The sequence below is a fragment of the Hemitrygon akajei genome, chromosome 16 (assembly GCF_048418815.1).
Source record: "Hemitrygon akajei chromosome 16, sHemAka1.3, whole genome shotgun sequence".
Taxonomy (NCBI): Eukaryota; Metazoa; Chordata; class Chondrichthyes; order Myliobatiformes; family Dasyatidae; genus Hemitrygon; species Hemitrygon akajei.
This window is the reverse complement of record NC_133139.1, coordinates 82,574,222-82,862,579: the sequence shown is the minus strand read 5'-3', so window position 1 is coordinate 82,862,579 and position 288,358 is coordinate 82,574,222. Positions and strand designations below refer to the sequence as shown.

The following is a 288,358-nucleotide window of genomic DNA, read 5'->3' as shown; positions in this document are numbered from 1 at the left end:
TTTCAGTCACAGTGACCACAGCTCCCTTACCTTCAGCATAACCATAGACAAGGATAGGAGTAGACAATGTGGGAAGGAATTCAGAGCACAGAAGATAGAACAGTAGAGAACAGTAGCAGGCCATTCGGCCCTCAATGTTGTGCTGAACTGGCTAAAAAGCAAATCAAAAACACCCAAACACTACTCCCTCCTACCTACACAATGTCCATACCCCTCCATCTTCCTCACATTCATGTGCCTGTATAAATGTCTCTTAAAAGCCTTTAATATATTTGCCTCCACCACCGTAACAGGCAGTGCATTCCAGGCATCCACCCATCTCTGAGTGAAAAAACTTACCCCTCATATCCCCTTTGAACCTACCTCCTCACACCTTCAAAGCATGCCCTCGAGTATTAGATATATCAACCCTGGGAAACAGGTACACTCTTATCTGTGCCTCTCATAATCTTAAAAACCTCTATCAGATCTCCCCTCAGCCTCAGGTGCTCCAGAGAAAACAGCCCAAGTGTATCCAGCCTCTCATGATAGCACCTTCCCTCTAAACCAGGCAGCATCCTGGTAAACCCCTTCTGCACCCTCTCCAAAGACTCCAACATCTTTTCTATAGTGGGTCAACCAGATGTGGCCTAATCAAAGTTGTATAAAGTTGCAAGATAATCTCTTGACCTTTGAACTCAATGCCTTGACTAATAAAAACAAGCTTTCATTAAGCCTTCTTGATCAGCTTATCGACCTGTGTAGCCAGTTTCAAGGGGGTATGAACTTGGATCCCAGGCGCTCTCTCTGCTCAGCAACACTGTTAAGGATCTTGCCCGTAACAGTGTACTGTCTCCTGGCATTTGTCCTACCAAGGTGCAACACCTCACATTTGTCTGGGTTAAACTCCATTGCTATTTCTCTGCCCATAGCTGCAACTGATCCATATCACACTGTATTCTTTGCCCGTCTCCTACGCTGTCCACAACTCCATCAATCATGGTCCTGCACAAAGCCATGCTGGCTCTCCCTAATCAGGCTGGGGGTCCAAATTCTCATATGTCCCATCCCAGGAATTTTCTCCAGCAATATTCCAACAATTGATGTGAGACTCACCAGTCTATAGCTCGCAGGATTCTTCACTGTACCCTTCTTAACTAGGGGTACAACATTAGGTAGGAAGTTGTGGTCACTGTTCCCTTACTGCTTGCCCACTGCAAGGCCAGTCACCTTGGATCATAACCCAACACCAGGTCCAGTACGGACACCCCCCCCTTGTCAGACTACCCCAATATTGATTTAAGAAACCTTCCTGGATACACAACAAATTCTGCCATTTAAAGCCCTTACACTAAGAAGGTCCCAGTTTATATTAGAGAAGTCAAAATCCCCCAAGACTACAACCCTATTACTTTTACCCATTTCCTTAATCTGATACCATATCTGCTCCTCAATGTCCCAGTGGCTATTGGGGGGGGGGGGGGGTTCTGCAGCACAATATTTAATTGAGGAAGGGCTAATTATGATTATATTATGCAAGAATCTGGGAGTTTAAATTGGGAACAGATGTTCTCAGGGAATTGTACAACGGAAATCTGGAGATTATTTAGCAACCTCCTGCACATGGTTCTGGATAAGTTTGTCCTACTAAGACAGGAAAAGATGGTAGGGTAAAGGAACCGTGGTTGACAAGTGAGGCAGGCTACAATCAACGCTAGAGGTTAGTCATTGGTGATGCAGTGTGAGCTTTAAAAAGAACTTTCAGGACTTTTTGGCAGGATGCAATCATAACAATCTATGAGGTACTTGGCGGGACCACTAAAGGGAAATTAGGTGTAAGGGAGTAGACACTGTAAGAATGGACAATGTTAGAGTGATCAGGCTTTGGTTCAACAGGCTTAGGCGAAAATAGGCTTGTGCAAGCAAAGGCCAAGGGTATTTTTTTTGTTAGTACATAGCTAGTGCGGTGAGAATGGGTCCAGAGTTATCTGTATCTTCTTTGTGTGAGACGTGGGAACTTTGAGAGAGTTTCAGTCTCCCTGATAACTACATCAGCATGAAACGTACTGAGCTGAAGCTCCTGAGATCATGTTAGAGAACTGGAACTGCGGATGAATGGACTTTGTCTCATGTGGGAAGATGAGGTGGTGATAGAGGAACTACAGTAAGTTAGTCACCCATACGTTGCAGGAGGCAGGTGCTTGGGTGACTGTCAGAACAGGGGAAGGGAAAAGGCAGCAGTGCAGTGCAGTACCCCCATGACTGCCCGCCTCAAGGGGTAGACACATTTGGATACTGTTGGATATGGGGATGACCAATCTGACCTCTGGCACTGAGTCTGTCTCTATTAAAAGGGGGGAGAAGAGGAGGGCAGTAGTGATAGGGGATTCCATAGTTAGAAGAGCAGACAGCAGATTCACTGAACATGAAAGAGACACCAGATGGCAGGGTCAGGGATGTCTCGGATTAGGTACAGCATTCTAGAGAGGGGAGGAGAACACCGGAAGTTGTGGTACATATTGGTACCAACAATATAGGTAGGAAAAGGGAGGCGGTCCTGAAGAGAGAATACAAGGAGTTTGGTAGAAAGCAGGACCTCCAGGGTAGTAACCTTTGGATTTCTGCCTGTGCCACGCGCCAGTGAGAGTAAGAATTGGATGATTTGGCAGATGAATGTGTGGCTGAAGAATCGGTGCAGGGAGCAGGGTTTCAGATTTCTTAATCATTGGGATCTCTTCTGAGGAAGGTATGGCCTGTATAAAAGGAACGGGTTATGCCTTGAAGGTGAGTTTGCTAGAACTGTTGGGAGGGATTTAATTTAATATAGCAGGGGGATGGGAACCAAAGTGATAGGACTGAGGATGGGGTAGATGGCATACAAGTAGACACAGTTTGTAATGAAACTGTGAGGAAGTACAGGCAGATGATATGGCAAATTAAAAGAACCTTTAGGGGGCAGTGTTCATAATATGATAGAATTCTCCCTGCAGTTTGAGAAGGAGAAGCTAAAACTGGATGTATCAGTATTACAGTGGAGTAAAGGGAATTACAGTGGCATGCGAGGGGAGTTGGCTGAAGTTGATTGGAAGGGGACACTAGCAGGAATGATGGCAGAATAGCAATGGCTGGAATTTCTGTGAGCAATTTAAAAGGCGCAGGAATGATACATCCCAAAGATGAAGAACTATTGCAAGGGGCTAGATTGATCGTGGACTACATAAAAAAGGTCAGCTCAACATTGTGGGCCATATTGTGCTGTACTGTTCTATGTTCTAGGATGCTATTTGGCCTATTTAGGATCCATGCCATCTCTCAGGAGAGAAATCCCTTTTCTCTCATTGCCTTCCTCTTTTCTGCCCGACACCCAACTCTCTCATACACGTATCCATCACCTTGTCTTTAATTTCCTTTTTGTCATTAACCTTACTAAGATTAATTTTATAGAAACCAATTCTGCGTGTCTTTGGGATGTGGAGGAAATTCTTTCAGCTCATGTCTGGTTAGTGTATGCTCAATGGCTCCTTTATCAGATACACCAGCAAACCTGCTTGTTAATGCAAGTATCTAATCAGCCAATCATGTGGCAGGACCTCAGTGCATAAAAGCACGCCGATGCAGTCATGAGGTTCAATTGTTGTTCAATTTGCTGGTGAACTGAATTGGAAAGAAATGTGATCTAAGTGATTTTGACTGTGTTGGTGCCAGATGGGGTGATTTGAGTACCTCAGAAACAGCTGATCATCTGAGATTTTTGTTATGTTTTGTAACTTCAAAACATTAAACTAATTCAAAGGAAGACACAGGAGTCTGGGAATGCAGGTCTAACTTTGTGTTTACTTTAAGTGAGGCGCACAAGTACCATGTGGTAGTCTGACGACGTATGCATTCACATATTTATACATATAACCCATGAGCAAAATCAAAGTGAAACTTTATTGTCAGAGTACATATATGTCACCACATACAACCCTGAGATCCTTTTCCTGCAGGCATACTTAGCAAATCTACAGAACAGTAACTGTAAACAGGATCAATAGACAACAAAACGTGTAAATGCAAATATAAATAAATAGCAATAGATAATGAACATGAAATAACAAGATAAAATGTCCTTAAATGAGTGGAGTTATCCTCTTTTGTACAAGAGCCTGATGGTTGAGGGGTAGTAACTGTTCTTGAACCTGGTGGTGCAAGTCCTGAGGCTCCTGTACCTTTTACCTGATGGCAGCAGTGAGAAAAGAGCGTGGCCTGGGTGGTGAGGATGTATTGATGATGGATACTGCTTTTCTATAGCAATATTTCATGTCGATGTGCTCAATGGTTGGGAGGGTTTTATCCGTGATGTACTGGGCCAAATCCACTGCCTTTTGTAGGATTTTCTGCTGAAAGGCATTGGTGTTTCCATACCAGGCCTAAAGCAGCCAGTGGGCTCACCTTCCACCACACATCTGTAGAAGGTTGCCAACGTTTTTGGTGACATGTCAAAATGATGAATTATTTAAATTTAAAAGAATGTTAAGTCAACCAATATATATGCAAGATTATGCAAACATTACTTAAATATTAAATGTGGGAAAGTTTTCACACAGAGTGGTCTCTAGGTTTTACCAAGGATCATGTAATGAACAAAAACTTCCAGAGATCCGCAGGATTGCGGGTGAAAGTGCCTTGTTGATGAGAGAGGTCAGAAGAGAATGGCCAGATTGGTTCAAGCTGACAGGAAGGCCACAGTAGCTCAAAAAACAATCACACGTTACAACGGTGGTGAGCAGGAAAGCATCTCTAAATACTCTAAAGTCGAACCTTAAAGTGGATGGGCTACAGCAGCAGAAGACCATGAACATACACTTTATTAGGCACAGGAAGTACGTAATAATGTGGCCACTGAGTGTATTTGCAATAATAAGAGGAACCCTATTTTCCATTTCATATGTCGTCTCCCCCACGTCTGCTGCCCACTAATGCACCTCAGCTGAACAAGTGGAAATGCAATGGGATTCGGGCCTGGTAGCGACCTGTAGGTCATTAGTGATCCAGGTGGATTTTGAACAATACCCTTGCTTCACATTTAGCTTTACCAAGCTGAGATTTTAATCTTAAATTACTTGAATTGCAGTTTCCCCAGATGCCTCGGTGAGATTTAAATGTCTGGATCAATCATCTGGAATCCTGGCTGCTTGTTCTGTAATTTAGTAACCACTTTACTATTTTACTATTCCACTAAACTGTGTGTAGGGGGAATTCAGACTGAATTAACTGGTTTATTTGATGATCTGACAATCCTTCATAACAATGAATTTATCTGTCAGACTGGAAAGTTGTTTATTTGTGTACTTGACGTTAGTTACGAGTAATCTGAATCAGAATCAGGTTTAATATCTCCGGCATATGTTGTGAAATTTGTTAACTTTTCAGCAGCTGTACAATGCTAAATAATGATAGAGAAAAGGAACCTGTGAATCCAGTAAGTATATGAAATAGTTAGATTGAACAAGTAGTGCAAAAAAACAATGAAATAAAAAAGTAGTGAGGTAGTGTTCATGGGTTCAATGTTCATTCAGAAATCAGATGACTAAGGGGAAGAAGCTGTTCCTGAATCGCTGAGTGTCTCCGCCAGTCTGCAACACTTGTTCACCAGGAACTCGACAATATGAGTGAGAGTTGGAAAAGCCATGCACAGTGGGCCAGGCCTTCTGCTTCACAATTAACACTGTAAACAGGAAGCTATTACAGAACTTTTCACAGGATGAGGATATCCCAAGATAACAAAAGGTGTCAATTTTGAAAAGTGGCCAAGATGTATTTGACTATTCCTGCACCTCTGCTTCTATCTCTATCATTCTTCTTGCTATAATTAGAGTTGACTTGTGCCAATTTCCATGAATTACATATTCATAATAACTAGGTAACCTGTCTTAGTGGTCAATATTAGCCAGACTATCACAGAGGGCTCTTCACATGTTCTGAGTCTAACCTCTCATACAATTTCACCCTTGGCTTTAGCATGGTGTCGGGCCGCTGCGCTGGTTTGGCCAGAAGCTCCTGAAGTGGAGCTTCAATCCACAAACGTTTTACCGAGCTGGGCATGTAAGCAGCTGTCCAGCAGGAGCTGGCATCTGGGGTGTGAAGGGCTCATGTTATTTGGCGTCTGAAACCCCAGGGTGATGGGCAGAAATTTCATTGCCCGACTTGTATAGAAGAAGGTATTCTGCACCAAGCCTCGATTCCTGTGTTATGCCCTTATCACTGTGCAGCTCAAAATTACAGTTCAAGATTGCCCATTTTATAGTTATTGATCCAATAGAAACGTTGTGCCCTTCTGAATCCCTTCACTTGCATATTTAAATCATATTACATAGTATTTCAGCTGTTAATAACCAATAACATATTTGCAGTAAAGGCCAGTAACATTCTCGAATTAGTAAAAGAACTGTCCAAAAATTCAAAGTGTCAACGAGCTTTCATTACTTTGGTATGCCTAGTGAGCTTGGGTTCCATGCTTGAACAGAAAAGGACGTACAAAGGAGAGTTTGGCTTCAGGGGTCGTGTTCGTCCTAGGTGACCTGTCAACTTCTCATCTTGACTCTTGCCTTACTGAACCCCCACAACATCGCCTCATCCTTCCCTTTTTCCCGTGGTCCACTGTCTCCTGTCAGATTCCTTCTTCTTCAGCCTGCTACCTCTTCCATCTATCACCTCACTTCATTCTCCCTCCCCCCCCCACCCACCCAACCTCCCCCTCACCTGCCTTGCCCATCACCTGCCAGCGTGTACTCTTTCCCCTCCCCATCTTCTTATTCTGACTGAGACAAAGGGTCTCGGCCTGAAACGCCAACTGTTTATTCCTCTCCATAGACACTGCCTGACCTGCTGAGTTCCTCCAGCATTTTGTGTGTGTTTTGCTCTGGATTTTCAGCATCTGCAGAATCTCTGGTGTTTAGATTCCATTAGTTGGTCAACAGCATGCCTGCCTGTAGTCTAGACGACCAACATCTGAAGAATCCCTACGGTGAAAACATATATATCTTACCAGAGGTTCTTGCCCCTAATCCTGAGGTCCCACCATTTGACCCTGAAAATCTGATCTCTCATTTTCTGAAAATCCCCTAACCCCACTAATCCCTCCCAATTCTGACCCCTGACCTTCTATCCCCAAAATAAAGAGCCCGGTTACAAAATATAAAATTTCATTATAAAATTGAAGCCCAACATCCCAAGACCGAGTACTTCCTGTACCAAGGCATTGCAATAAAAATACAGTTTCAATCACGATTTTTTATGATAATGAAACAGCAAGCATTGATCAAAAAAAGATGACCCATGCTCGATTGTGAAGCAAATCAACCTGGCTGTTTATCAGAATCCACACCTACCTCCTCAACATATACAAATCAACCTGGCTGTTTAACCTGCACCTGAATGCTTTATCAGAATCCACACCTACCTCCTCAACATATACACTCTGGCCAATTTATTAGGTACACCCGAACAACTGCTTATCAATGCAAATATCTCATCAGCCAATCACGTGGCAGCAGCTCAATGCATGCAGACACGGTCAAGAGGTTCAGACCAAACATCAGAGAGGGGAAGAAATATGATCTGAGTGACTTTGACAGTGGAATGATTGTTGGTGCCAGATGGGGTGGTTTGAGTCTCTCAGAAACTGCTGATTTCCTCAGATTTTCATGCACAATAATCTCTAGAGTTCACAGAGAACAGTGTGAAAAACAAACAAAAAAGCATCAGGTGAGTGACAGGCCTGTGGGTGAAAATGCCTTGCTGATGGAAGAGGTCAGAGGAGAATGGCCAGACTGGTTCAAGCTGACAGGAAGGCAACAGTAACTCAAATAACCACACATTACTACAGTGGTGTGCAGCAAGCACCCCGAAATGCACGAGTCAAACCTTGAAGCTGGTGGGCTACAGTAGCTGAAGGTCATAACCCACACTCTGACTACTTGCTTACGTACAAGAGGTACCAAATAAATTGGCGACTGAGTGCACCGTTAACTTCTGTCAAGCCTGGGCTTCAGGATCTACTAAAGTCACTATCTTCCCACCCCTGACCTCTGATCACCACGTGACCTTGACCTCACAACTCTGCCGGTGCCACACTCAAGCAGAGAATCATGCAGGCTTCACCTTTCTTTATTTATTTTCCAACTGTGTGTTGTCAGAGTGCTGGAGATTCAACTGAGCAGCCCAACCTCAACCTGCAGTGAAAACCTCTGCTGCCTTTGTCAACGGTGACCAGCTCGTCTGTTGTAACATACTCTTCAGGCCTGTGTGGGGCGCCAGAGAGCGTTGGGCTCCGGGGTTTATAGAGCACCTGGATTGGTAATTGTTGTTTAACGAGAGCTATTAATCATTTAGAAATCCTTGTGTTTTTTCTTAAGCGTCTCACAGTCTCCTGATTCTTTCTGTTTAGGCTTGGTAAGTTTATTTGATAGGGTCAGGGATTCCATGTTACTTGTATTACTTAAGCAGACACCGACTAGTGCTAATTGGGGGGTCCTAGTTTTGAAAATGTTGCAGTTCGCTGTGTCACTCAGCGGAGCTTCCAATGTTCTGTTGGAATAAACTCTGCTTGCTGTCTCTACATTGGAGTCTGTCTTTCCTCCGCACTTGGGTTCTGGCATTGCCAGCACACGTCCTGGCAGTATGTACTCTGGAAAGGTAGTGCTGGTGGGATCATCATACCCTGGTTCAGAATAATTTTATTAGCAGCATATGTATGTGTCACCAAATACTACCTTGCAATTCATTTTCTTGCAGACATTTAAGGAAAGTACAGAAATACAATTGAAGTTGTTACGTGAACAAAGTCACTGGAGAGAAGTAGCTGGTAGATGTCTCTTTATTCAAAACATGAGGCACAGCAGGCATCATATTGACACCCTTTCAGTAGAAGCAGCCTGCCTGACCCAATGCCACATGGCATTTTATCTGCTAAAGATCAAAGGACAATTCGGGACAATTCCATATTTACAATACATCCACAATGCTTCCTTTGAACCACACACAAACTTCCCACCTCCCACTTCACACCCACACCACAGACACCCAAAAGAATTTAAATCAGAATTATCCGGTCTTTCAATTATCTGTGATTCACGGCTCTTAGGAACCCATTTTTCAGAGCTGCATTTTAAATTTAACCTATTTTCAGATCATTTAACCTACAGTCTATTTTCAGATCTGAATATTGGTGGCTGAAGTTATTTGCTATATGTGCCAACCCCAAAAATGCCCTAACAAAGTAATGAAAAACTATACATGGCAAAGACTGACAACCAACACGCAGAGGAAGACAAATTACGCAAGTAATAAGAAAGTGGATCAATGAAACAGAATTCATGAGTTGCAGAGCATGTGAAAGTGAACCTAGAGGTCGTGGAGCCAGTTCAGTGATGAGGTGAATGAAGTTATCCACACTCGTACGGGAGCCTGATGTTTGTAGGGTAATCACCATTCCTGAACCTGGTGGTGTGGGACCTAAGGCTCCTGCCCGATGGTAGTAGTGAGAAGAGATCACGATGGATGCTGTTTTCCTGTGGCAGTGCTCCTTGCAAATGTGTGCAATGATGGGGAGGCCTTCGCCTCTGATGGTTAGGCTGCATCCACCACTTTTTGTGGAGGTTTCTATTCCTGGCGATTGGTTTTTCCATACCAAGCCGGGATGCAACCAGTCAGGATACTCTCCAATAGAACTTTGTCAAGGTTTAGATGACATGCCAAATCTACGCAAACTTCGAAGTAGAGGCAGTGGTTTTCCTTCACTTGCATGCTATTTCCAGGATGGATCCTCTGAAACGGTAACGGCAAGGACAGGCCCTCTCTACTTCCAAACCCCTAACGAGGACTGGCTCATGACCACTGGCTTCTTACTCCGGTAGTTAAACGTGGTTAGGCGGGTGAGAAGGCACAACAGTGTAAGAAACTCCTGAGACACCAAGATTGTGACTGAGTGGTGCCACGGAGGGTTAAAGAAGACTAAGAAAGAGAAGGGCAATTATTCCTGCACAAACGGTTAATAGTTACAGGAAAACCAGAAAATAATCCTGATTCCTAGGTGAGAAATCAGGAGTATTTCCTGTGTCTTATTACAAATAAAGAGAATTTCAGTGAAGATTTAAAGTTAACATGATACATAAACAGCTGCAGTACTCTCAGCAAGGAAGAACTTGGTCTAAAAATGGGCAAATTTACATTAACTGGGTTAGTTAACATACTGCTGGCTTAAAGCCAATTGTACTAGCAGTTTCATGAGTCAAGGACAAATTTATGTGTCATGTTAACTTCAAAGACATCCATGATATTGGGAACAATGTGGACAGCACATCTCAGGAGCTTGCTAGCACAAGGCAGAGAGGGAACACGCGACTGCTCGGCAGACAGGATTTTGATGCAGGAGTTCCCTGTACCAATATTCCCCTCAAATAAACATTCCGCTCTGAATGTCAGAAGGTCTCGTACTCCATTTAGTTTCAATCGGTGAGTAATCAGTGAACTTGGATGCCAGGCAGAAGGGGGTTGGTGATGCTTAATGGTGAATGCGTACTCAGGCAATTGTAAAATCAAATAAAAGTTACTAAATGCTTCAGCTCCATGAAATACATAAAATAAAGTTGTTTTCAACATGTTTCGACAAGGTTTTATTGTAGAAAGTGGCAATTGTATGCCACTCTGCAGAAATATTGAATTGACCAAATGAGAAGTTTTATACAGTGGAGAACAGTACGGCAGAGTACTGGCCATCCAGCCCACAACCCATTAACCTACTCCCAGATCAATCTAACCCTTCCGTCCCACATAGTCCTCCATTTTTCTTTCATGAATGTGTCTATCTGATAGCCTTTTAAATGTCCCAAATGTATTTTTCTCTATCACCATCCCTGACAAGTCTTGGCACACTCCTACCACTCCCCGTGTTAAAAATCCTTCCTCTGAAATGCCCCCTGTACTTTCCTCCCAAAACCTTAAAGTCTGCCCCCTTGCATGAGCCATTTCTGCTCTGGGAAAATGTCTTGGGCTGTCCAGTCTATCTATGCCTCTTATCATCTTGAACACATCTATCAAGTCACCTCTCATCTTCCTCTCCAAAAGCTCAACCTATCCTCATAAGAGATGCTGTCCAGTCGAAGCAGAATCCTGGAAAATATCCTCTGCACCCTCTCTAAAGTTTCCATGTTCTTCCTATAATGAGCCAGCCAGAAGTGACACTTTCTGAATGAGCCTATCATGGGGAACCTTGTCAAATGCCTTACTGAACTCCACATACACCACATCCACCGCCCTACCTTCATCAAAATGTTTGTCACTTCCTCAAGTAATTCAATCAGACTCATGAAACACGACCTGCCACTCCCAAAGCCATGTTGTCTATCCTGAATCAGACCATGCTTCTCCAAATGCTCGTAAATCCTGTCTCTAAGAATCCTCTCCAATAGTTTGCCCACCACTGACATAAGACTCACTGATCTATAATTCTCAGCGTTACCCCTATCACCTTCCTTGAACAAAGGAATCATATTTTCCACCCTCCAGTCCTCTGGCAATCTTCCTGTGCCAGTGAATATGCAACGATCTCCAGCTGTGTCCTAGGTCAGGGATTCAAAGTGCATTTATTATCTATGTGTGCAGTGTACAACCCTGAGATTCGTCTCCCCACAGACAACCACGAAACAAAGTAAACCATGGAACCCCTTCAAAGAAAAATATTAACCCCACCCCAGCCCAGAACAAAAGCAAATTGCTCAAACAGCAACAAGAAAGAAGGAGTGAAAACGCAGAAAATAAAAGCACAAAATTGAAAGGGTCCATATTCAGTGCAGCTCAGTGTTCATTATCTGCAGGCCACCCCTGTTCAGAATCACCTAAAACAGCCGCAGAAAAAGGAACGACCAGGAGCTACGGTCCAATTCACAATCAACAGACCCAGAACCGGTACCATCTTCCGACACCATTGAGGGAGAGAGAGAGAGAGAGAGACCATTCAAACGTAGGGGCCTTCCCTTGGGGGGAGTGAGTGAGTGAGAGGGAGGGAGAGAGACCGTCATATACAGATGCCCTCCTCCACCAGTGGCAAGCTGGTGGATAGTGCTGAACACTCACTGGCCTTCAATACTCGCCTCGAAGTTATCAATCTTCATCGACGCTTTAATTGGCAAAATCGGTGAGAAATGGAGTCAACCATGTCCTCTAAGTTTCTTGGCCTTGGGGCCGCTCGCTCCTGGAACCTTCTTGGAGACAGCAGAGCACCAGATCTCTCAGTAAGACTGAAAACACACCATCAAACTGAAGATCACAGGCTCCACCAGTACCTGAACCACAGTTAAAAGAAAAAGACGACATAAGTGAAAGGAACGGTTATGTAGGCCATCTGGAGAATGCCACCCGTGGTAACAATGGTCACTGGTGCCAACTTCTTCTGGGAGAGAAGGTGGTGGGGTGGGGGTGGTTGCAAAATTGATGGGCAACTGAGAGAGAATAAGAAGACAAGCATGAAGAGGTGAGTCTAGAATGCTCCTAGAGTTATCACAGACAATGGGCCAAATGGCCTTCACCTCTGTAGTAAGGAAACATAGACGGATAGAATTATTAATGATGGGGAAATGCAGGTTTAAAAATAGTCAAGGGTTAAACGTGTGCTACACAAACCAGCCAGCAGATGGTGCTGCTATAACATAATTTCTTCTCAATGATGCCATAATACAACCCCACACACATACAAAGTTCTAATGCCCTTCTCCGCTGTTTTGTGGGGTACAAACTCTCCACCCTCAATAATCCTTGCTGACCGCGTGGCTGTAGTTCACGTCTGAGGACCATTAACATCAGGTTGCTTGGCCACCACAGGGAGGGGTACAATGAAGGAGTGGTCATTTGGAGAAGTTTGTGGCTAGTAAATTGCCTGACTTTAAGAACTTAACAAGGATTCAGATTTAAAGTGGCAAGATCTCCGTGAAATCACTCTTTAAAAGTGGGCACCAATCATTTCTGTTGTCTGTTGAAGGTATTAGCAGGCTTAAAGATGAACAAATTTCAGATCAAGATGAAGTTTCTCATTAAGGAGTTGGAGTTGGAACTAGGTTAACGCCGGATCATTCCGGAGGCTGAGGGGGTGAGAGACAGGACATATAGGGAGATAGTTACACGCAAGGTGCAGGACCCAGGAAACTGTGTGACAGTCAGGAAGGGGAAAGGGGTTAAGGAGCCAGTGCAGAGTACCCCAACCCCCCCCCCAACACTGGGGGTATCACTGTGGATACAGTTGGTGGGGGTGAGGGGGGGGGTGACCTAACAGAGGAAAGTCACAGTGGTCGGGTCTCTGACACTGTCTGTCTCTGTGACTCAGAAAGGGGAGGGGGGAGAAGAGGCACACTGTGGTGATATGGGACTTGTTGGTTAGTGAAACAGGAGGCCCTGTGGGTATGAATGAGATTCCCAGATGGTATGTTGCCTCCTGGGTGCCAGAGTCTGCTATATCTCGGATCGAGCCCTTTGCATTGTTAAGTGGGAGGGTGAGCAGCTGGAGGTCGTAGTCTGTGTAGGGACCGATGACACGGTGACAAGATTCTGCATAGGGAGTTCAGGGAGTTAGGTCCAATGTTAAAGCGAGGACCTCCAGAGTTGTGATCTCAGGGTTACTACCTGTATCACGTGCTAGTGAGGCCAGAGCTATGAAGATTATACAGTTTAATATGTGGCTAAGGAGCTGGTGTAGGAAGGAGGGCTTCAGATTTTGGGATCATTGTGCTCTCTTCCAGGGTATGTGGAACATGTACAGAAGAGATGGTTTGCACCTGAACTGGAAGGGGACTAATATCCTAGCGGGAAGGTTTGCTTGTGCTGCACAGGCCGGGGTTGGGGGGGGGGGGGGCGGGATTAAACTAGAGTTGCAGGGGGTTGAGAACCAGAACGGCAGAACAGATAGTGGAGAGGCTGAGGAGGCCGATGTTATTACAACCTCAGACAAAGTCAAAAAATCAAAAGGTTGATGGTGCAGCTAATGTCCTGAGCTGCGAATATTTCAATGCAGGGACTATCATAGGAAAGGCAGGTGAGTTTAGGGCATGGATCAACACCTGGAATTATGATATTAGTGAGACTTGGTTGCAGGAGGGGCAGGACCGGCAGCTCAGTATTCCGGGGATCTGTTGCTACAGATGTGCCAGAGCAGGAGGGATTAAAGGAGGAGGGGTGGCATTACTAACCAGGGAAAATGTCACGGCAGTGCTCTGTCAGGATAGACGGGAGAACTCGATTAGTGAGGCGCTGTGGGTGGAACTGAGAGATAAGAAAGATATGACCACATTAATTACAGACCACCCAATAGTCCACAGGATTTAGAGGACCAAAGTTGTAGAGAGATCGTAGACTGTTGCAAGAAACATAAGGTTGTCATAGTAGGTGATCTTACCTTTCCACATATTGATTGGGACTCCCATACTGTAAAAGGAGTAGATGGGATAGAGTTTGTCAAATGTGGTCAGGAAAGTTTCCTTAATCAGGACGTAGAAGTCCCAACGAGAGAGTGTGTGATACTTGATCTGCTGTTGGGGAATGAGACAGGGCAAGTGACAGAAGTTTGTGTAGGGAAACACTTTGCACCTGATGATCACAATAACATTAATTTCAAAGTCAATATGCAAAAAGATAGATCTGGTCTGCGGTTTGGGATCCTAAATTGGAGAAAGGCAAGTTTTGACGGCATCAGAAAAGATCCGGCAATTGAGGATTGGGACAGGCTGTTTTCCGGTAAAGGTGTACATGGTAAGTGGGAGGCCTTCAAAAGTGAAATTTTGAGAGTGCAAAGTTTGAATGTGCCTGTCAGAATAAGAGGTAAAGATAACAGGTACCGGGAAATTTGGTTTTCAAGAGATATTATGATAGCTTAACTGCATTCCTTGCATCTGTATTTACTCAGAGAACGGACACAGGACCATAGAAGTGAGGCAACTCATGGACCCTATACACATTACAGCAGAAGAGGTGTCTGTTGTCTTGAGGCAAATTAGGGTGGATAAATCCCCAGGACTTGGCTAGGTGTTCCTTCAGACCCTACAGCAAGTGCAGAAATTTCACGGGCCCTAGCAGAGACATTTAAATCATTCTTAGCAAAAAGTGAGGTATCAGAAGATTAGAGGATAGCCAATGTTGTTCCACTGTTTAAAAAAGGCTCTAAAAATAAATCAGGAGATTGTAGGCTGGTGAGCTTGACATCAGTAGTGGGAAAGCTATTGGAAGATATTTTAAGGGACTGGATACATAATTTTTTGGATAGATATGGACTAATAAAGGATAGTCAGCATGGCTTCATGTGTGGTAGGTCACGTCTAACCAATCTTTTAGTTTTGCAAGGAAGTTACCAGGAAAGTGGATGAACACAAGGCAGTGGATGGTGTCTACATAGACTTTAGCAAGGCATTTGACAAGGTCCCGCACGGTCAATAAGGTTCAGTTGCTCGGGATTCAAGATAAGGTAATAAACTGGATTAGACATTGGCTTTGTGGGAGAAGCCAGAGAGTGATGGTAGATGGTTGCCTCTCTGACTGGAGGCCTGTGACTAGGAGAGTGGCATAGGGATCGGTGCTGGGTCCATTAGTGATTGTCATCCATATCAATGATCTGGATGATAATGTGGTTTACTGGATCAGAAAGTATGTGGACAGTGAGGAAGACTAGCAAAGCTTGCAGAAGGACCTGGACCAGCTGAAAAATGGACTGAAAAATGGCAAATGGAATTTAATGCAGACAAGACCGAGGTGTTACTCTTCGGGTAGGTCTTACACAGTGAACAGTAGGGCATTGCAGAGTGCAGACGAACAAAGAGATCTGGGGACACAGGTCCTTAATTCATTGAAAGAGGTGTAGATAGGTTTATAAAGACAGCCTTTGCCACATTGGTCTTTGTAATTCAAAGTATTGAGTACAAGAGATTGGACGATATGTTGAAGTTGTATAAGACATTGGTGAGGCCTAATTTGGAGTATTGCATGCAGTTTTGGTCACCAACCCACAGAAAAGATAGGAAAATAAGATTGAAAGAGCCCAAAGAAAATTTACAAGGATGTTGCCAGGTCTGGAGGACCTGAGTTATATGAAAAGATTGAATAGGTTATGCCTTTATTCCTTGGAACGTAGAAAATTGAGAAGAGATTTGACAGAGGTATACAAAATTATGAGGGGTATAGAAAGGATAATTGCAAGCAGGCTTTTCCCACCTATATTGGAAGGGACTACAACTAGAGGTCATGTGTTAAGGGTGAAAGGTGAAAAGCTTAAGGGCAACATGAGTGGAAACTTCTTCACTAAGAGGGTTTAGTAAAGTGTGGAATGAGATGCCAGCACAACTGGTGAATGCGAGCTTGATTCCAACATTTAAGAGAAGTTTGGATAGGCACGTGAATAGTAGGGGTATGGAAGGCTGTGGTCCCAGTACAGGTTGATGGGAGGAGGCAGTTTAAATGGCTTGTCACAGATTGGATGGGCCAAAGGGCCTGTTTCTGAGCTGTACTTCTCTATGACTCTAAGTATATCCCAAAGGGGGGCAAGGGAGAGATTATTTATCTGACGGAAATGTTGAAATCTTCTCTGGCATGGAAGAGAAACCAGACAACTGAAGGTCAAAGAATTTGGTACGTTTGTCCAAGAAGGGTAGTGGAGATAGCCAGGTAATTACAGTCCAATAAGTCTAGTATTAGTGGTAGGGAGGTTTTATTACTGTTATTGTTATTATTACTATTTTTTAAAAAGTTCTAAAATGCAGGATTAATCTGCATTTAGAGTTGCAGGGATAGTCATCTTGCTGCTGTAAAGGGAATGTCATGTCTGAGTAATTTAAACTTTTTGTTTGAGAAGGTGACAGTGTGTCAGTAATGGCAATGTGGTTGATGTAATCTTCATCCACTTAAATAAATCTTTAACAAAGGTCCATGTAGAGGACTTGTACGTAAAGAAAGAGCCCAAATGGAATACAAAGTGATTTGGCAAAATGGGTCAAAAAATTGATTAGGTAATAGGAAACAGCTCCAACTTCCTGGGCTTGAACAGAGCAGAAGCCTTATCCTGGGCCTAACACACTGACGCAGTCATGAGGAAAGCACGCTAGCGGCTCCACTTTGTTAGGAGCTTGCGGAGATTTGGGACGTCTCCAAAGACTCTTGTATATGTCTACAGGTGTACAGTGGAGAGCATTCAAACTGGCCGCATTGCAGCCTGGTATAGGGGCTTCAATGCTCTGGGTCACTGGAGACTCCAGAGGCTTGTGGACCTGACCAGTTCCATCATGAGCACAACACCCCATGCCATCAAGGGCATCTTCAAGGGGCGGTGTCTTACAAAGGCAGCGTCCATCATTAAAGACCCTCACCTTCTGGAACATGGCCTCTATGCATTACTACCACCAGGGAAGATGTACAGCTTCTTCCCCTCCACCATCAGATTTCTGAATGGTCCATGTTCTTACGAACACCACCTACGAAACTTCCACAGTTCCACAGTCTTTGAACGACCCAGATTATCAGAGATTTACTGTAATAGGGCTTGGATCTGGATGATGAATGAACGGTAAGATAGCAGGCTGAGGACTCTCTCGGTCAGGGTCGACCATGGATATTGTATCCTAGCTGTTCGGATATGCAAAGCCAGAGCGGTCCAATATGGAGAGCAGGGTCACCTCTCCACACGTCTGACGAGTCCAAAGGAATGGCAGAGACCGATACAGTTTGGCACCAGCAGTTGCCAGTCAGTGTTGAACTCACTGCTTTAGGGACTCCACTCCAGATTTTACCCTCGGGCTTTCTCCCCAACACTTCCCCGTGAGTGGCAAGGCAGCGGAGGTTTGAGATTAGAGCTTCCTGTGGTGGATGAGCACCATCTGCCTGAAGTGACTGGTTTTAAGACACCAGTAACCAGCCTTTGCCCCTTCTCCTGTCAATAGAAATGGTGCTGCCGGGCTTGGGAGCTGAACCACACGTGAAGGCCAGGAGCTGGACTTGGTTGTCAGAGGACAGCAGACAGTGAGTGTAGAGGAATAGAGGGATCATGGTGTACATCTCCAAAGATTCCTGGAGGTGGCAGTACTGGCTAATAAAGCACAGTGGACTCTGGCATTCATTGGCTGGGCGAAGTTCACAAGAACAGGAAGTAATAACACAAGCAAATCTGAGGATGCTGGAAATTTAGAGCAACACGTACAAGGTGCTTGAGGAACTAAGCAGGTCTCAGGTTGAGATCCTCCAAAGGGGCTTAGCCCGAAACGTCTCCTCTTTATCCCTCTCCATAGATGCTGCCTCACCTGCTGAGTTATATGACCCTGAGGTTCATTCTCCTGTGGGCACACTCAACAAATCCTTAGAATAACAGGATCAATGAAAGATCAACCAGGGTGCAGAAGACAACAAACTGTGCAAATGCAAATATAAACAAACAGCAATAAATAAAAAGAATGTGCGATGAAGAGTCTTCAAAAGTGAGTCCATTGATTGCAGGGAAATTTCAATGATGGGCCATGAAGCAAAGTGAAGTTATCACCTTTCGTTCAAGAACCTTATGTATGTGTTACTAGAGCAGGAAGGCCGTGGTACAACTACTCGATAGAAAACATCAGTTTGGTAACAAGCAGAAATGTGTACGCAGTTCTGGTAGAGAGAGTGTTATCGTCCTGCAGGTGGGCTGCAGGATATTCTCCGGGATGTTTCCAGAGATGGGGCTTTTCACCCATGGGGAGACTGATTAGGCTGGTGACTTCTTCCCCTAGTGGGGGCACAGCTCTTCACATCGATATCAACAGTTCAGCTTGGGAGTTTGCTGAGACACTAAACCAGCTGAGATTCTGAGCAGAGAGGAGAATGTAAAAAAAGCTTTTAGGTTAGCTTCAAGCGGAAAGAGTGGGCAAGAATACAGCAGATCAAATATAATACCTAAAAATGGGGAATTACTGTATCCACATTTCTGGATATACAAGAGATTGTGCAGTGTTGATGTTGGAAAGGATTGAGGTGAGGGGGCACTTCTGGGACACCAAGGAAATGGCAGCGTAGGGAAAGGTCTCTCGACAAAGAAAGGATGTAAACTGCCCAAAGCTGAAATTAGACAAATATTTAGTATCGTATAACTGTATCAACAAAAGGGGCAAGGAAGATGTCTAAGAATAAAAAGTCCACTCAGAGTGCTGATAAACACGAGTCGCAGCAACACAAGGGGCTAGCTTCTCCACGGCTAGCCAGGATGGAGATAATCAGGAATGGTCGGTGAACCTGACTTTGATTCTCAGAGAGATTTGTGATTTCTGACAAGATAACAACGAACAGCTGGAAGATATTAAATGAGAAATAGTAAAAACTAATTTGAAGATCGGACTTAAAGGTGGTAACTGAAAATAAACTAGACGGAATAACTTGAATGATAACAATATGGTCGAGACATAAAAAGGAGAGAATTCTCCATGATTGTTCACACTGCGGAGGGCCCTCTAACACAGGGTGAAGATAGAGGTTACCTCTCTGAGCTGAGGCAGGTCAGTGCTCATGCCTCACTGTTGGAAGTCGGGGAAAATTTTCAGATGTTCTACGTTCAAAAATGCCTAGGGTTTGGTTTTATGCTCTGGTTCACTGTTGAGAAAGGATTGCTTACTATTTGTTTAGAAAAGGAGAGTGTTTTCTTTTCTACTAGAGAAAAATGCAAATTGAACCTGTAAAAACAATTTCCTATAATGTTAATGGGGTTTTGGATCCAATTAAGAGACTAAGATTATGTCTAAATTGAAAAAAGAGAGGGCACAAATAGCTTTCCTTCAGGAAATGCACATCAGCCAATCTGAACATGCAAAATTAAGAAGAATGGGCTTGAAGCATGTATTTTATTCATTGTGTATTATCTGAGCCTCTTCAATATCAAGTACTCTTAACTATGAACATATTTCAGAGATTAAAGACAAGGATGGATGATTTGTAAAAATTACAGGAAGAATAGAAGGTACTGAAATAATATTTCTGAATGTTTATGCACCACCAGGTAGTGAATGGTCATTCTATAGACACATTTTTGACCCAATGGCCAGCTCTCAAGGGTTAGTAATCCGCCCAGTCTCTATGTCTCTAATTCTGGAAAGGAAAATGAGGAAAACACCCTGGAGATTAAATTCACATATACTCAATAACTCGGAAGTAATGGAGAGATTAAGGGGAGAAATCAAAGAATACCTAGACCTTAATGACACGGGAGAAACATCACCAATGATCTTATGGGACACATTGAAAGCCCTACTGAGAGGAAAAATTATTTCCATTATTATTCACATGAAAAAATTCAAAGCAAAAAAATTAGCAGACCTTCAAGGAAAATTAAAACAACTTCAAGTTGTAGATAGTAACAAAATTAATTCTAATTTAAAACAGGAAATTAAGAATTTGCAAAGTGAAATACCTTTACACATTGGAAACTCAAAGAAATTTTCTTCAGCAGACAAAAAACATTATGAAGTAGGAGGTAAATCAGCTGGATTATTAGCATATAAATTACATAAACAACAAGCAGACAATACAATTCATAAAATAACGAATCCAAAAACAAAGCTTGTTGAGAGTACAATAGGGAAAATTCAAGAGAGTTTTGAAACATATTATCGAGAGCTGTACTCTCAATTCCGGACCTCCAATGAGTTCAATATAGACACTTCCCAGAATTCTTTAGAACTACCCAAGCTCACAGATTTACAAAACAAATGCCTATTAGAACCAGTAACTGTCAAAGAATTGAACATGGCCATCTCTAGATTAAAGGCGGGAAAGTCTCCAGACTCAGATGGGTTTACCTCGGAGTGGTACAAATCGCTGAAGTCACAGTTATTACTTACACCTTTAATTGGATCTCACAGAGAGGAGAAATTCCACCATCCTGGAGAGAGGCGATTATCTCAGTTATTCCCAAGGAGGGTAAAGATAAACTAGAATGTGGCAATTACCGACCAGTCATTGTCCTTAATTTGGATTACAAATTATTTACATCTATATTAGCTCATAGACCGGAAAAGCTTCTACCTGACCTCATTCACTTAGACCAGACTGGATTCATCCAACAAAGACAAACTCAGGACAATATAAGGAGAACTTTACACATACTAGAACAGGTTACTAAGAACAGGACAGAGACAATGGTAGTGGGATTAGACACTGAGAAAGCTTTTGATCCTTTGATTCAGTTAGATGGGTATTCCTAAACAAAGCGTTAGGAAGATTCGGCTTTCAAGATAAGTTTATTAAAGTAATCCAGACTTTATATGCCAGCCCTACAGCTTGAATTAAGATAAACGGGGACCCCTCTGACTCTTTTATTTTAAGAGAGAGGAACTAGACAGAGAAGCCCAATTTCCCCCTTCCTCTTTGCACTATACATTGAACTTTTTGCCCAACTAATAAGACAGAGTGAAATTGTAAAAGGTATCAAGGTGGCAAGGATTGAACAGGAGGTGGCGCTATTCATAGATGATGTCTTCGTTTATTTGAGTGAACCAGAAAAATCATTCAAAGGATTGTTTACACTGTTGGATGAGTTCAGGAAAATTAATGTAAAGAAAATGCAGGTTATGTCGCTAAATTATACAGCATCCAAGAAACTACAGGATACATATGATCTTAAGTAGGAAGCTAAATCATTAAAATATTTAGGAATAACCCTGCCAAAAGATCTTTCAACATTGTCACAAGTACCATAAATTCCGGTGTATAAACCGACCCAAGTATAAGCCAACCCTCTAATTTTAGGGCCAAAATTTAGAGCCAAATTCTCAGCTTATGCACCAGAATTTACGGTAAATTATGGGTCATTAATTTCAGAGATAAAAGCAGATATACATAGATGGAATCTTATCCCCTTTTTAAGTCTAAATTCAAGAATAAATACCATAAAAATTAATGTTCTCCTAAGGTTACTTTACTTTTTCTGGACTTTACCTGTGGAGGTGGACGATAATCAATTCAGGGAATGGGACAAATGGATTTCCAGCTTTATCTGGCAAGGAAAGAAACCTAGAATCCAATTTAACACCTTACAGTTAGGAAAGGAAGGAGGAGGGATGGCACTTCCTTGCTTAAAAAACTATTTTTATGCTTCACAGATAACCCCTCTGTTATATTGGTGTAATGGGGAATACAAGGCTAGATGGAAGGAAATAGAATTTGGATTGATTGACAGTTTTCCTCTACAGGCCTCAGTTGCGGACAAAGGATTGATGGCCCAATTGGAAAAGGTTAAAAACAGCTGGATAAATCTCACATGTATGGCAAAGTATGGCAGAAGGTGGCTAATTCATGTGGAATCTACAATATGTTAAAAATGTTCAGATGGTGTGCTTATGATACCGAATTCCTTCCCAGCAGAGGAGATAAAAGATTTTGGATAAAGAAAGGTCTTACAACCTACCTCTCATTCACACATAAAAGTGCATTACAAAGTTTTCAATACCTGCAGGACAAACACAGCCTAGAACACAATGACTTTTTTAGGTACCTTCAAGTACAACACTAGTTTAACCAGAATTGTAGATATACCGACTTATCAACAGCAGAATTAGAATTTTTCAAGATTCTGAAATTGGCTTACAGCTCAATACCAAGTAAATTAATTTCTCAATTATATAATGCCCTCTCTCATGCCAAAAATGAAAACACATTGTATATTACAGAGAAGTGGGAGAAAGAAGCGGGGTTGGTACTTTCAGAGGAGGTTTGGGGGGAAATATGCAGCTTTCAGTGGTCTTCAACTAACTCTTTGGTTTGGAGAGAACATTGCTGGAAAAATATTATAAGATACTTCAAGACCCCATACCAGGAAAAATATAAAGACACAAATGTGGCGTGTTGGAGAAGGTGTGGCTCCAAGGAGGTAAATCATTTCCATATTTTTTGGGACTGCCCTAAATTAAGTTTATCTTGGAAAGGTATTCATAGAACATTAGTTAAGGTATTTAAGACTTAGATACCTCTGAACTTGGAGACTCTCTATTTGGGGCATGTATTGTTTTTGGAACAGAAGAAAGATATAAAACTGTTGCAGGCCCTTTTAGCAGCAAGTAAGAAATCAATCACCAGAAAGTGGCTAAATCCAACATCACCTACTTTAGAAGATAGTCATGAAATTATTTTGGAAATATTTAAAATAGAAAAGTTGACTTACTCTCTGAGAATTCAAAAAGAAAAATTTTATCAAATTTGGATAAATGGATGGAATTTATAACCCCAACTCGAGCAGACTTTAGATGACTCTCCTAATGGTTCATACTGCTTTCGTCATCAACATATTAATAGTGTTAACGTAAGCTCCTTTGGTTCGAATGTTCACTGTTCTATTTCTGGAAAACATGGAATCAATACAAGTAAAGAAAAGGATTTGGGAAAATGATAAAATGAAGTATATAAGTGCACAGGGATTGGATAAGTATGTCAGTGGGTAGGAGCAAACATGAATGTGTTAGGATACGAACACCTATGATGGAAGTTACATAGGGTTACACACAATATTTTGAACTAGAAAGAAATGGACCAGAAGAGATAAATGGAAATTATTATTCAACCACTATTACTGCTATTTTTAACAACTATTATTATTATTTACTTTAATAGTGTGGAATTACAATTGCACATAAATATCTAATTAAGTGCCTAATTATATATATTTTTTATTCCCACTATGTTGCATATTGTATCTTCTCAGTGTGTACTTGTGAATGTATAAATATATTTTTTTTTAAAGGAAAGGATTGAGGTGTACTTGCACACAAGGACACCACTGAGACGCCAAATTTTATGTTATGTTTTATTAATGAGGACTTGACTGCAGGGGTAAGAAAGCCTTATTGCAATTGTGAAGAGTTCTTTTCTCCTTGCCTAAGGCAGAATATACGTAACACAAATGGTTCCACTATTGGCCGGTCCGCCAAACAAAGAGAGATTGTGTATGCTTGGCTGAGTTCCCTGGAGTTAAAACAAAGTAAACTGAATCTTAGGGTTGTATATGGTGACATACAGGTACTTTAATAATCGAAGTTACTTTGAACTTTAGATTTATTCAGTGAATTGTATCATTAGTCATTGATCTTAGCTATAAAATCTAGGAAAACAAGATAAGCTCGTCATTAAATACAGAATATTCACTAAGGTCCAATAAAGGAGGATGTTCTCTCATCACATCCTGTTGACCCAAGTCACCGCTGAGGAGATTTTCCAGTTGCTTCATAAGGTAACATGTTCAGTGCTGAGTGCTCCAGACACTTTGGAGCTAAGACAGCGCACACCAGGCACAGTGGATCTGATAATGTGTCAGATCAGAGCAGTATCAGTAAACAGATTGTGCCAGAACTATGACTTACCTACTCACTGACCATTATGCCGCTGGCGTTAAGGGCAGCAATGAAGGTCCTCCATCACTGTCTGTACAGAAGGATTCTTCATCTCTGTTTCCATAACAACTGTTTTTTGACCAGTCAGGGCTGTTAGCCCTGAGCTGAACCCCTGAACCCGGAAGGCCGGTAGACCACTCCTAGTCTGGCCTCTACCCTTTGACCTGTTTGACATGGGTGGCCCTACCAAGAGCCAAAGCACAAGGCCCTGCCTCCTGCCAACATAGCTCTCTGGGTCATTGAGACTCGCAAGCCTCCAAACCCAACGACAAGGTTGTGGTCCTCTTGGAGGAGAGCTATAACTGCCTAACTTAAAAACAGTAGAAACCCAGGAAATGATTTCCTCTACACAATGGATTACATAATAATCACATTGATTTGTTTCAACAAATGGCTGTCACATGACATGGTTTTAACATCTTTTCATGACCCCGAGCAAGTCCATTTGCCCTGGTGGCTCCTGGGGTTAGAGCATTTGCCCTCCCTACCATCACCTGTACCCTGTGCCTTATTATCTTTAACACCCTATGATTTTTCTTTCGCTTAGCTACACCAACTTTCAGCGAAGCCTGAGTTCACAGGTCACTTACTTGTGGAGGGTAACATGCCAGATGTGAAAAGTGAGCTGGGTCTGTTGGGAGTTTCTGCAGAGCTTGAGATCATTTGAGTTATTAGGCGCTTGGCATGGGCCAATTAAAATAAACTAGGTTTGAGTGGAGCAGTCATTATGGGAGTGGTTATTGTTGGAGTGTGAAGCTGGGACTTTGCCTCAAGTGGCTTCCGCGAGAAGAAATGGAGGCTATGAAGTTTCTGGTAAGTTCGTTTATTTATTTATTTATTTCTCTCTTTCTTTTTATTGCACAGTTAGAGCATCAGGAATGACTGCCGGGATAGTTGAGCACTCCTCTTGTGGGATGTGGGAAGACAAGGAGACCTCCAGTATCCCTGACCAACAGACCGGAAAGAAATGAATCCAGCTGCAGCCTCTCATAAACAGATTAGGAAACTGGAACTGGAGTCGAATGACCTCCAGATCATTCTGGAGACAGAGAGCTTGACTGACAAGAGGGAGGTATATTACTGACATATATTTACTGTAGCTGGGTTGCCTAAGACTTTTGCACAGTACTGTAATAATCTTATGTATTGCACGGTACTGCTGCCACACAAAAAAAAGAACTTCATGGCATGTGTGAGTGAGTGATGATAAACCTGATTCTGCTATGGGTCTCTTTTGTAGACTGGGAGTAGAAGAGAAGCGGCAAGAGGGGAATCATGGTTGCGAAAAGGGGAAGGAAGAGCGTAGGGAGTGGGAGGCAGCAGACAGACATTCTGTAATGATTAATAAACCAATTGTTTGGAATCAACTGACCTTGCCTTGTGTCTCATGACTGGGTATATCTGCACCCACACCAATCCTCACCCCTGGCACTCATTCTCTGCCACCTGTCCCAGACCCCTCCTATTCCCAACATCCTTCGCTGCTGCCAGATTTACAAACTCACTCACTCACTGCTCCATCTTGACAAATACCATACTGTGGAAAAGCCTTGGCACCCTTGCTATACCTATGTGCCTAAGACTTTTATCGGTACTGTATTTGTCAACATGGAGTGGAGAGTGAGTTTGTAAATCTGGTGGGAAGAGGAAATGCTTGCTGTCCTGAGGAATATTAGGATGGATAAGTCACCAAGGTCTGACAGGGTGGCCTCTCAGACCTTGGGGGATGCTGGTGCAGAAATTGGGGGAACCCTGGCAGAGATATTTAAAACATCCTTAACCATGGACGAGGTGCCAAAGGTCAGGAGGATTGCTAACATTGCTCCGTTGTTCAAGAAAGACACTAAGAATAAAAGAAATTATAGGCCAGTGAGCCTATTGTCAGTACTGCTTAAATTATTGAAAAGTGTTCATAGGGACAGGATGGGAAAGGACAGTATTTGGATAGACAGGGCTGGAGGAGGGATAAACAACATGGGTTTACGTGTGCAAGGTTGTACTGAGACAATCTTACAGAGTTTCTTGAGGAGCTTACCAGGAACTTTGATAAAGGAAAGGCACTGAACATTCTCTACATGGACTTTAGCAAGGCCTTTGACAAGGTCCCACATGGGAGTCTGGTCCAGAAGGTTCAGTCACTTGGCATTCGGGATAAAGTAGTAAACTGGATTATACATTAGGAGAGGCCAGAGAGTGATTGTAGATGGTTGCCTCTCTGACTGGAGGCCTGTGCCTAGTGCTGTGCCCCTGGGATCAATGCTTCTGTTTGTTATCTGTATTAATACTGGGGTGGCCCGTAGCATAGTGGTTAGCACAAAGCTTTACATGTACAGGTGACCCAGGTTCAATTCCCGCCACTGTCTGTAAGGAGTTTGTATGTTCTCCCCATGCGTTTCGTTCGGGTGCTCCGGTTTCCTCCCACAGTCCAAAGACGTACTGTTTGGTAGGTTAATTGGTCATTGTAAATTGTCTTGTGATAAGGTGAGGATTGAATTGGGCGATTGCTGGGTGGTGTGGCTTGAAGGGCCAAGAGGGTCTATTCTGCACTGTGTCTCAATAAATAAGTTACTTAATGATGTGGATGATAATGTGATAAACTAAATCAGCAAATTTGCAGATGTCACCAAGATGGGGGTGTAGTGGATAGCGAGGAAAACTATTAAAGCTTGCAGCGGGATCTGAACCAGCTGGAAAGATGGGCTGAAAAACAGCAGATGGAATTTAATGCAGACAAGCATGAAGAGTTGTACTTTGGGAGGACCAACCAGGGTAGGACTTATACAGTGAATGGTAGAACAAAGGGATCTGGGAATATAGATCCATAACAGCTTCAAAGTGGCTTCACAAGCTGACAGGAGGATGGCAGTAACCACACGTTACAACAGTGGTGTGCAGAAGAGCATCTTGAAGGCACAACACGTCAAACCTTGAAGTGGGTGGGCTACAGCAGCAGAAAACTACAGATATACACTCAGCAGCTACTTTATGAGGTTCAGGAGGTGTTTCTGCTTTGTAGTTAAGTGGCTCACTGAGTGTAGGTTGAGGAGATTGGAGACTGTGGATTGCAAGTGGTAAAAATCTGGCAGGTGGAATGTAAGCATGGACACATGAAATTGTCCATTTTGGCTGGAACAATTAAAAAACTCTAAACAACAGAGATTGCAGAACTCTGAGGTATAGAGACACCTGAATATCTAGAGCATGATCCACAAAAGGCTAGTTTGTAGGTAAAGCAAATAGCTAATAGACTGTTACAATCTACAATATTACAATTGCAGTAATTGCTAATTACAATTATACAATAGCAAGGAAAGCTAATGCAATGCTCCTGTTTATTAGTGAGGAGAATTTAATGCATAAGTGGGAGGTAGCTCTTTAGTTACAATGGTGAGATCACATCTAGAGTCCTTTGTAAAGTACTGGTCTCCTTACTTGAGGACGTAACTATCCAAAGTACAAAGTACATTTGTTATCAGAGTATGTAAGCTACATACAACCTTGAGATCCACCTCTTTACAGGCAGCCACAAAACAAAAATTTAAAGTACATTTATTAACAAAGTATGTATAAATTATACAATGTTGGGATTTGTCTGCTTACCAGCAGCCACAAAGCAACACACACACTCTCACACACACACACTCACATATATATATATATATATATATATATACACACATGTGCACATATATACACACATTATATACGCTTGTGTATACACTTACTGTAATTCACTGTTTCTTTCTCTCTACTATCATGTATTTACTGCTGCAGCAAAGTTAACAAATTTCACCACATTTGCCAGTGATATTAAACCTGATTCTCATTCTGAGGTTTCTTCTTCAAGATTCAAGATTTAAGGTTGCTCATTGTCTTTCTTCGGTAGGCAAGTGTAAAGGAGTGTGAAATATTAGTTATGCTAGATCTGATGCAGCATAAAAGAACACAATAAGTACAAAGAATGCAATAAAAAACACATCATATAAATACATAAGATTGGCTTAAATACAGACTGATTGTATGTACATTAGGTGACACTAGTTAAGTCAAGTCACTTTTTATTGTCATTTCGACCATAACTGCTGGTGCAGTACACTGTAAAAACAAGACAACTTTTTTCAGGACTGTGGTGCTACATGAAACAATACAATAACTACACTGAACTACGTAAAAAACAACACAGAGAAAACTACACTAGATGACCGACCTACCCATAAAGTGCACAAAACAGTGAAGGCATTACAATAACTAATAAACAAAACAATAGGCACAGTAGGTTGGCGTCAGTCCAGACTCTGGGTATTGAGGAGTCTGATGGCTTGGGGGAAGAAACTGTTACACAGTCTGGTCATGAGAGCCCGAATGCTTCAGAGCCTTTTCCCAGACAGCAGGAGGGAGAAGAGTTTGTATTAGGGGTGCGTGGGGTCCTTCATAATGCTGTTCACTTTGCAGATGCAGCGTATAGTGTAAATGTCTGTAATGGCGGGAAGAGAGACCCCGATGATCTTCTCAGTTGACCTCACTATCCGCTGCAGGGTCTTGCGATCTGAGACAGAGCAATTTCCGAACCAGGCAGTGATGCAGCTGCTCAGGATGCTCTCAATACAACCCCTGTAGAATGTGATGAGGATGGGGGGTGGGAGATGGACTTACCTCAGCCTTCGCAGAAAATAGAGACGCTGCTGGGCTTTCTTTGCTATTACGCTGGTGTTGAGGGACCAGGTGAGATTCTCCGCCAGGTGAACACCAAGAAATTTGGTGCTCTTAACGATCTCTAGATGTTCAACAGAGAGTGGTCGCTCTGTACCCTCCTGAAATCAACAACCATCTCTTTTGTTTTGTTCACATTCAGAGGACAGGTTGTTGGCTCTCCACCAGTCTAGCCACAGTCTTGAACTAGGGCCATTATTTCCCAATAACACAGAAGTGAGACAGAATATTTTTTTCCAAACGAATCCAGGTGTGTTTGAAATGCCCTCCGGAGAAATTGGCAGAAGCAGACACTTTCGATATTTTTAAGGCGGAGCTGGACAGGTTCTTGATAAGCAAGTGAGTGAAAGGTCACTGTGGCTAGACTGGAATACAGAGTTAAGATCACAATCAGATCAGTCATAGCCTTACTCAATGTCAGAGTATCAAAAGATGATGATTGCCTGGAACCTAACTCTAATTTGTATCTGAATTTCTTGGAATTTTTCATCATCAGTCTGAATGTCACCTAGTAGTTACTAATGGGAGGATGAAATGTCCACCAAGGCATGATAGGAAGACAAGGAACATGTTAGAGGATCGGTTCTAGGACCAACATACAGTGCCTCTAAAAAGTATTCACCACTCTCCCCCCTTGGAAGTTTTGTTGTTTTACAATGTTGAATCACAGTGAATTTAATTTGGCTTTTTTGACGCTGATCAACAGAAAAAGACTCTTTTGTGTCAAAGTGAAAATAAATCTCTAAAAAGTGATCAAATTAATTATGTTTAAAATGCAAAATAATTGATTGCATAAGTATTCACCCCCTTCAAGTCAGGATTTAGTAGATGCACCTTTGGCAGTGATTACAGCCTAGAGTCTGTGTGGATAGGTCTTTGGCTTTGCACATCTGGACACTGCAACTTTTCAGAACTGCTCAAGCTCTGTCAGATTGCATGAGGATTGTGAGTAAACAGCCCTTTTCAAGTCCAGCCACAAATTCTCCTTGGATTGAGGACTGGACTCTGACTTGGCCACTCCAGGATATTCTTTGGTGTTTTTAAGCTTTGGCTTTATGCTTGGGGCCATTGTCTTGCTGGAAAACTAATCTTCTCCCAAATCGCAGTTCTCTTGCAGGATTTCCCTGTGTTTTGCTGCACTCGTTTTACCCTGTTACCCTCTATCCTCTATAGATTTACTGAGGCTCCAATGCAAAAGGATCACGAGAGGTTGTAGAATGTTGCAGACTCAACCCGCTCCATCACAAACACAACTCCCCTCACCATCGAGGGCATTATCAAGAAGCGGTGCCTCAAAAAGGCTGCTTCCATCAATAAGGACACCCACCATCTGGGACATGCCCTCTTCTCGTTACTACCTTCAGAAGCCTGAAGACCAACCCTCAGTGATCTAGGAACAGCTCCTTCCCCTCCACCAACAGATTCACGATGGTCCACGAACCCACGAGCACTACTTTGTTATACATTATTTTGTAATTTAATGTAACTTTATGTCTTTGCACTGTCCAGCTGTCACACTACAACCGATTTCATGTCAGTGGTTATAAGCCTGATTCTGTTACTGAGAAATAAAATAACTGCAAGGAGAAAACAAGAACTTGAGAGCAAAATGACAACAGAAACAATCGTTTCAGATTGAAGGCCTTGAAAGTGAATGAAGTTGAAGTTGTTTAAGGTGAGAATGCTTATGGCGAACAATTATGCTTGTGGAGAGAAACTGGTTGAACCTTTGCTCCAGGAAGAGGTAGACAGCCCTGAACTTCGGACAGAAGTGAACTGCTCCAGGTTAGGCCAAGGAATAACTAGCTGAATAATCTCCAGCTTGCTCAGATGCTTTTCATTCACACAGGCCCAGTGAGGAAGATCCATCAGACTGGCTAGAGTTAAGCCCTGTTATAAGGCAACAGTAGAGGGAGCTACAGCTTTGCGGTGTCCTGGATGGAATTGTTAATCTGTCCTGTGTTGTTTTTGTGGCAGAACATGTTGAAACTTGATGGTCTACCAACACATGGAGATGTCCGTGGGAGAATGCTGCTGACTGCACATTCTCGGCTGCAGGAGTACGTGCTGAGGGACACACTGAAACTTGGTGCAGCCACCATAAGGGCCCGGTGGGGAAGGACCACAGTCTAGGGTTCTTCTCCTGTGGGAGTTGAGGGGTGGGGGTGGGGTGTATACCCCTCAACAACAGTATGTAAATATGGTGTAACGGAGTGCCGTGTTGGTGGCAAAAAGTGTGGAAATGTAAATACCATAATGGAAACATTTGTGAAGGATTGAGAGTCATTGAATGGTTTATTGTATATAATTTTATTTTTGAATAAGGTATATTCCGTTCTAAAAAAAATTAGGTTAATGGACGTGCAAATTAAATTCTGAACACTGGTCCGGGAGCACGAATTTGAGTCTCGATGTTGAAATGAGAGAATCTAATTTCACACAATCATCTCACTTTAAGGACTCTTTACCTCATTATCTCATGTTCTCCTTATTTACCCCTATTTATTTATATTTGCATGTGCACAGTTTGTTGTCTTCAGCGCTCTGGATGATCTTTCATTGACCCCGTTATAATTACTGTGCTATAGATTTACTGAGTACTGTATACCCACAGGAAAATGAATCTCCGTTGCATATGGTGACTATGTACTTTGATGATAAAAGTTATCTGAACTTTGAAATCTGGAAGTTAATTTTTTAATATAAGAGGCTCGTCATAGTAACAGTAACTATGAAACTATTGATTTGTTGTAAAGACCCTTCTTGGTCACGAATGTTCTCCAGATAAGACAGTTAGATATGGCATGTACTCTTGGGCAGGGAAAGCAGTATGACTCAACACACAGTGTAATAATGTAGTCAATTAGAGATGGACAATAAATACCACATATCCACATCTTGTAAATGAATAACAATAAAGTAGAGAGAACGCTTTACTCTTTCTTTAACCATGGTGTGCCTGTCTTGGGAGTGTTCAATGGGAAAGACTGAAGCCAGAGGATGGTGATGTTTAGCCAGAGGGTAGTGAACCTGTGGAATTCATTGGCACAGATGACTGAAGAGGCCAACTCACTGGGTATATTTAAAGCAGAAGTTGATAGGTTCTTGATTAGTAAGGATGTTAAAGATTACATGGAGAAGGCAGGAGAATGGGGTTGAGAGGAATAATAAATTAGCCATGATGGAATGGCAGAGCAGGCCCAATGGGGTGAATGGCCTAATTCTGCTCCAAGGTCCTATGGTCTGTAGGGAGTTTTTATCTGACCCTGCGCTGTATCTGTTTAGTGGGTTAATGAAGAGGGATTGTTACTCTGCATTTGACACCTAAAGTGTTTGTCTTCAGTATGTCTTCTGGGAAAGTGTAGAGGGGACTGTACAATTAACCCACACTGTATCATTCCTGGCAGTGTCTGAATGGAAATGGAGTTTAATCCAGTAGTCAACTCTGCCCAGGCTGCATTTCTCAGGCTGTAAAGAGAAAGCAATTGTGCATTTGGATCCTTGATCTCCTCACTTTCAAACCCTAGTCATTTTGGTTTGGCAACAACACCTCCTCCATGATCTCCATCAGCACAGGTGGACCACAAGTCTGTGTGCTCAGCCCCCTGCTCTACTCGCTTTATACTTATGACTGTGAGGCTAAGCCTGTCTCCAATGCCACAATGGCAATCTCTCATTCAATGTCAGCAAGATGAAAGAGCTGATTATTGACTTCAGGAGAAGAAAACCAGAGGTCCGTGAGCCAGTCCACATCAGAGGATCAGAGTTGGAGAGGGTCAGCAACTTGAAATTCCTTGGTGTTATCATCCCAGAGGACATGTCCTGGGCTCAGCAGTTAAGTGCAATTACAAAGAAAGCACAGCAGCACCTTTCCTTCCTTAGAAATTTGCAAAGATTTGGCATGACATCTAAGCTTTGACAAACTTCTATAGATGTGTGGTGGACAGTATATTGACTGGACGCATCACAAACTGGTGTGGAAGCACCAACACCCCGGAATGGAAAACCCTACAAAAAGTAGTGGATATGGTCCAGTCCATCACCCAGTAAAGTCCCCCCACCACTGAGCACATCCACATGGAGCATTGTTGCAGGAAAGCAGCGTCCATCATCAGGGACCCTACCTCCCAGGGCATGCTCTCTTCTCACTGTTGCCATCAGGAAGTAGGCATAGGAGCCTCAGGACTCACACCACCTGGTTCAGGAACAGTTACTACTCCTCAACCACCAGACTCTTGAACCAAAAGAGACAACTTCACTTGTCCCATCACAGAACTGTTCCATAACCTACAGACTCACTATCAAGAACTCTTCATCTCTTCTTAATATTTATGTATGTATTTATTTATTTATACTTTCTTTTTGTATTTTCACATTTTGCACACCAGTTGTCCACCCTGTTCGTGCAGTCTTTCATTGACTCTATTATGGCAAATTGGCTGTATTGAGTATGCCTATAAAAAAATGAATGTCAGGATTGTATATGGTGACATATTTGTACTTTAGTAATAAATTTACTTCGAATTTTGAACTTTGAAAGTTTTCCACTTATCATGAGAGTGTTTAATGGCACAATTAAGCAAAAGCTATACCCAGTATCTAACTCTCTTGACCCTACCTGTGTGCAATTTATGAGACAGTTGTGTAGGGAGCTTTACTCTATATCCAGGTTCTGGTCATGTGGACTTTGGATCCTTTGATGGGGTGTATCAGAGTGAGCTTTACTCTGTATATGAACCTGTGCCCCATGAAGAATGCTAGATGTGGATCTTGAAAGAGCAGAGAACGCCAGTGCAGAATGTGGTGAGCCTTTCAGCCATTCCAGTCTGGGCAGAATTATTTCACTGTTCTGGATTCTAAGCCATACACCGCGGCCTGGTGCATTGCTATCTCCAAGAGCAGCCTGGAAGATATGCGCCTTCGGGGAACCTCCCCGTAGAATACCTGGTTCCTCGGCAATGTCACCAACTGAAGCGTCGTTGGAGACTGAAACATCAGGTCAACAGGCTGTATGTGCTGATGACAGAAGAAGGCCCCAGTACTCAAGCGATTTCTGCTCTCCACTCTCTTTTGATGGATGGTGAGACAACATGGAAACCGTTTTACGCCCAGAACGCCTGGATTTGGACCCCCAAGACCCTGAAGCAGCTCTTGCCTTTGAACACTGGCTTGTGTGCTTCCAGTCGTACTTGGAGGAGGTTCGTGCCACCGACTCGGCTGTTCGGCTCAGACTTCTCCTCTCGAGGGTCGCCCCAAAAGTTTATTCGTTCATCAGGGACCTCTCCACCTACGAGGGGGCGCTTGCAGCCCTCAAAAGACAGTACCTGCGGCCGGTAAACGCAGTTTATGCCCGGCACCGCTTGGCAACACGAAAACAGCGGCCTACGGAGTCGACTGCTGAATTTCTCCGAGCTCTACAGGCACTCGTGCGGACTTGTGACTGCCAAACGCTCACAGCGGAACAGCATACGGAACTCTTGGTCCGAGACGCTTTTGTGACTGGGGTCCGGTCAGTGTATTTGCGCCAGCGGCTGCTGGAAAAAGCTGATCTTACCTTACGCTCCGTGATAGAGACGGCCGATACGTTAGAGGCTGCGCAGCTGTACGCCGAAGCGGTCCAGCCGCGCGATTCCCCGGTTCCGAGCGAATTCGCCAACGCTGCTGCCAGTCGCGGTATCACGAACTCCTCGAATTCGCCGAGTATAAAACACTGTTACTTTTGTGGGCTTCAGAAACATGCCAGAAACAGCTGTCCGGCTCGCGACGCGACTTGTTCCAGCTGCGGGAAGAAGGGCCATTTCGCCAAGGTCTGTAAATCTAAACCGCGCCCGGGGTCGAGCAGCGCTGCGTCTGAGACCTGGGGGCCGCCATTTTGCATGCCCGGATGTGGACAACCATCTTTGCCGGCGTCACCATGCCCCGCCCCTACCTACCCATGTGCGACCTGGGAGCCGCCATCTTGCATGCCCGGATGTGAGCGGCCATCTTTGCTGGCATCACCAGGCCCCGCCCTCGACTCGCCATCTTGCATGCCCGGATGTGAGCGGCCATCTTTGCCGGCGTCACCAGGCCCCGCCCCCGACTCGCCCCGTTCAACGCTGGCTTCCGTGACCCTCGATCAAAGCGCTCCGCACCAGCTCGCAAGGTCGATGATGGACATCCTGGTGGAGGGGCACAGGACTAGCTGCCTGTTTGACACGGGCAGCACTGAGAGTTTTATTGACCCGGCCACAGTGAAACGCTGTGGACTCGTGACACGGCCGGTACGTCAGAAGATCACCTTGGCTTCTGGGTTGCATTCCACAGACATCCGGGTGGGTTGTGTAGCGACATTGGTGGTGCAGGGCACTGAATATCGGAACTTTGCGTTCCTGGTCATGCCTCGACTGTGCGCACCCATGCTGTTGGGGCTGGACTTCCAGAGCCATCTCAAAAGTGTGACTATGGCGTATGACGGGCCCCTCCCACCACTCACTGTCAGGAATCCTCAGTTTGGTGGGACTTCGCCATATACTCCGTTACCACACGCACATACACACCGAACCACACATCCCGCCCAGCACCATGCCGATAGCTGTGCTGCTGACACTACTTGCAGCCTCTCCACCCTCAAGATCCCTCCCCCATCGCTGTTCACCAACCTGACCCCCGACTGTAAACCGGTGGCAACTAAAAGTAGGAGGTACAGTGCGGGGGACAGGGCCTTTATTCATTCAGAGGTGCAGCGGCTGCTCAGGGAGGGGATCATTGAGCCGAGCACAAGCCCATGGCGGTCCCAGGTGGTCGTTGTTCGGACTGGGCAGAAAAATAGGATGGTTGTGGACTATAGCCAGACCATCAATAGATTCACGCAGCTTGACGCGTACCCCCTACCCCGCATCGCGGATATGGTCAACCAGATAGCTCAGTACAAGGTGTACTCGACAATTGATCTGAAATCCGCTTATCACCAGCTCCCCATCCGCCCGGAGGACCACCCCTACACCGCCTTCGAGGCGGGTGGCAGGCTCTATCACTTTCTGCGTGTCCCATTTGGTGTCACAAATGGGGTCTCAGTCTTCCAGAGGGAGATGGACCGGATGGTGGACCAGTACAAACTGAAGGCCACATTTCTCTATCTAGATAACATCACCATCTGTGGTCGCGACTGGTCGGATCATGACGCCAACCTCCAACGATTTTTCCAAGTGGCCGATGCTTTGAACCTCACTTATAACAAGGACAAGTGTGTGTTCAGAACCACACGACTCGCTATCCTTGGGTATGTCGTGGAGAACGGGGTCATTGGCCCTGACCCTGACCGTATGCGCCCCCTGTTAGAACTCCCTCTTCCCACCACTCTCAAGGCCCTCCGGCGGTGCCTGGGTTTTTTTTCCTATTACGCCCAATGGGTCCCCCATTACGCAGACAAGGCCCGCCCCCTGGTCCAGTCTACCACTTTTCCCCTCTCTGCCGAGGCCCGCGCGGCCTTCAGCTGCATTAAAGGGGACATTGCCAAAGCAACGATGCATGCGGTAGACGAGACCATTCCCTTCCAAGTAGAGAGTGACGCCTCTGACGTCGCGCTGGCTGCTACCCTCAATCAGGAAGGCAGACCAGTGGCGTTTTTTTCTCGTACCCTTCAAGGCTCTGAACTTCGGCACTCCGCGGTGGAGAAAGAAGCCCAGGCCATAGTGGAAGCTATTAGGCACTGGAGGCACTATCTCGCCGGCAAAGGTTCACCTTGCTGACCGACCAGCGCTCGGTTGCGTTCATGTTTAGCAACCAACAGCGGGGCAAAATCAAAAATGATAAAATTTTGCGATGGAGAATAGAACTCTCCACCTACAATTATGATATCCTGTACCGGCCTGGCAGGCTCAATGAACCCTCTGATGCCCTATCCCGGGGAACGTGTGCTAGTGCCCAGCTCGACCGGCTGTATGCCCTTCATGCCCAACTTTGCCACCCGGGGGTCACCCGATTTTACCATTTCATTAAAGCCCGGAACCTGCCGTACTCCCTGGAGGACATCAGGACGATGACCAGGGACTGCCAGATCTGCGCTGAGTGCAAACCGCACTTCTACCGTCCTGACACTGCGCAGCTTGTCAAGGCCACCCGCCCTTTTGAGCGACTGAGTGTTGACTTTAAGGGCCCCCTTCCCTCCACCGACTGCAATGTCTATTTTCTCAGTATTATTGACGAGTACTCGCGATTCCCCTTTGCCGTTCCCTGCCCCGACACCACTGCCACGTCCGTCATAAAAGCCCTGCGCCAGCTTTTCACTCTGTTCGGATATCCCTGCTATGTCCACAGTGATAGAGGGTCCTCCTTTATGAGTGACGAGTTGCGCCGGTTCCTGCTAGCTAGGGGCATTGCTACTAGTCGAACCACGAGTTATAATCCCCGGGGGAATGGCCAGGTGGAGAGGGAGAATGCCACAGTGTGGAAGGCCACACTTTTAGCCCTTAAGTCAAAAGGGTTGCCGGTCTCCCGATGGCAGGAGGTCCTCCCTGAGGCACTCCACTCTATCCGCTCCCTGTTGTGTACGTCCACTAATGCCACCCCTCACGAACGCCTATTCTCTTTTCCCAGGAAGTCTGTCAGTGGGACCACCCTACCAGTTTGACTGACGTCCCCGGGGCCAGTGCTGCTACGTAAACATGCGAGGAGTAATAAGTACTCACCGCTGGTCGAGAGGGTTCACCTCCTGCATGCTAATCCCCAGTATGCCTACGTGGTCTTGCCTGATGGGCGGGAGGACACGGTCTCTGTCCGCGACCTGGCGCCCGCCGGAGCAGAAGACCACTACCCCGAGCATTCCACGGTAACTATGCACCCTGTACCCGAGGTGACACCGCACGCACCGTGCCACACCCTGACTCCTCACGACGCTCATGTACCGGGCATCTCGTACGCGTCTATTCCAGGGACCTCGCTCACACGCGAGGGATCCCTGACACCTCCTGTTGGGACAGAACCAACCCACTCTCCGCCTCCGGTGCAAACACCACCTCCGGCACCTGTGCCATCACCAACTCCGGCTCCTGTGCAATTGCAGCCGGAGCTATGTAGATCGCAGCGAACGATTCGACCGCCTGATAGACTTAACCTGTAACTATACTTGGGAATTTTTTTTAAACAAAGGGGGGGTGAAATTGATGCACCATCAATAACTCACGCTGAGACTTAGGAAGTGAGATATTGGCTTTTATTGACTGAAGAACAACACTACATCCTGGGAAAATGAGGGAGAGCAGCAGACCACAGTCGCCTTTATACAGGGGTCTGTGGGAGGAGCCACAGGAGCAGTCAGCAGGGTCTGTGGGAGGAGCCACAGGAGCAGTCAGACAGGTATATCTAGTTCACCACACTGCTCTCCACTCTCTTTTGATGGATGGTGAGAGCCCATCAGTCCCTGAATGGTGGGGCTTTGAGAACCAACACAGATGACTGTAACATCAGAACAGAGAGTTGCAGGAGAGTGACCTCTCTTTCCCTCGATGGGGGGGGGGGGGGGGAAGAGAGAGAGAGAGAGAGAGAGAGAGAGAGAGAGAATATGAATCTGAGATACTGAATTGCTGGGTTATGGACCGTAGTTTTTGATAGACTCTAGACCAAGGTCTCTTTGAGGGCTTTTGCTATTGCTTGCTGGTGGGGGGTGGGGGGTCAGTGCTCTTGCTGGTGCAAGTGTGTGGGGGGGGGGGGAGGATTGTTGCTTCTGCTGCTGTTTGTGCATTGGATCCACACCAAGGTGAAATTGTACCAGAACTGTGTTCTGTCACACCCTTGTATGGTCAGAATGCTGGCACATGACAATGGACAACCTTGCCAAGCTGTCGTCATTCCACACCATGAGCCTCCAGAAGTTCCTCTGTATTTTTTTGCCAAGAAAGATCTCCATCCACGCCTTACTGATTCAGTGTCACCAAGAGGGCACGGCCACAATCATCATGAGTAAATGTTGGGAGGTATGCTGGGCACGTGATGAGAAGAGAGGCCAACTCCTTCATCAAGACAGCACTTCATGCATTCCTAGAGGGCAGAGGAAATGCAGAAGACCGAAGACAACTTGGCGCAGTACCATACAGGCAGAGATGAGGACCCTGAACCACACCTGGGGCACGATACAGAAGATGGTGAAGGACAAACAGAGATAGAGGACCTTCATTTCTGCCCTAAATGCCAGCAATGTTACAGGCTGTAACTAAATAGTACATGGGAGGAGAAGGGGAGCGTTGGGGTTCTGAAGTTACTATCATTCATTCTTTGGGGTTTTTGCTTCATGGATGTGTCTGTGAAGAGTAAGAATTTCAGGTTGTACACTGTATATATTCTCTGATATTAAATTGAAGAGAGGTATCATTCCTGTCACAGAGAGAGGGGAGGTCAAAAGCTTGCTGTTTTGATTTTACAGTCTGCAGTGTCGCTTACTTCAACAGCAGGGTACACTGCTGTCTCGATGTCACTTCAGTCGAAGGCACCGGCAAAGAATCGAATTCCAACGCAGGGCCGCTTAGCGACCTCCAAGAGCGGGAACCCACTGCCATGAAGAACTGCAGTTTGTGTGCAGCTGTAGATCATGGACTCCAAGAGGACCCCAGCCACCTTGAAATGGAAAGAAGAGACATCAAAGAGAAGAAAGAAAATGTAAACTGTTTCACAGATGAACTCAAAGAAGTCTCCCTCTGGCGCCATCTTTAGCTCTTCTATGTCTAAGATCTCTGGTTCTTCTCTGGAAATGGCACAAACTGATTAGCAGGGATTTTCAGAAAGCAAATAACTGACGTGAATGTTAGTAGCCCTGTGACTGCATCATGAGTTCGAAGGTTTCCAGTTTGATGTGGATAAGTTGTTACTTGTCTGTTTAGGTTGCCGTCACAGCTGCTATTCCAGTTATTGTTTACTTAGCGTAAGTATGACCGCAACAGCATTAAGTTAAAAAGCTTTGAATTAAATATTGTAGACTCCATGAATAAAAACAGAGTCTGCACCATTTTGCCGGAGACAAGATCCAGCTGGTGATTTTGGCAGTGTGCTGTTCAAGTAATGCAAATGGAACACGCAACAAGTCATGTAAAACCATCCTTTCAAAATGTTTCCAATTCTTTTAACCCTTTCAGGATCTTGCTTCTCCCCAGAGAAAAGTCCTCTCGTGACTTTGGGTCCAGACAATTGTGGTACAGGAAGAGGGCGGAATAGTGCCGCCCTAGTGGTCAGTGCTAAGACCAGCATGGCAGACACTCAGACATCAGGAATAAAAGGGTTCACTTTTTATTACCATATTTGTCTCCTTTTTGAAAAGAGTTATAGGTAGCATCCGTTTCATGAGCATAAATGTGTGGCTAACACTGTCCTGTGATCCACTGGAGAACCAAGGTGGTCAGAAGTGATAATGAACACTAGGTTAAGGCCTTTAGGGAGCTGGGCAGTAGCAGTGGGCAGAAGTTTTCCAGTTCCCATGCATGACCTGAAGACTTCATAAAAAGTTCCAGCTCTTTTGATCTGTTGGGATGCTGGCTCAAATCCACCCATGGATACAGGAAGGTGAAGTCACCAGTGATTCTCGGCCTCGTGTGTTCATGTCAGGAATGAGAACACAGATGGATAGGGTGTTGGGAGCCAGATCGAGAGGTGATCTGATTTTTTTTCAGAATCCAGAACACACTGCCAGAGGGATTAGTAGAGGGAGCCACTCTCATAACGTTCAACAAGTTTTGAGATGAAGGTGAATGATCAAGGAACAGGCAGCTAGGGGCCAAGTGCTAGAAGACGGCACTATTCTAAACAATTATTCAGTGGCCAGCACAGATATCCTGCACTGTAGGGTCTGTTACTCTATCGTGAACTATGTGACTATTTTCAGCACTTTATTTTATTGGGTTGCCTTGTGACTGTTGCAGACCAGCAAAAGCCAAAGACAAAGCAGAAACTTGGACAGTTCGTGAAAGCCAGTACAGATCCTTAATCTTACAGATCATTAAAGCGAAGGCTACCAGCAGCAGCTACAAGGCAACAACAGAGACAGGCCGAGACAAACAGGTAGCCACCCAAGAGGATCTAACAATCCAGGAGAGTATAAAGAGTGTGACGGCAGCAGTGATAAGAATTCACATCAAACACACATACTTTCACTCCCACTTTCGCAGAAACTCCCAGGGTGTATCCCTCCACGCAGTGGGAACAGTTCCACCGATGTTATCTACAGCCTGCATCATGCTGCCGTGCTCAAGGAGACAGGAGGACCGCATTCTCATATGATCATGTTGCACAGTCAATTACCCGTCTATAATGAGGCAATTAAATCCTGCAGGTATGGACTTTGCCAGTTTGCAAAGTGTCTGGTGCATCAAAAGAAAGAGGCATAAAGCCGGTACTTCACCAGCACCTGCGGGCCATGATTTCTGTTTAAACAAACAAAACTTGAAAAGCCACAAAGTGCTTCTGTCCATTGATTATCAGTAGCTGCAAACTTAGCTGAATTGAGAGAGGTTTCTTCATATTCCTCATTAGCAGAGATAGTACCCCCATCTACAGTCGAACCAGAGGAACTTATGTTTTACTTTAAAGTGATTGGATAATCATCAGTTTTAGACATAGTACAGCTCAGGAATAGATCCTTGGCCCATTATGCCCACAACAGGACACCCAAATTCCCTTCTGTCCCAGCCTACAGGAACTCAGAGCGAGAGAGCATGCAGAAGGCCAGTTCCTTTGAAACTAGGGCCTTGACAAGACTAGAAAGTTGCTCCTAGTGAGGTTTCGCCAGAACTCAGATCCCAGCCACATTTAGAGCCCCACACTATGCAGACTGCTATCCAAAATACTGAAAAAAATATTGTTATGCTTTCAATTGGACTTGGCTAAGGTTTTACTGTAAGCTTTGCAGAACTTCTCGTGCAGTTTTTGTCATCCCAAGTTGTTTGAGTCTGAGGGGTAAGCGCACACTTACCTCCACTTGAACCGTCTGCACTAAACATGAAATAGTGAAATGTTGCATTTCTGATCAGCTGCTGTCAGCAGAAATCAAACTCCTTCCTGATCAGATTAATGCTATTTAGTGTGTCTGTGGCCAGAACAGTGAGCAACCACATCCAGAGGTAATGAACTTGATCTATCACGGCACGGTGTACAGGCTTTCTAGGCTTCTGGGCTTGCATGCCTCTTTATTAGCCACCTTCTGTGAGGATGTAACTTTTGAAGAGGACATTTGGGTGGTTTTCCTTCATTGGCCTTGGCAAAGAGTAAGAGCTGGGATGTCATGAATGGCTCTATAAAGGTGGGCTACACCTGGAGTGTTGTGTGCAGTTCTAGTTGCCTCATAGAGAAAGGAGGTTATTGTGCCAACTAATAAAGGCCAGTTTACCATATGCCATTTTGAAGAGATTTTTGCAAAGGTTACCAGGCAGGTAGGAAAGGTCACCAGGCAGGTAGGAAAGGTCAAGGCCTGGAGAAGGAAGGAATCTGATAGGAAAGGAGAGTGGACCATGGGAGAAAGAGAAGGAGGAGCAGACCCAAGGTGAGAAGGGGTAAAATGTCAGAGTGTGGAATAAAAGAAGAGGAAAGGGGGAGGGAATTTTTTTATATCAGAAGGAGAAATTGATATTCATGCCATCAGGCTGGAGTCTACCCAGATGGAGTATAAGGTGTTTCTCCTCCACCTTGAGGGTGGCCACATCGTGACAAAGACGAGGCCATGGACCAAAAGGGCGGCCTGGTAGCATAATACTGGCGACCCGACTTCAATTCCTGCTGCTGACTGTAAGGAGTTTGGATATTGAACATGTGGGTTTCCTCCCACAATCCAAAGACATAGTAGTTAGTAGGTTAATTGGACTTTGTAAATTGTCCCGTGGTTAGGTTAGGGGGCGGGTTTGCTGGCCAGTGTGGCACGAAGGGCCAGAAGAATCAATTCCACACTGTATCTCAATGAATAAAAATAAATTTAGCACTGTTTGTCACATGATCACTTGTCACTTGTTGCATGATCACTTTGTCACATAAACATCGAAACATTGAGTAAGATGCATCATTTGGGTCCGTGGCCCACGCAGCCCAAGGAAGTGCTGGGGACAGTTACAGCACCAACATGGAACACCCAAAAACTACCAACCCCTACGTTTTTGGAATGTGGGAGGAAACCGGAGCAGCTGGAGGAAACCCACACGGTCATGGAGCGAGTGCACAAGCTCCTTGCGGGCAGTGGCAGGAATGGAAGCGTACTGCCGGCGTTACAACAGCAGTGCACAAACCGCTGCGCTACCGCATCACCCTAAACATGGAAATTCTGAGGAGGACACATGGGTCGCCTGTGCTGCCATCTTCAATGATTTTTGGACTTGTATACCAAGGTTCTTCTGTTCCTCAGAGCTTCTGAGAATCTTACCATTTATGGTGTATATTCTAGCCTCCTCGGTGCTTCCAAATTGCATCATCTAACATTTAAATCTCACCTTTATCAGAGTACTCATCTGCTATTTCTCAGTCTGGTTCACTGATTCACATGACACATTGGTGTCACTCTGCAAGCTAAGACCACTCTTCACACTGTCAGCAACTTCATCACACCTACCATTTTTTTCTGATCAAGCTTCCGAAATCCAAATACAAATCATTCATGTATGTTACAAACAGCCAGGGTCCAGCACTGCTGCCTGTGGGGAAATCACTGGCCACAATCACAAAGACAGCCTTTTAGTATCACCCTCTAGCTCCTGTCAGCAAATTGATTAGAACGTAGAAGAGTACAGCACAGGAAAAGGCCCTTCAGCCCACAATGTTGTGCTGAACCAGCTGAAAAGCAAATCAAGAACACCAAAACACTAGTCCCTCCTACGTACACCATGTCCGTGTCCCTCCATCTTCCTCAAATCCATGTGCCTATCCAAACATCTCTTAAAAGCCTCTCATGTATTTACATCTACCACCATACCGGGCAGCATATTCCAGGCATCCACCACTCTCTGAGTAAAAAACTTACTCCTCACATACCCCTTGAACCTACCCCCTTTCACTTTTAATGCATGCTGTCTGGTATTAAGACATATCAACCCTGGGAAACAGATACTCCCTGTCTACTCTAACTATGCCTCTCATAATCTTATAAACCTCTTTCAGATCTCCCCTCAGCTTCTGCTGCTCCAGAGAAAACAACACAAGTTTGTCCGGCCTCTCATGATAGCACATACCCTCTGAACCAGGGCAGCATCCTGATAAACCTCTTCTGCACCCTCTCCAAAGACTCCAACATCTTTCCTATAGTGGGATGACCAGAACTGTATGCAATCCTGTATTCCAAATGTGTGTTCCAACCAGTTTCATAAAGTTGCAAATAACCTCTTGATTTTTGAATTCAATGCCTCGACTAATAAAAGTTGGCATTCTATAAGCCTTCTTAACCACCCCAGCGAACTACGTAGCCGCTTTCAAGGGGCTATGAACCTGGATCCCAGGCTCTCTCTGCTCAGCAACACTGTTAGGGATCTTGCCCGTAACAGTGTACCGTCTTCTTGTATTTGCTCTATCAAAGTTCAACACCTCTCATTTATCTGGACTAAACTCTATCTGCCATTTCTTTGCCCATATCTGCAACTGATCTATATCGTGCTGTATTCTTGGCCAGCCTTCCACAATATCCACAATTCTACCAATCTTGGTATCATCCTCAAATTTACTAACCTACTCTGGAGAGGAGAGTGGACAATAGGAGAAAAGGAAGGTGGAGGGGACCCAGGGGGATGTAATAGGCAGGTGAGAAGAAGTAATAGGTCAGAGTGCAGAATGGGGGGCAGGGGAGAGTTTTTATTCACTGGAAGGAGAAATCGATATTCATACCATCAGGTTGGAGGCCAAACAGACAGAATATAAGGTGTTGCTCCTCCACCCTAAGGGTGGCCTCATCTTGGCACAAAAGGAGGCCATGCATCATGACATTGGAAGAGGAATGGGAATCAGAATTAAAATGTTTGTGCAGAAAGACCCACTTGTGGTGGATGGTGCTGAGGTGCTCGACAAAGCGGTCCCCCAAAATGTAGAGGAGACCATTTCGTCTCACAAAATGTAGAGGAGACTGCGTCAGGAGCACCAGACACAGTAGACGATCCCAGAAGACCGCAGTGCTTTAACCTAAAGATAAAAAACAAACTGTTGGAAGAGTTCAGCAGCTCAGGCAGTGGCTATAGAGGCAAAGGGTCAGGACCCTTTATCAGGACAGAGAGGGTGGAGGGTAGACAGCGAGTGTAGAGGTGAGAGGGAGAGGGTGAAGTGTAGGCTGGCAGGCGATAGGAAAAAACGGGTAAGGAGGGAGATAATGTGTGGATGGAGCGTGGTGTGACACAGGGACGGTGGAGTTGGGAGAGTATGGATCATAGAGACGAGGAAGAATAGAGGGAACAAGAGCAGGGTGTGAGGGTCGGTGGTAAAGCCAGAGGCTGGAAGGGGATGTGGACAAATGTTTATAGATGCACAGTAGAGAGTATCCAAACTGGTTACATCATAGCCTGGTATGGAAACACCCAGTGACTTGACCTCCACAGCCCTCTGCGAAAAGTAGTTCCACTCATATACTACCCTCTGTCTGAAGAAATTCCTCCTCATCTCATCCACTCCTGCAGATTTAGCTACCTTTAAGCCTGCTAAGAAATAAAGAACTGACTCCCCTTCTCTATTTCACCTTCCCCTTCACCAAGTTCTCCATTTTCAAAGTCCATTTCCTTTGTGAATGCTGATGAAAATCGTTTATTTACAATCTCACTTATACCTTTTGTCTCCGTATACAGATTGGCCCTCTTGTCTCTAATAGACCTTAATTGTACTCTTTTGTTTTGTCCTTAATACACTGATTTAACACCTTTGACCTCTCCACCATCAGACTACCGAATGGTGCATGAACCCTTGAACACACCTCAGTAGTTTGCTCTCTTTTTGTGTGTGTGTGTATATATATATATATTCCAGTTATTTGGGACACTGGAACCAGACACAACTTTGGCCCAATTAAGCAGCTGCCCCAATTAGCCATAATTTCATGGAAATAGTTAAAAGGTATAAAAAAAGGCAAACTACATAGAAACATAGAAAACCCACAGCACAATACAGGCCCTTCGGCCCACAAAGGTGTGTCGAACATGTCCTTACCTTAGAACTACCTAGGCTTACCTATAGCCCTCTATTTTTCTAAGCTCCATGTATCCATCCAGGAGTCTCTTAAAAGACCCCATCATATCCACCTCCACCACTGCTTCCGGCAGCCGATTCCATGCACTCACCACTCTCCGCATAAAAAAACTTACCCCGATATTTCCTCTGTACCTATTTCCAAGCACCATAAAACTATGCCCTCTCGTGCTAGCCATTTCAGCCCTGGGGAAAAGCCTCTGACTATTCACACAATCCACACTACCATTTAACTGAATAACAAATTATGTATTTAAGTGAAATGCAGAACAAACTAGAGCATTCTCAATACTACTACAGTTGTATAAAACTGTGTATTAGTTCATAATAGTTATTAATGGAGGAATTAATCCAGTGTACACTGCCATGTTCTTTTGATTGACTGTAAATGGACAACATCAGTGCAGACACCTACTGTAGATAATGCACTGCCTTCATACATCCTTTTGACAACTGTGTCCTTTAAACCTGAATTTTCATTGTAACTTCCAAGATAATGTTGATACCTTCAAATTTTTCGTACTGTAGTTCTTAACTTGATTTCATTTTCACTCCCCACTGTTTCTGGCATCTCCAAGCCTGAATGCTTGAAACCATAGTGAGCAAAACAGTTCTGAATTGACTTTCTGTTTATTTCTTGTTACCTATCAGTGACAAAAAAAATCACTGCTTTTTGAACACAAACACAACTGATGCTATTTAAAAACAATTTGCTCAAAGCAGTGTTGTGTTTGTAACGGCCACACAAGTGCTCATGACTGATGCTAGCTAGAAACCATTTGGCAACAGTCTCTTTTCCCAATTAAGTGGCACAGTGTCCCAAATAAATGACAGGAATCTTGGCTATATTCTTGAACAGTTACTTCTCATAGCTTAGAGTAATGTTTTTATGTGCTGCTGGCACAAGAGAACAAATTTCACAACATATGTCAGTGATAATAGACCTGATTCTGATTCTGATTCTGAAATTACTGTAATCCTGTCTGCAGTGATGTTTCATTACCTCTCTTTCCTTACTAATTCCTTTTTAAGGGTCAACCCTTAATTTGTCAAGGATCTCGGCCCGAAATGTTGACTGTTTACTCTTTTCCATAGATTCAAAGTATTCAAAGTACATTTATTATCAAAAGATGTATAAATTATATAACTTTGAGATTTGTTTGCTTACAGGCAGTCACAAAGCAAGGAACCCGAAAGAACCCAATTTTAAAAAATAAAGACCTACCCCCAATGTGCACAGAGAAAGCAGAAAAAAACAAATCATTCAAACAATTGAAGCAAGCAACAACAACAGTATTCCGAACCAAATTGAGTCCTGAGATCAAATTCCCCAGAGCAAACTGAGTAGGCCCAAAGCCTCCATCATATTAGCGGGGCAAATCGCTGCCTGACCTGCTGAGTTCCTCCAGCATTTTGTGTGTGCTGCTTTGGACCACAGAATTTCTCATGTTTCTATATTCTTGATCTGTCTCTCTTATCTTTAGTTCCCTGTACCTGCTATGCACTTCTTTTCTCTTTATCCAACCCTCAAATTCCCTCGATATCTGGGATACCCTGTACTTGTTGCCCTTGGCTCTCTCCCTCACAGGAACACATTGGCCTCAATTTCTCACTTTTCCTCTTTTGAAAGCTGTCAGTTTACCTTTGCTAGGTCCTGTGCCGTAGTAATGAAACTGTTGTGTCTGGAACCTTATCAGATCAAAAGCGCCCGAGGGTATCAGATATCCTGGATGGTGGGGCTTCTGCTTTCTTTTGCAGGACCTCAGCATTTTTTGGCCCCTACCCTGCAATAATAAACATGACTTAGTAACCAGACGGTAAATAATGGCAGCAGCAAACAACACAACTTCACAGCCGGAGAGGCTGCAAGAAATAGCTATACTGAGAACAAAGACAAACCCCTGGCTGCACTCCAACTCCATCATACTCCACCAGGCCCAGAGCAAATCTTCTGCTCATTTTCGGTACCGGTGTAGGACTGGGAGTGTAACCAGGAGCACCCTTCATGTACGGTGCAGATATCTGCCCAGACATCTCTGGAAAAAGCAAGTGTGTGCTTGCATCTATCAGATTATGAGTGTTTGTGTGGATATCTACAAGCATTGACTTTGTGCCCAAGTTTGTTTAAGATACTGAGACCGTGCACTGGAACCCATGGGTATTGTTTGTGTGGGGCACTTGGACTGTGCTAAGAATCTATGAGGTACTAAACTGAGCCTGGGTACCAGTTGGATACTGTGTACTCTCCTGACCATCAGAGTGGTATTAAGTTCGCACCCGAGCATCTGAGGGCTACTGAATGTATGCCCAGGTGTCTATAGAATGCCACCTGTTTGCCCAGGTATTCACACTCTGTGGCAGTTTATTAGTTATCTCCTGTACCCAGTGAAGTGGACACTGTGTGTATGTTCATGGGTCTTCTGCTGCTGTAGCCCATCCACTTCAAGGTTTGACGTGTTGTGCATTCAGAGATACTTTTCTACACACCACTGTTGTACTGTGTGGTTATTTGAGTTACTGTCGACTTCCTGTCAGCTTGAATCAGTCTCCTCTGATCTGTCTCGTTAACAAGGTATTTTCACCCACAGAATTTGTTTCAGTATTTTTGCACCATTCTCTGTAAACAGCAGTGACTGCTGTGCATGAAAATCCCAGGAGATCAGCAGTTTCTGAGATACTCAAGCCACCCTGCCTGGCACCAACCATCATTCCATGGTCAAAGTTACTTAGATCACATTTCTTCTCCATTATGATGTTTGGTCGGAACAACAACTGAACCTCTTGACCATATCAGCATGCTTTTATGCATTGCTGCCACATGATTGGCTGATTAGACATTTGCAATCACAAACAGGTGTCCGGGTGTACGTGATAAAGTGGGTGCTGGTGGTTTTCCCAGGTATTTGTGTGATACCAGGTTTGTGCCTGTGTGTGTATGATGGGCACACTACGTGTGTCCAGTTGTCTGTGTGTTGTGACTATACACAGGAACGTAGTCCGAATGATGACTGTTACACAACAGTTTTCAGCTCTGGAAAGCCAGCAACGAAATGTTTTCTCAGATTTCTCTCACCCTATTAATAGCATCGACTTCCCGTCTCAGTATAAACTCTGCCGATAATCCAATGCCTCTTTGTTGTTTGGGGATATTTTGAGTGACCTTCCAGTTGAATAAAACCCTTTTAAAAACTCTCACATTGCCGGCTCCACAGATAGGCATTGTTTACTAATTGTACTTGTCACTGTTGCGTGGCCGTTTCTGTTTCTGGTTCGTTGTATGTTAAATGTGCCCTTTTCTTCCCACAGGTCCTTCTGTTCTTTCCTTGTCTGTGCCTACATCCACTCCCATCAATAAGAATAAATGGCAGGAGCCCTTGAATCATTCCCATCTGGGAAGCTGCCTCCCTCTTTGTCTTCTTCCCACTGGTCTTTCCTCTATTTCTTCCACGTTAAACATAAGTACTTATTATCTAGCAGTTTCTCTTGGTTTTCCAGGCTCATCAGTCCCAGCAGACCCACCTCCTCCGTTCTTATTATTTCTACCACAAGAATCCTGATTCTCAGATTTGTTAAAACTATCCTCATTTCCTGGAAATGAATGTATGAATGAAATTTTATTTTTTGGTCAGTACAAACATAGCAAAAAGCATCATTTTCAATGATGATTTCAACGATGGTTGCACCCAGTCTCAGCTTCCTGTTCTAACCCTTGCCTTAATTTTAAACCATTTCAATCCCTTGTCTCCTAGTCTCCTTTCTGCTGCCCCCTTCCATTACTCTGGTCCATAAGACCACAATACCACAAGGCAGAGCAGCTGCCGGGCCCGTACTCGCTGGAGTTTAAAATAATTCAGGGGGGATCTCATTGAAACCTATCAAATATTGAAAGGTCTAGATAGAGTGGATGCAATGTTCCAATAGGGAGAGAATCTGGAACCACAGGACATCGCCTCAGAATGAAAGATGTCCCTTTAGGACAGAGGTGAGGAGGGAATTTGTTAGCCAGGGAGTGGTGAATCTCTGGAATTCATTGCCACAGGCTGCTGTGGATGCCAAATCGCTGCATATATTTAAAGTGGAGGTTGATACAGTAGGCTTGTGGTTAGGAAAGGTGACAAAGGTTACGGGGAAAAGGCAGGAGAGTGGGGCTGAGAGGGAAAATAAATCAGCCGTGATCAAATGGCAGAGCAGACTGGATTGGCTGAACGGCCGACTATTGGCTCTGTGCTTAATTGGATGCATTCCTTCTCTGCCCCACTCTTTATCCAGTTCAGCCCCTTCCCAAAACCTCCATGCCTGTTCCATATTTAAACCTCTCTCTAAATACCATGTTAAACTTTGCCTTCAGATATTTGTTTGATTTTTATTTTCGCGGCTAGTTTTCTGCTTATGTATACTCCATATACAGAATACATAAATAAACAATCTGTCCTCATTCTCCCATTTCTCCATGTCAGTAATATCTGTCTTCCTGTTACCCAAGAAATCAAACAAACAGCTGAGTGTAACAGGTTGGGTAAATGAAAGCAGGCTTTTTCCACTGAGGTTGGGTAAGACCTCAGAGGTCATAGGTTAAGGGTGAAAGGTGAAAAGTTTAAGCAGAACATGAGGGGAAACATCTTGACTCAGGGGGGTATGAGCTCGATTTTAATTTTTAAGGAAGTTTGGATAGGTACGTGCATGGAAGGGTTATGGAGGCCTATGGTCCTGGTGCACGTCCATGGGAGTAGGCAGTTTAAATGGCTTGGTATGAACTAGATGGGCCGATGGGCCTGTTTTCCTTCTGTACTTTTCTATGACTAAATCAGTGCGGCCACAGAGGCTGAAGATAAGATCTGGAACATACAGGAAGATACTATCGACTAATATTATTGACTAATCCAACCATCAAAACGATTATGTGGTATTCAAAAATCTTCAGAACGTCTCTCTCCTTCACCAACTACCTTGACCAAGACTCTTGGCAGTGTGGCGGATCAGAGGGATCTTAGGATCCGAGTCCATAGGACGCTCAAAGCTGCTACGCAGGTTGAATCTGTGGTTAAGAAGGCATACAGTGTATTGCCCTTTATCAGTCATGGGACTGAGTTTAAGAGCCGAGAGGTAATGTTGCAGCTATATAGGACCCTGTTCAGACCCCGCTTGGAGTACTGTGCTCAGTTCTGGTCGCCTCACTACAGGAAGGATATGGAAACCATAGAAAGGGTGCAGAGGAGATTTACAAGGATGTTGCCTGGATTGTGGAGCATGCCTTATGAGAGTAGGTTGAGTGAACTTGGCCTTTTCTCCTTGGAGTGATGGAGGATGAGAGGTGACCTGATAGAGGTGTACAAGATGATGAGAGGCATTCATTGATTGTGTGGATAGTCAGAGGCTTTTTCCCAGGGTTGAAGTGGCTAGCACGAGAGGACACAGTTTTAAGGTGCTTGGAAGTAGGTACAGAGGAGAAGTCAGGGGTAAGTTTCTCATGCAGAGAGTGGTGAGTGCGTGGAATGGGCTGCCGGCGACGGTGGTGGAGGCAGAAACAATAGGGTCTTTTAAGAGACTCCTGGATGTGTACATGGAGCTTAGAAAAATAGAGGGCTATGGGTAAGCATAGGTAATTTCTAAGGTAAGGACACCTTCAGCACAGCTTTGTGGGCTGAAGGTTTTGTGCTGTAGGTTTTCTACGTTTCTATGTTTTACCTCCACAAGTTTGCAAAATTCTAATTTTAAATCCTGCCTGTCCACTTGCTTATGATATAGAAGGAAGCCATCAGTTACTTGCTGGCTCTTAAAATTACCACTTCCCCACTGAGTTCCCCATAACTTATTTCATCTACACCTCCATGAACTTCCTTAACTTTTTTTTTAATCACCTTTGTACACTAGGGGCTATTTAGAGTATCCAGCTAACTTACCAGTGAGCACGTTGTTGCAACAAGAATGGAAACCAGTGCAAGGAAGTGAAACCTGGTCACAAAGAGAACATGCAAATTGTACGCACACAACTCCAGAGATCATGTCTGAACTGTACCTGTTGTGCCGCCGAATCAACTCTGCCCTTGTTTTATTGCCAAACACCGTAGAGGAGGTTAGACTCAAAAGCTGAGCAGCAGAGGCAGTTTATCAGTGAACAATATCCTAATAATAAACTACAAAATAACAAGCCAGGAGGGGCCACAAAACAAGAGAAAACAGAGAGTTAGCACGACAGGGCAACAAGGCAACTGAAGTCGAGGAACGACTGATTGAAGCTGGCTGGTTTGCTGGGCAAACAAAGGGCTGCGGATGAGAACTGGGTTTAACTAGGCTGCAGATGCTGTTGGAAATGAATGGTGGGTGGGGACAAGGAAGTGCCTGCCTGCGCAGTCCTGACGTTTACTTGCCTTAGCTCGGACTTGCCATGGTCAAACTCCTCCATGACACTCTTCCAATTCCTACATCCCAGCGCTCTGCTCTGCCCAGTCTTTACAAATCCCATTCTATTCATTCCTGCCTTCCTTACATATCCATCTACATTTAATTCTGACATCTGGTGCTCTCCATGTGGGGTTTGCAAGTTCCTTTCAGGACTGGATGGGTTTGCCTTGGATGCTTCAGTTTCCTACCGCATCCCAGAGATGCATGTTAACTGATTATTGTACATTTCCCCTGGTGCAGGTTGATTTGGGGTGTCTGGGGTGTCCAGGGACAGGTAGCACCTCTGGTTGAGGTGTTTGTCATGTCCATTCTTGGGCACCTCACTCACCTTTGGTCCTCTCAGATCTCACCTGTGGCTCCAAGTTGCTATTTGCAAATGACAGCAACCACACCCTGGTGCACCGTTCATCGCTCTGACAGGCAGGCTAAACCCGGTGAGGGTAGCTGTTGGGCTTCATACTCTGGTGAGATAGGAACACGCCTGTCCTAGCATACACAGTCAGTTCTGGCAGTCTGGGCAGATGAGGTCAACAGTGAGATCCAACGGCCAGGAAGACAGTCCTGCAATGCTTTATGGAGAGCGTGGGACATGACAAGGCACAAAAGAGGTCATGGTCATCCGCTACAACCAAGGAGATAACTACTCACACCACTGTATCTAGACATCCATGGTTGAGTGAGTGGAACTGCTCCACTACCATGGCTTTCCCCTTAACAACTCTCCCACACAGGTTCCTTTCAACCGGCATTGTTGGATATGACAGACACTAATCGATCAAGTTGGCAACAGGAAAATCAGGGTGAAGATGATGATTATCTGAGAGAAGATTCTACCGGATGATGTCTGAGCTCTGTGAGCCGACATAGAGCTGATAGTCTAAACAGTGTTGGCGAAAGGTCTTGGACCAAAACATTGACTCTATATTCCTCTCCATAGATGCTGCCTGTCCTGCTAAGTTCCTCCAGCATTTTGTGTGTGTTACTCTGGACTTCCAGCATCTGCAGAATCTCTTGTGTCCATGTTGTGAAAAAAGGTGAGAAATCTGGGAAATCTGATTTGGTGTTTGGCAACGACCCTTCCTTCCTCATGCCCTGATTTCATCAGTATCAGGAAAGAGAGCTCCCAATGATATGACTGGACAGACTAGAACTGATATCATCCATCTTAAAAAAGAACCTCCTGGAAACTTTGTTATCCTCGCCCTGCCTTCTGTCTCGAGTCTATCACTTGGTGACTGCCTACGCCTTGTTAAGGATGCAATCAAATGTAAATTGACTCTATTATTGGCCGAGTTACAGAGTGGGAGAGCCAGCGGAGGTGATAACACAGATTACTAAGGGAGGTGAAAGTGGCTGGAGAATGGTTGACATTAATGGCCTCAGCTCAATACTAAAGAGCCCATGACATCAGAACTTTTAAGATAAGCCCTCAGAGTCAAGAGTATTTCACATGGGTCTGATTAAAGTACTTACAGATGTTGAACGTTCTCTATTCAGCAAGTCAAATAACGCATAATTCAGCTACTGAGAACAAAAGAGCTAGGAAGTGATGGGGGCGAGTCTTCGTAATGCTCGAGAATTAGACACGGCGTAGGTTGAATCTATAAGTGGGGGACTGTGAAAAAGTGGGAGTCAAATGTTAAACATAAATTGTTTCAAACTGAATGGGCGGGCAAATACTCATACCCTTGGTTCCTGTCTGCTTAGCTTGTTAAACTTACAAACTTTGAGAGCTAATGAGATCAGACTTTAGAGACAGATGTTGACCATTGACCCAGGTCCTGCTGCTAAATGCTGTTGAACATTCGGAACCAAAGTTTAATATCACTGAGATATGTTGGGAAACTTTTTAACTTAATGGCAGCAGTACAATACAATACATGATAAATAAATATAGAGGGGAAAAAACTAAGTTACATTAAGTATATATGTCGATTAAATAGTTAAGTTAAAATAAGTAGTGCAAAAATAACAGAAATAAAAAGTAGAGAGGTGGTGTTCATGGGTTCAATGTCCATTCAGAAATTGATGGCAGAGGGGAAGAAGCTGTTCCTGAATCGTTGAGTGTGTGCCTTCAGGCTTCTGTACCTCCTTCCCGATGGTAACAATGAGAACAGGGCATGTCCTGCTACTCTGCCCATCATATCTGTGCTGGTTCTCTACCAGAACGACTCCCCAGTTTCACCCATTATCCCATTGCCCATGCAGATTTTTCCCCCATCACATTATTTCCTCTGCTCATTCTTAAAGGCCACAATAAAACCTGCCTCCACTACATTAGCAGATGGTGCACTCAATACTCAAATCTCAAAGTTCAAAGTAAATTTATAATCAAAGTCTATATATGTCACCTTGCACCATCTTGAGATTCATTTTTCTGTGGGCATTCACAGAAGAACAAAGAAATGCAGTACAGTAAGTGAAAAACTACATACAAAGACTGACAGACAACCAATGTGCAAAGGAAGACAAACTGTGAAAATACATACATACATAAATAAGGAAGCGAACAAGTTAATAAATGATACTGAGGACATTAAGTGTAGAGCAACGTGCTCAAAATGCTGGAGGAACTCAACAGGTCAGGCAGCATCTATGGAAAAGAATAAACAGACAACGCTTCGGGCCAAGACCTGCTGAGTCCCTCTAGCATGTTGAATGTGTTGCCTTGGATTTCCATGCATTTTCAGAATTTCTCATGTTTATCAGTTGTAGATACCTTGAAAGTGAGTCTATAAGTTTGGAATCAGTCCAGTTATCCACCCAGGTTCTGGAGCCTGACGGCTGAAGGGTAATAACTGTTTCTAAACCAGGTGGTGTGGGGCCTAGCACTCCTGTACCTTTTCACCACACTTTTCAAAATAAAGTTTTTCCTCATGTCATTTGTCATCCTTTCCCCTTTTATTTTACTGTGACCTATGACCCATAATCCCTCCACCAATGGGAACAACCTCTCACTCTCCACTCTGTCCAGACACCTCATCATTTTATATGCTTTTATCAAATCATTCCTTGGCCTTCTCTTCACAAAAGTAACTAGTCCTAACCTCTCTAATCTAGCCTATAACTTTGTCCCTACCCCAAGAATCAGCCTTGTATCCAAAGCATTTGCAATCATCGCAGTACTTTGAAATCAGTGAAATCTCTCTGAGGGTGTCAAAATCTCTGAGGATCTATCCTGGACCCGACATATTGATGCAGCTCTAAAAAAGGCACAATAGTGACTATATTTCATTAGAAGTTTGGGGAGCTCTGGTGTGTCACCTAAAACACTCACAATTTTCTACAGATATACCGTGGAGGGCATTCTGACTGTCTAGTATGGAGAGGGGCTACTCCACAATGTCAATATAAGCTATAGAAAATTGTAAACTTCATCAGCTCCATCATGGGCACTAGTCTCTGTAATATCCAGAACATCTGCAAGGAATGATGCCTCATAAAGGCGGCTTCCATCAATAAGGACCCCCACCACCCAGGACATGCCCCCTTCTCATTGCTACTATCAGGGAGGAGGTACAGAAGCCTGAAGGCACACACTCAGTGATTCAGGAACAGATTATCTCCTCTGCCATCCGATTTCTGAATGGACATTGAATCCATGAACATAGCCTCATTCACTACTTTTTTTTTATTTCTGTTTTTGCATAATTTATTTAATTCAACTAGTTTATGTGTATATACACACTTGCTGTAATTCACAGTTTTTTCTCTGTTATTCAGTATTGCACTGTACTGCTGCTGCAAAGACAACAAATTTCATGACATGTCCTGATTCAGACTGCAGTGGTGATGGTTATAGCTCATCCAAATATAAAATGGTCTAAATCCAAGACTGTAGGCCTGACGGATGATCTTTCACCATAGAGCCAGCTTGGAACCGAGGTCTTCTAAGATAAATTTCTGTGCTCTGGCAGGCGGTGTAAATATTTCCATGTCATCTTTGAGAATTTCAAATCCAACCTTATTTATGGAAATGAAAGCCTCTTCACGTTTTTATCTTTGCCCTGATTCATTCTTGTTTGGTTATGACTGAGTCAAGGGCACAACTTAAATTTGCAAATTGTAACTCACAGCCACAAGCAGTCAGTGAGAAAGGACTCAACACAGAACACCAGGCCCATTTGAAGTTCCTCTTCTTAAATTAGGCCTAACAGTGGGAGCTGTGTAGGAAAACTACTCCATCTGACGTAAGGATATCCAAAGCAACTGTAGAGCCACAGAGAGGCTAAAAGTTGATAGATTCAAATAAATATGATTCCTTATAGCTATCACCTCCCATCACTTCCCTCTGGTTCCCTTCCTCCTTCGGTTTTCTCCCATGGTCCACTCTCCTCTTCTATCAGATTCCTCCTTCTTCAGCCTTTTACATCTTACACCTATCACCTCCCAACTTCTGACTTCATTCCTCCTCCCCTTTACCTGGTCTCACCTATCACCTGCCATCTTATATTCCTTCCCCTCCACTCACCCTTCCTATTCTGGCTTCTTCCCACCCCCACCTTTCTAATCCTGACAAAAGCCATCCATCTATGCTGAGTTCCTCCAGAGTTCTGTATGTGTTTCTCTGGGCTTCTAGAGAATCTCTTGTATTTATGACTTTAGGTAGGTTATCATTTGCGATAATCATCCTGTTACCCATGAAACAGTAGTGAATTTCATTAAGACAGTGCGAAATAAAGAATTAATGAAACTCCACAATGATGTGGCTCAGACAAAGACACATTATTTAAATGTGTATCACAGGGACTTCAGAGCTCAGAAGACAGTACATCACCAGTTACTGAAGGGTAATAGTATCAACAAATCTGCCTTGCTTTGCTTTGTACCTACCGCCCGTTACACTGTTGGTATCTAGGGCAGCAATGAGGGTCCTCCATCTCTGGCGGTGTTCAGGGCTTCCTTCATCATGACAGTAGCTTCCTCTTGGTTTTCACTACTGTTAGTCATGTAAATCCCGGATGGAGACTCAGGAATACCATCGCACTCAGATGTGGAAGGATTGTCCATTGCTGTTTCCATCATAATTTTGTTTTACCAGTCAGGTTGTTAGCCCTGAGCTGAATCCCCGAACCTGGACCACTCTTAGTCTGGCCTCTACACTTTGACCTGTTTGGCATGGGTGACCCTATCAAGAGCCAAAGCATAACACCATGACTTCAGCTAAAATCGCTCTCCAAGTCATTGAGGCATGCAGGTCTCCAAACCCAACAACATGGTTGTGGTCCTCTTGGAGGTGCTTTCCTTTGTCGGTCAGGTGACTGTTACTCTTTTCCATAGATGCTGCCCAGCCTGCTGAGTTCCTCCAGGATTTTGTGTGCACATTGTGTAAGTCAGGGTCTATGGAAAGAAATAAAAGTCAATGTTCATTCATCAGGACTCAAGATTTGTGTTTTTATTTATTGCCTTGCTTCATAACCACAATTACTGATATCCTTTTATGTGGCTTCATAGCAATGAGACCACTGGATGAAGGAATTAGTATCGTGCCTGAGAAGGATGACAGAAGTGTTAACATTTAAAAATAAAAGCGCACCTTATAAATGTTATACCTTCTTCGATTGTACCCTGTCCTATTTTAACCAGAGAGATTCGGCTGCTGATCCCTGCTAAAGCAAGCCAGTATGAATTTGCTGACACGAGGAAATCTGCAGATGCTGAAAATTCAAACAACAACACACACAAAATGCTGGTGGAACACAGCAGGCCAGGCAGCATCGATAGGGAGAAGTGCTGTCGACGTTTCAGGTCCTGACGAAGGTTCTCAGCCCGAAACGTCGACAGCGCTTCTCCCTATCGATGCTGCCTGGCCTGCTGTGTTCTACCAGCATTTTGTATGAATTTGCTGAGTATTTTTGCAGTCAGTAGTGAGTGATACTGCCCAATCAGATGCTCACAATGCCAGCCTATGTACACACACAGCACAGTTAAAGCACAGTAAAACTTCACGACACTGGCATTATTTTGTCCATATTTACAGCGTTGTTGAAGATAATCACAGACTTCATCTGAAATGGGAGCTCAGAAACAGCTGCTCCTCTGGTATCTCGTCATGCTTCAATCATCTCTGACAGTGAATTCTAGGAAGCCAATTTCTTTTACCAAAAATAGTCAACTTCTGTAGATAACCGCCTTAATCAGAACTTGTTCAAATTATTAACTCTTTGATGACAAGTTCCTCTTTTTCTTCAAATGAGCTATCTTTACTTTCCTGGAAGTTAAAAAAAAACCATTAAGGGTCTCAATGGGATTTATTTTACAGAAATTGCTGGGTCTGGAGGACCTGAGTTATATGGAAAGATTGAACAGGTTCCGGTAGGAGTTATCCTTTCTTCAGAATAAGTTCTTTGTTGGATATCTTCAGTATCATGGAAAAGCTGTTCAAACAGATTTTGTGGAATGACTGAAATAGCCAAGCTGGTGTCCAATTCCATTTTAATTAATTCACTTCTAGTGTAAGCCATGTTGCTTGTCTACTGTTAGATTTTACTTTATAAATCTCAGGTCTACTTAGCCCTGGACAAGAGAAAATCTGCAGATGCTGGGTTCTCTTGTTTGTGATTCGAATATTACTCTGGATGCTGCCTGGACTGCTGAATTCCTCCAGCATGTTGTGGGTGTTAATCCTGTGTCACTCTCATTATTATCAGATTTTTTATCAAAAGGGTTCAGATTACTGCTTTTTTTGAAACTGTAATTTAATTTTTTATCTTTTTCTCTTCCGTGTTTTTTGCTTTTGTCTACCTGACATGCTCTTTGTATGTGTCCAATTTTGTTGCCTTTTCTGCAAGATTCACCTTTAAACCTGCATTGGTCTGGTGTATGTGAGACCCTGTCACAAAGGTGACATGATTTGTTCAGCCAGGCCGGTTTCTGTTCAAACATTACAGTTTTGTTCATGCTCACCTTCATTCCTGACTGCAACTTAATTGCATCTCTGTCTGCTGTTTCCATTGACACAGTAATTTTAACTGCTCTTTTAAATGTAAATTGTACTTCACTTAGGAGTCGTTTTTGAACGTTTCCTTGTAAGATTCCACAAAGTAATCATTGGATTGAGAATGCTCAGACAATCTCATCAATTCAGACACATACACTGACATGGAGTCCCCTTCCGTTTAATTCTGCTCCTGAAACCTAAAGTGTTCTCCAATCAACAATTGTTTTGGTTCTAAATGTTCCTGCATTACTTTCAAGATATCAACAAAGCTCATTTCGGCTGGTTTAGTTGGAACAGTCAGACTCCTAACTAAACTGTATGCCTTTCCACCCAATGCACTCAGCAAAACTGGCACCCACTTCTCATTGAATATTTCATCTGCTTCAAAATACTGCTCAACTCGCTCAGATTACAAAATACCGTTGTCTCTTGTGCAATCTAATGTGTTGATCTTTCCAATGCAGACAGGCACTTCTGCTCTTGTTTTTAAATTTATTCTTATTATCACCCAGTGCTCAATGTTTATAAACCCATGAATACATCTGTTTCCTGCCTTTTCTTTAACTCATTCATCTCTTTCTCCTTTACTGAAGAGACAGGCACTGCGCTGTTTATTTAACTTGAATGTATTTCTGTGCTTCAGCAGGTAGGCAGTCATTTCAAGTTTGTTTAAAACTTCCTTGTCACCATGGTTATGATTTGTAATCCAGAAAATAAAAACTAATTGAAAGGAAAATGAAGTCACCAAGAAAGCGAGTCTAGCTTTGTTTTTACTTTAAGTGAATATATAACCAGTAATGAACTATGCAAACAACAAAGCATGCTCAATCAAACTATATATCTACAATATTACTCAAATATTGTGTAGGCCTCCGTTAGTCTCGATAGACCATGGATTTGCGCCTTGGAAAGTTTCCAGGGCGCAAGCCTGGGCAAGGTTTTTTTTATGGAAGACCGGCAGTTGCCCAAGCTGCAAGTCTCCCCTCTCCACACCACCAATGTTTTCCAAGGGAAGGGCATTAGGACCCATACAACTTGGCACCAGTGTCGTCGCAGAGCAATGTGTGGTTAGGTGCCCTGATCAAGGACACACACACAGCCTCAGCCAAGGCTCGAACTAGTGACCTTCAGATAACTAGACAAATGCCTTAACCACCTGGCCACGCACCAACACCAAATATTACAGAAATATTAAATACACAACACCAACCAACACACCCAGAGATGTACTGAAGACAGCATGCCGGTGTCACCACCCATTCCAGGGCCAACCTAGCACAACAACACAGAAAACAACAAACAACAAAGCAACAACAGCAAAACATGCCCCATTCTTCCCTGTCCCCCAACCATCTTGCACCCACCCACACACACAGACAGTTCTCCAAGCTATGTGTTCACAGACACTGGGCCCTGACTTACCCCACAGACTTGTGGATCTCTTGCATACTGGGGCTTCAGCTTTCAGGCCTTGACTTCTGTACCTTCAACCAATCTTCAGTCGATCTGGACCTCCAATCAAATTTCGGGCTTCAGTCTCCGATTTTGACCCAGGTCTCACCGATGATAAGGACCATGGATGAGAGCCCAAGCTCCAGGCCTCGAATACCAGACTTGCCCCAAAAGCTAGGCCTTGAACGGCGGTGTCATCAATGACAGGACCCTGAATGTATTTCGCCAGTGTGCCAGCCCAAAATCCAACCACGCCCATATAACTGGCCTTTGAATGCAGAGCGGAGGCTAAGACACTGTCCTGTTCTCGAATGACCCCACATCCAGGTCCCTAAACCATAACCTGGCCCCTAACCACCTTCTCTGACCAAACAACATCTCTACACCTGTTCATCAGGTTTAAATCTCAAAGTTCAAAGTTCAAAATGATCGTAAAAGTATAAACAACCATAAACAACCTTGAGATTCATCTTCTTGCAGGCAGCCACAAAACAAAGAAAAACAATAGGATCCACAAGAAAACCACACATAAGAAAGATCAACGAGCATACATAGTGCAAAAGAGGACAAATCGCGCAAGTAGTGAAATAAACAAATAATGACGAGAACGTGAGATGCATAGTCCCTGAAAGTGAGCCCACAGCTGCAGAATCAGCTCAGTGCTGAGGCCAGTGAAGCCCGTCAAGGAGCCTAATCGCTGTACGGCAGCCTAGCGGTGTGGGACCCGAGACTGCTGCAACTCAGCCCAATGGTAGGAGCGAGAAGAGAGAGAGGCAGGTTAAACGCCAGCAGACAGCACTGAATCTATAGATTTGCTGAGTATGACCACAGGAAAACAGATCTCAGGGTTGTATGTGATGACATATATGTATTCTGAGAATAAAATTTACTTTGAACTTTTATGCTTTTTTTTTAAATCTCTTGCCAAAAGAGAACGTTTCCTACAGTGGGGGAGCCTAGGACCAGAGGGCACAAGCTCAGAATAGAAGGATGTCCATCTAGAACAGAGATGAGGAGGAATTTCTTCAGCCGGAGTGGTGAATCTGTGGAATTCATTGCCACAGGCAGATATGAAGGCCAAGTCACTGGGTATATTTAAAGTGGAGGTTGATAGGTTGTTGGGATTCAAAGATTAAGGGGTGAAGGAAAGTGAATGGCGTTGAGTGGGATAATAAATGCTGGAACGGAGGAGCAGGCTTGATGGAGCGAATTCTGCTCCTATGTTTTATGGTGTTTTGGTCTAAAATGGACAATTTCTCATTGTCTCACATTCAACCACATTTGCTCACTCAACATATCCACAGTATCCCTTCCCAGCAGCCTTGGTCATTTTCCGACCAATCTATGTACAATCAGCGAATTAATCAACCTTACCTTTGAACCTTTTTCTCTAGGAGAGACATTACCACTGATCCAGTGTCATAGCAGTCTTTATATCTTGCTAAGCAGAAAAAGGCTGATTGAAATATCAGTGGTTTTCATTGCCACAGAACATAATGCTGATAGCTGAACAATTCTCATGCAACAATTCATGGGGTTATCGCTGAATCAACATTGTGGCTGACTTCTTTGTGAGGAAGATGGATTTGCATAGCCAGCTCAGATTAAGCATTGTCAAAGTCAAAGTAAAATTTATTATCAGTGCATATATATCGCCATATGCAATTCTGAGATTTATTTTCCTGTGAGCATACTCAACAAACCTATTGAATAGTAACTAAAGCAGGATCAATGAAAGATCAACCAGAGTGCAGAAGACAACAAACTGTGCAAATAAATAACAATAAATAATGAGAACATGAGATAACAAGATAAAGAGTCCTTAGAGTGAGATCATTGGTTGTATGAACATTTCGATGTTGGGACAAGTGACTGTAGTTAATCCCATTGTTTAAGCGCCTGATGGTTGATGGGTAGCAACTGTTCTTGAACCTGGTGGTGTGAGTCTTGAGGCTCTTGTACTTTCTACCTGATGGCAGCAGTGAGAAAAGAACAAGGCCTGGGAGATGAGGATCTCTGATGATGGATGCTGCTTTCCCGTGACAGTGTTTATTATAGATGTGCTCAGTGCTTGGGAGGGCTCTACCCATACTGGGCCGAATCCACTACCTTTTGTAGTATTTTCCGTTCAAAGGCAGAGGGCTGCCCTATTTCCCCACACTGTCATTAAACAAGGTAGTCAACTACCAGAAGTGCCTAATATATATCTTTTTTCTTTAAAATTTTAAATGCATTTTCTTTAATACCCAATATTCAGTCTCGATACAGAGAATACATTGTCCATCCCTCGGCCTCCATGGATGCGACCTGACTTGTTGAGATCCTTGAGCAGTTTGATTTTTTTTTGGTATCAGTTTACAGTATTTGTGTCAACCTCCCCGAAATCTTACTCATTATGTTTTTTCCTTCACTATAAAGTTGATCAGTCTTGCCATTAATGCGCACATTTCTGGCCGTGGTCCAGAGGCGTGTGTCTCACAGGGTGTGGAGACCAATGTGCGTGAGGTGAGGAAAGCATGTCGGAGAGTGAGCTCAGTTGTTTAGCCTGGATTTCAGAGCTGACGGGCAGACTCAAAAAATCATGAGCCATTAATTTTGTAGCTTGTCACTCAAAGCTATAAAGAAGGCAAGACTGTGGTTATATTTCATTATGAGTTTGAGGAGATTTGGCATATAGCCAAAAACGCACTCAAATTTCTACAGAGGTAGAAATGGAGAGCATTCCAACAGGCTGTGTCACTGTCTATAAGGGAGGACAGCTACTGCACAGGATCGAAGTAAGCTGCAGAGAGTTGTAAACTCAGTCAGATCCACCGTGGGCACTGGCCTCCATAACATCCAGGACATCTTCAAGGAACAATGACTCGAAAAGGCAGCAACCATCACTAAGGGTCCCCACCACCTAGGACATGCCCTCTTCTCATTGTTATCATCAGGGAGGAGGTACAGGAGCCTGAAGGCACACACTTAGTGATTCAGGAACGGCTTCTTCCCCTCTGCCATCTGATTTCTGAATGGACATTGGACCCATGAACACTACCTCACTACTTACTATTATTTCTATTTTTGCACTACATATTTAGCTATTTATATATGTAGTTAGGGTTAGGGTTAGGGTTAGGGTTATATATATATTTACTGTAATTAAGTTTTTCTTTCTATTATTATGCATTGCATTGCGGCAAAGTTACCAAATTTCACAACATATGCAGCTGAAATTATACCTAATTCTGATTCTGAAAGTTATTATTCTACTTTCCATTCAATGCATACTTTACCAGAGTGCAACTTCATACCCACTGACAATATCATTCAGTCAAAAAATCAGCTCAAACACGTGTTTGCATGAAGCACGGTATTTTCCCTTCAGAGGAACAGTGAAATTATACTCAGTGGCCATTTATTAGGTACACCTGCTCATTAATGTAAATATCTAATCAGCCAATCATGGGCAGCAACTCGTTGGCTGTATAAAAGCATGCCGACATGGTCAAGAGGTTCAGTTATTGTTCAGACCAAGCACCAGAAAGGGGAAGGAATGTGATCTGAGTGACTTTGACTGTGGAATGATTGTTGATGCAGGCAGGAAGGTTTGAGTATCTCATAAACTGCTGATTTCCTGGAATTTTCATTCATGGCAGTCTCTAGAGTTTACAGAGAGATAAACAAAAAGAAAAATACTTTGTGCAGCGGTTCTGTGGGTGAAAACTCTCTGTTAATGAGAGAGGTCTGGGGAAAATGGCCAGACTGGTTCAAGTTAACAGGAAGGTGACTAACTCAAATAACAGCACGTTACAACAGTGGTGTGCAGAACAGCATCTCTGAACACACATGTCGAACTTTGAAATGGATGGGCTACAGCAGCAGAAGACCACAAGCATACATTCAGTGGCCACCTTGTCAGGTAAGTGACCTCTGAGTGTACATTAGAGTGTTTAGGGGAAAATTAATAAAATTAAATTCTAATCAAATTGCTACAATTTTACAACAGGAGCATGAACTAAGTTTCCTAATTTCCCTTCATAGTACTTGTATAGAGACATAATCAAGAAAAATCAGAAATACTATCAATATTATCAATGTATTTGTATTGTCACTATATACAACCCTGGGATTCACTTTCTTGTGGGAAATCCCTGAAAATACAAGAAGCACAATGAAAGACTGCACCCAACAAAACAGACAACAAGCGGTGTGCAAAAAAAAAACAAAAAATGAAAATGCGAATGAAAAGAAAAAAAGTAAAATAATAAGCAATAAATATCAAGAACCTGAGATGAAGAGTCCTTGAAAGTGAGTTCACAGGTTGTGTGAACAGTTCAGTAAAGGGGCAAGTGATGTTGAGTGAAGTTATCTCTTCTAGTTCAGGAGCATGGTAGTTGGGGGGCAATATCTGTTCCTGAACCTGATGGTGTGGATCCTGAGACTCCTGTATCTTCTTCCTGATGACAGCAGCATGAAGAGCGCATGATCTGGGTGGTGGAGGTTCCAATGAAGGATGCTGCTTTCCTATGATAACACAAGTTACAACTAATCATTACTCATCATGTGGTTAATTTAGGCATAAGTTACTTGCTTGCTCATATCCTTAAAGTGTACTAATCTGTCATTAAACCACAAATCAGGCATGGTTAAAGCAGTACAAATGTTCCCTGTACCTTGAAGCAGATAGTATTGGTCGCTGACAGAGGTTCAACACATCCAGAAACCTCATTCAAAGTCGGCAGTAAAGTTAACATAATCATATCACAAGGAAAGTTCTAAATATCAAAACCAAACACATTCCCCCATCCGTCACAGATTCAAAGAAAGACAGCACATCACATTCTGAAGTGATGAAAAGATTTTAGTAAATGCTCAGCAGAGTCCGGAAAGTACTGACATAAGACTCATTATGAAAGCACGTTGTTGTCGCATGAAGAAAGTCACTGGAAAGAACTACAGGTAGGTATGAAGTAGTACTGGTAGATATGGGACACGGGAGACATCACATTGAAACTCCTTTGGAGGAAGAGGACTGCTTGACCCAATGCTACATTACATTTTATGTGCTATAGATAAAAGGACAATTCCATATTTACAACACATCCACAGTGTTTTCCTTGAATTACACACAAACTTCCCATCTCCCACTTCACACCCATGCCACAGAGACCTAACTGACTTTTAATCAGCATTGTCAGGTCTTCCCATCAACTGTGATTCATGGCTCCTAGGAAAACCATTGTTCAGAGCTGCATTTTAAATTTAATCTATAGTCTATATTCAGATCTGAAGATTGCAGGCTGTAGTTGCTGAATTTATTTGCTGTATGTGCTAACCCCAAAAAATGCTCGAACACACAAAGTCATCAAAAAGTAAAAGACATTCTTTCCACTTACGTTCTCCTTGCAGTGACTAAGTCAACAGAACAGGATTCACTTGGAAGACTTGGAAATTAAGAGACAGATCTATGGCACAGCATAAGAGGCAGATATTTCACAATAAATCAGTTATTACATTGAAACTTCAATAGCTTGAAATAACATTTGTAATAGTAACGTCCTCGTTTTCTGTGTCTCATCTCATGAACTTTGTTAGTGTCTTTCAAAGAGTTTATATATACTGGATGTATACCCATTCAACATTAACAGCCACTTCCATTTATCTATTCCCTGCGACAGAGCAAAAAACATTTACAGCTGTTTTACAGAAGTATTACAAAGCAAAGTTTGACGTGAAACTACATAAGGAGATACTAGAGTGGATGATTAAAAGTTTGGCCAAAGCCACAAACTTAAGGGGAAAGAGTCAGTTTGCTGGACAAATAGAAATCTGAATGTTTCCACAGGTCCTCCAAGAGGACCACAAACTTGTTCAATGATTTGGAGGCTTGCATGCCTCAATGACCCAGAGAGCTATGTTGGCAGGAGTCAGGGGTTTATGGTTTGGTTGTTGGAGGGTCACCTGTGCCAAACAGGTCACAGGGTAGAGGCCAGACTAAGAATGGTCCACTGGTCCTCCAGGTTCAGGGGTTCAGCTCTGGGCTAACAATCCTGACTGGTCAAGCAAAGCTGTTACAGAAACAGCAATGGTGAATCCTTCTACATCTGATGGGAATAAGCAGTTGATGTTTCAGGCTGAGACCCTTCATCAGGTCCTGAAGAAGGGTCTTGGCCTGAAACATTGACTTTTTATTCAATTTCAAAGATGCTGCCTGACCTGCTGAGCTCCTCCACCACATTATGTGTATTACTCTAGATTTCCAGCATCTGCAGTACCTCTTGCGTACTTCTACATCTGAGTGCGACAGTATTCCTGAGTCTCCACCCAGGATTTGTATGATCGAAAGCAGTGAAAACTGAGCCACTGGCACAATGAAGGAAGCCCTGAAGGCCATCCGAGATGGAGGACCTTCATTGCTGCTCCAAAGCCCGTGGCATCATGGGCAGTAAGTAGGTAGGTAGGTTGCCAGAGGTAAAACAACCAAATTCAGATTGGATCCAGAGGCCAAATGAGTGGAGTACAGTTATCTAAGAAGGTTGAGGCAGTAAAGAGAGAACAGGACATAAGGACACAATTTGCCGCCTTCTTTAAAATCTACAACTATCTGTTGACATCTTGACCACTCAGTAGAAAGCTGGAAGCACTTTAGTCTTGTTTGTCTTAGAAACATAGAAAGATTTAGCATAGAATTGTTTCCTTCAGCTCAGCCATGTCCACCATCTACTCCCATCCTGATTCATCTAATGTTTAGTCCTCCTCACACTGTCATTAACTCTTCCAGATTCTACCAATCACATGCACATTTACAATACCAGTCAACCTATCAATGGGCACATATTTAGGAAGTGAGAGGAAACACAGCACTCAGAGGAAACCCACATGATCACAGGGAGAACATGCAAACTCCAAATGTGTGTATACACAGTGGTGTGCAAAGGTCTTAGGCACATGTATACTACTAGGCTGCCTATGACTTTTGGATAGTACTGTGGTAATATTATGTATTACACTGTACTGCTACCACAAATATACAAATTTCATGACATATGTGAGTTTGATAAACCTGATTATGATATGGGTCTCTATTGTGGACTGAGAGTGGGAAGGAGACAGGGAGAGAGGAATCATGGTTGGGAAAAGGGGAAGGAAGAGGAGGGGGAGCAGGAAAATCCAGAGGGACATTCTGTACAGTCAATAAAGCAACTGTTTCAAATCAAATGAACTTGTCTGATGTCTTAGGGCTGTGCGTGTCTGCACACGTGCCACACAACCCCCCAGCACTCCTTCTCTGCCACCTGTACCGCACCCCTCCCACAGCACTCCACCCTCGCCATTCCCAATATCGTTTGCTCCCATCAGATTTACAAACTCACTCTCCACTCCATGTTGACAAATACAGTAATGCGCAAAAGTCTGAGACACCCTTGTTATATACGTGTATGTGTATATATAAATCGCCTGTGGCTTTTTCACAGTACTGTGTGTATAACAGGATCAGTTGACGGCTTGTTAGGCACTAGCCAGTGTTTACTTGCAGGGATGTGACAGATGCTGAAATGTATAAATTAACAATTGGCAGGGTAGACAAAGGGAAGTGATAACCTACAGAATTCAAGAGAAAATCGGACCCAGGAAATGAAATGTTGGTCTTACAGAATCAAAATCAGGTTTAGTATCACTGGCATATTTTGTGAAATCATGAATGGATGGAGGATATTTGAACTCTCCCTCTGGAGGTTGTGGATGTTGTGCCTGTTGAAATATTCAAGACCGAAGTCAATAGTTTTTTTGTACTGCTACTGACGTTGCACATTACAATTGGTTATATTTCTATTCTGCATAGTCCTCTCTGCACATTGGCTTTGATTCAACAGGGTTGAAGGAAACCTGCACTACATTATTCAGGCAACACACACAAAATGCTGGAGGAACTCAGCAAGCCAGGCAGCATCTATAGAAAAGAGTACAGTCGACATTTCGGACCAAGACCCTTCATCAGGATTCATATACAGTATTATTCACGTAGGATATAGGTGATTAAATCCCTCTTTAACCTTTCACCTGGGATATTCATCCAAATATAAAATCCTCAGCACTCTTGAAGACTACTGAGACCTAGTCTGTGTCCAGGTAACATTTGTCTCTGAAGTTTTCATTTTCTGCTTCATGCTTACTTTCTCCCATAAACTGGAACTCAAGCAGTGCAGATTGCGAGGGAGGAAGGAAACCCAGCTGAAACTTTTAGTTGACTTTGATCTAAGTATAAACTTTGCATTGACCTCTGATTCACACCTTTCTGCAGCAAAGGGGCTTCTTTGAATTGGTTACCAAATAATTTTATTTTAAGTAATATTCTCAGTTATTTCAATGAAGTTTCATGAAGTCTTGCCACATTGATAGTTGTATGTCCTTGCTATATTTCCCATGGTTCAAGTCAACAACCAGTCCCAATAAGAGCTATAGTAACCTTGGTTTCATGTTATTAGATTAGATTAGATTAGATTCAACTTTATTGTCATTGTGTTGAGTACAGATACAAAGCCAATGAAATGCAATTATCATCTAACCAGAAGTGCAAAGAATAGTGTTATTTACAAAATAACTGTGAATAAAAAGTAAGTGCTACAACACACAAATGTAAAAGTATTGAAATAGTACAATATGGGTGCAATACTGCCTAGCGCTGTGATGTGAGGTTCAGCAGGGTCACAGCCTCAGGGAAGAAGCTCTTCTTGTGCCTGCTGGTGCAGAAGCGGAGGCTCCTGTAGCACCTACCGGATGGGAGGATAGTAAAAGGCCCATGGTTAGGGTGAGATGCTTTTTGCCCTGCCTAGGCAGTGTTTATGGCAGATGCTCTCAATAGTGAGCAATTGGTTTTATGTGCTCACCACTGTCTTTTACAGTTTAAGGTTGTACATAGGGCTCACATGTCTAAAACTAAATCGTCACTGTTTTATCCTGGCATTAGCCCTGTTAGTGACAAGTGTAAAGAGGGCGAGGCTTCTCTTATCCATATGTACTGGGCTTGTTCTGGTCTAGAGAAATTCTGGAGAGAAATTTTTTTATCTTTATCCCATATTCTTGATTCCCTCTTAGAACCTAATCCTCTGATTGCCCTTTTCGGTACCTTGGATGAGGCAGACATGCATTTGAATCCAACTAAACATTGAACATTATCTTTTGCCTCTCTTTTGGCTAGACACTTAATTCTCCTCAGGTGGAGAGATGTTGCCCCACCCACTCATGCTCAATGGCTTAATGATATTATGTCCTGTTTAGACCTGGAAAAAATTCATTACTCACTCCTCAATTCGGACATAAAATTTCAAAAGGTGTGGGGACCTTTTCTTGAATACTTCCATAACTCCTCTTTAGATTAAGTTTAATCTTTTTAATCCCTTACTTTCAGCTTTTTTTTCTCTCTAAGTTTTATGGTTTCTTTTTGATGGAAATTACATTATAGTTTTGGTAGGAGGCATTATTATTCTTTTTTAAATTTATATTTACAGATTTGTAGGGTCAAATGCTCTGATTAATTTTTTTTACATATTGTAATGGTTGGCCTGGAGTTTCATAGTGGGAGGGAGCAGAGGATACTAACTTTATATGATTTTATTCTGGGTGCTGTTTCCTTATTGTTATGAATTATATAATTGTAAAGTGTATTTTGCACTGTATTAATCTTCACTTTGTTGTTGGGTTTTTTGTTTGTAGTCGGTTTGTAGAAATGCATAAAAAAAATTAATTTGAAAAATAGTGGGCAATTGTTGTCGGTAATCCGCTGGGCAGTATTCACCACCTACTGGAGTGCTTTGCAGTCCGATATAGGACAATTACCATACCACATTGAGATGCAATTGGTGAGTATGCTCTCAATGGTACAGTGGTAAAAGTCCTTCAGTATCCTGGGACAGAGGTGAGATTTCTTGATACTCCACAGGAAATAAAGGCGCTGTTGTGCCTTTTTGATCAGGATGGAGGAGTTCAGGGACCAGAAGAGATCATCGGAAATGTGGACATCAAGTAATTTGAAGCTTGGTACACAGTCCATTACAGCTCCGTTGATGTAGATGGGGACATGAGTGTGGCTCCTAGGATGCCTGAAGTCCACAATGATCTCTTTGGTCTTCTGGATGTTAAGGGCCAGGTTGTTATCGGCACACCACACGGTCAGGTGCTGGACCTCATCCCTGTAGGCCGTCTCATGTGGGTGGTCATAATTCTTCCTCTGGTGCTCCTCCCTCTCACCTTCCTTCCATGGTCTTCTGTCCTCTCCTATCAGATTCTCCCCTCTCCAGCCCTTTATCTCTTTCACCAATCAAATTCCCAGCTCTTTACTTCACCCCTCCCAGTTTCACCTATCACCTGCCACTTTGTGCTTCTTCCTTCCCTCTCCCCACCTTCTTATTCTAACTTCTCCCCTTCCTTTCCAGTCTTGATGAAGGGTCTCAGCTCGAAACATTGACTATTTACTCTTTTCTATAGATGCTGTTGTGTATGTGGCCTGGTTACACAACAATGTTATTAATAAAAACACTGGAGACGGGAGCTAAGTTTCATGGTTCTTTACTGGCAGACTCCGAACTCAGCACACACGTACAGAACAATACGCGCCTAACAGAGCATGCTCAATACATGCCTAATAGTGCATGCAATGATGTGTCCCTACAACATAAAGTAGTCCCTTATTATACTATAGGCCATACAGAACACTCCTCCCCTTTTATTTTAATAGTGTATCTACTTTGTTTTACTGGGGCACTATGCTAAGCAAATATGCTTACTCTTAACATACAAACGCCTAACATTTGTTTACTTAGTAACTTAATAATATCAAATTATAACAAAGTAACATAATAATATCAAATTATAACAAGCCTTTTTTTTACTTTTGGTCTAAGACCCATTTATAACTCAAGTCTATGGTAGGGTCTTCTCTGCCTCTTCGGGTAATGTCTGTCAATAAACTTGTTTGTTTTAATACAGATTTCAATATAAAAGTCATGAAAAGTTGACCTCTGAGCATAGGGAGTTAAGAAGATGTGCACTTCCAACTTGCTAAGAGTTCTAGGCAGCAGATCGCCTCCATATAATGAAGACTCCTCTGTGCAGCTGTCCTAGATATATACACATCTTTGTGCTATCACTTGTCTCCCTTACCCATATCTCATTTGATCCAACTGAGCTAATTACACAGCCAATCTTCGTATTCTCCTTAGATTCTAAATAGATAGCCTGACTTTAATGATACCATCGCTTATCATAATATAATTTTCCATCTTCTATTCATGCTTCATATCTTTGTGCTGGTGATTCAGCAGGAGCGCTGGGAAGATGCTCAGGAGAAGTCGGAGATGCTGGTCTTTTCGGAGATTTAGGCTTATTGAGAGTTCGCAGATCTTCCATTATCTGTTCATCTGTTAACAAGTAATTTAACTGCGCAGGTGTAATTGGAACAGGGTCATTAGGTCTCCTCCTTAGTTTCCTAGTCATTATTGGCTTTACCTCCATAGAATTTCCTGTGAGTTCCATTGTTAGCCTCTCATTCTCAATTATCTTTTTCTTTTCTTCTATCTCAATCTTTTTATCTTCAAATTCTTTCACTGCTGCTTTCTTCTCTTAAATATAATTCCTTTCCACTTGTTCTGTCTCCAGTTGCAGAAAAAAGTCTGCATTTCGAATTCTGTCCTTGCATTGTTGATCTAGTTTCTTCATCCTTTTCTGATACTCCTGCAAAGTGCCTTCCTCTAACTGCTGTAGCTGTCTATTGAGAGATGTCAATTTCTCCTGGTACATCTGCTCTTTAAATTCCAGGTAGTCTTCATCATCCTGCTTATTGGCAATATCTGTCTCACTTGCATCCTCTGTATCTTCATCTGAGTTGCAGCCACAGATACTGTGTTCGTCCTCATCGTCGACGCCGTCAAGCTCCTCCTCATCGCTATAATATCGACAATGGGTGAGAGGAGAGCTGCGGACATCTTCCCCACCGATCTGCCCTCCTTTGTTGACACATCTAGTGCCTTGATGGTGTGCCAATCCATCTGATTCATTCCCGTCCCAGCAACAGTGGTCCTCCATTTCTCAGTACATAGAGGTTCAGCTGCTGTGTTTCATCTCCGTAGGTCACTGACACTTTAATTTTACCTTTGGGACGCACTTTCTGTCCTGTGTAAGTCTTTAGCAGTAGTTTAGTTCGTTTCAGAGGTATGTGAGAAAACAGTCATTTGTAGTAGTGTGCAGAGATCACTGTTAAAGCTGAGCCCGTGTCCAACTCCATTTTCAGTATCACACCTGCCACTTGTGGAACGATCCTTATTACTCTTCGATCATTTGTCTCTTTCACGCCGACAAGACAATTCACTTTCGTCGGAGTCATTTTCATCAGAACCGCCTTCTTTCATTTTGTGTACCTTGTTGTATTTTCCTTCCTGGGGTTTCTTGTTTCTCTGTATTTTGCCCTTTTTCTGCTGTTGACTAGCTTTGCATACTCTGCCAATGTGGCGCTGTTTGCCACAGTTTCTGCATTCTTTGTCTTTAAACCAACAGTCATCCAGATCATTTGACCTGTTCCCACAACGGTAACATTTCTTTCCTTCATTTCTGTTCAGTGACATTTTATTTGTGGCATATTCCAGAGATTTTTGTTGTATCTCGGAAGTGCCCCGTGCCGCTGTTTCTGTTGATATTGCAATGTTTAGCGCTTTTTCGAATGTAAGGTCTGTTTCACACAGAAGCATCTTCTTTGTGGTTTCACAGTGCATGCCACACACTAACCTGGCTTCAATGCATCCAATAGACCAGCTCCAAATTGACAGTGTTCTGATAATTTCCGCAGTTCAGCACAATATTCAGAAATGCTTTCACTTTTGCTCTGATTCCGATTGTGAAATTCAAATCTTTCAGCAACGACCAGTGGTTTGGGGTTTAAATGCTGTTGGAGAGTGTCTACTATCTGCTTGAAGATTTTGTCAGCTGGCTTTTCAGGGGTTAACAAACTCCGTAGCAGGCCGTATGTTTTTGCTCCCATAATACTGAGTAAGACACTGGCTTTCTTTTCATCCTTAATACTGTTAGCCTCACAATATAACTCCATTCTCTCAGTGTAAGTTGCCCAGTTTTCAATGCCACTATCAAATGCTGTAATGGTTCCAATCATCACCATCTTTATTATGTTAATTAAGCCCCATTCTCCCCTTATTTTCCTTTCTGACTCACGTGTCCTTTTTGCTAGCACCACAAGCGCACTCCGTGTGTGTGTGTGTGTGTGTGTGTGTGTGTGTGTGTGTGTGTGTGTGTGTGTGTGTGTGTGTGTGTGTGTGGCTCTTTTTTGTCTCCCTTCTGGGGCAGGCAGACTCTCAGCCCCTGGGGGCCAGCACCAGGCTGTGGTCTCGCCTGGACGTGCTGCGGCTCCGACTGTGTCTCTTGGTCTCCCTGCCGTTCCTGACCCCGGCTGTGCTCCCATTTCCTTTCAGACTTGCGGCCTCGCTCTGCCTCCTTCCCCCCACTCCTTGGCTCATTCCTTGCACTCTTCTTCCAAGTGTCATCATCAATTAAAGCATGGCATTCCAATACGATGTAGGTTCATTAACCTCATCGCCAATTTGTTGCGTATGTGGCCTGGTTACACAACAATGTTATTAATAAAAACACTGGAGACGGGAGCTAAGTTTCATGGTTCTTTACTGGCAGAATCTGAACTCAGCACACACGTACAGATCAATACATGCCTAATAGCGCATGCAACAATGTGTCCCTACAACATAAAGTAGTCCCTTATTCTACTGTAGGCCATACAGTACAGATGCTACCTGACCTGATGAATTCCTCCAGCATTTTGTGTGTGTTGCTTTGTCATAACTGTCATTGTGTTGAAGATTTGTGTCTGGTGTGCTGATATCTTGTTTACCTTAATGAGTTCTGTCAGTTTGCAACATTTCTTGGATAACACTCTGTGACCTTTCAACTTTAGTGCTCCAGAGTGGCTGGTCACCTTGGACACAGGGCCTCAGGATAGCTTTGGATTGGGAGCACACAGTAGCCCAGAATAAACAATGTGCTACCTCGCAAAGTACTTACCCACCCCAGTTAGGAACCTCTTGCCCATCTCAGGAAGAGCCAGTAGTTTGCACATTGGCCTCCACAGAACCCACAAAAACTGGAGTGGAAATAAGCCATCTCCATCCCCAAAGTGCTTTTTGCACTAAAATGCATGCACACCAGCCACTCTCTGTCATTAACACAAACGAAACCTCTCTCTAATATTACTTGATCCCTTTGCCCTCAACACTGAGATTTAAACACTCAGTGACCACTTTATTAGGTACGTCCCATATGTCTGTGGTCTCCTGCTGCTGTAGCCCATCCACTTCAAGGTTCAACATGCTGTGCATTCAGAGATGTTCTTCTGCACACCACTGTGGTAATGTGTGGTCATTTGAATTACTGTCACCTTCCTGTCAGCTAGAACCACTCTGGCCATTCTCTTCTGACCTCTCTCATTAACAAGATGCTTTTGCCAACAGAACTGCTGCTTACTGGATGTTTTTTTTCTGTTTTTCATATGTTTCTCTGTAAACTCCAGAGACTGTTGTGCATGAAAATCCCAGGCAATCAGCAGTTTTTGAGATACTCAAACCACCCCATCTGACACCAACAATCATTCTATGGTCAAAGACACTTATATCACATTTCTTCCCCATTCTGATGCTTAGTCTGACAGCAACTGAACCTCTTGACCATGTCTGCATGCTTTAATGCCACCTGATTGATTAGATATGGTTGATTAGATATTTGCATCAGCAAGTAGGTGTGCCTGATAAAGTGGCGACTCAGTGTATATTTTCTCTTATGGAAAATGGCTGCTTCTCAACCAAATTGAACTCCCCCCACCCCACACCTTGCCTACTCCTCTGAAAGACATTCTGTTGATGGACTTTAGGCAGGAACTGTCGGCGGTCAGAGAATCACTATTGGATAACAGCATCAGATACACTCAGCTATTCTTAGCAGTGGTTTGTGATCCACTGTGACTGCTCAAGTCAGAGATTGTCAAAAGGTTCAGATATGATTTTCCTGGCAGACACATTCAGCAGTGGGAAAGGCATGGAACTGCTAGCAAGTAAATAATTTCTGGCCCCCATTTCTTGGTGACACTGAATGAAGGTTATTTTTAGCAGAAATGCTCAAATGGAGTGGAACCTGTTTTATGTGATGGTATCTGATATGTGGAGCTCTTTTATGAACAGACCGCCACAGGATGACATGCACTGCGTGCTCTTACACCAACAGCACGACTCCATTTAAGGATCAATGAACTGACAGAGCAAACTATGTCTGAAAAACAGTTGAAAACAGCTATTAGGCTTTGAATGGTACCTCTTGCTGTCAATCAGATTGTACCAAGAGAGACACTGAATGGGTTTCCTGCCTTCTAAGAGCCCAGACGCTCTGGAGCCAGCTGCATTGCTCTCTAATTGCCCCCACCTGAGCTGCAGGTCTGACCTGCACATTAACTCCACCAACCCTATCTCCTTCAAAATCTGTTACTGGTAGTTCTGAACTCTGTGATTGCCCCCCACATTGGGATCTTTTCAGAGAGAAGTTGTGGGCTTTTAATACTCATTGTGTGAAACTTTATTTCCTGGCCTCAGCTGTGAGCAGAACAACTCTGATATTAAATCATTAACCCTTGTCTTTGATTTCCATTCAATAAAATTTTTAATATCATGTACTGAAGATCTGTTCTTAAATGGGTCAAAGATGATTTTATGGACCCCGAATATCTTTCACCATTTTAGTACAATGATTTCCTGCTATGTCAGATATATTAATCAGAATCAGAAGCAGGTTTAATATCACTGGCATATGACATGAAATTTGTTGCCTTCGCAGCAGCAAAGCCATAGACTACAGAATAATAGAGAAAAAAAACAAACTGAATTACAGGAAGTATATAGATATTAAATAGTTAAATTAAATAAGTAGTGCAAAAAATAGAAGTAAAAAAGTAGCGAGGTGGTGTTCATGGGTTTAATGTCCATTTAGGAATCGATGGCAGAGGGGAAGAAGCTGTTCCTGAATCGTGAGTGAGTGCCTTCAGGTTTCTGTACCTCCTTCCAGAATGTAACAATGGGAAAAGGGCATGTCCTGGGTGATGGGGGTCCTTGATGATGGAAGCCACTTTTCTGAGGCACCGCTCCTTGAAGATGTCTTGAATACTACTAAGGCTAGTACTCATATGGGAGCTGACAAACTTTACAACTTTCTGTAACTGCTTTTGATCTTGTGCAGTGGCACACCACACCATCCCCCCTTACCAGACAGTGATGCAGCCTGTCAGAATGCTTTTCACAGTATTAAGATTACTTCTTTCTCATATTTCCTTAAGCATAGCAGTGAGCATGATGTTATTACAGCACCAGTGACCCAGGTTCAATCCTGCCTCTGTCTCTAAGGAGTTTGTATGTTCTCCCTTGTCCACGTGGGTTTCATCCATGTGCTCCAGTTCCCTCCCACATTCCAAAGATGTACAGGTTAGGGATAGTAAGCTGTGTGCGTGCTCTGTTGGTGCTGGAAGCACAGCAATATTGCAGACTGCCCACAGAACATCTGGGGCTGTGTTGCTCGACACACTTCCCTGAATATTGCAATGCATGTGTGACAAATAGAGCTCATGTTTAGAAGTAGCTGGAGGCTGTTCAGCTCATTGGATCAAAGTCATTGAACATTGACTTCTCTAACTTCCATTAATGCCCCTCCTCCCCTTCTTACCCCATCCCTGACATATTTAGTTGTTTGCCTGTTCTCCATCTCCCTCTAATGCTCCCCCCACTCCTTTCTTTCTCTTGAGGCCTCCCGTCCCATGATCCTTTCCCTTCTCCAGCTCTGTATCACTTTCCCCAATCACCTTTCCAGCTCTTAGCTTCATCCCACCCCCTCCGGTCTTCTCCTATCATTTCGCATTTCCCCCTCCCCCCACTATTTTCAAATCTCTTACTATCTTTCCTTTCGGTAAGTCCTGACGAAGGGTCTCGGCCCGAAACGTCGACAGCGCTTCTCCCTATAGATGCTGCCTGGCCTGCTGTGTTCCACCAGCATTTTGTGTGTGTTGTTGTTTGAATTTCCAGCATCTGCAGATTTCCTTGTGTTTGCCATTGGATCTATGTCAGTTTTCAGAGCAATCCTATGGATCACAGTTGTCCTATTTTCCCCCTAACCTGTCACTCATCCGTCAATTCTTCCTCAATTCTCTGACCCTCCATCTTCACTCAGGGTGATATGCACCAGTCAGCTAAGTTACCACCAGCATGCCTTTGGGATGTGGGATGGGTTGGGAGCACCCGGCGAAACATCTTATGCTCACATGGAGAATGTGTGAACTCCATACAACCCTGGAGGGCAGAATCAATCCAGGGTCTCCAGAGCTACTGTATGAAACAGCAGCAGCACTACTGAGCGTGCTGCCTGCCATTGGATTGGCCCTTCCTGCCCGTCCATGTTTTCTTGGTTGGGTGTAACATCCTAGTTTCAAGTACCTATCACAGGCAGGGAGGAGGATCGGGAGCCTCTGCACTCGAGCAGTCTCTCTCCTCTCGATGGTGAGTCCACTGACCCTCGAGTCAGTGGAACTTAAGAACTCAGACAAGCAAGAGTGACATCGAAACAGCGAGCTGTTGGCCTCCCCACTTGCTGTGGCAGGAGAGATTATTTCTCCCTGTCCCTCGCTAGTGACAGAGAGCCTGTCTAAGATGTCAAAGTGTTGGGATGGACAGCAGTTTTTGATGGACTCCAGATCTGGGGGGGGGGGGGGCTTCCTTATTACTTGCATGGTGGGTGGTTGATGTTTTTGCTGGAGCAAGTGGGGGAGGAGAGGAGGAAGGATTTGGTGCTTTTGCTGCTGCTCATGCGTAGGAGGGGAGAGGGGGCTTTGGGGTTCTAACGTTTTCCGTCATTCATTCTTTGGTGTTGTTTATTTCTCATGGATGCCTGTGAAGAGTAAGAATTTCAGGTTGTATACTGTATGCATTCTCTGATATTAAATTGGACCATTGAACCATTGTTCTCACAAACATTGCATTGTTCCCATCGCTGACGTTCACTGTCCTTATGAGCTTAGTAGTTGCAGGAACAGTTTGTTTGTTTTGCGGCTCAGAGAAGCCGGATCATGAACTCAAGCCTACTGGGCCAGGAATATTAGCCCGGACTCTTAGCTTAAAGGAAACAATTCCAGCAAACTTTTGGCCATAACATTCCCTGCCGTCCCACACCCATCCTGGATTCTGCAAAAGAAGATTTTTGAAGCTGCCCATTATTTATGTGATTTTTAAGTTGTGTGCGATGTCCTACCCTTTGTCCCTTCGCAAAGGAGAACTGACCTCCAGTTCCCCCCCCCCCCCCCCCACTTTCCTCACACGGCAGGGACAGACACAGGATGGTAAGCTTTACTAGGACCTGGTCTCACACAAACGGTTCATTGTTCCCCCTGGTCACATTGCTCGTCCTGTTCCTGCAGTCATTAGGAGTTGGGCAGTCATTTGAAACGGTTAAACGCAGAACAGCTGCAAGTGTTTTAGACAAAAAAATAAATTTGGGAAAAAATATGTTTCCTGTCCTCTGGTCTGGAAGTTTAACTTGGCAAGGTCCCATTTCTTTGTGCTTCACCACTCAGTACAGTGGAGGGGAATGTTAATTCAGCAACACCAGCAAACCAAAAACAAAGTTAGTAATCTTTAACAAAAAACTGCTTGGATGTTAACTGGAAGCAGCGAACCACCCTGGAGACAAGAATCAATATTGAACCAGTCTCTATTAGTTCATACTTGTCATCTTCACCTCCGCTTGTCACCTTCACCTCTGGATTGAGCAAGAGGCCAGAGGGGCTATATCAGTTGCAGTCTGAAGTGACACGGCATCTGTCTTGTGTTTGCAAAGGGAAAGTAGTCGCAGCAGAGATTCAAAATGTTAACTACCCCTCTGCTTCCAGTGATGCTGCTTGACCTCCTGAGTTCCTCCAATAGTCACTTTACTTCCTAGTCTACGGCAAGCAAGATCAATGGAAATCAAAAAAAAAATCTGCAAATGCTAGGAAATTTATAACATTTCCGCTCAGGATCTGTCGTTGGAAGCTTAGTGTTATGTTTACTCAGTGGGACAGTGACAGAGCTCATGTTTACCCTTAAAAAGGAAGTGTCATGATGGTCACTCGCAAGGACTGGAACCCAGGAACGGAGGACAGCAGAGTCTGTCATGGTCAGCGCCGGCAACGAGGAGTGAAGGAATGGCAGATTCCCCATGAAGAATCGCAAACAAGAAATTAGACGTAGAAGTGTATCGGAGGCATGACTGAGCAGCACCATAAAACAGATCATTCTCCACAAACACAAAGACTCCGCTAAAGTGCAAAAATAATCATAGAATACAGGAAACCCATGCCAGTCGCAATTAACTTGACAAGATTAAACAGAAAGCACCAGGGTCCACTGGCTTTAACAAATAGTACAAACAGATACTTGAGAAACCTTGAAGCTCAATGTTCTACAGCAAGGCAAAAGGCTCATGACAGAAAGTGAAGAATGGAAAATACTCAGCAGTTCAGGCAGCATTTGTGAGAAGTTATTACCCTTTGGCTATCAACTCCTGAATCAGCGTGAATAACTTCACTCACCTCAACACTGAACTGATTCCATAACCTATTGTTTCACTTTCAAGGACTGTACTGTGATGGATGTTCACTGTCCAAGGCCGGGGTGGGGGGGGGGGGGGGGCTTTTCTTTTTTATTGCCATGCTCAGCTTTCCAACAGCAGCTGAAACTTAGAGATCAAAATGTTGTTTTTGAGTAAAATAAACTGCCAAACAATACTCTTTGTTTAGCTTCATGTCACAAATGTGAGCCAGTCTTCAGCTCTTAATGTAAATGGCATGCAACAATCAGCCTGAAGTTGAAAGAATAGCTTTGCAAATAAACACACTGTCTAAAAAGCTCTGGTTCAACTGCTCAAGAGATGCAGTGTAAGACATTGGGTTGTATGATTAGGTTTGTTTCAAACCTGACAACACTGGGTAATTGTTTAGTTAAAGGAAGCTTGCAGACTAAGTTGATAACATCAATTAGCACTTCTAAAAAGTTAAAATGGTTAAAAATAAATGCTTAGCTAATAGTTGGTTTTAAATAATTGGTTAATAGTTGAAGGGTTATGTGCTCAGGGAGTCAGCTTCAAGGTATTAATTGTAGTAATCTGGGGACTGCCTCCATAAGCTTTTAGATAGTTTTGTGTAAAAAGGTATCTGAAAACAATATCATGTGCGTGCAAAGTCTCCTAAGGGGCAGAGAAACAGTATAAATGTAGAGGGTAGTCAGGCTTATTAGGAATAGCAAGAAGAAAGTCAGAAACACGTAGTGAACTAGAATCCATTTCTCTGTCTTTGATTTCTAGGACAGACAATTTGCTCGTCAGCATCGTTAATATGTCCGTCCAACTTATAGGATTTGCTCCTGTGCTTTGGTAACCTTTTGTGTTTTAGAAATAGTTCATAATTTGGAAATCTTTTTATAAGCTAGAAAGCTTCTGTGAGTTTTAAGAATGCTGTGTGGATTTAGACGTGTATCACTAGAAATAGATGAACTGTGTTTAATCACAAACAAGAGAAAGTCTGCAGATGCTGCAAATCCAAAGCAACACACACAAAATGCGGGAGGAACTCAGCAGGCCAGGCAGTTTCTATGGAAAAGAGTACAGTCAATGTTTCAGGCCGAGACTCTTCAGCAGGATGAAGAGTCCTGCTGAAGGGTCTCAGCATGAAACCTCAACTGTTTACTCTTTTCCAGAGCTGCTGCCTGGCCTGCTGAGTTCCTCCAGCATTTTGTGAACTGTGATTAAACTACTTCGTTAGCTAGAAGTATCCTCTCCTTGATAGAGGGAGGGGGACTCACTGCTCAAATAGTGGGTATAGGTAGCTAACCTCACTGAGGAGAACAAACAAGGAAGTGAACTGGTTTAGAACTCCTCGGTCAGCAAACCCAATACAATCACATGGTCTGCTCAATCCCAGGAATTAATATGTACTGTATGTGCTGTACACTATCCAGAACTTCTTCAGTCACTAAGATCAAAACTAGATGAAGTTCCCCAAATCTGATGCCCCTCCATCAAATTCTAGTGAAGCTTCATCTTTTTGCACATTAACCTCTTTGCAATAAATGACAAAGCATTGCTTGCCCTTTTAATTGCTTGTTGCACCTTCACGTTTACTTTCCTAGTTTCCTAAACCAACATATACTAATCTCTCCGGGCACCAACATTTACTGGTAGTTTACATATGAAAATATTTATTTATTTATTGAGATACAGCGCACAATAGGCCCTTCTGGCCCTTTAAGCCGTGCTGCCCAGCAATCCCCTGATTTAACCCTAGCCTAATCATGGAACAATTTACAATGAACAATAAACCTATCAACTGGAAAGTCTTTGGACTGTGAGACGAAACCCACCTGGCCATGGGGAGAATGTATAAACTCCTCACAGGCAGCCATGGGAATTGAACCCAGGTTGCCTGTATTGTAAAACATTGTGTGAACCCCTATGCTACCATGCTGCCCCAACCTACTCCCTGATCAACTAAAGAGATTCAGCATGTGCCCTTTGACCCTCACCAATTTTTATTGAAGCACCATAGAAAGGATCCTATCCAGCTGCATTATGGCTTGGCATGGGAATCGCTCTACGCTACTGTGGCCCCCCGTGTTCTTCCTACTACATAGAAATAACTTCACATTATCTAACCAGCTTGCATATATTGTTTTGTAGAATTACTGGGAGAGAAATCATGACTTCTTGCTTTGCCTCAAAGACACAAATCCTAGGTTGTACCCACATACTGCCTTGCGTATATTATTTCCACCATTGAGCACAGCCTCACGATTCAGGTGGAAATTTTAGCAAATCAGCTCTGTGAATAATTTCAAAAGTCTGTAATAGACATCATGAGTTGCTATGATGGAAAAAATACGAGCAGCACTGAAATTCAATGACATGCGGACCTCAATGCATCAATGTCCCAATTAGGAACATTTTGCTTAAACCTTCTGGTTTAAGAAGCCCACCAACTACTTATCAGTGGCAAACAAAGCAAAGAAAACTACTAACTATTTTATTAATTGCACTCACTGCTAAGAGTGGAGAGGTGAGGCAGAGTCGAGGCATCCCCGAGACCCGATGTTTGACTGATTTAAGCACCGGGCTGAATTGGAAAAGTCGGTAATGGCCTGAATCGTGGTAGTGGGGTCCAGGCTCCAGAGTGGTCCAAGAGCAAGGAACGTCTGGATGATTTAAGCTCTGGGCCAGATTGTAAAGGTCAGGTGTCAGGACTGTAGGCGAGGGACAGGCTGGTTCTGCTCAGTACTCCATGACGTTTACTCAGCTCTGCACTGAACTGAAGCTGTGGCATGCACCGGCCGCAGTGATGCCTGGCTTCATGTCTTTTGTACAACTCCAGTTCTGAATGCAATTTTGCATACTTTTATTGTTTGCATGATTTGTTTATTTTTCCCTCCCTGCTCATTTGACAGTCTTTTTTTAAGAATCCTTTTGGGTTTCTATGTTTCATGGCTGCCTGTAAGGAGACAAATCTCAAGGTTGTGTAATGTATTCGTACTTTGATAATGAATGTACTTTGAACATTGAACTTTATATATCTTACTAAACTTACCGTAGGGTGTGCTTCTTGAATTATTGAGAGTCATAAATTAAGGTCCTAGGTGGCTCAATATTGCTTCAATTTCCAACTGGTAAGTCGGGACTGACAATATCATTAGGCGATTAGATGAAGCTCACCAAGTGTCAGATGTGCAAAGTTGTATCACACAGAGAAGTGGCTGGCTGGTCCAATTTAACAATGTAACACACACAAAACACTGGAGGAATTCAGTCAGGCAGCATCTATGGAGAAGATAGAATGTCTATGCTACCCTGAGCTGCTGAGTTCTTCCAGCGCTTTGTGTGACATGTGAAGTGAGGTGTCCTCTGCAGTGAAAAAGGTACAAAGTCTCTCTATTCTTTGTCATTGCTCCTGTCATTTAATTTTGCAATTCTCTTTCTTTCAAAGTTCAAAGTAAACTTTATTATTAAAGTATGTAAATGTCACCATATACTACCATGAGATTCATTTTCTTGCAGGCATTCACAGTAGATACAAAGAAAATGCAATGGAATCAATGAAAAACTACACACCCACACAAAAACCCAATACACAAAAGAAGACAAACTCTGCAAATACAAAAAAAGAACAAATAATAATAATAATAATAATAAAAAAATGAATAATAAATAATATTGAGAACATGAATTGTTGAGTCCTTGAAAGTGTGTCCATAGGTTGTAAAATCAGTTCAGAGTTGAGTTAGATGAACCACGCTGGTTCAGGAGCCTGATGGTTAAAGGGTAATAACTGTTCCTCAACCTGGTAATCATAGAGTCATAGAAAGATACAACACAGAAACAGGCTCTTTGGCCCATCTAATCCATGCTGTACCATTTAAATTACCTACTCCCATTGATCTACACTGGGAAAACAGCCCTCCTTACCCTTACCATCCATGTACCTATCCAAACCTTGCTTAAATGTTGAAATCAAGCTCGCATGCACCACTTGTGCTGGCAGCTCGTTCAACCTTATTTACATCTTTTTGGCAGGTAGGTGACTAAAGCTGCACACAATACTCCAAACAAGAGAAAACTGCAGGTGCTGGAAGTCAAAGTAATGCACACAAAATGCTGGAGGAACTCAGCAGGCCAGGCAGCAACTACGGAAAAGAATAAACAGTGGACGTTTCAGGCCGAGACCCTTCATCAAGACTGGAAAAAAGAGATGAGGTCAAAGCAAGAAGGTGGGGGGGAAGAGAGGAAGAAGTAACGTAGTGGTGGTGGGGAAGATTAATGAGTGGACGTGTTGATTAGCCTGACAGTCCCTTTTCTGGAGATGCCTGTCTCACATTCCTGAAGAGCACACAAGGGAGCTTTGACCAGGTTGTGACTGCTTCAGAAAAAATGTTCCACACCTCCTCTATAAAACAGAAAAAAGTTGACCAGATCAAACTTGCCCACTCAGTTCAGAGACTTAACAACTTGGGCTCATAGTTTCACGTAAGAGCCAGCTTCTTTTCAACCCTACTTCCTACTGAGATCATGGGACTGATGAACTTCATCTCAAGTTTCAGAGCTCCTGAACCTCATCCTGTCCAACAACTTCCTCATTATTTAAAATCTGCATGCCCTTAAACAGCAGCCTTTAAAAGCTATCATGCACCATCAATCTCTGACTCATTCCGGTGCTCTGTGCAGATTCAGGCCACTCTACATCAATTTCCTGCAAGCCATCACTGGAGTGTATCAGTACAGAATGCTTCCTGTGCAGTAGAATAAAACACAAGTGGGGAGTTAAAGAGCTACCATAGTCTTTTCCCTTGTTGGTTACTCAGCAATAGTCATTGGGTTTGTATTAATCCACCTCTGTGGACATGGCCCCACACCCACTATGTCAGCCCAATGTTCCTCCTTCTGAATATGCTAAAAGTTAAACATTTCATGCTCCCCTTGTCAAACAGATTTAATATCTGGTTTTCTGCCCCACTTGCTGAGAAATGTCTTTGCTGGAAGAAGCATGCATCTGTTTGGAATGAGAGAAGCAGCTCCCTGTGGTGACATCGGGGAATTGTGGTATGGAAGGAGAGGACCAGTATGCTGTTTCAGGAACATCAGCCAGGAATGCACGAAATTGGACTCCACATCAATCAGGGCAAGGGTAATTCCCCAGGGGAGTATTTCAGTTGTTCCAACGTGGCCGAGTCTGGGAAACACATAGCTGCCTTGTAAGCTGGTTTCTTTGTCCTTGTCTTTATTAGCGATTCATGTTTACAGTGGTTTAAGCATTGATTCCAAATTATGGGAGCTGTTGCTAAAACACATATAAACCAGATGGTGGTGAGTTCCTTTTTTAAATCCTGTGATGTAATTTCTGACAGGACAAGCCCAGTAGGTATAGGGGCCTGGTTATTTCTGCAATGGAGATTTAATGAAACAGCCATCTGTTTATTTAAGGTGCAGTGAACAGACTTTGTTTTCAGTCTCTCTCTCCACCTTTTCTCAGCTCATCTGGCCATCCAGAAACCCCCTCCAATGTATCCTAAACACAATCCAGACTTCACATCATTGCACGAGGGACCGCTTCGTCGAACACCTCTGCACCGTTTGCTGCAAGTGGGACTTCCCAGTGGCCAAACATTTTAATTCCCATTCCCATTCCTGTTTCTGACATGTCAGTCCATGGCCTCCTCTTGTGCCAAGAAGAGACCGCCCTCAGGACAAAGGAGCAACAACTTATATTCCATCCAGATAACCTCCAATCTGATGGCACGAACATTGATTTCTCCTGGTAAACAAATTCCCACCCCCCCTCCCCACTTCTTCTATTTACTCTGACCTTTAATCCTCTTCTCACCTGCCTATTACCTCCCCCTGGGTACCCTCCTTCTTCCCTTTCTCCTGTGATCCCTTCTCCTCTCCTATAGGATTCCTTCTTCTCCAGGCCTTGACCTTTCCCATCCAGCTGGCTTCACCTATCACCTTCCAGCTAAGCTCCTTCCCTTCCCACCACCTTTGTTATTCTGGCACCTCTCCCCTTCTTCTCAATCCTGAAAAAGGGTCTCAGCCCGAAGCATCAACTGTTTATTCATCTCCACAGATGCTGCCTGACCTGCTGAGTTCCCCCAGCACTCTGTATGTGTGTTGCTTCAGGACTTCCAGCCTCTTCCCTTGCACTCTTTCATAGGATGGAAACAATGATGAAATTATGAGATCCCAGTCCAGCTGATAACAATACAAAAGGGACAGGGTAATCGTCGGCAGTGAGTTTTTGGACATGCAGAGTGGGTAAGGGATACCTCAGCTCCAGATAGATTCTGAGGTCTAACTCAGAAAGATTTGACAGGTCACTTCTTGGGGAAGGTCAGACATGTTTCTCACTCCATAGCACTGTTCGATCTACCAATTCATTCCAGAACTTTTAATGTCAGTGCAGTCACATTGATATTTGGTTAGTTGCCAGCTCACCTTTCTAGTGTATTGGCCAGTCCAGGCACAAGTTCCATAGACCTGAGTGCTCCTTTATGACTGCTGATATCCCTCGACTGTTTGTAAATCTGCCTGCCCATTCACCAGACTTCTACGTCTGTACTCCAGAATCAGAATTAGAATCAGGTTTATTATCACTGGCATGTATCGTGAAATTTGTTAACTTGCAATACATAGTATAGATGAAGACAAAAAAATGATAGTAATGATAAATAAATAAGTAAATCAATTACAGTATACGTATATTGAATAGATTAAAAATAGTGCAAAAAACAGAAATAATATATGTTAAAAAGTGAAGTAGTGTCCAAGGATTCAATGTCCATTTAGGAATTGGATGGCAGAGGGGAAGAAGCTGTTCCGGAATCGCTGAGTGTGTGCCTTCAGGCTTCTGTACCTCCTACCTAATGGTAACAGTGAGAAACGGGCATGCTCTGGGTGCTGGAGGTCCTTAATAATGGACGCTGCCTTTCTGAGACACCACTCCTTGAAGATGTCCTGGGTACTTTGTAAGCTAGTACCCAAGTTGGAGCTGACTAAATCTACAACCCGCTGCAGCTTCTTTCAGTCTTAATCAGTAACACCTCCCCCCATACCAGACAGTGATGCGGACAGAGCTCCCTGCCTGAAAGGCTTTTATTCTTTCACCCACATGACTGGTCACTCATTCTTACCTCTTGGGAGTTAATGTGCTCCTTTCAAGTACACCAAACTGCAGAATCACCAAGCATTCCTAACCCCGATACTTTCAAATGACATCTATCAGAATGACCGCCAGCTGGCTTCCTTCCTCTTGGTTCCTGACCCTTCTCCAAGCTTCTGTCTCGGCCACCCAATTACCATACACTATAGTCCACCATTTTAAAGTACTGAGATGCATCTCAAAGTGCAAAGGGCAGAGCTACATTTACCAGAAGCATTGCCTCACAAAGAGAAGCCAGTTCACATCGAGATTCAGTCGTAGATATTCCACCATTGCACAACATTTCTGGAGTCCATGCCAATATTAATTTCCTAAGAATAGTTTATGTAAGCATGTGCTTTGCCAAACCCCTAAGCTCTAGAACTCCTTTCCTAAAACCATTGTGTCCCACTCAGGTAGAAAACGTGCCTCCCATCAATATCTTATTCTATGGCTCGTAGTTATATTTTACTTGAAAATAATTCGGAGAACAACCTTTATGGTGATTTCATACATTAAAGGGACTTTATAATTTTTGCAATGTGAGCAAGGTCACCAGAGAAAGAGACTGAAACTAGTGGATATAAAGTGATTTATTCAACAAAAACGAGCAGCTGGCATCATACTGAGGCCTTTTTGGAGGAAGAGGCCTGTTGGACCCAGTATTACATGACATTTTCTTTGCCAAAGATCAAAGAACAATTCTATATTTACAATGTATCTACAGTGCTTCCTTTGAATTACATATAACTTCCACACCTCACTCCAGACACCCAAGGTGAATGTTAATCGACACTGTCTGGTTTTTCAATTAACTGCTGTTCACAGCTCTCGGAACCGATTGTCCAGAGCTGCATTTTAAACTTAATCTACAGTCCATGTTCAGGTCTAAAAACTGGTTGCTGTAGTTAGTTGCTAAAGTTAATATTTTGCGATACACCCTAAGACCAGAATATGACCTAACATAAACAAAGAACAGTGCAGCACAGTATGGGCCCTTTGGCCCACAATCTTGCACCGATCTATATAAACCTACTCCACAATCAGTGTAAACTTCTCCTGCTTCGTACACCACAATATTCCATTTTTGTCCTACGTCCATCTCCCTATCTAGGAGTCCCTATTGATCAAAGCAGAGTAGTGGATATGGTGTATATGAGTTTTATTAAGACATTCAATGCTAAGCTCATTCAGAAGGTCATGAGGCATGGGATCCAGGGAAACTTGGCTGTGTGGATTCAGAATTGGTTTGCCCACAAAAGGCAAAGGGTGGTAGAAGACTGGGGTGTATTCTGCATGGAGGTCAGTGACTAGTGGTGTTCTGCAGGGATCTGCACTGGGAGCCCTGCCATTGTAATTTTTATAAATGACTTAGATGAGGAGGTGGAAGGCTGGGTTGGTAAGTTTGCAGAAAGTTTGGTGCTGTTGTGGATAGTGTAGAACATTGCCATAGGTTACAATGGGACATTGATAGGATGCAGAGCTGATTTGAGAAATGGCAGATGGAATTCAAATCAGAAAAGTGTGAAGTAATACACTTTGGAAGGTCAAAATTGATGGCAGAGTACAAAGTTAATGGCAGGAATCTTAGCAGTGTGGAGGAACAGAGGGAAGTCCATACATCTCTCAAAGTTACAGCACAAGTTGATAGGGTGATTAAGAAAGCATTTGGGGTGTTGACTTTCATTAGTCAGAAGGATTGGGTTCAAGAGTCACAAAGTGATGTTGCAGCTCTATAAAACCACACTTGGAGTACTATGTTTATTTCTGGTTGCCTCATTATAGGAAGGATGTGTAAGTTTTAAAGAGACTATAGAAGAGATTTACCAGGGTGCAGCCTAGACTAGAGAACATGTCTAATGAGGAAAGTTTAAGTGAGCTAGGACTTACCTCTTTGGACCAAAGGAGGACGAGAAGGCACTTGATAGACAGGTATAAGATGATATGAGGCATATATCAAGTAGACAGCCAGCACCTTTTTCCCAGGACAGAAACGGTTAATAATGACAGAGCATATTTTTAACGTGATTGGAGGAAAGTATAGGGGAGATGTCAGAGGAAGGTTTTTTTAACACAGAGAGTGGTGGCTGCATAGAGCACAGTGCTGGAGGTGGTGTCAGAGACAGAAAGATTAGGAACAGTTGAGACGCTGAGATAGGCATATGGATGAAATAAAAATGGAGGGATATGTGGGAGAGATGGGTTAGATTGATCTTGGAGTAGGTTAAAATGAAACAGCATCGTGGGCTAAAGCACATTCCTGTGCTGTACTGTTCTATGTTCTGTTTTTATCAGCCTCGACTGCCACTGCTGCTAGAGCATCCCAGACATCTGCCACTCACTGTAAAACATCTGACATCTCCCCTTAAAATTTCCTCCACTCACTTTAAACTGTTCCTCTGGTATTGCCCATTGTTGCCCTGGGTAAAAGGCTCTGGCTGTCCTCTCTATCTATGCCTCTCATAATTTTATACACCTCCATAGAGTCACCTCTCATCCTCCTTCATTTCAAAAAGAAAAGCCCCAGCTCGCTCAACCTTTCCACATAAGGGAAGTTTTCCTAGTGAATCTCCTCTGCACTCTCTCTAAGGCTTTCACATCCTTCCTGTAATGAGGCAACCACAATGGAACAAAATACTCCAAACAGGGGTTGAACCAATTTTATACATCTGCAACTTTGCCTTGCGGCTTTTGAACTCACTTCCTGAGACTTCACATCTTCTAAACCACCCTATCAACTTGTTCAGCAACTTTGAGGGATCTACGGATGTGGCCTCTAAGACACCTCTGTTCCTCCACGTTGCTAAAAATTCTTCCACTCTGCCTTCAAGTTCAATTTTATAAATGAATGTCATTGCTTGTTGTACGTTTCAGTTTCTTACTTCGTTCAATAATGCATTGCACATCAAGGCATCTGCTTTTGTCTGCAGTTGCCCCTCAAAGATGATTTTTCATTATGAAGCACTTTGGGTAACTAGAAGATCCCTTCTGCAAGTAAAGTCATTTCTGTTAACAGTAGTGTGTGCATGTAAGGGTGCTCTTAACCAACTATTTACAGTGCTGGGTATGAATGACTAAGTCCCTTAATTATGGTTACAGGAGTGATGCCTCTCACTTCCTCGTTGGTGAGTGAGGGAGAGCCTGTGTGATGTCAAACTGTTGGGATGAACAGTAATTTTTTTTTAATGGACTCTAGATCATTGTCTCTTTGGGAACTTTGCTATTGCTTGCAATGGGCGGCTGACACTTTCTGCTGAAACAAGTGGGGGGAAGGGATGATGCTTTTGGTGTTGTCTGTGTATGGGAGAGGAGAGCGGAGGGCTTTGGGGTTCTAACGTTTTTCTACCATTCATTCTTTGGGTTTCTTTCTTCTGTTTTGTGGACGTCTGTGAAGAGTAAGAATTTCAGGTAGTATACTATATACATTCTCTGATATTAAATGGAACAATTGAAGCATAAAGATTAGCTTTATTTGTCACATATACATAAAATGCATCTGTGTTCTGTATTTGTCTAAGCATTTCTGTCTAATTGTGCCTATTTCAGTAACCGAGATTAAAGTTATCATATCAACAAGGATGATACTGAGCAGACCACAGGTTTCGCCCATCTCCAGTGCCAACATAGCTCACTAAACCTTATTGTACATCTTTGGAATGTGGGAGGAAACTGGAGCACCTGGAGGAAACCATGCGGTCACGTGCTCCTTGCAAACAACAGCAGGAATCGAACCTCAATCTTATAGCGAGCACTGCAAAGCAATTGTGTTAACCACTATGCCCCTGTGATGGCCTTATGAATAATAAACCCCTATTAAACCCATGAGCCATAAGGGATTGTACACATGATTGGGACACAAATTCTATACATTTGAAACATTAAGCTCCTAGATTCAGCCCTTTTTTTAGTTATATTGAGTTGTTATAGAATTACCAATGTTTGTTATACATATAAGTATATATGTATAGTTGCCATTACTAAGAAACATATGTTTGGGAAGCTGAAAGGTCTGAAGGTAAAAAGTCATCTGGACTAGATGGACTACATTCAGAGTTTGGAAAGAGGTAGCTGAAGAGATTGTGGAGACATTAGTAATGATATTTCAACAACCACCAGATCCTGAAATTGTTCCAGAGGACTGGAAAATTGCAAAAGTCACTCCACTCTTTAAGAAGGGAGAGAGACAGGAGAAAGGAAATTATAGACGAGTTAACCTGACCTCAATGGTTGGAAAGATATTGTAGTCCGTTATTGAGGATGAGATTTCAGAGTACTTGGAGGCACATGATAAAATAGGCAATGTTAGCATGGTTTCCTTCAGAAGAAATCTTGTCTGACAAATCTGTTGGAATTCTTTAAGGAAATAACAAGCAGGATAGGCAAACAAGAGTTAGTGGATGTTGTATACAGTACTTGGATTTCGAGAAGGCTTTTGACAAGGTGTCACACAAAAGGCTGCTTAACAAGAGCATATGGTATTGCAGGAAGGATATTAGCATGGATAGAAGATTGCTGACTAGCAAGTGTCAAAGAGTGGGAATAAAGGGCGCTTCCTCTGGTTGGCTGCTGTTGACTAGTTGTTTCCACAGGAGTTGGTGTTGGGACAGCTTCTTTTCATGTTATATGTCAATGATTTGGATGAAGGAATTGATGGTTTTGTGGCCAAGTTTGCAGACGATATGAAGATAGGTGGAGGGGCATCTAGTGTTAAGGAAGTGTGTCTACAGAAGGACTTAGATTTGGAGAAAGGACAAAGAAGTGGTAAATGGAAATATATAGTCATGCACTTTGTTAGAAGGAATAAGCAGGGGAAAATTCAAAATCAGAGGTTCAAAGGCACTTAGGAGTCCTCATGCAGGTTGAGTTAGTAGTAACAAAAGCAAATGCAATGTTAGCTTTCATTTCGAGAGGACTAGGATATAAAAACAAGTATTTAGTGCTGAGGCTTTATAAGGCATTGGTCAGACCATGCTTGGAATATTGTGAGCAGTTTTCAGCCCTATTTCTACGAAAGGATCCAAAGGAGGTTCATGAGAATGATTCTGGGAATGAAAGGTTGAGCATTTGATAGGTCTGGGCCTGTACTCACTGGAGTTTAGAAGAATGAGAGGGGATCTTATTGAAACCTATCGAATATTAAAAGGTCTAGATAGAGTGGATGAGGAGAGAATGGCTCCTCTGGTGGGGGAGTCCAGGACTAGGGATACCCACTTATAACAGAGATGAGGAAGAATTTCTTTAGCCAGAGGGTAGTGAATCTGTGGAATTTATTGCCACACTCTTTGGAGGCCAAGTCATTGAGTATATTTAAAGTGGAGTTCGACAGTTTCTTGATTAGTCAGGATGTCAAAGTTACAGGGCGAAGGCAGAAGGATGGGGTTGAGAAGGATAATAAATCAGCCATGATGTAATGGCAGAGCAGACTCAATGGGCTGAATGGCCTAATTCTGCTCCTCTGCCTTCTGGTCTAACTGTTAGAAGTGACTTTTAACCTTGGTTACTGAAATAGGCACATATAGACAGAAGCATTTAGACACACACACACACACACACACACACACACACACATATCCAGCACAATAGAGCTCCATGTCTCATATTGCCACTTAATGTTCATCTGCAATAATGAGGAGGGAGGCTAATAAACTCTTGAAATCATTAAAACGATGAGCATTTGCTTTGATAAACAAATTGCTAAAGAGATGCTTTCAGCGGTTTCTAGGCTTTATTACTTAGGACCACTCTGACCTGCTTCCCTGAATCCTTCGCCAGCCAGCTCCCTCCTACACAAATCATTGACACAAAACCCTAAACGTACCCCTCCACTTAAAGAGAAGCAGACACTGTTTACTTTAAGCGGGTGTTTGTCCAATCAGAAGTAAAAGAACCACGTTTACGTGGGCGACAGTTTACTGTTTACAACATCAGTCTGACTTCAGCACTCGGAACAGTAATGGAAGAATTGGGAAACTGCTACAGAGGGAGAAAAGGACAGAATATAAATAAAGATAGTAGGAAAAAAATATAAAAACAAGATGGGGAATATGATATAATCACAGAAGAAAATGCAGCTAAGACTGACCCACTGAATTTCTGGGAAGAAGGAGTTGTGATATAACAGAATGGGCCAGTGCTCACTGAAATTAAGGAGACGTGAGCTTTACAACGTGGATATTTACCTGGTAGTGAGAGGAGGTTGATCAAAAGTCTGGAGCTAGAAGAAAATTAATCACCCTTCATGGTTCAGGAATAGTTATTACCCTTCAACCATCAGGTTCCTGAATCGACATGGATAACATCACTTCCTTCAACACTAAACTAATTCCACAACCTATGGACCCACTTTCAAGGATGCTACAACTCACGTTCTCAGTATTATTTATTTACTTGCATGTTATTACTATTAACCGTAAGAGGATTTGTGCAGTTGGCCTGTCTTTGCGTATTGGTTGTTTGTCAGGGTAGCGCATGATTAAGTGGCACCAGAGGTCTTTGCGGACCCGGGTGACTTCTTCCAGTTCATCCGTGAAACAGTTTAATTTCTTCTCTTTGTATGTCTTTTTTTTTCTTTTTAAGGTGTCTGGGGTCCTGCCAGAGTCCGTGATCTACAGCTGCAGTTCTTCATGGCGGAAGGTTCTTGCTCTTGGAACTCGCCAAGCAGCCTGGTGTTTCAGTATCTCCAGCTGCAGCCTGGAAGACATGTACCCTTGGGACGTGGTCCAGTGGATGACCCAATTTTTTGCCGAAGTCACTGACTGGAGCATCGTGGGAGATTGTAACATCGAGACTACAGGCCGTGTACGGTGCTTTGGAAGAAGGACCTCAAGTCAGGGAACTCAAATTAGCGACGCGACAGATTGTAACATCGAAACAGCGAGCTGTTGGCCTCCGTCTCGTCTGTTGCAGGAGCGATATCTCTCTCTCCCCCACTCTGGGGATCTAATGTTTTTCTGCCATTCATTCTTTGGGGTTTTTGTTCCACTTCATGGATGTCTGTGAAGATTATGAATTTCAGGTTGTATACTGTATACATTCTCTGATATTAATTATTTTGAACTTTGAAGGAATTATTTCTCTGAGAGATTTATGAATCTTTGGAATCCTCTTCAAAGAGATGTGGATGCTAAGTTATTGCACATTGATGTCTCTGTACATCCTTCCTTGAATATAGGGACCAAAGCTACACACGGTACTCCAGATCTGGATTATCAAACCTTGTGAGACAGAGGCACTATTTTCATAATCTTGAACTCCAACTCCTTTGCATGGGTTAACTTACCAAAGGCCTTTGAATTGACCCCATAAACTCTGTTACATGTGCAAGCACTAGTAATCCCCTCCACCATCATTTACAACATATACTCAGCGGCCACATTATTAAGTACACCTGCACACTAATGCAAATATTAAATCAACCAATCATGTGGCAGCAACTTGATGCATAAAAGCACGCAGACATGGTCAAGAGGTTCAGTTGCTGTTCAGATCAAACACCAGAATGGGGAAGAAATGTGATCTGAGTGACTTTGACAGTAGACTGGTTTTGAGTATTTCAGAAACTGCTGATCTCCTGGGATTTTCACATGGAACACCATCTCTAGAGTTGACAGAGAATGGTACGAAAACCAAAAAAAAACATCCAGTGAGCAGCAGATCTGTGAGTAAAAACACCTTGTTAATGAGAGAGGTCAGAGGCAACTGGTTCAAACCGACAGGAAGGCGACAGTAACTCAAATAACCACATACTACAACAGTGAGTGTAGAGGAGTATTTCTAAACTCACAACACATCAAGCCTCGAAGTGGATGGGTTACAGCCACAGAAGGCCACAAACATACAGAAATACATTCAGTGGCCACTCTATTCAGAGCCTCCTGTAGCTACTAAAGTGGCCGCTGACTGTAGAATGTATAATAGCACAGTACAGGCCCTTCTGCCCTACTCTATGATCAATTTGATCACTTATCCTACATAGCCCATAAGTCTCCATTTTCTTACATCCATCTGTCTCTTCAATGTCCCTAATGTTTCAGCCTCAACCACCACCAGCAACAGTGCACGTGTGGCACTTAACCCCATTCTGTGTAAAACAAACTTCCCTCTGACATCTCCTGCAAGCTTCCCTCCACTCACCTTAAACAAGTGCCCTCCAGTATTGGCCAATTGTCACCCTGCCTTTCATGACCTTATAATCTTCTCTCTATTAACTTCTCAACTTTACAAAACTAGTCTCTTTACCTAATCCTCCAACCAAAGTGAAAATCACTAAGGCTGACGATAAGGGTGTGTGTCCAGCTAATACGATGAATGAATACTGAGGGTTTGGGCCTACTCCAGAGATTTGGATCTAAAGACTCAGTTTGGTTCAGAATGCTGTCATTGTTGTCGCTTGCTTCTATTGTTTGCATGATTTGTTTTGTTTTTTTCTCTCTCTTTCTCTGTGGGCACTGAGGTTTGGTAATTTTTTTAATTGGATTTTTTTGGGTTCCTTGCTTTGCGACTGTCTGTAAGCAAACAAATCTCAAGTTTGTATAATTTATACATTCTTTGATAATAAATGCACTTTGAATCTTGAATCACCTTGATATTCCACCTTTTTGCACACTTCCTTGATCTCATTATGTGCCTCTGCAGATTCTTTATACTTTCCTCTTATTTCATTTTTCTACCTAGAGTCAGGAAATGTTGAGGAGTCTTGACATAAAAGCAGAGCAGTGGAAACGATTTAGCGGTGAGCAATAGTTTTAATCATAAACTGAGAAGTAACAAGCCACTAGGGGCCACAAAACAAGAGAGAACAGATATTTAACATGACAAGGCAACAAGGTACCTGAAGACTAGCATCGAGTGGTTGAGGCTGGCTGAATCAATGGGTGAACAAGGACCGTGGTGAAGAGCTGGGTTTAAATCGGCTGCGGTCAATGAGCTAGTAACGTGTGGCAGGTGACTCCTGTTAGCTGGGTGGAGACGAGGAAGAGCCTGCATGTGTCGACCCAATTCTTATGTAGCTCTGCATGCAGCACCAGATCCTGCTACATAAATAGCTGAGAGTCCAGAACTGTTTCTAGTAATGACTCATTTCATTGAATTCTAGAAACTTTTAATGAACAATAGGCGGGATCAGAAGATTGCCTCACTTCCTTTAATAATTTCTTTATCATTGCATTGTGGGGGCCCCAGAAGCATTTCACAATTCGCAGCTTCGTACTCTTGATCTGAAGTTCTGATCTGTGTGAGATGATCTCAATTGGCAAGGACGTGTAAAACACAATCATCAAGTAATAAAGTAACCAGGCATGAGATCCAAGGGGACATTGCTTTGTGGATCCAGAATTGGCTTGCTCACAAAAGGCAAAGAGTAGTTGTAGACGGGTCATACTCTGCATGGAGGTCGGTGACCAGTTGTGTGCCTCAGGGATCTGTTCTGGAACCCTTACTCTTTGTGATTTTTAGAAATGACCTGGATGAGGAAGTGGAGGGATGGGTTAGTAAATTTGCTGTGTCGTGGATAGTGTGGAGGGCTGCCAGAGGTTACAGCGGGACATTAATAGGATGCAAAATTGGGCTGAGAAGTGGCAGATGGAGTTCAACCCAGATAAGTGTGAGGTGGTTCATTTTGGTAGGTCAAATATGATGGCAGAATATAGTATTAATGGTAAGACTCCTAGCAATGTGGAGGATCAGAGGGATCTTGGGGTCTGAGTCCATAGGACACTCACAGCTGCTGCACAGATTGACTGTGGTTAGGAAAGCATATGGTGCATTGGCCTTCATGGACCATGGGATTGAGTTTAAGAGCTGAGAGATAATGTTACCGCTGTATAGGAACCTGGTCAAACCCCACTTGGGGTACTGTGCTCAGTTCTGGTCACCTCACTACAGGAAGGGTGTGGAAACTCTAGAGAGGGTGCAGAGGAGATTTACAAGGATGTTGCCTGGATTGGGGAGCATGCCTTATGAAAATAGGTTGAGTGAACTTGGCCTTTTCTCCTTGGACCAGCATAGGATGAGAGATGACCTGATAGACTGATAGATGATGATAGGCATTGATCATGCGGATAGTCAGAGGCTTTTTTCCAGGACTGGAATGGCTAACATGATAGGGCACAGCTTTAAGGTGCTTGGAAGTAGGTACAGAAGAGATGTCAGAGTTAAGTTCTTTTTATGCAGAGAGTGGTGAGTGTGTGGAATGGGCTGCGGGCGACAGTGGTGGAGGTGGATATGATAGGGTCTTTTAAGAGACTCCTGGGAAGGTACGCGGAGCTTAGAAAAATAGAGGGTCATGGGTAACCCTAGGTAATTTCTAAAGTACGTACACGTTCGGCACAGCATTGTGGGCCGAAGGGCCTGTATTGTGCTGTAGTTTTTCTATATTTCTATGTTTCTATCTATGTTCCATTCTATCTGTATCATCTTTAAACAGGCTGCACCGACTTGTCACAAACAAGAGAAAATCTGCAGATGCTGGAAATCCCAGCAACACACCCAAAATGCTGGAGGAACTCAGCAGGCCAGGCAGCATCTACGGAAAAGAGTATCAGGATGAAGGGTCTCAGCCTGAAACGTCGACTGTTTATTCATTTCCATAGATGCTGCCTGGCCTGCTGAGGTCCTTCAGCATTTTGCGTGTGCTGCACCAACTTGTATTGACTCAAGTCCATTGAGACAAGACAGATTGCTTTGCCCGAGATGGACAATACACTATAGTAGAAAACCAGCCTGATCTCCCCATGTCCTACGCCATTATATGTTGGTAACAAGAAGGATAAAACAATAAAAATGTTTCTATAACTTTGCCAATATTTCACCATTCCATTAGTCAGCCTCTGATGTCATTTGTCCCTGGCTAAGCTGCGATCTCATTCTGATCCCTTGCTGCATTGTTATTCCAAACTGAACAGCCATAAAAGTTTCTTCACGTGAATAGCGGGTCGGTGTGACCTCACACAAGAAATAAGGAGATCGAAAACAGCACACAGAAAATGCTGGCAGAACTCAGCATGCCAGGCAGCATCTATGGAAATGGATAAACAGTCGGTGTTTCGGGCTGAGACCCTTCTTCAGGACTGGAAAGGAAGGTGGAAGATGCCAGAATAAAAAGATGCGGGCAGGGGAAGGAGCCAGGTGGATAGAAAAGGTAAAGGGCTGGAGATGAAAGAATCTGATAGGAGATAAGAGTGGATTTCTCTGCACTACCTACCTCACTACAGCTTGTGCCTGTGCTTTAACTCAGCATCCAATCGTCCAAAGTAACTGTGACATCACTCCTGCTGTAGGAGAATAAAGGATCAGAGCTGGAGATTGGTGTCATAGATTTGTGCCCAGCTGGACAATTAACAATGAACAATACTTCACACGTAGGATACCCACAGCTGAGAGGGACACATGCTGTGAGGAGCTTTCAATTGAACATAAAACACATGGTCCTACATTCATCAGCCAGCAATAAAATCAAAGCAAGCTGTGTCACCATGGAGATTCCTGACTGAAAATATTATACAAGTCCCTTGACACAGTTAATGCATTTTATTAAACATTTAGGAATTTTATTAGTAAACTTTTGGTTATAAAATAATATAATTTTCATCACTATCGTTGCCTCATATTTATTGGGCTCTCATTAAAATATTTCTGGGATTTAAAAAAATTCCAGGCAGCATCTATGGAAAGGAATAAAGAGTGGTTGTTTCTGGTCAAGGCCCTTCATGAGCCTGGCCTGCTGCGTTCCTCCAGCATTTTGAATGTGTTACTCTGGCTTTCCACCATCTGCAGAATCTCTTGTGATTATACTGGTTAATTCATTTCTGAACTTGCGTCACTGGTAAGTCTTATCTTAGTTTATGTTTTTACTGTCCATTCAAATGCAGTACTGAGGTAAGGAAGTAAAGTGATGCCAGATGCACCCAACAGGTAAGTACACATCAATAAAAAGAGATGCTCTCCGATCAATCCCTCCCCACTCCATCTGCAAATTCAGCTAACTCATTTTCTCTTTCCCACTTCTCATGGTCTTTTTGACCTGATGTATTAACTCTATTTCTCTTTGCACAGGTTCCTTATTAGAACTATCACCCTAACTCTCGGTTAGAGAGCTGCCTCCATTTCATTCTCTCCTGTCAGAGGAAACTGGCACGTGAACTTGGTGCCACTAACCCCGGTGTATGAACACACGTGCTGGTGTCTGATCACGTGCAGGTTCCCACTCCTGGGTAACAGACGGGTGAATCATGACCTGGTTACTATGAGTGCAACGTTGAGTGATGGTGTTTCTCATTAGGGTGTGGTACCTGCTGTTAGAAAGAAGAAAACCATGAAAGAAGAGATGAGTTGTACTTCTGGTCAATCTATTCTCCCTCAGCTCAAGTAGCCCAAGGTCAATCTTGACCTATGGCTCTGTGAATCAGAATCAGAATCAGGTTTAATATCACTGGCATATGTCGCGAGATTTGTTGTCCTTACAGCAGCAGTACCATGAAATACATGATAATAAAAAAAACATGAATTGCATTAAGTACATATCTATTAAATAGTTAAATTAAATAAGTAGTGCAAAAAGTTGAAATAAAGAAGTAACAAGGTTGTGTTCATAGGTTCAATGTCCATTCAGAAATCAGATGGCAGAGGGGAAGAAGCTGCTCCTGAATCGCTGAGTGTGTGCTTTCAGGCTTCTGTACCTCCTCCCTGATGGTAGCAACGAGAACAAGACATGACCTGGGTGATGGGGGTTCTTAATGATGGACGCCGCCTTTTTGAGGCATCGCTCCTTGGAGATGCCCTGGACATTACGGAGACAAGCACCCATGGTGGAGCTGAATAAACTTACAACTCTACAACTCTCTGCAGCTTACTTCGATCCTGTGCAGTTGCACATCCCACCGCCACACCAGTCAGCAACGTTCTCCAGTTAGATGCCTGTGTGGGTTTTTCTTTGGCTTCATACAGTCATAGAACACTACAGCACCGAGACAGGCCCTTCAGCCTATCTAGTCTGTGCTGACCAATTGATGTGCCTTGTCCCATCCACCTGCACCCAGACCATAGCCCCGCATACCACTTCCATCTATGTATGAATTCCTCTTGTGTTGCACTGAACCCACATCCACCACTTGCACTGGCAGCTCATTCCATATTTCCTCACATATCCCAAAGACACGTGGGTTGGCAAGTTATTTGGCCACTCTAAATGAGTGGCCAAATCTCAGGGGGGTTGAAGGGAACATGAGGTGGATTAACTGGGATCACTGTAAGATTAGTATAAATGAGTATTTGATGATTGGTATAAACTTGGTGGGCTGAGGGGTTTGCTTTTGTGTTTTCTGATTCAACAACTTCAGCATTGTGGTGTCGGGAGGTAAGGAACTGTACCTTACATCTGCTTACTTGTAAAGAGAAGAAGCTGCAGAACTCGGGGAAGGCTGGATGCAAGGGAGAGGATCAGGTCTGAGGAACCATCATTGTTTGCCGCAAGACCTTCATCCATTGCTTCCTCCAGTGTGGGCTGCCTTTCCTCGACGGAGAGAAGAAGGTACAACAGTGAGTATTGAGAAATCATGGGGGGGGATGTAGCTGTCTTGGTTGAATAGCTGGAAGTGTGTGCAGTAAGGGTGTAGTATACATAAGGTTTGCATCAGCACTCAAAGTGTGAAATCAAGGGGAATGTGTGAATATTTGGTTTGTTCTGTTGCTAGGTGAGTAATGAGTTGATAGTATCCGACTTGAGTGGAGCAGTCAGATATACTGACTGAGTGTGGCCACTCAGTTCAGAGGTTCAAAGCTTAACTTCGGTATGCACGTACAATACAACTCCAATATTCACCTTCTCCAGATAGTCATGAAATACAGAAAGCCCATGGGAGTTGCTGAAGGAAAAGGCATCAACTGCCCCCTCTGGCTTGAGAAAAAGGAAACAAAAAACCGCGAAACCCAAAATCCCCACCCCCTACCCGACGGAAAAAAACAGCGGCAATAGCACTAGATCCCCAACTCACTCCCCACATTAAAAAAAAGCAACAATTACAATCCCTGACCCCCTCACTCACAAAAAAGAACAATGACAGTAGCAACAACCCCCAACACACACAAAAAGTTAACAAATCACCCACCTGCCAATCGGCCACAAGAAAGAAATCACTGAAAAACTGAAGGAGACTAATATAAAGTACAGTCCAATAATCACATAAATCTCAGAATACTGAAAACATTTTCCATCAGCATACAAGGAGAGCGGCCACATGAACTCAATCCTTCCGTGAAGAGTGAACACACTGGGTCCAACTGCCCCCGATATAGCTATTGACTGTTGTTGCCCCAGTGGCCTCCATTGGGAGCGCTCCTGACCCCCTCCACATTCATCTCAATACTTTAATCTTCCTTGTCGCTCTGAGATGGAGTCATTCATAACCCCTCTCCCTGTCTCTGGTTTTAATTAACCTGGTATTACTTAATTATTAATTTGGAGATATTGTGCGAAACCGTCCCTTCTGAGCTGCATCACCCAGCAACCAATGTATTTAACACAGCCTAATCACAGGCCAATGAACAATTAACCTACTGATCAGTACATCTTTGGAATGTGGAAGCAAACGGAAGAAAACCCATGCATTCACAGGGAGGAACATACAAACTCCTTACAGAAGATGTTGGAATTCAACTCCAAACTCTGAAGCTCCAAGCTGTAAAAGCATTGTGCTAACCACTATACAACTGTGGCACCTTAATGGCAGTATCTTCTGCCCAATGGAAGGGGAGGGAAGTAGAGAGAATGTCTATCATGGGATGGGAAGTTGAACAGGTTGGGTGCTTTGGCACAGCAGTGAGAAGTGAATGGAGGTGTATCCAGGCAACACACACAAAATGTTGAAGGAACTCAGCAGGCCAGGCTGCATCTATGGATAAGAGTAAGCAGTCAATGTTTCAGGCTGAGATATCAACTTTTCCATAGATGCTGCCTGGCCTGCTAAGTTCCTCCAGCATTTTGTGTGTGTTGCTTGGATTTCCAGTGTCTGCAGATTTTCTCGTGGAAGAGAGTCCAGTCCTGATGAAGGATCCTGACCTGAAAAGTCGGCTGTATATCCCATTTCATAGATGCTGCCTGACTTGCTAAGTTCCTCAAGCATTTTGTGTGTGCTGCTCAGTGGAGGGGAGGTTGGCTTTTGTGATGTGTTGAGTTGTGCCAAAATTCTCTGCGGTTTCTTCCAGTCACATGCAGAGCAGTTCCTCTGCCAAGTCGCAATGGATCGGGATAGGATCCTTGGTGCATCAATGAGGGCCAAAGGGTACATGCTGAATCTCTTTAGCCTCCTGAAGCAGTAGAAGCACAGGGTGACACGGTAGTATAGTGGTTAGCACATCGCTTTACAACACCAGTTTTACAGCTTTACCTCTCCGGTTTCCTCCCACAGTCCAAGTTAGTAGGTTAATTGGTCAATTTAAATTGACCTGTAAGGGATTGCTGGGTGGCATGGCTGGAAGGGCCTATTCCGTGCTATATCTAAATAAATAAATTAAATTTTCTTGGCCAAGACGTTGATGTGATTAGACTAGGATAGTCTACTGGTGATGTTCACTTCTAGGGAATTTGAAGCTCTTTATCCTCTCATCCATAGCACCATTGCAATAGGCAGGAGTGTAAGAGCCAATCCTTTTCCTGTAAACAATGACCAGCTCCTTCGTTTGACTAACTTTGAGGGAAGGGTTGTTGTCATGACAACATGCCACTGGGCTCTCTGTCTCCTTCCTGTATTCTGACTCAACGTCATTTGAGATTCAGCCCACAGAGTGGTGTCATCAGCAAGCGTGTAGGTAGATTAGAGCAGCAGTTGGCCACCAGGTTGTGATTGTGCAGGCAGAGTAATGTAGGGAGTTCACAGCCTTGTGGGTGAGCACGGTTGAGGAGGGGGTGACAGAGGTGTTGTTGCTATCCTTACTGATAGCGGACTGTTGGTCAGGAAGTCAAGAATCCAACTGCAAAGGGCTGTGTTTAGAGCTGAGTTTGCTTACAGTCAGAGTACTGAAGAAAGGGTTGTAGTCAATAAATAGTAATCTAATGTAGGTGTCTTTACTATCTGGATCAGGGGTTCCCAACCCTTCGTATGCCATTGTCCAATACCATTCAGCAAGGAGTCTGCGGACCCCAGGTTGGGAACCCCTGATCTAGATGCTCCAGAGATCAGTGTAGGTCCAGAGAGATCCTTCCACCATGGAATGGTTTTGGCGGTGGGCGACTTGCAGTGGGTCATGGTTGCCTGGGACACCAGAATTGATGTGTTCTGTGACCAGCCTCTTGAAGCACTTCATAATAGTGGATGTCAGAGCATCTGGGCAGTGGTCATTAGGACATAGAAATCGACAACACATTACAGGCCCTTCAGCCCACTATATTGTGCCGACCATGTAACCTACTCTAGAAACTGCCTAGAAGTACTTGACCGCATAGCCCTCTATTTTTCTAAGCTCCATGTGCCTATCTAAGAGTATCATTAAAGACCCTACCATATCTGCCTCTACCATCGTCGCTGGTAGTGCATTCCATGCACCTACCACTCTCTGTGTAAAAAATTCACCCCTCAAATCACCTCTGTACCTACTTCCAAGCACCTTAAAACTGTCCCCTCGTGCTAGCCATTTCAGCCCTGGGAAAAAGCCTCTGGCTATCCACACGATCAATGCCTCTCATCATCTTATACACCTCTATCAGGTCACCTCTCATCCTCCATCGCTCCAAGGAGAAAAGGCCAAGTTCACTCAACCTATTCTCATAAGGCACGCACTCCAATCCAGACAATATCCTTGTAAATCTCCTCTGCACTCTTTCTGTAGTATCCACATCCTACCTGTAGTGAGGTGACCAGAACTGAGCACAGTACTCCAAGTGGGGTCTGACCAAGTCTTTATTACTTATTACTTTTTTAAGTGCACGTCACTTAATTTTTCTTAATGTACTGTCGACTGGAAACATAACATAAACAAAACAGCTGATAGAATACTGTTTGTATTCTGGGAGTGGAGTACAAGATAGTAGAACTTATTCAATTACTGCATAAAGTCCTGGTTGGACTACATTGGGAAGGACACCACACCTTACCATAGGTACATTGGCAACATGGATTTACCACAATGTTAACTGGACTCCAAGGGTTAAACTACAAGGAGATTGACTTTAGAAGTTGGTGATAGTTTAGCACTCTCTTTTAAAAAGATCACTTCAAATTTCACTCAGTAGTCACTTTATTAGGTACGTCTTGTAACTAATAAAACAGCCACCGAGCGTACTACATGGTCTTCTGCTGCTGTAGCCCATCCACTTCAAGGTTCGACACGTGTTCTGAGATGCTCTTCTACACACCGCAGTTGTAACGCGTGGTTATTTGAGTTACTGTCACCTTCTTATCAGCTTGAACCAGTTTGCCCATTCTCCTCTGACCTCTCTCATTACCAAGGTGCTTCACCCAAAGAACCGCACTCACTGGATTTTTTTTTGGTTTTTGCACCATTCTCCGTAAACTGCCGTGCATGAAAACCCCAGGGGATCACCAGTTTCCGAGGTACTCAAACCACCAAATCTGGCACCAACAATCATTCCACAGTCAAAGTCACTTAGATCACATTTCTTCTCCGTTCTGATGTTTGGTCTGAACCTCCTGACCATGTCTGCAAGCACTTATGCATTGAGTTGCTGCCATATGATTGGCTGATTATGTTTGCATTATGGAGCAGGTGTACAGATGTACCTAATACATTGGCCATCGTGTTTAAATTACCAGTGAAATTTATTTAAGTATAAAATTGATTGATTTTAAGAAACAAAACTTCTATAGGATGGGGGAGGCCATTCAGCTCTTTGAGTCCAGACCAGTCCCTATCGCATAAGTCTCATTACCCCTCTTCTTATTTCACTATAACCCTGTAACATTCTCTCTCACATACATGTGTCAATTTCCTTTTGATTCACTTTGCAATTAACCTACTTCATCAACGAACCTACCTGCATGTCTTTTGGGATGTGAGATGGGATAGAGGAAAACTAGGTGGCCATGAAAAGAACGTGTCAACTCTGTGCGGACAACATCTGAGGTCAGGATCAAAACTGGGTCCCTGGAGCCATGACACAGCAGTGCTGAGCCATTGGACATCACACAGTTAATTCAAAGTAAATTTATTATCAAAGTACATATATGTCACCATATGCCACCCTGAGATTCATTTTCTTGCAGGCATTCACAGTAGAACAAAGAAACTACAATAAAATCAATGAAAACTATACACAAACCAAGACAATCAATGTGCAAATAGGAATCTGTGCAAATACAAAAAAAAACAGAATAATAATAATAATAATAATAACAAAACAGAATGAACAAGCAAGAACTTAGATATTGTTATTCCAAACACACATAACTTACAGAAATCAATAAGTGAAAAACATCAGAATCATGCTGGATTAAAAGAGAAAATGGAAAGACTATGATACTTGAACAGGGTATACATTGCCCTAATAGTAATTCTTACAACTGCTGTCATCCCAAAGTCACTACACAATAGCATTAAACAATTAGGCCTTCCCAATAACATCTACATAAATGTTTAGAAAGCCACAATACTAAACACCACTAGAATAGACTGAAAGTTCCTCGTAATTGAGAAATGAGTGTGCTAGGCTATGTCCGCATCTCAAGTTTTACCAGCTTGAGTTGAGAAAAAAATACAACAATAATAATAAATATTCAGGTTCACGCTTCTGACGGATACTCTCACTTCGGCCTCAGAGACTGAAGTTCAGGATCGTCGGGGCTGCATGAGATCGTGATGTGGCTCCTCTATGCTCTGTCAATCAAAGTGAGAATCACAGGGATACATAGAACATCTCTATAAATTTATGAGCTTATTCCTTGCAGAATCTGGTGATTTTATTGATATTTTCCTCCTTTCTTATATGCCACGTTGGTATTTTGCATTGGAGAAACAATGGGAAGGATCTGTGAGTCAAGTTTGAGTGCATATGGTGTTGCAAGCACTCTCTGACAGTGAAAGGGTTAATCAGTCTCCTTGCACGCAACAATATGAACTTTAACATCTGCTCACCACTGACAGCAACTTGGAAAACAGAATTGCCAGGATGAAGCAATTATTTATGTGTGGGCGCACAAAATGTTATAGTTGAAGGCCTCATGAGATCAGCCTCTTGAGAGGTGCTCAGCTTAAAATAAAGGCAATGGTGGATGTCGTCCAACAAAAATCCCAGAGTATCATGCTTCTCATGTTAAATTCTTCCAGTGCTTGGGGGATAGTTCAGCTGTAGTGATGGATAGAGTGCTTTGGATGAAAAATCACAACCTCCAGTCTGTTGATTTAAAGCCCTGACTATCCAGAACTTCCCCCACCCAGAATAAAATCCAGTGACAATCTGCTAGGAAGTAGGTGGAAGTTGAAAATGAAATTGCACTTAATTCCAATATCATTCACACCTTACCCTCTAGGATCACCTGTGCGAAATGGCAACTAAGGCTGTGTTTTGAAAGTCGATTAGAACTTATTTGAGAGCTAACACCTTACGGAGTGTGAGAAAAAGATTTCAATTGAGACTGCAGCTATGAAGTGAGGTGCCATTGGCATACAATGGAACTCCATGTGAAATGTATGAAAATGATTTGCCAAGCATTCATTGCTGAAGCACAAGCAGTTGTAATGTGAGCAAATCATTGGAGAGTCACTGAAGCTAATGGATATAGAAGTGTTTTATTCAGCGAGTAGCAGGCATCATATTGAGACACTCTTGGACGAACAGACCTCCTGACCCAATATTACATGACGTTTCTACATTGCTAAAGATCAAAAGTAACTGCAGGACAATTCTATGGATACAATACATCTACAATGCTTCCTTTGAATTACATATGGTTTTCACACACCTCCTTCTTCACACCCAAATTCCCAAAATGTATGTTAATCGATATTGTCTGGTTTGCAATGAATTCCAGTCTATAGCTCCAGGAAAAGTATTGTTCAGGGCTGCATTTTAAATTCAATCCACAATCCATGTTCATGTCTGAAGACTAGTTGCTGGTGAAATTAATATTTGCTATATACCCCTAACTCCAGAATATGCCCTAACACATGCTATGTAAATGTTAATGAACATTTATCAAGCAACAAAAAAGGGGGGGAAATAACTAATATTTGAATTTGCAGCCTATTTCTTAAATCAAACCACATCCTGTTGATCTTTCACTCCTGTGTCAAGTGGCCAAATCAATACATCAATTTTAATTTGCTTGTTTTCAAATCCTTCCATGATTTTTCTCCTCTCAACGCTTGTAACCTTCATGAACCCTCCAACCATCCCAGATCTCAATACTCCTCACCTTCAGACCTTTTGTACTTCCTTGAATTTAATTACCTCCCCACCACCACCAATGGCAAAACCTTAAATTCTGGAATTCCTTGGAATTCCTTCCCTTCACTTCCCTTTTCCTCTAACTCTCTCTTCTTGTTTAGGTTATTCAACCACTTTGACCAAAACTTTTAAATTCTGTCTAGAAATTTCCTTTTTTGACTCAGTGTCATTTTTTTCTGTGTAATAATGTCACTGTAAAGTACTACAGAATGATTTTATGTATTTTTCTATGTAATAATGACACTGTAGAGTACCATGCAATGTTATTGTTGCCAAAAGGAGCCAGATAAATGATTATGTGGCCTAGTGAGCAAGGCATCAGACTAGTAACCTGAAGGTTACTGGTTCGAGCCTCAGCTGAGGCAGCGTGTTTGCGTCCTTGAGCAAGGCACTTAACAACACATTGCTCTGTGACAACACCGGTGCCAAGCTGCATGAGTCCTAGTGCCCTTCCCTTGGACAACATCGGTGGCGTGGAGAGGGGAAGGCCTGCAGCTTGGGCAACTGCCGGTCTCCCATACAACCCTGCCCAGGCCTGCGCCCTGGAAACTCCAGGCGCAGATCCGTGGTCTCTCGAGACCGACGGATACCACCATCAAATGATTATTAATGAAATCCTTCCTTATGAATAAAAAGCAGAAACTGGTTTTAATTTAAAGGCTAAATTTTTCACCTTTTCACCATCTCAACCATTTACAATATCATGATATGTTCTTTTTATGTAACAGTTTTGCAGGTTAGTCCAGTGGTCATGGGACTTAACTGATACTTGCTTACTGCTCATTACACAGCTGGCATTTCTGTCTGTCATCTCTGTTGTGCCCCAGGTGTGGTTCTGCCTCTACTGTGCAACACCAAGTTGTCTTTGGTCTCTCCTGTTCCCTCTGCCCTTCAGGGTCTAATGGAGTGCTGGCTTGATGATAGAGTTGGCTTTCTTCACATCACGAGCCCAATCCATCTCCAACACCTCCTCATGATGACTGTAGCCATGTCCTCTTGATGACATGGAAGGTGTAGGGTGTGGTTGGAGATCTTCCTTGACCAAAAAATATGGAGGATATTCCGGAGGCTCATGGTGTGGAATGATGACAGCTCGGCAAGGTCATTCTCTGTCATGCGCCAGCATTCTGACCTGTACTGGTAACGATAGAACTTAACTGGTAACAATGAGATCCCAAGGACAAAATGTTTGCATTACACGTCATGATTGTGAATTCAGACTCTAACCTTGGCCCATTGTGGGAGGATACACTAAAGAAATAAACTGTTACTACTTTTAGTTAGTCTGGTCTGATCAGGGTCACATGGTAAGATGGTCCAGAAGATGATCATATGGGATTCAGAGTAACATAGGATACAAAACTGGCTTGGTAAATGGAGACAGGGCAGTAGTGGAGGGTTACTTCTTGCAATGGCGGCCCGTGATCAGTGGTGTGCCACAGGGATCTGTGCTGGGTCCCCTGTTGTTTATTATACATATTAACAACTTAGATGAGAATGTAGCTGCCATGATTAGTAACTTTACTGATGACAACAAAGTTGGCAATGTGGTGGACTACAATGAATATTCTCTGAAGATACTACAGGATCTAGATCAATTGGAGAGTGGGACAAGAAATGAGAGACTCAGACAAATGCACTTTGGGATGTTAAACCAAGGCAGGACATAGAAGGTGTATGGCAGCACCTTTGGGGATGTTGTGGAATAGAAACTTCAAGTATTAGTGAACGTAACTAATTACCTGTTGTGGTCCAAAGACACGACATCACAGTCAAGAAAGCTCACCAATGTCTCTGCTTCCCCAGGGCACTAAAGAAATTTGGCAGGTTCCTGTCAACCCTTACCAATTTTTACCAATACACTATAGAAAGCAACCCCTCTAGATGTATCATAGCTTAGTATGAGATCTGCTTTGCCTGTGAGCACAAGAAACTGCAGAGAGTCTTGGATAGAGCTCAGGACATCACAGAAACCAGCCTCCCCTTCACGGTCTCTGTCAATAATTCTCATTGCCTCAATAAAGCTGCCAGCACAATCAAAGACTCCACACACGCCAGACATTCTCTCTTCTCCCATCTCCCACTGGGCAGAAGATACAAAAGCCTGAATGACATACCAAGGACAGCTTCTACTCTGCTGTTATGACTTTTGAGTCCAGCCCCAGATATTCCTGCCCTTGTCATTATGGATGGCAGAATGACAGGATTAGGAGATCCTGCAGAACTAGCCTTGCCAAGTTCAGCAGTATATTTGTACACTTTCACTTCTCCCCTTAAACCTTCACCCTTGTCTTTGACACCCCCAAGTTGGGAAAAAGATTTTTATTCTCAAATCTATCCATCCACTTCATGATTTTGTAAACTTCAAATCTCCGCTTAGCCTCCTCAGCTCCAATCTAAACAAATCCAGCCAATCCAATCTCTCCTTATAACTGATCTTCCTGCACCAATGTCTCTTAATTCTTTAAATGCAGAAACCTGTCCACCTCAGTTTTGAATGAACTCAGTTGCTAACTGCCCAGCCCTCATGGAAGATAATTCCAAAGATTCACCTCTGACAGGGTGAAATAATTTCTCTTCATCTCTGTCCTAAATAGTCTACTTTTTATTCCATGACTCTTTTGCCTCAGCATTGCTGTATGCAGTTGAAGACTGTTTCATTACCCAAAGAATTGGAAATGATGAAGAATAAGTTGCCAGTATCAACTAATATCTACAATTCTGCCTTTATGGTGGATGGAACATCATTCTGTCAGAAGTTGAAGAGGGACTGAAGGCATTCAGTGGTGATCACAATCATCATTCCTGGTATGACTTCAGCCAGTGTTCTTCCCCATATTGCCCCTTAACATCAGCTTTATCAGAGCTCCATGTTTCCACAGTCAAATACTGCCCTGATATCAAGGGTAGTCACTGTAACCCTTGCCTTTCAGTTCAGATCTGTTGTCTATATTTAGACAAAGATTGTAATAAGATCTGGTGAATCCCAAGTTGATCAGTGGAAACATATTGGTGAAAGAGTATTGCTTGAAAATACTGTTCATAACACTTTCTAACTATCACTTTAAATATCTGAGAGTGGGCCAATGGAGCAGTAATTTAAGTTGCCATGCATTTTGTTGGCAGGATGCATAGGGACTATATTGTTGATTGAGTCTGTTCTGTCCAGTTTTTCCATGGGATAACTACACTCACTTGCACATCCATTGAGATATTCCCACAATCAATGATCTCACTTTAAGGACTTGTGGTAAACTATGTGTATACCTGTCCGGACACGCCCCTCTGCTGACTGCTCCTGTGGCTCCTCCAACAGACCCCTGTATAAAGGCGATTGGAGGCACTGCTCCTCCCTCAGTTTCCAAGATGTTGTGGTCACTTCTGCTGCTAATAAAAGTCTATTGTTCGCCTCCCATCTCCGAGAGTTATTGATGGCGCATCAGGACTCTTTATCTTGTCATCTCATGTTCTCGTTATTTAGTGCTATTTATTTATATTTGCATTTGTACAGTTTGTTGTCTTCTGCACTCTGGTTGATCTTTCACTGAACCAGTTATAGTTACTATTCTATAAATCTGATGAGTATACCCACAGGAAAATGAATATGATAACATATATGTACTTCGATAATAAATTTACATTTAACTTTGATCAAGTTCTCACATATACTAATCTCATTTTCCAGTATTTGACCATAGCGTTCTATGTCACTGATTGAAGTCTTTATGGAGATATTTCTTAAATGTTATGGGAGTCACTGACTTCACTGCCTCTTCAGATAGAGTGTTCCAGAATCCAACCAAACTTTGGGTCACCAAATTTGTCTTTAGATCTCTTCTAGCTCTCGTTGTCCTTATTTTAAATCTGAGCCCTCTGGTTTTCGATACACGGTGTTGTAGATGTCCTGCATCAGCTTTGCTAGAGACGTGGCTAATTCTGTAGTGAAGCCAAGGTATCAGCAGAGCTCGTATCACTTCTTACTGAGCTGATGGATCTGGTCCAAATCTAATCTGTTCAGCGCAGTGGAAATGTTACACAACACACTGAGAGAATCCAGATTGTGACAAGAAGGCTGCATCTCCACGAATACATCTGCAAAGAGTGGATGAAAGGTTCAGATTGAGCAGGGTTTTCTTTCTGCTAGTTCTGTCATTACTGCTGGAGGCCCCGAACTACAGCTACTTCCTTGATTACCCAATCACTGGTAATGCTCCTGAGGTAACCTTGGATGAAGTCCAACACTGTCAGTATATTCTATGGTTTCTCTACCCCAAGCACTTCTTCCAAATGTCATCTGATGCGTAGAAGTTCATGGAATACGTAGAGTCGTTGTTGAGCTCTCGGGGGCACACCCCGTAGTTTGTACACCACTGCATCACAACATCTGGTGGCTACACCCTGCTGCATGTCCAGAGTTGGAGATGGAGGAGTCTGAGTCATTGACCGAATGCTTTGATGTTGTCAGTATGATTATGTCAATTGCTCCCTGTACAGTCTGTGTGATAAATTCTCAGAAGTCAGCAAGCAGGACTTCGCAAAATCTTAATGAGTCTTTGTCACATCTGCACTAGGTCAGTGCTTGGATTGTGTTTAGCCATGGCTGTGTTTGTGAAAGTGGGTGTCTTGCACGGCTACCTCACATATGAAGTAAACTCTGTGTGGAAGTCAGAGTTCCTTCCCCATAGGATATGAGAACCAGATGGGTTTTAAACCACAACCTAGCAGTTTCATTTTAGCCATTGTTGAAACTAAGTTTTATTTTATATTTATGTCATTACAAGATTTTAAATTCACCTGTTTCTATGTTATTTGAAGTTGTGTCCCATTCTCCTCTCCTGTCATATTCCTCTTCTTCATCCTTTTCCCTGTTCTACCTATCACCTACCAGTTTCTCAATGTTTAAGGTACATTTATTAACAAAGTATGTTTGCAGCGTACAACTCTGAGATTCGTCTTCTTCAGACAGCCACGAAATGAAGACAACTATGGACGCTGTTCCAAGAGAAACATTAATCCCAAACATGCAAAAAAAACAAATCACATAAAAAATTCTCACTTCATCCCCCCTCCCCCACCCACCTACCTTCCCCCTCACCTGGTCTCATCTATCACTTACCAGCTGTACTCCTCCCTTCCCTCCATCTTCTTATTCTGGTTTCAGTCCTGATGAAGAGTCTTGGCATGACGCTTTATTCTTTCCCACAGATGCTACCTGACCTGCTGAGTTCCTCCTGCATTTTGTGTGGGTTGCTCTGCATTCTCCAGTTCAGACCTCTTGATTACTACAAAAGAAGTGTAAGCTGAAGGTACTCAGTAGGTCAACTCAACATCAAAGGCAAGAGAAACAGATCTTTCATAGAGCACTCTTGACTACTAGTCTAGTAACTTCACCACAGTAACAACTGTTTCCAACAATTTCCCTTTTCTTTGGACCCAAGTGGTTAATGACAAGTGTTCATAACATAACTGTGTTATTATTTAGAAATACAGAGGTACAGCACAGTAGGGGAGGGGGGGTGGAGATATGTTTCTACCAAAGGAGGGGTAAGGTGCTAACCTACGGCACCTGATTAACCACCCACCCCCACTCCCGATCCGGGCCATGTGAAGCCATGGGAACAGGTGGTGGTTGGTTGTATGAGCAACTGGTGCATATCACAATTGTCTGACGCCACACAGTCTTTGAAGAATATTGATAATGGCTGAGGTAATCCATCTTGTAAAGACACTGTCCGAATGAACCCAATGGCAAATCACTTCTGTAGAAAAAAAATTTGCCTAGGAACAATCATGGTCAATGACCATGATCGCCCATGTCATACAACATGGCACATAACAAATGAATGATAACCGCACAGCTACAGGCCCAATACGCTCACACCACCCAATTATACCCCTGTGACCAATTAACCTGCTGAACTGTACGACTTTGGAATGTGGAAGGAAATCAGAGCCCCTGGAGGAAATCCTGGCAGTCTTGAAGAGAACGTATAAATTCCTTACAGGCAGCGGCAGGAATTGAACCCAGATTGCTAGCACTGTAGTAGTGCTATGCTGCTGTGCCGTCCTTCTGAGCAGCTCAAAGGAAGTATTGAAAGTTAGTCAAGGACTCAACTGAAGTGTTAGGTTCACATATTACAGGAAGGTGTGAAGCCATTAGAGATTATATGGAAAAGATTTCTGAGAATGGTTCAGCAGTGTGCTGGAGGAACTCTGCGGGTTGAGTTTCATCAGTGGGGCGGGGGAGAAGAAAAGGAATTTTTGACGTGTCTTGATGCAAGGTTTTTATCTAAATTTCCAACAGACCTCCCCCACACACCACCGACTCACTTACTTCCTCCAACAAATTGTTTTGTTTGGCTCCGGAGTCCAGCGTCGGCTGTCTCACATTACAAGAAATGTTTTTGGATGAGGGATTACATTTGCAAAGATAGATTAGAGAGGTTGGGATTGGTATCTTTCCTCCATGAGGACCACAACCTTGTCGTAGGGTTTGGAGGCTTGCGTGCTTCAATGACCCGGAGAACTATGTTGGCTGGATTCAGGAGTTTATGTTTTGACTCTTGGTAGGGTCACCCATGCCAAACAGGTCAGACTAAGAGTGCTCCACGGTCCTCCAGGTTCGGGGGTTCAGCTCAAGGCTAACAACCCTAAGTGGTATCACAAAGTTATCCTGAGTCGGGGGTGTGTGAAAACAGTTTCAGAAACAATAGTAATGTATCCTTCGAGATCTGAGTGCGATGATATTCCTGAGTATCCTCCAGGACTTCATGACTGATAGTAGTGAGAACTGAAAGAAAGCTACTGACATGATGAAGGAAGCCCAGCAGAGATAGAGGGCCTTCATTGCTGCCCTCAACCACAATGGTGTAATGGGCAGTAAGTAAAACTGGTTTCTTTGGAACAGAGGAGGCTTAGAAAATTTGGTAAATTTTATAAAATGATGGAAGGCAATTCCCTTTTGGTCGAGAATAAAATAAATCAGGGTTTCCCAGCCCTTTTTTATGCCACGGACCAATACCATTAAGTAAGGGGTCTGCGGACACCAGGTTGGGAACTCTTGAAATAAAGGGAAAGAGAATTAGAAGCGACTTGTGTAAATACTGTTTTTTTAATGCAGTTTGTGGAAGGAAACTGAAATGTAACCATTCAATGGTTTTAAAACTACTGCCTCCCTGTAACCAAATATAGTCATTCTCTTCTGAAATTTTAATCATTCTGGCCGACTGTAGAATCCTGTAGTACTGTTACGTTTCATAATGTTCAAGCACACTAAATCCCCAGTTTAAAGAGTATGGCACGTTTAAGCTGTCCTCCGGCTGCTATTCTAAATGCAATCCAGAACAATGACACTTTATTTACAATGCCTGGTGGGAGGCAGTAAAATTGCTTTTTCTGATGTTGTGTTGCACATCCTGTTATATAATGGCTCTATATGATAGTACGACATATTGGGAAACAGGAAACAAGCTGTCTGATTAATTCTTTTGTGAATTACATTCTATTCCTGTATAATGTTTTGGACCTTTTTCCCCCTACAGTACAAAAAAATTAATTTGTATCAATCAGGGGTATGTTTCATGATCAAAGATCTTCATCCTCAAAGAGATGAAAAAGACTAAACATACCTTTACCTCCCCCTTCCTCAGCTTTCCACAGAGATCGCCCCTTCCGCGGTTCCCCTGTCCATTTGTCTCTCACTCCTCATCTCCTCCAGGCACTTATCCCAGAAAGCGATCTAAATGCTACACCTGCCCATACACTTCCTCCCTTGCCTCCCTTCCAAGCCCCAAACAGTCCTTCCAGGTGAGGCAACACTTCACCTGCAGATCTGCTGGGGTTATTTGTTGTGTCCGGCGTTCCCGATGTGGTCTTCTGTACATTGGTGAGACCCACTGTAAACTGGTGGACCCGATTCATCGAGCACCTCCGCTCCATCCGCCACAAGCATGACTTCCCTTTGGCCAAGCATTTTCATTCCGATTCCCATTTCTGTTATGACTTGACCTCCTCTTGTGCCATGATGAGGCCACCCTCAGGGTAGAGGAGCAACACCTTATATTCCATCTAGGTAGCCTCCAACCTGATGACATTTCTCCATTTGGTGAACAAATCCCAACCCTCTTCCTCTATTCTCCATTCTGACCTTTATCTTCTTCTCACCTACCTAAAACTTCCCCCTAGGTCCCCATTCTCCTTCCCTTTCTCCTATGGTCCACCCTCCTCTCCTATCAGAATCTTTTTTCTCCTTCTTGACCTTTCCCACCCACCTGGCTTCACCTATCACCTTCCAGCTAGGTTCTTTCCCCTCCCCCACTTTTTTATTCAGTTATCCTCCCCCTTTCTTCTCAGTCCTGAAGAAGGGTCTCGGCCCAAAACATCGACTGTTCACTCTTTTCCAAAGATGCTGCCTGACCTGCTGAGATCCTCCAGCATTATGTGTGTGTTGCTCTGGATTTCCAGCATCTGCAGACTGTCTCATGTAGATGAAAAAGACAATTGTATTTTTCCCATGCGCCCTCTGTCAATTTACTTTTCACCATTTGCAGTAGTGGTTGTCCATCGTATCTCTCCCTGTGTGGGGGAGTTTTTAAAATGGAAAAATCATTGCACTGAGGCAGTTCCACTCTCTCGGCCAGTAGTAGAACAAGCTTTACAAACTGGCGTATTCCCTGTTTGCAGTTGATTACGTTGATGTATTCTGTGCCTGCCTGCCAACGTGGTGTATTGGGTGCGGCCGCTGTTGCATGCAAACAGCTACTTGGAGCCACAGGTTGAGTGTCTGGTGGGGATCAAAGGTGAGCTGCCCCGGAATTGACACAGATGAGCCCCTTCACCAGAGGTGCCACCCCTCCCTGAATACCTCATATATCCCAACCATTTGTAGTAATTGCATACAGTCAAACGGATTAGTAGCACTCAAACTTGCTGTACCTTTCAATAAGAACACTGCTGATCTGATCATAACCTCAACTCTGCATTCCAATCAACCCACAGTAACATTTTACCCAATTGTTAATGAAATCTTCATTTACCTCTACCTTAAACATGCTTGAAGACCTTGCTTCAACTGTTCCTTAAGGAAGGAAGTGCCAAAGACTCACACCCCTCAGGAAAAATTGATTTGAGTCTAGTTTAAATGGATGAATTTTCATTTTAAAATTGTGAGTCCTTATCTTAAAACAGGGCTCTAGACTCAATCTACATCAGGGGTTCCCAATTTGGGGTCCGTGGCATAAAAAAGGTAGGGAACCCCTGACCTACATCCATCCTCAGGATCTTATTTGTGTTAAGCAAGTATCCTCTCAGTTTTCTAATTATGAATGAACACAAGCCTAGGCTGAATCTTTCCTCTTATGACAACCCATCAACTAAAGGTACTAGTCTAAAGCAATCTGAACACTTTCTGAAACTTTCTCTTATTTTCTTAAATAAGGAGATAAGTACTGTTTCACTGGATCCAAATTTTGGAACTTCCTCCTTAATAGCACTGTAGAAGCACTTGTGCCACACATCAAGCCCAAGAAAGTGACTGCACACCAACAACTAGATACTAGCTGTGTGATGGATGTTCACGTTCCTGGCCCCAAAAGGCTTATTGTGAAGCTCAGCTTTCAAGCACAGCAAAATGACCTTTCCAAAGGGCTAGAGTTGTTTGTGGCAAAGTGAAACTTCCAACCAAAAATCCTTGCTCAGCTTCTTGTTGTAAACACATAAACAAGGAGATGCTATAGGTCCATATTTAATCAATGTAAGACAATGGGGTTATGCTAACTGGCTTGCATCAAATTAGACTACATTGGTTAATTTATTGTACCACTGTAACTGAGTTCAAGGAAGCTAATTTATTGCACCATTGTTGCTGAGTTCCCAGAATCTTGCAAAGCAGACTTGATTTCCTGCTATACTGCTGAGAGCAAACTCACTAACTGCATCTCAGTACGGTATGGAAATTGTCCTGTATCAGACCACAAAGCACTTCAGCATGTGGTGAAAACTGCCCAGTAGATTATTGGCACCCAATTGCCCACCATTGAGAACATCTACCATAAACACTGCTTGGGCAGGGTGAAAAGCATTATCAAGGATGCATCTCACCCTAACCATGGACTTTTTACTCTCCTCCCATCCGGTAGGCGCTACAGGAGCCTCTACTCCCGCACCAGCAGGCTCAGGAAAAGCTTATTCCCTGAGGCTGTGACCCTGCTGAACCTCACATCACAGCACTAAGCAGTATTGCACCCATATTGTACTGTCTCAGTACTTTTATACTATGTGCTGTAGCACTTACTTTTTATTCTGTTATTTTTAAATAACACTGTTCTTTGCATTTCTGGTTAGATGCTAACTGCATTTCATTTGGCTTTGTATCTGTACTCAGCGCAATGACAATAAAGTTGGATCTAATCTAATCTATCACTTTGTCAGTCAAATACATTCATGGGTATAGTTGATCAATCAATAGTTATTATATTTATGTGCCCAGAGAGTCAGCCCTCACAGCAGTACTTTCAGGTGTCTGGGATCTCCGTCCACAAAAGCCTTTAGACCATCTGTGTGAATTATTTTGTCCCAGCAAAGGTATCTGATAAACATCGCATGCAGGTAACATCAACTAGTACAAAACAGTATACAGTAAATATCTGAATTCACTGGGGATTGTTAAGAAAGACAAGAAGGAAGACAGAAAGACACAGTGACAGAGAAGAACTGGAATTTATTCCTCAATCTTTGGTTTCTGTGATGGACAACTTGTGCATTTGAAAGTCCTTATGTTTTTTTTTAAAAAAGGAGATACAGTGAGGAACTAGTCCTTTTCACCCTTCAAGCTACACTGCCTTAGCAACCCCCGCCCCTACTGCTGATTCAACCCTAGCCTAATCACAGGACAAGTTACAATGACCAATTAATCTACCCAATGGAACGTCTTTGGATTGAGGGAGGAAACCAGAGCATCCGGAGGAAACCCACGCATTCCGGGAGAGGGTGTACAAACTCCTTACAGGGGACACCGGAATTGAACTCCAAACTCCGACGCTCCGAGCTGAAATAGTATTGCACTAACTGCTAGGCTGACATGGTTTTAGTTCATAAGAACTTGCCTGATTTTGGAAATCGTTTGTAGTTTATAAATATTTTATAAATCAGAAATCCTCTGTGAATGTTAAATACGTGTGAAGAACTATTTGTCGAAATGTGTATCACTAAAAATAAAATAAACTGTTTAATCCACAGGAAGCATCACCTCCTTGGTAGAGGGGGATTTCACGACTGAAATAGTTGCTATTGGCAGCTAGACATTGTTGCAGAGTCTAGATAGGGAAGGAAGTTATCCTTTGAGGAACACAACAAACTCTGCAGATACTGGAAATCCAAAGCAACTCACACAAAATGCTGGAGGAACTCAGCAGATCAGAATCAGAATCAGGTTTAATATCACTAGCACGGCATGAAATTTGTTAACTTAGCAGCAGCAGTATAGTGCAATACATGATAATAGAGAGAAAAAAATAATCAATTACAGTAAATATACATATGTGTATCAAATAGTTAATTAAAAATAGTGCAAAAAAGAAATAATAAAAAGGTGAGATAGTATTCATGGCTTCAATGCCCATTCAGAAATTAGATGGCGGGGGGGAGAAGCTGTTCCTGGATCACGGAGTGTGTGCCTTCAAGCTTCTGTATCTCCTGTCTAATGGTAACAATGAGAAGAGGGCACATCTTGGATGGTGGGGGTCCTTAATAATAGACGCCACTTTTCTGAGGCACCCTTTCCTTGAAGATGCCTTAGATACTAGAGCAGCATCTATGGAAATGAAGAAACAGTTGACATTTCTGGTCAAGACCCTTTTTCAGGACTGATATGTTGATATGGTACGACCTCCCTATAGTGAGGGCACCCATAGATACCTATATCAGTTAGAGCTTAAAACCTCCTATTGATTGTAGGAGCAAACACAAGGAAATCTGCAGATGCTGGAAATTCAAACAACACACACAAAATGCTGGTGGAACACAGCAGGCCAGGCAGCATCTATAGTGAGAAGCGCTGTCGACGTTTCGGGCCGAGACTCTTCGTCAGGACTAACCGAAAGGAAAGGTAGTAAGAGATTTGAAAGTAGTGGGGGGAAGGGGAAATGCGAAATGATAGGAGAAGACCGGAGGGAGTGGGATGAAGCTAAGAGCTGGAAAGGTGATTGGCGAAAGTGATACAGAGCTGGAGAAGGGAAAGGATCATGGGACGGGAGGCCTCAGGAGAAAGAGAAGGACAGGGGAGCACCAGAGGGAGATGGAGAACAGGCAAACAACTAAATATGTCAGGGATGGGGTAAGAAGGGGAGGAGGGGCATTAACGGAAGTTAGAGAAGTCAGTGTTCATGCCATCAGGTTGGAGGCTGCCCAGCCGGTATATAAGGTGTTGTTCCTCCAACCTGAGTTTGGATTCATTTTGACAATAGAGGAGGCATGGATAGACATATCAGAATGGGAATGGGATGTGGAATTAAAATGTGTGGCCACTGGGAGATCCTGCTTTTTCTGGTGGACCGAGTGTAGGTATTCAGCGAAACGGTCTCCCAGTCTGCGTCAGGTCTCACCAATATATAAAAGGCCACACCGGGAGCACCGGACGCAGTATACCACACCAGCCAACTCACGGGTGAAGTGTCGCCTCACCTGGAAGGACTGTCTGGGGCACTGAATGGTGGTGAGGGAGGAAGTGTAAGGGCAGGTGTAGCACTTGTTCCTTTTACAAGGATAAGTGCCAGGAGGGAGATCGGTGGGAAGGGATAGGGGGGACGAGTGGACAAGGGAGTCGCGTAGGGAGCGATCCCTGCGAAGAGCAGAAAGGGGGGGGGGGGAAGGGAAAAATGTGTTTGGTAGTGGGATCTCGTTGGAGGTGGGCGGAAGTTACGGAGAATTATACGTTGGACCTGGAGGCTGGTGGGGTGGTAGGTAAGGACAAGGGGAACCCTATCCCGAGTGGGGTGGCAGGTGGATGGGGTGAGGGCAGATGTGCAGGAAATGGGAGAGATGCGTTTGAGAGCAGAGTTGATGGTGGATGAAGGGAAGCCCCTTTGTTTAAAAAAGGAAGACATCTCATTCATCCTGGAATGAAAAGCCTCATCCTGAGAGCAGATGCAGTGGAGACGGAGGAATTGTGAGAAGGGGATAGCCTTTTTGCAAGAGACAGGGTGGGAAGAGGAATAGTCCAGGTAGCTGTGAGAGACCAATTCCTAACCAATTCCCCTCTACCACCACTCTCCTCCATCTAGCGGAATTAGTTCTTACTATCAATAATTTCTCCTTTGGCTCCACCCACTTCCTCCAAACCAAGGGTGTAGCCATGGGCACCCGCATGGGTCCCAGTTATGCCTGCCTTTTTGTTGGCTTTGTGGAACAGTACATGTTCCAAGTCTATACGGTCGGTATCCATCCCCCTCTTTTCCTTCGCTACATCGACGACTGCATTGGTGCTGCCTCTTGCACGCATGCTGAGCTCGTTGACTTCATTAACTTTGCCTCCAACTTTCACCCTGCCCTCAAATTTACCTGGTCCATTTCAGACACCTCCCTCCTCTTTCTTGATCTTTCTGTCTCCATCTATGGAGACAGCCTATCTACTGATATCTACTATAAGCCCACAGACTCTCACAGCTACCTGGACTATTCCTCTTCCCACCCTGTCTCTTGCAAAAAGGCTATCCCCTTCTCAACATTCCTCCGTCTCTGCCGCATCTGCTCTCAGGATGAGGCTTTTCTTTCCAGGACGAATGAGATGTCTTCCTTTTTTAAACAAAGGGGCTTCCCTTCGTCCACCATCAACTCTGCTCTCAAACGCATCTCTCCCATTTCCCGCACATCTGCCCTCACCCCATCCGCCTGCCACCCCACTCGGGATAGGGTTCCCCTTGTCCTCACCTACCACCTCACCAGTCTCCAGGTCCAACGTATAATTCTCCATAACTTCCGCCACCTCCAACTGGATCCCACTACCAAACACAGTTTTCCCTTCCCCCCCTCTTTCTGCTTTTCACAGGGATCGCTCCCTACGCGACTCCCTTGTCCACTCATCCCCCCCCATCCCTTCCCACCGATCTCCCTCCTGGCACTTATCCTTGTAAACAGAACAAGTGCTACACCTGCCCTTACACTTCCTCCCTCACCACCATTCAGGGCACCAGACAGTCCTTCCAGGTGAGGCGACACTTCACCTGTGAGTCGGCTGGTGTGGTATACTGCGTCCGGTGCTCCCGGTGTGGCCTTTTATATATTAGTGAGACCCGACGCAGACTGGGAGACCGTTTTGCTGAACACCGTTTTGCCAGAAAAAGCAGGATCTCCCAGTGGCCACACATTTTAATTCCACGTCCCATTCCCATTCTGATATGTCTGTCCATGGCCTCCTCTATTGTCAAAATGAATCCAAACTCAGGTTGGAGGAACAACACCTTATATACCGGCTGGGCAGCCTCCAACCTGATGGCATGAACATTGACTTCTCTAACTTCCGTTAATGCCCCTCCTCCCCTTCTTACCCCCATCCCTGACATATTTAGTTGTTTGCCTGTTCTCCATCTCCCTCTGGTGCTCCCCCCCCCCCTTCTCTTTCTCCTGAGGCCTCCCGTCCCATGATCCTTTCCTTTCTCCAGCTCTGTATCACTTTCCCCAATCACCTTTCCAGCTCTTAGCTTCATCCCACCGCCTCCTGTCTTCTCCTATCATTTCGCATTTCCCCCTCCCCTCACTACTTTCAAATCTCTTACTATCTTTCCTTTCAGTTAGTCCTGACGAAGGGTCTCGGCCTGAAACGTCGACAGCGCTTCTCCCTATAGATGCTGCCTGGCCTGCTGTGTTCCACCAGCATTTTGTGTGTGTTTATTGATTGTAGGGCTTTGCAGACAATGAACCCAGTACCATCATTGCTATCAATGCCTAACACAACCACAATTGCAATTGCAAATAAAAATTATTTTTAAATAAAAATAAATAATTAACTAAAGTAACTACTTATATAAATAAATGAATAAAAATAATGAACGTGAAATGATGAGGTAAAGAACTAGGTAATGCTGCAGCCAACAATTCATTTTACCATAGGCTTTGGTTCCATCGCAGTCATTTAATTAATATTTCAGGGCCAAGAGAATGGGGGGTTGGGCATTGAGATAACTCCCATTGTCAGAGATGCCCATTAGAAAGGTAGAAAGGATATGGATAGCACACAGCAGCATCGGTGTGGTGTCTGCACAAAAAACATCACTGAGGTTGACTCATCTGTTCTCTGCCTTCATAAAAACGTAACTTTGCAGAAATTGTGATGTTTTAAACTGTGTTAGTCATCAGCTCATTACATCAGCAGGGAAATAAGAACCAAAGTTTAATCCAATGTTCACACAAGGGAGGGCTGTTTCCTTCATTGTAATCAAGTCATAAGGAAACATTGAGTACATCTGTATGAAACGCTGTCATAGGAAGCAGCATCTATCATCAGAGATCCTCACCATCCAGGCCATGCTCTTCTCATTGCTGCCATCAGGTAGAAGGTACAGGAGCCTCAGGACTTGCACCACCAGGTTCAAGAACAGTTACTACCTCACAACCATCAGGCTCTTGAACAAAAGGGAATAACTACACTCACTTGCCCATCCATTGAGATGTTCGCACAACCAATGTCTCATAGTCTGTCCTGACGAAGGGTCTCGGCCCAAAATGTCGACAGTGCTTCTCCTTATAGATGCTGTCTGGCCTGCTTCCACCAGCATTTTGTGTGTGTTGTATCTCACTTTAAGGACTCTTTATCTCTTTGTTTCATGCTTTCATTGCCTATTGCTATTTATTTATATTTGCATTTGCACAAGTTTGTTGTCTTCTGCACTCTTCCCTTTATAGTTACTATTCTATAAATTTGCGGAGTATGGCCACAGGGAAATGAATCTAGGGGTTGTATGTGCTGACATATATGAACTCTGATAATAAAATTCATTTTGAACTTTGAACAGCTTATTGATTTATGGTGGAAATATTCCTGGGTAGGATGCATGCTTAGAGTGAACTTGTTCATTACATTGTGGTTACATAGTCATTTTATTTTTAAATAGGCGCCAAGAAACCTGTTGACTCCCTCATGCACTTAACTGTAGATCCTAGGAGTTGGTGATTCACCAAGATCACTGGCCGAACAGTGTAAATTAGAAACAACATGATGTTTGCAGATTCTTTAGTGTGTCGCTTGGTTGTTTTTCTGGCTTGTCTGGTTTGGCCAGTGGTCTCAGTGATAAGCCTAAGATATAAAGCATAATTGTTGCCTCTCTGACTGGAGGCCTGTGATTAATGGTGTCCACAGGGATCGGTGCTGCTGTTTGTTATCTATATTAATATTGGGCTGGCACAGTAATGTAGTGATTAGCACAACGCTTCACTGTACAGACAACCTGGGTTTATTTCCCACTGCTGCCTGTAAGGAGCTTGCACGTTCTATCTGTGACCACGTGGGTTTCCTCCGGGTGAGCCTGTTTCTTCCCACAGTGCGAAGATGATAGGTTAATTGGTCATTGTAAATTGTCCCATGATTAGGCTGGGATTAAATTGGGAGCTTGCTGGGTGGTGTGGCTCGAAGGGCCTGTTCCGCGCTGTATCTCCGTGAATAAGTAAATTAAAATGCTGAGGGAAGTCATCAGGCAAAATCTATGGAAAGCAATAAAGAGTCTGCAGTCTTGCTGCTGCTTATGCGTGGGAGGGGGGAGCTGCGGGGCTTTGGGGTTCTAATGTTTAGCTGTCATTCATTCTTCGGGGCACTCCTCTGTTTTTGTGGATGTCTGCAAAGAAAAAGAATTTTAGGATGTAAATTGTACACATTTCTCTGACATTAAATGTACCTATTGAGTCGATAAATGGTCCCAGCACAAAACATTGACATTTTATTCTTTTTCACAGCTGCTGCCTGACCTGCTGAGTTCTTTCTGCATTTTATGTAGGAGATAAAGCAGGAATGTTAAGTGACTTGTATTCTAGTTAACTATCACCACAGTGAATTCTCAGACCGCTGATGGTCCATGATAAGTCAGAATAAAAATTACAAAGGAGAAGGCAGTCAATGCGGGATCTAGAGATGGGAGACAAGAGTTACCCATTCATTGTCTTCTGGAATGTGGAAAATGCATGGCAGCTCGTAGCATGAGTGAGGTCTCTCCCAGCCCCACTGCCTCTTTGTTTCTCCCTCCTCTGCCCCTTACCGGGGGTGACAGCGTTGCAGCTTGCGAACTCGATGTCCTGCAGTGCTCACTTTTATGTTACTAATGTGACTCACAGCACCAGAACTTCAGGAGCAACCAGACGACAATATAACCAGTAACCTGACAACAGTGTGAAGAACAGCAGTACCTCGGATACTGATCTTTAAGCCAGCGGAGACTGTGGGTTGAACATCCGGGTCTATTCACCTCAGAAATCATGCCTTTAGCCATTTAAGAGTCCCCTGAGAATGAATTTTTTTAACATCTGTGAATAAAGTGCACATGGTTGAGGGAAAGTTACCCCTCCTCCACCCACATAAGGATCAGAGGGCAACATAAGCCAGCCAGATGTAAGTTCTCCTTGCTGCGGGCCTTTCCTGCTTAAAGCTCCTTCCCACACCAGACTTTCTGTTCAACATTTTCATCGCTCTGAGTGAAAAGAAGCCCTTTGCGTGGGACTCAGTCTATTTAAAAGGAGCAGTGTCTAAATTGGCACAGGAAAGAGAGGGGGGGATTATATTTTTCAGTGTGAATTCAATTACTTAGTTCTGTTTTCCCTGTTGGGAAAACTTCAGTATTGCCTGAGCTTTGCAGTGAATTGGCTATTGATTAAACACTGCTCAGTCAGGGGCTGAAAGGTGGATTCATTTAAAGGGCAAAGTCTCGCTCTGTTCACAGATGCACAGACAAACTAGATCTGTCCCTTTTGGGAACTGACTCTCCTGAACTGCATTAGTCATAAACAATGGACAAACAATAGACTGGCAGGAGCAATGTAGGTTTAACAGCCTTTCATTTAATGCAGTGGAAGATTCGAAGTACAGTTATTATTAAAGTATGTATGCAGTATACAACCCTGTGATACATCTTTCCCACAGACAGCCACAAAACAAGGAAAACCACGGAACCCATCCAAAGGAAAATATCAAACCACCCCAGTGCAAAAAAAACACATTGTCCAAATAGACTATACAATCAAAAAAACACAGAATATAGATCACACAATCGAAAGAGGCCAGTCAAGTTCAGGTCAGCTCAGTGTTCATTATTTGCAGCCCGCCCCGGTTCACAGTCACTCAAAATAGCAACAAAAAGAAGGAGTGACCAGAAAGCAGAAACACAGAGTAATGCGAACTGCAGAGTCTGGTCCACAACACGTCAAACTGCCAGCCAGTCCTGGCCAAGACTCCAGCACCAGCCCCCACCAGCATCCAGGGGGACTGAGACCATCCAAAGGCAGAGATCTTCCTTCAGGAGCAACGAGAGAGGAAGATAGGGAGGTGCGGGAGCAAGGGGGGGTGTGGGTGGGGGCGAGGGGAGAGGTGGAAGGAGTGGTGGAGGGAGAGGGTCACACACAAACACCTTTCTCGGGCAGCAGCGAGCGAGAGGCTGGTAGATGGCATGGAACACCAGCTCAACCTCCACACTTACCTCAGTGATTTCAATCCTCCTTGGCACTTTAATCAGCAAGATCGGCAAGAATCGGAGTCAAACATGGGCTTGTGCCCCTAGACGCAAGGCTGCACCCTCTGCTCAAAGCCTCACGGAACACCCTCAGCCCTACCAGACAGAGAGCAGAAGATCTGAAAAGCAGTGAAAAAGTGGATTTTATCTTTCATGCATTATCTACTGATTCATTGGGCCAACAATCAATGAATTAAACTGACTGGGGCGGGGAATCAAAAGAGCTTTTTTAATAGGAAGGCAGCATTTATGGAAAGGAATAAACTGTCAACGTTTCAGCCGAGACCCTTCAGGTGGCATTTGCAAAGGCAAATAAACAGCTAATGTTTTGGGCTGAGACCTTTCATCTGGAGTCCTGATGTAGAGTCTCAGCCCAAAACAGTGACTGTTTATTCCCGTCTGTAGCTGCTGCCTGACTTGCAGAGCTTCTCTGGCATTTTGTGTGTGGTGCTTGAGCTTTTGTTTTTAAGCAAACTCGCTTGATTCACCATTTAGTTAGCTCACAGGTGATATGTTCTCCAGACTTTTAATGCTCTTACCCTATGAAAAGAACCATCCATCACCGTGTAATATAAACCATGCACACTCAGGTCAAGTTCATTCATTGGAGTAACAAACAGTCTGCTGGAGGAACTGAGCAGGCTGAGCAGCATCTGTGGGAGGAAGTAACGTCAAAGTTTTCGGTAAAAACCCAGCGTCGGGGCTGGCAGATCTCAGTCATGATGCAGGGTTTTGACACGAAACATTTAAAGTTCCTTTCCATGCACAGATTCTGCTCAACCCACTCAGTTCCGCCAGCTGAATATCTGTTGCTTGATCTTGCAGCGTCTACAGGCTCGTATGTCTCGAGGTTCAATTGCTGGTTTACTGCCAGCATCAGCGTTACTATTATAGGTCACGTAGCATTGGGGCAGGCCCTTTGAGTAACTCATCAATGCTCACCGTAAGACATAGGAGCGTAATTAGACCATTCGGCCCATCGAGTCTGCTCTGCCATCCCATCATGGTTGATTTATTATCCTCCTCAACTCCATTGTCCTGCCTTTTTCCTATAACCTTTGACACCCTTGCTAATTTATCAACTTTGGCTTTAAATATACCCAATGACTTGGCCTCCACAGTCATCCATGTCAATGAATTCTATATCTCTGTTCTAAAGGGTCATCCTTGTATTCTGAGGCTGTGTGTGGTCCTAGACTTCCCCACTAAAGGAACCATCTTCTCTGTGTTCACTCTATCTAGGCCTTTCAGTGTTGAATTGGATCAATCAGGAAGGAGGTACAGAAGCCTGAAGGCACACACTCAATGATTCAGGAACAGCTTCTTCCCCTCTGTCATCTGATTTCTGAGTGGACATTGAACCCACGAACACTACCTCACTACATTATATTTCTATTTTTGCTCTACTTATTCAATTTAAATATTTTATTTACACACACACACACACACACACACACACATATACACACACATGCACATACACACACATATATATTTACTGTCATTCAATTTTTTTTCTATTATTACGTAGTGCATTCTATTGCTACTGCAAAGACAAACAAATGTCACAATATATGTGGTTGATATTAAACTCGATTCTAATTTTTCCTCACTATATACAGTGATCCCAGTCACAGGAATAAACCAGGAAGCACGCAGGGTCAGGATTGAACACAGGTCTCTGGAACTGGGAAGTGGCAGTACTAACTGCTGCTCCATTCTTCTGCCCCTGTCCTCCTAGAGAGTTACCTATTCATTGCTCAGATTGGAAGCTTCGAGCTCAGTTTATTGTCATTCAATCATACACACGTATACCAGCAAACGAAACAACATTCCTCCAGACCAAGATCTGCAACACAGTACACATAACACACACACAGCACAAAAAATAATATTACTACAAATAAATTAACAGAGAACAAGGTGCATTTACGACACAAGTAAACAATACAACGGTACCAGCACTTCACATGTGGTAGGACCTGGGTGGAGGCAGGAAGTTCAGTAGTCTTACAGCTTGGCAGAGGAAGCTATTTCCCATCCTTGTCTTAATGCCATGGTACACCCTGCCTGATGGTTGAGATCAAAGAGAATGTTGGATGGATGGGAGGCATCATTGACAATACTAGAGGCCTGGAATACGCAGTGCTCCTGGTAAATATGATCCTCTCAGTAGTCCTGGTAATCCTTTATGGGGACTTGCAGTCAAATGCCATGCAATTCCCATACCAGACGGTGATGCTTCTGGTTAGGACACTGTCTGACTTGTCCCAATTTCCACAGGAAGTGGAGGTTTTTCTGTGCTTTCTTGACTAAAGAGGTGTTGTTGAGGGAATAGGTGAGATCCATTATGTGCACAGCTTGGTGCTCCTAACTCCCCCCACAGAGGAGCTGCTCGCGTGCAGAGAGCAGTGGTCAGCTTGCACCTTCCTAAAGTCCGCAATAACCCTTTTGGTCTTATTCACATTGTTGTGCTCCCACCGTTCTACCAGATGCTCTACTTCATCTCTGTACATCATCTCACCTTCATTATCAATGAGGCCAACCACTGCTGTGTCATCAACAAACTCGATTCCATTTGAACTGGAGCTAGCAATACAGCCACGCATCAGCAGTGTGAACAGCGGCAGGCTGAGCAAACAGTCCTGGGAGGGCACCAGTGCTCAGTGCGATGGAGCTAGAGATGTTGCTGCCAATGTGTACTGATTGCTTCTATGAAAAAATTCTAATTGTCAAATGTTATTGAATCAAAATAGACAATGCAGGTGGGTGTTGCAATTTTTTCTGCTTTTGGCTCACTTTGTGGTGATCGCCATTCCAAGCGTCAACTTGTTTCAATTACTGCTGAATGCATACAGTCAGGTGCAGAGCAAAGGATATCCTGACCAGATGCCTCATGGCTTAGCATGGAAACACCAACTACCACGAGTGGAAAAGCCGACAAAATGTGGTAAACACAACCCAGACCATCACAGGTAAGGCCCTCCCAACTATTGAGCACATCTTCAAGGAGTATCCACAAGAAAGCAGTATCCATCATCAAGGACCCTGCCAAACTCCAGGTCATGCTCTCTTCTCAACGCTGCCACCATAGGTCTCACACCACCATGGTCAGGAACAGCTATTACCTTTCAACCATCAGGCTCTTGAACCAAGGTAGATAACTTTATTCACCGCAACTCTGAACTGATTCCACAACCTATAGACTCACCTTCAACTCATGTTAGTAGGGAAGTGGTTTTAGGTAAATTGAAGGGATTAAAGATAGATAGATAGATAGATAGATAGATAGATAGATAGATAGATAGATAGATAGATAGATAGATAGATAGATAGATAGATAGATAGATAGATAGATAGATAGATAGATAGATAGATAGATAGATAGATAGATAGATAGATAGATAGATAGATAGATAGATAGATACTTTATTCATCCCCATGGGGAAATTCAACATTTTTTTTTCCAATGTCCCATACACTTGTTGTAGCAAAAACTCATTACATACAATACTTAACTCAGTAATAATATGATATGCATCTAAATCACTAACTCAAAAAGCATTAATAATAGCTTTAAAAAAAGTTCTTAAGTCCTGGCAGTTGAATTGTAAAGCCTAATGGCATTGGGGAGTATTGACCTCTTCATCCTGTCTGAGGAGCATTGCATCGACAGTAACCTGTTGCTGAAACTGCTTCTCTGTCTCTGGATGGTGCTATGTAGAGGATGTTCAGGGTTTTCCATAATTGACCGTAGCCTACTCAGCGCCCTTCGCTCAGCTACCGATGTTAAACTCTCCAGTACTTTGCCCACGACAGAGCCCGCCTTCCTTACCAGCTTATTAAGACGTGAGGCGTCCTTCTTCTTAATGCTTCCTCCCCAACACGCCACCACAAAGAAGAGGGCGCTCTCAACAACTGACCTATAGAACATCTTCAGCATCTCACTGCAGACATTGAATGACGCCAACCTTCTAAGGAAGTACAGTCGACTCTGTGCCTTCCTGCACAAGGCATCTGTGTTGGCAGTCCAGTCTAGCTTCTCGTCTAACTGTACTCCCAGATACTTGTAGGTCTTAACCTGCTCCACACATTCTCCATTAATGATCACTGGCTCCATATGAGGCCTAGATCTCCTAAAGTCCACCACCATCTCCTTGGTCTTGGTGACATTGAGACGCAGGTAGTTTGAGTTGCACCATATCACAAAGTCCTGTATCAGTTTCCTATACTCCTCCTCCTGTCCATTCCTGACACACCCCACTATGGCCGTGTCATCAGCGAACTTCTGCACATGGCAGGACTCCGAGTTATATTGGAAGTCTGATGTGTACAGGGTGAACAGGACCGGAGAGAGTACGGTTCCCTGTGGCGCTCCTGTGCTGCTGACCACCGTGTCAGACCTACAGTCTCCCAACCGCACATACTGAGGTCTATCTGTCAAGTAGCCCACTATCCAATCCACCAGATAAATCCCCAGGGCCAGATGGTCTGCATCCCAGAGTGCTTAAGGAAGTAGCCCAAGAAATAGTGGATGCATTAGTGATCATTTTTCAAAACTCCTTAGATTCTGAATTAGTTCCTGAGGATTGGAGGGTGGCTAATGTAACCCCACTTTTTAAAAAAGGAGGGAGAGAAAAACCGGGGAATTATAGACCGGTTAGTCTGACATTGGTGGTGGGGAAAATGCTAGAGTCGGTTATCAAAGATGTGATATCAGCACATTTGGAAAGAGGTGAAATCATCGGACAAAGTCAGCATGGATTTGTGAAAGGAAAATCATGTCTGACAAATCTTAAAGAATTTTTTGAAGATGTAACTAGTAGAGTGGATAGGGGAGAGCCAGTGGATGTGGTATATTTAGATTTTCAAAAGGTTTTTGACAAGGTCCCACACAGGAGATTAGTGTGCAAACTTAAAGCACACGGTATTGGGGTTATGGTATTGATGTGGATGGAGAATTGGTTGGCAGACAGGAAGCAAAGAGTGGGAGTAAACAGGACCTTTTCAGAATGGCAGGCAGTGACTAGTGGGGTACCGCAAGGCTCAGTGCTGGGACCCCAGTTGTTTACAATATATATTAATGATTTAGACGAGGGAATTAAATGCAACATCTCCAAGTTTGCGGATGACACAAAGCTGGGCGGCGGTGTTAGCTGTGAGGAGGATGCTAAGAGGATGCAGGGTGACTTGGATAGGTTAGGTGAGTGGGCAAATTCCTGGCAGATGCAATTTAATGTGGATAAATGTGAGGTTATCCACTTTGGTTGCAAGAACAGGAAAACGTATTATTATTTGAATGGTGGCCAATTAAGAAAAGGGGAGGTGCAATGAGACCTGGGTGTCATTGTACACCAGTCATTGAAGGTGGGCATGCAGGTACAGCAGGCGGTGAAAAAGGCAAATGGTATGTTGGCATTCATAGCAAAAGGATTTGAGTACAGTAGCAGGGAGGTTCTACTGCAGTTGTACAAGGCCTTGGTGAGACCGCACCTAGAGTATTGTGTGCAGTTTTGGTCCCCTAATCTGAGGAAAGACATTCTTGCTATAGCAGGAGTACAAAGAAGGTTCACCAGATTGATTCCTGGGATAGCAAGACTTTCATATGAAGAAAGACTGGAACGACTAGGCTTATACTCACTGGAATTTAGAAGATTGAGGGGGGATCTTATTGAAACATATAAAATTCTAAAGGGATTGGACAGGCTAGATGCAGGAAGATTGTTTCCGATGTTGGGGAAGTCCAGAATGAGGGGTCACAGTTTAAGGATAAAGGGGAAGCCTTTTAGGACCAAGATGAGGAAAAACTTCTTCACACAGAGAGTGGTGAATCTGTGGAATTCTCTGCCACAGGAAACAGTTGAGGCCGGTTCATTGGCTATATTTAAGAGGAGGTTAGAATTGGCCCTTGTGGCTAAAGGGATCATGGGTATGGAGAGAAAGCAGGTACAGGGTTTTGAGTTGGATGATCAGCCATGATCATACTGAATGGCGGTGCAGGCTCAAAGGGCCGAATGGCCTACTCCTGCACCTATTTTCTACGTTTCTATGCTCTTGATATTATTTCTTTATTTATTTTTGCACAGATTATCTTCTTTTGCACAATGGTTGTCAATCTTTGTGTGTAGTTTTTCATAGATTCAATTATATTTGTTCTACTTTGAATGACAGAAAGAAAATTAATATCAATGTGACAAATATTTACTTAAGTAAACAACTTACTTTGACCATTACAAATTTTACTTGCCTTTGAAATATTTTAAGATCTAGAATTGCAAGGAACAGACATAGTTTTGTGTGCTGGAACAGGTGAACTTTTGGTTTCGGTTACAATTAACTTCCTGTTAATAACTATTGCATCTGAACTAAGTGGATTTATTTTGAGACCAACTTGTTCAGAATGATCCGGAAGCAGTAATGGGTGAAGGAACTGATAACCTGTGGCTGTTGACTAGCTTGAGGTAACCATGATAGAATTGGACTCATCTGAAGGAAGCTCCTCTTTGTGGAGCACTGTGAGTGAACTTCTCTCCAACATCTTACTTTCCGGAGGCGTGACAGCAATTACTAAAAGGGTATTGTCAAGCCCAGTTCTGCAATCTTGGGGCATCTTATGAACTGTAATATACAATGGAGTGGAGAATAACAGGCAAGTTAACACCAATTGATGTGTGCTCACATGCCGAGAACACCTTTAAACAATGCACCTCCAACATCTCCAGGATAACCTGATCTCATGGCTGGCTAGCAGTAAGTGCCCTTGAGATGTAATATATTCCTACTTTACACCCCTTATAATAAGGTTCTGACTCAACTTTGTGCAGACTTTGTGGAGCTTGTGCTACTGGTTCTAAAGCGTGGCAATTTATTGACTAAATGAACAACTGAGTGACGCAAGTTTCCATGGTTGTTAAACACCAGGTTACTGCTGAAGGTTAGCTCAGGAAAAACAACACAGCACTGTTCAGAGACAGCAGCATTCTCGAATTTAGTACTTCATAGAAAAGCACAGCACAGCAAAAGGCTCTTTGGCCCATCTAGTCTGTGCCAAACCACTTAAGCCGCCTACTCCCATCGATGTGCACCAGGACTATTGCTCTCCATACCCCTGCCATCCATGTATCTAACCAATCTTCTCTTAAACATTAAAATCAAGCTTGCATGCACCGCTTGTGCTGGCAGCTTGATTCACACTCTCACAAACCCTTTTCCCACCTTTCACCCTTAACCATCTGGTTGTAGTCCCACCCAACCTCAGTCGAAAATTCCTGCATGCATTTATCCTATCGATACCCCCAGAGACCCCCACCACACAGGAGATGCTCTCTTCTCACTGTTGCCATCAGGAAAGTGGTACAGGAGCCTCAGGACTCACACCACCAGGTTCAGGATCAGTTATTACTTGTCAACCATCAGGCTCTTGAACCAGAGGGATAACTTCACTCGCCCCATCATTGAGGTGTTCCCACAACCAATGGACTCACTTGAGGGCCTCTGTCTCATGTTCTTGCTATTTCGTGCTTGCTTGCTTATTTATTTATTTGTTTATTATTACTTTCTTTTGTAATTACATAGTTTGTTGTGTTTTGCACACTGGTTAAACACCCAAGTTAGTGCTTCTTTGATAGATTGTATTATGGTTATTATTCCATTATGTATTTATTGAATATGTCAACAAGAAAATTAATCTCAGGGTTTTATATGGTGACATATATGCACTTTGATAATAAATTTACTTTGAACTATGAGAATATTTTCCCCAAACAACGCTTTGGTAGAAGGGAGCAATAGAGTAAGAATTGGTCACTGTGAGTATTGTTATAGATTCACCCAGTAACAATGGGAAGAATGCTGAGAGAAAGGGGTGTGTCACTGAATAGTTGGACTGACAGAATAGAGACACTATAATTGGTCGGAAGGATCTGTGTTGGGGTAGTTACTTATTGTGATTGAATAGAGTGATGGCCAATCAGATAGCAGACTCTGTGATTGACAGTTAGATTGACGAAAGGACAGGAGGCTTGGGATTTTGAAGTGGGGTTGATAACTGATTCAATGTCCTGGTGATAGAGCATTGATACTGGGTTTGTTATCTGACCAGTTGAATCTGATGGTTAGACTCCATATCTGGTTACTGAAAATGAAGTGTTTTTGTGGCTGCAGAATGGGTCAGTGGCTACTGGATTGTCTTTTCTCTTCTATTGGCTTCCGTTACTCCCCAGCTGTTCACTACATCAAATTTCAATGTTCAATGTACATTTATTATCAAAGCATATATAAATTATACAACCTTGAGATTCGTCTCCTTACAGGCGGCCATAAAACAAGAAACCCGAGAAAAAAAACCTTTAAAAAAAAGACCAACAAACATCGAATACACAGAGGAAAAAAAAACACACACACACATCGTGCAAACTGTTAAAGCAAATAACAGCATTCAGAGGAAAAATGAGTCCATGGACATGAAGCTTGGAGCAAAACATAATGGAGCTCGCAGGCACGAAGCCTGGTGCAGCCAGAACAGGCCCACACATTCAGTCTCAGTGCAGTGAAGAGCAGAGCAGAGTAAACGTCGTGAACAGAGTAAACGTTGCCTCCGGTCCCAGCAGCCAGCCTTTTCAATCCATCCAGATCGGTGTTTAAATTGTCACTTCAATACGCTCTGGGTCTGGCCGCCGCCGCCACGTTCCAGACCATACTCAACCGTTCCAAATTGGTGCAATGCTTAGATCGGTTGAACCTCACTCTTGATGTAGGTGGATGGACTCCAAAGCTCCTCCGCTCTGACTTTCCGCCCCAACACCCTTTATTAGAATGTTACTAGATCAATGATATCTGGATCTCCTTGTGCAGAAATCAGCTTTGGCTATCGGGATCATCTTGTTTACAGGAAAGAAAACATTCATCAAAACTCCTAAATGATGATCTCAATCTCTCTCCTGGAAATGCCTATGGACAATTACTTTAATCACTTAAATGGTATAATACAGTACTGTGCAAAAGTCTTCGGCATATATATATATATATATATATATATATATATCTAAGGGCTTAAGACTTTCGCATCATACTGTAATAATTTTACATTTGCACTGTACTGATGCTGCAAAAAAAAACATTTCATGACATGTGAGTGATGATAAACTTGATTCTGATATGGATCTCTATTGTGGACTGAGAGTGGGAAGGGAGCAGGGAGAGAGGACCAGGGGAAAATCTTGTAGATGCTGGAAATTCAAAGCAACACACACAAAATGCTGAAGGAATTCAGCAGGCCAGGCAGCATCTATGGAAAAGAGTACAGTTGACATTTCGGGGAGAGGGGAATCATGGTTGGGAAAAGGGGGAGAGGGGAGGGAACAAGAAGCACCAGAGAGACACACTGTAATTTAAAGATTCAAGATTCAAGGTACATTTATTAACAAAGTATGTAGTATACAAACCGCAAATTTGTCCTCCCCACAGACAGTCATGAAACAAAGCCACCATGGGACCAACCCATACAAAGCAAAACATCCTTTTAATAATCAATAAGAGAATTGTTTGGAATCAAAATATTTTGCCTGGTGTCCATGGATGGTTGTATCTACACAACCCGCCCCTGTTCTACACCCCTCCATCCTTGTCCTTTGTTCCCAACAGATTTACAGACCCACTCTCCTGCTCCATGTTGACAAATACAGTATTGTGCAAAAGTCTTAGGCTGCCCACTATATACATATGAGCCTAAGATATTTGCACAGTACTGTATAAGTATTGGAGGTGTGTCCCTGTACATCTGTTAAAAATATCTTTTGTTAAACTTCAACCCCTTTGAAATAATTACCTTCTTGCCCAAACAAACAGAAGACAGAACAGCTTATGGATATTACAGACATTAAGGAGAGCACTAAACTATTCACAAGGTCAGATAAAGCGGTCACTTCGGAGTTCAATAATTGTATAACAAGATTTTTAAGTTTCTTTTTCTTGCTGAAAGCAGTTTCAGTTCTGTTGAAGCCATTCTTTACATAGATAAGAACTGAGACACAGCTGGCTAGTTTTAGGAATTTCTTGCCTGAACAAACAAAGTACAGACAACTTCACCCAACTACCCACACATCATAAGAACATTACAGTCATCAAGGACACCAAAAAACTATTCTCAGGGACAGATACAGTGGGCTTTTGAGCTGAATAGCTGTGAACATCAAACTTTACACCCACTCCAGCCCCTCCTGCCCCTGGCACTCCTCTGACAGCTGTCCCACATCCCTCCCATGGCACTCCACCCTCACCATTCCCAACATCCTTTGCTCCTGCCAGATTTACAAACTCACTATCTGCTCCATGTTGACAAATACAGTATGGTGCAAGCTCTAGCTATATACAAGCTGAAGACTATTGCACGGTGCTGTATACCACATAGTAAGCAGGCTTATTAATGACTGAACATCGGTTACTTTAATGAATGTCAGGAGGACAATAAGTCTAACAATTCTGAATGCACAGGTGGTGCTGGGTTTGTACAGATCCAAGTCCCTTTCCAACTTGGTTGTACTACCTCGAGACTAAGGTGCAAGCCTAAATCCCCTAATAGCATTAGTAGAAGATCGGTAAAATTTAAATAAGATGGAAAGACTCAGCAAGTCAGGCAGCAGTGGGAGGAGCGAGGGAAGATGGTGTCAACGGATTTTGCAGACCCAAGAGACTACTTCCAGTTTGTCTATGAAACAGCTTCTTCTTCTCTTATGTCTTTCTTTTCAAGGTGGTTGGCATTCAGTCAGAGTCCATGACCTGCAGTTCAAACTATGGTTCTCCACAATGTTCAGCCTGGAACTTCGTAATCTCCATATCCTCGCTGATTTCGCCGGTTAAAATATTGTGGCAGACTGAAACATTGAGACAGCCGGCATTGTGTGCTGCTCTCAAAGAAGGCCTCTGCACTCAAGCGATCTCCCTCTCTCTCTGCCTTGCTGGATGGTGAGAGCCTGTCAGTCCCTGAATTGTGGGGCTTGGGGAAGCAACATGGACGATTGTAACATCGGAACAGCGAGCTGCTGGTCTCCACCCTCGATGCTGCAGGAGTGACTCTTCTTTCTCCCTCGATGGACAGAGAGAGCCTATCTGAGATACCAAAGTGCAGTGTTATGGATTGTTGTTTTTGATGGACCTTAGATCAAGGTCTCTTTGTTATTGCTTGCATGGTGTGTGGGGGAGGTGGGGGTGTGTCAGTGCTCTGGTGCAAGTGGTGGGTGGAAGATGGTCAAATCTGCTGTTGCTGCTTGTGCATTGGGGGGAAGGGGGTACTTCAGAGTTCTGATGTTTCTATCATTCTTTCTTGGGGTTTCTTGTTTTGTGGATGTCTGAGAAGAGTAAGAATTTCAGATATTATACTGAATACATTCTCTGATATTAAATAGAACCATTTAAATCATAAAGAGTTCTTTATCGAGAGAGTTTATATAAAGAGTTAGTGTTTTGGGTTGAGACCTTTTCTCAGAACCTTCCTCTAATGAAGGGTCTGAGCCCAAAACTTCAACTCTTTATTCCTCGCCATGGATGCTGCCTGATCTGCTAAGTTCCTCCAGCATATTGCATGTGTTACTCTGGATTTCCAGCATCGGCAGAATTTCTTCAGTTCCTGTAATGAGGACCCTGTTGGGAGTGTTCAGTGTTGTTCCCGAGTTCTGAGTGCATGACTGTATCATTCGGTGTGGAAGATAGCCAGGGATTATTGGAAACAAATCCTGTGTGGTAGATGTTGTTCCTCCTTCTATCCTTGGCTCTTCCACATCTATCCTTCCCTCAAAACCATGTAACCCCACTGATAGTCTCCTTCAAAATGTCAAACTCAATCAATGCTCTCTATTCATTCTCTTAAACCTATCGGTATTCTGGAACTGTACTCATTCAGCCCTTCAGTCACCCTGTCTACTCCAAAAACCAATATTTTCCATCACACACATTTGACTTCCTGCTTGTCCCAGTGGCAAGACATTGTCACACCATACTCTCTGACCTCTAGCCCTCCTCGCAAACAGTGCAACAAATTCTAAACAGTAAAGAATCTCAGAAACAAACAACAAGCAATTTTGTCTGCTTCACCAGAATTATCCTGGATTGAAAGGGTGCGTTTTATGGCTCTGTGTCTGTACTCACTGAGTTTAGAAGAATGAGAGGAGATCTCATTGAAACCTATTGAATATTGAAAGGCCTAGAGAGACTGGATGTGCAGAGGATGTTTCCTATGGTGCAGAAGTTTAGAGCCAGAAGTCACTGCCTCAGAATAGAAGGATGTCCCTTTTAAACAGAAATTAGGAAAAATTTCTTTAGCCAAAGGGTGGTGAATATGGAGAATTCATCACTACCTCCAACTATGAAGATCAAGTCATTGGGTATATTTAAAGCAGAGGTTTTTGATTAGTAAGGGTGTCAAAGGGAGAAGGCAGTAGAATGGGGTTGAGAGGGAAAATAGATCAGCCATGATGGAATGACAAAGCAGGCTAGATAGGCCAAGTAGCCTAATTCTGCTCCTCTATCTTACAGGCCTATGTTTCATTACCTCCTCCTCTTGAAATCCTGACAGCTGAGCTGGCCCTTTGCGCGGAGCTTGGAATAATTTAGTATCAGGAAATTTTGAGCTGGCCCTGTCTTCCTGGCACTGTAGGTGTCATCCTTTCCACAGATCAATTTTTGAGTTACATGAGGAGACGGTGTTTTAGTTCAGACCTGTTCTGGTTACTGGGAAGGCTCTACAGAGAAAAAGACAAGGAAGCACTGAATATGAGGACAGAGCTGGATAGTGGCACTGAGGGAGATCATCTGTGTACTTAATGAATGTTGGAGCAAGCTCGAGGGGCCCAGTGACCTACTTGTCCTCCAGTTACCTATGGTCTTAGATTCTGAGGTTTGTAAGGCATTGTTCAGACCACACTTGGAGTATTGTGAGCAGTTTTGGGCTCCTTATCTAAAAAAGGATGTGCCAGCATTGGAGCGGGTCCAGAGGAGGTTCACAAGAATGATTCTGGAAATGATAGCTTAACATATGAGCTACATTTGATGGCACTGGGCCTGTAGTTACTGGAATTTTGGAGAATGAGGGGGAATCTCATTGAAACATATCGGATATTGAAATGCCGAGATTGAGTGGATATGGAGAGAATATTTCCTATAGTGGAGGAGTCTAGGCAAGGCCTCAGAACACAAGGACAGGGATGCGGAAGAATTTCTTTAGCCAAAGGGTGGCGCATTTGTAGAACTGATTGCCACAGGTGACTGTGGAGGCCAAGTCATTGAATATATTTAAAGTGGAGGTTGACAGGTTGTTGATTTGTACGAGTATCAAAGGTTATGGAGAGAAGGCAGGAGAATGCGGTTGAGAGGGAAAATAAATCAGCCATGACAGGGAAGTGCCAGCCAGTGGTGTAATGGCATCTGCACTGGACTTTGAGGTGAACAGCCTGGGTTTGAATCTGGCCTGCCTCTTGCACACTTTTCATCCGTACTGGGTTGAGCATTGAGCTAATAACTCAGCCTCATAAAAAACAGACAAATGCTAAGGAAACCACAAAAAAGTTGCCCAGTGTGTCACAAGGCATGAAGAGGAACAACAATGACAGAAAGTTGGAGCAGACTCAGTGATCGGGATCCAGTTCAAACCGTGTCGTCAAGGACCATGACGAGACAGAGTACAGAGAGAAGTACAGTGGCTGGTAGACCGGTGTGAGAAGAACAACCTAAGCCTGAACGTAGAGAAGACAAAGGAAATAATTTTTACTTCAGGATGGTGCAGACAATCCATCCCCCTCTGCAAATACATGGGTCCTCTGTAGAGAGAGTTAAGTGCACCAAGGTCGTGAGAGTTCACATCACAGATGACCTCACCTGGTCCCTTTATATCACCTTCATGAACAAGAAGGCACAGCAGCGCCTCCACTTCCTAAGAAGATTGAGGCAAGCAAGGCTTCCCTTCCCATATTAACTGCGTTTTCCAAGAGCACCATTGAGAGCATCCTGACAAGTTGCATCTCCATCAGGTATGGAAGCAGTTGAGCATTGGACCAGAAATCCCTACAAAGCACTGTGAGAACAGCTGAAAGTATCATAGGGGCCTCCCTACCATCCATTGGAGACATTTATCAGGAGCACTGCATATGCAGGGCCCTTATTATTATTAAGGATCCCACCCATCCATCATCCTCTGACTTTCTACAATCAGGTGAGAAAGTACGATGCATAAAAACAAGAACGGTCAGGATGAGAAACTGTTTCTTCCCCAAGGTTATTAGACTTCTAAACTCCCTGCCACATCATATTTGAAGTGTCACTGGTTAATGTTCCATATCTTACAGTATTTAATATTAATGCACTTTAGTTTGCTATTTATGTGTGATTCATCTGTAGATTTTATCCAAACCTTCATAAGTTACTGTGTGTTATGTGCACTACTGTGCTTTACACCCTGGTTTGGAGATACGTTGTCTCGTTTCTATATAAATGTATATAGTTAGATGACAATAGTCTTGACTTGACTTGAAAAGCCAAATAGTCTAATTCTGCTCCTATGTCTTATGGCCGTATGGTCTCCTGTGTTCTCGTCCATCCTCTATACCAGCCTAATTCAGACAATCCTAGCACTAACAATAAAACAAATCACAGAACTAATAAAACAATAAAACAAATCACAGAGCAGGCAAGGACACAACTGATTTTTTTTTTAAAAAGAACAGATTTCAGGGCCTTGCATGGTACCTGCATGCAGCAAGCTGAATGGACCAGCATCCCTTCAGATCTCTGAAGTTTAAACAGGCAGAGATTCGATCACAGGAAATGATAGAGGCAGATGGAGCTGAACCAGGTGCTACATTCAGAGGCCAGGACAGGGACCAGAGTTCACGATCTCATGGAGTGCAGAATTCCGACAAAGATAGCATAGTTTAAGGATGAAGTTTTGTATTTGCTCAGTGAGGCACCAGCATGTAAACAGTAGGATGACAGAATGCTGGTCTCCCCAGAAGAAAAGCTGAGCTAATCACCTCATTTATTGGCTGAGTCAGGCCCTGGGATTGGGAGAGGATATCTCAACACAAAGAGATTGATCGATTACATCCCCTAGGGTACGATTTTCATGAACTGTGGTAGAGAGGCCAGGATGCAGCATCTTTTTTAGGATTCAGTCTCTGGGTTGGGGACATCACTGGCAGTAGCCATTAATGGCACCAATGTAGCATTGTGGTTAGTGCAATGCTGTTACAGCTCAGAGTTCAGAGTTCAATTTCGGCATCATCTATAGAGAGCCTGTATGTCCTCTCCGTGAGCCCATGGGTTTCCTCTGGTTTCCTTGCACCCTCACACAGTTCAAAGACGTATCAGTTAGTAGGTTAATTGGTCATTTCAAATTGTCCTATGATTAGGCTGTTTGGCTTCTGGCAGCCAGGCTCAAAGGGCCTATTCTGTGCTGCATCTCTAAATATAACAAAAAATTAACTTGCTACCCATCACAAATATTGTCTGTGATCTGGAACGAAGCTGAACGAGCTGGCATCTAGTGTCTATTCCCATCTGGGTGTGCGAGCCACTGAGGAACTGGCAACAAAACCCTGGCAAAATTCGGCAACGTGTCCTTTATGGAAGGTATGCACAGAGGTGGGCATGGAGGCATGGTCACAACTAACAGAATTTCATTTTGTTATGTATACTTCTTTCTGTAATTTGTAATTGTTTTATTATTCTGTATTGCAATATACTGCTCCTGCAAAATAGTAAATTTCACAACTTATGTCAGTGATAACAGTCTTATTAAGGATGGGGAGTGGGGCTGAGGAGGGGAGAAAAGGATCAGTCATGATTGAATGGCAGAGCAGACTCGATGGGCCAAATGGCCTAATTCTGCTCCTATGTCTTATGGTCTAATTATCTTATAACAAACCAGATTAGATTGTGAGGGAGGCTGAAGCTCCTACAAAGGTAATCTGCCCCTGAGTCGCACAGTGCAGCTGATGCCTGGCTCCGGTAACCCGGATTCAGCCCTGTCTGCAGGGGCAGAGCTTGCACCTTCTCCATGTGATCACATGCAATTCTCAATGGACTCAATTTCCCTTCCAAATCCCAAAGTCAGGCTGTTAGGTCAATTACCTGCAGTGCAGGTGGACAAGAGGAGGATTGGGAGGCGTGTATGGGAATGTGAATGAGAAGGTAAGGCAGACAGGGAAATAAGAGGAAATGAGGGATTACTCTGGGTGCTAGCATGACACTGACAGGTGAAATGGCCTGTTTGATGTGCATTAGTAAGTAAATTGAAATCTAACATTTCAGACAAGTAACTGGTTGTTTTCTGTTGTAATTTAAAATTAATTACAGACCAAGGTTCTGGTGAAGAGTTTAGTCATTATATTATCAAACAAGAAGGACAAGGAAAGGTTTAATCTTAAATGGTTTAATCCAAACCATCAAACCAGATTACGTGTGCAAAAGTACACAGCTCCCTTTCCAAAAATACTTCAAGATATCAGCTTCTTCTCCTAATTTGTTTCATGATTAAAGTAACTATTGGTTGGGTTGACGTGGTTAGGCTGAGGTTGCATTGTGACGACCCACGTCAGGTTGAGCCTTGGTGCCTGAAGCTAATCAAAGTTGGAAACATACATGCACCGTTGCCAGCTCAACCCTGTACAAAGGAAAGAGTTCTGAACTTCTTTTAAGCTGTATTACAATGATCTATTAGAAATCCCAAACAATTTGCTCTTATGGAGGAGGACTCTTTCTCATCCTATCTCACTAACTATCTGGTCCCATGGGTGTTATCTTTTAAATAAAATGTCTCTTCCCATGAATGCATGCCCTCTGCCTGGAATTTATGTTAATCCAGAGATATCTTATGACCATCTGCGTACTACTGTGTGTCATATATACAGTATAAAGGCTAAAGGTTTAACCCAAATTACAACCAAAAAAAAAACGGAGATTAGTCATCCCTCAATCTTACACTCTATTTGACTGAGATGTAAAATTACCATTCCACCCAGAGAGTTAGGAATTGCCCCAAGCGTGTGTGATGTTCACTTCCTGTAAAACCATTCACTATGGACCCTTGACCAACCCTCTTTGTTTTGACATGAACATAGGGTATAAAACTCAGAATGCCATTTTAAGGCCCTGAGGAATGTTACAGTGATCATTTGGGACAGGTCTTAAATAGCATTTTACACACTGTTACAGTGTGTGGTTGCAATCACAATATCATCTTTGTGCTGGAGTCAAACTTCCCATCGTTCTAACAGTGGAGATCACGTAAATCTGGCAGAGGAACAGCTGGAAAGGAACCACAGCTAGATCTGGCTCACATTCCATCATCTCTAGCTTCAGCTGTCGTTGGTTCACACATTCTGAGCTCATCACATATTCACTGTATAATGAGCACACTCAGTCAGGCTCCCCAGCCATAAGGCACTTCATCTCAAAGAATGCAGTCATTCAAGTGCCTGCAAAATGGCAGGACCCTGACAAGAATGGAACGTTCAGAGAGACGAGGAAATGAGCAAGTGACTGTTACTTACTATTGAGTATCTAAAAGGGCCTTTGACTACTATGCCAACGTTCAGTCACTGCCGACAGCCTGCTAACTCAGGATGTACTGTGGTTTCACATAAACATCTGGAGTTTATCCTAGCACCAACATTACCGGGAGTATTGGTGATACCTTCGTTCCTCTCTCTCTGCAGGAGTTGCCAGGTCTGCTGAATATTTCCAACATTATAGACTCAGCCAGCTCCAATATGGGAACAACCTCTCCGTCACTCCCTACCCACTCACCCATCTATTAAGGACAACTTCAATAGGCAGTGCCTCAAGAAAGTAGCATCCATCATTAAGGACCTTCACCATCTGGGACATGTCTTAATAATATTCTTATTACAGCTATCAGGGAAGAGGGAAACAGGAGGCTGAAGGCCCACAATCAATGATTCAGGAAGAGCTTTTCCCCCTCTGCCATCAGAATGGTCCATGAACACAACCATGTAATTCCTTTTTTTGCACTATCTATTCAAGTTAAGTTCATTGTCATTTAACTATTTACATGTATATCATCAAACAAGACAATGTTTCTCCAGACAGGGTTGTGAAGCACAGTAGTACGAACATACACAGTACTATGACACACGTCCAGTGGCTATAAAAAGTATTCACCCTCCTTGGAAGTTTTCATATTTTATTACTTTACAGTGGATTTAATTTGGGTTTTTTTTACACTGATCAATAGAAAAGACTCTTTAGTGTCAAAGTAAATTCAGATTTCTACAAATTGGTCTAAATTAATTACAATTATTAAACACAAAATAATTGATTGCATAATTACTCACCCCCTTCAAGTCAGTATTTAATAGATGTACCTTCGGCAGCAATTACAGCCTTGAGTCTGTGTGGATAGGTCTCTATCAGCTTTGCACATCTAGACACTGCAATTTTTCCCCTTTCTTCTTTACAAAACTGCTCAAGCTCTGTCAGATTCATGGGGATCATGAGTGAACAGACCTTTTCAAGTCCAGCCACAAATTCTCAATTAGATTGACGTCTGCACTCTGACTTGGCCACTCCAGGACATTAACTTTGTTGCTTTTAAGCTATTCCTGTGTAGCTTTGGCTTTATACTTGGGGTCATTGCCTTGGTAGAAAACAGATCTTCTCCCAAGTCACTTACGGACTGCATCAGGTTTTCCTCCAGGAAATCCCTATATTTTGCTGTATTCATTTTACCCTTTACCTTAACAAGCCTTCTAGGGCCTGCGGCAGTGAAGCGTCCCCACTGCATGATGCAGCCACCACCGTGCTTCATGGTAGGGATGGTATGTTTTTGATGATATCTCGTGCTTGACTTACACCACTCATAAATTTAGTCTGATGGCCAAAAAGCTCAATTTTGGTTTCATCAGACCACAGAACCTTCTTCCAGCTGACTTCAGTGTCTCCCACATGCCTTCTGCAAACTCTAGCCAAGATTTCATGAGATTTTTTCAACTGTGATTTTCTCTTTGCCACTCTCCCATAAAGCTGCAACTGGTGAAGCACCTGGGCAACAGTTGTTTTATGCGTAGTCTCTCCCACCTCAGCCACTGAAGCTTGTAACTCCTCCAGAATTGTCACAAGTCTCTTGGTGGTCTCCCTCACTAATCCCCTTCTTGCATAGTCACTCAGTTTTTGAGGATGGCCTGTTCTTGGCAGATTCACAGCTGTGTTATATTCTTTCAATTTCTTGAGGATTGACTTACCTGTACTCTGAGGGATATTCAGTGACTTGGAAACTTTCTTGTATCCATCTCCCGACTTGTGTTTTTTAATAAACTTTTAACAGAGTTGCTTGGCATGTTCTTTTGTCTTCATGGTGTAGTTTTGTCAAAATACTGACTCACCAGCAGTTGGACTTTCCAATATGGTGTATTTTTACTACAATCAACTGAAACACCTTGACTGCACATGGGTGATTTCCATTTAACTAATTACATGACTTCTAAAACCAATTGTCTGCAGCAGTGATGATTTTGTGTGTCATATTAAAGTGGGTAAATTCTTATGCAATCAATTATGTTGTGTTTTATATTTGTAATTAATTTAGATCACTTTATAGAGATCTGTTTTCTCTTTGACATGAAAAAGTCTTTTTCTGTGGATCAGTATCATAAAAAGCCAAATTAAATCCATTGTGCTTCATTGTTGTAAAACAATAAAACATGAAAACTTCCAAGGCAGTGAATATTTTTGATAGGCACTGTATAACACACATTAACTTAGGGAAGTAAGAATAAAGTCTACAAATGATGTACACACAAATAAACAAAGCGCATAAACTAAATATTGTAAGGTACAAATAAATAATCCGATGACACTGCAAATGTAATGCGGCAGAGTTCAGAGCCTAATGGCCTGAGCTAAGAATCTGCTTCCCATCCTGGCCATTCTTGTTTTTATGCATCAGAATCTCCTGTCAGATGGTAAAAAGTCAGGATGCTGGATGGATGGGTGGGATCCTTGATAATAATATGGACCCTGCATACGCAGCGCTGCTGATAAATGTCCCTGATGGATGGTAGGGAGACCCCTATGATCCTCTCAGCCATCCTCACAGTCCTTTGTGGGGACTTCTGATCCAATGCTCGGCTGCTCCCATGCCAGATGGAGATGCAGCTTGTTAGGACACTCTCAATGGTGCTCCTGTAAAATTCAGTTAAGCTGGGGTGGAGGGAGAGAAGCCTTATTTACGTCAATCTCCTTAGAAGGCTGGGCCTTCTTGTTCAGGGAGGTGATATTATGGACCTGGGGAGCTCATCCATGATGTGAACTCCCAGGAACTTGGTGCACTTAAGGAGCCATGTATTCACAGAGAGGGATGGTTCATCTGCACCTTCCTGAAGCCAACAATAATTTCCTTGGTCTCATCCACACTCAGACTTTGACTGTTGTTCTCACACCAGTCCACCAGCCGCTCCACTTCCTCTCTGTACTCTGACTCATCGTTGTTGATGAGGCCGACCACTGTGGTGTCATCCACAAACTTGATAACAGGTTTGAGCCAATTCCTGTGGCTCTCATGCGTCAGCAGTGGGCAATGCACTCAACCCTGGGGAAGCACAGTGCTCAGTGTAATGGGGCTAGAGACGCTGCTGCCCACACCGACTGACTGTGGCCTTTCTGTTAAGAAGTGTAGGATCCAGTTACAGAGTGAGGTGTTGAGACCCAGTGGGACAGTTTTCCCATGTTTCTCATTTTTTAAATTTTGCCACAAAACAATAAATTTCACATCTTAAATTATGGGTAATAAATCAGTTTGTGATTCTGATTACGTTCTTCGGGGAATGTGTAGCATCCAGTTTAAGGCAGTCTAAGACAGCGTTTACTGCCTGTACGGTAGAGATGTATCCAATGTTGTTTTCATCTCTGTTACTGAACTGTCATGGGGTGAACACGACCATTGATTACAGAGTTAAATCAACATCTCTACCAACGCCGGTGTAGAGACACTAACCGCAATGCACACAAAATGCTGGAGGAACTCAGCAGCCTGGGCAGCATCTATGGAAAAGAGTAAACAGCTGACATTTTGGACTGAGACTCTTCGTCAGGACTGGAAAGGAAAGGGAGTTCAGAGTAAGAAAGTGTGGGGAGGGGAGGAAGAAGTACAAGGCCGCAGGTGATGGCTGAAACTGGGAGAGGAGGAGAGGTGAAGTAAAGAGCTGAGAAGTTGATTGGTGAAAGAGATAAAGGGCTGGAGGAGGGGGAATCTGATAGGGGAGGGTATAAGTCCATAGAAAAAAGGGAAGGGAGAGGAGCACCAGAGGAAGGTGATGGGCAGTTAAGGAGGTAAGGTAAGAGAGGGAAACAGGAATAGGGAATGGTGAAGGAAAGAGACACCAACTACTGCCTTGGGCTTCCTTAACTTGGATGTTACACATTTCCTAAAGAACAGAAAACGTTAGGAATAATGGGTCAGGCAGCATCTGTGGGGGGAGAAACAGAGTTAAAGCCTCACAATTTTATTTATTTATTGACATACGGCACAGATTAAGCCCTTCTGGCCCTTCAAGCTGTGCCACCCAACAATGCCCCAATTAACCCTAACCTAATCATGGGACAATTTAGAATGACCTTTCTGTTAAGAAGTCCAGGATACAGTACATCTACCAGATACATCTTTGGATCGTAGGAGGAAACTGGAACACCCGGTGAAAGCCCACACACTCCACGGGGAGGACGTACAGGGACTCCTTCCGGAGGCGGAATTGAACTCCAAACTCTGAACGCTAAATGCCCTGAGCTATAATAGCGTGGCGCTAACCACTATGCTACCGCGGCGCCCAGTGTTGACCTATCCACAACAATCTTGCTACTGCTGGTGTTCAAATATCACTAGGTGCTGCTGTGAGAAAGTTCCACATTCTGAGCTCACGAACTCTTGTGGGAAGTGAGCAGGAAGTGGGGTTCGACGTGACAGCCGAATACTTAGTAGTGAGTAACGAGAACACAGCATTTCGGAAACAGTGGGTGAGCCAGACTGACAGGTGTAAAGGTACGTACACCCCCAATACCATAACTTATAAATGTATGATCTTCCTGGAAACGAGGGGGATAGCAATAAAAAAACCCTGTCCGTAGCGATCACCCACCAGACTCACATTGTGAAAAGATTGCACAAAGATCTTCCCACACTGTCTGCTCTCAGCACTTAAGAGCTCAGTTTCAGACATAGCAAACGTGTTTGGGTAGGAAGAAGAGAGTAAAGGGAAGTCAGAGTTTACTCTACAAATGTTCAGTGTGTTGCTACAAAGGCTGTCAGTGTGCTGTACCCTGGCAAAGTCTTCCAGCCTTGAATTAAATGAGAGACAAAGGAACAAAGGGAACAACTCGACTTCTTAAACCAAACCAGCCCGACGCGGAGGCTGAAGTTCATCTAGAGGTTGCAATTGCTTTGGAAGATTTATGACAAGAAAGACCATTCAGCCAGTCAGGCGAATTCCCTCCACACCCCATAAACATTCAAACCCATCCAAGCATTTCCTACCCACTTATTGTTAAATTTTACTCTGCTCTTTACATGGAGCAATCTTAATAGATTGAATCAGTTTATTCTGAAAGTAATTACAGGCAAAGGGATTAAAACAGATATAATCTCTCTCTCTCTCTCTCTCTCTCACTTTCTCTCTCTCTCTCTCTCTCTCTCTCTCTCTCTCTCTCTCTCTCTCTCTCTCTCTCTCTCTCTCTCTCTCTCTCTCTCTCTCTCTCTCTCTCTCTCTCTCTCTCCTCTCCTCTCCTCTCCTCTCCTCTCCTCTCCTCTCTCCTCTCTCTCCCCCCCCTCCCTCCCTCCAGGAAGGTGTAGTGTATGTTTGAAAATTTCCAGCTTCTTCAATCTCTCCATCACGGAGAATTCAAGCCATTACTCCAAATCTAAGAGCATTAGGCCCAGCGGGGGCTGTGTTTAACACTTTATCTTTATTAAGTGTAACTGGAAAGTGTAATGCACAATCATATTGCCAGGTGTGCAAGAAAGCAGAAGATGTCAGAGTGCCTGGAATCTTCTGTTCCAGAGTACCTTGTGTTTCTTGGTATTTCCATATCATTCTGGGAAGGTTTTAAGCAGAAACGTCCTCCCCTGCTTCTGATTCTCTCACTCTGGCCTCTTGTACATTCCAAACATTTTCACCACTAACAATGTGACACTGAGTATCTCAGATTTTCCTCCTCTATTGCTCAGTCTATCTCATCTCCTTTTGAACTTGGAACACACTTTTCATTAAGGACAACCTGGATATTGGCATCAAACCCATCACCAGCTGCTACCATCCGGGAAACGGTACCGCAGCATAAAAGCCAGGACCAACCATCTCCAGGACAGCTTCTTCCACCAGGTCATCAAACTGATGTACTCACACTGATTTCAGTGTACTTCTATGTTGCATTGAATATTCTATTTATTATTAATTACTATGATTGCACATTGCACATTTAGATAGAGATGTAACGTAAGGATTTTTACTCCTTCATGTATGTGAAGGATGTAAGAAATAAAGTCAATTCAATTCGATGCTTATGTGGTTTAATGAACTGACTTCTATCTCACAAAGGCTAAATATCATCTCTCAGTCCCTTCTCCATACCCCCACTGGACCAAGAACCCACCTCTGAACCTCAGGCCATTGTCTGCCAAGTAGCGACAGACCTCATTTTCTTTGAGATCTCACCTCCACAGCAACGTAGTGCCCAACCCACACAATGGCTTCTACCTCCTGTCAAGACTTGCAATCAGGACTTTTTTTTTAAGTTATAAAGATACTGCGTGGAATAGGCCATTCCGCCCCTTCGAGCCACGCTGCCCAGCAACCCCTGATTTAACCCTAGCCTAATCACAGGACAATTTACCATGACCAATTAACCTACTGACCACTACATCTTTGGACTGTGGGAGGAAACCCACACAGTCACAGGGAGAACGTACAAACTCCTTACGGGACTGTCCAGGCTGACCCATTGCCTCTTCTGCCCCAACAAATGATTTGCTTTGTCTTGATTCCATCCTTTTATTGGAGGTTCAGTCCCTTCCCATAGACATCCGTGGCACTTCTGATGGAGAGTTTCCAATGTAAGGGTGCCAACTGATTCTTTACCAGAAACATCAAGAATCTCTATACCTTTATCCCATATCAGGATGGGCCAAGGAATCTCTGGTTCTCTCTTGAACAGAGAATCAAGTAGTTCTACTCCAGCAGCACACAGATTCACCAGACTAAACTCATTCTTATATTGACCAACTTCATCAACCCACTCACTTTCTCCAGATCAAAAGGTGCAGCTAGGGGACCTTGCATAGGCCCAAGCCTTGCCTGTCCTGCATTGCATGGAACAATCTGTATATGAGACCTATTGCCAAATCTCTCAGGAGGTGCCTCTTCCTACACCCCTATAAATCTCAAATATTTATTTATTTTTGCTACCAATTTTCACCCAGCTCCCACCTTCACATGGTGCATCCCTGACTTATCTTATCCCTTTTTGGATCTCTCTGTCTCAACCTCTTTCACTGCAATCCCCCAGGCACACAGCTATATTGACTATTCTAACTCCCACCCTGCCTCTGTAAGGATTCATTCCATTCTCACTATCATCACCAGAGATCCCAACCACCCAGGCCAAGCTCCCTTCTCACAGCCGCCATCAGGTAAAAGGTGCAAGAGCCTCAGGACTCGCACCCTCGGGCTCAAGAACAGTTACTACCCTCAACTATCAGGCTCTTGAATAAAACGGATTAACTACATTCACTTGCCCCATTACTGAAATGTTCCTAAAACCAACGATTTCACCTTAATAATTCCTCATCCCATTATTTCATTCTCATTATTTATCACATTTGCACAGTTTGTTGTCGCCTGCACTCTGATTCATCTTTCACTGCTTCAGTAATAGTTACTATTCTATTGATTTACAAGAAAATGGATCAAGTCAAATAAAATGGTTCAATTTAATATCAGAGAATGTATACAGCATACAACCTAAAATTCTTACTCTTCACAGAGATCAACAAAACAGAAACACCAAAGAATGAATGATAGAAGCATCAGAATCCCAAAGCCCCCGCTCCCCCTCCCATGCACAAGCAGCAACAGAGGCATCGACCCTTACACTCCCCACTTGTGCCAGCCAAAGCAGCAACCTACCCATCCCCCCCACCACACAAGCAACAGCAAAAGCCCCCCAAAGAGACGTTGATCTAGAATCCATCAAAACTATTGTCCATAACCCAGCACTCGGGTGTGTATCTCTCTCTCTCTCTCTCCCACTCCCTCCCTCTCCCTCTCCCTCTCCCTCCCTCCCCCCCTCCGAGAGGTTGCTCCTGTAACTCATTGTTCCAACGTTACAATCTTCTGCTGTCAAATGAATCTCAGGGTTGTATGTGGTTACAAATATATACTTTGATAATAAAATTTACTTTGAACTTTTGGATTTCTCCACCTTTCCTGTATTTGCTCGGACGCTGAGACTTTCCACAAATGTGCTTCTGAGAGATTTTCTTCGTCCTTAAGCTTGATTTGCCCTTCGGGAGAGGTATGGCAGCATGGTGGTTAGTGTACCGCTATTACAGCATCTGCAGCCAAGGTTCAACTCCACCACCGTCTGTAACGAGTTTGTATGTTTTGTCTGTGACTGTCTAGGTTTCCTCCGGGTGCTCCGGTTTCCTCCCACAGTCCAAAGACATACTGGTTATTAGGTTCGTAACACAAAGTACACTGCAGATGCTGTGGTCAACGCAACACGTACGACATGCTGGAGGAACTCAGCAGGTCGAGCAGCATCCACAGAAGACAGCAGTCAACGTTTCGGGCCGAGACACTACGTCAGGATTGAAGGAGGGAGCAGGGGCCTCATAAAGAAGGTGGGGGGCGGGTGGGAAGGAGAAGGTTGGTGGGTGCCAGGTGTAAAACCAATCAGAGGAAAGATCAAGGGGTGGGGGAGGGGAAGCAGGGAGGGGATAGGCAGGAAAGGTGACGAAGGAATGTAAGGGGAAAGCCTATGTGTAGTAGAAGAAGGCAAAATCATGAGAGAGGTAATAGGCAGCTGGAGGAGGAGGCAGAGTGAAACTGGGATGAAGGAAGGGAGAGGGAGGGAATTACCAGAAGTTGGAGAATTCAATGTTCATACCAAGGGGCTGGAGACTACCCAGACGGTATATGAGGTGTTGCTCCTCCAACCTGAGTTTGGCCTCATCATGGCAGTATAGGAGGCCATGTATGGACATATCTGAATGGGAATGTGAAGCAGAGTTGAAGTGGGTGGCAACCGGGAGATCCTGTCTGTTGTGACGGATGGAGCGGAGTTGCTCGACGAAGCGGCCCCCCAATCTGTGTTAGGTCTCGCCGATGTAGAGGAGGCCACACCAGGAGCACCGGATGCAATAGATGACCCCAACAGACTCACAAGTGAAGTGTTGCCTCACTTGGAAGGACTGTTTGTGGCCCTGAATGGTGGTAAGAGAGGAGGTGTAGGGACAGGTGTAGCACTTACGCTTGCAGGGATAAGTGCCAGGTGGGAGATCCGCGGGGAGGGATGTGTGGACCAGGGAGTAGTGGAGGGAACAATCCCTACGGAAAGTGGAGAGGGGTAGAGACGGAAAGATGCGCTTAGTGGTGGGGTCCTGTTGAAGGTGGCGGAAGTTGCAGAGGATCCAGAGGCTAGTGGGGTGATAGGTGAGGACAAGGGGAACTTGGTCCCTGTAGTGGTGATGGGAGGATGGGGTGAGGGCCAAAGTGCGGGAAATGGAGGAGATGCGGGTGAGGGCTTCATTGATGATGGCAGAAGGGAAACTACGATCCTTAAAGAACCATTCTGCCTCCTCCTCCAGCTGCCTATCACCTCTCTCATGATTCTGCCTTCTTCTACTACACACAGTGCTTTCCCCTTACATTCCTTCTTCACCTTTCCTGCTTATCCCCTCCCTGGTTCCCCTCCCCTACCCCCTTGATCTTTCCTCTGATTGGTTTTTCACCTGGCACCTACCAACCTTCTCCTTCCCACCCTCCTCCCACATTCTTTATAGGACCCTGCCCCCTTCCTCTTCAGTCCTAACATAGGGTCTCGGCCCGATACGTTGACTGCTCTCTTCCATGGATGCTGCCCGACCTGCTGAGTTCCTCCAGCGTGGTTGTACGTGTTGCTGGTTATTAGGTTAACTGGTCAATGAATGTAATTGGGTGACATGGACTTGTTAGGTCAGAAGGACCTGTTACTATGCTGTGCCTCTAATTAAAAACTTTTCCTCAGTCCGACAAGACCCCTGTCTGCCTCTAATGATCCCCTTAAATCTAAAGCAGATCAAGGACAGAACACGTTCAATTCTCACTTCTCATCCCATCAGGCTCACGTTGGATGGTTCATCCTTCGGAATTTCCACCATTATCGATGAGATTCCAGATAGACTTTCCCCTCCGCTCTCCTCTAGATCTTCCCAGCTGACCATCCACTTTTCAGTTTTCAGTCTCCACCAACTCTCCAGTCTCCTCCCCTCTCATTTATACCTTCCTCAACAAAACCTGGCTTTTGTTTCTTCAAATGTTTGATTCCCTGGATGGTGAAATGAAGCAGCAAATGACATTCTTTTCCAGCCTGTGTAGTGCAGTTGGAACTTCTGTGTGGTCTCCTCTACACTGGAGAAATCAAATACAGATGGAGTGAGTTGTGTTCAGTTTACAGGAATTCACCCTAAGCTTCCATTTGCCTCAAAAATGTATCCAAACTAGCCAGTTCTGCTGTAGAACATAGAACATAGAACTACAGCACAGTACACACACTTTGGCCCACAAAGTAGTTTATCAGTCTGTAATAGTAACTCAGTTTCTCTCTGCACTGACACTATCTGGCCTACTGGGGATTTCCAACATCTGTAACTCACATTTCAGTTTCACATTTGTTCACTCTCATTCTAACTGGTATCATTAACTTATCAACCAAATAAGTTTGTCAACAATCCAACTCTTTACCCTTACAATACCTCCCCAACTTTCTTACTTTTTCCTTCTCTTTCTCAACTCTGAGGAAGAGTCTTTAACTCTTTCCCTTCTCACAGATGCTGCCTGATTTGCTGAGTATTTCCAGCATTTTATGCTTTTATTTCAGACTACTAGCATTTGCAGATTTATTTCCAAATATCTCCTGACAGGACGGGAAGGGAATTGTTCTGGACATTTTCAGTACTTTCTAGGTTATTATTGTACCACAGAATCAACCACACCGATTTCTCTCCCGGAGCTTTCAAAATAAAAATAGATTTTTATGACAAGGGATTGATGCTGGAAACTGTTGTTTGTGACAACAGTACAGTGCAAAAATCTTATGCACATTTATATAGTTAGTGTGCCTAAGACTTTTGCACAGTATTGTGGTAATTTTATGTATTGCATTATACTGCTGCCAGAAAAAAAAACAAATTTCACGGCAACACACACAAAGTACTGGAGGAACTCAGCAGGTCAGGCAGCATCTATGGAAAAGAATGAACAATCGACATTTCGGGGTGAGACCCTTCATCAGGACTGAGAAGGAAGGGGAAGACGCTAGAATAGAAAGGTGGGGGAGGGAAAAGAGACTAGCTGGAAGGTGACAGGTGAGCCAGGTGGATGGGAAAGGTCAGGGGCTGAAGAAGAAGGAATCTGATAGGAGAGGAGAGTGGACCATGGGAGAAAGGGAAGGAGGAGGGTACCTAGGGAGAAGTAATAGGCAGGTGAGAAGAAGTAAAAGGTCAGAGTGGGGAATAGTGGAAGAGTTGAGGATTGAAGGGATTTTTTCCCTGGGAGGAGAAATTGCCTTTGGGTTGGAGGGCACCAAGATTAAATACAAGATGCTGCTCCTCCACTCTGAAGTGTGGCCTCATCTGGGCATAAAAGGAGGCTATGGACCGACATGTCGGAACAACAATGGGAATCAGAATTAAAGTGTATGTTTGGCAAATGGTAAGTGGTGCAGAGGTGCTCAACAAAAGTGGTCCCCCAATTTAGGACAGGTCCCACCAGTGTAGAGGAGGCCGCATGGGGAAAACCAGACATAAGTGACGAACCGAGCAGATTCGCAAGTGAAATGTGTAGCCTCACCAGGAAGGACTGTTTGGGGCCCTGAACAGAGCTGAGGGAGGAGGTGTGTGGGCAGGTGTAACACTTAGGCTGCTTGCAGGGATAAGTGCCAGGAGGGAGATTAGAGGGACGGATGTATGGACAAGGGAATCACGAAGGGAGCAGAGAAAGGTGGGGTTAGATAGATATGTTTCGTGACATATGTGAGTGATCATAAATCCGATTCTTATATGGATCTCTAAAGTGGGAAGGGAACAGGGAGAGGGAAATCACGTTAGCAAATGGTCAAGAGTTAAAGAAATTTATTGAAGATTAATAAAATAAAGCTGATGTTATATGTGTATAGGATACCGGGCTGAAATACAAAGCTACGTTGGCAAATGGATTCTTTTGCAATGTACAGACACATGAATTTATTAAGTCTAATGGCTTGTAGAAAGAAGCTGTCCTGCAGCCTGTTGGTCCTGGCTTTAATGCTGTGGTACCGTTTGCCATACGGAAACAGCTGAAACAGTTAATGGTTGGGCTGACTGGTGTCCCCGATGATCTTCCAGGCCTTCTTTACACACCTGCTGTTGTAAATGTCCTCAGTGGAGGGAAGTTCACATCCACAGATGTGCTGGGCTGTCGGTACTACTCTCTGTGGTGCCCAGCAATCAAGGTTGGCGCAGTTCCTGTACCAGTGGTGTAGAAGGTCTTGTGAATTTAGGGGCCCATGCCAAACCTCTTCAGTTGCCTGAGGTGGAAGAGATGATGTTGTGCTTTTTTTACCACACAGCTGTGTGTACAGTCCAGATGAAATCTTCGGTGATGTGTATACCGAGGAACTTGAAACTACTCACCTTCTCAGCTGCAGTCCCACTGATGATGATCGCAGTGAGACTGTCTCCATTCCTCCTGTAATCAACGATCTGTTCTTCTGTTTTTTTTGAAATTGAGGGGGAGGTTGTTATCTTGGCAGCACGGTTTCAAGGTGGTAACCTCTCCTCTGTAGGCTGTCTCATCACTGCTAGAAATAATGATGTAATAATAAAGATGTATTTGTGCCTTTGCATAAGGGGAGATGGAAGCCATAAATAAAACATCTATTATATTACCGTGGCAATAAATTTGGGATAAGGAAAATAAAGGACAGCATTGCGGAAGATTGGACAGCATTCATATAAAATACAGAGAATGGTGGGAACTCAACTGGGAGATAGGTATAAAAATAGAGAAGGTATACTCACAGGTTTACATATTGGACATTCTAGATTGAATAATTCCTTGCTCAGAATTAATATGCGTGATACTGTCATCTGTGGGGAGCACACTTGTCAAGAAACGGTGCAGCAGATATCGTATGAATGCAGTTCCTGTGAGGTGCAAAAGAAATACCTAATTGCTCAATTGAGATAATTGGGACAGACACAGTTTAACATAGAAAATTTGTTGGGATGTCACTGCTATCGTGATGTAAGTAAGTGGGGATTTGACTCTCTGAAGAGCATTAGACTTTTTGATATTAATTGAGTTTTTTTTTGATGGGGTGGTACTTTACTGGGTATACTTCCTGAATCTTTGCTCCACACTCCAAATGTATAGGTGGTGGTAATGCACCTTATGTTGTTCTGTCAACCACCATTAAACTTTACAAGAAGAAGAGGCTCAATTGTTGTTGAGACCAAACATCAGAATGGGGAAAAAATATGGTCTGTGACCTTGACTGTGGAATGATTGTTGGTGCCAGATGGGGTGGTTTGTGTATCTCAGAAACTGCTGACCTCATGGGATTTTCACACATAACAGTCTCTAGAGTTTACAGAGAATGGCATGGAAAGCATAAAGCATGCAGTCAGCAGTAGTTCTGAGGGCGAAACACCTTGTTAATGAGAGAAGTCAGAGGAAAATTGCCAGACAGACAGGAAGGTGACAGCAACTCAAATAACCACACATTACAGCAGTGGTGTGCAAAAGGGACCACATACACTCAGGTATCTAATAAGGTAACCACTGAGTATATTATTTCTTCAGTCTCAATCCCAGCAAATTAGAAAGAGGCCCTGCCCCAAAAAAATCACAGATACTATCAACAGGTCTAATGCTTTTCAGAAAGTCAAATCCCCACTTACTTACATTACGATAGCAGTGACATCCTAACAAACTTTCCATCCTCACAAACTGTGTCTGATCTAATGATCTCAATTGAACAATTAAAGATTTCTTTTGCATCTCACAGGAACTGCATTCATACGATATCTGCTGCACTGTTTCTTGGCAAGTGCACTCGCTACTGATGCCAGTAACACACATATTAATTCTGAGCAGGGAATTATTCAATCTAGAATGTCCAATACATAAACATGTAGGTATAACTTCTCTCCTTCTATACCCATTTCCAAGTTGACTTCTGAATTTGATATAATTCAGCCATTGCTTCTCCTTATCCCAACTTCGTTGCCTCGGTGATTAAACAGATTTTTTAATCGTGGCTTTCATGAAGTCTTTAGATTGCATTAAAAATCCACATATTTATTATAATTGACAGGAGGATCTGTGTCTCTAAGTTGGGGAGTGACAAATCCACTTCCCAAAACTTGAGTATAAAAGACTATCATAACGACCCTTATGAAGGTGTAAAAGTTTTTTAAAAAGCACCTGATCATCATAATTAATTTGACAAGGACGTCCTGAGAAGGCTTGTTTCCAGAACACAAATCCACTTCCCAAAACTTGAGTATAAAAGACTATCATAACGACCCTTATGAAGGTGTAAAAGTTTTTTAAAAAGCACCTGATCATCATAATTAATTTGACAAGGACGTCCTGAGAAGGCTTGTTTCCAGAACACAAATCCACTTCCCAAAACTTGAGTATAAAAGACTATCATAACGACCCTTATGAAGGTGTAAAAGTTTTTTAAAAAGCACCTGATCATCATAATTAATTTGACAAGGACGTCCTGAGAAGGCTTGTTTCCAGACAATACCAGACATTTTCAGCCACCTCCATGGAAGGATGGATCTTGGGGTATAAACGTCTTACAGCTTCCTTCAAGTGATCAGGGAAATGTTTCTGTCTCTCCAGCTGCTCTGGCTCCTCCGCACCAGCCATTAATGTTATGAATGATGTGTCTTCATAGACTGATGGCACGCCCTGATTTCCATATCGCAAACTGTTGATATGAAGTGTTACATTTAGGGGGTGGTCCCACTGGGATTCACTGAGGCCCATGTTCAGGCCTTGCTGCCAGATTAAATCCATGCTGAGAAAATTTCAAATAGGATTTGGAACAACCTGGAGCTGATTTGTAAGGAAATTCCCGGGGTTCCAGCATGACACACAGCAAGATGCAATCATTTCCAGCTATCAGTCTGTGCTAAGACCCAGGCCTGCTCATTTGTAAACCAGCCTGCAACACACAGTCCTCCAATTTATACAATCAGAGCTAGAATCTTCTTACATACAAGTACTGGGATCTTCAGTGTTCTGTTACACACACATTCAAAGTAGGACACAGACCCGGTCTCACACACACACAGTCAGTGTAGGACACAGACCCTGTCATACACAACAGTCAGTGTAGGACGCAGACCCTGTTACACACACAGTCAGTACAGGACACCATTCTTGTTATGCACACAGTCAGTGTAGGACGCAGACCCTGTTACACACACAGTCAGTACAGGACACCATTCCTGTTATGCACACAGTCAGTGTAGGACGCAGACCCTGTCTCACACACACGCAGTCAGTGTAGGACACAGACCCTGTCATACACAACAGTCAGTGTAGGACGCAGACCCTGTTACACACACAGTCAGTACAGGACACCATTCTTGTTATGCACACAGTCAGTGTAGGACACAGTCTGTGAAAAACACATGGTCTGTGTTTGGACACTGTCCCTGTTACATACAGTCAGTGTAGAACACAGTCACTGTTACACACAGCAGCCAGTGTAGGATTCAGTCCTTCTACACACAGTCACTGTTGGACACAGTCCCTGTTACACACACAGTCAACATTTGCACAGTCAGTGTTTACACACAGTCACTGTTACCCACACAGTCTGTTACATCCCTGTTACATACATGTTCTGTGTAGGACATAGTCCAAATACTGACTGTGTATGTAACAGTCATTTACTTCAGAGAGAGAGAGAAAATAGGACAGAAATACAGACAGAGAATGGTAGATAGACACAAACGGAGAGCAGAGATACGTCACAGAGAAAGCTGTTCAGACCAAACCACTGAATGGGGAAGAAATGTCATCTAGGCGACTTTGACCATTAAGCAATGGTTGGTGCCAAACCGTGGTGTTTGAATGTCAAAGAAACTTCTGATCTTCTGGGATTTTGACACACAATAGTTTTTGGAGTTCATAGAGAATGGTGCAATAATCAAAAATTACCCAGTGAGTGAAAGCACCTTGTTAAATAAAGAGATCAGAGGAGAATGGCCAGACTGGTTCAAGCTGACAGGAAGGCGACAGTAAATCAGCTCACCACACGTTGCAACAGTGGTGTGCAGAAGAACTTGTCAGACCTTGAACTGGATGGGCTACAGTAGCAGAAGGCTAGACCAGTTCCACTCCTGTACTTCACAAAGTGGCTACTGAGTGTATCCTGCACTGACTGCATGTGTAACAGACACTGAGTGTCCAACACTGCGTGTTATCTTTCAATTCCACTACACACGCCATTCGTATTGGGACCCTTAGAGCTAGTTACACATGAAGCTAACATTGAGTACCTCCATCTCATTGTAAATTGTTAATTAAGACTTCCTGGGAGACAAACTAAACTGGTATCTCCATGAGTTTCCTGTCTGGAATGATTATTACTACAGATGCTATTGTCCAACACGTTCAGAGAGCACAGTTCAAATTCTGAAAAACTGTAAATCCTCCGTTAATGTTCTTCATGAAAGAGAACTATTATCTTTTAATCTATTTGCTATACGTTTGGGTGGCAGGGTGGAGATACATCTCTACCAAAACAGGAGTGGCGCTCCATCCCTCCACTAGCCTGCAGGTCACCCTTGAGCAAGATGTCGCACCTGCTTAGCTTGGATAGCTGGAAGGTGATAGGCAAAGCCAGGTGGATGAGAAAGGTAAATGGCTGGAGAGGAAGGAATCTGATAGGAGAAGAGAGTGGACAATAGGAGGAAGAGAAGCAGAAGAAGACCCAGCAGTGGGATGTGATGGACAGGTGGTATGGTCACCCATTCCAAGCAGGTTAAAGGATAGAGGCAAGGCTAAGAGTGGCCCTCTGGTCCTCCAGGTTCAAAGGTTCAGCTGAGGGCTAACAACCCTGACCGGTAAAACAAAATTGTTACGGAAACAGCAATGAAGAATCCTTCTCCACCTGAGTGCAACTGTATTCCTGAGTGCTCACCCAGGACTTGTGTGACTGACAGCAGAGAAAACCCAGAGGAAGTTACTGACGTGATGAAGGCAGCCCTGAACACAAGCAGAGATGGAGGACCTTCACTGTTGCCCTAAACAAAAGCAGCATAATGGGCAGTAAGTAAGCAATGCATGCATATAGACACAAGTGTATAAACACGCACACACTTCCTGGATAAATAAAAAGATAGATTGAAAGTTTGATTGATCACCAATTTTGGCAAGATGTTTGCAGATGTTTCAGATCCAACTGAGAAGCCATCATCAGTGTGCACTTACGATTGGAGCCGAAACATCTGCAAATATTTTGCCAAGCTCAGGGATCAACCAAACTTCCAAATAGCCAAACCTAAATGGCTAATAGTCCGCAATATTTCACGTAAAGATAGATTGCATCCAATTGACACAAATGTGCACATCGAGCAGCATTCAAAAGGCATGCATGCATGGATCATAGCTAAAGAGTGGGCAGAGTTGAGGCATACAGGAAGTCTGGTTGACTGGGAATTTGTCTCAGTAACAGTTATATGCTGTGTGCTAGTTAGATATTGCTTCAGTGGTGATAAGTTGTGGTGAGGGCAGAGATTGTGAAAGTTAACAGTTTGTTCACTTTGCCGTTGCTCTGTCAGCTTCAGAAATTCAGCAAGTAGTTGAAGCTACCAAGATATTAATTAAGTAACAATTCCAATGTGGATTTGCGCGTTGCCTTTCATGTCAATAGAAGTACTTAATCAGAAGATGGACCCCAGTCTAAGGAAGGAAACATAAGGAGCGGTGACCAGACATGGATTTGCAAAAAGGTTTTCAAGTAGAGGAGAATTGGTAAATAGGTGAGTGGTAAACAAATAAATTGGTTTATTATTGTCACATGTACCAAGGTCCGGTGAAAAACTTGTCTTGCATACTGCCCATACAGATTAATTCATTGCAACGGTACATGGGGGTAGTTGAAGGTAAAACAATAGCAGAGTGTCGAACAAAGTGTAGCAGTACAGGGAAATTGTCAGGTAGACAGTAAGGCACAATGTCACAATGAGGTAGATTGTGAGGTTAAGGATTTACCTTATTGTGCTAGGGATGCATTCAATAATCTTATAGCAGTGGGGTATTAGCTGTCCTTGAGCCTCGTGGTGTGTGATTTCAGTATTTTGTGCCTTTTGCTTGATGGGAGGGGGAAGAAGAAGGAAAATCTGGGCTGGGTGACATATTTGATGATGTTGACTGCTTTGCCAATGAAACTAGAAGTGTAGATTGAGTCCACGGAGGGGAGGTTGTTTCAAGTGATGTGCTGAACTCCCTGCCGTTCCGTGCAGTTCCCATACCAAGCCATGACACAGCCAGATAGGATGCCTCCGATGGTCATCGATAAAAATTGTGCGGATCAAAGGAGACATGAACATTTCTTTAGCCTTCTGGCGAATTAGAGGCAACAATAGGCTTTCTTGCCCATAATGTCAGCATGGTTGGACCAGAACTGGTTTTTGGTAATGTTTATTCCAAGCAACATGAAACTCTCCACACCCTTGCCCAGCTCTTCTGTTTTGCCAACATTAAGGATGTTATCATGACAACCTGTTACTAAACTCTGTATCTCAGTCCAAATAACCCACTGTTATTTGAGCTAAGCCCCAATACAGTGGGATTGTCTAGATATAGAGCAGAGTCTGACCACACAGTTGTACCTGTAGAGTGAGGAGAGTTAGGGGCTGAGGGCAAGGCTTCGTGGTGTGTCAGTGTTGAGAATAAACATGATGGAGGTGTTGCCGCTATCCTTACTGACTGTGATCTGCTGGTCAGAAAGTCAAAGATCCACCTGCAAAGTTATGACTTGGACTCCCAAGTTTAAGAGTTTTCAGATGAGCTTGTTTGGAAAAATATTATTGAAGGCAGAGCTATAGTCAATAAGTGATCATCTAACATTGGTGCCTTTACCGTCCAGATGCTTCAGAGATGAGTGTAGGCCCAAGAAGATGGTGGCTACCTTAGACCTGTGTTTATTGAGATACAGCACAGAGTGGGCCCTGCCAGCCCTTTGAGCCAAGCCACCCATCAATCCCCTGATTTAATGCCAGCCTAATCACGGGACATTTACAATGACCAATCAACCTACCAACTGATGCATCTTTGGACTGTGGGAGTAAACCAGAGCACCCAGAGGAAACCCACGCAGTCACGGAGGAGAACGTACAAACTCCTTACAAGAGTCAGCAGGGATTGAACCCAGGTCGCATGTTCTGTAAAGCGTTGTGCTAACCACTACGCCACCGTGCTGCCTCATCCAATTTTCAGCCAATCCCTGTCTTATCAGCATCTCCCAAATAAAACAAGACTATGTTCCGACCTCATTTGCAAATTTTGATCTGAGTTTTTATTTTTTGCTTGGAGTCACCATCACCTGTTTTCAGATATCTGGATGAACTGCTACTGGTTACTCTCCAATTTCACCATCCCACTCCCTGGCCAACAATAGCCCACTCTCTTTAAGTTTCTGCAGAAATATAACACGTCATTAGCAAACTGGAATATCATCCTTCAAAACTCATGGTGTGACTGAGACCTTCCTAGGCCTAGGTATCATTTCCCTCAAACTGTTCCCTTTTGAGGTTTTTAGATCTCAGGAATCCTATCTGACTGTCTGTTACATAACACTACATATTATGTAACCCTAATATCAGTTAGCAATTCTCTATCCAACACCACTTTCTGTTACGTGGGACAACTCAGAGAGGGGGAAGCGTTCAAACCATGACACTCCTCCTTGTGTTGCGTGTTGCGTGGTTAATGGTTCATGAGAGGCTATCAGAGTGAAAGGGAAGAATGGGTGGATCAGGATCTTATCTGCAGGGAGCCTGAGGATTTTTCATCGAGTGTACTACAATTCTGCACGCAACAATCCAAGAAACAGCACTGTCTCATAAGAAAGCAGCACTGAGGGAGAAATGAACTGTGTACAAGAATCTTCAGTTCTCTCTGCTCGTCAGCATTGATCATACTATTCAAATAACATGAAGAAATACTCTGATAACGGAGTGTATGTGGCAAGGTTTTTCAACCACATTGCAATCTCATCCAACTGACAAGTTTTGCACAGAGAAGCTTTGTCCCAACTTAAAGTGAAATGCCTAACTTAATATTTAGTCAAAGTATTGACCAAGGAGTCAATAGACTCAATTCAAAGATAAATTTAATGCATCGCAGACAAAATGCTGGAGGAACTCCATGGCTCAGGCAGCATCTTTGGAAATGAATAAGCAGTTGACGTTTCGGTCTGAGACTCTTCTACAGGACTAAGAAGGAAGACTGCTAAAAAACGATGCTAGAGAGGTCATAATGGGAGCAAAGAAATAGACAAATTTACTAAGTATTTTGTGTCAGTCTTCACTGTGGAAGACATGAGCAATAGGCCAGAAATGCAAAAGAGTCAGAGGGCAGAAGTGAGTACTGTTACTATTACTAAGGAGAAGGTGCTTGAGAACCTGGAAAGTCTGAATATAGATAAGTCACCTGGGCCAGATGGACTACACCCCAGGGGTCTTAAAGATATAGCTGAAGAGATTGTGGAGACATTAGTAATGATCTTTCAAGAATCATTAAATTCTGGAGTGGTTCCACAGGACTAGAAAATTGCAAATGTCACTCTACCCTTTAAGAAGGTTGAGAGGCAGAAGAAAGAAAATTATAGGCCAACTAACCTGACTTCAGTGGTTGGAAAGATGTTGAAGTCTATTATTAAGGATGAGGATTTGAAGAACTTGGAGGCACATGATAAAATAGGTCAAAGTCAACATGCCTTTCTAAAGGAGAAATCTTGGCTGACAAATCTGTTGGAATTCTTTGAAGAAATAACAAGGAGGATAGACAAAGGAAAATTGGTGGATGTTGTGTACTTGGATTTACAGAAGGCTTTTGACAAGGTGCCACACATGAGGCTGCTTAATAACTCAAGAGCCCATGGTGTTACAGGAAAGATACTAGAATGGAAAAAGCATTGGCTGATTGACAAGAGGCAAAGAGTGGGAATAAAGGGAGCCTTTTCTAGTTGGCTGGTGGTGACTAAAGGTGTTCCACAAGGGTCAGTATAGGGACCGTTTTTTTTGTTATGTGTCAAAATTCTTCTTAGATGGAGAGATGTTGCCCCACCCACGCATGCTCAATGGCTTAACAATATCATGTTCTGTTTAGACCTTGAAAAAATTCATTATTCAATTCTTAATTTGGATATAAAGTTTCATAAGGTCTGGGGACCTTTTATTGAGTATTTTCATAACTTTCCTTTTAATTAAGTTTTTTTTTCAGTCCTTTGCTTTCAGCTTTTTTTGGTAGTAGGCATTATTGTCTTTTGTTTTCAATTGTATTTACAGTTTTGGGGGTTTGAATGTTCTGATTTATATTTTCTACATTTTGTTTTGGTTGGTCTGGAGTTTTTTTTTTGTGGGGTTGGGGTGGACACTAACTTTACACGACTTCAACTTGGGTGCTTTTTCAATTATTTTATTTTGTATTACATTACTATTGTATGTTTATCTTGCACTGTACAAATTTCCTATTTGGTTTTTTGGGGGGTTTTTTTGTTTGTAGTGTTGTAGAAAATGCATAAAAAATCAATTTAAAAAAGTTATGTGTCAATAACAGATGACAGAATTGATGGTTTTGTGGCAAAGTTTGTGAATGATATGAAGATAAATGGAAGGGCAGGTAGTGTGAGGAAGTAGAGAGGTTACAGAAGGATTTAAGACAGATTTGGAGAATGGGAAAAGAAGTGGCAGATGGAATACAGTGTCCAGAAGTGTATGGTCTTGCCCTTTGGTAAATATTTTTTAAATGGAGAGAAAATTCTAAAATTTGAGGTGCAGAATTCACCAAAAGTTAACTTACAGGTTGAGTCAGTGGTGAGGAAAGCAAATGCAATTGTCACATTCACTTCGAGACAATTAGAATACAAAGGCAAAGAGGTAATGTTGAGTCTTTATAAGGCATTGGTCAGAGCACACTTGGAGTATTGTGAGCAGTTTACAACCCCTTATCTAGAGAAGATGTACTGGCATTGGAGAGAGTCCAGAGGAGGTTCACGAGATTTATCCCAGGAATTAAAGGGTTAACATATGAGTAGCATTTGATGGTTCTGGGCCTGTACTCACTGGAGTTTAAAAGAAGGAAGGAGGAATCACACTGAAACATATTGAATATTGAAAGGCCTAGATATGTAGAGGATGTGTCCTACAGTGAGGGAGTCTAAGATGAGAGGGCACAGCCTCAGAATAGAGGGATGTCCATTTTGAACAGAGATGGGGTAAAATCCTTTCACCAGAGGTTGGTGAATCCTTGAAATTTTTTGCCACAGATGGCTGTATAGGCCAAGTGATTGGGTATATTTAAAGCAGAGATTCACGGGTTCTTGACCAATCATGGTGTCAAAGATTATGGGGAGAAAGCAGGAGAATGAGGTTGAGAAGGAAAATAAATCAGTCATGATGGACTAATGAAGCAGACTCAATGGGCTGAGTGGTCTAATTCTGCTGCTATGTCTTATGGTGTTATAGTCTAATATTGAAAAACTTATCTCTATGTTCAGTCCCATAGTCCAGAGAAGTCATAAAAAATACATGAATTACAATGGGCCCTTTAATAACCATATCGTATCATATCATGATTCTAATTCTAATGCTATCCTTTAGTGTGTTGGCATTGCCTAGTAAGCAGATATTGAGCAACATATCTCCTTGTTTAGTTCCATAGCCAATATGCTTCCATAGCCTGCTTCCTCCTTTGCTTTGGACTCTGGGCCCTAGCCTCTACCGACTGTTACTTGAGAAGAATGGTGAATTCCTTGCTGACTACTCAGAGCACTATAGCTGGTCAAGCTAGTGATCGACTCCTTCTATCACCTATTACCTCCCCCAGTGCTCCTTGTCCTACCCTTTCTCCCATGGTTTACTCTCTTCTTTTATCAGATTCCATCTTCTCCAGCCCTTTACCTTCTCCACATATTACCCCCCATCTTCTTACTTCATCCTCCCCACCCACCTTGCTTCACCTTTCACCTTCCAGCTTGCTCTCCTTCCCCTCCTCACCCCTCCTTACTCTGGCATCCTCCCCCTTCCTTTCCAGATCTGATGAAGGATCTTGGCCTGAAACATTGACTATTTAGTAATTTCCATAGATATTGCCTGGCCTACCACATTCCTCCAGTATTTTATGTGATTTGCTCTTTATTTCCAGCATCCATGGAATCCCTTGTGTTTATTAAACAGTGACAAACTTGTCCTTTGCTTGCTTGCTCATAAAAGCTAAAAACACAAAATTAACTGATTGTTAGCCAAGGATTTGCAAGTGGCCTGATTCATTTGCAGAGGAAAGCAAAGAATTCCATGCATACCTTTGTGCCATTAGCAACCAGAACAGGTGTTCAAAACCCTACTCCCCTGCCCCCTCTCTCCAAATATATCTACCCTTTCACAAGTAGCTTAATTCTGAGTCAGTCCAAGTGGGCTTCCCTGGCAGTTCCTAAACCCGGAGAGCTATGCAAGTGGCAAAACCACAGGGGTAGAGGATAAAGTAAATTGCCAAAAATCAAAACTGTATCCACAGAGGACAAACTAAATGGTCCTCTGACTGATGGAAGACAGTGTGGGCAAACATCTCAATAGAATAGCAGAAAATTATATGTATCGCAAAGCAATGTGCTAGCCGCTATGCTACCCTGCGGCTCCAATATGTGGTAAGATCGATCGTTGCTGATGGTGCAGCAGGCTTAAGTATTCTCACATGTAGGCTCAGAGGGATTTTACAGTACATGAGGCCTTTCAGCTCATGGAGCCTGGGCCACTCAAAAAAAAAGTTACCAGAATCAGGTTTAATATCACTGACAGATGTCGTGAAATTTTTTGCTTTGCAACAGCAAAGGTGAGTGAGCTGCCCCAGAATGGACACCTCATGCACACACCAGACACTCAGCTCTCACTTGTAGCTCCAAGTAGCTGTTTGCATGCCACAGCAGCCACACCCCGGTCGGTACAAGTGGGCTAAACCAGGTGAGGGCAGCCGGCGGGCCTTCATACCCCAGTGAGATTGGCTCATGCCTGTCCTAGCATGCAAAGTCAGCTCCGGCAGACTGGGCAGATGAGATCTCCAGTGAGATCCAATGGCCAGAAAGGCAATTCTGCAACGATTTGTGGAGAGCAAAATGCATGAAAAGGCACAGAAGACGTTATGGTCATCCACTGCAACCCAGGAAGACCCCAGCTTGAGATGCTTGCTCATACCACTGGACCCAGACTTCCGAGGTCAAGAGAATGGAACTGTCCCAGTGCAATAACTTTTCCACTTTAAAAGCTCTCCTGCACAGGTCTCCCATCATCGTCAGACACAACGAACAACCGCTACAGAACAATACTTAAAAAGCTATAAATTACAATAAGAAATATATATATATATAAAAATAAAATAGTTAGTGCTAAAGGAGAACAAAAATAGTGAGGTAGTGTTCATGGGTTAATCCAATGCCAATTCAAGAAACAGATGACAGTGGGGAAGAAGCTGTTCCTAAAATGTTGCGTGTATGTCTTCAGGATCCTGTACCTCCTCCCAGAATGAGAAGGCATATCCTGGGTTATAGAGCTCCTTAATGATGGATGCCGCCTTTTTCAGGCATTGCCTTTTGAAGATTGTTCATGCTGGGGAGGCTGGTGCCCATATTGGAGCTGGTGTGCTGGGGAGGCTGGTGCCCATGATGAAGCTGGCATGCTGGGGAGGCTGGTGCCCATAATGGAGTTAGTTTAAGCCATCCCTCAATACTGCAGGTGAAAGCAACGGGATGGAATGTAAAGGAAAGAAGTCTTGTTGCTAATGTACAGGGTTTTGAAAAGATGCAGAACACTGTGTGCAATCTCCATCTTCATATTTAATAAAGAGTATCCTCACTTAAAATGGGAAGAGGTGAGGAGATTCCCTAATGAGGATCAATTGAGTGGAATGACCCCATAATCAATAGTAGGATGGGAAACTATCACATCGATCACATCAATCACATAAGATTGTGATGAAGCTCAACAGTATACATCATGAAGATGCTTCAAAGTCAAAGTTGAGTTTATTGCCATATTAGATTAGATTTATTTGTCACATGTACATCAAAAGTAACAGTGAAAATGTATCATTTATGTCAATTCAGATCAGGGAGGATTGTGCAGAGAAGCCCACAAGTATCGCCACACTTCCAGTACGAACATTGCATGCCCACAGCTCACTAGCCCTAACTGTGTGCATAGGAAACTGAGCACCTGGAGGAAACAACACTGTCAATGAACATACAGACTACAGCAGGAATCAAACCCTCATCTCACAGCTGCACTGTAAAGCGAGGCGCTAACCACTACGCCTCTGTGCCGCCCCCAGGTATGCACAAGTACCACGAGAAACATACTTGCAGCAGTATCACAGACACAGTGTTCACAAATTAAACATAGATGATATAAAATTATTCAAAAAAGCAGACAGAAATAGGTCCATTGTGGTGCACAGGGAACAAAATGGTCATAGTGTGGTTGTATTGAGGTAATGGTTTGGACTATGCTGGTTGGGTCAAGAACTGAATGGTTGAAGCTAAGCAGTTGTTCTTGAGTCTGGTGGTGTGGGACTTCAGATTCTTGTATCTTCTGCCCAATAGGAAGGATGTTGAGGCTTTGGAGAGGGTGCAGAAGAGGTTTACCAGGATGCATATATTGAAGGTGAGAGGGGGTGGGTTCAAAGGGATATGTGAGGGGTAAGTTTTTTACTCAGAGAGTGGTGGATGCCTGGAATGTGCTGCCTGGTATGGTGGTAGAGCCAAATACATCAGAGGCTTTTAAGAGATGTTTGGATTTAAGGAAGATGGAGGGATATGGACATTGTATAGGTAAGTGGGATTAGTTTTGGGGGGTTTTTAGCTGGTTCAGCACAATATTGTGGGACGAAGGGCCTGTTCCTGTGCAGCACTCTTCTGTGTTCTATGTCCTATACAAGGAAATGCATCATTGAGGATATGCTCAGGCAGTTCACAAGTGTCACCACACATTCTGGTGTCAACATAGCATGCCACAATGCTCGGCAGAACAACACAGAACACAACAAAGCAGCAACAGCAAAACAAGGCCGATTCCTCCATCCCACCCACCCACCCGCACACTTATACAGTTCTCCAACCCCAGGACGCACCGTCTTCAGCCTCCAGCAGACTTGCAGCCACAGGTATTGTCCCTTCAACTTCTCCAGAGAACTTTCAAAGAATCACAGAATCAGGACTTCAGGATGTCTCGACATCCAATCGACCCTCGGGCCTTGATCGTCAGCATCAACCCCAGGACCAGCTGATCACTGAACACTAGGCCTCAAGCTCCAGACTGACACTCAGGGAGCATCGGTGCATGTGGTTTGTCCTCAGAGGGGTTCAGAGTATTTGGGACCATAAATGTGTAGGACTAGTACATTATTAAAAGTTTCTTTCTGTGGAAATGTACCCCGGACAGTGTTGGTGTCCTTGGCATCTAACCCAGGGAGATGTAGTGTCTGTGTATGTACTCCAGAGATTGTTGGTGTCTGGGAAACTGGTACCCCTGGAGAAGGACAGTGTTTGTGGGACTTCTGCCCAGTGAGGCTTGGTATCTGTGTGATGGCACTCTGGGTGAGCCAGAGTCTGTAGGACTCATAAATGAGTGGAAGGGTAAACACTTGAAATGCTGGAGGAACTCAGCAGTTCAGGCAGCACCTACAGAAATGAATAAACAGTTTACATTTCAGGCCGAGACCCTTCATCAGGATTGGAAAGGAAGGAAGAAGAAGCCAGAACCCTTCCTTTCCAATCCTGGTAATGGGTCTTAGCCTGAATCGTCGACTGTTTATTCCCCTCCATCGATGCTGCCTGAACTGCTGAGTTCCTTAAGCACTTTGTGTGTGTTGCTCTGGATTTCTAGCATCTGCTGAATCTCTTCTGTTAATGAGTGGAAGTATCTGTGTCTGTGACACTAAGGAGGGTTAGTGATGGAAGATGTGTACTGCACTCAAGGTCGGTCTCTGTGGGAACATGCACCCCAATTAGGGTCAACATCTTTGAGGTGAGAGATAAGAGAGAAATTGGACATGAAAAGTTCTACCAATGAGACTCTGTGTATGTTTCACAGTAGGAGCATAGTTCTGTGTAACTGTGCAATAGATAGCTGGCAGGAAATGATATTAAAGTCAATTCGAAAGTTAAAATTATGTTTGGTTTTTCATCAGATGTGGTACCTGAGGTGCCAGCTGCCAGAAGCTGAATGATGTACAAAAAGATTGTGTAGAAATTTCACCTTCAGTAATACCTCATAATGAGCTCAGGGCTTAGTCATCTCTATACTGTCAGGGCCTTTCCCTATCACACTGATCACCAATCACACCATAGCAGACATGATATGGAAACTGATTAGACATAATAAAGTTCACTTGCAAAGGATCTGTTAACTAATGTAATAGTATTTATTTTGTTCTAGTAGGAGTCTCCTCCTTTGTAGCTGGGCACCACATGATCCAAGATCAGAGCTCTTCCATTGGGCAAGATCAGGGAGCAGAGCTCTTCTATTAGGCAAGATCTTTTTATTACCATAGTGGGGCGGTGAGGGGGCGGGGTCTGATACTTTCTTCCCATCTCCTAAGGCTGTAAACTCTCTGTTCTTTCAACCTTCACCAAATAAAATGCAGAAGAGACAGCCTAGTGTTTAAGTTCAATGTCAGGCCAGCCTTCTATTTAAACACACCAGCACATATTCCCATAAGTGTAATACACTCGAGTCTACATGCTCTTTTGTGAAAATGCATCTACAGTAAATGCATTCCAAGTTCAATACACTTTTACTAATATTGGAGAGAGTATGAAATCTGTGACTGGAAGTGGAGTAGGTGAGGTTTAGGTGATGTTGCTGTCCTTGACCATGCTCTGGTCTGTTTATTCTTCAGACAATATTACTTGTTTGTGCAATTAGAAAGCTGCTTTCACGAGACTCTTGTGGCTTTTTTACAGCATCTTCACAAATGAGCTGACCTACTTTGGTTACCTTGCATTGGGGTCATGGTTAGTTTACTCGTGATGAACTTCTTGCAGTCCAGCAAAGACAATCTTCTGAATTCAGTAACGTGAAAAAGGCTGATTCAAGATCTCACCATTACTGCCCCTATGATCCAGCACTGTGGGAAAGTGTCTGATACTGAAATATTGAAAGTACACTGGCCAACATTTTAACGTGGCCTGAGGGAGGATGAATCATAAACAGGTGATGAGTATTCAGCAGCAACAATCACTTTCCTGATTAGTTTCAATGATTGAAAGATGATATTAATGTAAAGTGACAGTGGCGTGACAATTTTAAGATGCTTGGCTCCTTTTTATTTTTTTTATAAACTATTTATCAATTTTTATGTGGCTGTTTATTCTTTAGAATTGTTGAATGTTGTTTCTTGAGGTTCCAACAACCCACAGCAAACTCCTAACACTGTACATGTAAATGTGTATTGCAAATAAAGTTGTTCCGTGATCCTTCAGTGGTGGTAACTTTAGCATGCAACAGGCCAAGGGACGTGAGACAGTGGTGGTGTGGAATCCTACAGGGTTTAATAATAGAATCAATATATCTCTGGTTATAAATAGATAATGTTCAATGTTCAAAGTGCATTAGTATGTATACTTTATACAACCTTAAGATTCGTCTCCTTACAGACAGCCACAGAACACAAAAAATAGAACCCAGTAAAACAGAAGATCGTCACTGAATCTGCAGAGAGAAAATTAATAAAAGTAAGCAAATAGCATTCAGAACTGAAGTTCCAACCTGCAGATTAAATTTGCAGATGATACTACATTGATCTGCTTTACCTCAAATGATAATGAAGCAGCCTACAGAGAAGAAGTCATCACCCTGACACAGTGGTGTCAAGAAAACAACCTCTCCCTCATTGTGGCAAAAACAAAGGAGCTGGTTGTGGACTACGGGAGGAATGGAGACAGGCTCACCCCTATTGACATCAATGGATCTGAGGTTAAGAGGGTGAACAGTTTCAAGTTCCACGGTATACACATCACCGAGGATCCTGTTTGGTCTGTACATACTGGCTGTGTAGTGAAAAAGCACAATGGCACCTCTTTCACCTCAGATAGTTGAAGAAGTTCGGCATGAGTCCCTAGATAATTAGGACTTTCTAGAGGGGCACAATTGAGAGCATCCTGACTGGATGCATCACTGCCTGGTATGGGAACTGTACTTCTCTCAATTGCAGGACTCTGCAGAGAGTGGTGCGGACAGCCCAGCGCATCTGTGGATGTGAACTTCCCACTATTCAGGACATTTACAGAGACAGGTCTGTTACTTGCTCTCAGACCAAGGCCCTACCACTTCAAACTCTCTCAGTCCTGAGCCCCACTGCCTCAATTCAGCCCATACCCAACCTTTCCAATTTGGCTCGGTGCTTAAAGTAATTAAAGCTCAGGTCTTTCATTGCTCTCAAGCCTAGGCTCCACCTTGACCTGACTCACTTCTGCTCACCTTGTCTTGGTTCCGCCACACCAAATTGCCTACAAGCTTGCTCCATCAATGGCTCATTCTCCATTCTTTGGCCTGTACAAGCCACGCCATAACCGTCCTGAACCTTCCAGACTTTATTTCACACCACAAAGATGCCAGGTCGTACAGGTAATTCAAAAGCTCAACTGCGGCAGGGAAGTTATTCTGCAGTGATCGTTTAGCAGGAAAAGTGTAAATAATAAAGTATTTAATTGTTTTCTTTGCCACCAGCAAGTGGTCACTGAGCTTTACCAGGGCCATTGTAAACCCACATTTAGACTTGTATTTATGATTTGCACTTTACACTCACAAAAGCTATCAATATAAAGAATGAAGATGGGAGCAGAAAACTTCAACAACACATTGACAGTGCGTCACAAGCTGATATAATTTAGGTGCCTCTGGAGAGGGAGCGCAGGAGAAGCCTTCAATCCGGGAGGGGGAGCAGGGTATGGATTCTTTTTCTTGGAACACAGGAGACTGAGAGGTGATTTTAAAGAGGAATATGAAACCATGAGGGCATAAACAAGGATTCACTCAATCAAGCCATTTTCTTGCCTTCTCCTTGTAACCTTTGATGTTAATCAAGACCTTATCGACCTCTGCTTTAAATATACCCAATGACCTGGCCTCTACAGCTGTCTTTGGCAATGAATTCCACAGCTTCAAAGGTTCAAAGGTTCATTTATCATCAAAGCACGTATCCGTATACAACTCTGAAATTCAACTTCTCCAAATAGTCATGAAACAATGAAAGAACATGAAAGTCATTGAGAGAGAAACATCAAACCCACACCCCCTGTACAAAACAGAATGACATCCCGATCATCAACCCTCCAAAAGCCCCCTCCCCCCGAACAACCCCCCTCCCCTCAAAAAGAAGCTCACAAAACACCCTCCCCATCAATCCCCAAAAACCCTCCCCTCACACAACAAAATGGAAAAGGAACGAGCGGTAAAAATACAATACAGAATATAAAAGTCCACAGTCCATAAATGGAAAAGTCCAATCCATAAACGCAGAACCATGGTCCTACAATATCATCAACGCTCATCGAGAGGGACATCATACAAGGCAGAGGTCTACCCTACCCAGCTGCCACACAATAATTCACCACTCTCCTCATTCCAGAAATTCTTCTCATTGTTGTGAACCAAGAACTAGAGGGCATAGTGAAAAAGGATCTAGAGGGCATAGGTTAAAGGTGAAAGTGGAAAGATTTAATAGAACCTTGAGGATGTGACGTATATGGAATGAGCTGGTGGGGGCAGGTACAATAACAACTTTTAAAAGACAGATGGACAGGTACAGTACATAGACAAGAAAGGTCTGGAACGTTTCGGGCCAAACAGGTTGATGTGGGCCATTTGGACCAAAGGGCCTGTTTCCATGCTGCAAGACTACATAATTTATCCAATCATCAGGGAGGGGGTGCAAAATCACTGGACCTGGGGGCACTTATTCATAAAACTTTAAATGTATGGTACAGCTTGCTAATGTGATGAACAAATCAATCTAGCTGGCTATTAAATTTCTCCCTTTTCACCTTAAAGCTATACCCTCTAAGTTTAGACATACCCCACCCTTGGAAAAAGTTTCTATCAACCTAAAGGCACTATGCAAAAGTCTTAGGCACATACAAATGGCTATGGTGCTTAAGATTTTTGCACAGTCCTATCGTAATTTTATGTACAGCACTGTACTGCTGCCACTGCAAAAACAGGATTTCATGATATATGTGCGTGATGATAAACTTGACACTGATATGGGTCTCTATTGTGGCCTAAGAGTGGGAAAGGGGCAAGGAGAGGGGAATCATGGTTGGGAGACGGGGAAGGGAGAAGGAGGGGAGCAGGAAGCACCACAGAGACATTCTGTAATGATCAATAAATAAACCAATTGTTTGGAATCAAATGACCTTGCCTGGAGTCTCAGGGCTGGATGTGTCTGCATCTGCACCACCCTCCAAACCCTGGCACTCCTTCTCTGCCACCTGTACCACACCCCTCCCACAGTTCTCCATCGCCGCCATTCCCAACGTTCTATGCTCCCGCCAGATTTACAAACTCGCTCTCTGCTCTACATTGACAAATCCAGTCCTGTGCAAAACTCTTAGGCACCTTAGCTATATATATGTGCCTAAGACTTTTGCACAGTGCTATATCTATATCCCCTATGATTTTATAAATTCTATAAGGTCACCCCTCAGCCTCCTCCATTATGGTGAGAACCAATCCTGTCTATTCAATCTCCCCTTCTAACTATAGACAGCAAGGCCCTGATGAAGGGAACCAGCCCGAAGCATTGACTGTTTATTCCCATCCATAGATGCTGCCTGACCTGCTGAGCTCCTTCAGCACATTGTGTGTGCTCCCTATATAACTACAGCCTTCCATTCTGGGCCGTGTCCTACTGATTCTCTCCTGGTCGCCTCCTTTTGCTATACATTCTTCTTGTCACATGATGGTAAAACTGCACTCTACTCTCCAACTACAGCTGTGACATGAGATCCCTACTCTTCTGCTCATCTGGGAAAACGATGGATGGTGGGGAAGAGAGGCTAATTACCCACATCATTGAGCCCTGGGTGGGGGCTGTTGCAGAATGATTGCACTGAGCCCTTGATGGGACCTGGATGTTGTGATGGTCACCTGGAGCGATGAACACAGAAGGTAACATCGGAGAGTTTATACAACAAGAAATAAGAGCAGGACTTGACCATTTTCCACTTCAATGGATGTTTGGCTGCATGGCTGATCTGGTTATTCCCCATAGCTCTATTCTCCCTGCTCTCCTCTCTCTGTTACTATCAGGAAACAAAGTACAAGAGCCTCAGGTCCCACACCACCAGGTTCAGGAACAGTTATCACCCCTCAGTCAACAGGCAGGTGACCCAGAGGGGATAACTTCATTCAACTTCACTCACCCAGCATTGTCATGAAATTTGTTAACTTTGTGGCAGCAGTACAATGCTATACATATTAATAGACAGTAAAAAACTGTGAATTATAGAGTGTATATATATGTATATAAAATAGAAATTAAAAAGTAGTGAGGTAAAGTTCATGGATTCAATGTCCGTTCAGAAATCTGATGTCAGAGGGGAAGAAGCTGTTCCTAAATCATTGAGCATGTGTCTTCAGATTCCTGTCCCTCTTTCCTGGTGGAAACAATGAGAAAAGGGCGTGACCTGGGTGATGTGTCCTTACTGATGGTGTCCAAGTGTTGGCCATAGGAGAGGCCTTCTCCTGATTCCTGAAATTCGTGAACCATATTGTGTGGTTCGGAGCTTAGGCTCCGGGCTGAGAACGTATCGAAGCACAAGGGCCCAGGTCCAATGCAAAGGAACGACCCAAGGTTTGGACAATTTAAGCACCAGGCCCATTTGAAAAGGTCAGGGTGTCGGGGCTGGAGGCGAGGGTCAGGCCAGTTCAGCTCACTGCTCAGCAACGTTTACTTGGCTCTGTGCTGAACTGGGGCTGTGGTCTGCTCCTGAATCAGCAGCAGTGAAGGCTGGCTTCACGTCTGCAGACTCTCTTTCGTGAACTTCAGTTCTAAATGCTATTTGATTACTTTTACTGTTTGCAAAATTTGTTTCTTTCCCTCTCTACACATTGGGTGTTTGATTGTCTTCTTTTTTAAATGGGTTCCATTGTTTTGTGAGTGCTGAGACAGAGATGAATCTCAAGGTTATATAAAGTATATATACTTTGATAATAACTGTACTTTGAACTATGATATCCAAGTAAACCATCAGTTCACACTCCAGGCAGTTCCCCCATCAATTGCTTTCCCCCAAAAACATCTTCAAGATCCATATATCATGAAGGAAAGACAATGTGAGGGTCAGTCACAGGTGTTTGGGTAGGTGTGAGGCTCAATGGAAGGAGAGGGTAGAGACGACGAGGTTTCCAACTGGAAATAAAACTGTAAATAGAGTCAGAATCAGTTTATTGCCAGGTATGATTGTGGTTTGGTGCCAACTATAAAACACGAGACAATACCATAACAGACAACACAAAAGCAACCAGCAGTTACAAGACAGTAGTGCAAACAGCCATGAGCAATCAATAATTGGCAGAAAGCTCACATGTGCCTACGTCAATAATCAAACTTAAATAAATGTGAACCTACAAACAGACTCAATAATTACCAACAGAACAAAGAGAGGAAGAAAGACTATTTAATGGATGTTGTGCAGGGATATCTAGGGTATTACATCTGAGGGAGTTCTGCTGAGAACCAGGAAAGAAGCTTCGGAGGTGACATGTAGTCCTGGTGGAGATGGGTTGTAGTGTCTCCCTGGTGGCGATTTGGTGAATAGGTGACTGCTGGGGTGGGTGGAGCTGGCAGAAATTCTTTCAGTTCCTTTCTTAGCTCTGGAGATGAACAGGTCTTTTAAATTCATAGCTGACAGCCAGTGATCTTAACCGAATGGACCCCTCACTGCAACCTGCACTTGGAGAGAGAGGAAGTGGTGGGAAACCAGTGTTAAAGGTGATCACTACACTCTCAATGGTGGCAGATAAAAAATTCACCCTGAGGTGTTAAACTTTCTAAGCTGATGTAGAAAGAACAAACTCTGCTGGGCTTTACTGGTGATGAGCGTAACTTGCTTTCACATTTCAATGTATTGGTAATGGTCATCCCCAGGAATCTGAATGACTCGACCACAGATGCAGTCTGACCTTTAATTTCGGGGGGGGGGGGGGGGGGGGGAAGGCAGGTAGGAGTTTGTCAGTGGAATGCATGCACTTCTGGCCTTGCCTGCTCTAGGGAAATCCACACTGACTCATTAGACAGATCTTGGGCTAAAATTATCTCTGGGCTCTGCTGGTTGAACACTAAAAATTTCTAAGGTGTCCCTCTCAAAGTTAAAGCACGCTGCCCCCACGAAATGCAGCAGAGCTATAAATATGAGACATAAACATGACCATTTTAAAACTGCAAACACGAGGAAATCTGCAGATGCTGGTAATTAAAACAGCAACACACACAAAATGCTGGTGGAACACAGCAGGCCAGGCAGCATCTATAGGGAGAAGCGCTGTCGACGTTTCGGGCCGAGACCCTTCGTCAGGACTAACCGAAAGGAAAGATAGTAAGAGATTTGAAAGTAGCGGGGGGAAGGGGAAATGCAAAATGATAGGAGAAGACCGGGGAGGGGGGGTGGGATGAAGCTAAGAGCTGGAAAGGTGATTGGCGAAAGTGATACAGAGCTGGAGAAGGGAAAGGATCATGGGACGGGAGGCCTCAGGAGAAAGAAAAGAGGAGGGGGAGCACCAGAGGGAGATGGAGAACAGGCAAACAACTAAGTATGTCAAGGATGGGGTAAGAAGGGGAGGAGGGACATTAACGGAAGTTAAAGAAGTCAATGTTCATGCCATCAGGTTGGAGGCTACCCAGCCGGTATATAAGGTGTTGTTTCTCCAACCTGAGTTTGGATTCATTGTGACAATAGAGGAGGCCATCCCCCTCTTTTCCTTTGCGACATCGACGACTGCATTGGCGCTGCCTCTTGCACGCATGCTGAGCTCGTCGACTTCATTAACTTTGCCTCCAACTTTCACCCAGCCCTCAAATTTACCTGGTCCATTTCTGACACCTCCCTCCTCTTTCTTGATCTTTCTGTCTCTATCTCTGGAGACAGCCTATCTACTGATATCTACTATAAGCCTACAGACTCTCACAGCTATCTGGACTATTCCTCTTCCCACCCTGTCTCTTGCAAAAAGGCTATCCCCTTCTCACAATTCCTCCGTCTCCACTGCATCTGCTCTCAGGGTGAGGCTTTTCATTCCAGGACGAAGGAGATGTCTTCCTTTTTTAAACAAAGGGGCTTCCTTTCGTCCACCATCAACTCTGTTCTCAAACGCATCTCTCCCATTTCCCGCACATCTGCCCTCAACCCATCCACCCGCCACCCCACTCGGGATAGGGTTCCCCTTGTCCTTACCTACCACCCCACCAGCCTCCAGGTCCAACGTATAATTCTACGTAACTTCCACCACCTCCAACGGGATCCCACTACCAAACACAGTTTTCCCTCCCCCCCCTTTCTGCTTTCCACAGGGATCGCTCCCTACGCGGCTCCCTTGTCCACTCGTCCCCCCCATCCCTTCCCACCGATCTCCCTCCTGGCACTTATCCTTGTAAACAGAACAAGTGCTACACCTGCCCTTACACTTCCTCCCTCACCACCATTCAGGGCCCCAGACAGTCCTTCCAGGTGAGGCGACACTTCCCCTGTGAGTCGGCTGGTGTGGTATACTGCGTCCAGTGCTCCCGGTGTGGCCTTTTATATATTGGTGAGACCCGACGCAGACTGGGAGACCGTTTCGCTGAACACCTACGCTCGGTCCGCCAAAAAAAGCAGGATCTCCCAGTGGCCACACATTTTAATTCCACGTCCCATTCCCATTCTGATATGTCTATCCATGGCCTCCTCTACTGTCAAAATGAATCCAAACTCAGGTTGGAGGATCAACACCTTATATACCGGCTGGGTAGCCTCCAACCTGATGGCACGAACACTGACTTCTCTAACTTCCGTTAATGCCCCTCCTCCCCTTCTTACCCCATCCCTGACATACTTAGTTGTTTGCCTGTTCTCCATCTCCCTCTGGTGCTCCCCCTCCTCTTTTCTTTCTCCTGAGGCCTCCCGTCCCATGATCCTTTCCCTTCTCCAGCTCTGTATCACTTTCGCCAATCACCTTTCCAGCTCTTAGCTTCATCCCACCCCCACCCCCCCCCCCCCCCCCCGGTATTCTCCTATCATTTCGCATTTCTCCCTCCCCCCCACTACTTTCAAATCTCTTACTATCTTTCCTTTCGGTTAGTCCTGACAAAAGGTCTTGGCCCGAAACATCGACAGCACTTCTCCCTATAGATGCTGCCTGGCCTGCTGTGTTCCACCAGCATTTTGTGTGTGTTGTCATTTTAAAACTGTCCTGTTTCTTTCAATGACAGAAACTTGATATTCAAGGTGAGTCTGTTCTTATTCAGCATGGAGGATAATCTGAGCTGAAAGTTCTAGTCCCTCTTTGACCAATGTGATGGAAATTCCTGGAAATTTCTCCTATTTAGTATTGGGAAGGGCCCCAAGTGATTGGAGACCCAGTGGGCAAGAACCCATTTGCAAATTCATCTCATCAGTGAATTACATTGAAACACCAGGTTAGTCGTGCTGCAGGACTGTTAGTGTAGAGAATGAAAATAGTTCATAGACAGAAAGGACATTGAACAGTACAGTCCCTTCAGCCCACAATGTTCTGCCAACTTTCGACCCTACTCCAAGATCAATTTGATGTTTCTGTCCTGCATTGCCCTTCATTTTGATTTCATCCAGAATCTCTTAAATGACCATGGCCGGTTCCTATTTGCCTTGACCACCACCTTTGGCAGCATGTTCCATGCACACACCATTTCCTGTGTAAAAAAAACTTACCTCTGACTTTTACCCCATTCTCTTCTCCAACCACATTAAAATTATGTGTATCTTGATAATAAAAAAAGGCACTGGCTGTCGACTCTATCAATGCCTCGTATCATCTTATGCACCACTGTCATGTCACCTCTCACCCTCCTTTGCTCCAAAGAGAGAAGTCCTAGCTCGCTCAACCTTTCTCCATAAGATATACTCGCTAATACAGGCAGCATCCTGGTAGATCTCCTCTGCACGCTGTCTAAAACTTCCACATTCCTCATATAAGGAGGTGACCAGAACTGAACACAATACTCCAGCTGTGATCTAACCAGAATTTTATAGAGCTGCGACATTACCTCATGTTCCTTGAGCTCATTCCCTCAACTAATAAAGGCCATCACACCATTTACCTTCTTAACCATTCTAGCACTGCAACTTTGCGGGATCTATGGACATAGACCCCAGGATCTCTTTGTTCCTCCACACTAGTAAGAATCCTGCCATTCACCCTCTAGCTTGACTTTCCACTTTTCCAGACTGAACTCCATCTGCCACTTCTCAGCCCAATTCTGCATCCTATTGATATCCTGTTGTAACCAACAAGCTTCTACATTATCCATACTACCACCAACCTTTATGGCATCTGTGAGAGTGAGAGGGAAGAAAGCTCCTATGAAAGCTGACGACACGGCCATAGAGGGGTGGTCAGGAATGGACAGGAGGAGGAGTATAGGAAACTGATACAGGACTTTGTGATATGGTGCAACTCAAACTACCTGCGTCTCAATATCACCAAGACCAAGGAGATGGTGGTGGACTTTAGGAGATCTAGGCCTCATATGGAGCCAGTGATCATTAATGGAGAATGTGTGGAGCAGGTTAAGACCTACAAGTATCTGGGAGTACAGTTAGACGAGAAGCTAGACTGGACTGCCAACACAGATGCCTTGTGCAGGAAGGCACAGAGTCGACTGTACTTCCTTAGAAGGTTGGCGTCATTCAATGTCTGTAGTGAGATGCTGAAGATGTTCTATAGGTCAGTTGTGGAGAGCGCCCTCTTCTTTGTGGTGGCGTGTTGGGGAGGCAGCATTAAGAAGAGGGACGCCTCACGTCTTAGTAAGCTGGTAAGGAAGGCAGGCTCTGTCGTGGGCAAAGTACTGGAGAGTATAACATCGGTAGCTGAGCGAAGGGCGCTGAGTAGGCTACGGTCAATTATGGAAAACCCTGAACATCCTCTACATAGCACCATCCAGAGACAGAGAAGCAGTTTCAGCGACAGGTTGCTATCGATGCAATGCTCCTCAGACAGGATGAAGAGGTCAATACTCCCCAATGCCATTAGGCTTTACAATTCAACCGCCAGGAGTAAGATATTTTAAAGTGCCGGGGTTGATTGTATTTAATGTATTTAAGTAAACTACTTAAGAACCTTTTAAAAGCTATTATTAATGCTTTTTGAGAGAGTGATTTAGATGCATATCATATTTTTACTGAGTTAAGTATTGTATGTAATTAGTTTTGCTACAACAAGTGTATGGGACATTGGAAAAAATGTTGAATTTCCCCATGGGGATGAATAAAGTATCTATCTATCTATCTATCTATCTATGAATTTGTAAACTTTATGACTCAATGTCTGCTCAGACATTTTCGGACAGACCAGCTGATGGACCTCCCAAGTACACCATGTATATGATGTCCAAGGTAGCTGGGTCTTTGCTCCACCACTTCCAGCATCACAGAGTACACAAGCAAGTGAAATGCTGAGAGAATCTGAGAGGAGAGGGTTCGGTGGAGGCTTCTGCAGGGTGGACAGATGGATGGGATTCTGCTGGCTGCCTACACTGTGCAGTACCCAGCTGGGGAGCTTTTGACAAGACAGTCCAGAAAGACCCTTTACGGTACTTCATCATGTTTTATGGAGTGTGCAATCTCTTTAAAGAGGTTAGTCAACAACTTAAATGACAATCAATGGGGTGACCAACCCTGGCATGCTAGTTTCTATTGCTTTACAGAGGTGAAACCAAATAGCAAAACAGGATTTCAGTCCAAGACCCCAACTTGGAGGCCCTTTATTCTAACTGCCTGAAGTCATGACCTTCCATTCATTTTCAATCTTTTTTTATTGATTTAAAAAAAGAATAAATACAATTCAGTGGAGAAGTTATATCAAATACATATTTCAATAAAAGTACAAACAAAGAAAGGAATATGCACTGTCAAAATCATATATAGTATAGTATTGAGCTAATATATAAAAGGAACCACAACTACTCTTAACAATTCATAAAAAAAGACTCAAAATTTCTATTGTTGAGAAGAAAAAAAACCCACTAAACTAACCTAAAACATGACCTTCCTTTTGTCCAATATGTACGAGAGGCATCGTATTCAGAAAATGTCATTATGTTATGGGAGCTCATGCTCCTACTTTGGACATATTTGATGAGACAATATAGAGGGAGTTTAACATTTGACCTGTCTCTTTATTTAACAATGAAAGAAGAAACTATAAATTGAAGTTTTATAAAGTGAATAATAAAGTGAATTTATTATCAAAGTACATTCAGTATACATCACCATACACAACCCTGAGATTTATCTTCTTTTGGGTATACATAGCAAATCCAAGGAACACATTAGAGTCAACAAAAGACCCCACACAACAGGACAGACAGCAACCAATATGCAAATGATGCAAACTATGCAAATATAAAGGAAAGGAAAAATAATAATAATCAATTAAGGAATAAATATCAAAAACATGAGATAGAGAGAGTGAGTATTTATCCCCTATGGTGTGGAACTGTCTCAAAGTACTTCCCTGTTAGCTGACGACACCATGTGTTCTTTAGGCATGGACGTACAACCCTGAACTTTGCCAGGCAGTCAGACTGGGCAGAACCATGTGCTGCCCATCTCCAGGTCCCTTGGACAGCAGTCGTATACAGCCCCAGGAGCAGGTTTACTATGGCATTCTCCTCCCTCCCTGCCTCCCCACCCATACAGGATGACCAAAGATGAAGAGGGTGTTCCATTCTTTTCATGGAAGTGACACACACAAAATGCTGGAGGAACTCAGCAGGCCAGGCAGCATCTATGGAAAAGAGCAGTCTGTTGACCATTCGTTAACAGAACTAGGTTAGGAAACTGACTACATAATTCGTAGTTAATCGAAGCTCACACATCGTTGTCTCTGCACAAACAACAACATAACTATGTTTACCCCAGGCCAACAACTTACAACATGAAGTGTACTGTTCCTTCTGTACCAATACTCACTCAGACCACTTGCCCATTTTATAACACTGAAACAAGGGATCTCCACTGGCCAGATAATCGATCCTTTCTTCTCCCATCCCCTGGCATGGAGGTTCTTCCTTGCGATGGTGATTCTCTTGAGAGAGTTATTGCTGATAGCACACTCGGAGAGTCCACTTTTATACTCGTTCCTGTGGTAAACCATGTATATCTGTCTGGACATGCCCCTCTGCTGACTGCTCCTGTGGCTCCTCCCACAGACCCTTGGTTAAAGGTGATTGTGTCTCTGCTCCTCCCACAGTCATCCAGCATGGACGTGCTCTGTTTTACTGCTAATAAAAGCCTTTCATTATTTACCGTACTCTACTTCCAGTCTTTTGGAGTTATTGATAGTGCATCAGTTCCTTTTGAATTCAAATATTGCATTCCAGTGTCATTAGCTGTAGGTAATCTGATTGACAATAGACAATAGACAATAGGTGCAGAAGTAGACCATTCGGCCCTTCGAGCCTGCACCGCCATTTTGAGATCATGGCTGATCAACTACTATCAATACCCGGTTCCTGCCTTGTCTCCATATCCCTTGGTTCCCCTATCCATAAGATACCTATCTAGCTCCTTCTTGAAAGCATCCAGAGAATTGGCCTCCACTACCTTCTGAGGCAGTGCATTCCAGACCCCCACAACTCTCTGGGAGAAGAAGATTTTCCTTAACTCTGTCCTAAATGACCTACCCCTTATTCTCAAACCATGCCCTCTGGTACTGGACTCTCCCAGCATCTGGAACATATTTCCTGCCTCTATCTTGTCCAATCCCTTAATAATCTTATATGTTTCAATCAGATCCCCTCTCAATCTCCTTAATTCCAGCGTATACAAGCCCAGTCTCTCTAACCTCTCTGCGTAAGACAGTCCAGACATCCCAGGAATTAACCTCGTGAATCTACGCTGCACTTCCTCTACAGCCAGGATGTCCTTCCTTAACCCTGGAGACCAAAACTGTACACAATACTCCAGGTGTGGTCTCACCAGGGCTCTGTACAAATGCAAGAGGATTTCCTTGCTCTTGTACTCAATTCCCTTTGTAATAAAGGCCAACATTCCATTAGCCTTCTTCACTGCCTGCTGCACTTGCTCATTCACCTTCAGTGACTGATGAACAAGGACTCCTTGATCTCTTTGTATTTCTCCCTTACCTAACTCTACACCGTTCAGATAATAATCTGCCTTCCTGTTCTTACTCCCAAAGTGAATAACCTCACACTTATTCACATTAAACGTCATCTGCCAAGTATCTGCCCACTCACCCAGCCTATCCAAGTCACCCTGAATTCTCCTAACATCCTCATCACATGTCACACTGCCACCCAGCTTAGTATCATCAGCAAATTTGCTGATGTTATTTTCAATGCCTTCATCCAAATTGTTGACGTAAATTGTAAACAGCTGTGGTCCCAATACCGAGCCCTGTGGCACCCCACTAGTCACCACCTGCCATTCCGAGAAACACCCATTCACCGCTACCCTTTGCTTTCTATCTGCCAACCAGTTTTCTATCCATGTCAATGTCTTCCCCCCGATGCCCTGAGCTTTGATTTTACCCACCAATCTCCTATGTGGGACCTTATCAAATGCCTTCTGAAAATCGAGGTACACTACATCCACTGGATCTCCCCCATCTAACCTCCTGGTTACATCCTCAAAAAACTCCAACAGATTAGTCAAGCATGATTTACCCTTGGTAAATCCATGCTGGCTCGGCCCAATCCTATCACTGCTATCTAGATATGCCACTATTTCATCCTTAATAATGGACTCTAGCATCTTCCCCACCACCGATGTCAGGCTGACAGGTCAATAGTTCTCTGTTTTCTCCCTCCCTCCTTTCTTAAAAAGTGGGATAACATTAGCCATTCTCCAATCCTCAGGAACTGATCCTGAATCTAAGGAACATTGGAAAATGATTATTAATGCATCCGCAATTTCCAGAGCCACCTCCTTTAGTACCCTAGGATGCAGACCAACTGGACCTGGGGATTTGTCAGCCTTCAGTCCCATCAGTCTTCTCATCACCGTTTCCTTCCTAATGTGTTTCATTTCCTCTGTTACCCTATGTCCTTGGCCCATCCAAACATCTGGGAGATTGCTTGTGTCTTCCTTAGTGAAAACAGATCTAAAGTACTCATTAAATTCTTCTGCCATTTCCCTGTTTCCCATAACAATTTCACCCAATTCATTCTTCAAGGGCCCAACATTGTTCTTAACTATCTTCTTTCTCTTCACATACCTAAAAAAGCTTTTGCTATCTTCCTTTATATTCCTGGCTAGCTTGCGTTCGTACCTCATTTTTTCTCCCCGTATTGTCTTTTTAGTTAAGTTCTGTTGTTCCTTAAAAACTTCCCAATCATCTGTCCTCCCACTCACCTTAGCTCTGTCATACTTCCTTTTTTTTAATGCTATGCAATCTCTGACTTCCTTTGTCAACCACTGTGACCCCTTTCCCCCCTTTGAATCCTTCCTTCTCTGGGGGATGAACTGATTTTGCACCTTGTGCATTATTCCCAAGAATACCTGCCATTGCTGTTCCACTGTCTTTTCTGCTAGGCTATCCGTCCAGTCAACTTTGGCCAGCTCCTCCCTCATGGCTCCATAGTTTCCCCTGTTCAACTGCAACACTGACACCTCCGAGCTGCCCTTATCCTTCTCAAATTGCAGATAAAAACTTATCATATTATGATCACTACCTCCTAATGGCTCCTTTACTGCAAGATCGCTTATCAAATCCTGTTCATTACATAACACTAAATCCAGAATAGTCTTGTCCCTGGTCGGCTCTCGTACAAGCTGTTCCAAGAATGCATCCCATAGGCACTCTACAAACTCCCTATCCTGTGGTCCAGCACCAACCTGATTCTCCCAGTTCACCTGCATGTTGAAATCCCCCATAACTACTGCGACATTACCTTTGCCACATGCCAATGTTAACTCCCTATTCAACTTGCACCCAATATCCATGCTACTGTTTGGTGGCCTGTAGACAACACCCATTTGGGTCCTTTTGTCCTTACTGTTCCTCAGTTCTATCCACACAGACTCTACTTCTCCTGACCCTATGTCCCCCCTTGCAAAGGACTGAATCTCATTCCTCACCAACAGGGCCACCCCACCCCCTCTGCCCACATTTCTGTCCCTACGATAGCACGTATACCCTTGTACATTCATTTCCCAGGTCTGATCTCCCTGCAGCCATGTCTCCGTTATCCCAACAACATCATAGTTACCCATTCGCACCTGAGCTTCAAGCTCATCCGCCTTATTTCTGACACTTCGTGCATTCAGATATAGAATTTTTAGCCCATTTCTCCTCTCTCTGTTTGAATCGCTGCCTATTGTGCTTAACCCAGCTCCCCGAACTCCCATCGGGCTATACGCCCCTAGAATTTTGTTGTCCTTCCTAAATATACTTATTCTTTCAACACATTTAACTCCATGTTCCGTCAGACGTCTGTACATGTGTCCTCCTTATCACTTGTTCCGCCTCACCTTTCTCTACTACACACTTAACATTCCGGAACCGTGTAGTCCCCACCTGTCCTTTATTCTTCCTCTCGCTATCCTCTCTCACATTCTGGATCCCCGCCCCCTGCAAATTTAGTTTAAAGCCCCCCCCAAGAAGCACTAGCAAACTTCCCTGCAAGAATGTTAGTACCGCTCCAGTTCAGGTGTAAACCGTCCCTTCGGAACAGATCCCACCTTCCCTGGAACAAAGCCCAATTATCTACAAACCTGAAGCCCTCCCTCCTGCACCATCCTCTCAGCCACGTATTAATCTTTTTAATCTTTCTGTTCCTTGCTTCACTCGCACGTGGCACAGGTAGCAATCCTGAGATTGTTACCCTGGAGGTCCTGCTCTTCAGCTTCGCACCTAACTCCCTGAACTCCCTACGCAGGACCCCCTCACTCATCCTACCCACGTCATTGGTCCCTACATGGACCACAACATCTGGATTCTTGCCCTCCCTCTCGAGAATAACCTGCACCCGATCTGAGATGTCTCGGACCCCGGCACCAGGGAAGCAACATACCATCTGAGACTCCCGATCTTCCCCACAAAATCTCCTATCCGCCCCCCTGACTATAGAATCCCCTATCAATACCACTCTCATCTCTTCCCTCCTCCCCTTCCTAGTCGAGGGTCCAACCTCAGTGCCAGAGACAGGACCACTGCAACTTGTTCCTGGTAGGTCATCCCCACCAACAGTATCCAAAACGGTATACTTATTTTTGATGGGAACGGCCACAGGGGTGCTCTTCTCTCTCTGTCTGCTCCCCCTGCCTCTCTTGACTGTCACCCATTTGCCTACCTCCTGTCTTTTCGGTGTGACTACCTCCCGATAACTCTTATCTATCTCTGCCTCTGCCTCCCGAATGATCCGTAGTTCATCCAGCTCCTGCTCCAATTCCCTAACTCGGTCTGATAGGAGCTGCAGCTGGATGCACCTATTGCAGGTGTGGTCATCAGGGACAATTGTGTTGACCCTGACCTCCCACATACTGCATACGGAGCACACCACTGCTCTAACTGTCTCCCCCATTACCTGATCCTAGATTAGTCATAATAAATGAAAAACAGGCTTCTTGCCGAAGTCCTCTTGCGCCGAAGCCCGCTGAGCCAAAGCCCAGCACTCTGCTCCTGCGCACTCCGCAGCCCGCACCGACGCTGCCCGCTCCTGAAAGTGGGCCGCTTTTTAAAGCCCGCGCTCGCTGCTGACCTTTAACACCTTTTTATTGGCTATGCTCCAGGCCAGCATCCATTTATTGCCGAACACTTCCCAGCAAGTGAAAGTCGATAATTTATGTATGGCTATTTTGTTCTCTTCAGTAACCAGCTGGAAACACTCCAGGCAGGCACCAACCCCAACAAAGAACACCTCATAAATAACGTCTTATTTGGAAATTATCTCCAGTCCAGCAGATTACTTGAAACATCATTGTATCAACTTTAAAACACTGAAAGCAAAGCAACTTCATCTCACAAAATGGAAGGCGTAAATAGTTCTGCAAAATGGCAGCCTCCATCTCCAAGCACATAGCAGGAACAAAGACAATTGGTCTGTTTGCTTCCACTGTCCTTGACCCATTCGAGCTCAACATTTTCTTCCATATTTTAAATCCACCACGGCCAACACAATCAACATTTCGGGCCATGACTTGGCTAAAAATGTCAGCTGTACTCTTTTCCATAGACGTTGCCTGGCCTGCTGAGTTCCTGCAGCATTTTATGTGTGTTACTTGGATTTCCAGCATCTGCAGATTTTCACAGTTTCTTTCCTTGGAAGTGTTTGACAAGACAGGGATGAGGGGGGTTTATTGCATATTTGCTGAGCTTGGCAATTAGTTTGTATACGTTTGATCACCAGTCAAGGTGACATCCTCAGTGCGCAGTTGTTGATGTTCCTCTCTGGGAGTACTCGCATTTATATCAGCACCCATTTGCTTGCCTCAGTCCTGATTGGCTACCTCTTCTATTGACCTTTGACACATTGAAATAGATGCCATCTATGAACCCCTAAGAGCTAAAGAAATGTGAGCCAATAGAATTCAAAGGTCAACTGAAACGAGTAGCCAATCAGGACCGAGGCAAGCGAACGGGGGCCGATATAAATGCGAGAATTCCCAGACAGAAACACCAACAACTGTGCACTGAGGATGTCACCTTGACTGGTGGACTGTAAAACATCTGCAAACGAATTGCCAAGCTCAGCAAACACCGCAACTTCAAATGCCTCGACAGCCTGGTGTCAGGGCCTCGCCAGGCCCAGAGGCAGACTGATGAAGACACTCTTGTTCTTCAGAACTAGTTCCTGAGGAGGGTTTTAGGGCCTGAGTCCAATGAGTGATTCTGGCTGAGCAAGAGTCAGCTCAGCTGGGATTGTCCCACACTCAACAACTCTCCCAACACTTGTTGGAATGGATGTCCAGAAGCTTTGGCCACAAGCCTCCCCCACCCTTCATTTACCTGCCCAGGCAACTAGAGCACTTTCCCCGTTCAGCAAGAGTGCACCCTGACTGGAGGTGACCATGTCCCACACACAGGTCCCATTAAGACAGGCAATCCCCACAGAACAGTGGGCCAATGCTTGCCACAGGGAGCTGCGTGTCATTCTGAAGGCAGTGCTCAGACAGGGCACACCGTGTTGGACGTTACCTCTGCAGAGGATCGTCATTTGGGTTCAGATGCATACCAGTATCTGACAGCCTTCCTCAATCCAGAGTCTCGGAACCTTCTGTGGGAGTGTTTGACAGGACAGTGATGAGGGAGTCAGAGCCTTACTGAGTATGCTCTGGTAGTATTTGACAGGATAGTGTGAAGGGAGCTCTACTCTGTGTCCAGGGAGTCTAGACCCTACGTCAGATTCCTTCTGTCTGTTTGCACTGGTGCTGACAGAGCCAGCCATTTTTAGCATTTTCTGCTCTGTTAAAGTTTTCTTCTTTTTTCTTTGTTTCTGATTCTGGTTGCACAAATTAACAGTCCAAAGATCCCCCCTTCAGATCCTTTCTATTACATTTACTCAAAGCAACAGGACTTAACCAGGGCACACTGACCATTACACAACATGGACACAAGGTGTGAGGTCTATATTGGGGAATGAACATTATACCTGCAATAAATTCTCTTCATTCATCCCAATCATTGCTAGTCAAAGACTTGCACACCACACTAAGACCATAAGATACAGGAGTAGAATTAGACAATTCGGCCCATTGAGTCTACTTCGCCATTTCATCATGGCTGATCCATTTCCATCTCAGCCCCAATCTCCTGTCTTCTCCCTTCATGCCTTGGCTAATCAAGAATCTATCAACCTCTGCCTTAAATATATGTAAAGACTTGCCCTCCAGAGCTGCCTATGGCAACAAATTTCATAAATTCAACACTCTCAGGCTAAAGAAATCACTCCTCATCTCAGTTATAAAAGGACACCCCTCTAAGGCTGTATCCTCTGGTCTTCGACTCCCCTCCATAGGAAACACTGTCTCCACATCCACTCTGTTGAGGCCTTTCAACATTCAGCAGGTTTCAATGATGTCTCCCCTCGTACTTCTGAATTCAAGGGAGTGGAGGACCAGATCCATCAAACGCTTCTCATTTGAGGGGCAGTTATCCCTTTAAAAGTAAGCATGGATGACCAAGAGAGAGAAAGAAAACAAGGAGGTTGGAGGAACTAAGTGAGGCAGAACCATTTATTGGTCTGCTCTCTGATGGGAAGTTGCAGAGCCCCGAGGCCTGGGAACGGGAGGGATATTGTTCACCCTATAAATTAATAATGTCCTAGAAAGTGGAATGAGATAGTCCAATTAATTCTGAGAAAAGTTATTGATAGTTTGGGTAATTCAAATAAATAAACAGAAGTTGTATATTCATGTAGCCTCACACCAATGTTGTATCTTGAAAACGTGATTTAAGTACAAACATTTAAACTCCAGTCTGGAATGGAAATAGATTCTCAATGTTCAAAATATTCCATAGGGGAGTAACCCACCATCATAGTCATATAGAACAGAAAAAGGCCATTCAGCCCAACTTGTCCATGCTGGCAAAGATGCACATCTAATCTAGTCCTATTTGTTCATGGTTAACCCATCACTAAACATTCCTGAACTAGGTCCCTGTCCAAGTGTCTTTAAATGTCATTAATTTACCTGACCTGTCCACTTCCACTGGTAGCTCATTCCAAACATGCACCACCCTCTGTGTAATAGCAAAACTGTAGAGTAGTGGTTAGCACAAGGCTTTACAGTATCAGCTATCCACGTTCAATTCCCGCCATTGTCTGTAAGCAGTTTGTACATTCTCCCTGTGAAGGTGTGGGTTTCCTCCGGGTGATCCGGTTGCCTCTCACAGTATGAGCTAGTAAGTTAATTGCCCATCATTGAGCCAGAAGGGCCTGTTACCATGCTGTATCTCTAAAAAAAAAATAAACCTCTGCAATTAAATAATAATTCCTCTACGCTCTGAGGAATAATGTCTCTCCCTATGAGAAAGGCAATGTCATGATAATCGTTGGGGATTTTAACATGAAAGTGGATTGGGGAAACCAGGTCAGTACTGGACTTCAAGAAAGAGATTTTGTAGAATGTCTAGGGGATGACTTTTTAGAAAAGCTTGTTGTTGAGCCCATTAGGGAATGGGCTGTGCTGGATTGGGTGCTGTGCAATGATCCAGAGGTGATAAGAGAGCTTAAGGTGAAGGTTAAGGAACAGTGATTACAATATGATCGAGTTCACATTGAAATTTGAGAGGGAAAAAAATAAAATCCAAAGTGTCTGTATTTCAGTGAAATAAAGGAAATTACAATGGCATGAGGGAGTTGAAGTTGGCCGAAGTTGACTGGAAATGTACATTTGTAGGAAGGACAGCAGAGCAGCAATGGCTGGAGTTTCTGCGAAAAGTAAGGGAAGTGCAAGACAGATATTATTCGAATAAGAAGAAAATTTCGAAGGGAAGAAGGACACTACCGTGGCTGACAAGTGAAGTCAGAGCTAAAGTAAAAGCAAAAGAGAGGGCGTATAAGGAAGCCAGAGCTAGTGGGAAGATAGAGGATTGGGGAGCTTTTAAAAACTTGCGGAAGGAAACTAAGGAAAGGAAAAGATGAATTATGAGAGGAAACTGGCGATTAATATCAAAGAAGATACTAAAAGCTTTTTTTAAGTATTTAAAAGGTAGAAAAGAGTCAAGAGTAGATATAGAACCCATACAAAATGATGCTGGAGATATTATAATGAGAGATGCAGAGGAACTGAATGTATATTTTGCATCAGTCTTCACAGTGGAAGACGTCTGCAGTATACTGGACATTCAAGAGTGTCAGGGAAGTGAAGTTTGTGCAGTGAAAATTACGACTGAGAAGGTGCTCAGGTAGCTTATTGGTCTGAAGGTGGATAAATCTCCTGGACCTGATGGAATGCACCATTGGGTTCTGAAGGAAGTAGCTGGAGAGATTGCAGAGGCATGATCTTTCAAGAATTGATAGATTCTGGCATTGTACCAGATGACTGGAAAATTGCAAATGTTGCTCTGCTATTTAAGCAGAAAGGAAATTATAGACCTGTTAGCCTGACATCAGTGATTGGGAAGTTGTTGGCATTGATTGTTAGGGATGAGATTATGGAAAATCTGGAGGCACATGACAAGATAGGCCAAAGCCAGCACAGTTTCCTGAAAGGAAATTCCTGCCTGACAAACCTACTGCAATTCTTTGAGAAAATTACAAACAGGGTAGACAAAGGAGATGCAACAGACATGGCGTACTTGGATTTTCAGAAGGCCTTTGACAAGGTGCCATACATGAGGCTGCTTAGCAAGATAAGAGCAGGGAAGTTACTAACGTGGGTGGAGCATTGGTTGGTTGGCAGAAAACAGAGTGGAAATAAAGGGATCCTATTCTGGCTGGCTGCCGATTACCAATGGAGTACCACAGGGGTCAGTGTTGGGACCACTGCTTTTTATGATGTATGTCAATGATTTGGACTATGGGATTACTGGATTTGTGGCTAAATTTGCCAATGATACAAAGGTAGGTGGAGGAGCAGGAAGTGTTGAGGAAACAGAGAGCCTGCAGAGAGACTTAGATAGTTCAGGGGAATGGGCAATGAAGCAGCAATGAAATACAATGTTGGAAAGTGTATGGTCATGCACTTTGGTGGAAGAAATAAATGGGCAGACTATTATTTAGATGGGGAGAGAATTCAAAATACAGAGATGCAAAGAGATGGGAGTCTTAGTGCAAGATACCCTAAAAGTTAACCTCCAGGTTGAGTCAGTTGTGAAGAAGGCGAATGCAATGTTGCCATTAATTTGTAGAGGTATAGAATATAAGGGCAGGGATGTGATGTTGAGGCTCTACAAGGCACTCGTGAGACCACACTTGGAGTATATTGGGTGGTTTTGGACCCTTATTTTAGAAACAATATACTGACATTGGAGACAGTTCAGAGAAGATTCACAAGAATGATTCTAGGAGTTTAAGGGTTACCATATGAGGAACATCTGGCAGCTCTTGGGCTGTATTCCCTGGAGTTCAGGAGAATGAGATGGGATCTCATAGAAACATTCTGAATGTTAAAAGGCTTGAACAGATTAGACATGGCAAAGTTAATTTCCATGGTAGGGGATTCTAGGACAAGAGGGCACAACTTCAGGATTGATGGATGTCCTTTTAGAACTGAGATGTGGAGAAATTACTCTAGTCAGAGGGTGGTAAATCTGTGGAATTTGTTGCCACGAGCGGCTGTAGAGGCCACGTCATTGAGTGTACTTAAGGCAGAGATAGATAGGTTCTTGATTAGCCAGGGCATCAAAGGGTATGGGGTGAAATCAGGGGAGTGGGGGTGACTGGAAGAATTGGATCAGCCCATGATTAAATGGTGGAGCAGACTCAATGGGCCAAATGGCCTACTTCTGCTCCTATAGCTTATGGTCTTATGACACATTTTCTCGAGGCAACATCCACATTAAACTCTTTGGCACTCTTTCCATCTAATATCATCTTTCTTCTAACAGGATGACCAAAAGTGAACTCAGAATTCCCTGCAATTAGAATGTTGGAAACACACAGTGGGTCAGTCAGCACCTGTATACAAGGAAATATGAGCAGGAGTGGCCACTCAGTCTATTAGGCCTACCCTACTATTGAGTATGATCATGGCTGATCTATGCCGGCCTCAAATCCTCTTCTGTGTCAGTTCCCCAGGACAGGGACAGTGTCCTCATGCCCCATGCAGGCTGATGGGGGCAGCCATCCTGCAGATGTGTCCCCAACATATGGGGGTGGACAGACATGGTCAGGTTCCATCTCTTGATGGCAGGGGCATTTCAGTGTCCCCTCCAGGACCGGGGGCTGAAGACATCACTGAGACTGGGCCATGTCAAGTTGCAGGGAGCTCGTGGGCTGTCCCAGCAGGCTTCCTAATTTCAGCCGTGACTTGATTTAATAAGGGAAAGAACTAAGCTGCCGGTTGTTGGGGATGGTGGCGGGGGCAGTTAAAAAGAAGCTTAGGTCAACGATAGGTGTGGGATTGAGTGGGAGAAGGGCTCTGCCAAGGGGGAAGAAAAGTGCCATGCAGGCCTTGGTCTCTTCTTGCTACTGCCATTGAGAAGGTGCCTTAGGGTCCACACCACCAGGCTCAGGAGCAATTATTTCTCCTCAACCATCAGGTTCCTGAACCAGCGTGGAGAATTTCACTCAGCTCAATACTGAATTGATTCCACAACCTATGGACTCACTTTGAAGTGCTCTACAACTCATGCACTCAATACTATTTATTTTTTATTATTATTATTATTATTATTATTATTATTATTATTATTATTATTATTATTATTATTATTATTATTATTATTATTATTATTTGTTTTTGTATTTGCACAGTTTGGCTTCTTTTGCACATTGTCAGTCCTTGTGTGTACTTTTTCATTGATTCCATTGAACTTCTTCATTCTAATGTGAATGCCTGCAAGAAAATGAATCTCAGGGTAGTGTAAGTTCTAAGTTTATTTATACTGTAATAAATTTACATTGAACTTTCCAGTGGCTATAGCAAAGAGGTGAAGAAGTCGATGGGGTAAAGGTGAAAGGTCAGTAGAATGGGTTTAGGAGGGCCTGTGACCATCATTGTTCCAAGATCCCCAATCTGCTGAGGGCCAAATCAGAGGGATTCAAATCAAGTAAGTTACAAGAGGTCCAGGTATGATCTCCAGAAAGCCACCTCACATGCAAAGTGCCAATTCCAGACCTAACTTGAATCACTGAAGGATGCTTGACAGCCGTGGCAGGGCTTGAATGCTATTACCTCTTACAAAGTGAAACCAAGCGACAGAGTTGACAAAAACTCTAGCTCCCAGATTACCTCAATGCCTTCTATGCTTGCTTTGACCGTCAAAACATGGAAGAACATGCATGAACTCCCATAGTCCCCAACAACTCTGTGATTTCAGTCTGAGGCCAACATGAGAGCATTCTTCTGGAAGGTGAACTCACAGTAGGCATCAAGTTCGTATAGACCAACTTCTATATATGTGTACCTGGAGAATATATTGGCTAGTTGCATTACAGCCTGGTATGGAAATTCCCTTGAATGGAAAATCCTACAAAAAGTAATGGATACAGTCCAGTCCATCATGGGTAAAGCCCTCCCCACTGCTGAGCACAACTCCATGGAGCGCTGTGAGAGGAAAGCAGCATCCATTATCAATGGCACCCACCACTCAGGTCATGCTCTCTTCTCACTACTGTAATCAGGAAGAAGATACAGAAGCCTCAGGACCAGTTCAGGAACATGAACTTACTCAACTTTGCCTCCAACTTCCACCCTGCCCTCTAATTTACTTGGTCCATTTCTAACATCTCTTTCCTCTTTCTTGATCGCTCTGTCTCTATCTCTGGAGTCAGTTTATCTATTGATATCTTTTTATAAACCCACAGATTCTCACAGCCACCTGGACTATACCTCTTCCCACCCTGTCACTTGTAAAAACACCATCCCCTTCTTTGTTCCTCCGTCTCTGCCGCATCTGCTCTCAGAATGAAGTCTTTCATTCCAGAACTAATGAGATGCCCTCCTTCTTTAAAGAAAGGGGCTGTCCTTCCTCCACCATCAATACTGCCTCACCCCATCCTCCTGCCACCACACCAGGGATAGGGCTCCTCTTGTCCTCACATACCACCCCACTAGCCTCCACATCCAGCAACATGCAGTAATTCTCTGTAACTTCCCCCCATCTTCAATGGGATTCCACCACCAAACACGTGTTTCCTTCCACACTTTCCACTGCAATCTTGCTCTCTGTGACTCCCTGGTCCATTCGTCCCTTCCCACTGATCTCCCTCCTGGAACTTATCCTTGCAAGCAGAACAAATTCCACACCCGCCCCTACACCTCCTCCCTCACTATCATCCAGGGCCCCAAACAGTCCTTTCAGGTGAGGCAACCCTCCTGTGAGTCTGTTCGCGTCATGTACTGTATCCAGTGCTCCCGGTGTGGCCTGCTGTATAGTGGTGAGTCCCAATGCAGATCGGAAGACGGCTTCACTGAGCACCTGCACTCCATCCACCAGAGAAAGTGGTTTCTCCCAGTCGCCACCCGTTTCAATCCTACTTCCCATTACATTCGTCAGTCCATGGCCTCAATCTACTGCCACACCTTATATTCTGCCCGGCTAGCCTCCAACCTGATGGTATGAACATAAATTTCTCAAATTTCTGGTAATTGACCCCCCTTCACCATTCCTGTTTCCTTTTCCCACCTTATCTCTTTACCTGTCCATCACGTCCCTTCCTCCTCCTCCTTTTTCCATGTTCTTTTACCCCTTCCACTCAGATTTCCCCTCCTGCCCTTTATCTCTTTCATCAATCAACTTCCCAGCTCTTTTTAGTTCACACCCTCCCCTCGCCCAGTTTCACCTATGACCTTGTACTTCTCCACCCCCCCCCCCCCCCACTTTCTGACCCCCTTCTTTTCCAGTCCTGAAAAAGTGGCTCGGCCCGAAACAACGACAGTTTACTGCTGCCTGACCTGCTGAGTTCTTATTGTGAGTGTTGCTTTGGATTTCCAGTATCAGCAGATTTTCCGGTGTTTGATGTTCAGGAATAGTTACTACGGCTCAACCATCAGGCTCATGAACCGTGGGGATAACCATTCAACTTGACTTGCCCCAAAACTGAACTGTTCTCACAACCTATGGACACTTTCTAAGACTCTTCATTTCATGTTCTCCACATTTATTTATTATTATGGGTTTTTTTTTCTTTTTTGCATTCGCACAGTTTGTTGACTGTGCGCATTTCTTGCCTGTCCTGTTGGGTGCGGTCTTTCATTGATTCTGCTGAGTTTCATGGATTTACTGTGTATGCCCGCAAGAAAACAAATCTCGGGGTTGTAAATGGTGACGTAAATGTACTTGATTACTAAGTTTACTTTGAAAGGCAGTGGGATGTTGGGGAGGACGTGATCATCAGGAGAGTCAGGGGATCAGCGGGGAATGGGGGAAGAGAGGGCTTGCCGACTGGAGGCACGCCGGGGAGCTGGTGGCAGAAGCCGCAGGTGAGAGTTAGTGTGGGAGGAGCGAGTGATGGGGAAACTGCCAGGAGCAAGGCACCGGCAGCCGGAGGCGGTGGAGCTGCCTCTCTCCCCCGCCCTCCTCCCTCGCAGGTCTGTCTGTCCAATCCCACGGTTAGGCAAGCAAGACCGCCCTGATTTTCTACGCCAACACCCGATATCAGTGATAATCCAGAAAAACCCCTCTCCCAGCTAAGCCCCCATGCAGGGTCTGACAGAGTGACTCCAGGGAGGGTCTCGGGCAGACTTCGACCGAAGCGGCTCCGGGTAGCGGGAGCTCTCAGTGAATCCGACTGGAGATCCAGTGTAGAGCGCTGTAGCCGGTCTACGGTAAGAAACTTTTTTTCAGTCTCTGTCAGCCACTACCCCAAGTTCCCCCTAATTATATTATTGGCAACCTCTATACGCCCCTGAAAACCGCGGTGATTCCTTACGCCATCTCATTGTCCGCAGTTGAAACGAGCCGAGGTGGTAATGTTTAACAGGCGTATTTAATGATTGTGGAATAGTCACCAAAGCAAACGTTTCTTTCTGGCAGTTCAGAGCCAGTCTTTATTAACGGCTAATTTACAGAAGCACCTCGAATGAATCGCGTTTTTATTTGTAATCTGTCAAGAAGGTAAAATGTCAGCGTGAGTTTATTTCGCCCGAAGTTACTCAGTGGAAGTGTAACCCTAGTTAATCGGGAAACCGTCGCTTCGCTGCGTGTCTTGGCTGACCGTCGGCTGCAGTCGATATCGCTTTGGACACGAATTTTCTGCACAGCCCTCGCCCACTGTAAACAATGCGTCGTGAATGGGGGAGACATCGAGGTCAGTACTCAATGAGAATTGAGAAAACCCACTTTCGGGCATGAGACTGGGAGCGGTAGGTGATCTCGGCGAGCGGTCAGGCTCCAGGAGTTAACCCGAAACAAAGGGAATGCATTCCGCGCAATTATTGTGAAGCGATTTGGTTCAAAGTACCGAGATTTCTGGGCGGACTGATAGGAATAGATGGAATAGCTGATGACCCTGGGACGCGGAGCGGGGGGGGGGGGGGGGGGGGGGGGGGTGGAAAAAACGTTTCAGCGAGGCACTCAGATTTTGGAAACGCTTCCACACCCAGTCCTATCGAACGCGTTCCCACTGTCGGAAGGTAGATGTCAATGGTTAATATTCGGTCTGAGATTGACAGATTTTGTTAACCCGAGATATTTACAGAAATTTGGCAAGGGTGAGTTTGTGCAGTTGGGTGCATGGGCTCAGTCTCACTGAGGGTAGAACGAGCGGGAGGGGTTGAAGGGCCACCACCACTTTTAGCATTTGGCTAAAGAGGGTGGAATCCAGGGGAGGGAACAGAGTGGGTCCAGACAAGGGGCCCACGAGAAGGGGAAGGCATGACTGCAGTTCTAGGCGATGTAGTACTGTACACTCAGCAATTCGGCACATCTGGCTTTTAGTAAGACCCGTCAGCAGTTCCATTCCCAGCTCGTTTCCCTAGAGCCCTGCGGATTTTTCTTTTAATTGCCTGTGAAGGATTGAAACAAGATGAGTGTTGCACAGATGTAGATTTAAGCCCCATTCCGGAGATTTGGGTCCCCTGCCGTCCTGTACCGAGGGAGCGCCGCCCTGGCGGAGGGAGCGCCGCACTATCAGGGATGAAGCGCCATGCTGCAAAGAGGGAGCGCTGCACAAGGACCCAGCTTGGGTGACGCTGCATGGTCAGAGATGAGCTGGTGGTGGGATGATATGATTGTGGTTATAACAATAAGGTAACCCATGATGGTGCTGGTTTATACTGGCTCCAGTAGAGGGGTGCACGTTGGTGACCAGAACATGAAAGATTCCATTATTCTATCGTGGATGTATTAAGTATGCCCGCAAGTAAATGAATCTCAGAGTTGTATACGGTGACATATATGTACTTTAATAATAAATTTAGCCTGAACTTTGAAAATTAGTGGACTCAGCATTATAAATACTCACCTCAGTCTATTATCCCAGGACTCCTCTGTGCTTTTTCATTTATGACCTCTATGTAAAAATTGGAGAGGCCCTGAGCTCTGGAATTCTATGGCCACATCTTCTTGCCTCTCCATTTCCTATCCTTCCAGGTGCCTCTGTGAACCCATCACCTGGTTTAGAAGTTCAGCCAGGCAGTTTGCTACATTAAAGGTTCTACAAATTATCTTTGAACATTACAGCAACCATGTCAGCAGAGCAGTGAACTCCAGGCCCAACACAACAGAGTAACCAGGCTTTTAAATGATAATGAACTTGACTTGGGGGGAAAATGGGAAGTGGCAGTAAACCAGGGAAGTTGTTCCAGACAAGGGAAAATGGGTCCTGAAAGTCCCAACTTAGAGTGAAATGAGGAGGTTATATATGCAGGAGATTGATGGATGTGAATTAATCCAAAGTTTCCCATGGAGTTTAACCCTGAGTGGGGACTTTTGTGTGGAGGGTAACCAAGAGCTAAGTGTTTTGAGGTCAGTGTATGAGGTGTTTTCCAAGGGGACCACAACCTTGTCATGGTTTGGAGGCTTGCATGTCTCAATGACTCGGGAGGTTACAATGGCTGGAGTCAGGGCTTCATGCTTTGCCCTTTGTAGGGTCACTCATGCCAACAGGTTAAAGGGTAGAGACTAAGAGTCCACTGGTCCTCCAGGTCTGGGGTTCAGGTTTGACTAGTGAAACAAAACTGTTACAGAAATAGTATCGAACAATACTTCTAGATCTGAGTGGCCAAGGATAGACAGAGATGGAGGACCTTCATTGTTACCCCAAATACCAACGGTGTAATGGGCAATAAGCAAGTAATTAAGTGTTATGTATAGGAATGGAAATAGGTGGAAGAATCCAGCTACACCACAACTTCAATGAAATTGCCCAAAATTTTAAGACTCGTAGGGGATATTCCATGACCTAGATACAGTTGTGTATGACTATATGTTGACTGTATAACATTACTGAGTTTGGTAAGGTAGAATAATACATTAAAGGAGTCTGTTGGTTTCAGAAAGAGTCATATACTTGGGAGAAGATACAACTTTCCTTCCATCATCCAGCCCTCTAAAGCTGATGTCATTTCATACAAAGTATTCTGTGGCAGAGAAATCACTTGAAGGAAGTGTGTATACCAATCAGTGTTCACTGCCTTCAATGCTAGAGACAGTGGCTCATTCCAATGCTCAGATACTTGAGGTGCAAGAGCCACCTCTGACATTAAACTTACACCTGCCCTTTAACATTTCAAACGATGACTCTTACTTCTCACTTCTTACTGAACTAGATTTGTATTCAAGAAAAAAAATACACTGTCAATATGTTTCTGCATATTACTTGAGATGGTTTTTCTATGACTGGGGCTAGAAAGTATCAACAGACTATTCTACAGAATTCTGAGACAAAGTTCAAATTAATTTTATTATTAAAGTTTTTATTGGCGTTCACAGTAAATACAAAGAAACAATAGAATCAATTTTTTAAAAATGCAGGCCAAGTCAATGGGTATATTTAAGGTGGAGGTTGATAGGCAACACACACAGAAAATACTAGAGTAACTCAGCAGGCCAGGCAGCATCAATGGAAAAAAGTGAACAGTTAACATTTCCAGCCAAGACCCTTCTTGATTAATCAGGGCATCAAAGGTTATAGAGAGAAGGCAGGAGAATGGGGTTGAAAGGGATAATAAATCAGCCATAATGGAATGGTACAGCAGAGTCAATGTGCAGAATGGCCTAATTCTGCTCCTGGGTCTAAAAAATACATACAACACTGACAATCAACCAATGTGCAAAAGGCAACCTCTCGAAGCACCTCATCATAGCAGATGGAACTTTGAGGAGTGGCCATACTGGTATAATGAAAGGAGATACAACAGAGTATTTCCAGTGGTGGGTACATTTGAACATTACACTGAACAGTTAAGTCATTCCCCACTTTTATATTTTATCTAGTATGTACTTAGAAAGAGGTTATTTTGGCACATGAAGTCTCTACTCAGGACAATCCTATTCCCCTGTTGCCCCTACTTTTTTCCTTGTAGCCTGTACTCTCTCTCTCTCATGCCCATCAGTTTTCCCCTAATTGTCCTACCACTTATTCAAGAACTGATTAGCACTGGCCAATCCCCCTGGAGAATTTTTGTGGAGGTTGATGGAAGTCAAATAACACATTTACTCAATCCTAATGCTAAGCTTAGTGGCAGGAAATATGGCAAAGCAAACACAATATGCACCAGAAAGTTGCCACAGAAGAGCAAGTCATCATGAGAAATGCTTAGCTCAGAAATGGATGGGTGACCAGACACTCATGGTATTTTGGCAATACATGGCTAACAGCCAACACATATCCTTTTTTGTCCATTTTCCTCATCTAAGCATATTCTGCATGGCAACCATATTACAGTCACGCATGATCTGCTGGAAGAACCTAGCAGGATGAACTGCATCAGTAGGAGATAAGAAATTCTTGATGTCTCAGGCCAAAACCCTGCATCAGGACCATAAGACCACAAAGCCATAAGACAAAGGAGAAGAATTAGGCCCTCCTATAAAAGAGTTTGTATGTTCTCCCCATGTCAGGATGGGTTTCCTCTAGGTGCTACAGTTTCCTCCCTCTGTCCAAAGATGTACAGGTTAGTAGGTTAATTGGTGACTGTAAATTGTACTGTGATAGGCTTGGGTTAAACAGGTGAGACCCTGAGCAGTGCAGCTTGTTGAACTGGAAGGGCCTGTTCCGTAATGCGTCTCTAAATAGAAACATAAAATTACTATCCCTCATTGGAGAGGTGAGAAGACCAGTGTAGAAAGAAGGGGAAAGTCTCACCTGTCCAGTCTCAATTCTGATATAGAGTTTTGGCCCAGAACATCAACAATTTCTTTCCTTCCTTTGAGCTGAGATCTTCCAGTCAATTGTGTGTTCCTTCATATTTCAGCATCTGCATATCTCATGTCACCATTGAACATATTGAAGACTACATGCCCTTTTATGGGGAATGTGGGGCCATGACCAATATTTCAGTTTCTCGGGACAATCTATCAGTCAGTGTGAAGTCCTCAGGACCATTTATCAGCCACTTGCTTGATGTTCACAATGATTCAGCTCCAAATGACCAGCTTATCTGTCCCTGAGAATAGTTTATTGGTGTCCTTGATGACTGTAATGTCCATATGATGTGTGGGTAGTTGGGTGAAGTTGTCTGTACTTTGTTTGTTCAGGCAAGAAATTCCTAAAACTAGCCGGCTGTGTCTTATCTATATAAAGAATGGCTTCAACAGAACATAAACTGTTTTCAGCAAGGAAAAAAGATTTAAAATCTTGTTGAACAACTATTGAGCTCCAAAATCTGACTTTGTGAATAGTTTAATGCTCTCCTTAATGTCCATAAGCTGTTCTGTCTTTTGTTTGTTCGGGCAAGAAGAGATTTATTTCAACAAGGTTGAAGTTTAAGAAAAGGTATTTTTAAACAGATGTACAGGGACACACCTCCAATACTGATACAGTTTGGTGCAAACGTCTTGGGCACATATATATATAGCAACCTAAGACTTTTGCACAATACTGTATTTGTCGACGTGGAACAAAGCACAAGTTTGTAAATCTGGTCAGAGCAGAGTATGTTGGGAACGGTGATGATGGAGCTTCACGGGAGGGGTATGGGTCTGCTGGCAGAGATGAAATGCCAAGGGCGTGTTGCACGGAGCGACTGAGCGGAACCCAAGTGCAGGATACAGGCATGGAGATTGAGTTGGGGATGCAAGCGCAGGCATGAACGCTGAATAGCAAACCAGAGGAATCTTGACACAGAGACAGGGTTTTCATGGAATATCTTGAAACTGGAGCTGAACTTAAAACCAACCGTTCTAAGCAGTTGAGAAACAACATTATCACATGGGAATAGACCAACAAACTGGCAACCTGTGATAATGACGCCATCGTATTTATTTCACAGTCTCTGATGAAAACCAGGTGTACTATAATTGAGTAAACTAGCAGCAAATGGAGATCTAATGGTTGAAATTAGGGCATAATCAGAGAGAAAGAAGCATTAAAGGGAAACAGCCAACTGGAACCATGACAGGGCAGGGAGCCCTGAGATACCGGACACGGTCATTTGATTCAAAACAGTTGGTTTATTGATCATTACAAAATGCCTCTCTGGTGCTTCCCACTTCCTCCCCTCAGAGGGATCTAGATGTTCTAGTGCATGAATTATGAAAAGTTAGCAGGCACATCCAACAAGCAGTTGAAAATGTAAATGGCATGTTGGCCTATATTTCAAAGTGGTTATAATTTAGGAAAAGGTTTTGTTGCAGTTGTACAATGTGATGGTGTGGCCACACCTCAGTTTCGGTATCCTTACTTATAAAATGGTTTAGTGGTATTGGAGACCAAAGGGCAAATCTCTTGCCAGGCCAATTCATAGGGTGAGAAGGTTGTCCTTTAAGGAGAAGCTGGATAATTCTGGTATTCGTACCTCAACACCTAGAAGAATAAGCAGTGAACTTATTCAAACATATATAAGTTCCTAAGGGGGCTTGGGTAAATGTTGAGATACATTCCCAAGTGTGGTAGTTATGAACAGAAGACATAGGGGCCAGTCATTTGAAGCTGAGGTGTGTAGAAATTTATTTTCTCTGAGGGTAGTGTAACTCTGGAATTCTCTACTACCCAGGGTGGTGAACACCAGATCACTAGATGTGTGATGTTTCCCATTTAATGGCCATGGACTTTAGTGTTATCAAAGCTCATTAAAGCCATGTTTTATTACACACACCAAGTTCATGTCAAGGGTTGTTATAGGTTTGGACAGGGCTATATGTAATTTATTGTATTTATTTATTGAAATATAGCATAGAGTAGGGCCTTCCAGGCTTTCGAGCCACACCGCCCCACAATCCCTCGATTTATTCTGAGCCAAATCATGGGATAATTTACAATGACCTACCAACCAGTACAGCCGTGTGGTCACATATAAACACCTTACAGGCAGTGGCAAGAATTGATTTACTCAGAGGGTGGTGGATGTTTGGAATGCACTGCCTGGTATGGTGGTAGAGGCAAACAGAGGCTTTTAAGAAATGTTTAGACAGACACATGAATGTGGGGAAGATGGATATGGACATGGTGTAAGTAGAAGGGATTAGTGCTTGTGGTTTTTTAAAATTTACTTTTTAGCTGTTTTGGCACAATCTTGTTCCTGTGCTGTACTGTCCTATGTTCTATGTAAACTTCAAATGCAGAGAGAGCTTCTTCAAGCATCTCTGTTCCCACCTTATTGTCTTTCACCACACATTGAATCTGTTATTTCCTGCTGCCATCGTCCTCTGGAACCAGTTTGGACAAACTGGTCCAAACAGAATGCACATATTCATCTACTTGTTCATGTTTTTAATCATACCATGGTTTTACATCCAGTAAAATAGATGATTTAATAATGAGGCCCAGCTTCTTGGCTTTTTAGCTTCATGCTGAGCTAGATTAGCTGTTCTTCCCTGACCCTCTGTCCTGTAGCTCTTTCCTCTTCCTCATTAGACCCAGAGATCAATGTCATCATTGTCATCTGCAGAGGCAGATGATGATGAAAGTTTCAATCTGAAGCATAGTTCCTCCCACAGACGCTGCTCAGTCTGCACTGTTCCTTCAGCAGAGTGTTTGTCACTCCAGATTCCAGTGCCTGCAGTCTCCATCCGCACGGATGTGTGGCTAGTCATGGTTGCAAATGGTTGAGTCATTGATGTGATGGACACTGCCAATACTGGATGATAGGGATGTTCCTGGAACTAAGAGTTCCATCTCTGAATTTGTTTGCATCAAACATTCACACAGGCATAAAGATCTACAGCAAACTTTGACAAGCTTCTACAGATATGTGGTGGAAAGTGTGTTGACTGGCTGCATTACGACATGGTATGGGAACACCAATGCCTTTTAAAGGAAAATCCCACAGAAGCTAGCGTATTTGGCCCAGTACATCATGGGTAAAACCCTCCCAACCTTTGAGGATATCTACATGAAACATTGCCATAGAAAAGCAGCATCCATCATCGAAAATCCTCACCACCCAGGCCATGCTCTTTTCTCACTGATGCCATCAGGTAGAAGGTACAAGAGCCTCAGAACTCACACCACCAGGTTCAAGAACAATTACTACCCCTCAGCCATCAGTTTCTTGAACAAAAGAAGATAACTACATTCATTTATTGAGATGTTCCCACAACCAATGATCTCACTTTAAGGACTCATTTATCTTGTTATTTCATCCTCTTGTTATTTATTGCTATTTATTTATATTTGCATTTGCACAGTTTGTTGTCTTCTATGCTCTACTTGATCTTTCATTGATCCTGTTACAGTTGCTATTCTGTAGATTTGATGAGTGTGCCCACAGGAAAACAAATCTCAGGGTTGTATATGGTGACATATATGTATTCTGATAATACAATTTACTTTGAACTTCGAACATCCGAGTCCAGTTTTCTCCTGTGTTGTCTATTCCCTATGGTGTCCAAAGGGGATGAAGGTTGGTTGTCTAGAACCTCCTAAGATCAGAGTCATCAGGGAACTAGGCATCTGGGTTGGGGGGGGACACCATTTTATGCCTGCTTTCTCCCACAAATCCTTAGAATAACTTGGCCCCTCTGCCCCAGTAGTAAACGGGTTAGTAATCTGGAAGTAAATAAAGGCAGCACTAAACACAACTTCACTGTTTGAGAATCTACAAGGAACAACTGACTTTGGGACTGATTTAACTTTGTTTCTTGTGCTGTTTTTTCTTGTTTAGATTGCATGTATTGTGTTGTAGTTTTATGAGGGTGACAACTCATTATGGTTAGATATGGTTGATGCACCTCCCAGTGAGGTTCCAGTCAACACTGAACTGACTCTAAACTCATGTTCTTGGTATTATTTATTTACATTTTTTATTAATTGTACAATTTTTCTTCATTTGCACATTGGTTGTTTGTCAATCTCTGTTACAGTTTTCATAAAGTTTGTCAATTACAGATAGAGTCATAGCTGGTTAAAGTACAGACACAGGCCTTCAGCCTATCAAGTCTGTTCCAATTTCAACCACCAAATTACACTTTCTATCTTACCTACGCTTCTCATAACTTCCATCACCCCCTCAGTCTCCTTAACACAGGGCGGCATGGTAGTGTAGTGGTTAGCACAACACTTTACAGTACATGTGAACAACAACACACACAAAATGCTGGTAGAACACAGCAGGCTGGGCAGCATCAATAGGGAGAAGCGCTGTCAACGTTTCAGGCCGAGATCCTTCGCCAGTCCTGACGAAGGGTCTCGGCCCAAAACGTCGACAGCGTTTCTCCCTATAGATGCTGCCCAGCCTGCTGTGTTCTACCAGCATTTTGTGTGTGTTGTTGTTTGAGTTTCCAGCATCTGCAGATTTCCTCGTGTTTGCACAGTACATGTGAACTGGGTTCAATTCCCGCCACTGCCTGTAGGAATTTTCACATTCTCCCTGTGACCGCGTATCTCAATAAATAAATAAATAACATTTAATTAGAACTGTAGACAGTTATTAATCCTCAATTGCTCCCTCTACAGAGATTACTTGCCTCTACAAAGGCTTTCACACCAAATGATTTGGTTCTAATGATGGCAAAACCATAATGTTCTGCAATTAGGGACAATGGAATGAGCTGGAGTACATTTTATAAAAAGATCTACATGGCACCTTGAAAGGGTCAAACTAGACATGTTTCCATATGTGAAGAACTAAAAATAGAGACCACGAACAGAGAATTCATGAATAAATCCAACATTGGAATTGAAAAAGTCACAAGTTCCACATGGGAAGAGACCATTGGACCCATCGAGCTTGGGCTGACTCTATGCAAAAGCATCCTAACTCAGCCTCATCCTAAACTCAGCTATGGCACTATAATTTTCCTTTTATTCCAACTCCTTTAAAGGCTGAGATTGAGTCTCTGTCCACTACCCAGCCTGCTTTCCTAACTAGTTACCTACAAAAGAAAAATTGTTTCTCATGTCAACTTTGCTTGACTTCATTTGTTTGCTTCAGTTGTTTGCATGATTTGTTTTTTTTTTTCTTTCTCTTGTGCATCCAGGCTTGGTCTTTTTAAAATTTATTTTCTTTAATTGGGTTCTTTTGGGTTTCTTGTTTTCATGAATACTGATTTCACTTTCTGACAAATTTCCCCCTCCCCTTCCCCTATAATCCACTCTGACCTTTTACTTCTTCCTCTAACTCGCCTGCCTATTACTTCCCCTTGTCCCCCCTCCTCATTTCCTTTCTCCTATGGTCCACTCTCCTCTCCTATTGGATTCTTTTCCCAGATCTCAACCTTTCCCACACACCTGGCTTCATCTATCATCTTCCAGCTATCCTCCTTCCCCTCCTCCTCCCAACCTTTTTATTCTGACATCTTCCCCTTCCTTCTCAGCCCTGAAGAAGGATCTCAGTCTAAAACATGACTGTCTATTCATTTCCGTAGATGCTGCCTGACCTGCTGAGTTCCTCCAGCATCTAAAGTACCTGTTTCAATCCCATCAAGGTGATCACCCTCTACTTTTAGGTTCTGCTCACAAGGCCTGATTGAACAATTACTCCAGGAATATCCTCTCAATATTGTTATTAGGGATGTTCTCCCTAATCAAATATGTAAATCCCCCTTCATCTCTTACTTGTACCTCTGTCATCCCTATAGCATCCGTACTCATTGAGCTGCCACTCCTTTCTATCGTACAGCCATGTTTTGTAATAGCTGTAATATCACAGCCCCATGTACCTAAACATGCCTTGAGTTTATCTGCCTTGTCAGTCAGATTTATTGCATTGAAATCAATGCAGTAAACCTTGCAGGCAAGGCAGATGAACTTCCTTGCTCTCTGTTCTTGCTCTGCCTGTCCTGCCTACTGGACTTGCATGTTTTAATTTCCATATTGTCTCAACTTCTTCTCTGCTACACAGCTACATTGGATCCTGCTCCTCTGCCAGACTAGTTTAAACCATCCCGACTAACTGACATATCTCCCTATCAGGATATTAGTTCCCCTACCCTTCCTCCTTGTGCAGAATCAGAATCCGGTTTAATATCACAGACATATGTCGTGAAACTTGTTAACTTTGTAGCAGCTGCACAATGCAGTACATGATAATAGGGAGAAAAAACTGAATTACAGTAAATATATATATATAGATAGATAAAAATAGTTAAATTAAATAAATAATTCAAAAATGCAGAAATAAATAGTAGTGAGATATTGTTCATGGGCTCAATGTCCATTCAGAAATCAGAAGGCAGAAGGGAAGAGCTGTTCCTGAATCGCTGAGTGTGTGCCTTCAGGTTTCTGTACCTCCTTCCTGCTGATAGCAGTGAGAACAAGCCATGGCCTGAGTGATGAGGGTCCATAATGATGAATGCCGCTTTTTTTTTAAGACACTGCTCCTCGAAGATGTCCTGGTTACAGGTCATAAGAGAAGCCAATGGTCCAAGACCCTTAATCTCCCTCCTTCACCAGCATCTCAGCCATGCCCTATCCTATTCCTACCCTCACTAGCATGTGGTACTGGGAATAACCCAGAGTTTACAAGGCCTAGGGCTCTCTTTTCCAACCTTCTGACTAACTCCCAATATTCACTCTGCAGGACCTCATCTCTTTTTTTTTACCTGTGATATTGGTACCATTGTGTACAAAACCCTCTCGCTGCTCCTCCATCCTGTGAAAATTTTGGAACCACTCAGAGATATCCTTGACCCTGGTACCCAGGAGGCACATGCCGTCTTGGAGTCTCGCTCATGGTTATAGAATCTCGCGTCTGTCCCCCTAGCTATCGAGTCACCTCCCACTCTGCCCTCCTCTGCTGTGCATCGGAACTAGTCATTGTGTCATAGACCTGTAGCTGTTGATGCTCTCCTTTTATTTAAATTAATTTACCAAAATATGTACAAGCCTGACCTGCTATATTTCTGTCAGATCCAGGAATCAACCGAGGAATCTGTACTGCCTCTTGTACAAGTACAGAGATCAAAGCCCTGCACAAATTCCAAGTGCTATCTCAGCAGTGGCTGGTATAATTACTTCAAAGCTTTACTACCGGTAGTTTTGCGCTTTATAAACCTTACAATAAAGTCCAATATTCCAGTAACATTCTTAATTTTTTCCTCTACTTACATAACTTTTTTTTGTGTGTTTTTATATATAGAGACATCCAGATCCTTCAGTTCCCTACATTTTGTGGTCTCAGAAGGCATGCACTGAAGGTAAGAAGGGATGGGTTCAATGGGGATGTGAGGGGTAAGTTTTTACTCCGAGAGTGGTGGATGTCTGGACTATACTGCCTGATATGGTGGTGGAGGCAAATACATTAGAGGCTTTTAAGAGATATTTGAATAGTCACATGGATGTGTGGAAGTTGGATGGGTGTGGACATTGTGTAGGTAGGAAGGATTAGTGTTTGGGTGTTTTTTTATTTTTTAGCTGATTCAGCACAACACTGTGGGCTGAATGGCCTGTTCCTGTGCTGGTAATGTTCTATGTTCTCCATATAAATAATAATTTGCTTTTTCATTCTTCCTTCCAAACATTTACCACATTAAACTCCATTTGCCAATACCACCCATTTGTCCACCTTGTCCATATCCCTTTCCACACTGTCCTCTTTGCAAACCCGTTTATTACCTGTCGTACACTCGATCCATCCTATGACACAGGTGGTGTTGCACCTTTCCAAGCAGTTCAGTTTCCCTCAATCCCTTGCTGAGGTGAGAGGTCCATCACTATTTAGTCTGGTGTTGCCGGCCCTTTAGGAGAGCGCGAGAGTCTCCAATGTTCTCCTGTGAAAGACACAGAAGACAAAATTTCTTGGGCAGTTTGAAACAACAGAGAGATTCTTTTCCTATTTTGTTAAAAGTGCTTTATTCGTTTTTTAAATATTCTTGTTGAGATGAAAAACAAAATGTTTCATTGAATGTTAAGGCTGATGTAGACTTTTAGACTGTGGATAAATCTCTTTACTAGTGTTGAGAGTTTGGAACTTACAGCTATTGAGGGAAATTGTAACAAATAGCAGTAATGCACTGAAGGAGAAAGAAAATAAATGTGCCATAAATTGTAATTATCAAATACTAGCATCCATCCATTTGTGCAAAAAAAATGCCTGTCTGGAACAACTGCATCTTACTGTACAGACAGGACTTGGGGGGCAGTTTCTGGTATTGATATAAGTATTTCAGATACTCCTTTGACATTGTTGGTTACTCAGGCTCTGGATACTAATCAGTATTAGAAACATAGTGTAATAGTACAATTGTAACACTCTCACATAAGCTCGTAATAAGTTAACTATTACTGTGAAGACAAACTAACTCTACAATGTACAAGAGTAACAATGAAAGGCCATTACCAGTAAATAAATGTTAGGCTGGATAGCAACATGTTCCACAAATTGATTATACAGATTCCTGGCTGCGCACTGCCAGGAATCTGTATAATCAGTTTGTGGGACATGTTGCTGAGGATCATGGAGAGGGAGAGAGATTGATTTGCATCACTAAGTTCTTTTGCTGCTATTCTGAATGTGCTGTGAATGTTTTGCAGCTTGGCCCCAGAGGAACGCTGTTTCGTTCGTCTGCATCCTTGTATGTTTGAATGATAATTAAACATGAATTTGATTTGATAAGCAGTTCTAGGATGAAAATGATTTGGATAAATACAAAACATAAATGTTTGAATGTTCCTTTTAAGGGAGGATAAGATTATTGCCTGTATGAATTCTGACATACCCATGCAAATTTACTGTTTGCAAGGAAACAATAATTCAGCTCACACCAGTATAAACTTAAGATTAAATTTGTATTGACAAAATTCCCTAAACAACTACAAACAAAATAAATAAAAGGGTCTATCATATATATATTAGTCTATAGTGTGCACGCAATTGTTGGACCTCATTGTTGCATAACTGATCCAATGTGTTTCACTTTGTTTACTCACGGTTCTGCACTGAAAAAAACAGTTTAAGTAAAAAAAATAGAAAAATAAATGTCCAAAAAAGTCATCAAACCTTCTCCAATGTCATTGCTAGCCATGAGACCATAATCTGCGTGAGGATTTTCTGACATCCGTATTGGTCCTTTCCAAACTGGGATCTGTGAGCATTTCACCATGTTCTTCTGCTATATTTGTTGTCTGTTTTCTTTTGTCCATCTTTCTTCTTGTTACTGGAAGCCCCATCAATCCTGTGCTCCCTCTGGAAAATGGCTACCCATTCTTTTCCCGGCATCTTAATGGCCAAATTACTAACAAGGCAAATCCTACTGGCTAATTCAACAAGCCTAACTTAATCAACTGAATTTTTATTTTAAACAGCAAAATGAAATACCTGATTGTACAATGTAATTAAAAGAACAACTTTTTTCAATTTGCGTTTTGAGGAAATCTACAGAAAATAAACATCATAACTGTATTAATAGATAGATAGATAGATACTTTATTCATCCCCATGGGGAAATTCAACATTTTTTCCAATGTCCCATACACTTGTTGTAGCAAAAACTCATTACATACAATACTTAACTCAGTAATAATATGATATGCATCTAAATCACTAATTCAAAAAGCATTAATAATAGCTTTAAAAAAAAGTTCTTAAGTCCTGGCAGTTGAATTGTAAAGCCTAATGGCATTGGGGAGTATTGACCTCTTCATCCTGTCTGAGGAGCATTGCATCGACAGTAACCTGTCGCTGAAACTGCTTCTCTGTCTCTGGATGGTGCTATGTAGAGGATGTTCAGGGTTTTCCATAATTGACCGTAGCCTACTCAGCGCCCTTCGCTCAGCTACCGATGTTAAACTCTCCAGTACTTTGCCCACGACAGAGCCCGCCTTCCTTATCAGCTTATTAAGACGTGAGGCGTCCTTCTTCTTAATGCTTCCTCCCCAACACGCCACCACAAAGAAGAGGGCGCTCTCAACAACTGACCTATAGAACATCATCAGCATCTCACTGCAGACATTGAATGACGCCAACCTTCTAAGGAAGTACAGTCGACTCTGTGCCTTCCTGCACAAGGCATCTGTGTTGGCAGTCCAGTCTAGCTTCTCGTCCAACTGTACTCCCAGATACTTGTAGGTCTTAACCTGCTCCACACATTCTCCATTAATGATCACTGGCTCCATATGAGGCCTAGATCTCCTAAAGTCCACCACCATCTCCTTGGTCTTGGTGACATTGAGACGCAGGTAGTTTGAGTTGCACCATATCACAAAGTCCTGTATCAGTTTCCTATACTCCTCCTCCTGTCCATTCCTGACACACCCCACTATGGCCGTGTCATCAGCGAACTTCTGCACATGGCAGGACTCCGAGTTATATTGGAAGTCAGATGTGTACAGGGTGAATAAAATAAAGCATAGTCTTAAGCCAGGGTATTGTTAGAACATAAAAGCAAGAAAGTAATATTGAGGCTTGAAATTCACTGGTGAGGCCTCACTTGGAGTACTGTGAGCAGTTTTAGGCCCCTTATCTAAGAAAGGATGTGCTGACGTTGGAGAAGGTTCAAAGGAGGTTCACAAAAATGATTCCATGATTGAAAGGCTTGTCATGTGAGGAGCGTTTGATGGCTCTGGGCCTGTTTCACTGGAAAGAATTGGGGAGGATCTCACTGAAATCTATTGAATATTGAAAGGCCTCAGTAGAGTGGATTTGGAGAGGATGTTTCCTATGATGGGGGAGCCTAGGACCACAGATCACAGCCCAGATTAGAGGGATGCCATATAGAGATGGTGAAGAATTTCTTTAGCCAGAGAGTAGTGAATCTGTGGAACTTGTTGCCACAGGCATTTATGAAGGCCAAGTCATTGGGTATATTTAAAGCTGAGGTTGATAGATTCTGGATTAGTCAGGGCATGAAGGCAGGAGATTGGGGCTGAGAGGAAAAACGGATCAGCCATGATGAAATGCCAGAGCTGACTCAATGGGCCAAATGGCTTAATTTTGCTCCTGTATTTTATGACCATTGTCAGAGTGGCAACTGATCTTTAAGACAGAAAGCACAATTCAGAGCCTGCAATCCTCAAGAGAAGGCACGCAAGATTCACACATTTTGTTTAATCTTGCCACCTTGTACTTTCAAAGGGATTCTACTGTCAGGTTAACACAAATAAGTTTTAAGTTGATATAATTTTTCACTCTCTAACCAAGTAATTTTTCAAAAATAGAAACCTGCTTTGATGCATGACACATTCCTCATTGTGATCTTCTGATACACAGCACGCCTCAGTGTTACACTGAAACCAATTTCACACTGGCATCTTTTATTTCTCAGACCCGAGTGAAAGAAAATTATCCTCAACCACAAGGGATAGTCTAAGAAGAACATACTCCCCACAACACTCATTGTAACACCTTTGGTATACAGTACCCACACATCTGACTGATACATCCCACAACATTGGTTTATGCATCCCACCCATTAAGGTAATGCTAATATATTAGTCCTTGTCTCAGGGATTAAACAGAATTTCTCACACCCCTTACTCTAAAGTAATGCATCCCACTATCTCTTATTTCCTTCAAGTAGATCACACATCTAGAAATTAAACAGTAATATTCCACACTTCACTCACAGCTTATTAATCTTCTCCGCAACCTACAAGCTATGGACTGCTCTAACGGACAGTCCGTAGCTCTTAAATATAGACCACACACTGATATACCCACCATCTCTTATTGTAATTACGTATCCCACGCATACCCTCAGAACATTGTTAAGGCTGAGCCTGTGGGCCTGCTCCAGCTGCGAACTTGGTGACGATCTGCTCCGCTGTGATCAACTGAGGTTGAGGCTGTGGCCTGCTCTGGTTGCTCTGGACTTCAGGTCTATGGACTCACTTTTGTTCTGAATGGTGATGCATACTTCTATTGTTTATACAATTTGTGTTTTCTCTCTCCCCCCTCTCTCTCCCCCTCTCTCTCCCCCTCTCTCTCCCCCTCTCTCTCCCCCTCTCTCTCCCCCTCTCTCTCCCCCTCTCTCTCCCCCTCTCTCTCCCCCTCTCTCTCCCCCTCTCTCTCCCCCTCTCTCTCCCCCTCTCTCTCCCCCTCTCTCTCCTCCTCTCACCCCACTTTCCCTCCACCTCTGCCTGCATTGGGTGTTGATCTTTTTTAATGGGTTCTTTCAAGTGACAAACCTCAAGGTTGTTTAATTTATACATACTTTGATAATAAATGTACTTTGAATATCATGCCTATCATTGTAACACGCTGATGTGCCTAACCCCATCAACACAGCACTTCACAATGTATGTCACACCCCGCAATCTAAAAAAGATGTGCCCCATCCCCAGGTTAAATGATTTACATGGCCACTTTAGTAGGTACACCTGCCTGTAATGCCAGTATCTCTAATCAGCCAATTATGCGACAGCAATCAATGCATAAAAGCATGTAGACATGATCAAGAGAGTCAGGAGAGCAAATATGTGTCTCTAAGGGGCATTAATCTTTTGAATCCTCTACCATAGGGAGCAGAGGATCCTGAGACCTTAAACGGAATCGGATTACATTCCAATTGGATCTCTGGGCTCCGTGATCTCTTACATCCTAATGAGCTCTCTCCATATCCCCAAGTTCAATTGTTCCACCATTGGCCACCATGCGTTCAGTATCTGAATAGAAATGAATGTATTTGTAGTAGATTGGTACTGCTTATCTGGGTCACAGTCAAGTGCTCTGGTTACATTCAGGCTTTGCTACGGTGAGCTTGAATTGATGGCTGACATCTGAAGATGGTGAGTCCAACTGCTTCTCTCAGAGCTGTGAGCAGGCTAATTCCCAATGGCGTCAAACACACAACGACCTTTCGCAATGACGATTTTTCTTACAGAGATTTCAGCAACATTAGAAACTGAGGGGTCATATAAGAACTTTGAAACTAGTGAATCAGGAATAAAAACACAATGGAATTGTACTGAGTGGCCTCTTCAATAGGTACACCTGTAGATCTGCTTGTTAATGCAAATATCTAATCAGCCAATCATATGGAAGCAACTTGATGCATAAAAGCTTGCAGACATGGTCAAGAGTTTCATTTGTTGTTCAGATCAAACATTAGAATGGGGAAGAAATGTGAACTAAGTGACGTTGACCGTGGAATGAATGTTGGTGCCAGATATGGTGGTTTGAGTATTTCAGAAACTGCTGATTTCCTAGGATTTTCATGTAGTCTAGGGTTTACCACTTTAGAATGGCGCAAAAAACAAAAAAAACATCCAGTGGAGTGGCAGCTCTGTGAGTGAAAGTGCCTTGTTAATGGTAGAGGTCTAAGGAGAACGGCCAGACTGGTTCAAGCTGACGAGAAGGTGACAGTAACCCAGATAATCACATGGTATAACAGTGATGTTCAGAAGAGTATCTCTGGATGCACAACACATCAATCTTTACAGTGGCTGGCTACAGCTGCAGAAGACGATGAACATGCACTCAGTGGCCACTTCATTAGGTACAGGAGATGCCTAGTAAAGTGGCCACAAAGTGTATGTTGAGTTCTTCAGAAAAACGGTTTGAACGCTAAATTTCTTTTTGATCTTTTGGTTTTAATGTCAGAAGAAATTCAGTGTCAGTTAGTTTATTCAGCTTGTATTCAGTAAAGACCTCTGAAATATTTTCATTGATAAGTAAAGGCCAGGTAGAATGCGCTTGGGAGAAGGTATATCCTTCCCACAAGCTGTTATTTAGGCGGTGAGAACACAACATCTTGCTTTTCTTTTGTGCGGGATGATTGGAGCTGTGTTCTGGCTTGTGAAATAAGATGCTCCCTGTGAATGGAGTTAAAGGCTCAAAGGTTTATTTATTATCAAAGTATGCATGCACTATTCAACTCTGACTTTTGTCTTCTCCAGTTGCTTGGTTGCAGTGTGTTTCTTGTAGGGCGGCATGGTAGTGTAATGGTTAGCAAAACACTTTACAGTACAGGAGACCTGGGTTCAATTCCTGCTGCTGCTTGTGAGGAGTTTGGATGTTCTCCCCATGAGCGCATGGGTTTCCTCCGGGTGCTGTGGTTTCCTCCCACAGTCCAAAGATATACCGATTGGTAGATTAATTGGCTATTGTAAATTGTCTAGGATTAATTCTGAGGATTGCTGAGCTCGTAGGGCCAGGACAGCCTATTCCGTGCTGCAGCTCAATAAATAAATAAATACTGAGCTCCAGATGACTTGGTTTTTAAAACTTGGTCTTCCAGTTGACTGGGTTTTCAATCTGTAGACATACTGCCATTTCCCCCTTCATCTTCTTTCTGAGCAATCTAGGGCTGTGGCTACCCTCCTGGAGCCCAGAGAGACGGTCTGGACCTCTCTAGCCTCTAGCCCCAGGTGCTCTTCAAGACTGCTGACAGGCTTATCTCAATCCTGGCCAGATATCATGTGATTGAAGGCTGACATCATAAAGAAAGATGGTTTATAAATAGTTATATATATATACTCTGCAATCTACAGACTTCCCTAAATGAAACACCAATGTAAGGATGACACTTAGGGGAATTTTTCTCATCTTGTTAGGTTTATTTTACCAGAAAACATGAATCAGTCACTGATACTGCATTGTCTCCTTTGACTGATCTAGTTCCCAATCAATGTGAAAGTGGAAGTTGTATGAAGGCCATATGTCTGGCTGCATGTCACAGGCCATGTGTGGTTATAAAACTCACAGAGTAGTCCAGGACACCTGGAGTCTACTTGAACTTCCCTTTATACTCAGGATAGTGCAGGTATGTGTGCAGATCTACAGGTGCTTCCTTATACATAGTAACTTACTTATTTAGATGCTCCTCTGCCCCTTCAAACCGTGCCACCCAGCAATCCCCCTATTTTAACCCTAGCCTAATGATGGGACAATTTACAACCACCAATTAACCTACCAACTGGTATGTCTTTGGACCATGGGAGGAAACCCATGCGGTCACGGGGAGAATGTACAAACTCCTTACAAGCAGTGGCAGGAATTGAACCCGGGTCCAGTGTACTGTAAAGCATTGCACTAACCACTATGCTACCGGGCCACCCTATATCTGTAAGTATTTGTGTGTCTTTTCATGTTGTGGGCTTACAGCTGAAGGTATTTCTTCATAGCAGTTTATAATGACTTTGTGAACTTGGGATTGGCAAAAATCTCTACTAAAGAAGTGGGGTATTTCCAATGTTAGTGTTTTTGAAAAGGATAGAACACAGAAGTCAAATTCTAATGTCGACTTGACAATAAAAGCAAGGAGTAGTCGTCCTTTGTGTGACCTGTAACTGTAGTCGCACTGGCCACACACGGAGTCTAGAGCCGGAACACAACAAAATTCAACCCTTTATCAAATGTGACGTTAATAATTTAACCAAACAGCTGTGGCCACAGTGTATGGGTCCCTGGATCTGTGATGCACACCCTCAAGAAAGGCAGCAACCTAGAGCTCAGTTCATGAGGAGACAAAGGTATCATCCCCGGGGAGGAGGTAGTGTTTCAGCCCTTTCATTTTGCACAGTCCATGCCACATGAGTCAGTATCTGACTGGAGTAGGCCAGACTAAGATTGTCCATCAGCCCACCAGTTTCAGGGGTTCAGCTCAGGGCTAACAACCCTGAGTGGTCAAACAAAATTGTTAGGGAAAGAGCAATGAAGATTCCTTCTGCATCTGTGTGTGACAGTACGAAGATGGCCAGGGAAGGGGGAGGGCAGACAGAGATGGAGGATCTTCATTTCTGCCCTGAAACGCCAGTGGCGTAAGGATGTATGGGCAGTAAGGATGTATCCCTAACCCCTCTTCCAAGGAATGAAGGCATACTGCATCAGAGCACTGCTGTTTGCAAGTCCCTTTAATTACAAAGCCTCCTTCTTTACTTATCATTGGTCACATTGATAGGTTGGTTGGCTGATTTGATTGTTGGATTGATGACAAATGAAGCAGACACTCAGTCAGCAAACTTTTAAAGTACAAGCTCGCTGTTGGCTGTGACTAGTACGCAAAGTTCTGTTTTCTGTCTAAAGTGGTATTTTAAACACTTCCCAGCCTTGGCCTGTCAGGCTGTGCCATGGTTACCTTCACCTCTGTACCTTGACGTACATTTAGGATTTGCCAAGATAGCACTCAGTGTTTGGATTTCAATTCAACATTGGAACAAGCGGCTGATTGTGCTGAATAATCACAGTGTTTTAGTGAGCCCACCAGGATGGGGGGGTGGTGGTGAGTGGGTACTCACATCATTAAATTTCACTGTCTGCAAATTATGCACAATCGAGCATTCTGTATTTACTCTCAAAGAGGAGGGAATGACCAGAAAAAAGCCCTGAGGGCAAGCCTGGTCTGAGAACAGATGCTGAGACTGAGACTCTCTTTGTAAAGAAGTGTGGGACGATGAGGGAGAGGCAGAACAAGGCACGTAGTAATCCTGTGTCCCCAGTCAGGCGGTGCGAGGCTACAAGCATGGGGCTGTGATGGACTCGTTCGCACAAGCTGACATTTCAAAAGCAAGAAGTAATTCAATACTGCTTATGTTCAACAAGCAGCCCCTGGGACAGAGAGCGCAGAGGTTAAATTTGAGAGGGTCTGAGAGAGCAGCTCCTCCCCACCGTCCCCCTCCCCAGCTCATACAAGAAAGGCCAGATGGAGCTTGGTGATGTCAGTCCCTGTGCTCGGCTGATCAGAACCAGGTCGCCTGTGATCTGCCTTTTCTCATCAGAAGCCTGCCAAATATTATAAACTAACTTTGCAGCTGCAGCCTATCGTAGGCTGGAGGGATGGGTGAAGTTTAGTCATCAGTATCCTGATATAGTGGCAGGGAGAGAGATGAGGGTTATTTTTCCCCCATCTGGTAAGGTGGAACACTCCTCTATCTCTGGGAATCTTCTGTAGGTGCTGGACAGCAGGGTGCTGTCCTTAGTGAAGGCACCAGTGGGTACATCTACATGAAATACTATTGCAGGAAAGCAACATCCATCATCAGGGACCCCCCAGCACCTATGACCTGTTCTCTTCTCACTGCTACCATCAGAAAGATGGTACAGGAACCTCAGGACCTACAACCACCAAGTTCAGGAACAGTTATTACCCCTTAACCAACAGGCTTTTGAACCAAAGGGGATAACTTCACTCAAATTCACTTGCCCCATCATTGAAATGTTCCCACAACCAATAGACTCACTATCAACGATGCTTTATCTCATGTTCTTGATACTTACTCATTATTATTTTTCTTTCTTTTTGTATTTGCACAAAATCTTTCATTGATTTTGTTATAGTTATTGTTCTATGGATTTATTGAGTTTGTATACAAGAAAATGAATCTCAAGGTTGTATATGGTGATGTATATGTCCTTTGATAATAAATTTACATTGAATTTTGGAGATGCTGTGCAATAAGGAGATTATGGAACAGAGAGAGGGACTCTAAACTAAGCTGAGTGCCAATGTATCAATTGTCTCTGTAACCCTCTCTTTTACTTGCTGTCAAATCCAAAGCAAGACGTGTTTACTTTGGTATTAACTTAAATATGTGGTGACCTGCTGACCAATCTGGCTCAGTGCATGACTGTGAGAAATAAGGTCTAAAGTTCAGGCTATGATTCATGTCAGTCCAACAGGATAAATGTCTCCTTGCTTCCATGTGATTTGAGTGTTGGGTAATTATGAGTCTGGTCCCTGGGAGTTGAATTACCAAACTGAGCATAATTCAACACATTTGTTTGCACAATACAAAATGATCTTCACAGTTACTGCAATAACTACTCTGAGTGTAATGTGGGAGATCTGCTTGGTACCATCTGTGAGAAAGGCTGATGATCTCAATGGGATTTTATTATAACCGGACTGAACTGGAATGTTAAACAGACAAATTAATGCCTGTTCTACGCTGCTTTATATTTATGGCTCCTTTTCAGTCCCATAATGGAAGCATTCAGCTCTTGTTTAATATATACAAGGGAGACTTTATAAAAACACCAGCAAGGACTGTGACCCAGCTCAGTGCTGACATTTCGTTATTATCCACAACATCCTTTTGGCTTTGATCCCAAAATGTCAGTCTTTCCTACACTTGGAAGTTCTCATTTTTCCCTTCCTTTAACCCATAGTCGACAAACTTCTGAAAATCCAAACCAGAGGTTGCTACCTTTTTTATGCCATGGACCCCTACCATTAACCAAGGGGTCCGTGAACCTCATTTTGGGAACACATGGTCTAGATGAACAAGAGCTGGGGTCATTTAAAATAGCCTGCTTGTTCAACAGCCCATCGCCACCCTAATCATTCTAACTGCCACTGCACACTACAGCTATAACCTGCACTTGCCTAGGTTCTTTCAACCACACCTTTTCCATCCAGAGGCACAAGGGCAGCAGGTGACAGAGAAACCTGTTTCACAAGTCGCACGCCAGCCTCATTCCAAATTGTATTTCTCTCCCTTCTTCATCACCAGATCAAAAGTTAATGCAAGGGAGCTGGGTCAGTAACCCAAGGTGTTGGGAAGAGACATAACAAGGTCCACAACAGTGCACGGCACTTTGGGGGTCATATTATTTTATCCGTGTGATTTTATTTCTGCCCAGTAATTTCCCGTAGATGCTAGCATCAATCATTGCCATTTCAACAAATGATCACGAACGATTCTGAAGAAGTCAGGCTGTGCAGTAACTTTTTTCCTTGCAGTTCTATTTGAATATCAAATCATGAGTACCTACTTACTTACTGTCAGTTATGCCACTGGCGTTTAGGGCAGCAAGGAAGCTCCTCCACCTCTGCCGGTGTTCAAGGCTTCCTTCATCATGTCGGTAACTTCCTCTCGGTTTTCACTACAGTCAGTCACGCAAATCCCGGGTGGAGACTCAGGAATACTGTCTCACTCAGATGTAAAAGGATTCTTCATTGCTGTTTCCATAATAATTTTGTTACCAGTGAGGGTTGTTAGCCCTGAGCTGAATCCCCAGCCCTGGAGACCGGTGGACCACTCTTAGTCTGTCCTTTACCCTTTGACCTGTTTGGCATGGTCCCCTACCAAGAGCGAAAGCACAAAGCCCTGACTCCAGCTAACATAGCTCTCCTGGTTATTGAGGCACGCAAACCTCCAAATGACAACAAGGCTGTGGTCCTCTTGGAGGAAATCATGAGTGGCCTATTGTGACTTGGGATGGCAGCTCACTGCTTGTTGGCATGAGTTTTGTAAAGAGTTCTTTCCAGAATTAGAACATATTGGATTTCCTGGCTAACTCTGGATTGAAGATAAATCATTATCAGTTAAAAATGTATGATTCCTTGCAGAAGACATTTGGAATGTGACTGTTTATAATTCCTTGAAGACTGCATAGATCACAGTGACCTCTTCAGCCTGGGGAATAGATTCAAGTTTGTTTCACTTCCCCTCACAGTTGGAATCCAATTCATGATGTTTCTCAGATTGCTGTCTTGACTTTGCTACTCTTTCTGAGCCTTGGTTATGATTTAATAGATGCTAAGTAAAGAAATCAGTCATTCTGGAATCATGTGATATACTGTATCTGTTCACTGATGACAATGGGGGAACATAGCCCAGTCCAGGCCTATGAGTTCATGTAATGTTCTTTGGACCTTCGTGAACTACAAGTTGATAAGTTCACTGAAGAGTCAGCCATTTGTTGACAGTTTACCAAGTTCTGATTAGATGACAGAGTGAGCCATGCTTTATTGCATTACACTACGTGACAATCATTGAAAGGGGAACTTCCGCAGCAGCTGACCAGATGTCACCTGTGATTTGAGATTCAAAGAGAAAGTGAACAGTGAGTATCAGGGTGCTAAACATATGAGTTGACACTAGTTAATGAAGTGTGTTGAAGGAAGGAAGGTAAGTAGGTAGGTATATTTAATGAGTAGGTGTCATTTAGGTACAAAATTAAACCAAATGTTTCTTTCTTATTCTTAGGAACAGAAAGAGCACCACAGTAGCATAGAAATTAGCATGATGCTATTATGGCCTGGGGCATTGGAGTTCAGAGTTCAGTTCTGGTGCCCTCTGTAGGGAGTCTGTATGTCTCTCCTTGACCACATTGGTTTTCTCCAGCTGCTCTAGTTTCCTTCCATGGTCCAAAGATATACTAGTTAGTAGGTTAATTGGCCATTGTAAGTTGTCCTGTGATTAGAGTAGGGTTAAATAGGTGGGTTCCTGGACAGAATGGCTCGTTGAGCCAGAATGGCTTGTTCTGTGCTGAATCTTTAAATAAATAAAAAAGATGTGTCTGGTTTGTCGAGAAAATGCTTTGGTTCTTAAATTCGACCTTTTCAACAGATTGTGTGTCTCTGTGCAATGCAGTGCTCTCCTGCCCAGCTCTGATCCAAACCTCTGCCGCCTTTATCCTAACTTGCACCTATCACCTTCATACACTCTGACCCACATTTTGGTCTGTCATAAATGATGCCTTAAATTTAAAATTCTCATCCTTCCGTTTGAAGCACTGCATAATTCTGCCTATCCCCGAAACAGAACTAGATTCTGGGCAAAATCAAATTGACAGAAGGTAGTCTTGAAGACAAATTCATGGAATGGATTTGGACATTTTTTTAGACCAATACATTGTGGAACTAACCAAAGAATATGTTATTTTAGATATGGCTAAGTATAATGAGGTTTAATTAATATTATTGTAAAGGATCCTTTGGGGAAGATTGATTATAACATGGCAGCATTTCACATTCTGTTTGATAGTTAAAAAATTTTAATTAAGGACTTTAAATACAATAACAAAACCATGAAGGCAGGATTGCCCAAACAGACAAGGAAAGCAGATTAAAAGGTAAAATAGTTAAAAATTAATGTAGGTGTTTTTCAACATAAGTAATCGATCTAGGGCTAAGCAAGAAAGTTAGTTGTGGAGTCAAATCAAACTCAGTAATATAAAATGTAATTAAAATTAGTGGCAGGCAGTGGAAAATTATTCCAGAAGCATGGGAATATAAGAAAAATCTGAAAAGAATAATTTTAAAAGATGAAGATAATTTTAAAATCTGAATTCGGATAGTAAACCACCAACAAATACATTATCCAGTAAGAGCAGACATGTACTTAAAAATGAGAAGTGTGGCTAAGGTATTAGTTCTTCAGGGGACGAAACTCAGGAATTGCTATTGGATGGTAGTCATTCAAGACTTTCAGTTGGCCGTTCTTTGATATTGGGACCACACAATGTCTTGCATATAGTTGGGGCCCTTTCCAGGCTGAGACTCAGATTGAAAGTGTGCTGGAGAAACTTTCAACTTTCAGCTGCTCAGCAAACTCCTTCAGGACCCTGAGGTTCACACATGGTTCCGATGCTTTGCTGTGTCTGAGTTTCCCCAGAGCCCTTCTTACCTGCTCAGTAGTGAAGTGTACATATACTGGTTTGCAGTCACACTGATGTATATGCTCTACGCACATAGCATATTGTATTACTTTATTATTATAAAGTCATTGTATTTTCAGGAGCATTTGTGATATCAAAATCTCTCACCAATTATAATTAGTGATAAATAATGAAACAGCAGAAACATTCAACTTCTGTCTTGTATCTATTATCAGAGTGTAAGGCACTGAAGCAGCTGATGATTATTTTTAAAAAACCTGTGGCAATAGGAAGAAAGGAACTTCAATATTGTTAGTAGAAAAAACCTAGGCAAATTAATGTGTCTAAAGACTGACTAGTTCCCCTGGATCCAATAGACTGGATCCTAGAGCCTTATACCTAGTACTGATAATGGATGCATTCGATGGATCGGCAGTTTTTGGTGGACTCCAGATCATGGTCACTTTGGGGGGGCTTTGCTATTTCTTGCATGGTGGGTGGGGTGGGGTTGATGCATTTGCTAGAACAAAGGGGGGGGAAGGTTGAAGAGTTTGCTGCTGCTTGTGCATGGGAGGGAGAGGGAGGCTTTGGGGTTCTAACATTTTCTCCCATTTATTCTTTTGGTTTTTTTTTCTGTTTTGTGCATGTCTGTGAAGAGCACGAATTTCAGGTTGTATACTATATACATTTTTTGATATTAAATGGAGCCATTAAACCGTTCAGAATCTAGTAATTTTGGAAAAGTTCCAGTGACTTGGAAAATCTCAAATGTTATGCTGCTGAGTGGGATTGGGAAGCAAGAACATGTAAAGAGTTTATGATTGGAAAAGATGTTGGAATCAATGTTAAATAGTATTACAGAATCAAGACAGTTTCATGAAATGCAAATTTGTCTTAAATAAATGTATTGAGGTAACTTGAGTATGTAACAAGCAAGGTGGATAAAGAGATCTAGCTGACATAGTTGATGTAGATGGCACAGAGCCAAGAGTTCATGTTTTGCATTTAAACGAATCATTCTTAAGCTGGCAAACCGTAACTAATGGAGTGCCTTAGGGAGCAGCACTGGGGCGTCAACTATATCTGTCTCAACTATTTACAATCTATTTGATAACGGATGGACAGACCAGGTGTATTAAGCCAGAGTTGTGGCTGTTGCACAAATAGGTGACAAAGCAAGTTGTGAGTTTGTAGGTGTGTACAGTACTATGCAAAAGCCTTGAGCACTGCAGACTTTTTATGTGGTTTCTGATGGTATAGCCTCCACAGAAAGGTGGGAAAGGTCAAGGGCTGGAGAGAAAGGCATCTGATAAGAGAGAAGAGTGACCCATACAAGAAAGGGAAGGAGGAGGGGACTCAGGAGATAGGCAGGTGAAAAGAGATAAGTAGCCAGAGTGGGGAAGAGGGAAGGGGAAGGGAAAAAAATGACTGGAAAGAGAAATTGATGTTCATGCCATCAGGTTGGAGGCTACCTAGATGGAATATAAGATGTTGTTCTTCCACCCTGAGGGTGGCCTCATCATGGCACAAGAGGAGGTCATGGAACAACATGTCAAAATGGGAATGGTGCATGAATCTTTGGAATTCTCTACCATAGGGGACAGAGGATCCTGAGACCTTAAACCTATTAGCATTGACATTCCAATCAGATTCCTGGACTCCGCTTTTTCTTACATTCTAATGAGCTCTCTCCATATCCCTAAGTTCAATTGTTCCACCATTGGCTACCATGCCCTCAGTATCTGAATAGAAATGAATGTATTTGTAGTAGACTGGTACTGCTTATCTGCGTCACAGTCAAGTGCTCTGGTCACATTCAGGCTTTGCTATGGTGAGCTTGAATTGATGGCTGACATCTGCAGATAGTGAGTCCAACTGCTTCTCTCAGAGCTGTGAGCAGGCTAATTCCCAATGGTGTCAAACACACAACGACCTGTTGCAATGACGACTTTTCTTACAGAGATTTCAACAACATTAGAAACTGAGGGGTCAAATAAGAACTTTGAATCTAGTGAATCAGGAATAAAAACACAATGGATTTATACTGAGTAGCCTCTTCAATAGGTACACCTGTACATCTGCTCATTAATGCAGATATCTAATCAGCCAATCATGTGGCAGCATCTCAATGCATAAAAGTTTGCAGACATGGTCAAGAGATTCAGTTGTTGTTCAGACCAAATGAGGAAGAAACGTGATCTAAGTGACTTTGACCGTGGAATGATTATTGGTCCCAGACAGAGCGGTTTGAGTGTGTCAGAAACTGTTGATCTCCTGGGATTTCCATGCACAACAGTCTCTGGAGTTTACAGAGAATGCTGTGAAAAACAAAAAAAATCTACCAAGAGGCAGTTCTGTGGGTAAAAATGCCTTGTTAATGAGAGAGTGCAGAGTAGAATGGCCAGACTGGTTTAAACTGATAGGAAAGTGAAAGTAAGTCAAATAACCACGCAGTATAACAGTGGTGTGCAGAAGGGCATCTCTATAAACACAACACATCCAACCTTGAAGTGGATGGGCTACAGCAGCAGAAGACCACAAACATACACTCAGTGGCCACTTTATTAGGTACAGGAGGTATCAAATAGACACTGCATATATCCTGAGTTTGTACAGAAGCTAGCTGAGATTATATTGTTCAACCTTCTGCACTGTTCAGAAAGGCTATCAGAGCACTGGAGGTAAATGATACCAGGCATAAGGGGTTCTAATTATGAATGATTGAGGAATTGGAGCTTTTCTCCAAGAAAGAGGAGGATGAAGATTTACCTGAGGGACATGATTAAGATTAGGAAGTCATTCTGTATGATGGTCATAGACTGTTTTCAGTTTTGAGAAATGCTAAACTAGGGTCCATAAGCAAAAGGCATCAACTAGTAAATCCAAATGGGAATTCTGTAGAAATATCTTCTCTTGGAGAGTGGGAGAATGAGGAGCTGAGTACCATAGGAAACACTAAATAAACACATTGCAGTGGGAAGAGAGAAGGAAATCTTCATACTGCGATATCCAGGACATCTTCAAGAAGCAGTGCCTCAAAAAGGTGGTGTTCATCATTAAGGACCCCCATCACTCAGGCCATGCCTTGTTCTCATTGCCAACATCAGGAAGGAGGAACAGAAGCCTGAAGGCACATACTCTACAATTCAGGAACAGCTTCTTCCCCCTCTGCCATCTGATTTCTAAATGGACACTGAACCCATGAACACTACCTAACTACTTTTTTCCCATTTTTTCACTGCTTATTTAATTTAACTATTTAATATATAGTCATTCATTGTTTTTTTTTATATATTACATTGTACTGCTGCCACAAAATCAACAAATTTCACATTTGCCAGTGATATTTAACCTGATTCTGAAATGAAGAGGGGGAAGAGCTGGTGTAATTGAAGCATAAACACTGACATGTACCTGCTGTCCTAATAGGCCCTTTGCTTAATAATAACATGTCATGACCACTGAATGAGAAAAGACAATTTGCTTGACAATCTGGCAAGCAACCAAATGGCTTTTTATAGAAGAGGACAATAAGAAGGGAGGGTCAAGCTCAGGTCTTATGCTCTGAGCACCTCAGAAACACTGCTGCAAGAGTTTTCACCTGGCACTGATCCAACTCTCTTTTGAAACCGCTGGTTCAATTCTGTAGGACTTCTAAGCAAGATTTTCTCTGCCTTTGCTTAAAGTCTTTACATTTCTCCCCTATCAAATTTACTGTAGAACTTGTAACTACAATAAACTTGCCTGGATTTATAGGTCAACATGCTTTCTCCAGCAATTTCCTTGAAAACTGAGTCATTCATGTGCCTGTTCTCTTGTGTAAACTGTTCTGGTTACCAGATACCCTCCACGTCTCAGAATCCTGTAACAGTGCCTGCAATTGCTCTGCTATATCACATCCTGCGGAACAACAGCCAATTCTTTCCACTTCAAGACACTCCTTGCTTCCCCTTGTTCAACGAGTTTTTAATCCAACACAGACGTGCTGGATTGAAGCCGTGCATTCAAACCTTGAGGGCTCATCTCCTGTGTGCGTTATTATCAAAAGCTTTGCAGAAATCTAACTAAACAAAACAGGCTGAGCTCACTCTGCTCATATGGTTCATTAATTTTTAAAGGAAATCCAGGAGATTTGTCAGCTCCGATCATCCTGAGCATTTCAGCTTGATCAAATCCAGTCCCACTCACTCCTTTGAAGAAAGCTAGGCATTTCACAGAATGCAAGCATTTTATAAACCACTCAGACTTGTAGGACATTGGTTAGACTACACTTGGGAGTATTGTGAAGAGTTTTGGGGTCCTTCTCTAAGAAAGGATGTGCTGGCATTGGAGAAAGTCCAGAGGAGGTTCACAAGAATGATCCCAGAGATGAAAGAGTTAATGTAACAGGAGCAGTTAATGGCTCTGTACTCACTGGAATTTAGAAGAATGGGGAAGGGGGGATAGCATTGAAACCTACCGAATATTGAAAACCTGAGAGAGAATGGAGCTGGAGAGGATGTTTTCTTTGGACCAGAGGGCACAGCTTCGGAAAACAAGGACATCTCTTTAGAATAGAGTTGAGGAGGAATTTCTTTAACCAGCCAGTAGCAAATCTGTGGAATTCATTGCTATGTATGTCTGTGGAGGCCAAGTCATTGGGTATATTTAATGCAGAGGTTGATATGTTCTTGATTAGCAAGGGTGTCAAAGGTTACATGGAGAAGGCAGTGGTTCAAAAGTTCAGTTTAATGCCAGAGAATGTATACAGTAGACAATTTGAAATCCTTACTCATTGCCGACATCCACGAAACAGAGAAAAAAAAACCTAAAGAATGAATGACAAACAATGTTAGAGAGAGCTGATATATCAGCCATGATAGAATAGTGGAGCAGACTCAATGGACTGCATGGTCTAATTCTGCTCCTATGTCTTATGGTCTTAAGTATTTTTTTAATTTCCTCATCTATGGAATGTGGGTGTCAATAGTCAATCAAGTATTTAATGCCCTCTAATAAATACCCCTAAGGGTGGTGGTGAGCTATCAGCTTTAAGATTTGCAGCCCATCTAGTCAATGAGGTCTGCATTGCTGTTTGAGGGCAAGTTCCGGTGATGGTGTAAGACCGCTGATGTAGTTCCATGTCAGGATCATACACAACCTGACGGGGGTCATATGTAAGTAGTTGTGTTTACATGCGATGGTTGCACATACCATTTTTGGCTTTAGAGTAAATGGACGAGTTGTTGGAGTAATTAGGTGAATTAAGTATTTTGTACTTGGGAGGTGGGATGCACTGCAACTGTGATATGCCTGTAGTGTAGGGACTGGTGAATAAATTATGATTCATGACCTGCTCCGGATGCTGTTGAATGATGAATATGAATTACTGTGATGGAAAAGCTTGGAGATTTAGGGGAGTCACTGCAAGGCAAGATAACGTTGTGGTTAAGTCTCTAGACACAGCCACTGATAAATTTACTTTGAAACTTCAGAACGATTGCTCCAGAGATATGAGTTCCAGTGCCACCATGCCTGCTGGAGGATTAAAATTGAGAGCACTTTGGGCCTTTTATCAAGGGAAATGTGTACAGGCCCTGGTGTGGGTCAAAAGGAGATTGATATATGATCCTGGGAATAAAAAGGCTTAATGTGTGAGGAGCATTTGATGACTCTTGACCTGTACTCAGTTGAGTTCAGAGGATGACAGTGGTGGGGTCTCTTTGAAACTTACTGAATACTGAAAGGCCCCTAGAGAGAGAGGACATGGAGAGGATTTTTCCATTAGAAGGAGAATCTAGGATCCAAGGGCACAGCCCACGATAAAGGGGTATCCCTTTAGAATTGAGATGAGGAGGAATTTCTTCATCCAGAGGGTGGTGAATCTGTGGGATTTGACACAAGGCTATGAAGGCCACATTATTGGGTGGATTTAAGGCAGAGAATTTTAGGTTTTTGATTGATGAGAGGGAATCAAAGGTTACAGGGAGAAATTGGGAGAAAGGAGTTGAGAAAAAAAAAAGCAGCTACAGTTGAAGGACAGAGTTGAATTGATTGGCCCAACAGCCTAATTCTGCCCCTTTAATTTATGATCTAATAGACTTTTCTAATTTAAATTTTTTATCTTAAATATAACTTTAATTTTAAAATAAAAGCATTGTATCAGTAAGCATAAAACTGGATTGTGATGAAAACCCATATGATTCATTGGCCTCCTTAAGGAGAGGAAACCTGCTGTCCATAGCTGGTGAGATCTGTATGTACATCCAGACCCACTCAAGTGATTGACCCTCAACACTCAGTTCAGGAGCAATAACAGATGACATCATTAATGATGTCATCTTTTTATGAATGAATGAGTAATACTAGGTTCTGCAGGGCAGCTGATGTGAGACCTGCATGTCAGTGGTCATATGATTGGCTAGAATAACTTCTGGGCCATTGATGAGTCCCTGCATGTTTCACCATTGTAATGTGGTAAGTGCAGCATCATTTTACACACAGTGACTATGTCGTATAATAGTGACACGGGCTAATCTATTGCAGAAAGGTACAAGGTTCAAAGTTCAAGTTCAAAGTAAATCTATTATCAAGGCAGTGTTCTACCCAAGCTCAAAAGCGCACACTGCCAAAGCTAAAGTAAATGTATTATCAAAGTAAGTATGTCACATTATACTACCTTGAGCTTCATTTTCTTCTAGGCATTTACAAGAAAAAATACAATAGATTTAATAAAATGTGCAAAAGAGGACAAATTGTGCAAAATAATAAAGAAAAAAATTAAATAAGTGATACTGAGTTGTAGAGAGATCTCAGTAATGCAGCAATCGTCTGTTAACAGTAATCCCAATTGGAACAGTTTAAAATTTTAGAGAGAGAGAGAAGGCAGGAGAATATCTGACCAGGTTCTTCTGTGTGTTTAATAAACTACCTGAAGACCCAGCATGGTTTCCTGTAGTCAACATGAAAATGCTGAGATGTCAGAATCAGAACAAGGTTTAGTATCACCAGCATATGTTATGAAACTTGTTAACTTTATGGCAGCAGTACAATGCAATACATAATAATAGAGAGATAAAACTGAATTACAGTAAGTATATATGTATTAAATAGTTAGTAGTGCAAAAAAAAAGTAGTGATGTAGTGTTCATGGTTTCAATGTCCATTCATAAATCAGATGGCAGAGGGGAAGAAGCTGTTCCTGAATCGCTGAGTATGCGTCTTCAGGCTTCTGCTCCTCCTTCCCGATGGTAGCAATGAGATGAGAATATGTCGTGGTGATGGGGGGGTGCTTAACAATGGGCACAGCCTTTTTGAGGCATCACTCCTTGACGATGTCCTGGATGCTACGGAGGCTAGTGCCCATGATGGAGCTGACTAATTTTACGACTCTCTGCTGCTTACTTTGATCCTCTGCAATAGCCCCCCCCCCCCCATACCAGACAGAGATACAGCCAGTTAGAATGCTCCCCATGATACAATTGTAGAAATTTGTGACTGCTTTTGGTAACATACTAAATCTCCTCAGACTCCTAATGAAATATAGCTGCCGTCCTGCTTTCTTTGTAGCTGCATTGATATGTTGTATCCAGATTAGGACCTCAGAGATATTGACACCCTGGAACTTGAAATTACTCACTCTTGTGAATGATTAACCTTGCTGCTGAGGAGGGGGCCTCCTCCTTTCAACCACCATCCACCCCCCACAAAACTAGTGCTTTGATCATCAGGGCTCATTTTTGTGTCTAGGGCCTACCACTGTGATGATACATGCTCATCCCCGGGCTGCTGAGAGACACAGAGGCAGTTCCTCCTGTTCAGGCTGTGACCCTTTCTGCAGCCTTGTTTCCCAACAGTTCTTATCCTCACAAAAGTAGCTAACTACTTCTTGGTCTGGTGGAGAAATAGTTGGGATTAAGCCACAGAGGCTGAGCTGCAAGCACCGAGGAAAATCCCAACGTGGCTTTTAGATTAAGCAGCAGACTTCATTGACGTCACAATCAAAATGTCTAAAAACTCCAGTGAGATCATCTGCCAGTTCAGTATTTTTTCCCTTCTGCCGCTGTGTTACTCTGCTGGGGGAGGGTTAGTGCATGGGGAGGTGCCAGGGACCTCCAAACCGGTGTTTTGTACAAGAACACCAAGTAGATATTTCAGCTACACCAAAATATGTTTGAAAGAGGAACAAAACTGGCAGCATATATTTCCTTTTACAGGGTTTTAAGACAAAATAGAAATCATAAAAGCTGAGTGGGTGGTAGTATTGGTTCAATAAACATTAACAGCTGAGAGAAAAGACGGTTTATTAGAAGGATTAGTGAATCAGATTATATAACATGGACAAACAAAGGGTGATCACTTTGCTTAGAGGTCTAGGTAAACTTACAACTGTCCGGAGAAAAATTTTAGCCAGTTTTCTAACATGCAAAAGCATGAGAACAGTGATGGTTTGGGATTCAGTTTCTCTTGTTTAACTAGGATACAGTCAGTGTAAGAGGATTAGAGGCAAGAGTGTATCAGTGAAGAAGCACCATAGTATATTGGTTAGCATTACAATTTACAGTACCAGCAACCTGGGTTCAATTCCCGCTGCTGCCTGTAAGGATTTTGTATGTTCTCTCCATGACTATGTGAATTTAGTCTAGGCGCTCTGGTTTCCTCCCACAGTTCAAAGACATACCAGTTGGTAGGTTAATATGTCATTGTAAATTGTTCTGCGATTCAGCTGGGATTAAATTGGAGGATGGCTGGGCAGTGTGGCTCGAAGGGCTGCAAAGGCCTATACTGCACTGCATCTCAATAAATAAAAAGTGGTAAAGGTTATGTTTACAATACTACTGAACTGGTGAGAAACTGGGGTTATTTTTACCCCAGATAATGCCTGAATGATGACTGTATTTTTTGAGGAAACAAAGTGGGTCAATGAGGGCAGAGCAAATACTTTGACAAGGTTGCATGTGGCTATCTAGTCAAACAAGTAAAATTATGTGCCAAAATTGGCTACTGACAGGATTCCAAAATTCCAAAATCCAAAAACCTCTCAAAACTATTTTTTATTTATTTATTGAGATAAGCCCTCCCAGCCCTTTGAGCCACGTCGCCCAGCAATCTCCCAATTTAATCTGAGCCTAATCACAGGACAATTTGCAAAGACCAGTTAACCTACTGACTGGTACATCTTTGAACTGTGGGAGGAAACCAGAGCACCCAGCGGAAACACACACAGTCACGGAGAATGTACACACTCGTTACAGACTGGTGGGAATTGAACCTGGGGCGCCTGTACTGTAAAATGTTGTAACCACTATGCACCTGTGTCACCAAAAATCGAAAAAAGATTTTGAGCGCTGACATGACATCACAAATGGAAAATTCCACAAGGCGTTGGGAAGGTTCCTAGGTGACGCACAGGTCTCCATACATCACACAGATTTCTGAGAAGTGACCTCACGTGTATAATGAACAGAAGTTAATGAAAAATACTGCAAAAAGCAAAAAATGAAGATCGCAATCGTGTACTGAAATAGTGGATTCGTCAGAGTGAACATGTGCTGCTTAACGGTACACTGATCATGAAACAAGCAAAGATCTATCACAACAAACTGAAAATTGAGGGTAATTGTCAATATTCAGCAGGCTGGTTACAGAAATTTAAGAAAAGACACAAAGTTAAATTTTTGGAGATTTGTGGTGATAACGCATCTGTTGATCATGAAACAGCAGAGAAATTCATTGATGAGTATGCCAAGGTTGTCGCTGATGAAAATCTACAAGGCTGAACAGCTGCATCAGAACATATGTGTAATGAACAAGTGTATGACAAGGAATGCTTACTCCAAAACACTTCCGGCTCCAAGCATTTTAGATAAGGGGTATTCAACCTGTAGTGATTTTTATCGGTGAATCAATATTCAATCCCTTATATTTTTGTAATATACACTGGCACATTACTTGGAACTCAAGATGGACATCCAGGAACAAGAATCAGCTCCGGAAAGTGTACTGTAACATTATATGAAGAGAATTGTGTTACTGAGTGCTACTGTGCACAGAGAACTGGATGCAAAACCCTGCCCCCTGCTAGTGTGCCTGCAGCACCGACACTGAAGCTGTCTCACCATGTGAGTGTAGACGCTGTCTGTGGAGACTGGTGCTGGGTAGGCTAGTATGAGTGGTGTGGGCACAGAGCAGAAGACTTCTGTGGCAGGTGTGTGAGCACATCCATGTTGACAGACCCGCTGGATGCTAGTCTCTCTCATCACCTTGTCTTGGACATGTTTGGAGCTGCTGTCTCCCTCTTTCTATAAAAGACTGCAAATCTCTCTCCAGATTTCTCCATGATAACAAGCCCAAGAGGCAGAAGCTCTTGTCAGGGTGGAGGGCAGCTGCTCACACTAGATTTCCAAACACAACCACAAGCAGCAGAAACTGTCATACTATGTACTGTGGGTGTCTGTACTACAAGATGAGGAGGGTTGGAACAAATCAGCTGTCCTGTGAGTAGTGTTAAGTGGCATACTATTCTGTGATGAAAAGATTATTTGTCACATGTACTTTGAAACTTACAGTGAAATACAGGAGAGGATGTTTACTATAGTGGGGGGGGGGGGTCTAGGACCAGAGGGCACAGCCCTTAGAATTGAGGGATGTCCATTTAGAACAGCGATAAGAAAAAATTTCTTTAGTCAGAGTGTGGTGGATCTGTGGAATTCATTGCCACAGATGGCTGTGTAGACCAAGTCATCGGGTACATTTAAGGCGGAGGTTGATAGGTTCTTCATTAATCAGACTCAAAGGGCATGGGGAAAAGCAGGGGAATAGGGTTGAGAGGGATAATAAATCAACTTTGATGGAATGGCAGAGCAGACTCAATGGGCTGAATGGCTTAATTCTGTTCCTATGTGTTATAGTCTTATGGAAATGCGTCACTTGTGTCAAATCAGCGAGGATTGTGCTGGGCAACGTACAAGTGCTGCTACACTTCCGGTGCCAACATAGCATGTATACAACTCACTAAACCCTAACCCTATGTGTCTTGAATGTGGAAAGAAATTGGAACACCCAGAGGAAACCCACACGGTCACGGGAAGAATATACAAAGCCCTTTCTCGTAGCTGCCACTATAATAATGTTATGCTAACTGCTATGCCACTGTGACACCCCTGTGTAAACATCTTGTATCTAAATATGCGGGGGGGGGGATAATAAAAGAATATTCAGGTGATGCAAAACAAAGTGTGCTTCACAGTGAAGTGATTAAGGTTGCAGGAGGATACAGGGTTGGGCAGAAAAATGGCAGGTGAAATTAGGAGACACAAGAGATTGTAGAAGCTGTAATCTGGAGCAACAAAAGTCTGCTGCAGAAACTGAGCTCGACAAGCAGCGTCTGTAGGAGAAAAGGAATCATTAACACAGCAGAGGATTCACCCTGAAGCACTGACAATTCCTTTCCTGCCATGGTTCTTCCTCCCCCTGAGTACCTCCAGCAGATTGTTTGTTGCTGCAGATGAAATTTGATCCAGAGAAATATGAGATAATACTTTTAGGGAGATGAAGTAAGACAAAGAAAAAAAGGAGTATTCAGGGACAAAAAGTCCTTATCATCTACATAAAACTAAATGTAGCACGACAAGCAAATAGGGATTTTAAAAAGAAAAATGGGATGTTTGCCTTAATTAATGAGGCGTAAAATGTAAGAACTGGGAAGTTATACTGGAGTTGTTTACAAAACTTAAGTAGTTAGGCCACAGCTTGAATTCCATGTTTAGTTTTGGTCACTATTATTGGGATTATATGATTACACTTAAGGGATTATGTAGGAGATTTATAAGGATGCTGCCATGACTGTAAAATTATACATGTAAGGAAAGATTAGACAGGCCGAGGTTATTTTCTTTGGAACAAAAGAAGATGTTTGGACATTTAACTGATTTGTATTAATTGAGGGACCTAGATAGAGCCATCACAAATTCGGGTAAACTGATATAACTGGTAGAAGGATCAGAGATGAGATAAGGATTTTTTTGTTTATCCAGAGGGAGTGAGAAGGCTGGAAGATTGTGTGAAAGGGCAGTATGACTTGCAGGGCTACAGACTGAGTGCTGAAAGGAGGAATCGGGCTGGGAAATCTTCCATGACTGGCACAGTCACAATGGACTGAGCGTCTCTTTCTGAATACTCTGTGATTCTCTATCTCCCAGAGGATTACCCAGTCCCAGACATGCCAATTAAGCACAGATTGACTCATGGGACAGGCATATTTTGTATATTGTTCACACGTGTTTTAGACCTTTGAAACTACTTATCAAGAGCAAGTAGAAGCTCAGTGAATAACATTGTTCATCGTACACTGTCGATCATGTATTGTAGAAATGGGCTATTCAACCCACCTGCTCTTTGCTGGGTTTTATATTTCAAAAGTGCTAATCCTATCCATAAGATCTTGAGGTATAGGAGCAGAATTAGGCCATTTGATCGATTGAGTCTGCTCCACCATTTCATCATGGCTGATCCATTTCTCTCTCAGCCCCAATCTCTTGCCTTCTCCCCATATCCCTTCTTGCCCTGACTAATCAAGAACTTATCAACCTCTGCCTTAACTATACGCAATGATTTGGCCTCCACAGCCACCTGTGGCAACGAATTCCACAGGTTCACAAATCTCTTCCTCTTCTCTGTTCTAAGAGGAAGCCCCTCTATTCTGAGGCTGTATTCCTTAGACTCTCCCACCATAGGAAACATCCTATCCACATCCACTCTTTTGAGGCCTTTCACCATTCAATAGATTTCAATGAGGTCACCCTTCATTCTTCTGAATTCCAGTGAGTACAAACGTAGAGCCATCAAGCACTCTTCATATGACATGCCTTTCAATCCCGGGAATCATTTTCATGAACCAACAACATCCAATCAACACTTCTGTCTATCTCAACAGAGTTGACTCAGACTGGAGTATATTTCCCATTTTTGAATATGGTGACCTTTCCTGGAGTACTGTTCCCTCTCCTGAAGGTGCCAGTTCTCACTGGAGTGCGGTCCCCAAGGAGAATAGAAGGTGGCACATAATGTCCTGCGCACCTGCGCTCTTATACCCTGCGAAGCTCAGAATCTCGCCTCCGAATGCACCATGGCGTGTTTTTCTTTCTACATCTGAAGCTCGAAGCTTTCTGAATGAGAACTACCCTACTGCTTCAGATTCTTGTCTCTAATAAATGAGTGATTTTGATCGTTACAAGGTAGTTTTTGTTTCCAAAACCAGATTTTGTTTCTGGCTATTGGTGTAGGTTTACTCTATATTTTATATTCTAATTAAAGTTATTTTTTCGACGTACTAATCTTTTTATTTTACTTACTTTAACCACTGTACTTTATCTTTGGTCATTATTATTAATCCTTTGAAGGCGAATATTTTTTTTACTAAAATGGCGGTTTCTTCTCTAAAATATTTTTTGCTTTTTTTTTTATTTCGCCATTTTTTTTCTCTCGTCTTCTTCCTATAATGCATTTCTTATCACAGATTAAATTTTTTTTTGTTTGTTTGGGTTTTAACCCAATTTATAAGTTACTAGTGATTATATTTTTGTTTTTTTTACTAGCAATTATATTAAGAAGTTTGTTTTAGTATAGTGATCTTTTTTTTTGGAGTTTGGGTGGATCTTTTTCCTTTATATACGGAGTTGCCTTCTGCTGATATGGGGGTAGATTTAGTTTCATTCCTCTTTCTTCCCAGCCTTCTGGCTTGGGAGGGGCTTTCTCTTCTTGGATGGGGGGTGGGGATTTTTTTTCTAAATCTAATGTTCTTTTTATCAGTTTTTTTTAGTTTTTCATTTGGGCTGATTTTAAACTACTAAAATGTCCGTGATGTTGTCACTTCCGGGTCCGCCCCTTATTTTTGTTCCTCTTCTGGGTGCATGCGTTCATAATTTGGTTAACCCTTTATATACCAAAGGGTTGATTTCAGAAATATGGCTCAGACCATTAATTTTGTCTCTTGGAATACTAATGGCTTAAACCATCCGATTAAATGGAAAAAGATTTTCAAAGTATTCCAAAGACTGAATGCACATATTATTTTTGTACAAGAAACTCATGTGAGGAAAGAGGATAATCATCGTTTTTTAAGGTTTTGGAGGGGTCAACAGTACCATTCGAATTCGAATGCTAAAGTAAAGGGAGTTTCAATTTTTATTGACTCCTCTATTGCATTTGTCCAACATGATATTTTTTCGGCTCTGAATGGTACATTTTTGTTAATTACTGGGTTACTTTTTAACAAAAAGGTTGCTATGGTTAATGTTTATGCTCCAAATGTGGATTGTCCCGATTTTTTTTAAGTCCTTTTTTACTTCTCTACCTAATCTAAATGAATATAGGTTAATAATGAGTGGTGACTTTAATTGTTGTTTAAATCCTTTGTTGGACAGATCTATATCTACTCAGACTTTACCTAATAAGTCGGCCACTTATATTAACTCTTTTTTGACTGATAATGGAATTTTTGATATTTGGAGATTTCGGCATTCTAAAGACAAAGAGTTTTCATTTTTCTCACATGTTTATCATTCTTACTTTATTGACTCTTGTTTTATTCCATCGGTAATTGGTTGTAATTATGATATTATAGCCATCTCTGACCATTAAATGGTCCATTAAAACTTTCTATTAAATTTACGGATACAGCTTCTAGTGCTAGACAATGGCGTTTTGATTCTACCTTACTGCAAGATCCGGATTTCATTAAATTTATGAAGGAACAGATCGATTTCTTCTTTTCAACTAATTCCACGGATGATATCTCTTGCGGAACACTTTGGGACACTTTTAAAGCATATATACGTGGACAGATTATCTCCTATTCCGTTGGTTTGAGAAAACGCATTAAGAAGGAAACTCTTTTATTGGTTGATAAAATTAAAGAGATTGACAAGAAATATTCGAATGCTCCTAGTAAGGAGCTTTTCAAACAAAGGGTTGAACTTCAAATGGAACATAGTTTATCACTTACATCTTCGATTGAAAATCAATTAATGAAAACCAGATCTGATTTTTATATACATAGTGATAAATCGGGTAAACTGTTAGCTAATCAATTGAAGAATGCTTTGGTTAAACACCAAATTATTAAGATTCGTCAGCAGAATGGGGATCTGACAGTTAACCATGATGAGATAAACAAATCTTTTCAAGATTTTTATACCTCCCTGTATCATTCTGAATTCCCTCATGATTATAATATCATGTATGATTTTCTTGGGAAATTGAATTTTCCAAAATTATCATCAGATGATCTTTCAATATTAGAAACTCCTATTATGGATGCAGAAATTAAAGGGGTTATTTCCTCTATGAATTCTGGGAAAGCACCAGGTCCAGATGGGTATACAGTTGAATTTTTAAAATGTTTTTCCTCTACTCTTTCTCCTTGGTTATGCAGGGTTTTTGAAGAAGCAATTAGATTGGGTAATCTGCCACTATCTTTTTATAGAGCTTCCATTTCTTTAATATTGAAGAAAGATAAAGACCCCACTGACTGTGCATCCTATAGACCAATATCCTTATTGAATGTAGATTCCAAGATCTTTTCCAAGTTACTGGCATCCAGGCTGGAGAAGGTATTACCTCAAATTATCTCGGAAGATCAAACTGGTTTTATTAAAAATCGCTATTCTTTTTTCAATGTTAGGAGATTATTGAATATTGTTTATACTCCTTCACATAGCACTTCAGAATGTGTCATTTCATTAGATGCGGAGAAAGCATTTGATAGAGTTGAATGGCCATACTTATTTACTGTGCTTGAGAAGTTTAATTTTAGTCCGACATTCATTTCCTGGATTAAACTGATATATCATACTCCAGTAGCCTCGGTTTTTACTAACAATCAAAGATCTCCCTTTTTTCATTTAGTTTGGGGTACTAGACAAGGCTGTCCTCTTAGTCCATTATTATTTGATATTGCTTTAGAACCCTTGGCAATTGCTATCAGAGAATCACCGAACATTTTTGGCATTACTCGTGGGACGGATATACATAAGCTATCATTATATGCAGATGATTTATTATTATTTATTTCTGATCCTGAGAAATCCATTCCTGCAGTTATATCATCATTGGCTCAAGTTAGTAATTTTTCCGGGTATAGATTAAATCTTAATAAGAGTGAATTGTTTCCTTTAAATAGACAGGTTCCAATTTATGGAAATTTACCTTTTAAATTAGTTAATGACTCTTTTATTTACTTAGGGATTAAAATCACAAAAAATTATAAGGACAAATTTAAGGTTAATTTTTTACCCCTAATCGATCAGATTAAATGTTTGTTTACTAAATGGTCACCACTATCTTTATCTCTGATAGGTCGGATTAATGCTATTAAGATGATTATTTTACCCAAGTTTTTATATATATTTCAAGCGGTACCAATTTTTATTCCGAAATCTTTTTTTGCTAATGTTGATTCAAAAATTTCCTCATATATATGGCAGAATAAAAATCCTAGATTAGGTAAAAAAATATTTACAGAAGGCAAGGAAGGAAGGTGGATTGGCATTGCCTAATTTTAGATTTTATTATTGGGCAGTCAATATCCGATATTTGATATGTTGGTTAAAGGATTGGGATTTATCTTTTAGCCCTCATTGGGTGAACCTGGAAATTAAATCTGTACAAGGATTTGCATTGGGTTCTATTTTAGGGTCTTCTCTTCCGTTTGCTCTTTCTAAATTGCAGAAACGAATTGACAATCCAGTAGTTAAACATAGTTTACGTATATGGTTTCAATTTCGGAAATTTTTTGGGTTGACTCAGTTTGTTTTAAATATTCCTATTGTATCCAATTTCTTTTTTTATCCTTCTATTATAGACCAAGCTTATTCAGCTTGGAAGATTAAAGGATTACTACGATTTTCTGATTTATTTTTGGATAATTGTTTTATGTCTTTTGAACAATTATCTAATAAATATAATTTGCCTAGATTTCATTTTTTTAGATATTTACAGATTAGGAATTTCTTAAATACTGTACTTCCTACCTTTCCAAATCTTGTATCTTCGGGTATTTTGGAGAATTTGCTAGAACTAAATCCTTCTCAGAAAGGGGTAATATCAAAACTCTACAATATAATTATGAAGATACGTTCAGAGCCCTTCTATAAGATTAAAAATTATTGGGAAAGAGAACTTAACCTTACTATCCCTATTGAGAATTGGGATAAAATTCTTCAATTAGTTAATTCATCATCTATATGTGCTAAACATTCATTAATACAGTTTAAAGTTGTGCATAGGGCTCATATGTCCAAGGATAAATTGGCTCATTTTTATTCCTATATAAATCCTATTTGTGACAGATGTCATTCTGAGATAGCATCTTTAACTCATATGTTTTGGTCTTGTCCACTTTTGAAAAAATATTGGAAAGACATTTTTGATATTATTTCCACGGTATTGAACATTGATTTACAACCTCATCCTATTACTGCAATTTTTGGTTTACCAATGATGGACTCAGTCCACTTATCCTCTTCTGCTTGTCGAATGATTGCATTTCTTACATTAATGGCTAGAAGATCTATTTTGTTGAATTGGAAAGAAATTAATCCTTCTACCGTATTTCATTGGTTTTCTCAAACTATGTTATGTCTAAATTTAGAAAAAATTAGAAGTGGTGTATTTGACCCTTCTATTAAATTTGAAAAGATATGGAGACCATTTATTCAATATTTTCAAATGATGTAATGTGACCCTGTTCCAAGCCTATTTGTTTTTCCAGTTTTGATTTTACATATGTTGAGAGAATCGGAGTTGACGACACTGATGATTTTGTATTTTTGTTAGATATTATAAACAGCTTGTTTTTTTCATTTTTTTTTCCTTTTTTTTCTTATTAGATACTAGGTTGTTAGATTAGTTTTTCTAGCATAATTTTTTTTCTTTTTCTCTTTTCTGTGTTTTTTAAATATCTATTATGATATACCTAGTTTTGCTTTGTTTATATGTTACTTGTATCATCCATGATTTGGGAAGACTCATTTACATTGTCACTATTGCTTATGTATCCTTTCATGTTCAGTTTAAATTTGTATGTTTGTAATCCCATTATCTATGTATTAATCTTATTATGTTGATATTAATAATAATAATAATAATAATAAAAAGATTGGGGGGGAAAAGAAAAAGATTTGAAGATTAGCTTTATTTGCCACATGTACATTGAAATGTTCAAACAGACTACCCACAAACTGTTTGTCCTACTCCCATTAGGGAGGAAGTTACATAGCATCCACACCAGAATCCAGACTCAATAAGTTATTTTCCTAAGCTGCAAGGCTGATCAACATCTCCACCCACTAATTCCACCACTACTTTATTATTTCCTGTCACCCACCTAGTGTATAGCCTAGCATCTTTATGGACATACAATCAATCTATGTATATAAGCTATCTTATGTATTTATATTTGTTGTGTTTATTATTATTGTGTTCTTTCTTTTATTTTATTTTTTGCACTGCATCGGATCCAAGCTAGCAATTATTTTGTCTTCATTACACTTGTTATTGTTCATTACAATGACTATGTTGAACTTTGAAATCCAACACAGTCCAAGGTTTTGCTAGTGACAGCCCACAAGTGTCGCCATGCTTCTATTGCCAACATAGCATGCCCACAGCTTACTAACCCTAACCAGTATGTCTTTGGACTGTGGGAGGAAACCAGAGAACCTGGAGGAAACTCACACAGTCACAGGGAAAGCGTACAAACTCCTTACAGGCAGCAGCAGGAATTAAACCCCGATCGGGAATCACTGGTCCTGTAAAGCACTGCACCAACCACTACTCTACCATGTCATCCAGGGAGTCATTGAGTTGTTCACCAAAGAAAAGGAATGCCTTTTTAATGAAATTTTTGTAACACAAACTACCTTCTGAATGATACTGGCTCCCAATTATAAAGGTCTATGACAAGAGCCCATACACACAACTCTCAAAGTTCAAAGTACATTTTTATCAAACTATGTATACATTATATAACTTTGACATTCATCTCCTTACAGGCAGCCACAAAACAAAGAAACCCCAAAAGAACCCATTAAAAAGAGAACCCAATGTGCAGAGAGAAAAAAAATCATGCAAACAATATAAATAAGCAAATAGCTTTCAGAACTGAAGTTGTACAAAAGACACAAAGCCAGGCATCACTGCAGCTGGAGCAGGCCACGGCTTTGGTTCAGTCGGGAGCTAAGTGAACGTCACCGAGTAGCGAGCAAGACCAGGCAGAACTGGTCTTGACCATGGTCTTGACAAGACCATTTCAATCTGGCCCTGTGCTTAAATCAGCCAAACATCAGGTTGTTCTTTGCTGTTGGACAGCTTTGGGGCCTGGATCCAGAATTCACAATTCAGCCTGTACCTGACCTTTCCAATTTGGCCCAGTGCTTAAATCAATTAGACATCGGGACTTCCCTTACTCCTGCCTTCGCCTCCTTCCACCTCCGCTCACCTCTGTATACCTCTCCATTGTTAGTGGTGATCATTATTAAAAAAGTGTTATTAATAAGGTGTTTAGTAGTTTTCTTTGTTTTGTATTTTGCTACTAATAAGTAATTGCTGGGCATCACCAGTGCCATCTTAAACTCTCAAGTTGGTGAAAGTAGGCATTGATGGTGAATTTCCCTGACATCTCCATTGCACCAGGCTGTCTTTAGGAGTTTGAGGATAGGTGTTTGATGACTGGGATTAACCCAGCACCAAACACATGGCCCACCATGCAACTCTGAAGGCCAACCTTGTGTTTGCTTTTGAGACATGAACTACCTATTGCAGAATATGTGGGTCATATATTGACTTGTTCAGCCTCTTGGCGCACAGACCAGAGCGTTGCCATTCATGACTCGGGGGGGGGGGGGGGGGGGGCGGGTGGTACTACCTAAAGAAGAAAATGTTTGGTTTTATAGGAAGGATAGGACTGCTGAATTGTTATTTTTGGAATTATTACACAGACATATGGCTGAAGAAATGCTGAGCTTGCTATTTGTGTTTAGATCAAGGCAGTTTGTGGTGACTGATCAGTGGCTTTAGCCTTTCTAGCTGCTTGGCGGTGTTTGAAAGTAATTCTCTAAATAAAATCTGATCCCTCAGACCTGGTCTCCCCATACCAGTTCACCAGTCTTCACCTACCCAGCTCACTGTACTCTCTACTTTGCCACAAGCTATATTGGGCTCCTTCTCGGCATCTGCTTGAGCAGGAGAGATTGTGTGACAGGAAGTGGCCTCATACAAGACCATTTACTGACTGGATCCTAGTGCTGAGGTCAAGAAGAATGAAATTGTTCTTTATGGTCAATGCTAGTGAGATTTTAGATCTCAGAGCGCCAAGTCTGTTACATGACTGTGGATATAGAGTGATGCAGGCCAAGTCAGGCCCAACCAGCAGCAATGCCTTTCAATTAAACTGATGTTGTTTGTTTGGTTGATAGAGTCGAGTTTCAAGTGAAGCTTCACTGGCAGATACTTGGTAAATAGATAGATAGATAGATACTTTATTCATCCCCATGGGGAAATTCAACTTTTTTTTCCAATGTCCCATACACTTGTAGCAAAACTACTTACATACAATACTTAACTCAGTAAAAAAAATATGATATGCATCTAAATCACTATCTCAAAAAGCATTAATAATAGCTTTTAAAAAGTTCTTAAGTCCTGGCGGTAGAATTGTAAAGCCTAATGGCATTGGGGAGTATTGACCTCTTCATCCTGTCTGAGGAGCATTGCATCGATAGTAACCTGTCGCTGAAACTGCTTCTCTGTCTCTGGATGGTGCTATGTAGAGGATGTTCAGAGTTATCCATAATTGACCGTAGCCTACTCAGCACCCTTTGCTCAGCTACCGATGTTAAACTCTCCAGTACTTTGCCCACGACAGAGCCCGCCTTCCTTACCAGCTTATTAAGACGTGAGGCGTCCCTCTTCTTAATGCTTCCTCCCCAACACGCCACCACAAAGAAGAGGGCGCTCTCCACAACTGACCTATAGAACATCTTCAGCATCTCACTACAGACATTGAATGACGCCAACCTTCTAAGGAAGTACAGTCGACTCTGTGCCTTCCTGCACAAGGCATCTGTGTTGGCAGTCCAGTCTAGCTTCTCGTCTAACTGTACTCCCAGATACTTGTAGGTCTTAACCTGCTCCACACATTCTCCATTAATGATCACTGGCTCCATATGAGGCCTAGATCTCCTAAAGTCCACCACCATTTCCTTGGTCTTGGTGATATTGAGACGCAGGTAGTTTGAGTTGCACCATCTCACAAAGTCCTGTATCAGTTTCCTATACTGTATCAGTTTCCCCACTATGGCCGTGTCATCAGCGAACTTCTGCACATGGCAGGACTCCGAGTTATATTGGAAGTCTGATGTGTACAGGGTGAACAGGACCGGAGAGAGTACGGTTCCCTGCGGCGCCCCTGTGCTGCTGACCTAAGATTAGATTAGATTAATCTAATAATTAATCCTAAGATTAGATGTAATACAAAAATTCAGAAGCATTGCAATGCACCATTGCATTTGGATTGGGGTTGACAGCAGGCTCCTTGGGATCTGTAGCAACCAATGATATGCATCAGCAGGAGTAACTGGTCAATGACAACATTAGGGGTATTAGAATCTTATTCCTCTTTTATCCATACTCCATTCCACAGCCAGGTAAGTAAGGAACTGACAAGAGAGCCACCTTTTATACAGGCGTAGTCTGGAGTCCAGCTGGCCCATGCAACCTAACTCTCAAGGATAGATGCCTGATGTAGGAGGACACAGACAAGAACCTCCTTCTCTGTGCCCATGGAATCTAATGGCAAGAGCTTGTACTCTCACTTTACCCTTGCCTCCTCCATTCACCTACCCCAAAGGTGCAGCAGTCAGTGCTGCTGCCTCATCATTTCAGTGATCTTGTTCAGTCGTGACATTAAGTTTGACACTCTTTCCTGTAACTGTATGGGTTTCCCTCCATCACCGCCCCTCCCCAGATGCTCTGGTTTCTCTCACGTGCCAAAGAAGTGCTGTTGGTAGGTCAATTTGACACTATAAATAACCCCTGGTGTTGGTGGGTTGAAGAAGCGGGGTGGGGTGAGAGAAAGGGTGTTACAGGGAATGGAGTTGATGGCGTTACTGTTAAGACCCAGCGTGGACTCAATGGAATATGAGGCCCCAACGGTATTAAATAGGAAATGTTGCGGAATGTTAGTGTAGCATTGGTTAGTTACATTTGATATAATCAGTCTTTTGTTTATTTTACAGGTGATGGAGAACCACAATGGCAGCTCTATGTGAAGTTTACACTTCAGAATCGTACCCAAGCTGCAACCCTCACCTCTCTGTCTGACAGTGGGATTACTACTCAGAACCCATTATGCCCATGAGGGAATCAGCCACCTACAGCTGCCAGAGACTTCTGTAGAGATGGATGAGAAGTCTGCACTGTGCCAGGTGCCTGTGGGCTCCTTCAGCAATTACTACAACAAGAACTTAATCAGTTTTTACTATAACCTGACTGGTAAGCTTCGTGAAGACAAGTACAAGTCAAAGGACCTGAGTGTTGTGTCCGTTATCTTCATCATTCTGTGTTCCTTCATCATCCTTGAAAACCTGCTGGTCCTCGTGGCCATCTGTAGATACAAGAAGTTCCATTCGGCCATGTTCTACTTCATTGGCAACCTGGCACTGTCGGACCTGTTTGCGGGCATCGCTTACATCTTCAACCTTGTTTTCTCGGGTGGACGGACCATGACTTTGACCCCACTGCAGTGGTTTTTCCGAGAGGGCACCATGTTCATTGCATTGTCAGCCTCAGTCCTCAGCCTCTTGGCCATCGCCATTGAGAGACATGCTGCCATTGTGAAGGTCAAACTGTACAACAGTGACAAGAACAGTCGAATGTGCCTGCTGATTGGAAGCTGTTGGATTGTCTCTGTGCTGTTGGGTGGGTTGCCAATCATGGGCTGGAACTGCATGTGTGACCTGAGTAGTTGCTCAACCGTCCTCCCTCTCTTCTCCAAGAACTACATCTTATTCTGTATTACCATCCTGAGCATCATCCTGCTATCCATTGTCATCCTGTACGTGCGGATTTACCTGATTGTACGATCTAGCCACTGTGAAACAGCAGCCCCACAGACCTTGGCCTTGTTGAAAACCGTGACCATTGTCCTTGGTGTGTTCATAGTCTTCTGGGCACCCACCTTCATCATTTTGCTGCTAGATTTTGCCTACAAGGGGAGTGATTGCAAGATCCTGTACAAAGCTGAGTATTTTCTGGGCCTGGCCACCCTCAACTCTGCCATGAACCCCATCATTTACACTCTGAGGAGCAGGGATATGCGCAGGGCATTCCTGCATGTTCTCTGCTGTTGCTCAATGATGGACAAAAAAACTCGGATGGAATCTTTCTTCCCCACATTTCGCCACAGCAGTACTTTGAGTCGGTCTTACCATAAACACACAACACTAGAGTCACCAATGATGCCAGAATGTACTACCTTTGTGTGATGCCTGTGGTTTACAAGGGCCAGGTGGTGAGGATTAAGGTCAGAGGCACAATTAGCCCATGCATTCTACACTCTAGCTCTTCGCCAATGGTCTTAGTCAATCCCCATGCCAGCTATCTCTCTGCTACAGGAGATGAAATGGATATGACACCCAATCTAACTACATCAGCTGACCAGTGGGATTTTGCTTTTGTTATCCTGGAACTCATTTGCCACCAACCCATCAAAAGGAAATAACCTTACCAAGAGAACATCTTCTTCAGCTACACCAGGAATAATGGGTTGCCAAGACTTTGCAACGTGACCAGAGCACTCTGAGAATGTATTTCACCAACATAATGACTGGCCCACAACCAGTGGGTTGGAGGTCATCGGGAGGATACATGTGTTAATGATGCATTGCAGAAGGAAGGAAATAAAATAATTTGTGTGGGCGTTGGTACAAATACACAGACCATTCAAGATGAAGCCACCTTCAGGGAGGAGAAGCGAGATCTTATATCCTGTCTGGTTAGCCTCCAAATTGATGGCATGAATAATAATTTCTCCTTCCAGTAGAAATATTTTTCCCTCTCCCTCCCCTCTCATTTCCCACTCTGGCCTTATGCCTCTCTCATCTGCCCATTACCTCCTCCTCCTTCCCTAACTCCTATGGTCCACTCTCCTCTAACAGCCCTCCACACCCCCCCCCCAATTTCTGGTCCGTGTAAAACTAGCATGATCTAGGTCATCCTTAAAGCAGCATAACTGCAATTGTTATCCCAGCTTATTAGAAATGGACAGTGGTAGTCTTTATTGCCCGCTATCCAGCAGCACTGTGCAGCTCATTAACCACACAGACTGCTGCAGTTCTTAAAGTGCACTCGTTCCTTGGGGGCATTTAGAGATGGGTAATGAATGCCAACAACATACACTTCCCAGAAAAAAATGAATCAATGAGCAGAACCTATTCAGACTATTGCCTTGGCAACAGAAGAATGGCTGACACGTTGAAGTTGATTCATGATAAGTGGAGATTAAAGATGTGTTACCGCTGCTCATCGCTGATTTAATATTAATGTTTCAGTTCTATTTTAAATGTGATACATGCAACTTAGAAATGTTTGTCTTTACAATTCTTTGAAATATCCACATGCTGCTTGTTGCAACTGTCCCTCTTCCTTACACTCACTTTGAAACCGAGTCTCCAAATGAACATTTATTTCAAGCGTTTCTGTGCACGTTTCAGGAGTCATCGCTGTTCGGCCAGACACTGGATTTGTAAAGACAAAGCACAGCTCTAAGATTGAGAGGGCAGCCTTAACCTGACTTGGCATTTAAACCTTTATGTGGAATCAGTCCCCACATCAGAATCTCTATCCCTGAGAGAACCTTGGCTCCTTTCTCCCCGATCTTTCACCCCCATCTTTGGGGAAAGATGTACAGTTCAACACTGAACATGTTAGAATTATCTTTCTATTAAAATTACAATTAAGTCTGAGGGTAAAAGCTTCACTGGAGTTGTGGCCTCCTTTTCCTTGTGCGACAAAGGTAAAGATGGACACAGTTAAAGTGTTTTCATTAGCCTTTCCTTGGCTTGGCTTCAGGCAAAGTTCCAGCATTTTCGATAATGATGCTGTTTTGGAGGAATTTAATGAGAATGAATTGGGTGGGACATCCATGGCCAGTTAGGTGGACTGCCCTTTCAATGAAGGTGAAACAATAGGTTGTGCAGTTACAATGTTTAAGTGACAACACTACAGCTAAAGGCAGTATTAAATACCTAATGTTTAATAAAATGCCAAATATAGAATAGTAAACGGTACGAGACCCATTCCAGGTTTGTTCACTGAAAATGAAATGAATGAAAAATAAACTGTTTCTAAAGAAAATCTTACTTTCTGACTCTGGGTTCAAAAACTAGTCCACTGAGTGGCTCGGGATTTGTAGTTTTTCAATGTGGCTTTCAAGGGGTGGGCAGGGTGGGACTGAGCTTTGATTTGGGATGATTTAACACTAATAATTTGTGAGAGGTCCCCTCTGTAGTCTGATTTCCATTTCTTTCTTCTTCATGCTGGTATTGAGCCTTGTACTTGAGCCTGCAAGTGTGTATCTGAAATGACAGACAGAATTAAAGCAGGATATGAAAGCTTGTTGCTCAGAGTGCAGCGAGAAACAGCTGCAAGAGGTGAGAGTCAAATAGTGGCTGATAACATCTTTCAGAGTACAAGAAGGCTGAAAATCTGGAACATATGTGGGTGCACCATTAAGTAGCAAGGACTTCCTAAATCTGATGTCAGCTATTATATTCTTAAAAGGCATAATGGGCTCAAAGGACCTACCAACCCCAACCCCATACTTTTTGTTCATAGTTCACTTTTTAGCAGTTACCTTTTGAAAAGAGGATAGGCAGAGTTTAACTGTGCCTGCTTTGTTTTCAAAATGTCACTAGATTCTGCAGAGTTGAGAATCTTTGAATTGTGTTGTCAGCTGAAACTTTATCAACACTTGCTACTAAGTTCCATGCACATCCATGATCCCACAAAATCTTCCTCTTTGTCTAATAATTCCATGGGATCTTTAGAATCTCCCACACAAAGAAAATGTCAATGTCCTACCTGAAAGATTCCATTTCCAACTATGCAGCTACTACTTCCCAGTAAGGGAAAAGAACAGAAAAATAATGTCAAGGCCACAGCTAGAAGATGGAACAGAAGGATGGGTAGAGAGGGGAGATTTAGGGCTTCAATATTTTATCATTCATTCTGTGGGGTCTCTTGTTTCGTGGCTCTCTGTGAAGAGGAAGAATTATAGGTTGTATACTGTATTACATTCTCTGATATTAAATTAACCTAAATCATCATGAAGTCATAAGAGTAATACAACGCACCGATACAGGCCCTTTGGCCTAATTCATCCATGTTGACCAGTATCTATTGTTCCTGTTTCTTTCATTTCTTATTTTCTCTGACAATGCACTATTCCCTCTGTATCTGCCCTCTATCAGAGCAGCATTTGCTTGTTATTGCACCTTGAGATTTAACATATAATTTAATCAATGCCTCTGGAGAGAGACTGTATAATCCATGCACCATGTAACACATTAATAGCCACTCAACTTGTGAAGCAGCAGAGTGGGTCTAGGTCTCTATTCAGTATATCAAAACTTATCACCATGCACCATGTTGAATTAGTAAAAACACAAAATGCTGGCAGAACTCAGCAGGCCAGACAGCATCTATGGGAGGAGGTAGTGACGACGTTTCAGGCTGAAACCCTTAATCAGGAGGGTTGCGAACTCCTGATGAAGGGTTTCGGCCCAAAACGTCATCACTACCTCCTCCCATAGATGCTGTCTGGCCTGCTGAGTTCTGCCAGCATTTTGTGTTTTTATTTATTTCCAGCATCTGCAGATTCACTCGTGTGATGTTGAATTAGTCCCTGTTTTTGGTTCTTCCCTCTTGCTACAATTTTCCTCTCTCGAAACCATGAAGTGTTTTGCAGATTGTTGAGATTGAACTAATCTGAGTACTGTAATGACTCTTACTACTCCTACTACACACACTGTGTAGTCTTTTACATTCCAAAACCTAGGCCCTCAATGTTCATTTTGAGTGTTGGCCTAGTTTCACACCCTGTCTATTTTCAACTCTCCAACTCCTACAACATTCTTTATTTCTGTAACATTCAGACAATAACTTCTGAGATACCCACTTCCTAGTCTCTATATTTAATGGAAATTAATCCCAAATTACTTCTGAGGATTAAAATCTGGAGCTACACCTTATTGCTTTCCTGCTCCTTTTCTTTTAAAATGCTCCTTAAAACACAATCCCTTTCAGGGGTTCCCAACCTGGGGTCCATGGACTCTTTGCTTAATAATAATAATAATTACCCCAGGAGTGAAATTATTTTGTTACAGCAGCAACACTGAAAGACACACTTAAAAATAATAATAAAATTAACTACTCATAGAGCACAGAGTAATAATATACATGATAATAATTTACCAATGTGCAATACTGTGCAATAATAATGTACAAAATAATAAAACAGATTATTGTACTATAATGTGTGTTCTGCTGCACAGAGATAACTATTCTATATGCTTATTGCATTTAGTAGGAAAAGTTTTCTGTAACAATCCTTGTGACAGCGGAGCTGAATGAGCCTTTTCAAAAGGGTGCTCCACTGTTTATGCAGTAGGTTGTGGAGAGGATGTGCTCAATTGTCCATAATGGATAACTGTGTAGTGATCTCTCCACCACTAACTCAAAGGAATCCAGGTTGTAGCCAAGGACAGATCCAGCCTTTTTGATGGAGTTTATTTAGTCTTTTTGCATCATCAGCACCAGTGCTGCTCCCCAACATAAAGCCGCAAAGAGGACTGCACTCACTACAACAGACTGGTAAAATATCTCCAACATCTGCACACATTGAAGGATCTCACCTTCCTTAGAAAATAGAATCTGTTCATCCCCTTCTTGTAAACAGCCATTGTGTTGGTTTTCCAGTCAAATATTTGTACTCATGCACCACCGCAACTTTTTCTCTCAGAATGTATACAGGACTCGTCACAGTCCTCTTACTCCTAAAATCAATCTCCATCTCCCTGGTTTTAACCACATTCAGGAGCAGGCGATTCCACCTGCACCACTCCACAAACTTGTCCACCAGTTCTCTGTACTCCGATTCCTGCCCATCTCTGATATACCCAACCACCGCAGAATCATCAGAGAACTTATGCAAGTGACAAGACTCAGATTTGTACTGACAGTCTGAGGTGTACAGTGTGAACAGAAACGGAATTAGGATAGTCACTTGTGGTGCTCTAGTGTCACTCACCGCCATCTCAGACACAGAACTACCCAGCTGTACAAACTGGGGTCTATCTGTCAGGTAGTCAGTAATCCAAGAGATAGAGGATTTGTCTACACCCATCCTTTACAACTTCTTGCTCAGAAGAAGTTGCTGGATTGTATTGAAGGCACTATAGAAATCAAAAAATGTGGTTCTCAAAGTGCCACCAGCATCATCTAGGTGGGAGTGAGCTCTCTACAACAGGTAGATGATGGCATCAGCCACTCCCACATGAGGTTGGTAGGCAAACAGTAGAGGGTCTAATGACGATCTCACTTTTTGTCCAAGGTAAGTCAGGACCAACCTCTCCAGCACCTTCTTCACGAGAGAAGTGAGGGCAATTGTTCAGTAGTCATTAAATTCAGATGGAGTCACCATCTTCAGTACAGGAGTCTTCCATTGCACCGGTATCTTTTCCTGACTCAGACTCAAATTATAAAGGTGCTGCAAAATACCAGACAGCTGACTCACATAGGCCTTCAATACCATGGCATTAGCCCATGGCATAAAAAAGGTTAGGAACCCCTGCTCTAACTAAATGGTCAGACTAGGTGAAAATGCCTGCCCTTGACAGTGTCAGCATTTGATCGAGTTAGGCATGAAGGAGCCATGATAACACTGGTCAGCGTACTTCAAGGGGGGAAGTAAACCACCAATGGATGGAATTGTACCCTCACAATGAAAAGTGGCTATGACTGCTGAAGGTCACATTAGGACAAGGGGACAAGGGGACCAGGGGACCACAAATGTAAACCATTTGTGGAATTCTTCAAAATACTGCAGTTCTAATATACAATCTCTCAAGTTTGCTATAGTAACCTTACAACACTAATACCATCTACATGAAGATGTAAAAGTCTGCAGATGTTAGAAACACAAAAAACCTGTTGGAGAAACTGCAGGTCAGGCAGCATCTATGGAGAGAAATGAACAGCTGACATTTCGGGTCAAGACCCTTCATCAGGACTGGAAGCCAGAATGAAAGTGAGAGGGAAAGGGAACGAGCATAAGCTAGTGGGTGATAAGTGAATCTATGTGGGGGGGGAGGATAGGTGGGGTAAAGAATGAAGTGGGAAGCTGGGAGTTGATTGGTGGAAGAGGCAAAGGAATGAAAAAGATGCAATCTGACGAGAGGAGAGTAGACCATTGAATAAAAGGAAGGAGGTGGGGAACCAGAAGGAGGAAGGTGTTGATGATGGGCAGGCCATGAGGGCATGGAAGGGTGAAGTGAAGGGCTAATGGGACCAGAAGGATAAGGAAAAACATAAGGATGATTGGACACAAGGAGCAGATAATGATTACCAGCAGAACACTTGCCTTGATCTTGGTTGGAAACTGTGCCGTATTCTGGTCACTAGCTACAGCATAGCTGATTGAACAGAGGCCTGGGACACAGGGGAATGGTTTGCATTAAACTCTTGTACTGTTATGTGGTAAGGATGAGTCAAGTTTAGAATCTCAGAAAAGAGGCAGTACATAAGTTGCAAGAGCTAGAATCTAACATCATAGTTTCATAATTAGAGGAGAGGCTTGACATTGTGCCAAGGAGGTATATCTTCACTTTGTAAGGCAGTGGAGGCTCAATCATTGATTGCATTCAAAACAGAGTTGTGCAAACTATTCCCCATTATAAGTTTTAAACAAACTAATCTACATGTCCTGCTTTTATTTGGAATATTTAAACATAAATTCAGATTTTATTCAGATTTATTTATCACACATACATTGAAACATACAGTGAAATCTGTCATTTGCATTAACAACCAGCACACCTAGAGATGTGCTGAGGCAGCTCACAAATGGTGTCACACATTCCGGCACCATGTACCCTACCTGCAGTGCTAGGCAGAAAATGCTAGCTCAAGAAAACAGGACATAACAAGCATCTAAACTGACCCTCCCAATAATGAACACTTTCTCATTTGCTGATATTCCCTCACCTTGTTGCACTTCCCCAAAGGCATTAAGAACTCAGAACATAGAACATTACAGTACAGTACAAGTCCTTCAGTCCATGATGTTGTGTCGTTCTTTTATACTACTCTAAAATCAATCTGACCATTATCTTCTACATAGCCCTAAATTTTTTTTTATCATCCATATGCCTATCTAAGAGTTTCTTAAAAATCTCTAATGTACCTGTCTCTACCACCACCTCTGGTATAGCATTTCACACATTCACCACTCTCTGTGTGAAAATTTTATCTCTGATACCCCCACCATACTTATCTCCAAAGACATTGAAATTATGCCCCCTCGTATTAGCCATTTACACCCTGGGGAAAAAAATCTCTGCATGTCTGCTCAAGCAATGCCTCTTATCTCTTGTACACCTCTACCAAGTCACCTCTGATCTTCCTCTCCAAAGAGAAAACCCCTAGCTTGCTCAACCTTTCTTCATCAGACATGCTCTCTAATCCAAACAACATCCTGATAAATGTCCTCTGAACCCTCTCTAAAGCTTCCACATCTTTCCAATAATGAGGCAACCAGAACTGAACACAATACTCCAAGCGCGGTCTAATCAGGATTTTATACAGTTTGAACATTAGCTTGCAGCTCTTGAACTCAATCTCCCTGACTGATGAAGATCAAGACACATACACATTCTATCATATCATAACCCTATCAACTTCTGCAGCAACTTTGAGGGATCAATGGATGTAGACCCCAAGATCCATTTGCTCCTCAGAACTGCTAAGAATCCTGCAATTAATCCTGTATTCTGCTTTCAAAGTCAACCTTCTAAAATGAATCACTTCATACTGGTCCTGGTTGAACTCCATCACCCTCTTCTCAGCCTAGCATTGTGTCCTGTCAATGTCCTATTGTAACTTATGACTACATTCTACGCCATCCATAACACCACCAACTTTTGTGTCATCTGAAAATTTACTAACCCACTTTCCACTTCCTCATCTAAGTTATTTGTAAAAATCACAAAGATCAGGGGTCCCAGAACAGATGCCTGCAGAACACCTCTGGTCACCAACTTCAGTCATAATACATTCCATCTACTAACACCCTCTGCCTGCAAGGGACAAGCCAGTTCTGAATCAGCAGCCAAATTTCCCTGGATCCAATGCATCCTGACTTTCTGAATAAGCCTATTATGGGGAACCTTATCAAGCACATTACTAAAATGCATACACACCACAAGGTCTCCCAGAATTCCCATATCTGAAATTAAGAACTCACCAGTGACCCTGGAACCATTCTCCCTACTCTAGCTATGCACTAACAGACAAAGAAAAAAGAAGCTTGCCAGAAATTATTTCTCTCACATTACTCCGTATTTATTTCCATTAGCTTTCCACGTCTCTTAACCACATGGCTAATATGAGCAGAGCTTTAACACCAGTACCGAGAAACTACTTGACTTGGGCCTGATGAGGATCGCACTTATCTAGTTTCCTCTTGCAGACAACAAATGCTCGTTTTTTGCAGTCACCTTCTTAATAGATATTAACACTGAATTCGTGTGAATTCACACTTCTATTCAGCCTTAAATTCTGAGCTGATAGAGCTTGCCCTCTCCCAATCTTTGCTCCAAATACTGTATTTTTATCATATTGTATCTAGCTGATGTAACATCACCCAGTCAATGAAACAAATATGCCCTTAAGAAGGTGAGAGAGCTACGACAGTTCTGCATCATTTCAACATTTATAAACTGCTCAGGGACCAAGGCAAGACTCAAAACAGAGACAGATTAACACATATCAAATGCAGGAGGAGCTTAGCAAGTCAGGTAGCATCTTTGGAGAGATAAACGATCGATGTTTAGGCCGAGCACATTTATCGGGACTGGAAAGGAATAATAATAATAATAACAACATATATATAGAGAGTACGTCTCATACAGACAATGTAGTTCAAAATTGGGTTGAGTTGTTTTCCAGTCTTTGCAATTTACTTGCAAACATTTTGTCACCATGCAAGGAGAGTTGTGTTGTCAGTGTGTTGTTGATTGTGGTGTGTCCTCCAAATGCTTGACCTTCATTCACTTTTCAAAGTGAATGATACCATTCAGACATTAAAATAAAAGACGAAGTGATATTAGTTAAAAGCACAGTTAAATAAATAGGTTTTGAGCTGGCGTTTAAATGGGTCAACTGAGTCTGCATCCCTTACATTTTTGGTGTTGAGTTCCACAGTTTAGGAGCATAGTTCAAAAAAGCTGACCAGCCCATTATCTTTTGAGGGAGATTGTTTACATTTAAGAGATTGGCAGAAGACCAGACAGCTCAAGCAGGATTATAAAACAAAAGTGATTTTCTGATGTACTCTAGTCCCAGACCACTGAGAGCTTTAAGACAAGTAAGAGAACTTTAAAATCAATTTAAAAGATACATGAAACCAACGCAGAGATGCTAGGGTAGTATGCTCCTCATCCTGGTTTTAGTTAAAATTCCAGCAGCAGTATTTTGACTGAGCTGAAATTTGTCTTAGCAACACACACAAAATGCTATAGGAGCACAGCAGGCCAGGGAGCATCTATGGGAAAGCATACACAGTCAATGTTTCAGATAGCCACCCTTCATCAGTACTGGAAAGAAAGATCAGAAGTCAGAGTAAAAAGGTGGAATGAGGGGAAGAAGTACAAGGTGGTAGGTGATAGGTGAAACCAGGGAGGGGGGAGGGTAAAGTAAAGAGCTAGGAAGTTGATTAGTGAAAGAGAAAAACGGCAGGAGAAGGGGGAATCTGATAGGACAGGGTATAAGACCATGAAAGAAAGGGAAGATGGAGGAGCACCAGAGGCAGGTGATCGGCAGGTAAGGAGATAAGGTGAGAGAGGGAAATGGAAATGGGGGAATGGTGAAAGGGGGGCAGGAATTATTGGAAGTTTGAGAAATCGATGTCCCTGCCATCAGGTTGGAGGCTACCCAGACGGATTACAACGTGTTGCTCCTCCAATCTAAGAGTGGCCTCATCGCAGCAGTAGAGGAGGCCATGGACTGACATGTTGGAATGGGTTTGAGAAATCAATGTTCATGCCATCAGGTTGGAGGCATGAACAAATAGAATTTCTCGTGCAGGTGAAGTTTGTCTTAGATTGCTTTGGAAGGCTATTAAAAGTGCATTGCAATAATCTTAAACACCTGAAAGTCTGTAGATGCTGGAAATCCAAAGCAACACACATAAAATGCTGGAGGAACTCAGCAGGTCAGGCAGCATCTATGGAAATGAATAAACAGTCGATGGCTCATGCTGAGATCCTTCTAACAATGCTGCCCAGTCTGTTAAGTTCCTCTGGCATTTTGAGTGTATGCAGTAATTTGTCTATTCAAATAAAGGGGGGGGGGTGGGAAAGAAGGAGTACAAGCTAGAAGGTGATAGGTGGTCAGGTGAGGTGAAAGGTAGGTGGGTGGGGAAGGGGTGATGAAGGGAAAAGTTGAGAGGTGATAGGTGGAAAAGTTAAAGGGCTGAAGAGGGAATCTGATAGGAGATGAAATGGGAGAAAGGGAAGGAGGAAGTGCTCCAGGGGGAGATGATAGGCAGGTGAGAAGAAGAGGCAAGTGGGGAGCATGAGTGGGGAATGGAACAAGAGGGAAGGAGAGGGGGAAAGAATACTGGAGGCTAGAGAAATCGATGGTCATGCCATTAGGTTGGACAGAATAGTGCAGGACCCAGAGACACGAGGCAGGGACAGGGAAGTCTTGATACAGAGAAAGATTACTTCGGTCCAATAAAAGGAAGGGCTAAGAAGTGGGATGGGACGCAGTGTTCAAGGACAAGAGGACAAGTGACTGCAAAAGGACTAGATGACATGCCCCAAGCAAAGGTACAGGGCCCAGAAGTGACAAAAAAAAAACACATTGGTAGGGCCCATGAATAGAAGACAGGGCCTAGTGATAGCAGATACCTCAGCCCCTGTGGATAGACACAGTCAAATTTTCGAACAGTGACTGGAAATGATCAGAGGAACAAGTTATAATTTTTGCAGAGCTGTGAACTTCAAGCTCAGCCTTAATAGCAGTACAGACCAGCAATCAGCCTTGGGAATTTCCTGGGTCACCACACATGCAACACAAGGGGGCATAACTTTAAGGCATTGGAAGGAAAGTATAGGATGCAGAGGCAGGTTTTTCACACAGAGAATGGTGGATGCATGGAATACGCTGCCGGGGTGGTGGTAGAGGTAGATATATTAGGGACATTTAAGAGATTCTTTGATGGTCACATGGATGAAAATGGAAGGCTACGTGGGAGGAAGGGTTAGATTTATCTTGGAGTAGGTTTAAGAGTCAAATCAACATCATGGATAGTATCGGGACGTGATGAAGAGTCTCAACCCAAAACATTAACTGTTTATTTTCCTCCATAGATGCTGCCTGAGCCATTGAGTCCCTCTAGTATTTTGTAAATTTTGATCCATATTTCTAGCATCTACAGAATCCCTCATGTCTCTGTGAATTTCCTGACTCAGTCCCCCTACTTGTTGGGTTCACTGTTGTGTATTTTATAGTTTACTTACAGACTGACATCAATCTGTTAATGACCTCAGGCAAACAATTCAACAGCCGTGTGGCTCCAGCTTTGAAAAGGCCTTGAGTACAATGCAACCCAACCTCCAGTCTTGAGGGAAATAGTCTGTTAAGAGTTCCAGTGAACAGCTATGAGGTGGAAAGTGTGATTGGGAATGGAGCAGTCTGAGTAAAGGTGGAACTGATCACTAAGATTGAACATTATTAGTCTGTACTTGAAAACCCACCAAACTCTGTGAGCTCAGATACCAGGGCTCCTACTTGTTCCTATCAGCCCACCAGGTTCTCCAGTCATATGACCAATCCTTTTCTGTTTCATTAATGGGACTCAGTGGGCAGTGTAAATGAAAAAGTAATGTGATCAGAGCCACTAAGAAATCCAGGAAACTCAGAGACTGACTATACAACTCACTGTGCTTCAGGACCTTCTCTCAAATATCACTCCCCTCTCACGTGAATTGTTGCTTTAATGTGGGGGTAAAAAGGCACATGGTCTCCTGCTTTGCAGTTTTGTGAAATTCTACATATAACTCAGTCAATGTGTAAAGCAGAGTTGTTCATTTGAACAGGATGTGGTGACACTGATAATACAGTAGTGACAGGAAACGAACCGATCGATGAACTATGTACTCACTTGGGCTCTATTGGGTCAATCATTCTCCTACCTGCATACAGGCAGAGGCTAAAGAGCAAAGCTCCAGAGAATAGGACAACAAAGAGGTGGCTGCAAGAAGCCGAGGAGTGGCTACAGGATTGCTTCAGGTCAGTGGACTGGGCCGTGTTCAAGAACTCATCTGTGGATCTGAATGAATACACTGTGGTAGTCAAGACTATTAAAATAGTTGTAGATGACTGTGTCCTCACAAAATAATTCAGAGTCTTCCCCAACCAGAAGCCCTGGGTGAACCATGAGATCCACAATCTGCTGAGGGCTCGGTCAGAGGCATTCAAGGCTGGTCACCAAGAAAGTTACAAGAGATCCAGGTATGACCTCTGGAAAGCTATCTCTAAGTTCAAAGTACACTTATTATCAAAGTATGTATAAATTATACAACCTTGAAATTTGTCTGCTTACAGGCAGTCACAAAACAAGAAACCTGAAAAATACCATTTAAAAAAAGACCAACAAACACCCAATGCACAGAGAAAAAAAGAAACACACACACACACACACTGTGCAAACAATCAAAGCAAGCAAACAGCATTTGTAACAAAAATGAATCCAAGACATGAGGCCCGGAGCAGGCCTATAGCTTCAGCCTCAGCGCGACACACAGAGGGGCAAATTGTCGCCGAGCTCGCAGTCTGGTACAGCCAGAGCAACCTTACATCATCCAGAGTGCCACAGAGCAACAAGCAGATGCCTTTTCAGTCCATCTGGCCTGGTTTTTAAACACTGGACCTGGGCACCGCCCCCATATTCTGGCCTGTACCTGAGCTTTCCAAATTGGCCCAGTCCTTAGATCAATCCAACCATGCTCTCAGTTTAGGTGGACAGACTCCAGAAACTCCTCCACTCTGACCTTTCTCTGCTTCGCATGTCCGAACTCTGTCTTCAACATGCCTTGACCTTGTTCCAACTTTGCATTGCTCCCGCACGCCTCGACCCTCAAGTCTGCCTCAACTTCGCTCGCCTCTTCATTGTGTGGTGATCGTTTACCACACCTTTCCACATATTTCTTGCTTTATGAACCGCCAGTAAGTTGTCCCCCATTTTCAGTAGCACCATCTTAAACCAGCCATCTCAAGGATGGTGGAAATTCCAAACTATTCTTGAATCAACAAAGAATGCTTGACAGTTGTGGCAGGGCTTAAATACTATCACCTCTTATAAAGTTACATCAAGTTTCCAAATGAACTCAATGCCTCTCCTATGTTCGCTTTAACCATCAAAACATAGAGGAACAATCACAAGTGCCTTCAGCTCCTGATGGTCCTATGATTTCAGTCTCTGAATCCGACATGCAAGCAGCCATCAGAAGGGTGAAACCACAAGAAGCATCCGGGCCAGACAGAGTACCTGGCCAAATACTAAAAATCCATGTTGACAAACTGGTTGGAGTGTTCACTGAGATCTTTAACCTCTCACATTGGCAGTCTAAGGTATCCACCCGCTTCAAGCATGCTTCAATTATACTGGCATTTAAGAAGACTGTGGTAACATACCTCAATGACTATCGTCCCTTAGCACTTAAATCCACAGTAATGAAGTGTTTTGAGTGGTTGGTAACGAAACTCCTGCCTAAGAAGCAACTTGGATTCACTCCAATTTGCCAACCACAGCAAAAGGTCCATAGCAGGTGTCACCTCATTGACACTTTTCTCAGCCCTGTAACATCTAGACAGCAAAGAAGCACACATTAGGATGCTCTTTATCGAGTACAGCTCAGCATTCAATACCAACATACCCTTAAAATAATCAATAAGCTTCAAGATCTTAGCCTCAATATTTCCTTGTGCAATCAGATCTTTGATTTCCTCACTTGCAGACCCCAGTCAGTTTGGATTGGCAACAACATCTCCTCCTTGGTCTCCATCAGCTCAGGTGGACCACAAGGCTCTTTGCTTAGTCCCCTGCTCTACTCGCTCTACACTTATGACAGTGTGACCAAGCACAGCTCCAATGACATATGTAAGTTTGCCGATGACACACTGTTATGGGCCGAATCAAAGGTAGTGATGAATCAGCATACAGGAGGGAGACTGAAAATTTGGTTGAATGGTGCCAGAACAACCACCTCCTACTCAATGTCAGCAAGACCAAAGAGCTGATTATTGACCAGGAGGAGGAAACCAGAGGACAATAAGCCAGTCTACATCGGATCAGAGATGGAGAGCATCAGTAACTTTAAATTCGTCTGTGTTATTATTTTGGAGGACCAGTCCTGGGCCCAGAACATAACTGCAATTACGAAGAAAGCACAGCAGTGCCTCTACTCACTTCGCAAAGATTCATCATGACATCTAAAAGTTTGACAGATTTCTATAGTTGTGTAGTGGATAGTATATTGACTGGCTGCATCATAGCTTGGTATGGAAACAGCAATACTGTACCCTTGAACTGAAATTCATACAAAAAGTAGTAGATATGGGCCAGTCCTTCATAGCTAAAGCCCTCCCCACCACTGAGCACATCTACACAAAACAGGAAGCAGCTTCCATCATGAAAGGCCCCCAGCACATGCTCTCTTCTCACTGCTGCCATCAGGAAGAATGTCCAGGAGCCTCAGAACTCAAACCACCAGGTTCAGGAATAGTTATTGTCAGTCAACCATCAGGCTCTTGAACCAAAGGGGATATCTTCACTTGCCCCATCATTGAAATGTTCCCACAACCTATGGACTCACTTTCATGGACACATCATCTCATGTTCTCGATATTTATTGCATATATATATATTTATTTATTAATTTTCTCTTTCTTTTTGTATCTGCGCAATTTGTTGTTTTTTGCACTCTGTTTGAAAGCCCAAGTTGATGTTCTCTTTCATTGATTCTATTATGGTTATTACTCTATTATGGATTGATTGAATATGCCCACAAGAAAAATGAATCATACTGTTGTATAACATGACATATAAGTGCTTAGATAATAATTTTACTTTGAATACACCTGATTTTCTCATTGTCTCCACCTCTCTCCACTCTCTCTGCCCTCCTCAGGACCCCCCTTTTCATAAAAAAAATAAATACTTCAGGTTATAATATACTCAAAACTATATTTTAATGTTTCAATTGCATCTTTCTCCAGTAGAACTCAAGCACCTTGGTTCCCTTCACGAGCTACAGATCAATTTTAGACCATAAATTTACAGTATGCCACAAAGACCCCCGATTTCCATCTTCATTTCAAACCTAGCTCTGCCCTTCTCAGCTCACCTGTAGTTAAAACCTTCATGCACCACTTTTATAACCTCTAAATGTGACTGCACACTTCTGGCTACGTTCCTCAATTTCACTCTTCAAAACTAATCTGAACTCTACTTCACAGTCTTTACGTGCCCTGATGCATTTATCCATCATCCTGGTGCCTGCTGACCTATACAGGTTCCTGGTTAAGCAACATTTTGATCTAAAATTCTCTGGTGTTTAAATCCCTTCCTTTATCTCCATTTTTCAGTGCATTGCAACAACCATGATCACAACATTCCAATTCTGTTTGCCTTGATTGCCGTGAATTTAATCATTCCATTATTTGTGGGCTTGCTTTCACATGCTAAGACCTCAAAGTCTGCAAATACACCTGCCACTTTCACTCATTTAAGGCCCAGATATTGGTCACTTAATATAGTTTGATAACATTCCTACATCTTTCAATGTTGTTTAATGGAGATAGGAGTGTATGAGGAATAATGTACATGTGTGAACTGGGATACACAGAAGCTGAGACAGACACATACACGTCTCTCTCTCTCTCTCTCTCTCTCTCTCTCTCTCTCTCTCTCTCTCTCTCTCTCTCTCTCTCTCTCTCTCTCTCTCTCCTCTCTCTCTCCTCTCCCTCCCTCCCTCCCTCCCTCCCTCTCTCTCTCTCTATATATATATATCACCTCAAGTACTGGTGATGTATTTCAACCTGACATCGGACAACTAGATCTTAACCACATATGCAGAGTGTGAAATTCAACATCTTCACTCTGTGGTCTCCAGCGAAATTAAATTCAAGTTAAAGACAATCTCGTGCTATAGTTCTGAGCCCACCTGTTATTAGACTGGGTACAAGGAAAATAATTTCATAGGGGAGACAGCAAGGATATGGTAGTCAAATCAGATGATCGTCAGGTTTGATATGAAATGGAAAAAGAAAGTCTCCACAAAATAACACAAGACCTCAACAGGTCTTAAATGTAATGGAACAAGAGATCAAAGATTTGACTTCCACTGAAAGTAAAAACATTTAGTGATTCTCAATCTGGAAGAAAAATCTCATTGATATTCCATTCATTATTTATCTCCCCACAAACCCTGTTTGTTCACTGTGCGTCACACAGTGATCTAGTTGAGCAGCCTACACTGACAGGAAACATCAGGTGCATAGAGGAAACAAAATTCTAAAAGATCCTATTTAAAATACTCTTCTGCATTTTGGAGATATTCTTGATATTACAATGAGTGTGCCTGCTATTTTAAGATTCATAACCTCCAATTAGTCAATCAATAATTAATTAAACTCAGAAAGATAAATTAATGAATGACACCCAGAAATTGTCTAATTTTTGATCACTTATTCCCAGCTATATTCTCCAAACTCCAGACTCCCTAATCTTTGTTTACCTTGAACCTGGCCAGGATCCCTTTACTCAAAAACTCATATATTAACCACGATTGAATGATGGAGCAGATGTGGTGGGCCAAATGGCCTAATTTTGCTCCTATATCTTAAGGTCTTATGGCCTAACAGTTACACCAAATCTACATGTACAGTAACTTCAACAACCCCGCACACTGCAGTTCCCAACACATACTGGGCAACACAGCTTATCAAACAACAGGGTCTCTATGCCCTGGGAGGAGATGGCATAGTGCATTCTACTCTAATGATCAAGTAGACAATTGGTAATCAGAGGCTTGGAAACTGTGCAGTCTCAGCTATTTTTAACATTTCAAAAAGAAATGGATGAAGCAAAATACCTACATTTCAGGTCAATGGGAAGTTTATATACGACCTGTCGAACCCATTCAGCTTCACCCCATTTCTTATACCTAGCTATAGGAGACAATGGGCAGTGGGAAGCCAATCCAGCTGCTGTCCACACAGTTACCTACCAACTGCAGTACAACACTGTGCCATCATCATTACCCAACCCACACAGGGAGCCAATGATCAGTGAAGAAGTAGATATTATTTCCAAATGAACTTTGCCACATACACATTACCATGTGGCATTGTTCTGTGATCTGGAGTTTATGCTCAACTCCCTACTATTTTTTTAGTTTCATAAATTACTGGAAACTTCCAGGGTTATGGGAGGAATACACAGGCAAATCTTTTCTGTGTTATGACATAGATTTGTTCACTTACTTTTATGGGTACTGCAATGGGGGCCCTCAATTCACAGGTAGGAGGGGCTATCCCCCACAGCTAGACATTTCCTCTAGCTCAACTCAGGGTCATCTTCTAGAGACCTCAGCCTTGGAATCACACCTTTGTTGCCTTTTTTTTTATTATTCGCGTTTCTTGGTTCTTAATTTGTTCAGGGAGTAGATCAATTAAGTTTTATTCTGCTAATTTCAATGATAGATTTGCAGATAAATACACATGGCTAAGGACAAAGTAAAATTCATTTTTTTAATGTCAATGGGCTGTTAAATCCAATCAAACGCAGTAAAATTCTATCCAAAATGAAAAAAGAACAAGCCCATGTGGTATATTTACAGAAAACTCACTTAAGTGTTAATGAGCATGGAAAACTAAAGAGAATGGGCTTCACTAATTTGTTTTTCTCCTCATATAAATCAGGACATAGGAGAGGAGTTGCTATTCTTATCTCAAGCAAGCTAAATTTTGAAAAAGTATTCAAAATGGGAGATAAGGAGGGCAGATATATTCTGGTAAGGGGGAGTATAGATGGAAATTCAGTTACTCTATTGAATATATATGCACCCCCAGTAAGTGATATTAGTTTCTTTCAGAAAATTACTAATATTATGCTAACATTAATAGAAAGTCTCCTGACATGTAGGGGAGACTTAAATTTACAATTACAACCAAAGTTGGACTCTTCCAATAGAAAAACCTAAGAAACAAAATCCTTACACTTTTTAATATTTAATACACTTTTTGAGGATGTTGGTCTAATTGATATATAGAGGGACCTTTTCCCTGACAGAAGGGATTACACTCATTATTCTGCCCCCCATTCTGTATATACAAGAATAGACTATTTCATAACATTTGGAAAAGACAAAGGCAAAATAAACACCTGTGGAATTGGGACAATAGATGTAAGTGACCATGCACCTATATATTTATCTGTTGATTTTGACCTACAATCAAATAATACTATTTGATTATAATACTAAATTCAAGTCTACTCAATGATCCCTACTTTAAGGAGCAAATTTAAAAAGAAATTGGTTTTTACTTAGAATTCAATGATAATGGAGAGGTTTCACTTCCCATTCTATGGGATACTCTGAAGGCTGTCTTAAGAGGGAAAATTATAGTGATATCTTCATATAGGATAAAAATTAGGATTAAAACATTAGAGAAATTACAAAATAGGCTGAAGGAACTAGAAAAAACACAAATTGAATTTGGCACAGTATACATTAGAGGAAATTTGAAAAATTAGGAATGAAATTAATAGTTTGGCAACACAAGAAATCAGGAAAAATTTAATGTTTCTGAAACAGAGACATTATGAAAGTGGATCTAAGGCGTGGAAACTGAAAAAAAAAGATAGCAGAAAATACAATTCATAGTATTAGGAATCCAAGAACAAAAATGATCCCAAAAAAAAATAAGCTTAAGTGAAATTCAAGAAGCTTTTGAAGTGTTTTACAAAACTCTATATTCCAAAGTTCCAGGGGGAAGTATAACCCAAATTGACACCTTCTTGAATTCTCTAGAGTTACCCACTTTAAGCGAAGAACAAAATAGAACAATGACTGCTGATATAACTGAAGTTGAACTAAAAGCTGCAATTAGTAGGCTTAAATTAAGCAAGTCACCAGGATCAGATGGGTATACAGCAGAGTGGTATAAAGAATTTAAAAATGAGTTAATTCCTGTTTTACTCTCCACACTGAACTGGGCTCTAAAAAAGGCACAAATGCCACCCAGCTGGAAGAAAGCGATAATCTCAGCTATACCGAAAGAAGGCAAGGATAAAATGGAATGTGGGTCATTTAGACCAATATCCGTTCTTAATGTAGATTATAGATCATTTACCTCCATCATGGCCAAACGATTAGAAGAATTTCTACCCATACTGATACGTAACGATCAGACAGGTTTTATACAATGCCAAACACAAGACAGTATACAAAGGACACTTCATATTATGGATCACATACAAAAAAATAAAATTGAAGCAAGAGTGATAAGCGTGGATGCTGTAAAGGCATTTGATTCAGTTAATTGGAATTTTCTTTACAGAGTTCTACATAGATTTGGTTTCTATCACACAATTATTAAAACTATATAGGCATTATATGACAACCCTGCTGCTAGGATTAAAATCAATGGATATTTATCAAATAGTTTTACCCCAGAAAGGGGCACGAGACAGGGTTGTACATGGTCACCGCTACTCTTCACATTATATCTGGAACCATTAGCTCAATACATCAGACAAAATGAAGATATCAGGGGAATTACTATTAAAGAAACAGAGCATAAATTGGCCTGTTACGTGGATGACATTTTGATCCATCTATGGCAACCAACATACTCTTTACCTAAATTGATGCAATCCTTTGAACAATATGGTCAATTATCAGGATACAAGATCAACATAGATAAAACCCAATTATTTTCATATAACTATAGCATCATTATGCCAAAAGATTTGGCACAAATTATCAGAATGCAATCAGAATGTTTTACGTCTTTTGAACAGTTGTCTAATAAATATAATTTGCCTAGATCACACTTTTTCAGAAATTTACAGATTAGACATTTTCTGAACGCTACTTTACCTAACTTTTCGATATTACATCAAATGGAAGTTACAGAAAAAAATTTAGGTTTAAACCCTTATCAGAAGAGTTTAATAGCAATTATTTATGATCTGATTACGAAAATACAATTAGGTACATCTGATAAAATTAAGAATGAGTGGGAAAGAGAACTTCAAATATCTTATATAACCATATAACAATTACAGCACAGAACCAGGCCATCTCGGCCCTTCTAGTCCATACCGACGCTTACACTCACCTAGTCCCACCGGCCCGCACTCAGCTCATAACCCTCCATTCCTTTCCTGTCCATATACCTATCCAATTTTACTTTAAATGACAATACCGAACCTGCCTCAACCACTTCTACTGGAAGCTCATTCCACAGCAGCTACCACTCTCTGAGTAAAGAAATTCCCCTTCATGTTACCCTTAAACTTTTGCCCCCTAACTCTCAAATCATGTCCTCTTGTTTGAATCTCCCCTACTCTCAATGGAAAAAGCTATCCACGTCAACTCGATCTATCCCCCTCATTATTTTAAATCTTTATCTATAGAGACATGGGAGAAAATTCTCAAACTAATTAGTACTTCTTCAATGTGTGCCTGACATGCTTTGATTACAATTTAAGGTGGTTCATAGGGCTCAGATGTCCAAGGATAAGTTAGCTCATTTTTACCACTATATAAATCCTGTTTGTGATAGATGTAATTCTGAAGTAGCTCCCTTGACACATATGTTCTGGTCTTGCCCTCTTCTGGACAATATTGGAAAGATATTTTTGATATTATTTCAGTAGTTCTGCGTGTTGATTTACAACCTCATCCTATTACTGCAATTTTTGGACTACCAGTGATAGACTCCAGTCATTTAACCTCATCAGCTTGTCGTCTAATTGCATTTATGACATGAATAGCCAGAAGATCCATTTTACTTAAATGGAAAGATTCCAACCCTCCTACCACATTTACAATGGTTTTCCCAAACGATAGCATGTTTAAATTTGGAAAAAATTAGGAACGGTACTATGGACCCTTCAGTTAAATTTGAAGAAACTTGGAAGCTATTTATTCAATATTTTCATATGATGTAAGTTGACCCTTTCTGAATCCATTTTGAGTAAATGTTTTTGTTCATGTATAGAGGAGCAGAGTTAACATCAAATTATAATTTTAACCGATGAAATATGGCAGCCCAATCTTTGTTTTTTTTTTTAGTTTAGGGTTTTGTTTCTCCTTTTTATAAAATATCTTTTTCATGGTTAGTTACTAAGACATTGGGAGGCTAAACTCCATTTGTTACTTGGAATCTGTGTTTGTACATGTTAACCGTTATTAATGTAATCCTGATCTCTATGTACCATCATCAATATTGCTATGTTTATTAATTTGAAACTTAATAAAAAGATTGAAAAAGAAAAGAATGCAATTATCAGCCTATAGATAAAAAATTAAGGAAGGTATAACAAGATGGAACCTAATTCCTTTTTTAGTCTCAGTTCAAGGATTGAACCTATTAAAATGAATATACTGCCCAGACTATTATATCTCTTTCAGACCCTACCATAGAGATTAATCAAAATCAATTCAATGATATATTATATATTATCAAGATTATATGGCAAGGTAAAAGGCCTAGAGTTCATCTCAATACTTTGTAATTAGCCAAGGAAAAGGGGGGATGGGGCCTACCTTCTCTTAGAGATTATTATTTTGCAGCACAGTTGAGAGCTGTGATTATGCTGGTGCAACTCATCATACGACGCTTAATGGAAAACATTGAGGAGGGATACCTCCCATCCCCATACAGGCAAATTTGGTTGATAACAACCTACAAAGTTACATAAATACTATTGATAACCCATGGGTGAAATGGACTCTTAAAATATGGAAAACTATTATAAAAGAATATAAACTAGAGGGAGATATTTGCAATTCTTAAATGGTAAGCATATGACTCGGATTTTACACCGAATAAACTGGATGCTAGATTTAAGGGCTGGACAGCTAAAGGAATAACATTTCTTTGTAATATAATAAAGGAAGGAACACTGTTCAGTTTTGAAATGCATACAGAGAAACACTTATTAGAAAAACAAGACTTTTATCGGTATTTACAGATGCAACAGTATGTTAACAGGAGGGTTAAAAATGTAACCAAAGCAATATATGTTTGATAGAGCTATTTAGAAAAGTATATAATTCAGATAACAGTAGTAGAATCATTTCAAGTGTGTATAAGGGGTTTGTCAAATCTTAAAAACACATTCAACTTCATAAAACAAAACAAAATGGGAGGAGGAAGGAGGGATAATTATATCTGAGGGAGAGATGGACAATAATATGGAGGGTATCAATGGAAGTGTATCAGTTCACAGAAATGGAGGGAGTTCAGATGGAAAAACTTGATAAGATATTTTATTACACCCTCTCAGAATCCCCATTATGATAGTAACCTCCTGTATGCTGGAGAAATTGTGGAAATCAAAATGCAAACCATTATCATATTTTCTGGAATGCCCCGTTATCAAAGACTATTAGAGTGGGATACATAATGCCCTACAAGACATCTTTAAATGTGAAATACCCTTAGAAAGTAAGATCATATATTTTGGGTATATACCTCAGATAAATACTTAAGAATATACTGTTGAGGCTGGTAAAAAGACTCTTACCAGGAGATGCTTATCACAGGAGAGCTCAACTTTAAATGCATGGATGGAAATTACAGTGAACATTTACAAAATGGAGAAGGTAACAGCATCTGCTAATCATATGTTGGAACAATTTGATTCTTACTGGGAAAAATTGTTTAACTACATAACGCCTCATAGGCCTGGTTTTATTTTCACAAATCAATGAATATGTTGTAAAAAAAAAGGATCACTCCCTACTTGTACATAGCTTTCTCCTTTTGCTTGTTCTTTCTTTCCTCTCTTTTTTATAAGTGTATTCTGTTCCTCAGATAAATATTACATGGAGATTTGTGGCAAATATGACTATATGATATATATGTACAATATCTGAAATACATCTTATGGAAATGTTTGATGATGAACTTCAATAAAAACAAATTACAAAAAAAAGGAAACTTCCAGGGTTTTGGCAAACCACTATTCTGTAACTGGGTAGTGTGATGTTGGAGACATCAATAAAAGTGACCTCAATGCTGTGTGCACAACACAAATATGGTATCAACTCTGGAACCTGGCAATGGAAGACTGACTCCCATAAACAGCCATCTCACCTGACTAAGATGCTGCCATCTAGTGGATAGTGTCAATCTGATCTCAATGCTTACAGCATTTAAGTGAGAATCAGAATCAGAATCAGAATCAGCTTTAGCATCCATAAGGCCATAAAATCATAAAACATAGAGCAGAATTAGGCCCACCTGGGACCATCGAGTCTGGTGCACCATTCAATCATGGCTGATCCTTTTTTCTATCGCCTCCTCAACTCCAGTTCCCAGCTTTCTCCCATAACCTTTGATGCCATGTCCAATCAAGAACCTATCAATCTCTTGCCTTAAATACACCCAACAACCTGGCTTCCACAACTGCATGTGGGCAACAAATTCCACACATTCACCACCCTTTGGCTGAAGAAATTTCCTCTGCATCTCTGTTTTGAAAGGGCACCCCTCTATCCTGAGGCTGTGCCCCTTGTCCTAGATTCCCCCACTACGGGAAACATCCCTTCCACATCTTTACTCGTCTAGGCATTTCAACATTCAAAAGGTTTTCAATGAGATCCCCCCCTCATCCTTCTGAATTCCAGCAAGTACAGGCCTCGAGCCATCAAATGTTCCTCATATGATAACCCTTTCATTCCTGCAATCATCCTTGTGCACATGCTCTGGACCATCTCTAATGCAACACATCTTTTCTAAAATGAGGGGCCCAAAGCTGTTTACAATATTCAGGATGAGGCCTCACTAGTGCCTTATAAATCCTTAGCATCACATCCTTGCACTTGTATTCTAGACCTCGTGAAATGAATGCTAACATGGCATTTGCCTTCCTCACCACTGACCTAACCTGCAAGTTAACCTTCAGGGTGTACTGCACAAGGACTCCCAAGTCCCTCTGTATCTCAGATTCCGGGATTTTCTCCCGTTTAGAAAATAGTCCGCACATTTATTTCTACAACCAAAGTGAATGGCCATGCATTTTCCAACATTGTATTTCAGTTACCACTTTCTTGCCCATTCTCCTACTAAGTCCTTCTGCATCCTACCTGTTTCCTCAAAAACTACCTGCCCCTCCACCAATCTTTGTATCACCTGCAAATTTGGCAACAAAGCTACCTATTCCATCATCTAAAGCAGGGATGTCAAACTCATTTTAGATCACGGGCCGGATTGAGCAAAATGCAGCTTCATGCGGGCCGGATCAGTCGGACGCGTGCAAACGCAGCTTTCGCTGCTCCGTTTTTTCAGCCTGCTCTCATGTGTCTCAGTCTCTGCTATAACTACAAAGTGTTTCACTTTACAAATTCCGTTTCTTATGAAGAAGACTGCCGAGCAAGACTGCCGAATAAACACTAAAAACCCTGAAAACCTGGTACCTGAATAAACTCAGCATTAGTCATATCATACGCCATAGGCGCTTCGATTACTGGGGCCAGCTTTAATAGTAATTAGATATTATCTCGCGGGCCAAAGATAATTCCACCGCGGGCCGGATTTGGCCCGCGGGCCTTGAGTTTGATATATATGATCTAAAGCATAAAAAGAAGTGGTCCCAACACCAACCCTGCAGGACACTACTAGTCACTGGCAGCCAACCAGAAAAGGATCCCTTTATTCCCGCTCTTTGCCTCCTACCAATCAGCCAATGTTCTAACCATGTTAGTAACTGTCCTGTAATACCATGGCTCTTAACTTGGTAAACAGCCTCATGTGTAGCACCTTGTTAAAGGCCTTCTGAAAGTCCAAACGTACAACTTCATCCCCTTTATCTATCCTACTTGTAGTCTCTTCAAAGAATTACAACAGGTTTGTCAGGCAGGATTTTCCCTGAAGGAAACCATGCTGACTTTGTCCTATCTTGTCCTGTGTCACCAAGTACTCCATCAGTTCATCCTTAACAATTGACTCGAACATTCTCCCAAGCCACTAAGGTCAAGCTAACTGGTCTATAATTTCCCTTCAACTGCCTTCCTCCTTTCTTAAAGAATGGAGTAACGTTTGCAATTTTCCAGTCCTCTGGCACCATGCCAGAGTCCAATGAATTTCAAAAGATCAATTCTAATGCCACCACAATCTCTAACGCTACCTCTTTCAGAACCAACCACGTGGAAATCTGCAGATGCTGGAAATCCAAACAACACACACAAAACGCTGGTGGAACACAGCAGGCCAGGCAGCATCTATAAGGAGAAGCACTGTCGACGTTTCGGGCTGAGACCCTTTGTCAGGACTCTTTCAGAACCCTAGGGTGCAGTTCATCTAGTCCAGATGACCAGATTTTACTTACTTCCTATCAAATTTCAAGTTGAAACATAATCATATTGTGATCACTGCTTCCTAAGGGTTCTTTTACCTTAAGCTCCCTAATCGTCTCTAGTACATTACATAACACCCCAATTCAGTATAGCTGATCCCCTAGTAGGCTCAATGACAAACTGCTCTTAAAAGCTATTTCTTAGGCATTCAACAAACTCACTCTCTGAGATCCATTACCAACCTGATTTTCCCAATCGACTTGCATGTTAAAATTCTCCCATAACTACCATAACATTGCCCTTTTTGACTCGCCCTTTCCATTTCCTGCTGTAACTTGTAGTTCACCTCCCAGCCACTGTTGGGAGGCCTGTATATAACTGCCATCAGCGTCCTTTTACCCTTGCAGTTTCTTAACTCAAACCCACAAGGTTTCAACATCTTCTGATTCTATGTCACATCTTTCTACTGATTTGATGTCATTCTTTACCAGTAGAGCCACGCCACTCCCTCTGCCTACCTTCCTATCCCTCCGATATAACGTGTAATCTTGGACATTCAGCTCCCAACTACAACCATCCTTCAGCCATGATTCAGTGATGGCCACAACATCATACCTGGCAATCTGTAATATTGCAACAAGATCATCGACCTCATTCTCTGCATCCCTAATGATTTGATACTCAGCTTGTTGGCTGCAACTAAGTCCCATCACCTGCCTGCCCTTCCTGACAATTTGACTGCATGTTATCTTTACTTTTTTACAATCCGTCCTTTCCTGAGCCCCTTCACTTCGGTTCTCACTCCCCTGTAAAGTTAGTTTAAACCCTCCCCAACAGTTCTAACAAACCTGCCCACGAGAATATTGGTCCCCCTCGGGTTCAGGTGCAACCCATGACTTTTGAACAGGTCATACCTCCCCCAGAAGAGATCCCAATTGATCCAAGAACATGAAACCCTGCCCCCTGCACCAGCTTCTCAGCCACGCATTTATCTGCCAAATCATCCTGTTTCTACTCTCTCTGGCATGTGGCACAGGCAGTGATCCAGAAATTACTACCTGGGAGGTCCTGCTTCTCAGCATTCTACCTAGCTCTCTAAATTCTCTTTTCAAGACCTCATTGCTTTTCCTTCCTATGTCATTGGTACCAATATGTACCAAGACATCGGGCTGCTCCCCGTCCCTCTCCAAAATGTTGTAAATGCGATCTGAGACATCCTTGACTCTGGCACCTAGGAGGAAACATACCATCTGGATGTCACGTTCACGTCCACAGAATCTCCTGTCTTCCCCTCACTATCAAGTCCCCTATCACTACCAGTCCCTTCTTCTCTTCCTTTCCCTTCTGCGCCACAGAACCATGCTCGGTGCCCGTAACCCGATCACTGTGGCATTCTCCTGGGAGGTCATCCCCCACAAAAGTATCCAAAGTGGTATACTTGTTTTTGAGGGGAATGGCCACAGGGGTGCTCTGCTCTAACTGTTTATTTCCATTTCTTCCGATAGTTACCCAGCTACTCACCTCCTGCAACTTCGGGGTGACTACCTCCCTGTAACTTTGATCAATTATATCCTTGCTGTCTCGACCTCTATCTCTCTCTTAATGGTCAGTGAGAGTCCGTTGGCCCTTCGAGTTGGGGAACTTGGACAAGTGGCGCGGCAGTTGTAACATCGAAACAGTGAGCTGCTGGTCTCCCCTCTTGTTGTTGCAGGAGCGATGAATCTCTCCCTTGCTAGTTAGAGAGAGAGAGAGAGCTTGTCTGAGACATTAGATGTTGGGACGGACAGTAGAGTTTGTTGGACACTAGATTATTGTCTCTAACAAAGCTATTGTTGCTATTGTTGGGATGTTGCTATTGCTTGGATGGTGGGAGGTGGGGGTTGGTGCTTTTGCTAGAGCAAGTGGTGGGGGGAAAGGGGAAAAGCTGATGCTTTTGCTGCTGTTTGTGCATGGGAGGGGTGGGGCTTTGGGATTCTAATGCTGTCATTCATTCTTTGGAGTTCTTTTTCTGTTTTGTGGATGTCTGCGAAGAGAAAGAATTTCAGGTTGCATATTAAATTGAACCATAATATTTTGATTTCTGTCTGTCTCTGCTGACACTACAACCTGGACACAGCAGCATGTATGAACTAGAATTAGGAAGTCCAGCTAGATATTCAGTCAGATCCCTTCCATTTGCTGTTAATAACTCAAAGCATAAAGAGTCATGAAGTCACTAACTATATAGTGGCCCTGAAACAGGCTCTTCAACCCCAACTCTCCAATGCTGACCAAGCCAGTCTCATTCCTCTAAACGTTTTCTATACATAGAGCAATCCAACTGATGAGAGGGAGGTTCACTGACACCAAGGGTCAAACATGAAATGTGCCTCCATCTTGTTCCTTGAAAGTATGAGCAAAACGTTAATAGAAGTAACAAGCTTAAATTAACAACCCACTCAGTTTTCTGTTTCTATACCCTTCTATATAAAGTAAGATTCATATATGACACAGTGGTTAATGCCTTCCTTTCAAATCAGAAAGGAAATCATTGCCCACTGTTTCACAACCAAAATTTCTGAATAGTTTTCGGTAATGATGTGGAGACAAAAAGACAAAATCCATAACAAATAATAACAGACAAAAAGAGCTTCAAATGGTTGGATGATTACTTCTTGCACTTTTTTCATATGTCTCAAATCAAAGGCTACAGTTAATATCAGCTGCTGTTTAAGAGAGTCCAGTCCCACATCAGAGCATAAAAATAGGCCCTCATTTCAGTGCAATATGAAGGAATATTACATGATAGGAGTTAGGATGGGTGCTCTGTCTTCTAGATGAGATACTAAACTATCTTATCTTTCCTCATGGTATTTTGAAAAATCCCATTGTATACTTCAAAGACCAGAAAAGTTCTGGTCCATACTTAACTTACAATCAAACATTATTCCAGCACATTATCGGTTCATTATCACGAAGTGGATTGTAGAAATCTTTGATTCAAAACTGGCATTTTTTCTTCATAACGCAAGTGACCTGACTCCATTTTCAGACAGTGAAAATGTTTCACTGTCTGGGAGAGGTCGGCTGAGATATTGATAGGAATGGTTAAATTAAAAACAGAAAATGTTCAAAGTACAAGCAACACACACAAAATGCTGGAGGAACTGAGAAGGCTAGGCAGCATTAATGGAAAAAAGTACAGTCCACATTTCAGGCTGAAACCCTTTGGCAGGACTAATGCAGCTTGACCTGCTGAGTTCCTCCAGCAGTTTGTGTGTGTTGCTTGGATTTCCAGCATCTGCAGATTTTCTCTTGTTTGATGTTGGATGTACGCGTAAAATGTGTGTAAAGAGAAACAGTTGACATCTTAGGAAGGCAATCAACAGCGACAGCTTTACTGAAAATGAAGAGTGCACCCCACCGCTGTCTGCAATACACTTGTATGTTCTCTCCATGACCGCGTGAAATTCCTCCAGGTGCTTCAATTTCATCCTGGAGTCCAAAGACATAGCGGTTAGTAAGTTAATAGGTCATTGTAAATGTCCTATGCTTATGCTATGGTTAAATCGGGGCTGCTGGGCAGCGTAGCTCCAAGAGCCAGGAGGGCTTGTTCTGCTCTGTACCTCAATAAATAAATAAATTTAGATTCAAGATTAAAAAAACAAGAGATCTGCAGATCCTGGAAATCCAGAGTAACCCACACAAAATGCCAGAGGAACTCAGCAGGTCAGGCAGTATCTGATGAAGGTTCTCAGCCCAAAATGTTGATTGTTGTGGAAAAATTATCTCAGAAGCAGCAGACAAAATAGATCAGGCCGACTCAGAGAATTGTTTCAGACTAAAGGGTTTTATTACATGATATTATGGAGAGCCCAGACTCCGAAAGCAGAGCTCCACAGCTCTGCTCAACAATGGATTACACTCTTATTTATACCCCAGGCATACGTGACAAAAAGCACTTAAATCTGAAAAAGGAGGGAACTTCAACTACAACTCGTTAGAATAGCGAAGTTGCACTATATATCCTTGAGCGGTTATACATTTTCTTAAGTGTTAGTTCTCAGGACAGTATATCAGGCTTTCCCAAGCACAGACATGTGATGATTCTTAGAATAAGGAAACACAGACATAGTTATTTTCCCATCCCATCTACAAAGCACATTTCAGTCACACAGTGTACATTAGTCACAAATAACTGATTACAGATTTTGAATTCATAAACTAGAAGAAGGTCATTAACCCCTTAACATTCGTCACAATGTCTTACTATTTCTCTTCCACATTGATTGTTTATTCCTCTCTGTAGATGCTGCCTGATCTGCTGAATTCCTCCAGCATTTTGTGTGTACTACTTAGGTTCAAGTTTGCAGTGTCCATCTGATCTCCCCCATTATAGAGAAAACTGCAAAGTAAAATATTGAAGGTTGTGTACTGAACTGAAATAAGTATATGGCATTGTGTTTGGCAATGACATTGTAGACTGAAGCGCATGTTCCTGTGCTGTATCGTCCTTTGTTCTAAATATATAATTTCTTTAGGTGAAAGGATCACTTGGGGTTCTCACCAAATGAAGGAAGGTGAGAAGAGAACAGTTAATGCATCGTTTATGTCTGCAGGAAGAACAGAAGGGGTGTAATGGTGAAGGAGAATTGAATTAAAAGTCTCCTGAAGCAAATTTACTGAAAGGAAAATTGGATAAAAAAATGGAGTTTGATGAAGGCTATAAGTTGTAAAATGTCAAATGATGGTACCTGGAGTTTGGTAAAGGGGAATATGAGAAAAAAATGAGTCCTCAGAACACTCACAAGGCAGCAACTATGGAAAAGAGCAAACAGTTGACTTTTTGAGCGAGACCTTCTTTAGGACTGTGTGACAAGAAGGGTTCTGTCCTGGTTCTGAATGCAGGAAAAGCTTTAGGAGAAGAAATGTGGGAAATTAAATGGAGGGGAGCCAACCCAGCGTTAATAAAGAATAGTATGACAGACAGCTGGCGTCAGCTAAGCAGTAGTAATGAAGATGGAAAAATTAATAGAATGTAATCTTTTTGGGAAGCAATCTAAAAGGAAATAGAGTAGTAGGGGGTCCAGTGATCAATAATGAAAAGGTGAACTGCAGATTCATTACCTACACTTGCTATATGAAACAGTGAGAGAGTGGTCATTATCTAAAATTGTTGAATTCAATGTGAAACCTGAATGACAGTTAAGTTTCTTCACCTATCTCTCAATCACCACCGCAACTTTATCACTAATTTTGCCAACACAAAGTATACTGCAGATGCTGTGGTCAAATCAAGACATACAAAAAAGCTGGATGAACTCAGCAGGTTGGGCAGCATCCATTGAAAGGAGCAATTTTGCCATCTAATTTTGCCATCTCATTGATTTATGTTTGTCAAATGTACTATGCTATTTTACATAACTAGTAGGACACATTATCGTGAATCAGTTGGTATGATCCTTCAATTTGGTGCAACACTAAAGATTATTAAGAAAAAATTAGGGCAGGTGTAATGGATGAATTATACTGTAAGTGCTGATAAGGATGCAAAGAAAGTTCAAGTAGATGTAGGTATACAAAAACAAATTAAGAGCAGTGGTGCTCATTCCTGCTTCACAATTCAAGATAATCATTCCTGATTTGATTCTGATCTCAGTCCCCCATTCTCAACAATCCCCAGTTGTCTTTCACTATTTTGCATCATATCCACATATCTCTACCTTAAAAAATAATTAAAACCTCTGCCTTTGAGGAAAAGAAATCCAAAGACTCATGACTCCTCCTCTCAGACAAATAGGCAACCCCTTTTCTTAAACAATGACTCCCAGTTCCAGATTCTCCCTCAAGGAGAAACATCTTATAACACCATAAGATAAAGGATCAGAATTAAACCTGCATCCTTTTCACAGGCAACTTTATCACCCTTGTATTTTTTATATCAACGGCAAATCCACATACAGTACACCACACCTTTGTCAATAACAGACTTTAATTATTTGACAGTGCAGATCCCACAAGATACAGGACTATAATTAAGTCATATGGTCCATCAAGTCTGCTCAGCCATTTCATCATGGCTGATCCATTTTTCCTCTCAGCCCCAATCTCCTATCTTCTCCCCATATCCCTTCATGCCCTGACTAATCAAGAATTCACCAACCTCTGTCTTAAATATACCCAATGACAGCCTCCACATGTGCCTGTGGCAATGAATTCCACAATTTGGTACTCTCTGGCTAAAGAAATTCCACCTCATCTCCTTTCCTAAAAACAAACCTCTAATCTGAGGCTGTGTACTCTGTCTAGGCTTCCCCACCAAAGAAAACATCCTCTCCACATCCACTCTATCAAGACATTTCAACATTCAATAGGTTTTAATGAGATTCTTTCCCCCGCCCCCCCATTCTTCTGAATTCCAGTGAGTACAGGCCCAAAGCTATTAAATGCTCCTCATATGACAAGCGTTACTAACAAAGGCCTTCTGAAAATCCAAGTACACAACATCCACCAATTCTCTTTTGTCTATCCTGCTTATTATTTCTTCAAAGGATTCCAACAGACTTGTCAAGCAAGATTTTCTCTGATAGAAACCATGCTAACTACGGCCTATTTATCAAGTTCCTCCTAGTACCCTGAAACCACATCCTTAACAATCAACTCCAACATCTTCCCAACATCTAAGTTCAGACTAACCGACCTATAATTTCCTTTCTTCTGCCTCTCTCTTTTCTTGAAGAGGAGAGTAACAGTTGCAATTTTCCATTCCTCTAGAACCATGTCAGAATCAATTGATTCTTGATCATTACCAATGCCTCCTTAATCTCTTCAGCCACCTCCTTCAGAACCCTGGGCTGTACACCATCTGGTCCAGGTGACTTATCTACCTTTAGAACTTCCAGTTTCCAGGAAGGTTGATAAAGACATAGCAATGGATGTGGTCTACATGAAATTCAGCAGGGCATTTGACAAGGTCTCACATGGGAATTTGGTCAGAAGGTTCAGTCACTTCAAGATGAGGTACTAAATTGGATTAGACATTGGTTTGTGTGAGAAGCCCAAGAGTGGCAAGAGAAGGTTGCCTCTTTGACTGGAAGGCTGTGACAGTGGAGTGCTGCAGGGATCACTGCTGGGTAGGTTAGTGTTTGTCCTCTATATCAACGATCTGGATGATTATGTAGTTAACTAGTTCAGCAAATTTGCACATGACACAAAGATTGGGGGTGTAGTGAACAGTGAAGAAGACTATCAAAGCTTGTAGTGGGATCTAGACCAGCTGGAAAATGGGCTGAAAAATGGCAGATGGAATTTAATGCATATGTGTGATGCGTTGCACTTTGGTAGGTCTTACACAGTGAGCAATTGGGCACTGAGGAGTGTGGTAGAACAAAAGGATCTGGGAATACACGTCCATAATCATTGAAAGGGTTGTCACAGGTAGACAGAGTCGTAAAGAAAGGTTTTGGCATATTGACCTTTATCAATGTATTGAATACAAAGTTGGGATGTTATGTAGAAGTTGTATATGACTTTGTTGAGTTCTAATTTGGAGTATTATGTGCAGTTTTAGCCACCTACCTACAGAAAATATATAAATAAGATTGAAAGAGTACAAAGAAAATTTACAAGAATGTTACTGGGACTGGAGAATCCCGAGTTACAAGGAAAAATTGAACAGGTTAGAACTTTATTCCCTAGAACATAGAAGATTGAAGGAAATTTGATAGAGGTATACAAAATTACTAAGGGTATAACTAGGGTAAATGTAAGCATGCTTTTTTCTGCTGAGTCTGGGTGAGACTATGACAGGTCATAGGTTAAGGATGAAAGGTGAAGTGTTGAAGGGGAACAAGAGGAAACTTCTTCACTCAGAGGGTGGGCTGAGTGTGGAATGAGTTGCCAGCATTATTGGTGGATGTGATTTTGATTTCAACATTTAACAGAAGTTTGGATAGGTACAGTACATGGATGGAAGGGGTATGGTGGGCTATAGTCAGGATATAAGTCAGTGGGACTAGGCAGTTTAAATAGTTCAGTACAGGCTAAATGGGTCAAAGGGTCTGTTTCAGTGGAGTATGAGTACCTCTTACTCATTGTCAATATGACCAAGGAACTGATAGTAGACCAGAAGAAGGAGCTATGATGTTACAGAGACTTGGATGGCTCAGGGGCAGGAATGGTTACTTCAAGTGCCGGTCTTTAGATGTTTCAGAAAGGACAGGGAGGGAAGCAAAAGAGGTGGGGGCGTGGCACTGTTGATCAGAGATAGTGTCATGGCTGTAGAAAAGGGGGAAGACATGGAGGGGTTGTCTATGGAGTCTCTGTGGGTGGAAGTTAGGAACAGGAAAGGGTCAATAACTCTACTGGTTTTTTTATAGACCACCAATAGTAACAGGGACATCAAGGAGCAGATAGGGAGACAGATTCTGGAAAGGTGTAATAATAACAGGGTTGTTGTGGTGGGAGATTTTAATTTCTCAAATATCGATTGGCATATCTCTAGAATAAGGGGTTTAGATGGGGTGGAGTTGGTTCGGTGTGTTCTGGAAGATTTCTTGAGACAATATGCAGATAAGCCTACAGAAGGAGAAGCTGTACTTGATCTGGTATTGGGAAATGAACCTGATCAGGTGTCAGGTCTCTCAGTGGGAGAGCATTTTGGAGATAGCGATCACAATTCTATTTCCTTTACCATAGCATTGGACAGGGACAGGAACAGATGAGTTAGAAAAGCGTTTAATTGGAGTAAAGGGAAATATCAGGCTATCAGGCAGGAACTTGGAAGCACAAACTGGAATCAGATATTCTCAGGGAAACATACGGAGGAAATGTGGCAAATGTTCAGGGAATATTTGTGTGGGGTTCTGCACAGGTACATTCCAATGAGACAGGGAAAGGATGGTAGGGTACAGGAACTGTGATGTACAAAGGCTGTTGTAAGTCTAGTCAAGAAGAGATGAAGAAGAAAAGAAAAAGGTTCAAAAAACTAGGTAATGATAGAGATTTAGAAGATTATGAGGCTAGCAGGAAGGAGCTTAAGAATGAAATTAGGAGAGCCAGAAGGTGCCATGAGAAGGCCTTGGTGGACAGGATTAAGGAAAACCCCAAGGCATTCTACAAGTATGTGAACAGCAACATGATAAAATGTGAGATTAGGAGCAATCAAGTGCGACAGTGGAAAAGTATGTATGGAACCAGAGGAGATAGCAGAGGTACTTAATGAATATTTTGCTTCAGTATTCACTACGGAAAAGGATCTTGGCTATTGTAGGGATGATTTACAGTGGATTGAAAGCTTAAGGATGTAGATATTAAAGAAGAGCATGTAATGGAGCTTTTGGAAAGCATCAAGTTGAATAAGTCACTGGGACTGGACAAGATGTACCCCAAACTACAATGGGAGGCAAGGGAGATTGCTGAGCCTCTGGTGATGATCTTTGCATCATCAGTGAGGACGGGAGAGGTTTCAGAGAATTGGAGGGTGGCATATGTTGTTCCCCTATTCAAGAAAGGGAGTAGAGATAGCCCAGGAAATTATAGACCAGTGAGTCCTACTTCAGTGGTTGGCAAGTTGATGGAGAAGATCCTGAGAGGCAGGATTTACGAACATTTGGGAAGGCATAATATGATTAGGAATAGTCAGCATTGCTTTGTCAAAGGCAGATCGCGCCTTACGAGCCTGACTGAATTTTTTGAGGATGTGACTAAACACATTGATGAAGATAGAGCAGTAGATGTAGTGTATATGGATTTCAGCAAGGCATTTGATAAGGTACCCCATGCAAGGTTTATTGAGAAAGTAAGGAAGCATGGGATCCAAGGGGACATTGCTTTGTGGATCCAGAACTGGCTTGCCCACGGAAGGCAAAGAGTGGCTGTAGATGGGTCATATTCTGCATGGAGATCGGTGACCAGTGGTTTCCCTCAGGGAACTGTTCTGGGACCCCTACTCTTCGTGATTTTTATAAATGAACTGGATGAGGAAGTGGAGGGATGGGTTAGTAAATTTGCTGATGACACAAAGCTAGGGGGTGTTGTAGATAGTGTGAAGGGCTGTCAGTAGTTACAATGGGACACTGATAGGATGCAAAACTGGGCTGAGAAGTGGCAGATGGAGTTCAACCCAGATAAGTGTAAGGTGGTTTATTGTGGTAGTTCAGATATAATGGCAGAATATGGGATTAATGGTAAGACTCTTGGCAGTGTGGAGGATCAGAGGGATCTTAGGGTCCGAGTCCATAGACACTCAAAACTGCTGTGCAGGTTGACTCTGTGGCTAAGAAGGCATATGGTGCATTCATCAATCATGGGATTCAGTCAAAAAGCTGAGAGGTAATGGTGCAGCTCTATAGAACCCTGGTCAGACCCCACTTGGAGTACTGTGCTAGTTCTGGTCACCTCACTACAGGAAAGATGTGGAAACCATAAAGGTAACAGAGGAGATTTACAAGGATGTTGCTTGGATTGGGGAGCATGCCTTATGAGAATAAGTTGAGTAAACTTGGCCTTTTCAAGTCAAGTCACTTTTATTGTCATTTCGACCATAACTGCTGGTACAGTACATAGTAAAAATGAGACAACATTTTTCAGGACCATGGTGTTACATGACACAATACAAAAACTAGACTGAACGACGTTAAAAAACAACACAGAGAAAGCTACACTAGACTACAGACCTACACAGGACTGCATAAAGTGCACAAAAACAGTGCAGGCATTACAATAAATAATAAACAGGACAATAGGGCATGCTTCGGAGCCTTTTCCCAGATGGCAGGAGGGAGAAGAGATTGTATGAGGGGTACATGGGGTCCTTCATAATGCTGTTTGCTTTGCGGATGCAGCGTGTAGTGTAAATGCCCATGATGGTGGGAAGAGAGACCCCGTTGATCTTCTCAGCTGACCTCACTATCCGCTGCAGGGTCTTGCAATCTGAGATGGTGCAATTTCCGAACCAGGCAGTGATGCAGCTGCTCAGGATGCTCTCAATATAAGCCCTGTAGAATGTGATGAGGATGGAGGGTGGGAGATGGACTTTCCTCAGCCTTCGCAGAAAGTAGAGACACTGCTGGGTTTTCTTTGCTATGGAGCTGGTGTTGAGGGACCAAGTGAGATTCTCCATCAGGTGAACACCAAGAAATTTGGTGCTCTTTATGACGAGGAGCCGTCGATGTTCAGTGGGGAGTGGTCGCTCTGTGCCCTCCTGAAGTCAACAACCATCTCTTTTGTTTTGTTCACATTAAGAGACAGGTTGTTGGCTCTGCACCAGTCCGTTAGTCGCTGCACCTCCTCTCTGTAAGCTGACTTGTCGTTCTTGCTGATGAGACCCACCACGGTCGTGTCATTGGCGAACTTGATGATATGGTTCAAGCTGTGTGTTTCTGCTTGGAGCAATGGAGGATGCGAGGTGACCTGACAGAGGTGTATAAGATGATGAGAGGCATTGATCGTGGGGATAGTCAGAGGCTTTTTTCCCAGGGTTGAAATGGCTAGCACGAGAGGGCACAGTTTTAAGGTGCTTGGAAGTAGGTACAGAGGAGATATCGGGGTAAGTGTTTTATGTAGAGAGTGGTGAGTACATGAAATGGGCTGCTGGTCCCTTAAATGACCCTCCTGGATAGGTACATGGAGCTTAGAAAAATAGAGGGCCATGGGTAACCCTAGATCATTTCTAAGGTAAGGACATGTTCGGCACAGCTTTGTGGGCCGAAGGGCCTGTATTGTGCTGTAGGTTTTCTATGTTTCTATGAAACCAGAGGTCCATGATCCAGTAATCATCAGAGGATCAGAGGTGGAGAGCGTCAGTAACTTTACATTCCTGGGTGTCACTATCTCAGAGGACTTGTCAAGGCCCAAAATATAAATATAATTGCAAAGAAAGCACGACAGTGCCTCTACTTCCTCAGGAGTCTGTGGAGATTCAGCATATCATCAAACTTCTATAGATGTGTAGTGGAAAGTGTGCTGACTGGCTGAATTACAGCCTGGTTTGGGAACACCATTGCCCTGTAGCAGAAAATCCTAGAAAAGGTAGTGGATTTGGCCCAGTATATCACGGATAAAACCCTCCCAACCATTGAGGGCATCTACATGAAACGTTGCCATAGAAAAGCACCATCCATTATCAAAGATCCTCACAACCCTGGCCATGCTCTTTTCTCACTGCTGCCATCAGGTAGAAGATAATAGAGCCTCAGGACTGGCACCACCAGGTTCAAGAGCAGTTACACCCTTCAACCATCAGGCTCTTGAACAAAACGGGATGACTACACTCATTTAAGGCCTCTTCTATCTTGTTATTTCATGCTCGTATTTATTGATATTTATTTATTATCTGCATTCGCAGTTTGTATACAGTTTACATTTCCTGATGTTTACAGTTTACAGATCCTGTTTACAGTTACTGTTCTATAGGTTTGCTAAATATACCCACAGAAAAAGAAACTCAGGTTGTATGTGGTGACTTGTATGTACTCTGATAATAAATTTTACTTTGAAGTGTAAACTTTTGAACATACAGGAGACAAAATGGGAGAAGGGATAGTCAAGGTAGCTAATGAGTCAGTGGGTTTATTGTGCTATTGGTGGATAATTTGTCTCCCAGAATAGAGATAGAGAGATCCATAAAAGGGAAAGAAGTGTCAGAAATGTTCCAAGTGAACTTGAGAGCAGAATGGAAGCTAGAAAGCTGATAAAACTGCTGAGATCTACATGACTGCAGAAAGCCACAACAATTCAATCATCAGTGTATGGAGAAAGAGTTGCGGAAGGTGCCAGAGTAGGCTTGGAAAAGTTACTGTTCCACTTAGTTAAAAAGACAGAAATGCTATAGCCCATACAAGGGCCCATGGGTACATCTTGGATTCAATGGGAGGCATTGAAAAAGAAGTCATGAGGGTAAGAACAAGTTCTGTAGATAATAATTTTGTTCCAGAAATAAGTATATACACAGTGGGTTTGTCTAGTCTAAAGAACACATTGTAAGCAATATCAGCTGAACACACTACACTGACAATGAATCAGAAGCTCATCAATTTCCTCCTTGCATATCGCAATACAGCAGACTCCACAATCAACAACTTACCAGCTATGCTGTTTCTGGGTCGTCCCTTGTGCTCACGCTTGGATCTCTCAAACTCAGTTTCAGCAGGACAAATGACTGAGACCATTTAAGGCCTCCTCAAAACAAAGAGGCTCAATGCTTTACCAATGGACAAGCTGTTCTGGCTGTTCTAGAGAGGTGATCAAAAGTGGGTACTGGGAAAGACTAAGGACAGAACTGGACCACTCGCCTACACCGTGGAGATTGCATCTGATGTCATCTGGAGATGACATATTGGTCAGTTGAGAGAGCAGAATCAACTGTTAGAGAAAAAAGCTGTTCAGAACCATTTCCTGCAGTTTCAGAGTCAACTCCTACAACCACCATGGAGGAAATTCCAGAACCTGAAACTGTTCCGCAGCCACAAGCCTCGCCTGCCAACCAGAGTGATCACTCCCTTGTAAGGAAAGATGTTATCACATAAGAGTAAGAAATCCTCCACGGCGATGAGATCTTCAGGACTGAATGTGACAATTTAAAATTCACTATGCTGTGGATGTCTACATAGTACTTGTATTATATCGTATATACTGAATGTATATAAGTTGAGATGTATTCTATTTTGAATTGGAGTTTATAATTAAGCACGGAGGAGTCTTGGGTATTTAATATATCAGTAATATTTGAGTAATATTGTAAATACATTGTTTAAGCATCCTTTCTTGTTTGCATAATTCATTGCAGGTTATGCGAATGAAATATGTGAATGGCATACATCATCAGCCACCGTGTCATATGAGCATGCCTCACTTAAAATAAAAATGAAATATACACGTTCTCCTGGGATTCCAACTTTTTCTTTCAATTAGTTTTATGTTTTTGAGATACAAAACATAACAACCGGTTAATCGGGGCAGCTGTTTATTTGGGATAACTCTTGAAGAACAAAAACAAATCAAGAAAATAGATAGGATTTGGGATAGGAGAATGTTGCCAGTTTCTAACTAGCATCAGTCACATGCATATCACGGGATCGTTAGATATTACACTGTGCTTTGAGCAAACAATTTTAAAATAGTGTCACTTATGTGTGTGTTTTGTTTTCAAAAAGTAGTGATTTTTGTCACTGATAGTTGGTGAGTAATAAGCTGTAAGACAATTCAGAATTGTTTTGCTCACTGCAGTGTCAAGCAGCCAAGTTTAGAGATGCCAGAAATGGCCAGCAGTGAAAATTAAACAAATTCACTACTTCAACAGATTAGGAACTATGAAGATCTTGAAGGCATCGACAATCATCTTGAATGTTACAATGATAATGAAGACTTGGAGGATGCATTAAAAAAATAT

General features: G+C 42.8%; 1 protein-coding gene, 1 long non-coding RNA gene and 1 pseudogene across 3 annotated transcripts; 2 read left to right on the top strand and 1 right to left on the bottom strand.

The window, feature by feature from the left end:
- Positions 1-72,096: 72,096 nt before the first annotated feature.
- Positions 72,097-210,525, bottom strand: LOC140739672 (sin3 histone deacetylase corepressor complex component SDS3-like; annotated as a pseudogene).
- On the top strand, positions 94,000-96,414 carry LOC140740417 (uncharacterized). The gene is made up of 2 exons (XR_012101847.1): positions 94,000-94,210; positions 94,415-96,414. It is a non-coding gene; the product is annotated as an uncharacterized lncRNA (long non-coding RNA).
- On the top strand, positions 198,790-250,465 carry LOC140740238 (sphingosine 1-phosphate receptor 2-like). Of its 2 annotated transcripts, none has more exons than XM_073069335.1 (3): positions 198,790-199,099; positions 210,953-211,010; positions 247,348-250,465. In XM_073069335.1, the coding sequence occupies exon 3, from the start codon at positions 247,510-247,512 to the stop codon at positions 248,593-248,595; it is 1,086 nt and encodes a 361-aa protein (XP_072925436.1). In that variant the 5' UTR covers positions 198,790-199,099; positions 210,953-211,010; positions 247,348-247,509; the 3' UTR covers positions 248,596-250,465. The 2 variants fall into 2 exon arrangements, with proteins under 2 accessions (XP_072925436.1, XP_072925437.1); XM_073069336.1 differs by lacking the exon at positions 198,790-199,099 and adding an exon at positions 199,275-199,581.
- Positions 250,466-288,358: the final 37,893 nt, after the last annotated feature.

Bases quoted from the DNA above. Each gene is read 5' to 3' on its own strand.
- LOC140740238 (XM_073069335.1), top strand. From the start codon at position 247,510: ATGGATGAGAAGTCTGCACTGTGCCAGGTGCCTGTGGGCTCCTTCAGC.